Here is a 256,690-nt window from a genome sequence, read left to right on the forward strand (position 1 = left end):
CCTGAATGTTATATATTTCTATAAAGAAAATACCGTAGCCTAAAACTTTAATTAAAAGCCCAGTCCCTTTTACCAGCCTGGTGTGGCTACACATTATGACAAATAAACACCTGTCTCAATTAGAGGCCTGGTCTGGTTGTGGAGCAGATCATTGTTATAAGTTCTTCTGATGTATAAAAACCAGCTTGTTGACTACCTCAAATTATATGTCAATTCCTCAATAACCCTGTAAGTTATTCATATTCCTTTAAACTGTAAGGGCCCTCAGATCAAAAGAATGAAAGGGGTTTTTCATATAAATTAATCCATGTTGTGAGTATTGTTTTAACAGGTTAAAGTATGCCTCTAGTGCTGTAACTCACTGTCTCTCTGATGCTCAGCCCCTTTTGATTTGGAAGAACTTAAATTATGTGTTATGTTTTTGTTATGTTATGACAATGTCTGGTTTGTCCATTCTGGGCTCCTGTAGAACATGGCAGACTCTGTGGAAGAGCACCCATTCTGTACGTAGATATAAACGGCTCATTCTAAGGTAACAAAAAGACAACACTTCTTTTCAGGTTATTGTAAAATCAGAATTATGAATACTATACGCCATCTGTCAAGAGATGCCTCTAAATCCTACACACTGGACCTTTAATCACTACATTAAATCTCGAAATAATCTTAAAGTATTCAATACAGATTGTCTTCAGAGCTACAAGCAACATTCTGTGACTGCTTATCCTATTCAGGGTTACGAGGAGGCTGGAGCCTATCCCAGCTGACATTATGTACTGTAAGAGGCGGGGTACACCCTGGACAGGTCATCAGACTATCACAGGGCTGACACATAGAGACAGACAACCATTCACGCTCACATTCACACAGGTAATTTAGACTTACCAGTTGACCTAAGTTGGCCAGGTTCAAACCCGAAACCCTCTTGCTGTGAGGCCACACCACTGGACCACTGTGCCGCCTTCAAAGTAACTTGTTGGGTAAAATTCTGACTAAATGTTTCTAAAAGGTGTAGACTGCTTAGAAAAGGGGCCCTGATCATCAAACCCAAACAAAAAAGATATTTTAAGAACAGCTTTTTCCATTTAACCTTTCCATTTAAAACAGGGGTGTGAAACATACCACCCGACGGCCAGAACCAGCCCATCAATGGGTCCAATCCAGCCCACTGGATGACTTTGCACACCTAATATTCATGCACTTGTGAAGGGTGAGAGGTTTCAGGAGCAAGTTAAACAGTGAGTAGCTTTCTTCATGCAAAATGCTGCTTGCGAGGCTTTTCCACCCCGGACAAGAATACAGTTCTTTTCTTTTATGATCAAATTGGACAGTATGCAGCCCATGAACTAAAATCAGTTTGACACCCCTGATTTAAAAGAAGACAGAACTTCTCAAATATGAGGAACAGAAACATGAAGAAATACATGCAGGATTTTCCCCCCAAAAAACAATACACTCAGAAGGAGGTAATCCCTTTCGGCGGTATATTCATCAGCAAAGACTGCCTTCTGCCTGTATTTTCTTATTTTCCTTAGTTTCTGTGTTGTGACGTTTATGGGCGTGAACACTCGGAGCGCTCAGGTGAGGTCAGGGCTTTATAAAAAGGTAGCAAACAGGTGTCAGACCATAAGCAGCAGGCATCCAAGAGACACAGTGCCAAAAAACAAATGTAACAGGGTCAAATGCCAAATGAGTGTGAATCTGGGGTTTACTTTCACTTTCACTGCTGATACTGTTTACAAACTGTATCTGACCAACCTTGCATAGTGATCCTTAAGGTAAGAGAAACAGGGAAAGCACAAAATCTAAGCAAGCATGTGGTGTCAGCTTTTGGTACTTGACAGTTTTGGATGCTCCAGGCATATTTAAATCAGCACTAAAAGATAGAGGCTCAGTATCCGAGCCTACTTAGACTAATTGAAAATGATTAAATCAAGGAATTTAGGATTCTGATATACTATCACTGTACAGGACAATTAAGGACGTCACACAAACAGATGATTGAAAGAAATGGAGAAACAACAGTTCACTTAAAATATGTACTGTATTCATAAAAAAATGGCCAAACACACAGGCCACTTAACATCTTATTAGCAACAGGAAGCAGGGTGTTTATAATAAAATACATTTACAACACATCGTCAACACATAAATAACTTTTTACACAATGAAACGAGAACTTAAAAAATATATAGAAACACATAACAAAAAGATATCAGTACAAAAGGTACAATGTTCCTTCTCTCTGGGTCTTCAGTATTTGTGTCTCTTTCTCTTTGGTTCCCCCGGGAACGTCTTAAAAACCGAGCGCCGTTGCCAAAAACAGTCCTGAACCTTCAACTACTGTAAATAATATGGCTTCATATCTGGATACAGCTGACCCAGCTCTGACTGAGAACAGTCCTGCCTCTGATCGGCGTCTGCATAGCTTCAACACTGTACAAACAAAAACAGAATCACTTTTTAATATGTAACATCAATACATGCATTAACGAGTTTCTGTGCAAGCGGCTGTAAACACAGCACCGTGCTCTGCTTGTAAAAAAACAACCCCATAAAAACTGTAAAAACACATTCAACAGCATTTCAAACAGAAGGCAAGAGGAGCGCAAATAAATACGACTTCAGAAACAGGTGAGAAACAAAAGGCCTTAAACTCAGCTGACGCAGATTCAGGGTACCGAACTGTGTCTTTATCTTACTGCAGCTCTTATATAAAAACACGAGCATCATCCCGGAGCTGCTGGGATCTTCAGTATCTTGCTCAAGGGCACTCTAGCAGTCCAGATGCTTGCAGACACACGGGATTGACCCAGACAGCTTTGGTTGAAATCTGCCTACTTGGCCTTTGACTTGTTCTATAAAATCCACTACCTCCTTGTTATGCTACAAATTTAGGACTAGATTTCCTGCAGCGTGCTGCCGAGTGGTTTCAAATGTGCCGTCCCTACACAGATAAATACATATATTACATATAAAGTCTTAAGAGTAGCTAAATAATTCTGAGCTTTCCTCCAATACACAACCTTATAATTCAATACATAGCTTAGGGGCTGTAGAGAAGTTATCGGGGAAGTGAGGAGGGAGGTGAACTTTGTATTTCACTCTGTCAAAAAGCAAAGCCCCCCTCAGGGTTATCAATGCTTCCCTCAAACCTTTATAAAGTTTTTATTTATGTAACTATCAACTACATTGCAAATGAAGGCTGAAATAAAATTTGGGACAGGAAAAAAAACACTCTTATCCCCCCTGATAATCTTTGTACAGTCCCTTATATCTGCATGTTGCTGCAAAACTGCTGAAGGACATCTGAAGTTCATTTTCAGCAGAATAAGGCTACGTTCACATCACAAGGCAACGGTGGACCAAATCTGACTTTTCTGCACTCATGTGACACAGATCTGATTTTTCCACATTGTTTTTTCTCTAATTTGGTGTGGGCCACTTTCATATGTGGTCTTAGATCTAATACGTGTGTGATCACTGGCCGTGTGACCCCTGTGACAACGGTCTTATTGGAATTCATGAGTCAGCTTTCCTATGTGCCGTGACAGCCTTGTCATGAGGCTCCAACAGATATTGGATTGTAGCCCTGGTCATCCTAAAGTTTGGAAGAACTGTTCCTCTGTGAAACCCTCCATAAAGTGGCCTTTTGGTCACACCCACACCTCTTTCTCCACAGAACTACCAGCAACAGCTGCTAACAGAGCCAGTGGACGAAAGCCAATTTGTACAACAGCCTATTATCCCAAAAACAAGTGCCCATATTTATCCAAAATGATACTTCTCCGAAAATATGCTACACACTCTCCCAGACAGCAGCACATGGCTAATAATTATGCAGAAAGATGTCATTGGACCTTGATCACACAGGACGCATTTTAGGAGCTGGAGGCGCCTTTTTGTAATTGATTTTAACGAGAATGAAGCTTTTTGCTAAGCTCTAAGAGCCTACAGTTTTTGCTGGGGCACTCTGAACGCCTCGAGTTGACAAAACTTCAACTCAGAGCAGGAAAACGCCTCACATCATCTCCGCCTTTTCTCCATTGTCCAATCAGATGATTTGAGATGCGGGCCTCCTGTGATGGTCATGACGTTGTTTACAGTTGGTAAACAATGGAGGAATAACTGGTGGTAGAGGTTGCTGGATACTCAGAACTATACAGTCCAATGATAGACAGCAGGTCGTCATACTGCCCCTGAGTCATCCTATAATATGCCTGGAAACGGCCATCATGGAGGAGAAGCCCCTGGACCAACTGGTGGTACTCCCCATGATCCACCCTCTTTTTTAGGGTCTCATGTACCCACACAGATCTCCGTTTCCCTGTGCCCAACAAACTATTTGCTGACAGCCTCTCACCCTCAACCAGAGCTACAGCAAGTACCCTCTGCCTCATCGTTTTAGGAACTAGATACTGATAAATTTGAAACAACTAAAATAAATAAACAGTACACTGATTAAACGGGAATGAAGCATGTACAGCTATGGCATTCATCCTTCACCCCAAATGTATGCTCCAGAAATGTGATATTTTTTGTTGTTATTCCATTGCACATGTGTGTGACCTTATTGGTTGTATGTGAGTTTAAGGGCAGAGATCAGTTCACACTGACGTCGGATGTATGTCATTTCAAATGTGAATGTGAACAGTCCAGGCAGAACGATCAGATCTGGGGAAATAACTGCAACTGCAATGTGAACGCAGCCTTGGGGTTTTTAAAGTGGTTAACAAAAGCAGTGCCTGAGGAAATAATTACAAATATGTGCTGCAACAAATCAGGGTGAGACAGTATTTGTAAATAATTCTGTCATGTGTATGAATGTGGTTTACTTCACCAGGACGATTCAGGTGTTGCCTCAGTTGAAAAAAACTGAACTGACCTTCAAATGCTTTCCTATCTCAGTGTTACAGCTCTCATTTTATTGTCAAATCTGACTTCAAAACAAAGCCGTGAAGTATTTGCAAAAAGTGCCTGACCCTGATGTGGAGCAGTGTGATGCTGCCTTCGTTATATGGTCTCACGTGACATGTCACTGTAACAAGAAAGCTGGCTGCATCCATCTATCATACATAGATAGATAGATAGAAAGTAAACACTGGTGAAAACACACTCATGTATTAAATATACATCACATCAGTGTAACCTTTGATTATCTGTTGACTGACTTTTAAACCTCACTTTAGAAGGTTCTCTAGCTACGATGATGACCTGGCATCTAAGTCAAAATATGGCAGGAATCATTAGACACCATATAACTATCAAGGGAGCTAAATGGCTGATATTTATCAGGCTATAATTAAACATTTTAATCACATGAATGAATCAATTAGGTGGAAAAAACTTGCAGCCTTGGATAATTAAATCAATCGTCTAAACCTTAACACAATAAACTAAATGTGCCATGCAAAGTTATCCCCTCAGACACCTAACAAATCTTTGGTAAAACAGGATTATGATTGTTATAAGCATTCATGTACATTACAAATACAAAAATACAATTTCAATATTTTATAAAAAAAATACCTTCATATAAAAAAAAAAAAGCTGCTTCAACTTTGTGACGGGGGATCAATGTAACAGTGCTCTTAGAATTAAAAAAAAAAGTCAAGTAAATAAATTTCAGGTGCAAATTGAAACGACAGACTGACTCCGTGCTGGAGACATTTTAGTCTAAGTGCTCACTGCTAATGTGTCTTCATGAGTCCTGCAGATTTAGAGAGGAAGACATCAAGATCAGCGATGACTGCTGCCTGTCTTCTGGCGACAGTGTCCAACAGTCGGTGGGGGAAGGACGGAGTTCCAAGGTCCACCTGGAGAAGAACATAAAGTGGACATGACCTCTCTGACATGTAGTGCTGCCTGGCAATTGTTATATGTGAGGATGAGTCTGAGCTGAAGGCAGGATTAAAGAAACCAACATATCTGGTGGTATTAGGATTTTTCGAACGTATAAGGCCCATTCAGCTGTAAGCAAAATGCAGTGACATGGGTTCGAGCAGTGTTGACAATAATTGCAAAAGTGGTTCCAAAAAGAGGAGCAGCTTCCGTAGTGTTGAATAAACTGTGGCGTCCTGAATGTTTTATGAACAGCCTCGGACTTCTCAGACTATATTAGCAAGTTACTGCTCAGAGGGAACTCGTTCAGCGGCTCCTCTGGCAGCAGCACAGCGTCTCTCCCTCTCCTCTCTCACTGTGTAACGTTGTCCAGCTGTAGATGGGCACCACTTCCCTGGCTCAAGTTTGACTTTACAATTTCATGTTTATCAGATTTTTTTAAACTGTGTATTTCATCTGATAACAATACAAGAAACCCTAGTTTGCAATTCATAAGTATTAACTACCAAGTAATGCTGGCTGTTAATGTTGCTTTTTCCCACAGCCTTTTAGTGTTTTGAGACTCCCACATTCACACACACTACCTTTATCTATCTATGATCAACCCAAACATCTTTGTTTTTACTGGCAGTTAAACTGCTGCAGTGCTGCTGGTGAGCACAACAAATATATCAGCCCTCTATAGCAACTGTGTCTCACCTGAAGCAGGTAAATGACCCTGGTGGCTTCTTGTCCACCGCGTCTAATTGGCTGCAGGACCCAGCAGCTGGGCATCATCTCCCCTCGGACGGCATCCACACTGGGACGGGGCAGTGACTCCTCGAACACAGACTGCATTGCCAGCACGCACAAGCCACCCTGAGGCAGAGAGCAGAAGAAAAGCCATCAATAAAACAGGCAGTGCAGCCTTTTGATCAGCCGAGAGGCAACTGTACGCTGACACTGATAACCAACAGCTGACACGGTTTCTTCCACACCCACTGCCTCTGGGTCAGGGTTGTTTACGCGAGCCTGAGTAGTGTCTAAATATCATGTCGCACATTTTGTTGGAGACAAACTAAATGCCACACTGTTTATCATATATTAGTCTTCATTAAAAAAAAGACAGCGCTGTCCAATCCTGGTTTGCTGCCCAATAAATGGAATTTTCTCTCTCAAACTAAAGTGTAACTCTGTGTACAGCCATGCTGCAAATGCTCAGTGGACCTTACACAAGGGTGACTCGCAGTAATCATCAGGGCTGGCTGGCTGATTTTGCAGCTGTGCTTACCTGTTTGGACTCGGTGCTGATGCAGCAGAAGTCCCGCGGCTGGCTGAGGTGGCAGGTGGACGGATCTGTTAGTATGTAAACTAAACAGAAATACAGAGAGAAATGTGTCAGATTAGGAAAAATGGTTGATGAAAACCTGGGAAGAAAAGTAAATATAAAAAGAAGCAAGGCAATGAATCAGAACTTTATTGCTAAACAACACTGAAAAGCAATTTATTTTCCAACCTTTAGAAAAAAAGCAAAATTCAACATATTTACACAAAAATATGATGATCTCTTATAATAAACTTTACATCAGAAAGTAGACACCAATAAAATATCCAATCAGAGAAGAGAATATGACGCAAGACATTGTGACAAATACGACATACTGCAGGTGTGAGAATGGAGCTGGTCATGCAATACAATAAGCTTGTCAGTGATGAATGGGACTGTGTTCTTTACTGTACTATACATAGCTAATGGGTGCAGACGCATCATTTGAAGTGAATACATTTGCAGGGTCCATAAACACCTTGCAGAAATATAAATAGTTTTGCAGCAAAGACAAAAATATAAACACCTTTCTCTATTTATATTCTTGCAACAATAGAAATATTACTTGCAAGGTAAACTCTCCCATTACATGAAGCTTACATTGCAATAAGTATTTATGAGTATCTTATAAACTGCTACTTTTGTTAATGAGTATTTTCTCTAATGTTTCAGGTTGGCAGACAATGAATAAGAATTAAATAAGATTTTTTAAAAATTAGCATGTTGTGGAGAAATTCAGATCCTCTAATTATGTAAACGTAGTAATAACATAATGTAAAAACACTCCCATTACTATAGAATAGAACAGAAAATACTTTGTCTACTTTCTATATGCAAAAGGCAGAAATTTATAAAATGCAGTGACCAAATTTTTATAGACGCATGCCTTTTACAAGCCAAAAGATGTATAGCATTGACATGGAAAAGCACTCAGAGACCAGATTAGATTATCAAGAATGGTTTCAATGTATATGAGGCCCATTTGTAAGATAATATGTATGTTTGTATGTATATGTGTTGTTACTGCAATGTCATTGCAATGGTGTCTTGTAAATCCATGAAAGTTGGGCACATGTAAGTGTGCATGACATAAAATAAAAGTCAGTCAATAAATCAATCAGAAACTCCATTAAAAGGAGCACCAGGTACTCGATGGTGAGGACTATATCAAGTTAGAATAAATAGATATAAAGTGAAGATACGACAAGAAAAGGCACCGCATCCAAAATTACCTTGGTAAAACTTGTTGTAAAACTTATTGTGCATAAAAGTAAAAGTGCTCAATGTATTATATATATATATATATATATATATATATATATATATATATATATATATATCTTATATTGTGAAATATTACAGATAAAGTAATGTGTAGGTAGCATCTTACTTTCTGTGTTTTGTTGAGATGGAGCTAGTTTTACCTATTTCATAAACTGATGGGCAGTTTACATTTAAAATTATATTTTAGAAGATGATTGTTTATATTTTATCACATTAAATCTTAACTTATAAAATAACTAGTTGTCTGATAAATGTGTGGAATTCCTCACTAAATTGTAGTGAAGTTAAAATACACTCTAAAAAATGATTCATGGGGTCAGTGGAAAATGCTTACAATAAAGTTTTTCAGCATAAAGAATTACGTTTGTTACATCAATGTGTTTTAGTCAGTTGACAACTTATTTTAAGACGTTGGTCAAAATCAAAAACATTTTTGACTAAGATGAAATTAAAATAATTAAGTTGGAATATCAAATAAAGTAGTTTGACCACTAAATGTCACCACAACTTTTTGATAAATATTATGTTGGCTCAACTTAATTAAGCTTTTCAGGTCAAAGCAAATCATGTTGGTTTAACTAAATTAATTACGTTAAATAAAATAAAATAAAATTAAGTCTACTTAAAAAGACACACGTAAAATTGTTACTGTATTTTTTTAAGTTGAACCAGTGGATTCATGGGGTTAGTGGATAGCACTTGAAATAAAGAAGTTATTCAGCATTAAAAAAATTATGTTTGTTTCATTATCATGTTTTAGTCAGCTGACAACTTATTTTAAAAGGGTTGATCAAAATAAAAAAAAAATTGTTTGATTAGGATTTTTGAGTAGAATGGAATTAAAGTAAAGAAGTTAAGGCTATTTTAAATAAAATAATTTGACCACTAAATATCACCACAACTTTTAAATAATAAATATTATTATATTTTTTAATATATTTATATTGGTATATTAATATTCATATTAATATTAAGTTGATTCAACTTAGTAAAGTTTTTTGGAAGTTAAAGCAAGTCATGTTGGTTTTACTAAATTAATTAAGTTTGGAACTACTTAAAAAGATGAACCAGTGGATTATTTTTTTAGAGTGTATAAAGTGGAATTAAATGGAAATACTTAGGTTAAATACATCTATCTCAAATTTGCACTTAAGTACAGTATAGCTCTTGATTAAATTTACTTCAGTGTATTCCACCATTCCATGTGAGGACATAGACTAAGCAGATGTATTAGCTCACCCAGCTGAGTGCTGTCATCTAGTGGTCGTGTCCAGACAGAACGGACTGACTGATTATACATGTGGCTCTTGGACAGCTGGCAGATTATGTTCCACAGACTGTCCAGCGGTCTGTCCAGCTCCCCGGCCCCGAGGAAACCATGGACAGACGGGCTGGAGGAGGGCTTGTAGTAAGCCTGGATACCTCGTTCATCTCCCTGGTACCTAAATAAACACAGGCTTAATACGTCAGCAGATGTCTGTGATTCTGACCAGACATTAAGCCTTTATTTTGAGGTTAATTAATCTCAGAAGGAGAGGAAATCCTGACCATACTAAGGGACTGGATTAAAGGTAAATTATATTTGGATGAGTTGATTAAAGACAGTGACTGAGCTCACCTCCAGCCTGCTGTGGCCTTGCCCCTCAGCAGATTGCTCAAATCCCCAGACGAAGCTAGTCGCACCTGTAGAGAGAGAAATATACAATTCAACCTGATACAAACATTAGTAAATAAAAACAGGAAGAAAGATTTGAATGTGTATTTAAACAGATGTATGTAACGGCTGGGATGTTGGATGCTTTGCTGAAATAAAAAAACAGTCTGTACAGCAAAGAAATATTCTTTTAAATCAGGTCTGTGTTACCTCAGCCAGAGCTCTGCCAAGGAGACTAGATGTGATATCCTGGTAGGTTGTTGATATGGAAGAGGAGGAGCCAAAGGAAGCGGTGCGTTGACGTGTACAGGTTGAGGGTGATGGGGATGAAGCCATCAGGGGCTCAAACCCAATGACAGGAGGGTCAAGGCGGACATCTAGCGAAACACATGGATGTTACAGGGTTACTACAGCTTAGAATAACATTTTGTTTGTTTTTTTCTTGTAGATTAATGAACCCTATGCCTTTTAAGGCTTTTTAAGGATCCACAGGAACCCTGTGTCAACATGGAATTTCAATACAGAGACTATAGAGGGGTTTAAGTGCCGCAATAGTGACAGACATGGACAAAACTACATTAGAATCATGTACTGTATATTACTTTCTGAATTTAAAATAATGTCAATGATTCTTTGCATTTGATGTTGTTGTATTTAAGGAAACTGAGCATAGTTTTGTCAACTGTTTAGCCCAGGTCTGTTTGGGTGTTTGTGATTCACAGTCTGGTCCTTACCATGGGCAGACAGCCAGACTCTCTGTGTCTTCACACTTTGAGGACCACATATAGGGGGACGTGTCCTGACCTTCAGCCCTTCATCCTGAAAACCTGTGATCTGAAGGAAGACAGAAACAACAACACATTAATCCTCATTCAAAAATACACAATACAACAAAGACATAAATACAAGATATTTGCACCATAAAACCAAGCCAAAACATTTCATTTACAGTCTTGGATTTTTTTAGCTGTTCATTGTACAATCTCTAGCAGTAGTGCACCAACCTGTCCAGTCAAAACCGGGCTGTTGCTGTGCTGTAGCTGAGCTGTGTTGCCGCTGTTGTAACCAGATGTTGGTCCAGAGGAAAGGCTCAGGCTGGATCCAGTGCACAAGGTGCTATTACTGATTCTCGTCCGATGCCTCAGGTCATCCTGCCCGACACAGGGAGACGGAAGATACCAGTGAGATTTTTGCAAGTTTTGTGAATAAAACTTCAAGTCCCTTAAATTCCACTCACAACATCTTGTATTATCCATGTTTGTCCATTTGAACCTAATTCATTGGCAAATACAGTCTGATATAATCAAAGGTAACAAAAAAAGAAGATATATACAGATAAGTTCTCAAATCCATCTAATGTAGCGCTAAAATAATCGGTAAGTTAATCATCTGCTGATATGAACTTGTCAAATGTGAAAATTTGCTGTTTTTCTCTCTTTTATATGATTGTAAGTTAAATATTTGTGCTTTTAAATGTCCCTCAGACAAAACAATCAGTTACAGAAAAGTTATCTAGGGACATTTTTCACTATTTCCTAAAAAATATATGAAACAAATAATCAAAAAATAATCAAGATATTAATTTTTAGCTCTTATCTGTTGCTTTAAGTGGGTTGACAATAGCACAAAGAAATACGGTTTGCCTAAACTCAACATCATGTTGTGACATTTAAAATTAGTTATGACAATACAATGACACAAAAACAGACCTTGGCTTCCTGAGACAGGGCCTGCTGCTGAAGCCTCCTCTTCTCCTGCTCAGTCCTTTCTCGCAGTCGTTCTCGCGCCTTCGCAATCTCCGTCCTGGCCTCCTCCCGGGCTCGGCTGTAGTCGCGCAACAGCTGCTCGATGTCAGATGGACACTGGCCTTCTCCTCGTGCGGGGTCTGATATTCTGTCATTTAGATAATTCGGTGAGAACTCAGTCAAGATTATGTTTCAAATTTGAGACTATTTTGTGAGACAACTAGAGTCTTACCTGGTGCTGTCTATCACCTCTTGGCGGAGCTGTTGTAGGTACTCATTGCGCCGACTGGGCATGGCGGCAGACACCTTGGAGGAGGAAACAGCCTCTTGGGGAGCGGAGCGAGGATGTTTGCTGGGACTCAGACTACGAGCTCTGCGGTAAGTCTGGAGACGTTCCTCTCTCTCCTGCCTCAAACCAGCGATACTCCTGCGGTGTCTGAGAGGAGAGATTCACAGAAACAGAAAATAAATAAGGTCAAAAATGAGGCTTTTAGCAGATTTTGGAATACTTTGAGGTGATCTGGGTCAGTTTTAGGGCTGAGTAGTGGACCTTAATGCCTTCTCAAAAGCAGCCTAGAAACCGTCTGTATGTATTTTTTTGGCGCTTTAATCACCACAAGCTGAGTACCATCTAGTTCCATTATATTCGAGAGAAGGCAGACATCTGATACGGCCGATAGTTCACACCAAAACAACCTAGACTGATAAATAGCAATACAGGTAAGAGGGAAAATATGTATTTTAGATTTTTGGGTAAACTGTCCCTTTAAGACAACTAAACTATATTATATAAAGAGTGTTTGGGTCATTTGTATCCTTACCTATCATACAGCTGCTGTTTGGTGGTTGCAGAGGTTGACGGCTCCAGCTCTTCTGTGGTCCTCGGGGACATCATCTTCAACAGTGTATCTGTCTCTCCGAGGCCGTAGTGCAGCTTGGCCTCTGTCAGTTCCACAGTCAGCGGTGTCGGGTTCATATTGAGGCTGACCGTCGCCATCACCTGCTCTCTCTCCTGCCGCAGCCTCTCGATCTCTCTCGCCCTTCTGTCGCTCTGCGTCATGGATTCTACATTTGAGCCGTAGCTCTCCATCTCACTCCACTCAGCGCAGTTTCTGCAGGTGTCGTGGTCTTTGGTGGGAAATGCGGCTGGTTTGTTGGAGCATTTTGACGGTTGAAGGTTGATGCCCGACCAGTTGGTGAACTTGTTGTGCAATGGCAGGTCTTCTGGAGCTATGTGGTGGTTGTGACTCGGAGACACACTGGTGACGGGTTCAGTGTTCACGAGGATGTCTGTGTTGCACTCGCTGGGTGCCAGTGACACCATGTCGTCCTCCTGAAGCTGAACAGTCCTGTTGCTGTCCGGGGATGGATTGTAGGAATCGACGCAAAAATCTACTGAATCAACTGCAGGTCGTGTGTAGCTTGATGCTTTTCCATGTCTAGTGTTTGCCTGCTGTTTGTGCACATCAGTCTGTCTTAAAATGGGAGAGATTTGGCTCTGCATTGTTAAGACTTTTGTTGAAGTGGAAGTCGTCCACTGCTGAGAGGTCGCCTGCCATTTGGAGTCTTTGCAGGTAGAATTCCTCCTGTCTGTGTCTGTATATCTGTAAAGTGATGAACTTATAGAGTACTCATCAGACCTTGTAGGGCTTGAGCAAGTCATCTCACTCACCTTCTCAAGTGAAACAGATTCTGATGCACAAGAGGAAACATCACAGTCGTGTCTTGGGGTTTGATCACCCTCTGAAACAGTCGTACATGCTGATTGTTTGCTAGAGGTAAAGCTGTCTTTCTCAGAATTATGGACTTTACTTACATTCTGATATTTCGGAAAACTCAGCATTGATTGGTTTCCTCTCTGCTTTCCGCGTAATCTTGTTCCCACAGTCAGAATTGGAGACGATGCACGGTCTGTGTATGTGGCTTGTTTCTTTAAGGCAAGTAATGGGTCATTTCTTATGGAAGGATTCTCTTGGTAGCCGTTTTTCGATGATCTGCGGGACACTTCGGATATTGCAACACTTTTGTGGCACGGTGCATCAGGCGTGACCTGCTTTGAGCCTCTAGAGGAAGCAGATCTGACACGTCTTTGACATTCACCTGCAGTCTTTATTGGTGTTTTTAGGTTCTCTGATTGTGAGACAGACCTTTGTGATGCAGCAGAGGTGTTGAAACTCAGGTCAGGCATGCTCTGCATCTTTTGCCCATTCTTGTCTTGAGACACACTGACAACCTCAGAGCCAATCACTTTGACTATGACATTGACTTCATGAGATTTGGACGTCTCATTGAGTATCTGATGAACTTCCCTCTCTGCTGGTGTTGAGGATCTTTCTGTCTGGATGCCGACGTCTACGGCTGTCTGAGTTGAGCAGTCTCTCTGTTTGCAGTCATGAGACTCACTGTAAGACACGCTGATATTTGACATGTTGACACTCCTCCTCGGACTGGACTTGAGGGCTTCGCCTATTCTCATTCCCTGGACGTCTCCAAGTAAGTCTGAGGTGCTGTCGATCAGCTTTGAGAGGTGAGCCGACATGCTTTCCATGCTGGCCCACGTCGGAGATTCTTTAATGTCCGCTTTGGCTCTCTGTGTTGCAGGTACATCGGTGTTACTCCTTTTGTGCCGCTCTCTTCTCTTTGGAGCGCTGCTGCAGTTACCAATAGTTACCGACTGAAGGCCACGCTCAGTTTGAGTGCCATGCTCACATGTCTTCCTCCTTTGGGTGTGTGTTTCGCTTTCCTGGGACTCTTGCTCAGATGAGTACACAAACATTATTTCATCCACTTGACTGGAGTTGTTACAAAAACCACCAGGAGCATCTTTAATTGCAGAGCTGCCGGTCACAGTCAGATTGGCTAAATGATTGTGAATATCAACAGATGCCTGTTGAGAGGGCGTGAGCTGAGATCTTTTGTCCCCTTGTTCCTTATAATCTTCCACGCTGCTAAGCGTGCTGGACAGCCCCTTGTTGGTGGCGTAAGTGCTCAGATGGGAATAGAAAGGCGAGTTCTGCCCGTTCAAGCCATCACCAACGCTGCAGCATCGTGTTATACGCTTCTCAGCGCTGTTCAAAAGTGGGGATTTACAGGATAGGTCAGCGGCACTCCCGAACGCAGGGTTCTTATTATAACAGTGTTGGTTTGATTCATCGTCTTGCCACTGGTGAACAAAAGGGTTGATGTCACTGGAGGCAAAATGCATAGATGAGTCCTGCTGTGGTTCTCTTTTCTTTGCATACAGGCTGATATTTTCTGCATTTGTCCTTTGAGACTTTGTTTGAGGGGGCAAGGAGTGTCTTTTTAGGGCATAATCTCTACTAACTTTCACCTCACTTGTACCCAGGGCTCCAGCAGGACAATTCTTCATTTTAGATTTGCTCACTGACACAGTAGTTGAAATATCTGCAGCCTGTCTGACTTCTTGTTTGCCATTACTCTGCACACTAAGCTTTACACATTTCGATAAGAGCCGGGTGTGATGCGCTCTGGTGGTTACGTCATCCTCCTCATCCTCATCTGATGACTTAAGAGACGACTCAGATGAAGAGGTGGGATGAGTCTGAATCTTGGACCTTTTGAACCTCTTAGACTTTGCCTTTTTGGACACAAGAGCAGGATTATCCTGTTTATCACCAGGTGTGTTTACTTGAACCTGTTTTGACACCACAGATCCATAGCAACATGTATTTCTGATGGCACTGCCCTGTGGTATTTTCTGTTGTGGCTGCATAGAGCCAGAAAGACTTGCTTCACGTTTTGCCTCTGCAAAGATCTTTGGAGTCAGTGTCTGTTTGTCGTTTTTCATTACACAATCTCGTTTACTGTCAATTTGATTATCCTTAACAATTTTGCAAAGTGAATCTGAAACATTCTGGCATTTACTGTGGTAATTCATATTGATCACACAAGTCTGCACCAAGTTATTTGAATGATTCTGCGGACAGGTGATGTCATCCTGTGCTGTGCGTCTTGTTTCACAATTTCCATCACAGCCAGGAGAAGCAGCAAACCCTTTCACCAAGGCACTCTCATGAGTGGGCGTGCATTGGCTGCTTTGACATTCGTGCATTTTGAATTGAAGGCTTCCTCCATCAGGAAATAATTTTATGGCTCCAGATGTGTCAGGACTATTTTGGAAATGCTGAATGTTCCGTTTGTAAGTGCCTTTATCTTCCACACTGGATGTGGTTTCCATACTGACATTTACGTGATTACAGCCACAATTTTCTATTGCGTCACCCTTGCTGGGAGGTGTTTCATGGGGTATTATTTGGTGATGTTCAGGAAAACAGCTCTGGGTGTCCGCTTCATTTAAGCAAGCATGTTTGATCAAAGGATTAAGATGGGATGTTACTTTCTGTTTAGGTGAATCCTTCATTTCTTGACACAAAGCATCCTTCTCCACAGCGTTTCCATGAGAATCGATGGAGGAATTGCTCAATAAGGACGATTTAACTGGTTGCAAAGTGGGGTTGCTAGAGTGCTCAGACTCTACGTTGCTATTGAGTGTCAGATTTAATTGGAAGTTGTGGTTTTTAGCAGAAGAGTTTTGGAAAAGGCAATGATCAGAAAAGGTAGGAGCATGTTCAATCTTCTGAGTTACTTCAGTAGAGTTAAACATGTTGCTCTCATGGCTAGTCCTCAATTCAGCTGGCATATCAGATGCCAAGTGCACACTGTTGTCTATTGCGTGTTCACTTGTCGTCCTTTCCAATGAAAGGTGACCTTCAAAGGTTACTCTTTCTTTCACCTGATCGCTCATTTTATCTCTCAGCTCTCTATCTACCAATCCATTTTCATCACTATTACAGCCAAAGTGACACGCAGAGGATGACAAGGCATTCATGCTTTGACTCCTGCTCTTTCGGTCTCCATTGCTGCCAATCAGCGACAATCTCATGTGCTCTTTCACCACTTCTGAGATTCTCAGGTCAATGGCGCTACAAATAGCATCTGACTTGCTCATGTGTTTTCTACTTTCTTGATGTTTTCTGGGGTTATCAATTAGTGAGTCACCCCCTTTTGTTTCTGCAGCAACTTCCTGTATTGTTACATCTTTCTTTTCAACTACTTTGCTCTCCCCCGCAGAGGTGCCATTCTGAGAACTATTGTAACCACATTCAGAGACCTCAGAGGTCTCACAACTCTGTCCAAGCTGCCTGCTCACGGGATCAGAAACTGGCGACGCCTCTGACGCTACTGTGTCTTGTCTAATGCTGCCACCAACACAAACAGAATCAAATCTGGGGTTCTCAGCTTCCGCGGCAGATTGTTCCCCTTTTGAGTCACTGGCGTCATTATTGTCACCTGGCCAAATATCTTCCTCGCTGCCAACTGATGCAGAGCAGAAAGTTACCAACTCTCCGCTGTTGCTCCTTTTAGGAATTTTCAGGCTGCCGATGAAAGCATCCTGTTGGTCTTTGTTCCGCTTCCTGGAATTTTTACAAGCTGATTTAACAAGCTCCTGCTGTAGAGCAGTGTGCTGCTCAGCGCCTTTGGTTTTAGCCTTATCCAATGTTTTGTCCCTTGTGAAAGAGGCATATTCGGTGTTCCCAAGCTCATGTTGCTGTACATTTTTCAACGTATCTGTTGCACCATGTAGATTGCATTGTACTACATCTTTCGTGCACAGTTTGAAGGCACATGATGGGTCAGACGTCATGTTCAATACTGATTGACAACCTGACACACACATTTCCGTGTCAGAGGACATCTTAACGTCAGTGGCAATCGTGTGAGACACATCTGCAAACACCGGAAGCAACTTTACTTGTGATGCTTGTTTAGTGAGGTGAATCTCAGTGGATGACACAGAAGCGGTTTGATCAAAGGTCAGTAAGGATGCTTGACTTTTGATGCTCCTGAATTCTGGAATATCTCCAACTGTCTTCGCCACATTTTCTACTTGTCCCTCCGATTGCTCTACCCAACATCCTACATCCTTCAGGGCTTCGTTTGGTGTTGTTAGAATCGGAGAGTCTTGAAAATCCACTCTTTCTGATGTGACACTTGAAATTTCCACACTGTGGCCCTCCACTGTAACACTCACACCCTCAGTACTGGTGGATGTTGAACTACAGCTTGTAGATCCACTCTGAAAGTCTGAGAGGTTCATACTGGTTGGACTGGGACTGCTGCTGCTCTCTACACCTCTGAACATCATTTTTCTCTGGAAAGGCAAAGAATCCCTGTGAACTCTGGGACTGTCTGCTGCATCGGTGGAGGACCAGGCATCTGTGAGAGCCAGCATGTTCTCTGGCTCCCTCACACTGCAGCTGCTCAGGGAGCGTGGGCTGCTGGCCGAAGTGGTCTGCATGTTCCCAAAGTCCTCAATCATTTTGTGCACAATGTCTGTGCCTCTGGAATCTGCTACTAACGGGTTGTGGGAAAGAGGCTTCCTTGCTGCACCACTATGTCTTGATTTTGGGGAGCCCTGCTGACTCCAGTACGCCTCTGCTGGGATTACCTGAGGTTTCTGCTGGCTGTCCAAGTCTAAACTTGTGTCTGCTGTTCTATTGTGCCGCATGGACGGATGGAAGCAATCTGTCACTGATGTGTAAGTTGGCACCACTCTCTGGCTCAGCTTCTCCACTGTTGAGTATTTCTCACTGCTCCCCACAGTCAATGAATCTTTAGACATCTGACTGTCTTCGCTCTCTGCTTCACTCTGAGCTGCTTCTTCCTGTTTCAGCTGCTCTGCTAGTGCTGTCATATAAGCAGAGGACAGCGAATCCAGAGAGAAAAGGCTCTCACAGTCTGACGTTCCTTCATCTCGGTCTTCTTGCTCTTCCTCCCATTCCGTCAATCCCTGCTGTCTCTCGACCCATCTGCTGGTCTTGTTCATCAGAGCCTCTGTGCTATGCCACCGCCTCTGTCTAACATCCTCAAACAGTGTCCTTTGGTCAAGCTCCTCACATGAGGCAGCTGCTTTAACAGTACAATTGCTTCGGCTCATCTTGGTTTCTTTAAGGCTCCTGTCTCTTCTTTGTCTCCAGTGAAATTTGCTAGCTATCTTCCCCAGAGGTTTGGGGCTTCGTCCTCCATTTCCACCTGATGGTGGCTTCCTGAACACTTTGGAGAGAGCTGTTTTTAATCTGGGCCCCACAGAATGAGTGAAAGTCTTCCTGATGGTTTCCAGTCCGTTGCTACCTGCATGAGGTTGAGTTATCGCATTCATGCAAGGGACAATCTGGTTACTCGGTTTGCATGTGGTGGGTCCTTGTATATTTTCTTTGCTGTTTGGCTGCAAAGCCGTTCCAAGTGGTGACTTCAGAGTAACTGCTGAGCTCTGATCCGATCTGTTCTTAAAAGACAGGTTTCTGTTTGGCAGCAGAGGTTTTCTTTCTGGTCGTTCCCGACAGGGCTGAGCTTGGGGCTCCTCTTTGGCAGTTTGTCTGATGTTTTCAGAGGAGCTTACTCTGCTCCGGCTGGCTTGGCTTTGTCCTGAGAAGAACGTACCAGAACAACTCTGGGTTCTTTGCCGAGGAAGACACTCATCCGAAACCCACTTCCTGCTGTCGATGGAATCAGAGGTTGTGGAGGAATTTGACGTCAGCTCTATGGATCTGTTTCTCTTGAGGAAGTGCCTGTCAAGGAGGAAATTTAAATTTTGTAAAATATTTATGTATGGGAGGCACAAGCAACCACAAAATATCAAGATACAAATGCAAGATAAAAATCTGCATAGCTTTTTTGTTAGTTATGCAAAGAAGTTTGCCTGCCCACAACACAATTAATGACTCTATGTGCGTACCTGAAGATCGGGGTGTTCTGTGGGTAGAGCCGGGACAGAATATCTGCAGAGAAAGAGTGTCTACGAGAAACAAATGGTCTTCCTCTGAGTTTCGTAGGGGACCCCAGCTCAGGAGACTCGGGGCTGTCTGGTGCTGGAGGCAAGGCGCTTTCCAGCTGCTGCAATTCCCTCTTAGCTTCCAACAGATGCCGCTTGCGGGCGATTCTCTCCAACTGGTAGTGCAACTTTTTCCGACGGATGCGGCTCTCGGCACGGCAAAGGGCGTGATGCTTTAGAAGTTCCTCCTGTACCGCCTTCTTCCTAGCCCTTGCCACCTGCGACGGACAATCCACTGTCTGACCTTCCTGGGTTTCAGATGCCTGACTTGCCACTCGCTCCAGGAGGGGTGCAGGGATAAGGTCAGTTTGCACTCCGGACTCTTGGGTGATTCTTTGCTCTACAGTTGTAAGGCGCTGTTTCTCCTGGAAAATCCACTGCTGGACTGTTGGGTAAAGATTTACAGAGGGAGATCATAATAAACATTCATCCGTGTACTGAATTTGATGTTGTTATCCATTTTGGTTTAAAACTATGTACAATTTTTGTTTGTATTTGGAAGTTAACAGGTATCTGCATGAGCAATAACCTTTTGTATTAATGTGAGTGTGTTGAAAGACGACTTACTGTCATTGTGTTGCTGTCGGAGGTGGGCCTGCTCCCTCTCCAGCTCTCTCTCAGCTCGCCTCTGTTCAGCCTGAATCTCCTGTCGCAAACTTTCCACGTAGCGCTGCTGCTCCTCCACGCGCTGCCTAGCAGTAGGCTCCTCACTGGGGGAAAGAGAGGCACCCAGCTGGCCTTGGAGCTTCACTTCTTCGACACTTTAAAACACACACAGAGATCCAGGGTAAAATACAAAGTAAGGAACTGTGATTGAAAAAAAAAACAAAAAAATGGAAGAAATCCTTTCAGCTCACCTTGGTACAATTCCCTGTCTAGAATTAAGCAGTAAGGTGGTGGCAGGTTTAAAGTAAAAGCTACTGTTGTTGGTTTTCAGCAGTAACCAGGCAACGGCTGAGCCTGTCCTGTAAACAGCTAACTGGGATTGTTCAGGAGGGTGGGGGCTAATGGAAACACATGCCATCTCCACTTTGAAACATGCATGAAGCATTGCCCTATTTCTACATGCATGAACATGGTACAAGACATGTACCTCTGATGAAATATGTATGCTGTGAGTTGGCAGAATGAGATCTCTGCACACAACACACACATGTTCACAGAGGGATGAACATTGTGTTGCTCTGTGAATTTCCTTTTTGGAGGCAGTATTTACCTGAGGTCAGGAGTCATGGGACAAAGGTCAATGTATGTGCAGGTCATGCCACCTTCACTGGCCTGAGAACAGATCACAAAAAGATCAACTTTAATATCAGAGATAAATAATACACAATCACAACTATTCTCAGAGCAACATATAATGTAAGTGATCTGAAACAATAGTGTGTATCATTGGCATTACAGTTTATCCACAGCATTTCATTCATCTGCTCATCATCAACATTATCACGACTGTATCATTTTTATTTTCAACTGAGCAGCACCCACCCGTCTGCGCTCCCGGAGGACGGCAGCCTCTGCTGGGTGGTTGAAGCGGAACTTATGCACTCCTCCCAGGGTGATCACCGTCCCTGGAGAAAGAGAGACACCTCCTTGGTCACAAGCTGTGCTCATCCTGTAGCACTGTGTTGATGTAAGCTGATGAGGTGTATGTGCTGCAGTGTATGAGTGTACATGAGTGTGTGTCTATACGTTTACCCCTGGGAAGAATTTTATCAGTGCATATTGAAGTGTCTATGAATATTTAATTGTACATTAACCCATATATGTTATCAAATCTCATCTGTTCAGTGTGTGCATATAATTGTACATTAACCTATGTGTGATATCCAGCAGAGCACAGCTATTACATGACCTCAATTCTTAATGTCAAGTGCTGCTCAGGTCTGATTTCATGCTATGTTACCACCACTCTGTTTTTTACAACACAATGTTCTTTAAGTATGAAGTTTTGTTGTTACTTATGTTTGGCCTTTATTTTGCTATGAGCAATAAATTCATTTACACTCACTAGTTACCTCTCTAAATGGTAGTTTATAATGTCAGCTGCAGAGTTAAGACATCATTGTGAACAGAACTGTTCTTGGTCGCATCTTGGTAATAAAATAACAAGTAATACTAAACAACAAGCAGTGGTGGAGGAAGTATTCAGATCCTTTACTAAGGTAAACTAATACCACACTGTAAAAATACTGTTACTAGTAAAAATCCTGCACTGAAAATGTTACTTTACTCTAAGTAAAGTACTCTAAAATGTTACTGTTATTAAAGTATTAAAAGTAACAGCACTCAAGGTACAAAAATTAATTGATTCAAAAAAGTGGTACTTATTATTATTGCTTTGTAAGCGTGAATTTCTTTTTTTAATTTACTTCAATTGTTAATTAAGTGTATTTCTTCCTACCAAATTCTTATTTATTTTATTTTATACTTATCATTTCTCTTTGTAAATATGATGTGATGTAAGAACTGTGCTCCTTGTTCTAAATAAAAATTGAAAAAATAAAATTAAATTAAATTAAAAAAAAAAGGTAAAAGCACACAGTGTAGAAAATTTTAAATCAATTTAATGCACCAAAATAATTAATTAAAAATTGTTTTGTTTTTAAAACTTGTATTTGTGAAACTGAAACCATGACATTTTTTTTTCAATAAAATGACAATGACTTACTCAATTATCAAAACAGTGGAAAAGTGGAAAAATGTAGAATATTTCCCCTTCACGTGTAGTGGGACAGAAGTAGAAAGTGGCATGAGATTAAATTACTCAAGTAAAAGTTTCTTACATCTGTCCTTTAGTACAGTACTTGAGTAAACATACTTATTTAAATTCCACCACTGACAACCAAACCAACCAGAACTCAAATCTTACAGATCATAACTTTCCCTTTCTACTGTCTTACATGTGTCATACCTCACCTGAGCTTCTAAAAGGCCTGACAGTGACAATAACTGCATTGGGATAATAAAATAAGAAAGAATAAACCATATCAATCTCACATCAGATCAGATATTAAAAACATGTGACAACTTTCTTCTTGCTGTTTGCCTCGACTACAAAACATCCGATCTGTGTAAGGTGTGCATACAAAATGCAGTGAGACCAAGACGGTGTGAACAAAGTGTTCTGTTGAGAACATGAGCTGACCTTGAGCCAGTCTGCAGGGCTCGGTGACCTCTCTGTCGTTGAGCAGGCAGACGCAGCCCGGCAGCGGCCTGAGTGTTACCACACCTCCATGGTTTTCAATCTCACAGCTGGCACTGCCCTGCAGAACTACAAACAGAATGCAGAAGAAACACAACACACACATACTGATTTAGAGAGCTGTGCCACTGCAGCTACTGTACTGCTGAATACTCTCAGCGCTCAAAGCAGCGTTTAACGAAGAGTGCACAGTTTGTGTAAGGATTTAATGTTGTTTTACTTTGCACTCTCATTTAATACTTAAAATCTACTGTGTATTTTCATATCTTCTGCCATGTTTTATGCTGCATGTTTTCTCTGCTGTATGTCTACTCTAAGATAATTTATTATCGTAAAATGCTTTGAGGATTTCCACTTGTTCATAGTACAACAGTTCTAATATAGTTTGAGCAGCTGGACGAGGAAACTTGAACACCAAGTGAATAAATAATACCTATATGTGGGTCTTCAAACTCCTCCTGAGGTCCAATGCGGGTAACTCCTTGCTGTAAGAAGAAAAGCATTATGTAAACATATATTCAAAGTGTACAAAAATAAAAACATCAAAACAACTACTGTGCATTCTGTGCTCACAACACAAGCCATGGTGGATATAATGACAAGACTTAAACACAATGATCCGTAAAACTATTGTCCTTTCACATCTAATCTTTCACTTAGCTGACAGAAAAAAATATAATTTGTTTACTTTGAAGTCTTATCTAACAGGATTAAAGGCTTTCTTATGCGGTGTCAAGACCACATGTGTTCCCAGGTGGCCTCCACTCTTCACATGCAGGAAACAGTGTAATTGTCAGGCCTAAGGGTACGCTTGTCATTGTCAGAATCAGGACAGCTTAGGCTCCCCTGAGTCCTAGCTTCAGAACTAAGAGCCTCTTATCCAACAGAGCTTTATGCATTGCGGAAGATACACACACACACACGCACGCACACATATACGCAGATATGGGAGCTCGACAGGACAGTTGGAGGGTAGAGTGAGAAGAAAAGACAGTAGAAACGCACCTTTTCTCAAGAGTGTTTCTAGCAGAACAGAGAGAAATAGCGGGAGGAGGAGGGGGAAGAATCTAGTAGGGGAAAAAAAAGATTGTTTTAGTCGAGACAGCTGACAAATCAGGAACTTTGGAGTTTGGAGAAATTGAGAAAAAGTAGAGCAAATGCAAAGAATATCAGTTTGTGGGAGATTGCGTGATGTTCAGTTAAGTGATGTGTCTCTGGGGATGATGGGAAATGTACAGAGCAAGAGAGTGAAAGTACACGTTTCATACATCCAATACAACTAACATGCATCACACTATTAATATTAATGTTGAGTGCTACACTTATGAAATTCTATACTTGACATGTTTTCTGATATTTACACAAAAATCACTGCAGAAAACTCACAAAGTAAAGACTTCATCAAGGGGTACGCTTACAGTAAATAACACCACAATAAAAAACATTACTATTTATGGACACAATGCATCTATCATACCCTGAGGTGATAGAAGACGACCCCGGTGCTGAGGACATCACCATCCAAAGTAACCAGGTGTGGCTGGAGCGAGTTGATGAGAAATCCAGCCTGGTCTCGGTTGATGTCCACGCTGTACTGCTCCAGCAGCTCCTTCTTGTCTCTCCAGCTCTCCGACCAGTCCTTTGTCAGCTGCTCCACCTGAGGAAGAGACATTGATGAAGATGATGGAGGAAGGTAATTAAGAGGGTGTGTAAATATCTGTGGTAAGAAAGACAAAGATGATAACTGCAGCCACTACTAATTCCACTACTTCTACCACCCGTAAGTTAAATGATAAAGATTATTTACTGTATTTTACTCTATATTAAATCCCAATGTTTCCCATTTTTTGAAGAAGTTTCAAAGTCAGAAGAAAAACAAACTGTTTGACAATGTGTCACTGATGTGTATTTATTCCTACACACAGATTTTGTGATATCCACTGCTGAAACATCTGCAGCGCTCACAGCACAACAGAGGTGAATGGAATCTTGTTTATAGACCTCAATGCAGTCAAAGATTGCATCTGAAAATGAGTTGTTTTCATGTTTTCTTCAAGAAATAATGTCCTAGTTTCACTATCTTCTATTATTATCTATTGAATTGTTCCCGTCAAGTCAGAAGTCGACAAATAGTAGGCAATAATATCGAAAACTTGCAGGGAAAAGCTATTTTAAAACAGTAAAGAGTAAGCTGGAAAAAATCTTAACTGTAACCTGGGTGAACTGATTTTTTAAGTGCATTTCATTTGCAAAATAAATCTGCACTGTGTATTTCTATGTTCTCTAAAACCTTGTGACCTGAATGGAGTTTAGAATTCATTACCTGTCAGCTGAAATAATACCGCACAACACACATTTGTGATGATGGACCCAACAACAGGTCAAGGAGGTTAGAGAGTTCAAAGGGAGTAGTGGAGGGCTGACACATTCTGATCGGTAGTATGCTCTGCCAAATTCTCACTGGTTGGACCATGAATGGTGTTTATTTTCAAGCTGAAAACTCCCTGCCGGGAGCACTAGAGTGCTTTTGTTGCGCAAGGTTTTTTTTTTTTTTACTTTGGTTGCATCTGGTTGCTCTGATATGGAATATCTGCAGGAGTAAAAATGCCAACACAAGGTAGGGTACTTGGTCTGGATGAGGGGAAGGCTGAAGCACATAGGGAGAGGGGACAGCCCGCGGGTCTATACAGCGTCTTTGTTGTTTTTCAGCACTTGTGGTGTTTGACCCGACCCTCCTCCACTATGTTTGGATGACTGGGTAAGAAGTGACAGTGAGGAGCGCAGTGTTTTACCCAAATTTTCAATACTTAATGGTGCCAATAGTGGTGCTGGTATTTGTGACATACTGTAAATACACACTGCTCCCATTGCAAAAAAATCCAAAAAGAAATAAACACTTTGGTGGACACACAACGCTACCTGGTAAAGTCCACTCAGTAGCTGACTTAGCTAATCTAGAGCAGTGGTTCCCAACTGGAGTAGCCCCAGGGTCCAGATTTCTCCTTAGTCATTAGTTCAAGGTCCACACAGTTCAATACATTCAGCATCATACTTGTGTTTGGCCATGTCGTTGAGCTAGTTTGCTGTCTCTCTCAAGTAGCTGTCTGTCAGTCACTCACTCGACAGCAGGAAACAGCACTTCAAAATAAAAGCTCTGTGTCAGAAATTCACTGTACTTTGAAAAAAAATGTGTTTTTTTACAAACTTCACAGAGTCACTTGTGGTCCATTCAGAATGGCCCCACAACCCACTTTTGGACCGCAACCCAGTTTGGAACCACTGATCTAGAGATAACACGCAGATTGTTTTTCCCCCTATTGACCAGTCGTTTGGTTTAAAAGAAGTCAGAATTTCAGTCGAACAAGATTTTCTTTAGCTGACTGCAGCCCCAGAGTAGTCATTGTAGGGTGATGTTTTATGTTCGGCACAAGGTCCCCAGCCCTCTGATTTTATGTTGCCCTGTATTTCTTCAAAGTGAAATTAGTGTCAAACTCATGATGTTTGATGTGTCAAGGACTACTGTATCCTTCAGACAGATGTAACCATGTGTGTCCGTACCTTCAGTTCGTTCTGTAGCACGATGTCAGAGAGATTTCCATCCCTCTCATCGCTCAGGGATGGACTGGGATTACGCTGCTGTCAGTCAAAAGGGTAAAAAAAATCATCAGTGAGAAATGCTGTGCAAAAGGAAAATGTCACGTTACAATGCAATTCAGTCTTTACCACCCAGGGGACGGAAAAATGTCACAGAGACACAAAGCACTGTATTAAGCCTTTGCTACAAAAACGTGTAATGTGGGAATCTCTTTAATTCAAAGCCTTACAGTGGTAAGAAGGATTTTTTGAGGAGGGTAAAGCCCGTAGGGTGTATCCCTCTGAGAGCTAGCGCTATGCTCTAACGATAAAAGGTCACCATACCATTTCAAAGCTGAGCAGCATGCTCTTCAGCCTGTCAATCTCCTCTCTCAGTTCCCTGATCAGCCGAACACTGGCATCCTGCACACAAATCACAGCACACATTAACCTACTTTAAAACATCTAGATCAAACATTAAATATTGGCATTGAACTCTAAACAGCCACTGACCTCATTAACCCGAGGCTTGTTGACAATATTTCTGGCATGAGCTGCGTAGCGCAGGGTGCTGAGGGTCTCGTTGTAACTGCTGGCGGAGGGTGAGATTGCTGCAACACAAACACACAAAACACACACACATATACACATGAAAATTAGTGCTCATATCACAAGAACGGAGTTTCATGAGTGAGAATTAAAGGAATATAGCAGTGATGTTTCCAGTGGTCACATCATTGCAAACTATTTTCCAAAACATAAACATTACTTATTAAATTTTCATTCCAACCTTCCAGCCAGCTATTACAGCCAAGATACAAGGGACACAGATGTGACGCGTTATGTAGACAGAGTGGAGTAGCCACTCTCTGCGCCGTGTGGCTGTGCGTAGGGCTGGGCAATATAATGACTATGTGTGACGTATCGATACATTTTCAAGCAAGACATAAATTTATATTTATACCGTTTATACCGATATAGGGTCAAGTTGTGTTACATAACGCATACCAGTGTGCATCTCTCCTCTCTCGCACTCTCCGCACAGCTCCACCCCTCTCATTCACTCACACGTTCTCCAGCAACACTCAGAGAGACACAGAGCTGCTCCTCTGTTTAGTCCATCTGTTAATTAGTCTATAGTGTGACATCGGTCTATATGTTGCACGTGCTACGCTAAATCAGTCTGTGAGATGAATGAAATTACCACAGCACATGTGCAGTACAGCGCTGCACTGCTAGTTTGTGTGAGGCGTAACATAGCGTCCTCTCATAGCGTTAGAGGACCTGTAACGCAGACATAGCGTCTCTCCCTCCTTCCCTCCCTCAGCCTCTCTGTTGATACTATATGAATATATAAGATTATGAGCCTCGATTAATGAAAAGATTTGAATCATTTTCCAGCACTGAATTCATTTGAAAGGCCAACAGATGGAAAACGACTTTATAACTCCCCCCACAAAGACTTTTAATTGTTCCAAACTACAGCGGATTTAGACCTACTTGATACTTTTATACTGTACTGTACTATACATGTTATAGTTTTGTGTCCTGTGCTGCAAACTGCATATTTCAAACACGGGAATAAAATTCCTGTCTTTGTACTTTATTTTGATCACAGTCTGTTTTTATAAAAGTGCATGTGACATCTCAAATGTGGCTTTGACTTGATAACTGAACACGTAGCCCATTTCGTAAAAAATACGGAGATATATATCGTGTATCGCCAGTTAGCTTGAGAATCCTGAGATATAAATTTTTGTCCATATCGCCCAGCTGTGCGTAGAAAAACAAACAAACAAAAAAAAAAAAACAGCCGCATAAAAATAGAGGCGAGCAATGGGGTACACATGGCTTCCATGGTCGGTGTAGCAGCTTCAGTTGATGCGGGCACCAATCTCACTCAGCCATTAGCTTCATTTTAGTACAATACAGAACAGTAACTTTTAGACTTGCTGCAGATAAAGTGGGTCATCTTAATAATTACTGAGAAACTAATGCACATACATTGGTTTTTAATCAAAGTTACATTATCTTGCAGCAGTTACGATGAGCAGGGCTGTTTTAAAAAGAAGAAACTAAAAACAGAGACTAGATTTGGCTGGAATTTAATAAACTACCAAATTTACATTTTTATTTTCACTATTATTAATTACTAACTATGCTTTTCATATTTCATGTTTGCCTTAAGGGTTTGATATTGACACAGAACAGCTCATGGTCGCTACTTTTTTGGAAACCAACTCTAAACTTTCTGTTAGCTTAGTTAGCAAAGCTTAATTTGTAGTTCTCACAGCCATGGCCGTTTCACAATCCTGACATCTGTTCCACTTACTTGCAATCATGATGGTTTTTGAGTTGCCTCCCAGGCTGTCTTTCAGCAGCCAGGTTAGGACTGAGTCTCTGTAGGGGATGAAGCAGTGCCTCCTCCCACCTCCTCCTCCTCCAGACAGGGAGCTGCTGTGGCTTCCAACCGTGCTGCCATCGCCCTCAGAGGCCATGCTGTTGATACTCTGACAGCTGCTGGACATCTGGGAGTTCTGGGCTGTGGAGGCAGCAGGAAGAAGAAGTACAACGGTTGAGGGATTTATGAACAGCAGGGAAATATAGTGAGAAATGTGGAAGGAAACATAGCAGGGTCTGGATTTCTAAGACATCATCAGCTAAACTTCAAATTGAATCATAAACATTTACCAAGAGCAGAAATGACGATGCCCAAAGTGACCAGCGACTTGTTGATGTTAGAGCCCTCTGTCAGTCTGTCCCTGCAGTAGTGGGGGTCTGCTCGCTCACTGTCAGACACAACATGAGGTTCATGTCATTCACAATCAGTAAACACAAAGATTATCCAATAAAAATTTGTTCAGAAAATCTTTGGTTCCACTAGGGGGCAGTTTAGTCAATAACTCTGACTCTAAAGACGTGGAAGAAAAACACACAACAGAGGGAAATAACAGTTTCACCTCCCAGCCAAGTCCACCAGGTTAATCTTGCTGACAGTTTCAGAGGGAAGGTTGTTTTCTAGGATCGCCTGTGGAGGAAAGACGAGCGTAATCAGACTGGAATCTGAAATACTGATACATGTTCCACCTGAAAATACATACTAATAATATCAGCTGCACAGGCACAATAATTATAAGGAGGATTATTCGCAAATTGGCTCATTAACAGATGAGTTTAGCTGTATTAAAGATAAACAGAGGGCTTAGAGAGAGGATGACCTGTGTGTACTGGATGGTGAAGATGGCGTGGGATCTGCTGCTGGCATCATGGTTGTGGGTTGCTGCAGTCATTCGGTTAGCGATGCCTTCCTCCAAAAGGTCCATGGCCTGCTTGCAGTCTGAGACCAGGTGCTGTGACAGGTCTGATTAGAGAGAAACAAAATACTGAGAAATCTACAGTAAACAAATCAAGAGTAATCCATATCCATATGAAGACATGAGCCACTTGTCACTTCCTGTCACTCCCTCTTTCCGTCTAACAGTGTAGAGAGACAGAAGCAGGACCTCCAGTCTATCTTTCTTTATAAAATCTTTGTGTCAGTCATCTACATAATGGGACAAGGTTAAATCACACATTATTCTTGTAACTCTTGTACTGAAGAACGTGAAAGAAAAAATATTGAAAAAGAAAATTTAAATAAATGTGATAATTAGTAATGTGACCCATGTATATTCAGCACACCTGTGGGTGCTCATATGATTCTGTTGAGGGAACCTGGAGGCGCCACGGGCAAAACGTGTTTTCCACTCTTAATAAAATCACAGATATTCAGTTCAGTTGATGTTGATGATTTTATCTGAGATGTTCCGACGGCCAACCAGCACCTGATCCTTGAGTCTGGCTGTGCAGAGGGAGTTGCCTTTACTTAACCAAGAGTGGTATTAAAGACTTATCCACCTTATTCCTAGCACCCATGATACCTTGCGTGAAGTGAATTATGGGTGCAACCTCTGGCGTCGAACCGGAAACCGGCAATTTCCAATGGTAACAGTTTGTTTACAATACTCTATTCTTCTTTCCAAGAGCGATTGGGAAATAAATGGTGCAACACACCACCTGTTATAGCTCAAACGAGATTATGTGATCATACCTATGCCACCTCTGACAGCCATCTCAAAGCATCAAAGCATCCTTTTAAACCGAGCACGATAGCAATTAGCTTTCCTTGCCCCGTTAAAATATTGTTAACTTTAACATGGTCTGAGCTAGCTTAGGGTAAACATCTGCTCCTTCTAAAGATGATTTATGATGACTTATTAAGGGATACTAACACATTCGGCAAACTTTTAACATAATTGATGAAGACTTCAGTAACAGTAATATAAAATAGTAGTAAAAGAAATAACGAAAGTATGCTAAATCAGTAACACATTCTCAGCCCTAATGACTAAATAAATATTTCAAAGTATGTTGCCGAGTTTATTTTATAACGTGCAATTTCCTAATGAAGGTTGAGAATGAAGTCAGACAGGGAAAGACAGAGATATCACCTGTCAGTCGAGGTGTTATTCTCTTCAGCAAATTCTGATTTAATGCTTTTTTGCTATGTCTTGTGAAACTCTTGTGGTTTTATTTCTCATATCAATGGCACCTTTGGCAACAGGAACAATCCCCTTTTTGTTCTGGTTACTTGTTCAACACATAGTTGCTGAAGACAAAAATTTAGCTTAGACTGGTTGTTAGTCGTTACAGACACGGACAGTGCAACAGGTACTAGAGCTCCGCGAAGACATTTTAGAAAATGCTACGTTAAAATTAGTTAAATATTTGTTAAAAAATAAATCAGTATTTGCTATACTGGTAAGTTACTTTGGAAAAGAACCAGCATTGGTGGTTAGCCACCAACAGTAGCTACTGGGACTAACCACAGACAGACGATGGGACTAACTAGCTCACTGCTACTTCCGCTATCTCACCATAATCATTTCTACAGTAGTGCCCTCAGGAATAAGGTGGATATAAGCACAAATGTTTATTAATTCACTGCCACAGTGGGAAGTAACTAACATATATATATATATATATATATATATATATATATATATATATATATATATATATATATAAATAAAACTACATGCAAGAGCAGTACAGCTGCATTGCTGTGTATCTACATGAACATTATACAACAGTTGGGAAATAATGAATCATATGTAAATTTATACAGTCTTCTAAAAATACTGTATGGGATGAAGTTCAAAGACTAAAGGGGATTAAAGTCAAGACTCCATATGGCTGCTTTTGGAATAAACTTGTAAAATGAAAAAATAAACACATTTGTAAGACATTTTGTTGAGAGACAGCTCTCAAAAACATAAAACTGACAGTGGCTTAACACTGATGATACTTCAGCAAACATGAAAAAGAAATGTAGGCAGAGGAGTTAAAAAACCGGAGAGATAAAAATGTGAAGTCACAAACAGGAAACATGTCTCATCAATACTTGCTCATGTTTGATTTGTAATTTTTCCCACAGCGTTTAGCAACACATACGCACACAAAAAAAACTCTTCACTATGCTCTACTTCCAGGCGTGAATCACATCAATGCAAGAGGCTGTTAAACACATGCACACACAGCCACGTGGTGCTATAAAATGTGGCTACTTCCTTTGTTTTAATATGAACATTCAACACAAACATTTTAATTATTTCAAAAGAATGTCACAGTGACAGTAAATACTGTTTGACCGGACACGTGCTGATGGAGAAGAAGCAAAAGCTGCAAGTCTTAAATGTGCTCTGTGTCTGCAGTGAAGTGTTCTCCTTGGAACTGCAAGGAAATGACTTCACTTCCTCTGGTCAACTGGGATTTCTCCTGATACTGACAATGAGTGGATGTGGGGCTTTAAACACAGAGACACGGGCTGGATGAGAGGGAGGGGAGGAATGAGGAGAGGAGGATGAGGAGACGGAGGGAGAAAGAGAAAAAGAGAAGAAGTAGGACGAGCTAAAAGAGGAGTCTGGATTAAAGCCAGGACGGACCGGATCAAAAACTTAACAACGGAACAAGATTCCATCCCTGACCACATACCGCCTTTTAAACTAAACTAAACTTACAAGGCACGAACATGACTCAAAATACTGCAGACCGTGTAACAAGTCCAAGTCCATAATTTTACAAAATTATGTGTCTACGTGTGTATGAGAGTGTAGAGAGAAGATTTAACCATTAGTATCCACTCTCATCTTCAAAGTGTTTAGGACACTGTGTGATCAACTGCTGAGTGTTTGTTTACGTTTTACAAACTGTGACTGGAAACTTCTTCGAGCTCTTAGCTTTAGAAAGCACCTAAGACCTTAAAATTTAAATATGCAGTGTCTTATTGTGTGTCAGAGACATGAGGTCACTGAAAGATTATTCAAAAGAACATTTGCACAGATTTTTTTTTATCTCATTTTAATCGAGGTGAAATTATCTTAATGAGAATTTGCAGCCTCTGAACCTCCAGTTAAGTATTTAATCAGAAAGACAGACAGAAAAAGATAAAAAGCGGAAATGATTTGTTGATTTTTGAGCTCAACATTTTGTGCAATTACACAGGGAACTGTGAGGATGTGTTTGAGTACTGAATCCAAATTATAATTCATTTAATTTGTTTTACTTGCTTTGTGCTTTTAGGAAAGATCTTTTTTCCTCTACCTTTCCTGCACAGTTTTTATGTCTGTGTATGTGCATATAGGTAGGAGTATGCATGTGTTTGTGTATATATTAGGATTGCAGATAGGGTAAATAATAAATAAAACATCACTTAGTTTTTGATGCAAGATGCAGAAGTTGAGAAAAAAGTGAGAACACCTTTCAAATTTAAACTGAGATTAGTCCTGGAAAGTACAGGATGTCTTTGCTGTCTAACACTTCACAAAGTTGAGATACAAGTTCCCCGAGCTCACCTTGTACATAGGGTCCTTTCTCAGGGTGTTCTCTAACTCTCAGAGAGGTTCTCTTCTTCTGCTCTCCTCCTCTCAGCAGGTCTCGCACACGCTCGTTATAGATCTCAAGGAAGCTGCAGGTACAGAGGGATAAGACAATAACTTCCTATGAAGACACACACTTTTTTTTAAAGATTTTTGGGGGCTTTTTGCCTTTAATTGATAACAGTAAAGTAAAAGTAAAGTAAAGCAAAGGGTCACAGGCTGGAATCAAACCCATGGTTGCTGCGGCAAGGACACTGCCCACATACATGGGCCCACTCTACCCACTGAGCTACTAGGTATACAAAGGCACACACTTTGTATGATGTCAGTAATTATCATTTTATGTCCGTACTATCACTGAGATGCATACCACAGGCCTAAATACAGTCCCATTACACATTATAGGTGCGTGTCCTCATATCGTTTTTCATGGGCAGAAAAGCGGTGGCAATGTGCTGGCAAGTGCTTCAGGTGGGTTTTGTTTCTATAATAATATCTTGGCATTAATGTTAGCTAGGTAGCTAACGTAATGCTACTTTAAGAGCATAGATTTCAATAATAACTGGATACCAGACATCAAGATGGCACCTATTCATTCCAACTGAGTCGCTCACCTGGCGTATAAAAAGCTAGAAAGAAGCTTCTAGCTTCCAGATTTACTTCCACTGTATGCAGCCCACTGAATATAGGCAGTAGTGTTTCTATCGTTGAGTTCCCATCCACCTCATAGACTGGCTTAAAGAATGTTTTACGAATAAGATTAGAGAGATTCTTTTTTTGCAATTCCAAGTGTTCTGTCAACAGTTTTATAGACAGTTTTGGGCTCCAGGGGATTTTTTTACTTCAGTACCATTGAGTGTCCACTGGAAAGAAATTGCTGCAAGGCTGAGCTGCATTCCTGAGGGCCTGGTTAACTGCACATTTAACAACAAGCTAACAATGTGTAAAGTGATAAAAAGCACAGCAGTCACCAGCAACATCCAGCATCTGGTCGATCTGTTCCCACAAATAGGCTTTTCTGTCTTTGCTGTGATAGTAGCTGACTGTCATATCATACAGCTCAGTGTAGACAGCAGCTAAATGAGCAGCAGTGACAACACCAGTGCTTTTCTGAGGAGCCCAGAGGTTTCAACTAGAAGTACTCGAAGAGGCTGCACAAAAAAGCTATAGCACCTTGGTAACAATTGAAAAAACGATGGTGGCGCTCAGAAAAAAACGCGATGTGCACACAGGCCCTAAGTGAGTTGCTCTGTAAGTTTATTATCTGCGTTTCCCAAATCATATAAAAAACAACCTTTAACTTTACTGTTCTTGCACTTTGCCATCATTGGAGAGCTGACAGTGCAGAGGGACAAAGGAGGGGAATGACATAACAAAATGGATCCTGGCTTTGTGTGAACCGGGTCGTAGTCATGGTTACATACATGGTCTACATTTTAGAACAAAGGTCCAACCAAACAACCCAAAAACACAGTCTACACTCTGGAAATTATAATCTCTGAACTGTAAAAACACTTAATTTTTCCTTGTGTGGAAATGGCAGGGAGAACTGAGACAGCATAATATCTGCTTTGGCAAATTCACATTGCCTCCAAGAAGTTGTGGAAGTTGTGGTTGCCTTGAACACCAACAAGAAAATCCAGTTTTTGATTTACACCATTTTGCCTGCAGCTCTGCAGCACAATTGTTTCATAAGTTCCCGTCTAATCTGAATGTCAACATTGGGAAAGAAATTAAAATCACACACAGTCAGACATTTGTAACACAGTACCTGATCTCCACTCTGCTTGAGTTTTGCCCATCAGGAAGAGTGTCTTCAGACCTAAAGAGACCCTGCAAGGGATGGAGAAATGCAATTTATTTCACACTGCAACACCAGGTACTGGTAGCTGAATCATTTAACTGTACAGTCCACTGACGTACCTGACAGATCCGAGGGGTCAAGCCAATGGAGTCCTGACATTATACAGAAGAAAACCAAACAGGGAGTGAGTGTACAGTGGCATCATTTTGACAGTTGCCATGTAGAATAGGGTCACACAAGTGTTTTTGCCTATTTGCAGTGCAACATGCGTTGGGTTTATACTTTGTGTAACAGTTGCATTGCCTAAAATGTGCCTGGTGAGTATGTATATGACGCCATGCAGTGATTCCAGTACTGTCCTCACCGGTGTCCCCATCATGGTGTATGTCTTCCCAGATCCCGTTTGGCCGTAAGCAAACAGACACACATTGTAGCCCTCAGAGGCTCCGGACAGCACCGACACACCCAGGTCCTGGAACACCTGAGGGATATTAACACACACACACCCTAAATCTCAAATACACAAAGAAAGACTGACTAAGATGTCTATAAATAACTGGGTGGAGTCAGAAATCTGTAGATAATTAAGAAGGCTGCTGATTCAGGATGTAAATCAGTTCATGTATACATATTAACGATGTTGATGCTATTTAAGTAAGAATGCTGGAAAACACATTTGAAAGCGTGCTTTGCTAAAAAAGTAGGTGCTCTCGCGGGCTGATGTGTTTACAGTGTTAGCCGATGTCCTTGATCTTAATCGCATTGTGTTTTTACATGAGTGTAGATTTACACCAAGGTTTCACCATCACAATGCTGTGGCAGAGGGCCAGTGGCGGGGAGGTAATGTTGCTTCCTGCTGAGGTGCTTGGGTAAGGAGCAGGGAGGTCAGCTAATACTCTGGGTAAACAACTTTGCAGAATGTGTATGTGGGAGAATCAAATGTGAGGGTAGAAAGACTTTGTAAAAGTGACTGGGGTCAGGAAAATAAACCTTGCCTAAAAGCACGGTGGTGAGACGGGGGGATCCGGGAGAGTCCCACTCAAAACAATCAACTGAGGCCTTTTGTTTTCCTTCTCTCTGTGTCTGCAACCGAGAGCCGGAGTCTGGAGATTATTAGCATGAGGCCAAATCAAAACCAATTACTTTTATATCAGGAGTACAACTATAAGAAAACACATGCTGGAAAGTGGATGAAATCAGTGTGTATTCATAATTTTTATGTTGGCAGAAGGGATGCTAACTGTTCAACCATTAACCAACAATAAGAGTTTTGATCTGTTACTATCACTTACACAATTGAAAATATATTAAGTATAATATCCTGATGCTATAGGGGTACATGATGAGACAGTGCAGTCTGCTGCTACCCTGACTGAAGTCATACGGAGCTGCTAGGGTAAGCCTAATAACCCAGAGGCAGAGGTGGACACCTATATGAGAGATACTCCCCCGCTCACTGGATACCAATTCTCTTCACTGGTGAAAAGAATCAGCAAACTTTCTGTTGCTGCCATTACACAGAACAGTCAGTTTAACCCGGTTAGCATGGGCTAACACAGCGCCAGCGGCTAACATCCGACACAAGCCATCAAACAGTCCCATCAAACTCACACTCACACTGAAACAGCTCGACTCTGTTAAACCTGTTATACAGCATTAGCTGTGACATGCTAATAGTTAGCCTCGTCACTGTGTCTGTGTGGGGCGGATTGACTCTCTATGTCCTCTCCGCGGAGATCACACTCCCACAGCAGCAGGGTCATGATAAACTGACCAACAAATCAACACCTTCAGTAAAGGCATTGTTGTTGTGAGCACTCTTACAATATCAATAGCAAAGGAATGAAAAATATGTAATATATATTTGTTCTATGTGTTTTGCAAGTTATTTAATCATTACACTGGAGGGGATACTGTATAAGTGCAGAGAAACAGGAGTAAAATAAAAATGTGTCTACATAAACCACAGTCACAGTAACGATACAACAGCCATCTTTATCATCATATCATACAACACAGGATGCTTATAAATTATTCTTTGCTAGTGACAGGCCTGTCATAATACCTACTTCCGGTGGACGATACATTGTCAAGGAAATCGTTGCGATGAAGAATATTATTGTCATTTTAAGACCATTTTATGCCACTGATAAAATGATAATATGAGAGCATAATAATGCAAGTACAGCATTTCAAAGACCAATAAACTTTAATGTTTAAGAATGTTCAGACATTGAAATTGTACTGTGAATTAAATATATATTATTAATAATATATCCTAAATAAATAAAACTTTTTTTCCTGTTCATTCAGCTTTGGCGCTGCGGAAAAAAATGCTTACGCACTGTGCCCAGATCTTATACTGGTAGAGAAAATCCTGCTGTTTATTCTGGCATCATGTTGTTTAACATTTTAATGACATTGCAGGTAAACACAGGGGCAATATCATCTGATATATAGACATGACCTCGATCATTTTTGTTGACCTTGATAAGTCGATAATGTAATTATGGTGAAAGGCTTAGCTACTGACTCACAGTCATATGATCACATGCTTTTAAATTAGTTTTGTAGAAACTAAATTTTGAGATGAGATTTTGTGGTTGAAGAATTAAAGTGCTGCATCTTTCACTTGCAACTATTAAAGATATTATCATATGTAGTTTCACCAAGACAATTCTAATGTTTTTTAATACTGTATATCTACAATTGAATATTAATATGAGAAGATATACATATACTGGAATATATACTCAGTTGTCTCTTTATTAGGTACATCTAGCTTAAACTAATACAGCCCTGCAGTAAATGCCTACCTACATGAAGGCTATGATGTTCAGTATTTGTTGAAACTATTAAATAGAGGTGGTAATTCAACTTTATGATCATTTTGGAGGCTGCAGTTTGGGCTGCTGTTGATTAATCCTTTCAGCTCTACATTTGGCACCAGCGTCAAACAGTATACCACATCTCGAAACCACCTACACTGGTTGGCAAACTGGTGTCAGGGGAAAAATAAGGACCTAATTTACTTTCAGAGCTGACAAACAGCCAACCAGCATATTAAGTTCCTTGTGTATTAGTGGCAGCAAAGCTGGTTTTCCATGGCATCAGAATTTGCAGATACTTATCTTTATATGGGTGTCAGTCAAATATCTTTGCATTGTGATAAAAACTTGAGATTAATGAAACACTTTGCTGCACACAACGCAATGTGAATGATGAGTAATGAGGGCGTTTTCCTTGATATCATTTATGATAGGTCAGCAGCGCCCATAATACTTTCTGCATGTGCACGTGTTACTGGTTAGAGGTAAGGCAAATAGACAAATTATCAATTTTCTCCATTGTTCACTTCCTTTGTTCGTTACTGATAAGCAAAAAATAAAGAACGTCAACAGAGTGAGTTCCTGAGGACATGTGGCCCCATCGGCAATCCAAAAGCTCAATCCAAAGCCAACATATGCCTTTGGGAAGCAGCAACCTGATCTTGACCAGACCTGAGACACAGCACATTCTCCCCCAGAACCATAACACACCTTGGGGATCAGTGAGGGGTCCCTCTTCCCTGGCCCCCAGGCTCAGGCCTGGATTACAGATACTGGTGGGTAAGTATACAGAGGAGAGAGGAGGAATGCTCTCAAAGCCACCACGACCTCCATGGATCAAACACAGGAATCATTTCAACATACCTCCCATGTGTGTGACGACCAACCACTGTTAGGAGAAGCGAGAACCTGGAGCTAAGCCTGTGTATACTCTGGGCTTACAAAACGGTGGGAACAGGTTTAGGTTGGATGTAGTTGAAAGCGCTTGGGAAAGGCCCCTGGCCTTGTGAAAGCACCCTGAATGGGATTCAATGGTCATCTGGTTGTTCTTAGGAGTGTGTGAATCTGTGTGTGTTAATATTCAACAGCCTTGAGATCTCTGTGAGAAAAGTAAAATGTTCAACACTGACACAGGTGTCAATGTCTTATCTACCCACAGAGACCGACTGATAAAGCAAAAACCAGTGAGTAAACCAGCACCCAAGGTTATGACAGAGACTTTGAAATGTAAAACAGAATACTAATTACCTGCTTGAGATGTTAATCACCACCATAAGTCACTGGAATTAAGTAAACATGACAGTTTTTAGTTACTTTGCTTAAAAGCAACATAACATGTAGTTGAAACACCAGTTCAGTTTGTCCATTTTTGGGCTATTATTTCTCAATGCATTCAGGCATGTAGACATGGTCAAGATGACCTGCTAAAGTTCACACTGAGCATCAGAATGGGGAAGAAAGGTGATTTAAGTGACTTTGAATGTGGCATAGTTGCTGGTGCCAGACGGGCTGGTCTGTCAGAAACTGCTGATCTACTGGGATTTTCACACACAACCATCTCTAGGGTTTACAGAGGATGGTCCGAAGAAGAGAAAATATCCAGTGAGCAGCAGTTCTCTGGGTGAAAATGCCTTGTTGATGCCAGAGGTCAGAGGAGAATGGCCAGACTGGTTCAAGATGATAGAAAGGCAACAATAACTCGAATTACCACTGGTTACAACCAAGGTCTGCAGAAGACCATCTCTGAACCAACAACACGTCCGACCTTGAAGCAGATGGGCCACAGCAGCAGAAGACCACACCAGGTGCCACACTTGGAAAAACACTGCCTGATCTGATGAGTCTGGATTTCTGCTGCTACATTCAGATGGTAGGGTCAGAATTTGGTGTAAACAATATGAAAGCATGGATCCATCCTGCCTTGTATCAACGGTTCAGGCTGATGGTGGTGTAATGGTGTGTGGGATATTTTCTTGGCACACTTTGGGCCCCTTAGTACCGACTGAGCATGGTTTAAACACCACAGCCTACCTGAGTATTGTTGCTGACCGTGTCCATCCCTTTATGACCACAGTGTACCCATCTTCTGATGGCTACTTCCAGCAGGATAACGCACCATGTCACAAAGCTCAAATCATCTCAAACTGGTTTCTTGAACATGACAATGAGTTCACTGTACTCCAGTGGCCTCCACAGTCACCAGATCTCCATCCAATAGAGCACCTTTGGGATGTGGTGGAACGGGAGATTCACATCATGGATGTGCAGCCAACAAATCTGCAGCAACTGTGTGATGCTATCATGTCAATATGGAGCAAAATATCTGAGGAATGTTTCCAGCACCTTGATGAATCTATACCACAGAGAATTATGGAAGTTCTGAAGGCAAAAGGGGTCCAACCTGGTACTAGCAAGGTGTACCTAATAAAGTGCAGCTGAGTGTATGTTATCCTCCTTTTTACTGAGATGCAAAGTATTTGTTACATTTCTGACATTATTTTACATTTCCGATAACAAAGAGAAAAGAAAATTAACAAGACATTTGATAAAAGTCATGACAGTTCACAGACTTGACTATTTATCAAAAAAGAACTTCACAGCTGCATTAATAAAGAAAATAACTGCTGGAACCCTGAAGACTACAGACACATTTTTCATTTTTAAAATATTACTCTGTAGTCTGGCCAACCATTTGCGCACAACAGCCATGTGTAACTAGTAAAACTGCTGCCACAACGGCTGTCTTACTCAATGACCTTATAAATCACCCAACAGGCACTGTGGTAAAGACATCTAACACATCATAATTCCTGTGTATGGAATCCATTTTGACACTACTGACCAGGGCTGTAACTATTGAGTTTTTCATCTTTAAGACTATTTTTTGATTAATTGATAATCCTTGAATTAATTTCAGTGCTTACTTGATCAGAACAAACAGTTTAAAACCCAAGAAGAAAGTTGAAATGGTGAGTTCCTTAAGTGACTGTTGCCCAACACATAGTTGTGTGACAAAGTGTGCAGCCCCCCTGGAGTCCAGACCACCAAGTGTTGCCCCCTGCTTCTTGGCTGAATGGAGGCTTAAACATGAAGACAAAAAGCAGTGCCGCCCCTGTCTTGTCCTCATCCTACTTTTCAAAAACAGACATAGACACCCTCTCCTCCCTCAAACACAGAGAATCAATACAGCTCTTGTTAAAGTTGACCCTTTTAAATTCGCTCTATGGGGGCTACGACAAGGATGTGGGTCCCTCCAGGCTGAGCACAAAGAGCAGGAACTTCACTTCAACTGTCTCTGAACTTGATTCTCTCTTTTCTCCCTGTACACTATTCCTTTGGTTTTCTGTTTCTGCCTCGTTTGTTTTCATCAGAAGTCTGAAAAATACTTTAAATGACCCCCTGAACAAAGCCACAAGGAGAAAGCATAAACTTATTTCAACCTCTTCAGAGAAATACAACTGCGTGTGAGTTTGTCTAGACAGGCCATGTCAGGCAACATTAAAACAATCCTGTTGTTTGTCGTCTCTTGTCACACCAAATTATATCAGTAGATTGTAATTTGTGCCATCGTGCTCTGGCTGTTTAACATAATGGCCCCCTGCCAGAGCCTACTTTCACAGTTTCCCTGCAGCATTGGGAGGTATTTTTGGACGAACAAAGCAGTTGAGGTAAGGGACAGGTTGCATTGTGGGAATGGAAATGTACTCCAGGATCAAATGAAGCAGGAGAACAGCAGCCTGGAGATTAAGTGACTGGGCCAGAGCCATAGTGAAGCGTGCAGGCTGGTCGGTCGCCTAACAACACACAGGAGACAGACTAAACACCTCCATTAACAGGAAGGAGGTTGTCACCAGCAGGCCCCTGCACGTGCGTGTGTGTGCATGTAATGCCATTTAGAGGAAACAGCATCCACAACAAGGACAAAAGCCTCAGACTCGCTGAGAAAAAAATGTGCAAACAATCTAACAATGAAAGAAGAAAAGCAGAATATAGATTTTATTCTTGTGCAGGAAATGCAGGTCAACGTCATCCGGTCAAAACAGAGAGTAAGGAAGGAAGAATGAAACATGGGATTGGGGTTAGAAAAGGGGAGCAGATACAGCAGAAGGCAAAGAAAAGGAAGATCTGCTTTGGATAAAGACCTTTTTACGCACTGAAAGCACTATAGGGCTGCTACGAAGTCCCTTCTTTACGCTGTCTTTGCATTGTTACACAGAACCAAATAATGGTGGCATCATGCCACCCCAGTGTACTGCCGTCATGGAAGCTGAAGAGGCATGACGGGCTTAACACAACAGCATCGGCCTCTAGTGTGACATACAACTTATGCATTGGGCAGCAACTTGTAAACAATGACAATGACTTAACATGGCAATGACAATCATTTACCATCTCTGTTACATGATGGATAAGGAGGGTAAGGAGCTCCCGGACCTCATTGTCTCATCAATTTGCAACATTTTCAGCTGCTGTTCTTTGAGTTAGCTGTTAACTGCTGTTATCTGTTTTTTGAAATCTCCTGGCAGTGGGTCACACTCACAACAAATCTTCAAAACATCCCGTTCCGTCCATGGTCCCATCCTGCCGGCTGTCCTTTCCACACAGACGTTTATTTGGCGCTGTTACTACCTGAACTGTGGGCTTACAGGCGAGACAACTCTGTCTCCCAATTCAGCGATCGTACCGTTCATAAAGAATGAGACTGAATTACGGTGCGACATTCCCCCCTCGAAAAGGCAGTGTGAAAGGGGCTGAAGACGCATGGCATTCCATCTTCCATCAACTAGGGCTGAACCCAACTCAGACGAACTCAGACGTCAGTCGAACTGGATTTGGCTGCTCATCACAAATATTTTTATTTGTTCTTTAATATATAATAATTTATGTAATATAGTAAGCAAGCCAAGTTAGCCCTCAGAGGTAACATGTGCTAACTATGCTAATGGCAGATCGGAAATGTGCAAAACATTTTTGGCTAACACTAGATATCAAACAAAAGGCAGAGACTGTATAGAATGAGGCTGCTGTAAGTTGTAAATTCACCACTTCTAAGCAGAAGGCAGAAGATAACGTTATCTCAGAACTTGACCGGACCGGACAAAGCCTCTCTTCCTCTGGGCAGCTACCTCCACCTTACACAGACTTACCCTAGGCCTGGGTCTGCAGCTGCCTGTACTGGAGAAGAGCATGAAAAGCAACAAAACGATTGCTCGACTTGAAAAATCTTGGTTGACTCTGAGAGGTCTCTGACTGATGATTCGAATCATTGACTTTTAGGGGGCAGCCCTATCTCTAGCTATACTATAACCAAGTAGAAAAGGTAGAAAAACATACCATCCATACATGCAGGAAAGCATTAATGGAGATACTTGGCGGCACAATACTTGCATCTGCAAACACACATCACAGCACGCCACTATCTCCAAATAAAATGCATTGCCAGACTAAAGCTAAGATCCAAATTTCAAGCAATGCAATGTCAAGAGATGTTAAAAGAGAGCAGCTTAGTGTAAACACGAGTTTACATTTATAGTGCAACATCATATGCATGACAGCCATTTTTAAATAAAGTGGTGAAGTACAGAAAGATGTTATCTTGTTAAACTTACTCTGGCAACAGATCTTAAAAGGAGAGTTGAAACGTCACGTGTGAGTCTAACTAAGTTAAACCAGACTTCTTTGAGGAAAATGAGGTCTCCTGAAAAACGAGGACCCAGCTGGGTTTCGTGCCAGAGATCTACACCGTGATAAAAACTGTTCCATGTTCGTTTTGAAACACTTTTTTCCCCCCAAAAGTGGCAGCCTGGTTGGTGGCCTGGTAACACAGAAAACAGAGGAAGGCACTGAAGCGGGTGAGAAATGTTTTGAAAGAATGGCAATTGTGAAAGAGAAGGACAGCATGATAAAGACAGGCTGACAAGAGTGAAAAAGTAATGATGTAATGCCTCTGTAATGAGTTAAGTCCTGTAATCACTGGCTGTGGAAAATGCCAATTGCTGGTCTGGTTTTATGTGGCCTGCTCTACACTAAACCCTGGAGAAGTATTTATGTGCAGCGTGCATGTGTATGTGTGTGTGTGAAATGTGTGTAAGATGTTGTCAAGGGTGATGGCAGAGGGCCAGACAAGCAGAGTAAAGAACTTCGCCACATTTAAAAACTTCAGCTTCTCATTGCTTTTGCCAGGTTTGACGCAACCAAGAGGACCGAGATTAATTTTCCCTCCGCAACCGCTCTCACTGGGAGGACGTCTCTGAACTCAATGCAAAGACTAAAGACTGCAAGCGATAAATGCATGCAAACGAAGATGTAATTTTCTCGCAAACAGTCTGTCATACAAAGAAAACTCCTGTTAACTCCTGTGTAATAATTCCCCTCACTCTCCTGCATGTCCACGACTGGACAGCTGCAGAAGAGGAGAGGGTGGCTCGGTTCCAGTCCCACACTTTCCAACTGGGTTACACAAACACAACAGCTGGGCCCTGAGCAAAAGCTAAATGCTTTTGTTTAGACACAGGAAAAGAAATGTCGCCAGAGATGCTGCTTCCTGCTAGAGATCTAGGACAGGGAATCAAAGGTGAGAGTGGGAGATATGTGTAGAGAAGACTTCAGGGAGGACACAGACAGAGAGACAGAATCACATGCAGAGACAGAGAGGAAGCTGTTTGGCCGCAGTTCAACAACGCACTCGTTTGTCACACTTGGACAGAATTTGTAGGTCAAATTAGCATGAGAGGGCAGAGAGGCTGCAAGAGAGGGAGGAGGGAGAGACAGAGATGTGCAGGCCAAACAGATAGGCTGCTCTTCATTACTCAGGCCTCCCTACACATGGGAATGAAGGACAGCAGGGAGAAAGTGGAACAGAGGACAGGAAAATGGGGGGAAAAAATGAAGGCAGGAGGCTCTCTGGCTGTGCACTCCTTCTTTAGTATACACTCTTGTTGCAGCTGATACTGGGGCAAAGGCTAGACTTTAAACAAATAAATAGAGCCATATCTGGAGAGAGTTTGGGGACTGGTGCTCCTCCCCCAGTCCTTGTCAAAGGGGCCAAAGCACAACACTGTGGAGCAGAGCTGCATGTCACACTCTTTATGGCAGGCTGGAAATGACTTCTCCAGCCTCCAGACTGATGGGAGCCTTGTATGATATCCATAGGGTAGAGTGGTGCACCATAGCTTCATTCACTGGGGAACACACTGGTGCAATATTAGTACAATCTCACATGAGCTCAACTATTATTCTTATCCTATATGATACTGTAACATTTGAGTGTCTGATTTAAGAACCCACGCCCATTGGTTAGCCCATAAATCTTAAAAACTAGGTGCACTTTTGGGAAATGTTCATATGGTTACTATGAAAATTCTGGGCTATGATATACCTAGGTCATGTATAGTATTATACTTTGGCAATATGACAGAGGATATTTTGTTAAGGGTGAAGCTGAAAAGCTTGTTGGCTGCTTGTAAAAAGGCCATTACGAAGCGACTGTACAAGGCAGAACCACCAACACAAAATGGATGGCTGAAAATTGCGGATGAAATATATGATATGGAACGGTATGAGAAACAAACACTGAATATGTCTCAGGAATAAATAGGTCATGTGAGACAGGGCAATTCAGGTCTCCTCATGTTTTTTTCCCTTTTGTGTTTATGTGACGTTTCTGCAATGGTAAAGCAATAAAAATAAAATACGAATGCAATATACATTAAAGGGCCAGTGTGTAATATTTGGCATGGTTTATTGTCAATCTGAATCTGAATCTGAATATTCTACCCATTAATATGTTTATGTAAGTGTATAATTGCTATAAAATAAAATTCGTTTGGTTTTCGTAGCCTTATAATTATGCTTTTATATATATATATATATAGCAAGGGCCTTGCTTTAGAGAGGTCGCCATCTTGCGCTGCCATGTATGTACGGCAGACAAAGCAGACAATCCAGCCAGCCAGAGAAAGCGTTTCGCGTGTATAAATGAACCAACGAAGACAGCGGGAGGAAGGAAGAAGGAGGAGAAAACAGCAGAGAGTGTTAGTAGTTTGTCGATGGAGAGTAGTGAAAAGTTTTTTTAGTTATAAAGTTTGCGAATGGACCACACTTACCACGCAACAGGAGAGAATGAACCTGAACCGTCATCTGCGAGGAAAAGAAGACGCAACTTCACTCCTTGTGATGCACTCTCTGCGGCGCTTTTCCTCCTGGTGATATATCTCCCCAACAATGGTAGCAGTAGCACCGAATCCCATTCTGTGCATTCAGCCTCTCTTCTCGCCCGCTCAGCATCAAACACATAGAGTTCCTCATCTGTATGCTCCGGCTCAAACAGGTATGGCTCTGGGTCTGTGTCCGCTACAAGAAACTCTTCAAAATCACGTTCAAAGTCGTCCATTGCAGCTACTATAGTCCGGAGATATTGCTAGGCTAAATAAACAGCTGAGCTCTGTTTACCGGCTACGCTGTCAGTCAGTGTGCGGGCTGGAGATTGGGCAGAGAGGGGAGGGGGTCCCTACTCGGTACGGTAAACGAGTATGTGTGTATGAAGTGTGTCTGTTACGCTAGAAGAGTCAGAGTTTGGGATGGAGTCTTTTACCCCCTAGAGTGTTACCGGAGTTTCTGGAGTGCTCAAATAAACTGGCCTTTTTCCCCGAACGCTCCTCTGGTCTCCTGCTCGTGAGTGATTCATTACAATATCGTAACATGGTTTAGATTTCTAAATAAATATTCACCTCGTCGCTAGATAGACCTACTCCTGAAAAACTCGTGCGCAAGGCTTTTTGTCCCTACGAGGCCGCCGTCATTTACCCGACGGGAGGGGTGAGCGAGTGAGCCCTGCAATCTAGAATTTGACCACTGATGTCACTGTTTTCAACCCATTTTACACACTGGCCTTTTAAATCTAGGGCTGAATAATATGTAGAGAACATGATGTTTAATACACATGTTGGATAATGCAGTGATGATATCAGATGTGATTCAACAGGGACTGTCCATTTCAGTCCTTTAGTACTCCCATTTGTGATCACTTAGGCCCGAATCTCACAGAAAGCGTTTTAGCAGCAGTAATTGTTTTTAATGAGAATGAAGCTTTTTGCTCGCTGTTTTTATGTTGCTACGCACCTTGGGTCTCTGAGCTCTAGGTGGCTGCCATCATTTTTGTGATGCTAGGCCCGACGATAGACAGCAGGTTGTCAAACTGCCCCCAAGTCATCCTATAATATGTCTGGAAACGGCCATCATGGAGAAGAAGCTCCTGGACCAGCTGGTGGTACTCCCCTTGACCAACCCTGTTTTTTAGAGTCTCATGTATCCACACAGATCTCTGTGTGATCTCCCTGTGCTTAACAAACTATTTGCCAACAGCCTCTCACCCTCAACCAGAGCTACAGCAAGTACCCTCTGCCTCAACATTTTAGGAACTATGTACTAATTACTGTGAAATAAATAATAAATAAATAAACAGTAGATTGATTATACGGGAAGGTTAGGGTAAGGAGGTGATGGGGTGGTTGCCTGGCAACAATAAAAACATGCAGCATGCGTTTTTTTACTAGTGGCATTCAGTTTTTAAAAAAAAGGCAGGTGCAATCTGTGTGACTGGGGCCTCATCCTTTTCTATTTCTATTGCCAGCTGTTGGCAAAGCTCAGACAGCACACACCTACATCCACCAAGGCTGTAAAAATCCGTTAAATTAGTTATTTTTACGATTTAAAAAAACACTGCTTTTAAAGTATGTGCAACTCTGGGGGAAAATAAATGTTTTAAAATGCCTCAATGATTAGAAATCCTTTGAAAAATTACAGGATATAAAACTGGTGTCACATCTGCAGCAAAATCTGATCTCTTGCTCCTTGGCCCGTGGCCCAACTTTCCACTAATTTCTTTGGAAATCTGTTTACAAGTTTCTGAGTTACTCTGAACAAATCAGAGCCAAAAACAAAGTCTCCTTCCAACTAAAAATATGGAAACAAACACAAATCGGAGGTCACTGAGCGGTGGGTTCTTATCACTGATGGAAAAGAAAAGATGCAACCTGCTAAGATAAAGAGAACATGTTTGTAAAAAAGATCTATTCCTCTGGGGCGATATTCACAAACACTGACATCACAAACAAAGTGAGAATATGACTCAGAGCTTACAACTTAGGCTGAAATATTCTAGCAGAGAGTACTAGGGAAAGAAAGTTTTACCTTAGTGAGGAGGTGTGGTTGACACCCTTGCTAGACGGCATGCATTATTTTGGAAGATTGGTTGTCCTTTTGTGAGTCTGTGGACACCCAGTGGAAATGAAATGATCTGCGTCACAATATGAAACTGTGAATGTGTTCTCATTGTTTATGTGATCACTGTGATGATGGAAGGTTGAGACAGACCCAAGTCATCACTGCTGCACTGCTGCATTTGTCAAATATCTTAGTGTTGTGATCACTTCATTTTTGGCGTTATATCATTATTGCTTTGGGTGGGAGATGTGAGCATCTCTACCACAAACATCATTCCTGCACGATCTTATCTATAGTGTTTCATTAGCTCCTACATCTTTGTCTTTCTTCTTCATCTTAAAAGTCCTCCTATCTACTTTTAACTGTGTTTTTTTTTTTTTTTTACCTTAGGAGCTCCCTGGTGGGCTAAGATGTTTTGTGAATCGCTTTTATCTTCAGGATTAGTCTAACTTTAAGGGGAAAATCTTAAAAAACTTCATAATTTAAAGAATTTGCTCAGATTTTCGTCACTAGGAGCAACTCTTTGTACTCGAAAGCTTTGTAAATACGGCCCCTTGATGTCTGAACTTTGTCTTTGTGATATACAGTGGTTGGATAAATCAAGCAATTTGAATAAATCAGAGTGGACTCTGGGACAGCATTTTTCAATTTTAGACATTTTATAGACAAAATTATTCATTTAAGGGGTGCCCATTGGCTCACCTGGTAGAGCAGACACCCCATATACAAAGGCTCTGTCATTGCCACAGCAGCTGCAGGCTCGATTCCAGCCTGCGGCCCCTTGCTGCATGTCGTCCCCCCTCTCTTTACCCTCTCACACTAACAACTGTCCTGTCAAATAGAGGGAAAAAAGCCCTAAAAATGTCTTTGAAGAATTATTGAGAAAACAATTTGCAGCTAATGAAATATCTAGATAGAAAATCCTTATCAGATCCTATCAGTCAGTTAATAAAAAATTAGATTGCACATTGACAGTGTGCAGTAAGAGTTATGTGCAGGCTCTAGTCTTCTTTCTAACAGGAGTTATCTGCACATTTTGTGATGCACATCTATCTAACAATTTTTAGTTTCACCACTCCTCTTATCGTCTACCTTCACCGACAGAAAGCAGTAGATCTATACTTAAATCACAGGTGCTTTTCCTGTTTCCATATGGTGTAGATGTCATATTTCTTAGCTGACAGCATGTGGTTTATTTGGTGTCCTGTTTGTGGTTAATTCAAACCAGGCTAGGCTGAACTGGACCAGACTGCGTTGAGGGCGAGTAAATGCACACGTGCATGTGGAGGATTCTTCTTAAACACAGAGCAGCTATTCTCTCCCCACTCTGCAGCACCACTGACATACAGACCTAGAAACACTGCGAGCATAATCAAATCACACACACACACACACACACACACACAAGGGGAGAGAGGAGAGGAGGAGGAGGAGAAGAGGGAAAAACCCCAGCAAGCTGACTCCTTTTGACAATAAAAAACAGCATTGTGCTCTGAGACGAATCCTCAGCAGTGACGTCTTTGCGCTGAAATTTAACTGTGAAGAATTACTTAGTGAGGCAGCTGTGAGTTTGGCAGGCGAGAGCTGGGGGCTGCAGAGGCACAGTGGACCCCCTGCCCATTTCCCCTCCTGTCCTCCCCCCCTCCTGCTCCTCCTCTACCCGAGGAATTCGCATTCGCACTCTCTCTTCGTGCCTAATCAGTTTCTCTCGCCATTCCCCGTCTCAATCCTCCTGCTTCTCTCTCACACTTCTCTCCCATGTTTCTTGCTGTCAGAAGCAATAAACAAGCCGAGGAGTTTGTGTTATTAAATAGCGAGAAACGCTATTTATTAGCTCAATATCTTGCCCCAAAACAAAGGCAGCGTTTAGACAAACAGTCGCAACAGCTGGTTCCCATTATGGATTATGGTTCTCTTCCAAATACCTACCTCTTCTCACCTGGCAGAGCCCGTCTCCTGCCTCTATACTCAAACTTTGTCTAGAAAGTTAAAAACTGAGCCTCCCATCGTGTAAGACAAGCTTTTTTTCTTGTGGGGAGCCCTCACCGACAAGAATGCAACCACGTCTGCTCCCCAACATATAGTTAGATACCACATTTCTGTCTGCTCTCTCCGTCTCAACAGTGTATGAGGATGGAAACCCCCACAAGTATCTGGTGTAAACTATCAGTGATGCGTAGATGTGTACAGCGCAGGCATGGGGAGGGGCTGGAGGGACCAGTCTCTGAGGGGCACTGGGTGTGGCAGGATAACACAGGACTGGAGAAGCAAGAGTTAAGATCCACTTTCCCCTTGTCTCATTCAACCACTGACTCAAATTGTCTCAGTCTCATGGGGACTACAGCGCAAGACGAATTCAGAGCAAGTCCCTCTTCCTGCTCTAAAAAAAAAAACATTGTTAAAAGATATGTTGAAAGTAGAAACCATGAGAAAATCCAGTGCTGGCACACAGTACCAACTCATTAATGTGTTAAAAATATACATGGTTGGATATAAGATAAGAGCGAAACTGTATCCATACCCTCACTGTAAGCAATTACCCACAATGTAATGCTGCTAGGTGAAATGAGGCGACACAACAGTGTGGGAAATTAACATCAAGTCCCAACATTGCTGTAAAATTTTGGTTGTGGATAACAAATGTGCCTCCTCAACCCGCCACTTAGACAGCCTCTTCGCTGTTCTAGAAGGCAATTTGTCTGGTAAAATAGTTACGAGTGGCTCTTGAATTATGTGTCCACCTGCCACGGTGCTCCATTAATCTGGCTGCTGTCCTACAACACAAACACAATATGTTCTTCTTTGTACTACAAGCACTGTGTCCTTACATGAGCGTTGTTCCAATACCAGAATCTGAAATGCCTCAGATACTGCCTAAAATGCTGGATCAGGTATCGGTGAGTATGCAATGGTATGCAATTTATTGATAAACTTTAAAGCCTTTGGAAACACAGCTTGAAATAGTAAAAATGCATATATTATATCAAAGTCGAGTGTCTCATTAATCATCCACAAAAGTCTGAGTGAAAATAACCATTAATAACTATTAGAAAACCTGGTTTAAAAACAGCTCATTTTGCTGTTTAGACCACTTGCCAGGACAGAGTGGGCGTGGCAGATGTTACTTCGTAGAATAGTTAGCATAACTTTTACATGCAATGTTACGGCCAGGCTCCACCGGCTGCAAACATACAGCGTAGCGTTGCGGCGTATTCATTTGGGCTCCACTGACTGCGAACGGAAGCGACACGTAGAGAAGCCAGCGGGGTTGTTTACCGTTTGCTGAGCCGAGAGGCTGCATGTAGGCTGCATGAAATGTTAAAGCATTTTCCACCTAAGTTATTACATATATTTGAGTTATCTACAAGTTTACTGTACTGTTTGTCATCTACTCGCTTTCAAATGTCCGCCACGGACACAGCGTTACAGATAAACAATAGAAGAGCCGCGTCAAATAGAGAGTTGTCGCGCCGCTCTCGTTGCCGGTGGAGCCGCTGTAATTGATTAACAGGGGGGCGAGCTGCTACGGGACTCGCGCTGCAGACGTGCCCGGTTGAGCCCGGCCGTTAGCTGAGATGAATGACAACGGGAGGCTAGCGCTTTGCCTTTCTTCATTGAGATACGTTTTCATTGAAAACATAAATCTGCTCCGTTTTTCTGATAATAGCCTTTTTCATTCAAACACATCCAGTCTTAATAGATTAAATATGTCTTTACTCTGACACACACACCGACCGTCAAAGCGGGAGAGACCGGTGCCGGCCGGCCGTCTCTCTGGCGTTGTGTAGATGTATTTGCCCGCCTCGAATAATGTTCCCCTCCGGCTAAAATTATGTTGTTTCCCGCAGCATCACCTCCGCCATTGGGGATATGTTTATGCGTAGCAAAGCTAACTGCTTGGGGTTGGGGTTGGGGGTGAGGAAGGGTGCACATTACGTCCCCTCCCCGCGAGTCGACACGGGCACGGGCCCGGGGGGCAAGCCCGGCCACTCACAAGCCACCTCTTCCTGCAGCTCCACGAGCTGCAAAGGCTCGGATTGTCCGGGCTCTGGAGCCGGTCAACCTGATTCGAGTGCTGCTGGGAGCCCGCCAGAGGCAGAGCCTCCGCTGGGTCGCAGCCGAGCGGTTCAGCCAGTTTACGATCTGTATTTTCTAAACATCAGACTAGAAAGAGGAATTGGCTCAGACTCAAAGAGGCAGATTTAGCTGGAGCAGAAAGGTTTTGTTGCGGTGCCACTGGGGGGCGGGATGAGACAACTGAATGATGATTTATGATTGGTTTGGAATTTATTGCGTAATAAATCTCAGAGATAACCATGGCCAAATCAAACCCAATTTCAAGAATGTACAAAAACTTAAAAGACAGATATTTCGAATTTGGATGGAAACAGATTTCTAATTGTTTTACATGTTTAATATTATGTACATAAGACCCTAAATTACATAGTTAGAAGGCTATTGTGGATTTGGGTTTTTACAGCGGTTACATTTTTTTTAGAATGCAATGGTATCGGATTGGTAATCACTTTCATCCGATACTCATCTTGATGAATCGGAATCAATATCCAGAAGAAAAAAATTGTATCTGAACATCTCTACTTTACATCCACCAGAAAAATGCCTCATTCAAATCCAATCAACTTTGACGTGATCAGTAAACGGCTGACGTGGTCATCTACAAGATGTTAAAGAGGCAATTCTTTGGATTCTGGTGCAGGAAAAGAGGTCACATTTAAATCCAGCAGTTCTGTCCTTCATTGGTGTCCTTTTGCCTACCCCGGGTCAACAGAGGAATGTCTTGTGGCAACTGGGCCACTGTGACTGGACACAATTCTGCTGAGGCCAGCGGCAATCCAAAGCCAGAGCCAGTGAGAGGAATAAAAAGGAGAAAGGAAGAAGTGCTGTGTTGTCTGTTGCTCTGTCTGCACAGTGTGTAGGCCGTCACAGCCTGGTCTTTCTCAAACGCATACAAAGGCAGCTCTGACAAGAGGAGAAGCAGACAGTGAGGGAGTGGCAGAGGACAGAAAAAGTGACTGTAGGGGTGCAGCTATTGTGCTGAACAAAGAAAACTCGATGGAAATACAAATTAATGACATGACTAATCTATAAAAAGAACAGGTTTTGGAGAGATTTCCTGCAATGGACCACTTCCTCTAGATCTGGAGCCCAGCTCAGGTTCCAGCAACACCCTCCAATCAAAGCAACACAAAGATATCTAATCGTTCAATCAAAGCCGGGACTTGAAAAGCAGGCTGACTCTAGCCATGTCATGTCTGACGAAAAGAGACTTCTGCGTAACAGATGGGGCTGATATCATATCCCCTGAGTGGCCATCTGTGTAAAAACATACAACACAACACACACACGCCCATCTTGTTGTGGTTTGTCTACACGGACACTGCTTCCTCTGGGCTTTTTTCTTGGTGCAGAGGTTGTGTTTGCCCAGCGTCAACTCGTGGCCAAAAACCTGGTTCAGCACTCACTTGGTCTCCACCCACAAGAGGACATATAGTATGGCACGAAAACAAGACAAATCTTTACGTAGTGCTGCACAAATGGCTACATGTCAAACCAGATCCTACGAAATTACAAAGGACATAAACCATTCACTACTCACTCACATTACTTACTGCAATACTCTGAAATTCAAGACGACACACAGATAAAAAAAATGCCATTTAAACAGAAAAATATGGTGATTTTTTTCCTCCAAAGAACCCCCTCTGTGCTGGTTCTCCTTTCACAATTTACTCTCGTGTATATCTGTAAGAGAATCTGTCAAAGCACTATTTATTTTGCCATCTTTCCACTAAGATAACCACAAGGAGAAACCACAGTCACAACATCAGAAAAAAGTTGGGGTTTGAGGCTGAATATTGGATGCAAACTTTGATGTTGTAACACACTGTGAAGGGGGCTCCCCAGTTATTATTCAGGCTATGCCCCAAAGCATGTCAATGCGAAAATTATGGGAATACAGTAATAGTTCAGTGAGCATCCGATGCTAAAAAGCTGTCATTGGAATACTGCCTTATTTAGAGGAAAGTCAGTAGCTGGATATTACAGTTTATATAAAGTCAGTCAGTTGGAGAGTTAGATCATTACCTCCTCCTGCGAGGCATAGTGAGGCTCTGCGGCATCCACCGACCAGTAGCAGTAGTCAAAACAAAACTCCAGGAGCTTCTCCCTCGAATCCACAGCACCATCTGTACGTCCGTCCAGCTTCAGGGAGGGAAACACAAGAGTAAAGCACATAAGGATTATTTTCTAGTCTCTCTTTTCTATTTGATGTGAACCAATAACAGTTAGGGCAAGAAATACAGTACAATCACCCAATTTTATGAGCACAATTAAGTAGTATTGCAAAGTATACTGAACTTAAAGTACAGAAACAACAACTGCTTACATTTGATAGCATAGAAATTGGGCAGAAAGAATCAGAAGCTTATATAGAAGCTCAGCAACATACTATAGCTTTTGTTTATGAGACTGTTACGGTGTGGAATTGCAAGCAAGTTGTTTCCATTCATTAGCAACGCATTCACTCTTTCGCTTCTTTAGTCGCCTCGCTGCATTAACAGTAAACACCTTTCTGCTCACTGGGAGTGAATCCTGAACTGATGGAAGACAGCACAGCAGCATTTGGACTTGTCCAGGCACAACGGTTGCACTGGAAAAACAGTGCAGCATCTAAACATTTCTTCTAAATCACTGCATACAGCCTGGAGAACCATGTTGTTCTTAATGAGAGAGCACACTGTTATATTATATTTGTGACATTCAATCTTTTCCAGGAGTGTTTTTTTATAGGGACATAAATCTTTGCAGGTATATCCACTTTACTTAAAACTTATGCCATCAATTTTCATATTCGGGAATAAATTTTAAGTAGACAACAAGTTTGTGAGCACTGGGGCGTGCTAGTGATTGTGGCCTTACTCTGAACACAACATGTATTTGAGCTGCAGTGAATAAGGTAAAGGTAAATGTCAGAGAGACTGTGGAGCCTACAGCTGATCTATAGAGTTAGAGAGTTAGAGAGTTGGGTAATTGGTCCATTCAACTAAAATAACATGACAATTAGCCACTTTTTAGCATGCTGGCTGCACATTAGCCATAGTAACAAAAAAAAAAAAAAAGAAGAAGACCTCACAAGAGGGCTAAGCTGTTCTTTACAGGTGATTTGCCAAGTTTGTTGTAGACTGGTGACAAACTTGATCATGAAACTATTCAAGACACCTGACATTTTTGACATCTTGCTAGCATATCTGTAAACCAGCTTACAGACACAGGAAGAGGCCATGCTCAGCAGTCAGACAGGAGTCACATTAAAAAACTAGAAAAGCACTCAGAGAGTGCAGACCAAGCAGCTTAGATTTCCCGCCATTTTATTATTTTATCCACTTCGCTTCAACTGACCACCACCAAAATTTTACCATCTGTTCCTTGTGCCATAATCAACATTTCCTGAAAATTTCATCAAAATCCATTCAGAACTTTTTGAGTTATTTTGCAGACAAACAAACAAACAGACAAATGCCAGCGAAAACATAACCTCCTTGGCGGAGGTAATGAATCACAGCCAACAGATATCTTTCCCGTCTTCCGTAAATATTCAGTCTGATACATACGGAAAAGTTGATCATTTACATCTGTCCCACAGAGGATAGGCCTACACACTTTTAAACAGCGCCTGGAAGAAGATCAGCTCTGCACTCAAGATTTCAGGGAAATAGGCTATACGATGTTTGATAAGGTTGCTTAGCAACCTCAGACGCAACCTGTCGCTGCGCTCTTGAAAGGTGGCACCAAAAAGGCACAGGAAAAGTACCCACTGCCCAACCTCGTGTTTTCCAGGCGGTTAAAGACGCGGCATGTGTTCGGCCCCTAATTTCCAGGGCTGGTACCTGCGGTTATTTCACAGGCTAGTTAACATGTCGGGCAGGAAATCCAAAGTGTGGGATCATTTTGAGAAGGTGAAGGACGAACCCAAGGTGATATGTAAACTCATCTTCATTGGTTGACTATTAAAAATATTTTTCAATACTCATCTGTGTGAAGGAGTGAACAGGCTAATATAACATGATGAGTTAGAGTTGTTTGAACCACTTTTAGACTTGTTTGACCACATATTTGTACCGAGAGGTGTTTGGATCCATTCCGTCCCATTATAATGTGTTTATGAGCGAGGTCGAACAGGTAGCGCCAAAAGCATAAAAATCTGTATGTGGCGGAGATAATTTATTCATGGCGCACAGTGTATGGGAAACACTGGGATAATTGCACTGGAAATTTTTTGAGATGACATCAGGGTATCATGTTTACATGTGGTGACTGCATGTTCAGTTGCAAAACAGCAACATTAGAGCTGGTGAGGGATAAATGTCTCGCTCAAGGACACTTGAGTGATGGATTCTTGCCAAGCAGATCGCTGGAAATGGGTCATTTAGTCACTGTTACACTTCAAACCAAGCAGTCAATTATCCAAATCATTATCCAAATAATGAATCCACCCAGTCATCTAGTATGTAAACGGACTTTTCTTTCTCTAACTGAGACATTAAGTAATACTGAGCTCTGGGTATCAATTTTGTTCACAGCAACTGACTTTCCTGAAAACATTATTGTTTAACCCCCTTAGTACTTTTAGGAAATACAACAATGGCCTTGTCGTGTAGGGGATTAGCCAAAAACAACGCCAGCCACGAGCAAATTTCCTGGCCAACAGACCTCCAACCAGTGACAGACTGAAGGCTCATGTTTTCCAACTAAATCAAGTTAGGGAAAACTGATAAGTTGTTGCATCTTTTTTCTTGTTTCACACTTTTTAAATGTAGTTCAGTAGTTCTTTATAACTTGTATTATGTGCTGTTTGTTACTCGGCTTTACATTTATTGTCCTTTAAACTCTAAACCGTTTTTTTTTCTTCCTGTCTCAGATCTTCCAAAACTGTCCCACTTTCCATAAATAATTATTCCCATGAGACCCGCAAGAGCTTTGGAGTCTTGGTCCTTTTCCATGGCAGAGGGAGGCCATATGTGGTTCGTCTCTGTCACATCATTTGTAACAGATTCTCTCCTCCCCCACCCAACTTCTCTCAATACTTCAGCATTCAAAATGTAAACAAAAGGGGCAGCTCTGTAACTACAAATTTAATCAAAACAAGTCTTCGTGTATATGTAACTAGGTTGTAGCTAAATGTGAGCAGTAGTTCTAAGCTGAATTTCTTTCATCTTTTTGTGTGTTTGCATCAGTTCTACACATGGGAGACTGGATACTTTGATATATGAACCTCATCATCTACAAGCCATATCTTTCAAACGCATACAGTTTTATCATTTCAACAGTAGCTAATGCAAACATTCACAGGGAAAAACAAGGTGTAGCAGCAGCAGACTGTCTGCAGGCAATGCAGCTCAACCAATCAGACAAGTCTACTCAGCAATCTGACACAGCAGGTTGGTAAGTTAGAGAAAGTATCAGCTTACAAGAACATGTAGCTCACATAATTATTTCCAAATGTGTCCTTGAAACCTGAACTAATAACTAAGACAAAAACACAACCAAAAAAATACTTTTCTCAGCTAAAATACAGTATAAAACAACATTTCACACTGCTCTTGTATTACTTAAAAGACCATTAAGGCCTGGAGCCAGATTCTCTGTTAAAACACCTCATTTAACACTAAAGTCTGTAAATTGTATTTTATGTACTATAGTTTCCAAAGGAGAAGAGAGGAGCCTTTAGTAATGAAAACAGACTTACCTTTCAATACCACTGTGTCTTCATCAGAGTAAAAAGCCCTTTTGACTCTGATAAGGACACAGTGGTTTTTTATTTTTATCCATTCTTGAGTAGAAAAAGGTTTAAATTTAGCAACAAATCTGTGTAACAAATGGTATCAGCCCAAAAATTGCTGCAACAACTTATGGGATATTATTTAGCATGGGAATGGCCATCATGTACTTCCAATCAAAATTTTCTAAGCCTATACACACTCCAAACTTTTAAAGTTTGAATATGCGCCTGACCAAGGCACTATGTAATCTTGGGGTTCACCTTTTTTCAGATACAACGTCTATGGGGCATACAGTGTTTACCTGCAATCTTCTACTAAAGATCCCCTGTTCCCCCTGAAGGCCCTGACACACTAAGCTGACAGTTGGCCGTCGGGCAAAGTCGTCGGTGCCGTGTGTCCCACACCATTGGCCCTTGTCGGCTTTTTTTCCCACTGATTCAACATGTTGAATCGGTGTCTGTGAAAGCGGAGCCAGTCGGCGAATGAAATTTCCCTGATTGGCAGTTCAGCCCAGTGTACAAGAAGAGAAACTGAAGTGAGAAATGTTATTAGGGAGCTTAAGTCAAGAGGGATTGAGGGAAATAAACTTGTTATATGAGGTAAGATTGTTTTTCTTTAGTCAATAAGCTCTATAGCAAAAGTGTTTCCTGATGGTTTGTTTTATTGTTCACTGGCACATGGTAAATATGCTTTGTTCTTTCAACATTTGATTGCGTTGTTAATGTACTAACTGGCTAACTAGCATCAAGACATCCGGGTCCCCTTTTTGCATGACAATTACAGACAACCGTTGTCTGCTGGTATGGAGTGGTATGTCCTCTCTTGCAGGTGTGGCACATACGTGCTTGCTGGCTGTTTAGTGTGTGTATGTGCAACTTTTTGGCCGTCTCACGGCTGTGTGAGGCAACACAGCAGGGGGCTCTCGTTGTCGCTAGTTCTCTGAAGTTGGTTTGGTGTGTCTGAGCCTTAAAAAAGACAAAAATACCTAGCCAACTGACAATTGTTGGTCAATGTCAGGTCGTTGGTCAGCGCCTGTGACCATAGTTTTTGCAGCATGTCCTGAACTGTTGGCTTTTTTTCAGCTGATTCAGCATGTTGAACGGGTGTCAGAGACGGTGAAGCCTGTCGGTGAATAACATCACTCTGATTGGCAGTTCAGCTCAATGCTCCAGAAGAGAAACGAAAGTGAGGAAAGTAAACAAACGACTAAAGTCAAGAGGGTATGAGATCAAAAGAAACTTGTTATACAAGGTAAACTCTTTTTAGCTTTTGGGCTCTTTAGCAGAAACGGTTCATAACTGTTTGTGTTATCATTCGCTAGTACAGAGTAAATATCCTTTATTATTTCAACATTGGGTTGTGTCGTTAAAGTGCTACCTGGCTAGCGAGTGTCTTGAATCCATCCTGTCGATCTTCCGGCTTCTTTTTTTTTTAATGACAAATATAGACTATCACCACCTGCAGGTATGGAAAGTTATTTCCTCTCATGCTGGCACGGAACGTACATGCTAGTTGGTGGATGGATGAAGTTTTTGTAGTATGTTTAGTGCAACTTTTTGGCTGAGACACAGGAAATGTGACGCAACGCAACAGTTGTCACTTGCTCTTTGATGAGTCTTAAGGGTTACCGCAACTCAGTCTGGAGTATGTAAAGTATGCTGTAGTTGTGTTGCTGTTTATATGTGGCGTGCACAGTGTCAGAGTGTATGTGTGTGACAGGAGGGGTCTCTCAACCTATGTGTATGTGTGAGCTCAACACATATAATAAACAACAGTGACATCAAGCAGGAAAAGGGTGATCAGATTCTGTAAACATCCTGTTGCTATGATAGATACCCTCTAGTAAACACAACTCCCACTTCAACCACTCCTCCCAACAGAAGAGACACCAAAACAGATGCAATATTTTACATTTGTGTGCAGCAGTTTGGATGTTGTCACACCAAAATACTCACCTTTACATTCCTGATCCTCACAAGCTTGTCCTCCACCTGAACCGCGAGCCTTCCTCCATCTGCGCTCTCCCTGTGAGCAAGAACATTGCTTCAGTCAACTCTGTACACAACTATATTTGGAAGCATAAAGAAATGTGACCAATGTTATGAGAAGGGAAAGATCAGATCAGAGAGAAAACGTTAACACATGCTTCCAATAGGGGAGAGAAGATCTAAAGGGACACCATCAGTATTGATCAGTGTCTCCTGCTCCAAATGCAAACTGGAAGAAGATTTAACAAAGGTTCACTTTGGATTCAACGCCCTGCAGACAGACTCAAATAGGTTTAAAGTCCCCTTTTTGCAGACGCAGATATAATCAAGAGGATGTCCAGATGAATTTAGGCCACTTGACTCAAGGCCGTCACATGACAGTTAGCACAATGAATCTTTGTGTGTGTGATCCATGAAATCGCCACTGACCAGTTTCAGATTCAAATGAAAACAGACCCTCACATACTCCAGAGACTTCCTCTGATGAGGCAGCTTGGGCTGTCTCCACAAAGTCGAGAGCGCACACCAGTTCTGTGTGTGTGTGTATAATTGGGACCAGTGTGTGTCCCCGCATGTGTGTAAAACAAGGTCAGCTCGGTGATGTGTGCTTCAGCAGCTGGACCGAGCACATCTGATGCAACACACGCGAAACTGGAGGCAATCACAACATGGAGCTGAGAGATTTTCGATCTCCAGGAGCGATAATGACGGCGAATGAGGCCTGCAGAGCAAATGCTCCGTCTCTGTGGTGGGTAAGGGGATAGACGAGCAGGCTGTTGTAATCGTCAGCTCTCCCTGTGCTTCGCCATGCGGGACTCATTTTGCCAACCCCAGCAGTGGCCCAACCCAAAACCACCAACCTTCAATCTCAGGCTTTAAGTAGTATGGAGGAGAGGAGGTTGGTGCTGGAAAATAGTAAACCTCATAAAAATGTGTGTTGATACAAACCCAAGACGAGCAATTTCACAATCACCCTGACATGTTTTTTGCATGTGAGTAGCTTCTAGCGTTCTCAGGGGGAGCTCATTGAATCCTAAAACAAAGAGCAATACACTCCTGTGCCCGGCCAAATGAGGAAAGCAGCTGACCAGTCCAGTGGTAATGTTATCTCTGTCACACAGCAGGCCCTTATTCAAATATATAACTAAGGAAATATATCCTCCACTTAAAAAAGGGGAACAGAGCAGAGGAAAGTGAGACTGACAGAACCAGAAATCAGGAAGCAGAGATTTGCATGACAGTGAACATTATGTATAAGAAAATCTTTTGTTATGCAAAACACCAGGAAGACTGTTTGAAAGAATCATTGTCCAGCCCTTCATAGCCTGAATAATGCTTTGTTATGGTACTGTAGAGGCCTTTAGATTGAGCACCCTTGCTAAACATCCTGCAGGAGTTCAATTTAATTCAATGCACTACTATAGACTTTATATGTACTATATCTCCAGACCCCGAGGAACTGTTATTCAACATGCTGTAGCAATTTGCCTGTTAATGTAAAGGGGTGCTCCAGTGGAGCAATGCAACTTTACAACCTTACTGTGTTTCTCTGCTACTTAAACAGCAGATTTCACAGCACTGTAAAATGGGGGGGAAACTTTTTTCTTCCCATAAATGCCTTCCTAAACAAGGGGAATATCTTAAAGTAATGAGCAAGTGAGAACTAAGTCTGTTTTGTATATTAAAAATATATGTTTTTACATAGATGTAGGTATGAAGTAACATTAGTTGACTTCGTCTTCTTTCATTTGTTTGAAACTAACCTCTTGAACCCCACTGTTACGCCGCTCTGCTATTCATTACAAACTTCTTCTTTTTTCTGGAAAATATTGTTAAAACTTGCAGTAAGTAAGTGGAGATCCAACAGTTTCCAAAAGTACCAATGGGGTCTTGGGTTGAACATTTACTGAGTGTAAACATCCTTTAGCCTCAGTAAAAGAGTTGGTACAGAGTATACTGTATGTGGTAGTGTAAGTCAAGTTTGTAGGGCTGCAACTAACATTTACATTTTACTACTGTTTAATAGTTTGTCTATACAAACAATTTTCAAATGGCTTATTTTGTCTGACACACCATACAGCACCCACAGATATTCAGTTTACCATCATGTAAGGCAGAAAAGCAGCATATTGTCACATTTGAAAAGCAGGCGCCATCGGAACTATAACAAATGATCAATTAGTTGCCAATTATTAAATTAACTGTCAACTAATTTGACAATCGATTGATTGATTTGGGTGATTTCTTAAGAGAGAAAAGTTAAAATTGCTCCTCTTGGACAGTAAACTGGATGTCTTTGTAGACAAAACAAGATATGTAAAAAGATGTCATCTTGAGCTTTGGGAAACACTGATCAACATTTTTCACCATTTTCTGACATCTGACAGACCAAACAACTTAAGAAAAAGACTTTTTGAAAACTTGAGATCAAACTCAAGGCTATGGGGCCGATTGCACAAAACACCTTAGATTTTCTCCTTGAGTATGACACTTTAGGCTTAATTTCTTCTTAGCTGAAGGACTTATACAGTTGCACAGAATCTCTTTAAAGGTTTCCTTAGTTAAGGAAAAATTTTAACTCATTTACTGCATTGACAGATTTTACAGCGGTGAAAGTGTCCATGGAGATTGTTTGTTTGCTTGGACTCACACTTGCGATACCTGTTTTTATCTCACTAGATTGGCTTATACTTACAGTAGATGGTGAAAAAATGGCATAAGAAAAGAAGACAAGGAAACCATATTGGTCGGAGGAAGAAAGGATTATACTTCTGGAGGAATACGATCATAGAAAGCACAAACTACAACAACTGTAAGAAGAAAGAGCAACGAAAATAATTCAGGCAAATTTAAAGTGTAAAATTAAATGCAGGGTGTGTTGTTTTTTTCATTTATTACCATGAACTCGGACATATTGCAGTTAAGATAGAGTCAGGGGTACCTTAAGTTTTTTTGTTTGTTTGTTTGTTTTTTACCTTGCTTTGTTTGCTAAGGTCTTTTGTGCAACAGACTAGGAATCCCTTAAGTATAAGACCTAGACAGAGTCATCTCTGCCGACTGGTCATCAAATCAAATGTGTTGTTGTTGTTTTTTTCATTTATTACCATGAACTCGGTCATGTTGCAGTTAAGATAGAGTCAGAGGTACCTTAAGTTGTTTTTTTTAATCTTGCTTTGTTTGCTAAGGTCTTTTGTGCAACGGACTAGGGATCCCTGAAGTACAAGACCAAGACAAGGAGAAAACCTTAAATATTTAAGTGAACATTTTAAGGAAAGCTGAAGGAGAAGACTTAAGGATGTTTTGTGCAACCAATTTTATTTTATGGAAACCTTAACTAGGACTTTAAGAATAATCTTAACTTAAGGTGTTTTATGCAACTGGTCCCTTATTTCTGTACTTAACTGCTTCATTGTTATAAAAACATTAAGCATAAATTCATCCTATAAAGGCAGTCACACATACAGAGACAGCAAAGGTGTTTTGACTCATTATCACAATTGACTTCTGAATATAAAACCCATTATCTTAATGGTTGTTGTGTGGCTGCTGTTAAGACAATTTAAACCTTAACTAGCTCCAGTGTTTTGTACATTACTCAGCAGCACCACACACACTTGCTGCACTTGAGATGCTTAGTCAGTCAACACTACTGACAGCCACAGTTGTCAGTGTCCACCATGTGCACCACAGCACTGTCTTCAGTTAGCTAACCAGCTAGCTTAATGCTGCTGTTATGACTTCGGTAAATGCTAAATAGTTAGGTTAAAAGAAAAGGCAAAAGCGTATTGCTGTGTATGTTTATGTGTAATTAGCAGCGAGCAGCAGCTTGTATCACAGCTAGCAACAACAGTTCAGAGACATAAAGGCAACTACAATAAAGTTAGCTCTCATAATGTCCATATTAATTACCGTTTAATTAGCTAGCAGAGTTAATTAATGTATGCTAACGTCAGAACTTACCTTGCGTTGAGAGGACGCACTCGAATGGCAACTTTAACGTTTGCCATGATGCCTTCACGGACACATCTTGTCTAACTCGCAGCTGGTGTAAAAGAATATTTCCCTTAGGAGCATTTTGACTTCTTCTTGTATTAAAACCTAAAGAACGGGAGGAAACTGCTCTGACATCCGCTGTTTAAGTCATCTCTGCCGGCTGGTCGTCGGTTCAACCGCCCGCCGCCTCTCAACCAAAGTCCCAACTGAAGAAGTGAAACTTCCTGCTGGACTCAAAGGGAGGGGAGATGCTGCTGGGTACTCCCCCTACTACGCCATATTCAAATCTTTTTCTTTTTTTGTTTCATGTATGTTATTGTTTGAATCCTCACTATTTTAAATATTAATGTGGGGAGTACACTTTATTTTGTGTATTGCTTTTTGATAAATTATCCCACATCTTTGGCTTTGTCATAACCTGAATTTGGCTGGCAGGGGCGTAAATACAGACAGTGTGGGCCTGTGGGGTGGAGGGGGCCGAAAAGAGAGCAGGCTTTGAAGAGGAAGGATTAAAAATTAATCTAAAGAAATCAAATGTTTGTTATACAGTTACTCATAATTACTTTTATTGCTTCCTTTTTTCTTTTTCTTTGGTAAAAAAAAGTCAGTTCATTCATACATTTTCCATAAACCCCTTATCCCTTTTGGGGTTGCGAGAGGGCTGGAGCCTATCCCAGCTGATATTGGAGAGGCAGGGTACGCCTTGGACAGGTCGCCATACTATCGCAGGGCTGGCACATAGACACAGACAACCATTCACACTCACATTCACACCTACGGACAATTTAGAGTCACCAATTAACCTGCATGTCTTTGGACTGTGGGAGGAAGCTGGAGTACCTGGAGAAAACCCACACTGATATGGGGAGAACATTTAAACTCCTCCACCCTGGGGTTCAAACCCCCCAGGTACGAACCAGGAACCTTCTTGCTGTGAGGCAACAATGCTAACCACTGCACCACCATGCTGCCAGAAAAAATGGTCAGTGGCAATCTATGACAATATTTATGCTTATTCTACACTTAATCTAACATAAAATCTATCAATTAACTATAATACCTATCCAATTAAATGGTTGAACGTAGGGATGCGTGATAATACCGGCACATCATCTGTACGAGGTAATATCGGCTTTAAAATGAACTGTCAGAATTGGCCAACACCTCTGCAATTTTATTTAACTTTTAATTTATTGAACTGAATTTAAAGAGGAAGACAGAGGGGGGGTGGATGTCGAGAAAGAGAGATTTTTTTAGAATTGTTTTATTCTTTTTTATTTATTTATTATTTTCTTATTTTTTTTATTTATCTTTCTGTCTCCCTTTTTCCTAATTTAAGCTTGCTTTATTTATTTGCACCTGTGACTCTTCCCCTTTCGCCTGTTCCTCTCGTTCTAACTCAGTTCCCCTTTTTGTTTTACAACCTTCAACCTTATCAACACACAAAATGCCACCCAACACCGTCAACATACATTATACCAATATGCCTGTGTTTGTCTTTTGTGCTGTTATTTTACACCTGTCTTGTCTCCCACGTAGTGTTGCCCCTGTCATGTCTTCCACTTGTTTTGTACCTGCAACACCTCATTAAGAAAAAAAAAGAATTGGCCTACAAGCTCTTTCCTTATTTTGCACAATGAATGATTACATACATTAAAAATCATTGTATCTAATATCTCCATCTGCTGGCAGGTCATCATGATAAGAGCATGCATGTATGATATGATGTTGATTCCACTACAGAAGAGAATTCATGATCACTAGAATTAGGTGGGGAAAAAAGTGGATACATCGATTTCAGTATCGGTTATCAATCCAATGAGTTGTTACATATCGGCATATGGATATAGGCAAAAAAACTCCATTATCATGCATCCCTAGTTGAATGATTGGTGACCCTCCTCATATATATTTTATCTCCATATAACATGCATATAAGATGCTCTGTCTTCCTAGTGATTTAAAAGATTTACAGGTATATATATTTTTGAAAATGTCTCTTGTTATACATTAAAATTGTAAGAGAGTGGAAAGGGCTATCTCTGAGGTTCAAATTGTGAAAGCAGAAAGGAACATAGATGTTTCAAATGCAGTCTGAATGATAAAAATCCATGCAGCCACTGTGGAGACATCAATGTCAAAAGTCAAGAGAACAGTCTTGCCAACAAACTTTGGGGTGTAGGTTTCAAAGAGTATAACATCAGTAGGCTACAAGCTGTAAGGGAAAACATTGCTGAGAACATAAAATCCTTTGAAAGATCTTAATGAGTCATTTTATAAGGATATTGAGCTTGAGAGCACAGACAGTATACTCCCCCGTGATTTTATGTGATTTTCCTATCCATACTGAAATCACAAAATCTGTACTGCAACAATGACAACACACACGTTAACATTTAAAACCAGAATACATCTTTATTAATATTTTTGAGGTAACAAAAAATTATTTCATTTTAAAAAGCAGCAGGGAATACAGCGCTCGTTCAACATGAACTAAGAAACGAATCACAAACGCAATCTTGCATTCATGAAATAAACATGCGATAATCACTAGTAGTGGCGGTCAAAGGCAGTGTGTGAAAGTGCCGTACTAAAACAAATACATTTTATTTCCTCTGGTGAGTTTAAAAACCAACAAGAAAAAAAAAAGTTTTCAGTCATTTTTAGTAAAAAGTTTTTCTCGACAAACTATGGCTCGTCTTGTGGAATCCTACATGTAAAAATTGGGATGTTTTAATGAGTCGAGGTCTTTAGGGTCGATACAAGTCACTCAGTTTGAGTTTGATGCTGACCCTTCTTCTGTCTTTGCCAATTCTCTGCTCTGGTCCTGACTGTTTGAAATGTTTCATCTAGTAGTATTTCCCTTCGGACACAAACATCTACCACGTCTGCTTGCAGGAAAGTTCAGCAGATCTAAAGGTGTGAGATGGTGTGGTCCCCTACCTACTTCTGACTGGCAGGGCTCTCTGGTTCTTTCCAGAGCAGACAGATTCATGAAAGGCTACGGTCACTTCACAGGTGGAGAACAAAAGTGTGAAGCTTGCAAAGCCTGTGCAGAGGCCATCTGTGGAGCAGCTTTGATGCTCTGTGCAGTGGCAAAATCGAAAAATGGTCAACAACGAGAAGTCCCCCAGATCTATCTCCCTTCTGGATAACACACTGACAGATGTGACATAAAACACTGTGGTGATCACACAGAGGATTCAGCCGGATTGTAATACTATCGCTGTCATGTAGCACCCTCTACTGTCTGTTGTGAGACCTGCAGCATGTCCATGCGGCTCTGCAACTCAGCCAGAGGCAAGGGGGGCTTAATACTCTGTGACTGCAGCTGGAAATTCTCTATCAGCTCCTGAAATGACACGGAAATGAGAACAAAGTGAGCAAGAGGAAAGAATCAAAGGGGTCAAATCGCTGGTAAAAGAAATCATTTCCAAGTTATTCATGATGACAAGGACGCAGTGAACCCTCACCGCCGGCAAGGCCAAGTTTGTTAGCTTCTTCCAATGAGATATGACCTCTTCCTCGCTCAGGACTCCTCTGTCGACCAGCTTCCTAACCAGGAACAGGTAGTTGTTCCACTAAAAAGACAAGAGAAGGTATTACAAAAGGTTAAAGAGAACAGAGTCACCTCTCATGTTGGATATCTATTTCAGATTCTCAGTGCAGCAGGCAGGAAAGCCATTAGTACACCATGGCTAAAACCAGAAATACCTACAGGTGATCATTAGATTGACATTATTGATAATATATTACAATGGAAAGAATTACTTCCTCTATCAGACTGAAACAGGACAAGTTTTTGAAAAGACAGAAAAGTTGTGATTGTGTACATTACACCTGTACGACCATCATTTGGTCAGTGTCAAAGATTCTTACCCTTCTTTGTACAGCTAAGAAGCACTATAAGAATGAATACATTGTATGGACCTTGATATAACTCAATAAAAAGAGGACATCGCACCCCACCCCTGAGACTTAACAACACTCAAAGAAAATAACAGTCACAAAAAGGTTAATTTTGAACAAAAAATGGCATCAAACATCTGTTTTCGGGGAACTCAGGCTACACAGAGCTGAGCAGAAAGCAGCCTGATGGTTTCCTTACCAGCAGATATCAAAACGTCAAATAAATACTCATTAAAGTGTCCAGGTTGGATGTCAGCTTTTCCTAAAATAGAAGTATTAAATAAGAAAGGTATTTTTATGTTAAAATACCTTCCAGTATTTTGTGCACCTCAGACCAAAGCTGACTTATTACAGTGCACTCACAAAATATATGCCAGTGATTTGCATCCTGGCTTCAGCACAATCTCCATCACTTGGGAGCCTCTCCTGTAGCATGTGCTTTCTGCTTTGGGTACTAAACAGATATATGAATTAGTGCACCTCCATTGAAAGCTGTAATAACGACACCATTCCTCCCTTAAAATCTCAGATTTACCCTAATTTCCCCATTTATTTTTGAAAGTATTCTGTGGAATGGGATTTCTTTGGCATAAAACCATTATATCGTCACTTGCGGTTCATTACGAATGGACCCACGACCCATTTTTGGACCACAACCCACCAGTTGGAAATGACTAATCTAAGGCATACCCTACTTTATCATCTATTTTACTTTAAATGGGACGATGGTGTACAAAATGAACATCATGGTGTATTGAAGAAGACTTGAAACTAGCAATTGAGACCGTAAACACATTAGGAAAATGTTTACTCAAGTGAGAAGTTGAGTCATTTTCTCAGACCTCTATACAATTGAATGTCTCTTTGAACTTGGTGGAGTCGCCCCCTGCTGGCCATTAGAAAGCATGCAGTCTATGGTTTTAAATCAGTAAAAACACTAGCACACCTGTTGCTTTTAATCCTTGATCAGTAATAGTAAAAGTATGTGGTGAGGTATTTGAGGGGAACATCCTATAAACAGGTAAAGGCAGAAGTATTTTCAGCAGCATCAAAAGTACCTCAGTGTCGCTGGCCTTCAGCACAGCAGTGACCGTGAGCGGGGTGAAGAGCAGGTGGAGGGGGGCGAAGGAGCAGCAGTCTTCTTCCCACAGCTCAGCAAGCTGCTCCAGCAGTGCTCTGACAGGAGCCTCTGATCCTGAACCAGGACCCACAACAACCCCATCACCCTTGCTGCCCTGTGACTGAGACGGCACCGGCAGCTCTGCTGACACTGAGCAGAGACACACAACAGCCACTTAGACACTCTCTCACACAGTACATCAACTGGATTTTATGTTGCTATTAAGCAGTTTACAAGTTAAACAATGAACACACTGTGTTTCATAAAGACATAGTTTCCCTGTAATTATGATTCACAGACCCTCTTACCCAGTTTGCAGGCCAGTAGGACAGTAGTGTTCAGTAGCATCTGCTCTGACACCCCAGATGAGAACTAGGTGAAGAAACAGGAGACGGAGTGTGATGAATACTGGCAACAATTGGTTAATTTACTACATGTTTTTTCTTGCATTTGTGTACCTTTCTGCAGGCTAGTGTGTCGCACACTCTCTGCAGCAGCGTTCGGATCTGATTGGCATTCAGCAGCTCCTCGTCAGTCCTTGGGCCGACTGCTATGCTCAGCAACTCCTTTATTAAGAATCAAATTAAAGCAGAAGTTCAGACAGACATCAGTCACTTTTACTTCAGTGAGAAGTAAGGTTAATTATCTTATATTTCATTTCTGCAGTGTCATGACAAAGGAAAATTCGATGGGTATTTTTGCAGAATAACTCAACAGTGAAGTTCTGTGGAAGTGCCTCAACATGTTTTTGCAGAAGCTACATTTCCTCTCATGCCGGCGTACCTTCATCTCAATGAGGATGTCAGAGGGCAGTGAAGCGCTGTGGTTGCAGTGTGGAGGGCAGGATGTCACTCTCTCGCTCCCCTGTTTCCTCTTGGGAGTCGTCGCCTGCTCCTGGGAGACCAGCTCCACCACAGCGCCCTCCGCGTTCCTCGAGTCTGGAGTCGCCGGGCTGCCCGCCGCCTTCATCACGCGATCATACCGGTTCTTCCACTCTCGTCTTATCAGGGCTGATAAGAAAACAGAAGGAAAATCTTACATGGGTGTCTTTAGGGAACCTTAAATCGGAGCACTGGTTTCTTTTTTTCTTTTTCATCCACAATGGCAGTGATGTTCTGTAACAGGATCCCAGCAGCACCAAGAGGTTTAAGGTTCAGTGCTTTAAAGGATTCATAGCAGGGTTTTTATTGTTTTAGTGTGTATGCTACATACAGTATCATGCTTTTTTCCATGCCTCCATGAAAGCCAGTAGCTGCCATCCATTATGACATGAAAATCAACTTGTAGCAACATTAAAAATGGATTCCACTGATCCAATACACCCGATTGTTTTTGGCCCGAATACTGACCTTATTATGCAGATCAGGTAGTATCCATGACATAACCAACTCACATTTTTGAGTGAAGAAATTAAATGTGTGAAAAAAAGAACACTGGTATAGAATCACAGCTTGGTTTTAGGATCCTACATGTCAGAATTAAACAGAGGTGTTACATCCAGACTTTATAATGGTTTTATGTCAAAGAAATCCCATTCCACAAAGTACCTTAAAAATAAATGGGGAAATTAGGGTAATTTTTAGATTTAAGGGAGGAGTGATATAGTTATTAGAGCTTTCAATGGAAGTGCACTAATCTATCTATATGGAGAGAATTGGTACTTTAGTACCCAAAGCAGAAAGCACACGCTCTCAAGTGCTGGAGATTGTGCTGAAGCCAGGATGCAAATCACTGGCATATATTTTGGGAGCACCCTGTAATAAGACAGTTTTGGTCTGAGGTGCACAAAATACTGGAAGGCATCTTCAACGTAAAAATACCTTCCCTATTTAACGCCTTTATTTTAGGAAACACTGACTTTCAACCTGGACACTTTAGCAAGTTTTTATTGGACGTTTTGCTATCTGTTGGTAAGAAAATCGTAAGACATTGCCTGCCTTCTGAGTGCCTGGTCTCCTAACCAACTTAAAAAATAATGTACTAGAATGTCTCCCAATTTGATAATGTTTATGCTTGTTACACATCCCTTTTTCACAATGTAAAATAGTTAAAAAAAAACTTTATGGGGTACACAGTGTTGAAAATAGGATAATGAGAAAAGAAGGTCTTAAGTCACACTGTTTAACGAGATTTATTTTTCAAAAGATAATTTTTTCAGGCTTTTGCCTTTAATTGACAAGAGAGAGTGAAATGGGGGAGTGAGCGAGAGTGGGGGGATGACATGCAGCAAATGGTTGTGAGACGGAGTCGAACCCGCGATCGCTGCAGCAAGGCATCACCTCCGTATATGGGGCGCCGGCCCTATCCACAACGCTACCAACACCCGTCACAAATTCCTTTTAATGCCACTAATTTTTTGATGCACAATCAACGCACATACGCTTTGTAATTGTGAGAATCCCGTAGTTTGGGAAATCAGGAAGCGATGCAGCAGTAACATTGTGGATGGCAAGCAAAGACAAACCTGTGTGAGCGGAAAAGGAAAAAGAAAGGCATCTTTTCAAAGGCAAGTTCAGCTTCAGAGCCTGGTAAGATGATTCTCTACAAAGTTATTTGCGTTTACTGTCGGTGTGAATCAATGTGTACATTTAGAACAGATAAAAAATGTGTGATTAATTTGCGATTAGTCACGAGTTAACTATAGACAATTATGTGATTAATTGCAATTAAATGTTTTAATCAATTGACAGCCCTAATATACATACACACCGATCAGCCAAAACATTAAACTGTTGGCTGGTCAAGTGAATAACATTGATCATCTCGTTACAGTGCAATGTGCTGCTGGGAAACCTTGGGTCCTGGCATTTATGTGGATGCCACTTGACATGCACCACCCACTCAAACACAGCTGCACACCAAGTATTGCCTCTCATGGGAAAGACCCTCTCCAATGGCAGCTCTACCATGTCAAGGCATGAACACAGAACCTCTGGGGGTGTCCTGTGGTGTCTGGCACCAGGGCGCTGACAGCAGATCCTTTGAGACCTGTCAGTTGTGAGGTGAGGTACTGGCAGGTCCCACAAATGCTCCATCAGATTGGGATCTGGGGAATTTAGAGGCCAGGTCTTGAGCTCATCGTCACGTTCCTCGGGTCGTTCCTGAGCAGTTTTTGTGGTGTGGCATGGTGACTTTTCTTGGTAGGCGTAGTGCTGTTGCCATGAGGGGGGTGTACTTGGTATGTTACAATGTTTGGGTGGGTGGTGCATGTCAAATGGCATCTACATGAATGCCAGGACCTGAGGTTTCACAGCAGAATGTTGCACCGTAAAAAGATGATCAATGTTATTCACTTCTCCTGTCAGTGGTTTTAATGTGTAACCATGTAACTGGTTGTCTGCTTGCAATTAACACTTTAATAATAAGGGGAAAAAAAGAAGCACTGCTTGGTATCAGCAGACATCCTGTGGTATTTGAATCCAGACCAATCCCAAAAAATGGATCAGTACTTCCCTGCATTTAACTGTAAACTGACTTGTTTTTACCACAGTTAAACACATGCGTGGTGCATTAAGCAGCTACCTGTGATGTTGGCGGAGAGCCAGCTGCATGCCTTCTCTGTTGCAAGACGTTTGGTGATGTTTTCAGACGTGGTCAGTACCTGTAGAGAGTAAGTACAAGATATGGGAACAACAGATACACACATACAAGATTCAAGTATTGATAAGAAAAATAAGGATTTACAGACTTGGTTTGACACAGATTACTTTACAGGGGAAACTCGTCATATCATGTTTTTAGAGGACTTACAGCAGGAGAGGTCTCGTCTGGGAGCAGGATTCGTATGGCCTCAGGACTCTTTTCAGAGCAAAATCTGCAAAACCACAAAGAGATCACCACAAAGAAATAAAAGCTAACAATGTGTGACGAGGAACCCAGAAAGTAAAACATCTTTTTCCAACAATCAAATGGCAATTCACTCACACAGGCATACAACAAGTTAACATACTACAGTTTGCCTGTAAAGAAGCTGTCGTACCTGGTGGCTCTTCCCAGGGCCTCCAATCCTGCGACACACAGCTGAGCACAGATGGTGTCATTCAGAGTTGAAGAATTTGAGTTTGGTGACTTCAGTCCATCTTGTAGCATCTTCTCACCTCGCTCCACCAGCTCACTCACTAATGTGGCCCTGTTGAGGATCCCCAAATACACATGAATACACACACGTATATCTACACAGGCTGGTGAATTCACACCAGTCACAACCTAGGTGCTGGCAAATCGGTTGATACTAACTTCATGTGCTTGACAGCGTTGGATCCAACTCTTTCAGCTACAAACTCCACGGTGCGACGCAGCGATGGAGGCTGGTTGTGGAAGAAGGCTTGCTCGAGGTCCACCTGTCACATGAAAGTGAATGACTTTAATACTCGCACACACAGAAACACTTCAGTTTTGTCATTCTACATTTCACTCCACTGCCTCCCCCGCTGACTCACCTGTAGTTTCTGCTGCGACCTGTTGGCGCTTGGCGTATCCTTAAGCTCAGCAGAAGTGGGGGTGATCTTGCGGATAATTCCTCCACTCTTGGCTGCGCTTCCCGACACAAAGGCAGCGAGGAGCTTACGGAACTCACCTGGAGCGAGAACAATGAGGCAGAACATCAACACACAGCTTAATGAAGTGCAGCTGCTTTGTGGTGAACAAATATGCGTATAGATCAATGTTATTTTAGCTATCCAGTTCTAATTAAAAGCCTTTTACCTCTTTGATTACACAACAAAATATACATGTAAAAATAAAAAAGTCAACAATGGTAAATTGTATTTTTATTTTATTTATTTTCTATTTATTTATTTATTTTGATTTATAATTGATTGGGTTTTACTTAGATTTTTGTATCACTATTATCATCTCTCATCTGTATTTTATTTTATTTTCATCTTTATTATTTATATTACTTTATTTATTTTTAGTATTTTTAGTATTGTTGAATGTACTTTTATTTAAATAGTCTTTTTTATTTTTTTTTACTTTATTTTTTTAATTTTACTGTGTTTTATTTCATTTGTATCCTTATTAATTTCTATTTTTCATTTTTTGTATTAGTATGTTGATATTTATTATTTTTTTATCAAGTCTTTTTTCACTTAAATTCTGATTATCTTCATCTTTTTTAACTTAAATTTTTATCTTTATTACAACCTGTTTTATTTGTATCTTTTACTCATTTCAATATTTTTTGCCTCTTTTACTATATCTGTTTTATTTCATTTTTCTCATTTATATCTATATATATTTTTGTATTATTATTATTATCATTATCATTATTATTAATAATAATAATAATACATTTTATTTGGAGGCGCCTTTCAAGTCACCCAAGGTCACCTTACAGAGCATTAGTATGTTCAGATTAATTTATATTATTATTTTTAATCAACTTTTTTCTTACCTTAAATGTTTATTGTCTTTATTTAAACCTGTTTTATTTTAATCTCTTTATTCGTTTTAATATTTCTTGCCACTATTAACCTATCCTTATTAATATATATTTTGTATTCAGTTTTTATTAGTATTTTCATATTTATTATTAGTAGTGGTAGTATTTTAATTAAGTCTTTTTTTACTTCGATTTTTATTATTACTATTACCACCCGTTTTATTCCTATTTATCTTATTTTATTTTTATTTCTATTTTTCAATAAAAAAAATCTGTAGTATTTTATTATTATAGTTACAATTACTGTTGTTTTAAATAAGACTTTTTTCAGCGTAAGTTTTTCTTATCACAATAAGTATCTCTCTATGTCTCCATCAATGTATGAAGATATCAAAAAATAAATAAATAAAAATCAAAAATGTGCCCTTAATGCCTGAGGGGACATGTAAGATGTCTTTCCATGTTCCACTCACCAAGAAATGGACAACATGTATAGAGCAGCTGCTGATCCACCAGGAGGATGCAGTCCTACAATATAAAAAGAGAAACCTCAGCATACATGAAAAACCAGCAGTGGTCATTTTTCACACAAACAGCTACTTATATGCATATTTCACTTACAAGCCCCGCAGCAGTCGTGACGCCGTCCTCCAGCTTCGCTACCTCAGTGAATTCGCTGGTGAAGAAAATGTCCTCAGGAATCACTGGGATCTACAGAAGTCAAAAAACACCAAGTTCAGTTACACAGAACTGTTGTGTAAAAATGAATATGACTTTCAGACAAACACAAAAGTGAGCTCTGCAACGATTCGTGTTCTACTAATCACATCACATTATACAAAAACAAATAATATCCACAAGTTGAGTCTCACCTGGAAAAGCCAGCCCAACACTGACACCATCAGCAGCTTGTTCAGGTAACACACTTCTTCACACCTGCCCAGCAGCATCCTCCTGCATGCATAAAATATATTTAACAAAAAGGACAACAAGAGGTCAAACATCACAAAAAGAAAGACAGGAGCGTTTGTATGTATCAGGTTCTTAAGACATGTTCCTGATTTTTATGAGCTTTAGATATGTTTTCAAGTTAAATAATTTCAGTGTGCAAAAATATTTAACCTTAAATACACATTTTTACATTTTAAGGGGAAAAAACTCTATTCAAGAGAAGACCATCTATAGAAAATTATCAGTATGAGGGTTGCAGTGGTATGGGATTTTCAAGGTATGATAACCATCTCAGGAAATTTCACTGTTTTGCCATATTACACAATTATAATCATCAGTTTAATGACCCTTAAAGGACTGAAAACAGAAGATTTTTTGGCTGAACATACACTTTTCTTTAGTGGAAGTATGTGTAAAAAGTCTGACAGCCAAGGAGGAAAGGAAATGCGCATATGCAGGTGAGATTCTCTATACTGTTCCATTTTTTTCCATATCGTACATACGCAAATAAACATGTTATGATAGCCAGTGATTTTCATACCCAGTATACTGCTGCAACCATAATCAGTACAGTATCAGCGGAGTTCTGTTGGTACCACAGAAGTATGTTTATTTTACACCAAACAATGGCTGACCGTTCTCAGACAAATGTTTACAGTATAAATGTGCAGAAATGGAGACAGACCTGTACAGGAGTAGCAGTGTGCCCAGTGCAGTCCTGTAGCAGGTCAGCAGAGGACCAATAAAGTCCAGCATGGAGAGGAACTCCACCAGCCAGGGCACTGTCAGGATGGTGCGCCTCCTCTTCATACTTTTACTCAGCACAGCGCACACGTCCAGCACTGGAACACTCTGACAGACCAAGACATTGTTTTAATTAAACTAAATGCCCGGCAGTAAATATTTATTTATTTTTCTGGACCACTGATGGTTTTGACTGAAGAGAGGAACATTTTAGAGTTTTACCTGCTGTGTTTTAAGCAGGCCACACAAGTTAGTTTATAAACTTTTTTCTTCTCCTCACCTTGCTGCGCAGGGCGAGAGCAGTCTCCTGTATCTCCCTGGACGGTCTCTCAGATGTTTGGTAAGGCAGAAAGGAAATGAAGCCCAGAAACTTAGCCAGAAGACGCGCAAGGAGGAGCACAGAGGTGAATCGCTGCTTCTCATCCTGATGAGGTAGATGGAACACAGAGACAAGGGTTTGTATTTAATAAATACCAGTGTTTCCATCAGATTTGTCTTCTCTGAAGCTGACATCTACGTGACGTTAAGAACAATCCAGGCTGAAATCTTTTGCATGCCGAAAAAGAATAACTGGTTGTAAAACTAGCTTGATGCAGACTGACAGGGCACTTGAATCTGTGACACTGACATTTCAATAACAGGAATTTGTCTGACTCTGAAAGCATACCTGCTGCTCCATGTCACCGTCTCCCTCCTCCTCGGCCTCCCCGATGGAGGCGGGAGGGCTCTGGATGGACACCTCATCCAGCTGGAGGAGCTGCTGACACAGGCTGTCCTGCAAGTGCTGGTTCAGCTGACAGCTGGTACACAGCGTGTGAGATGTGTTAGATCACACACAGACAGCAGACACTAAAAGCTTTTGGGAAGTTGTCGAGGAAAATGTTTAATTTGGTTCAAAAAGGACATCTACCGAATGAAAAATACGCTCAGAAAGGAAAATTACTGCTGTTATTAAAAGGACATAATGAGTTATTATCAATTGGGATAACTTCAGAGCTACATAAGCCAGTTAAGGTGTAAAGTATCTTGTGGTTTTTGCTTACCAGCTCGCTGTCTGCAGGAAATCCCTGAAGAACTCCTGGTGACCAGGGAAGGATGGAGGAGGGCAGGGGCCGACAACTCCATGAGGCTGAATGAGACGCTCCTCAAGGCGCTTCAGACGCCCCAGGCTGTCGGCTCCTAGCATGCCTAGCAGGTCCGCATCGGGAGTGTCCCCAGGAGAGCTGTTCACACGGGGGCCTTTACACATCTGGGAAAAAATGTAAGGGGTTTTGTGTCAACTGTGTTTTATAGGCAACACCAGGCCCCTAATGTCCAGGGCTGGTACCTGCAGTTATCGTACAAGGTAGTTAATAACATGTCGGGCAGGAAATCCAAAGTGTGGGATCATTTTGAGAAGGTGAAGGACGAACCCAAGGTGATATGTAAACTCATCTTCATTGGTCGACTACAAACATGACGTATCATCTGAAACATGGAAGTAGCTACATGCCCATTAGCCGACAGCATCATTAACAGGCGGCTCGCTCAGTGTGTGACGTGCACTTGTAGATAAAATATAGGCCTATATTAATGAAGGTTCATTAGTACGGTTTTGTATTTCTCTGTAATGTATTGTAAACATGTGGGCGACTAGCCGACTAATGGCTCTAAGTGACGACTGTTGGTTCTTAGTCGGGGGCAGCCCTACTTCTATTTAAAGGAGAAATGTTATCACTGCAGACGAAGGTCCATTTGACATAAATATAACTCTGTACTGAAGGTGTGATTGATGTGCCACAGTTTACCTGAACAAGCTGTTTCAGGAACAGACGAGCAAAATGGGAATGGTTTCCTGCAGAGGTCAGCTGACTCATCATTCCTCTAAAAAAGAAGATGGAACAATGAAACTCACAGAGAGCAAAAGCAGATCAGATAGGTGGATGGAATTATACCTGAACCATAAACTAAAAACATTAAAACGTTAATTGGACTTGCCTTATCCTACTGCCGAGAGCAGCATCAAAGCTCCACCCCTGCTCTTTGTGAAAGTCCTCCCATTCTCGTAACACCTCATAAAAAATATCCCTGAGAAAAGAGCAAAAACATCAACACAAACATGGTGATAAAGTCTAATTCAGCAGTTCTCTTTCATAGCATTCGTTTCGTGTCTCACATTGGGAACGCCCTCGGCGTGACCTCGTCAGAAGCTCCTTTTACATTACGCCAGCCAGGATTGGCTGGAACTAAGCACGTCGGTGTCAGGATGGGTGGAGACCCTCCCCCTATAAAGGGGCCTGACACTGCGCTGCACGTCATTCAAAAACCTCTTCTCGCTACGAGCAGAAGTTCCAACCTCTCTCGAGCTGACTGTTTCTCCGTGACCTAGCTTAACTGTCCACAGACACGAGCGAAAACTCGGTCACCGGGCGCTTTGTTCACGAGGCAGTTATCCGAGAGCTATCGCTATCTGTGGAAAGTAGCAATACTTCGACAGCTAGCATAACCGAGTGGCAACACTCAACCCTACGGTAGCAATACCACACAAGTAGCAATACTTAATCACACTAGTGCTAGCCTCACCTGGCTAACGCACAACGGAGTCGCAACACTCCCGCTGTATTTCATCCGGTGCCCGCTTCTCCTAAACACACCAGGCTAGCAGTTGCATACCATACAGCATAGCTTCACAGCTAACAAATCCCGCTAGCTTCACAGCTAATAAATCCCACTAGCTTCACAGCTGACAAACCCTGCTAGTGACCATGGCTAACGCCAATGCTTCCACTAAAGCAGAGGAGAAAACGCAGGTGCGAGCCTGCCCTTGCGGGAATAAGATTTCGAGCGGAGATACTCACCCGATGTGTGTGATGTGTCTCGGCCTGAAACGTGCCCAAGCCGCCTTTGAGTCCACGGAAGAATGCGCACACTGTGAACTATTCTCCCTCAAAGTGCTCCGTCGCCGCCTGGCTCGTCAGACGAATCTGTCCGGCAGCGACCCGGTCTTGGCTTCCACATCCGAGGCTTCGGAGCTAATGGATATGGCTGTGGCAACAGCTCCAGAGCCCGAAGCTGGTCCGAGCTGGGGCAGCCAGCTCAGCCTCACCGGCCCATTTTCCCAGGAATTAGACGGACCCGGCCGATTTTCTGGTGGAGAGGGCAGAGGATGACTCGGATGATGGGTCGGAACTCCTCATGACTGTCGAGGATGACGACAATGATTCTTCACTGGGACTGTCAGGCCGGGTTGCAAAACTCCAACCCTCAACAACAGCTGTGGCGGGAGACGGCTCGTCTTCCCCCGCTGTGGATTTGGACTTGCAGGACGTGTGCAAACGTGCCGCTGCCAAGCTCAACATCCAGTGGCCCAAAGTCCAAGCTGAGGTGATGCGGTCCTGCTACAACAGGAAAAAGTTGCCAAAAGTGAAGAGAACAGGGAAACAACTCCTGCCTATCTTCCCAGAGTTGCTGGAAGAACTTGCTGTCTCCTGGCGCGACAAGCCATACAGAGAGAAGCATCCTGTGGCGGGCAGTTCCATGCTTGACTGCGAGGGGATGGAGAGCCACGGTCTCTGCAACATCCCTCCAGTGGAGCCCGTGGTGGCGGCTCACCTCCACCCGAAAGCATCCCTGTCATCACTGGGGCCTGCACTCCCATCCAGAGCGGATCGTTTCCAGTCCAGCCTGACAGACAAGGCGTACAAGGCGGCTGCACTGTCGGCGCAAGCCCTGAACGCCACCTCCCTTCTGATGGCGTATCAAGTCGAGCTGGAGGAGGAGATGACGGCTTCACCTCACCCCGTGTTGTGGGAGGAAATGTGTGTGATCACTGACCACTGCCTTCACCTCCACAAGGTGGCCATCCAGTCACAGGGCAGAGCCATGGGGTTGATGGTGCTACAGGAGAGCCCACTGGCTTAATCTCACCACGCTGTCAGCCAAGGAGAAGGAAGATCTCCTCGACACCCCCATATCACCCAAGGGCCTCTTCGGCGCGGCGGTCACGTCCATGCAAAAGAGGCGCGAGGAGAGAAAGAGGGAAGACGAAGCCCTGAAGCTGTGTCTGCCGAGAAGGGCACCCACTGCCACCCTCCCGGCTCACCGTCAAACTAGGGCTGCACGGTATATGCGGTAGACGGTAGAAATGATATAAATTTGGCCCACGGTAGAGATTTGCGCTCTACCGTCCTATCGTCGATGATGTCATCGCACCTGCCTCAGTGTGAAAATGGCTGCGAGCACAGAGACAGCGGAGCAAGAGGAGCTGGTTCACGTCCGTGATCTAGCATAGCACGTGCAACATGTGTTGCTGGAGAACTTGTGAGTGAGTGAGTTAATGTCTTATGAACAGCGCCGGACTTCTCAGACTCTTTTAGCGACTTACCGCTCAGAGGGAACTCATTCAGTGTCTCCTCTGGCAGCAGCACAGCGTCTCTCGCTCTCCTCTCTCGCCGTGCGCACACGGGAGTTGGTTTTCGGCAAAAGAGTTTGTCATAAACCTTTGGTAATGTAAACCTATGTGACGCTAGGGGCTCCACAAAAAAACTCCATATGTGAATGTGTGATAGTTGTGGTATCATAACAGCCTGTCACAGGTTACAGCGTGATGATTAGAGGAGAAATGGCAGAGCATAAAGGTCCAGGTGGAAAAAACACAACTCAGTCATTTAGGATTTTGCTAAAAGAAGGAAATTACCTTTTGATATAGATCCCAGGGGACATTTTGCACCATAAAGTACTGGGTTTTAATTTTGAGTTTTGAGATCTGCATTCTGCACAATAAATGCTCTAAAAAATACATTATATCTTTGCTTTTGTTGTTTTTTTTTATCAATTTAGCTTTGCTAAGGGACTACAAAACCCATTCAGAAACACTTCTATTATAACTTTTACACTTAAATTTATACCGCGATATATACCGTTACCGTGAAGGGATTCGATTTATACCGTGATATGAATTTTAGGTCATACCGCCCAGCCCTATGTCAAACCTTTGCCCAGGCTGTGGCACGGCCTCCTCCCACCTTCAAAATCCCCAAGTTGCTCCAAAGGGTCCGTGGCAGAAGAAGTCTTCATCCCAAGAGGGGACTCTGCCCGACCGGCCACCCCCCACCTTTACCCACGGGGTAAGGAGGAGGAAACGGCAGGCCTGATAGTTCCAGATGCGGCCAGCGAGACAGCCCTGTTCCCCCGGTGGCGCTTGCCCCAGCAGCTCCGTTCACGAGCATCGCCACAGAGCCCAGTTCTGTTCAGCGCATGGACAGCGGGATGTTCGGCCCGGCCCAGCGCCCTGTGAAGAGAAGCAGAGACAGTGTGCAGCAGGTGGAAACCCTCTGCGGGTCCCAAACATGTCTCACAAGCACTTCTCATTGTTGCAAAACACTAAAATTGTCCCAACTGTCGCATCCAGGTCGAGTGCCGAGGGCGCAGTTAAAAACAATGAAAAACAAAATAAATCCATTGTTGAAAAACAGTTTGGTCACACATTTTACGGAGGGAGGGAGTGATCCCTCTCTCAATAAACAACCGTGCGGTGAACGGCGCGGCTCTTACTCCGTGTGACAGACGAGCCTGTCAGCCCGCTGACACTGAGAGCAGAGAGCTGGTCAAAATGCACAGACTCAGAGTGGGTTTTGAGAACATTAAACAGAGGATACAGGCTGCAGTTTGCCGTAACGCCTCCACAATTCAGGGGAATAACCCAGTCTCAAGCCCTAGGCGAAGCCACTCTCTTCCTAAGAGAGGAGATTTCCTCCCTGCTAGAGAACAGAGCAATAAGAATAATTCCTCCCAAACACACTCGGAGCGGGTTTTATTCAAGATATTTCCTGGTCGCCAAGAAGGGGGGGCGCGGCATGCGTGCGATTTTAGATCTCAGAGATCTAAACAAGCACCTCAGGAAATAAAAGTTCAGGATGTTAACGCACGCGTCCCTGCTGCGTTTTCTGCGTCCGGGCGATTGGTTCACTTCAATCGATCTCAAGGATGCATATTTTCACATCCCAATATACCCACCTCACAGGAAATATCTCAGATTTTCCTTTCAGGGGACATGCTACGAGTATCTAGTTCTCCCCTTTGGTCTCTCATTAAGCCCGAGAGTATTTGTGAAATGCACAGAGGCAGCTGTGGGACCACTCAGGATCCGAGTAGCCACGTACATCGACAACTGGCTTATTGCGGCATCTTCCCGCCAGGAGGCAGCAGATCACACAAGGTTACTCACAGAACACCTGGTGGATCTGGGTTTCAAAATAAATCTGGAAAAGAGTGTTCTTCTGCCTTCTCAGAACATCTCCTTTATAGGCCTGTTTATAGACTCAGCTCAGGCCAGAGTCAGGCTGACTGGAGAAAGAATGCAGGCACTCAGAGACTGTTTAGCCCTTTTTCACAGGGGGAAGTTTGTGTCTCTCAGGCTTTGCCAAAGGTTGTTAGGGCTGATGGCATCATCCCTGGTGGCGGTACCCATGGGACGCTTGCACATGAAAGGAGTGCAGCGCTGGGTGGCCTCACACAGGTTAGACCCACACCATCATGGCTCTCACAGGGTGAGTCTTGGTGAACTGTACAGCAGCACTGGCCACTTGGAAAAGCGCAGGCTTCTTGACCCAGGGAGTGCCTATGGGGGTTGTTCAGTGCAGAAAAGTGGTCACAACAGATGCCTCTCTGTCAGGCTGGGGAGGCGTGTTCAAAGGGAGAGCAATAAACGGGACCTGGGATCCTCACATGCGCTCATCCCACATAAATTACTTAGAACTGCTGGCTGTTCACCTGTCACTGAAACACTTCCTCCCTCTTCTGAGGGGACATCATGTGTTAGTCCGGATGGACAACACCACAGTGGTGGCATATATCAACAGGCAGGGGGGCCTGAGATCCCTTCAGTTACACACACTGGCACACAGACTGATAGTCTGGTGCAGCAGACATTTTCTGTCCCTGAAAGCCACCCATGTGCCGGGGACACTGAACCATGGAGCAGATCTGCTGTCCAGGGGAAACCCTCTTTACGCAGAATGGAGACTTCACCCAGACGTAGTGAGTCTGGTTTGGGAGCGTTACGGCCAGCCAGCCGTGGACCTCTTTGCAACACAGGAGAACACCCAGTGTCCTCTGTTTTTCTCACTGCGCGATCAGAGTGCACCACTGGGGGTGGACGCACTGGCTTATCAGTGGCCTCGGGTTCTCTTGTATGCATTCCCCCCGATAGCATTGATTTCCTCGACCCTAGTCAGGGTGAGGGAGGAGGGTCTGTCGATGATTCTCATAGCTCCCTACTGGCCAACGAAGCACTGGTTAGCGGAGATAACACAGCTCCTCCAGGGGGAGCCATGGCCCTTGCCAATACGCAGGGATCTGCTGTCGCAGGGGCGCGGGGAAATATTTCATCCCCACCCAGAGAGGCTGGCCCTGTGGGCTTGGCCCGTGAATGGCTCAATCTACAGTCTGGAGGCCTTCCCCCAGGCGTGATTGAGACTATTCAGAGTGCTAGGGCTCCCTCAACGAGGTCCCTTTATGAGAGCAAATGGTCGATTTTTGAGAAATGGTGCTCAAACACACAAGAAATTCCCTTTCAATGTTCTGTAGTGGTGATCTTGGCTTTCCTACAGGACATGGTGGACAAAAGGATGGCCTTTTCCACCATTAAGGTGTATTTGGCGGCCATTTCGGCCTGCCATATCGGCTTTGGGGGGAAAACTGTGGGACAGCATCCCCTGGTCTGCCGCTTTATGGAAGGGTGCACGTCGCAAGCTTCCTGTTTCTAAACCATTAGCACCGTCCTGGGACCTCCCCATGGTGCTGGATGCCCTTTCAGCCCCACCTTTTGAACCACTAGATCAGGTGGACTTGAAAATGGTGGCTTTAAAGACAGTGTTATTACTGCCTCTGGCCTCAGCTAAACGCGTGGGTGAGATTCACGCTCTTTCAGTACATCAAGAATGTACAAAGTTCTCTGCAGGAAATACAAGGGTGACCTTACAGCCTAACCCAGTGTTTATGCCTAAGGTGTTGGGGTCATGTTCCCCTATTGACCTTGTATCCTTCTATCCCCCGCCTTTCTCCTCAGATGAGCATCGGCGGCTACACATGCTGTGCCCGGTGCGGGCCTTACGCATCTACATGGACAGAACTGAAGGCTGTAGAAAAAGTGACCAGCTTTTTGTGTCTTGGGCAAAGAATCAGGTGGGGAAGCCAGTCTCTAAGCAGCGGCTTTCTCAGTGGATTGTAGGGCTATTGCTTTAGCTTATAGCGCCAAAGGGGTGCAAGCACCAGAGGGTCTGCGTGCTCACTCTACCAGGGGTCTCTCCACGTCCTGGGCCCTTTTCAGAGGGGTCCCCATTCAGGAAATTTGTGCCGCAGCAAGCTGGGCCTCTCCACACACCTTCGCCAGGTTCTACAGGCTTGATGTCACAGCTTCTTCTCTGGCCCATTCAGTGCTTGGTTTGGCCAAGCCCTAGTGTGGCTTATTTCAGGGCGGTTAGTCTTGACACTCTGACAACATCTGCCCAGCAATCCGGGAGTCAGTATTTTCCCAATGTGAGACACGAAACGAATGCTATGAAAGAGAACTTTAGGTTACTTGCATAACCCCGGTTCTCTGAGTAGCATGAGTGAGTGTCTCACCAGACCACCCTCCTTGCTCATTCGTAGCGAGGAAGAGGTGATGTTTTTTTTTTTTTGAATGACGTGCAGCGCAGTGTCAGGCCCCTTTATGGGAGAGGGTCTCCACCCATCCTGACACTGATGTGCTTAGTTCCAGCCAATCCTGGCTGGCGTAATGTAAAAGGAGCTTCTGACGAGGTCATGCCGAGGGTGTTCCCAATGTGAGACACTCACTCATGCTAGTCAGAGAACCGGGGTTACGCAAGTAACCTAAAGTTTCTTGCACTCAGCCTGTTTGTAATCCTGAACTCTCTCCATCTGCTGCACACTTCCTCTTTCAAACAGTTTTTACTGGAAATGTGGCAAGAGGGCAGCTGTGCAGAACATCAAAGAAGCTGTGAAATACCTCTGTTTTTTAAAGGTGTGGAAGGCCTTGTCGCTGCCGAAGTTGGACCGGTTGTCGGTCGCAGGCTGGAACGGGACCGAGTGGATGAAAGTGGAAACAGATGGAGAGAGCTGGAAGAGATGGAGGAATAAAAACAAGATGGTGTATAGTTCAGACAGATAATGAGCATTTTAGTGAAACCAAATATTAGAATAAGTAAATGAAGTGGCATCTACAATATATTAACATTAATAGGGCTGCAACTAAAGATTATTTTAATCAAATTAATTAATCAATCCATCCCGAAGCGTTCCCAGGCCAGGTGAGATATGTAATCCCTCCAGCATGTTCTGGCCTACACTGGGGCCTCCTTCCAGTAGGTCGTGCCCAGACCACCTCTAACAGGAGGCGTCCAGGAGGCATCCTGATCAGATGCCCGAATCACCTCAACTGACCCCTTTCAACACGAAGGAGCAGTGGCTCTACTCAATATCAAGTAGATCAATTTGACGTCTATCAACTAATTGGTGCAGCTCTAATAAAAACCACAATGAAACAAAGATAACTAATCTAAAACAGGTGCTGTCTTACAAAAACATGGTGTATGATAGTACTAATATTTTATTATATTCAGTAATACTCAGAGATTAGTAAGTATTTATAGAAGCACAATACAATACAAGTGAGTTACCTTGGCTGTGCTTCTGTCTTGGGCCTGTGTCAGACGGTCCCTTAGATCTGGAGAGAAAGACGCCACTCTTTCATTCTCTGCCAGCAGACGCAAAGTACACTTGTCCAAATGAGCCACCAACCTGACAAGAGTACACACTTAGGGAATCAGCTCAAGGAGACTGGAGGAGCAGCATCATTTAAATAGGAAGCTGTGTGCTGATATATTCATGTCAATAAAGAGGAGAAAATTTAGGAAAGATGTGGCATAAGGTATAAAACAACTCACTGAAACTGATTCTCCAGAACCTTCACTGCAAAGTACACACAGTTGTGTACTTGTCTCAGGTAACATCTCTCCAGGACGTCTGAAAACGTGGGGAAAAGGAGGCTTTATCTCAATTTCAGTTCAAAGAGAAGTGAGAAATTTCCTACTACTTTAGGATTAAATCAAAAATAAACACATACCTGAATTCATCGCACACAGACTGTCCTGTTCATCATCATCATGAGTGTGAGGAGACCGAGACGTTAGCAGCTGCACCACAAAGAAGAGCTCCAGGAAAATGTTTGGCACAAGATTTTCTGTAAAACAAGATACACAAACAAAATCCATTTATTTAACTTTTTTTAACTTACATACATTTGTCTACTTACTAATAAAGCATGTGAACATGTTTAAAGTCTGACTTCTTAATTATTCACAGTTTTATTTATTCACAATATCATATTACTGATTTATATATTTTGCTTTATTTAATTATCTGAGGAAGAATTGATACATAAAAATATATTTAAGTTAAACTTTTTCCTCCGCAGTTTCCTTGTGTAGCCTGTTAACGCCGCCCTGTGGTCACTTACCAGAAATGCAGGTACAGTACAGCTCTGCAAGGAGATCCAGTTCCAAACAGAAAGTGACTTTGGATGGTTCAGGACACGGTGTCTGCAGATCTGGTGTAACTTTAGATCCCATCCTAAGCCCTGACTTGGTCGGGGTGCAAGGGTCCAGAGAGGACGGCAGAGGAGAGCCGACCTGCTGAGCTCGCTTTGTCCTAAAAACAGGACATTTCGGATTGAGAAACAGCAGAGGTAAACAGAGGTGAAGAGCAAGTGATGCTGCGGTGGAGCCAAAAACAGCAGACACTATTATTGATAATAATAATGGTGAAATTTAAAAAATAGATATTGTAACATATGTGTAGAAATCTGTAAAAGAATACCATGTATAGAGTGTTAATTACAAAGAAAAAAATGTGTGTACTGTTTGCATTGCTTTGGTTTTATTGCTACATTGCACATCTGAGGTGTTTGCACTAATATAATACTGCACAATATTTTTTAAATAAAGGTAAAACTCCTCAAAAGAGGTCGACTTTCACGTCAAAATAATCATTCTGCATGTGCACTTACTTTTCCCTCTTTAGAAGCTCCCTCTCTTCCTGTAGGCTCAGTGGACTGCCTGCTGTCATCGACCCCTCAAGTGTCTCTACAGCTAAGGAGGGACTATTAGATTCACTGAATGGGGTGGAGGTGAAGCAGGTCTTTGGTTTGGAATGTGGCCGCTCCGCACTGACTGGCGTTGGGTTTATTCTTCGTGATGGTTTGGATGCCCTAAGGGATAATGGAAACTATTAGACAAAGCTTTAAAAAAAAAATCAGTGTTGATTTTGTTTAGGTGTTAGGAGTTGTTTGGACTCACGCTGGTGAAATGGGGGACGATCCTACAGGAGGGAAGTCCTCCAAGTTGTTGAAGTTGAGCTGCCCCACAGATGGAGGTGAAACCTGCTCGCTTATCCTACTGTTCCCTCCTCCTCCTCCTCCTCCTCCTCCTCCTCTACCGAACCGCCTGCCCCCGCTCTCCCACCGTCCTGTATCATCACTGTGATGCCCTCCACGCCATCCTCCATATTTCCCTTGTCCCCCTGCTGCCATGCTGCCACCACTTCTCCTGCGGCCCTTCTGTGACTGGTAGCCGGGGCTGTTCTGGAGCTCAGGAGGAGAAACCATGTAGTCCCCCAGACTGATCCTCTGACCAGACCGGCGCTCAGAGCCTGCAGGCCTGGGGACGGGGCTCCATCCTGTGCTAAAGGACGGGCTGCTGAAGGCATTGAGCCCACTCAGAGAGTGGGACCCTGACTGACCGGCAGCATCCCACTCAGTTCCAGGTGACACTGAGGGGGCAGGAGAGAATAGCTGGACCCTGCTGGCACTACGCGAACCAGCTCCACCACCACCTCCACCTGACCTGCAACCCCTCCTGTCAGTGAAGGTCTGTGTCTGTGCTGCAGGTCTGGGGCGGCTGGGGGTCTTGGCTGGCGTGGCAGGGCCATGGGTTAACGCTTGGCTGCTCTGTTCTCTCAGGAAGTTTAAAAGAAATGGGACAAATTCTTGTTTGTGAACTGTCACTCCAGGTTCTCTGAATGCCAGCCTGTCTCCATCCTGTTGAAAAGATAGACATAAGTGCTGGAAAAATGGACTGTGACAAATGCAGCATTTATAAAGCTGAATTGACTGATTATAAATGCTATTAAATCCACGATGAAGCAAAGGTGGAGAGCAACTAGGTCAGTACAGGTTTTGCTGGACAGCTTCAAGACATTTCCACAGAAAAACAGCCTGTTGGCCTAGCTAACAATGTGCTGACTAATTTCCGCCAAGCTGCACAGCCCTCCTCATATATTATTAATAATAATAACCGCAGCAAACAGCCATGGTAAGCTGTGATTCAAAGATACATTTTGTGGAAGTTGACGCACCGTCTCGCCTGGAGTCCATCCCATCCAGGCTACAGCTAACCTAGCAGGCTAACTTAGCTCTCCAGCTAAAAGTTTTGTTTACACTCGGTTGCGGGATATGTCATCTCATAAAAAACGTTAAACGAGGGAACGCTAATATTAGATGTTTGATTCATGTGGCTTGTAATCGTTTCGGACCTACCTCTTCTTTCTTTAGCCAGCCCAAGACCGTTTTAATGTCCACTTTCTGTAAGAGAAGCGATTCCAAAAGAGCCGCCATTCTGCTGTGGGTGAAGGACTGAGGAGAGGGGGGCGGGGCCAGCGTGTGCGCAGGCGCGTCATGCGTATGACGTGTGCAGTTCAGTGCAGCTGACAAAACCTGACAATCTTTTTCATTATAAGATGTTTTTAAGGGTTTAGAGCAGTGGTTTTTAACTCTTTTAAACTTTTTTTTTAATTTTTAAACTCTTGTTTGTTTGTTTTTAAACATCTTATTAAAAAACTGCATGAGGACACAACATTAATGTTATACAGTGTGCACAGGTTCGGTGTTTTTGTAGCTTTTTTATTTTTTGAGATTAGAATTGACTGAATATTGACTGGTATTGTTTTAGTTCAGATTCAAATAATAAAAAGGAGGGTTTATGATTGTAAAATTTTGACTTATGAATGTGAGATTTTGCAAGTAATAGAGTCAAATTTTTGTGTCGCATACAACCATATCCCCAATACCCTTTAGTCCTAGGCCGTGCTCGTTGGGCAGACTGTTTCCAGACAGTTTAATCCTGCCTAGGAAAGAGAAAATGGCTGAATTATGTTTGCTACAGGCAAGGCATTCAATTACACACTTTTAGAAGAATGTGAGTTGCCCTTATCTTGGCTGTTGGTTGATTTAACAGCGAGTTTGGCCCTTAAAAACTCACCTATTTAGCAAGAAATAGGGCTTCTGAGTTTATTGATATTTAGGGAATGTGATAGTGTATGTGACATTAAAGATCCTTTGGAAATGTAAGGTTCAAAGGACACAAACTAATGTGAGGATAGTGTGCTGTACCTGGTCCTAAATGTGTGTTAAATTCTATCTGTTGGTTTACTGCTTTATTCTGACTATTTATTTTTATGTATGTAGGTGTTTCTTTAATGATTATGATTTTTATTTTAACAATTATTATTGCTTTTTTATGTATAATGCCATATGTTCTAACTGGGAGGTGGGTCTTATATGTTTGTCTAACTTGTTAAATGTTTAAAATCAATAAATATATGTTTGATGATAATAGTGATCATACTGATTTGCTTTGGTAGAGGGGCGAGTACAAATGCGAAACAAAGCATATTCATAAGAAAGGGAAAATTCAAAATCGATATACTGGGAATTTAAAAAAACAGACATCTTGCCAAAAAATACAGGAGCTGCTGATGAATCATCTTAAAAGTGACCTCCCTCACATTATTTTTAATAAGATATTTAGAGGGTAGGCACCAGATTTTCCTCCAGTTCAGGTTTGATCTTAGTGAGGATGTGAGGTTGCTAGGTGTGATGCATTCTTTCAACAGATGTGATTGGCTGACACAGACACACCCCTTTGTGAGCCTGCAAGGTGTGGACACCCAGTGGAAATGAAATGAACTTCTGACTGTGAAAGTGATGTCACTGTTGGTGTGATCACTCTGCTGATGGAAGGTTGAGACAGACTCAAGTCACCACAGCTGCCATGTTGTGTTTTTCCAGTTTGCCAAATATCTTAGTGTTCTGATTTTATTTCTGGTATTTCAGCATTAGGTGAGAAATGTGTGCATATACCTAATGAAATCAACCACACCTACTATCTTGCACAATCCTGTAAGTGGCATTTTATTTATTCACTTTCATCCAGTGTTTGGAGAATATTTCTCTCACCTCTTTGTGTTTCCACCATTTTCTCCTCTGCACAAGAGACTCTGAAGCCTCTTAAAACTCCTCCTCCCTGCTCCTAACAGTTTTCCACCTTAGGAGCTCTATTAAGGTCTAAGATGCTCACTTAATTACTCTTATCTTTACAAGGACCTAGTCTTATCCTTAAGGGGAAACTCTAAGAAAACATCACAATTCTAAGAATTATCTTAGACTTTTGTCACCAGGTGCAACTCTTTGTGCATTTGAATGGGAGTATATCTGAAGCAACATCTGCTCTCCTCTCCCTTTTACCTGTCATGTTGCTTAATAGTGTAATGTTGCTGAGGTTTTATCTGTCAGTGCAGATGTGTTAGGCGGCTGTCACACTAAACTAGAAGAAAAATAATAATAATCTTCCTGACTGCACTACAGATCAATTTTAACATTTAGGTTTAAGTGTTTATAGGCTATAGAACAGTGCCACAGTCAGGTGCCGCTTGTTAAATGTGGAGTTAAAAGCTTCTATCATATGCGTCATTTTGCTTGGTAATGATTCCTAAAATAAAACATTTAGGAAAGCTCAAAATAGGGATGATTTAACATGAAAAAAAATATTTGCAGACCGGACGTATGCATGCCGGAAAACAATTTGGGGGCCAGATCTGGCCCTTATACAGTAGCTGCTGGTTTGAGACCCCTGATTTAGGAATATTTAGGTGATTTAAGTTACAGCGTATCGCAAAGACACTGTTGTTGACTTTAACATTTATTTAAACTTCCCACTCTAAAAAATCGAATTAATTTGATCAAGTGTCAAGGCAAATGCCACACACATAAACTTTAAATCTTTTAAAATGTAAATGATGTCATTACGTATGCTTCAAAGCAGAAACAAGTAAATGTATGTCTGAAATACATGAAAATTGTTCTAGCAAACATCACAAAAGTCTGTGTAATTCTTCTGTTTTTTCTAATATGACCATGTTTTGTGGTATTTTGGTTGTATCTTTAACTTTGAATCTTATTCTGATATTAACTCCCCTGTTACAAATTGTTTTTCTTATCAAATATGCTTAAACATCGACACAAAAATTAGTAAAACCCTATACAATTGCCAAAGTTTCAGGATTAAAAACAGAAACCTTCCACAAGATTTTTTTTTGTCTGCATGCGGAATGAGTATTTTATTTATAACCAGTTTATAAAAATAAAATACAAAATAATTTTAAAACAAAAAAGAAAAAAAAACACTGTACAAGGCATTGATATGATACAAATGATAGAATCAACATAAATAATTACAGTTATATACAATGCAAAACTCCCACTTGTTACATTCTTTCCTTGAGACTGTACAGTTACATTTCAAAACCATGACGTACATTACAACACAAAAAATATCAACCATTAAAAAATCCTGACAAAATGATGGATGGGCAAAAAATTAGCAAATGTCACAATAAATAATCTTCTGTCAAGTATTTATAAGTTACTAACAAGTAATCGGATGTTATGACATGAGAAGTGTACCAGTGCACACCAAAAGCTTTCATTAGTTTCCATCAAAACGAAATAAAAACAGCTGGGTTTGTTTCATTGGCCGGTGGGTATCTGCGACTGCAAGTACCCTGCAAGCTACTATAAATATGACACCTTTCTATGAGCAGGCCACAAAGAAAATCTCATCTGGAGGGTAACACTAGTACTACAACTTCACACCACTTATGTGCAATAAAATAAAACAAAAAAAACATGAGAAGAAATCTGATTATCTTTTTAAAACCAGCAGCACTGTTTAGTGTCTGTTCCTCCCTTTTCACTGAAGCCTGTTAGCGTTATGGTTTTACAATAATTATTTTATTTAAATAATCAGTTTATATTTTACAGGTATATATTAAAAGTCTGCACAACAGCGTTCTTGGACTCTGAAAGCTTGAAATAGGGGAGGATTCAAAGATTGATTTGCTGGCGACATGTAGAAATTGCACGCCCCCAATTTGAGAGCACAGTTATCACACACACCTCGAATGCTGCACTCTGAAATTTTCCCATTTCCACCAGTCGATCGATAAATGGCATTCTCACAGAAAAAACACAGGGAGCTCTCTCCAGTAGAAGCACAGCTTTGTAAGCACAAGAGTCTGACAGCACTGATTTCGGCGGTGATATACATATATATATATATGTATATCGACCACACTGACAGGCATGGTAGCACATGCCGTTTACACACACGAGATAAGTGACAGGAAGGCTTGGCTTATTGGCCCAAGTAGTGGAATGATCTCCAACACAGACAAGGCTCAGTCATCCCTCGCTATGCACAGAGGGGCAGAGAGGAGACATTAAGGCGACTGACTGACTGAACGCTGTCTGCCTTCAGGATGAGTCATCATAGCTGCTCTGTGAGGCGAGCGTAGGTATCTGCAGGATCTGCATGAAGCAGCACACATTATATCTACAAAGCAAGGTGCCCATTCAATCTCTATACGCTCCCATATTCATCGTCAAGTCGAACCACATCTGCAAAATCTATCAAAATATTTGGCAATGTGATTTTTTTTCTCAGTCCATGTGTGCAGCTGTTAAACTCACGATACAAGTGCTTAAAACACAGCAAAGTCTATTCTCCTTTATTATTTATCTTAATTCTTTTGTGCATCATGTCAGCTACTCGTACTGATAAAAAGTCCAGCAACACAATCGTCCCAAGTCAGTGCAGGAAGTGCAGAGAGACTACACCAGGTGGGAAGAGGAGTGAAAGGGTCAGAGAAAATATATAGATTCAAAAGGTAATGAAGTCTGGGTTTAAAATCTTCACAAGATAGATGCCGTGTGGCGGGTAGTGCTATGCAGCTATTTTACTCAGTAGTGTTTTCTCGGTCGAGCATGCAAAGAGTAGCGTCGGAAGGAGGCTGGAGTTATTTTTACAGTATCTTACAAGCAGAGGAGTGGGAGCGAGGTGGTGGAGGAGAGTTTCAGTGAGGAATCCTAACTAAATCAAACACAAACAATACTCTGATTCCTTCCCCTTGGGCACAAACACACTGTTATGTTGTTGTTATTATATATAAAAGACATTCTCCGCCGCGGGAGGAGCGAAAAATAAATACAAACATTCTTGCACATGGAAGCATGGAACGTCGTTTTGGTGTGAGAGAGATATATGTACATATGGCCTCGGTTTGTAATAACATTTGACAAAACGCTGTTTGAGGTCTGAAATTCACATTTTTTCATCAAAGTTTAATCTCCAACACTGACCTGGAATATATACAAGAGACACACTCTTAGAAATAAAGGTTCCAAAAGGGTTTGTACTGAAGGGCCAAGGTTCTACCCAGAACCATTTGCTTCTGAGGAACCCTTTTTTGAAGAGAGGTTCTTCAAGGGTTTTCTTATAGTAAGACTAAGGGTTCAATTAAGAGCCCTTCTCATCCATTGAACACTTGTTTGGAGGAAGGGTTCTTCAAGGATTCTTTGTGAGATGCAGGGTCCCATTAAAGAGCCTTTTGATTAACAGAACCCTTTTTTCAAATAAAGGGTTCTTCAAGGGGTCTTTTTTTTAGAACTAAGGGTTCCACTAAGTGCCCTTCTCATCCATAGAATACTTTTTTGAAGAGGGTTTTTCAAGGGTTCTTTGTGAGATGCAGGGTTCCATTAAAGAGCCTTTTCATCTATAGAACCCTTTTTTCAAAGAAAGGGTTCTTCAAGGGTTCTCTGTGAGACACAGGGTTCTGTTAAGGTCTCCGTTGAGGAGAGGGTTCTTCAGGGGGTCTTTTTAAGACTAAGGGTTCCACTAAGTGCCCTTTTAATCCATAGAACACTTTTTTGAATAAAGGGTTTCCATGGGTTCTTTGGGAGAGGCGGGGTTCCATTAAGAACCCTTTTCATTGATAGAACCTTTTTTTTTTTTTTGAAGAAAGGGTTCTTCAAGGGTAATTTGAGAGACACAGGGTTCCATTAAGAAACCCCTTTCAACCATCAAAGACTTTTCTTAAGAAAGGGTTTTTCAAGGGTTCTTTGTGAGATGAAGGGTTCCATTAAAAACCCTTTTCATCCATAGAACCCATTTTTGAGGAGAGGGTTCTTCAAGGGTTCTTTTTAAGACAAAGTGTTCCACTGAGTGCCCTTCTCTTCCACAGAACTCTTTTTTGGGGGAAAGGGTTTGTCAAGGGTTCTTTGTGAGACGTGAGGTTCCTTTAAAAAAACTTTTCATCAATAGAACCCTTTTTTGTAGACAGGGTTCTTCAAGGGTTCTTTTAAGATTAAGGGTTCCATTAACAACCCTTCATCTATAGAACCCCTTTTTGAGGAGAGGGATCTTCGAGGGCTCATTGTAAGACTAAGCGTCCCAATAACAACTCTTTTCATCCAACAAAAAACGTTCTGTGAAGAAAGGTTTTTCAAGGGTCCTTTTAGAGAGGATGGGTTCCACTAAGAACCCTTTTCACCCAAAGAACTCGTTTTTGAAGAAAGAGTTCTCCAAGGATTGCTGAAAGCATGGTTGTGAAAATATCCTCACTATTAAATATCTAGATTTTTACCCATGTATTTTAAATGTAGGCTTGAAGCATCTGGAATCCCTTTAATCAATTGTTCTGCCATAGTTAGATATCAACTACCATCACTTCATGCCATTCAATACCACATAGTATGAAAATTCTTTTTTTATTTTAAGAGTGCCTGATACATTTTGTATTCCATTCTAATTTGGATAATAGTAAAGGCTGTAGCAGAACCATGAGTGTTGTGGGCTGCATTGGACCACATCAGCCCCAGCTCTTCAGGAACTTTATGAAGCTTAAGGCTGATGGACGTGGTTATGGATAGATCCCCCCAATAGCGTTTTCCCACCAAATTAGCTCTGGTTCTTGAACCAGGTCCATTCAGCATTCTTGGAACCTTGGTGATACTTGGCCAACCAGCCAATATTTCCACCATTGTAATCAGGTATGTCTTTAACAGTAGTAGCAAAATGGTGGATCGCATTGCTTACCCATGAATATTGGTTTTAATCCATAAACAAGCATGGACGAACTTTTAATAAGGCCACTGCACACTTTTTTCCTAAAGATTTCTCACTTGATTTCACCATTGTTGCCTTCTCCATCCTTTCTTTCCAATTGGTAGAAAACGCCTACTAATGTCATCACGGTTTGCACTTCTGGTTAAGAATTTTTTTTCTTGGTTTCTAGCTGAGAACCAACTTTACAGGTTCCGAACTAATTTACATTTGGTCGAAAAAACCTGAACAGTTCAAAATTAGGTGCAGGAACCGGGACAGAACCTGTTCCATGTTGGTGGAAAAGGGGTAAGGGAGGGTTCTGGGTGGGACCATTACCCCAGGGTTCTTTGTACAACTTCTCATAGGGGGTTCTGGGTGAAACCTCTCACAGATGGTTCTAGGTATAACCCTTCTGTTTAATTCTAGGTTGAACCCTATGAAAGGGTTCAAGGGGGGGACCTCAATAAAGTTTCGATCAGGAACCAAAAAGGATTCTCCTTTTTTTCTAAGAGTGCAGCTAAGACGGGTTTCACTTGAAATATTTCCATGTTTTCATTACAAATAATAGCTACTCAAGTAAACTGCTGCTCAAATTGTGTTTGATTTACAAACATTTGTGTTGCTACCTTAACAAAGAATACTGGTGAAACGGTTCGTCTTATAACCGCTGGCACAAGTCTGTTTTTGGCTCCTGTTTTTGTCTAATTACAAACAAGGTGAATCCTCAAGCTGCCCAAAGTGCCAAGGCACATGCTGAGACAAACATCTGTGTCTGAACATTACTCATCAGTAATGTACCTTGTGTCGCTTAAGCTCTCTACTGCTACCACTGTACAGCTACCACAGCCTGTAATCCCCTCAGTCAGTGTGACAGTTTGATTCCCTCGTAGCAACACAGTAGGCACAAAAAGGTGTGTGTCCTCACGCACTTGACATGATTGATTGTACAAAAGGGGTCACTTTGGAGTGATCCCTTCGATTTTAAACATTTAAAACTAATGTGAGCGACACAAAACCACACATCCACTATCACACAGAAGAGGGTAGGACTCGTAAGCGTCGCTAAGCGTCAAAATAAATATCTCAATAAATACAACTGTACACAAATTCTGGCTTTATGCATTCACAGGTAGCGTAAGGTAAATTATTATATAACCCTGCCTGCGATCTCCAAATGCAGAGGAGATAACCAAGTCAACCCCAGGCCAATATTTAATTAAGATATCATCAGCTATACTGATATTCCATCAGTATAATCCAAGTGCATTAATACTGGGGATAAATAAGTTACATTATATCATGGTGCAGGATGCATGAGGATGAAGAGACAGGAAATTCATTTATTTATGTGCCCACTGGTCCAGCTAGCTATTGGTTTATATATTATAGTTCTGCCTGCATTGGGAAATAACAGTTTAAGTTTGCAGGTGTTTCTTTTTTTTTTTTTTGCTCTACATCATGATATAAATAAAATCAGGACCCTGACATGTCAAAATCTCGTCTGATGAGTTCTCATAAAGGGGCACTCCACCGATTATTCAGCCTGTCAACAATTTTATTAAAAACTGCAGGTGTGGTTGCATTATGGGAAATGTAGGGACTAGGGATGCACTATATATACATATATATATATATATATAAAGGGCTGATAATGGAACATTTTTATAATTACACATTATTCCGATAATTAAAGTTCTAGCCAATAAATAGCACCGATAATACAAAGCCCCACTGCTTTCACTGACCTAACAAGGGCAGCATCTACACACCCGACACAGTGGGTGGCCGTACAGGTACCTTTAAACTTGGTTTGAGAGCCGCCAATAAACACAAAGACGAAGAACAACTACAACTGCAGCACGCTGTCTAGAGGGCAAAACATGTTGCAGTGCGGATGTCTTTCACAGTTCCAGAGGAAGACAACAGAATTGCGCCAAGGGTCTGATCTCTGATCTCTGAAACAGCTCTGAAGGGTCGTCTCCAGAGTGTAATGTGTGAGGTGAATCAATAGCGCATCGTTATTCTGCTTGGTGGCTGTAGGCTAGTCTATCGTGGGAGGGTGAGATGGCGCCTGGGTGTGTTGCAGTGTGACGACATAAACATTTCATACACCAGATGCAACGCAGACCTGTGATGATTATATGAGTCATCTGTCAGTGTTTGTCTCTGTTAGGGATGCGTGTGATTAATCGTCTAATCCGATTAAACATCTGCCCCCTTGCTAATCAGCACCAGAAATATTTGTCGGTTAAACCTATTCGTGTTTTATTTGTGTACAAGGCTGCTTAATTGTCATGCAGCCGCCCACCACTAGTGGGTGCTACAGAGCCGTCAGACAGCAGTCCCTCTCCCCGTGGTAATGCTCGAGTAAGGAAATTAGTCGCCAGGAACATCCCTTGTCTCTGTTAGTAGAGACTTCACTCTGCAGTGTAGTTTATACACTTTATTAATACACCAGAGAATTACACAGTAACACTGGGCTTCATAATCTCCCTCTCTCTTACCGTTACCTATAAATTTAAAACTGATTTAGAGACATTTTATATTCATTTATCATATTCATCTGTAGTGTAGGGTTGTATGGGGGCAGGGGCATTGAGGGTAGGCCATTTGACAACACCCCAAAAAATCTCTATCTTTTTCACAGCCTAATTTTAGCAGGTATGGAAAAGTCAGAACTGTTCTTTGTTTTTGTTGTGTTAATAGTGATGTCAGTTTGATTTGGTTCGGTCAAGGTTATGGAATATTAAATCATCCATATTCTCATTACATCTGAGCCTTTCTTACCCTCAGGTGGACATACAGTACAGGATTTACACCTCGTTTTAAAAACAAATATGTGAAATTGTCGGTTATCGTTGGTTATCGGCCATGAGAAGCAGGTAATTATCGGTTATTGGTATCGGTTGAAAAAGTCCATATCGGTGCATCCCTAGTAGGAACCAACATTCTTAGAGTTTAACCGACTAAAAGTCAGGATATATTGGCTTCTGCTGCACAAATATTGATCATTCTTTTTCAAACAAGTCCAAAAACTATGGAAGTGCAATACTAAATCGCTGGAGTACCCCTTTAAAGCTGGGCACATAAATTAATGACAAATCCTGTGTGCAAATAGAAGTGAAGAGAACAGTGGGAAACAGCGAGACAAGTGTAAGGTTCAAAAAGGGAAAGTTGTACAGGAAGATTACAGGAAGGCTTGTATCCTGACTGCGGTCTACCCTATTTTAACAGGAGTCTCCTCTGCTGTGGCAGCGCAGCTTGGTGGGCAACTATCTGCTCAGCTTGCTGGAGCACTTGCCCTCTCGGCTGCAGCCTTTCCCCCTGGACAGGTGGAAGGGGCCCGTGCGAGCCTGGCGGCTGCAGCAAGTCTCCTGGTGGTGAGGGTAGAAGCGGCGGGGGGGTGGCGAGCCGGAGAAGCTGGGGGGCGAGCGGCTGCGGCCCAGGCAACCCCCTCCCCCGCCACCGCGGTGCTCGTGGCGGGAGGGCGAGGAGCTGACAGAGCGCTGCAGGGAGGAGGAGCTGCGCGGGGAAGCGCTGGAGCTGCGGTGGTGGTGTGGGGAGCTCGTCAGGCTGCAGATGCCCATCCTGGAGCCTCCGTGCTGGGCTGCGGAGCGGTGGTGGAGGGGGGAGCCACGGGAGCCATGCATCAGTTGAGCAAGGCATGTCAGGAGGTCTGAGTCACTGTTGCTGCCGGCTCGGATGCGGTAACGCCTAAGCCTAAGTGGGTACAAAAAGCAGGGCAGGTTATGGATAAAAGCCGAGTCGTATATTTAAAAGCAAACCAGAAAACAGTGATAAACACATTTCGTGCCCAGAGTTAGCTGAGGCGGACGTTACACCTCTCCTAAGGTCAGCCAGCCAGCAGGTGGTTAACTTAGCTTAAAATAAAGACAGGAGGCAAGAGGAAACAACTAGCCTAGCTCTGTCCACAATGGACTCTAAATTTTACTAATTAACACTTTTAAAAATATATAAACTCTGTATACAAACAGAGACATAACAGTTGTGGTTTTATGAGGTGTTAGGTGCTGAAACTGTTTCACAGACAGGATGACTCCAAGAAGTCAACGTGCCCAGCCAAGAAATTGTTCCAGCACAAAATAAACAACCAAGATTCAACAAATTAGTCAAATTTAGAGGTGATGATGGACAGATTTGTTTTAGCTTTGGACAGAGCTCTTTCTTTCATGCTGTTCATCATAAATGTTTGAGAACAATAATGGTTTCGTTAGTTTTTCACTTTTTGATCCATGAAAAAATAGATGGAGATCGATGAGTTACCTGCCCTCCACTGTGGGGCGGCAAGGTGGCTTTCCAGGGGGTGGGCGCGGCAAGAATTGCGCAGCCAGCTGCTCAGCAGACGTAGCTGGGTGAACGGGGCGAGGGATCCTGCTCTTGCGGGACAGAGGGCTGGAGGAGGAGGAGAGGGAAGGAGCATCGTCTCCCTGGCGGTCAGAACGGGAGCCCATGAGAGAGTCCTCGTCCTGAGAGCGGTCAGATGTGGAGGACAGTGGGTCCCGGGCGAGGGAGGCCACCATGGGGCCACGCCTATCAGAGAGGGATGGTGAGGCAGTGGGGGAGGGGACTGGGCCCGGGTGGTTAGCTTTCTTCTGCAGGAGTTTCTCCTTAGCAGACCCTGGAGGAGGGAGCTCCAGCAGGCTGGAGGGCTCCAGGACTGGGATGCGACTTTGCCTTCGACTAGGGTCCTTACGGGGGGCAGCCGGGGAGGAAGTGGGTCCGTTGGTCTGATCTGGGGCGTGGTTCACATCTCTGCTCCCATCTTCTAGCTGAGGCTCTGTGGCACAGGGAGTCGGGCCGGGATCATTCTCAGGGTCTTTCAGTTTGGGGAATGCTCCGTTACTTAAATCCCTTTGGCTGTTAACAGGAGGAGAGAGGTGGCCGTTGGCAAGATCAGGGCTGCGAGGGGAGCGAGGAGAGTGGGGAGAGTGGGGAGAGCGTGGAGAGCGTGGAGAGGAAGGTGAGCGCAGAGGAGGCGGGAGTGGAGAACGGGGGGAGCGTGGGGAAGACACACGGTTTGACGCGGGGCTTTGAGCTTTGCTGTGGATGTCTCCATTGACCAGCATCTCAGCCAGGGGGTCTGTGGGTGTCCCTGGATGGGTGGGCACATGGTCCTGGGGTGAACTGATGTCCGCTGTGTGCTCCTGCACCTGCTGAGCCTCAGCTTCAGCTTCACCACGCCTCTCCAGCAGGAGGCACTGTGGAGCACTGTCTGATCCTGACTGCGAGGACAGCCCAGAGGGACGCTGAGCTGTCAGCTGGAGGGGAGGGGGGAGGTGGAGACACGGGAGGGAAGAGAAGGACACACAGGTGTTATTTATAAAAGCAACCACACTAAAAATGGGAATAATATTCTAATTGTCAAAGGCCTGTTGCTGATAGACTACAACATGTCGAGTTGTGCTGTAGTTCTGTAGCAAGAGCCTGATCAGTGAAAAGAAAAATAATTTTAAAATATGGGGTAATAAATGGTGATTAGTTTGGCAACAGCATGCAATACCATAGCTACCATTATCAGACCGAAACACACAAGTGCTATGGCAGTGTCAGTCAAGCTGTGAGTACTAAACCAGCGAGTAGGACAGGAAACGTTCACGCAACTTCGCAGGGGGCTTCAGCGAAGAGAGGGTGAGGAACAAATACAGGGAGAGAGAGAGAAAGAGAAAGATAGAGAGGACAAAGACGATCTGAAACAAAAGAGACCATGCAACCTGTAGTCATGACTCGACATTCCAAACACACATGCCACAATCAGACAAACACACACCCCTATTCAGATCACAAGGACACATGTCCAGACACAAGGACACATCTGACCCATGCTCTGTCTGGCCTGCACAATGCCCCTCATGGTTTCTGGAGAGCTGCATGACGACAACACAATAAGCAAGCCAACTGAACAAAGAAGCCAAAATAAGCAACTTAAACAAAAAAGAAAAAGAAAGAACAAAAATGTTTTTGCCAGAGGAAGCTGAATGGAGGGTTTTACGAGGTTGTGATGGGCTCATCACCTGCTGAAGCTGGGCGCGAGTGATGCGTATGACAGAGGGAAACTTGGCGTTGGCAGCGCCCGCCGGGATGGCCGGCAGTTTCCTGCGACTGGGTGAGCAGGTGCCGGGGGCGGGGTTTGGTGGTAGTGGTAGGGAGGCGTGGCAGGAGGAGGAGGAGGAGGGGCGCTCCTGTTGCTGATGGTCGACGGACTGGCTGCGCCTCATGTTCGGTGGCTGGCGCAGGTGCAACGGGTCCGACAGGGTGGTCAGGAGTGTGTGAGGGCTGGGAGAGCGCAGAGGGATGGGGCTTGATGTCCGGATCGCCACCTCCTCAGGCAGGGATGGAGGAGAGGTGGGGAGCTAAGAGAGGGGAGGGAGAGAAGTGGGAGGTGGAGAGAGGGGGGGTTGTGAGACCGGTGAGGGAGTGAGAAGATGGAGGAGGTGTGGTGGAAGTGCTACAGGTACAGTAGGACAAGCAGGTGGGGAGGACGACGTTGTGTTGGTTTGGACAGGTAAAGCGACGAGAGGATTGTGAACCATTTCCAGGCGTCTTTTGGTTGCTAGAAAACAACATTGTTGGTCCACTTAAACTTCCAGTCCAGCCCCTACTGCCGTAAACAGCATGTGATATACTGAACTATAATCCTCCTGATCTACGTTGTGGATGGTACCAATGGAACCGTTCTGTACTGTCCCCATTTTTGGTCCCCCCTCTGTTGGGGTACCTATCACACAGATCTGGCACTAAAAGGTGGAGCTGTGAACACTGCAGTCTGTTGATTGGTCAATAGAGGACGGTCACTCTACTCAGGGCTGAGTTGTGGCTGGTTTTGAAGCTCATGTAACCACTGTTCATACTGTGGAGAGGTTTATTAGTAAACTGTAACTATAAAATGAGAGGATGTTTTGCTGCCTCTCACAGCAGCTGGAGTCTGAGAAAAAATAACTTCATTCACTGGGCCGACTACCGACGACTTTTAAGGTGGAACATTTACTTTGACCATCACTTTAGTTTTTATATGACATACACTTTTAGTAATGAGTGGATCTTCAAGTGTTTATATATATAAATTTCGGCCAGGTTATGTGAAGTGCATATATTCTAATCCTCAGTCGGAGAAAAAAGAAAACATTGCGGAGCGCCAATCTTGCGGGCTACGGAGCAGTAAACCCCCAAGCTTGCCTTAGAAGAACTAAATACACAAATATCCCATGGCGAGAGACTCTAACTGCTGCCTGTTGTATTTTGTTCTGAAAATGTCTGCATGCAGCCTTGTTCTGTGGACAATAAATGAGGTGCAGACTAATAGAGGAGGAAATACAGTGAGTGCTGGACGGAGCAGTGAGTGACAACAACCCCGCCCACATTTAAGTAAGTACTGTTTGCAGTGGAAACACTAGGGTCTAGGTACCATGTCTGAAGGGTTACTTTTTGTTCCAAAGGTACCATGCCGAAAGTGTTTGGTGGAAACGGGGCTCAAAGAACAAACCAGCGCAAGACGTAGATTGCAGAGGTCAAATGAAAGAGCTGAACACCGTCAGGAAACTCCAGGGTCTGTAAAGCCCAGTTCAGACCAAAGATATGCAACGAGACAAAGCTGTCTGCGCAAGTTCCTTTATTTAGGGAAGCGGTAGACTTTTATTTCTGACATCAAGTTCGTACCTTGTCAAAAGAACAGCCTATCATTGAGCAGCAAAGTCCTGAAACTAAATTTGCTATTTCCCTCAGTTTGTATTTCAGTTCAGGAGGATTCAAGTTCAGAGATTCATCTGCTGTTTTCATGCAGTAGTGGCTGGACAGGAAGTCAAATGGAACAATGATGTAATTTCTTGGCAAGCAAAAGACACCCTGAAACGGTCTGTGAAGATAACGGACAATGATTTCAGGCTAGGGAAGGAAGACAGAGGCGAGCTAGGTAGATTTTGGGAAGACCGTGTACATTATCAGACTGAAGGCAGTTGATCTGGTTGTAGGAAAATGACGAGACAGTTATTCTTCTTGTATTGACAAAAACTGACAACAATGTTTGTAAAATGTAAAAAACGTCATGTTGAATCGTAGATTGAGCAGGATTTAGGGATTTGGTGGGCTGGCTTAAGGTTTTCAAAAGTAAAGGAGCAAAAAAGTAATTTAAACTAAGCAAACCAAAGCATATTTTGGAAATAAATCACTCAATTTGTGAAGTAAATAAAACCAACCAAACACACTGCAAAAGTCTGCAAATAAGATAAAATTATGCATGATACCTTAACGCAAATCAAAGTGCATTTCAAAGCCATAAGCTCTCTCCCCCTCCCCCCCCATGCTGTGATCTGATAAAAAGCTCTGCAGCTGTGACACAAGTATCTATTTTCTAACAAAACACAGGCGAATAAGCATGAAAACATAAAGCAGTAACACTTAGCTTCAGACTACAGCAAGATGCAGCTGGTGGAACTCTGACTGTGTTATGATATTAGCACTGAGGTTCTACAGCTAGAACTCTGACTCTGTACAGCTTTTTAACTTTGTAAAAACGCTGACTACAGTCAGTATCATGTATGCCATGTTGTGAGATGGCCTTTAAATGAGACGGCTTACCTGGGTGAGGACTCCCTCAGCCAGAGCTTCAGCTGGGCTGGTTGGAGTGATGGGAGGCAGAGCCCCCACAGGGCCCACGCTAAGCTCCAACTTGTCCACTTTTGTGCTTCCCTTGGAGGAAGCCATGCTTTCTTGTTTGGTTTTACCAGAGTTAGGGCTTGGACTGCCCTTTTCCCATCCAGGAGACTGATCCCCCGGCTGGAGCACCTCCGGCTCCTCATCCTCCTCCGAGGGGCTGGTTGTAACCTTGGCTCCTGGAGAGCCACCAGGCCGCTCCACCATCACCCACTCCCTTGAGTCAACGTCCTGCCTCCCAGAGCTCAGATTGAGGGCCACAAAGCCCCCACTGCTGGCTGCCCCCTCTCCCTGCTCCAGAGATCCAGAGGATGCCGGCTTAGGAGAGCCACCGCCAGACAAGAACTCCTCATCGTAGTGCCAGACCCTATCAGGCCGCTCCCCGGCAGGTACAGCTTGACCCTGAGTTACTGGGATGATCGCAGGCCCGTCAGCCTCCTTCTCCTGGTGCTGGGCGCCAAGCTGCTGCTTCCCTGAGCTGAACAGACACAGGACAGATGCAGATAATCTACTCTATGCTCTATCCTCAGGAACATTTATGATAAAAATGATTTCAACAAAGATGGATGGGTTATTTGACAGACATACCAGGCCTCCACAAAGCGGTCTGGACTGGGCTTGGACTCCAGACCAAGCCTCCTCTCCAGCTCAAAACTGTGAATGTTGCGGAGCTTCCTCAGCAGGGGGCCATCACGGTCTGAAGCCACCACCTCAGAGGGCAGTTTGACTGGGGAGCCCAGGCTTGGCCCAGCATAGGGGCTCTGGTGCCCGTGGTTGCCCTGGTTGTTGCTGTGTTCCTCCTCCGTTGCCCCCTGTGGAAACCATTTGGTTTTGTTAGTGACTGATTAGTGACTGATTCTCTGAAAGCGCGTCAGGAGATGAAACTACCTTCCACACTGCTGTCCTGATGCGGTTACGGTTGCGATCCAGCTCCTCCCAGACGTCAGCCTCCTGGTTGCGGTGCGGGTGGAGGGGAGAGCCCGGCAGGCGCTCGGGAGCGGGGTTGTTCTCCACGTCGCTGAGCTGTTCATCCTGCAGAACCTCATCTGTGTTTTCCCTCATCAGGTCGCCAGGGATCAGAGAGGCATTTGCCATGCTGAGGCCACAAAACGTACAAACGTTATTTCATGTTTGAGTCTATAAAAAGCAGAGACAAGCTTATGATATTTGATACGAATAACTCCTGAATTTACTCCACTAAAAGTGTATATATTTCAATCAAACGTACCCCATGTGTGCCGGAGTGAGGCGAGTGTGATGTTGCGGTGTTGTGGCACTGGCACTGATTGTCAAAGTGCCATCAGTGCTGGTTCGCTCCCAGTCATAAGGGTCATTCTCCACGACATTGTAGGTTTTCATGCTGTTGTCAAACACTGACATCAGCAGCTGTAACCACAAGAAAATACATTATTTGTGAGATTTTACCCACAGAAAATCAAGTTTGAACATGTAAAGACATGCAGATAACACATAAACTTTAGCAGACCTTTTTAAAGATTGTTTTGGCACTGAAGAAATACTGAACTTGCTGAAACCATCACTTCTACATATGCAGAAAAGTGTTCACTCTTAACAGAAATCCAAACTGTGTCACCTGGTAGTCCGGCTTCGTGAAATAGTCGAGGCTTGAGATGTGCTCCAAGAACACGCCAAACTCTGCCGGCAAGTGTTTGAGCATCAGACGATGGTCGTAAGTATCCTTCAGCTTCCCCACATGTTCCTGGGAACAAACACACACACTTGTCACATCTCATCATCTACAGCTACCTGGACAGGGCTGTTTAGTTTCCATGAAGGACAGCGATCACTGCATGTCCTTACTTTGTCCTTGATCTTCCTCCACGGCAGCTGACCGACCAGAAACTCCACCAGCATGTAGAAGAGAGACCACAGGTCATCGTGACGACCCATCTCCTGCAAAATTACACCAAGGATCAGTTAACTTTTATTAATATGTGATCAGTGACAAAAAAGAGAAAGAGAACAAACGCGTTGGAGAGCAGCACAGATTACAAAAGGCTCTAGCACAGGGAAGACAGACACTGACCTTATTCTTGTGAGCATTGACAGATGCATAGCGGACTGTTCCCCTGAACCCTGCCACTGGACGGGGCTGACAAGCAAAGACAGAAACAAACTAATTATATTTTTTATCAATCTTTTATTTGCCTTTGCTCAATCAGCTTTTTCATTTAAAGCCATCAAACACAGGAATACGCTTATAGCTTCAAACTTGCACCGACTTTCATTCTTTGTCTCATGGTGCAAAAAAACGGAAACTAGAGATTTACACCCCCACGGTCCAGTTAAAGAGATTAGACTACCTTAAAATGTCTCAGTTTCTTGACATATGCTGATTGGAGTTCATACAAGATTTTGGTGAGAGCCATACACCTGTCTCTTTGTTACCTTGTCGACATAGCAACTCTAGTATATGTAGACGAGTGGGGCGGGCATTACCAAGCAAAACCTGTGCAGCCACTGTTGTGTAGAGTTTTGCTTCCAGGCACCAGAGAGTTCATTTTTTAATCCATCAGTATTGATAAATGCAGCTTCGAGCTCAGTATATACTCCGCAACAGAGGAGGGCACTTACAGGTCGGACCTCCTGGCAAGAGTTGGTGAACTGGCGCGCTAAACCAAAGTCCAGCATGTAGCAGGTCCGACAGGTACTAGGGAAGCGGCCCATTGCGAAGTTGGACTGAAGCAAAGAAACAGGAAGCACTGGTTAAAAGAATGATAACATGAATTATGTGTGAATTCAATTATTAACGTCTGTTTATATTCACATAGAGCCGGGGGAATAAATATGTCCCTATGGTGGACTATAATTTAATACAGCAGCTCAGGGGACAGCAGATATTTACATTCTGCCACATTTTGGGCATTTAACCAACACTCATAGTGAGCCAGCTTACTGTAAGTGCAACAAAATACTGAATCAGCAACACTGGCAGCCAATAATGAAAAGTGCAAGTGTCACAAGCACAACCCAGACAGTAGGAATATAAAAAATATTCTCATGTGTCGAGAATATATATGAGTTAGGGAATGAAATAAGCACTAAGCAGAAAATATCCTCTGCTGCAGCCGGCTAACTGTGACTCACTGGTTTGATGTCACGATGCAGGAAGCCGACAGAGTGGATGCTTTCTATGGCCTCCAGGATCTGGCGGCCCAGACGCAGGGTGGTGCTGATGCTGAAGGTTCCCCGGGTCATACTCCTCCTCAGGTCTGCCAGGTTACGACCCTGAGAGAGCGCATGTAACGAGATGAGCTAGTGTGACTTATTTGGCCTTTTAAGAACTTAGAATTTTAGAATTTCTAAGCCTGTGCTATGCTGAATTTGTGAGGAAGAGGTTTTTTTTCTTGCATAGTTCTACGGTGAACGAAGAATCCAAAAACTGGGAAAAATTCCTGATGAATTTAAATAAAAGAAGGCCACATTTAACAACAGCAAAACTACATGAAAACACTGGTTTACACACTCTAATCTAAGTCTCATTTATCCAGACGTATGCTCAGTACTTCCCAAACACATGCATTGGCCCCATTTCATCTCAGTTCATCAGGAATTTTCTCAGTTTTTGGATCCTTCGTTCACCTTGGAGGCATGCGAGACAAAAAAGTTATCTCCACAATTTTTACCGTAACAAAAGACGAGTTCTGATGGTCACTTTATGTGTGAAGTATTCCTTTAAAGACCACGTCTTAAAACACCAAAATCTATATCTAGGTCTCTTTTAGGAGTAAAGCACAGAAACTGGAAATGAAGATAAAAATAAAATAAAAATAAAATCGTTTCACTGGCTGAAATGTTTGACAGTGGTAACAGCCAAATGTGTTGAGTGGACAGACAACAAGCCAACAGTGACAAAAAATACAAACACAGCTGCACCGATCTCCTGTAATTGAACACGTGGTGCGGTCGGGAGTCGGTGCAGTATGAGAAAATGAACCATTCCTGTGGGTACGATTGTAAATCACAACCAGACTACACAGTCTAAACAGTCAAAGCTAAGATAAAGTACTTGTGATCATGACTTTGGTGTTACAGCCTTGTGTGCTGGATGCAGATATTGAAACTACAGCTGCAACATTAAGTCAATTAATAAATGGACAGAAAATTAATCAGCAAGTATTTTGATAGTCAATTAATGGTTTGAGTCATTTGGGGCTCAGAGTGTATATGTTCCACTGACTGTTTATGAGGCATTTAAACCAACCTGAAGCTCCATCACCACGTAGTTGAAGCGGTCGTTGCGGCCACATCCCACAAAGCGACACACATGGTCCTTACCTGAGAAATAACAGAAGGACAAGAGAGTTTCAGGCTGAGGTCAATTCACAGTCACTTGACGTCAGCTGCATCATTGACCGTAAGCTGCTGTGTGAATCACGATGATCTGTGAGTTCATATTTCCCTCTGCCCTTCCCTCTCTACAGCTCACTGCCCCGCCATCAGCCAGCAGCCCTGGATGACTATGCTGCTGATTTACAGGCACATTACACCAGCTCTACACATGTACATGACTTGCCTTGTGTGTTTGTGCATATATGTGTGTGTCTGAGTCTCAAAGGACATTGCTGCACTGGCAGCTCAACTGCAGCCACACCCCGAACCCTCCAGCACACAGTGGATGTTACTAAAAAAGCCTCCATGTTGAAAACTTCTAGATTCACTAAATTAATCCAATCAGAGGATCAGAATCAAAACAAAATAAGCTAACATTAGTTGGATATGACCCATTGGTCTTCTGTCAGGTCGATGTTTACTCTTACAGCTGGCAGGTCAGCAATGTTTGGAAGGGACGGGCTGGAGTCTTAAGTTACATGCTGGATCCCTCAGGAAGCAACAAACCCCTGATGCCCGAGGCCACAGCCATTAGGCAGCAAACATGATCCCAGCCCATTGATTTTCCTCTCAGAGGGGAGAAAGGAGAAAAAAGGCGTAGTGGTCAAAAGGCAGGGAGAGGGGAGGGAAAAGACACGGTTAAAAACAGAGAGAGCAGAGAGAGGAGTAAAACTATAAAACCACCCTGCAGGAGCTCTCTTGTGTTGATTGTTGCAGCGTCCGGACACACAAACATACACTTCCTGTTGTGCTAGTGCTCTGTCACTGCTGTTACCATCGTCTGAAACTTACACACTAGCATGATATTTCCTGGAATGGTCCGTTTCTCTCCCATTATTTGATTTATCAATCCAAGATAAAGCATCGACCGAAAACGTCTCACTGTGTTTTTCTGCCATGAATGCTAATGGTGCCCTCAGTATCCTGTTTTCAATAGGTCACCGTGCTGAGGTGGATCGATCAATTCCAGAAATGTAACCAAATCCACTGGATCCATTTGGACTCACCCTGGAGCTTCTTGAGCACGGCGACCTCCATCTTGAGCACCTGTTTGGGCTGCTGGGCCGACTCCACCTTCAGCGCCACGCTGACCCGCGTCAGCAGGTCCAGCGCCTCGTAGATCTCCCCGAACCCGCCGCCCCCGATCTTCTTCACCTGGAGGAAGATGATGAATCACTTCATGTGACAAAAAAGTACACATATAATCTGTGTACATGCATGGACAGTGAGATAACATTTTTTGCTCTCTCCTCAGGAAGGTCAGGGGTCAAGGTCAGCAATAGAACATCCTCCTTAATGTTTGTAGGGTCATGCTCAAAGACACCTCAGCAGGTCGAGAATGCTTAATCATGTAAAGGCTTGAAACTGCTATTATTATTAACGGCTATTATTTTTATTTTATTTCCACTTAGCTCCCATGGGGGTTTCACTAAGATCAGAGAGCAATATCTATTTTTTAAAAATAATAATTGCAATTTTCTTTTTCTATTGTTGATAATTATATCAATATATTTGAGTGACCTCTCATCAATTTTATTCGTCTTTGTATTGTTTTATATTTATTTTAATTTAATTTATTTTACAATAAAATAGATTAAAAGGACTAAAAGATTAAAACTAGATAAAACTTATTTAGTTTTTAGGCCAGTATTATTTAAATATTTAATATTTATTATTATTATTATTATTTACATTATAACTATTAAATTCAGTAAATCGTATTCTGTTGTCATCATTTTTATTCCTGTTTTGTCATTTTAATCTATTTACTATTTATTTTTATTTACTATTATTATCTATTTTTCTCTATTTCATTTCTCATTTCACACTGATTTATTATCATTACTAATATTTCTATTTAATTACATTTTCATAAGTTGAATTGTTTTTGTCATCTTGTCAGCCATCTCTGAAGGACTTTGAACTGCATTAACCTGTATGAAAGGTGCTATACAAATAAAGTTTGCATATTAATGTATATATTGCTTGTTAAACACTCCAAACCCCTAAAATATTCAGTTTACTATCACAAAAGACAAAGCTGAAGTGAAAATCTTCACATCAGAAGCTAAAACTAGGCAGTGTTTGACATTTTGGCTTGAAAGATGACTTCAAAGGTAAATTATTAAATAAATGAATGATCATAACTACTGCTTATTTCTCTAGTCAATAAATCAAATAGGAACTGCTTGACAGGAATGAGTGTGACAAGGTAATTAGCTCACTTGTATACACTTCCTGTATGACGTGCTGATAAACAGCAGGCCTAAATGGTTGCAGACTTTTCTCAATAAATATGACATAAAGAAGTATGTCATTCATTTCACAACCCTCTCTTCTTTATTTCACTCTTCCAAATTGCCTCCAGCAGTTCTACTGTTTCACTCTCACCTCTCAGGACTAGTAGAGCTTTAATGTCTCCCACGTGTCCTTCACTGTCCTCCATGCACACACACATACACAGATACAGAGTCTTGTGTCGCACTAGGAGCTAAAGTCGTGGGATTAGCTGCAGCATTCTTATGTAACTCCGCTCCTTAGAAGACAGGAAGTGGTGCCGGGCTGCCAGTAAGGAATAACAGCCTCACATGACACCCGGGCTGGCACGGCAGTGAGAGACATGGGCCCTCGGGGAACACTGCCGCTGCTGCTGCTGCCTATAGCACACTGCACTGCCACAAATAGCTATACGGGCTATTTTTAGCTCTCCCGTACTGCAGCAGACCTACCTGGACAGAGAGACACGACCCCAAACTGTCCGAGCCACAGGTGAGAAGCTTTAGAGGAAAGCAGGACTCATCACAGGCAGGCAGGGGGAAGCATTGTTAGACGAACAAAGAGTTGTTGTTGGTGTGACAGAGGGTGAGCCCGGGACAGGCAGTGATGGGGCTGGACAAACACAACGCCTATTATCGCCGAGCAGCATGCCACTTACCACTTTCCATCGTTCCTTGACCAGGGAGAGCACGCTTAGGATGTCAGTTTGCTCCGCTCCCCCGCTCATCCCGTCTGTGGACCAGGGACGCTGTCCTCACTGCTTCCCCCCTCGACCAGTGGCCTCAGACTTGGACGGGCATTTGGGCCTTGATGGAGAACCCTACAGAAGCCCAAGAGACACAAAACTGTCAGGAATAAAAAAAATAAATCAGTTGAATTTTGATTATTTAGGCTACTCTGCAACAAACTGATAACTTCCATCTAGTTCATTTAAATTCAAGAGAAGGCAGACATCAGACAGTTGATATATTTTGGGGTAAACTGTCCCTTCAAGATGGTGTTTGTGGTTCTTGAGCAAGCAGATGACCCGGTTTTTTGTCTGGTTGAACTCCATGTGAAAGTCTGACAGTCCCCCCAATTGAGAGACAAAGTTAAACCCCTGGCTTAATGTCTGGAGCGCTCTGATACTCGACCATCGCTGCAGCTGCCACACCTGCTGCCAGCAGCTGTCCTTCCAGACAAACTCGCCCAACCAACAGTGCTGCGTCTTAAATTACAAAAACACTTCATCTCAGTATCATTTTCCAGAGCTATTTATCTTCTGTGTGTGACAGCCCAGGAGCAGGTCTTATAAAGAAAGTGCTTTATGTCTTGTCAGATATAATGAGGGGGTTTAATCTGCCTAATTTTGCATTAGCTCTTGTTGCGTAGCATGGCAGATCAAGTTTGCATTAGAGATCTTGCTAAGGACTACTTTCCCTGATGTTTAAATAGAAGTTTAAAGTCAGAGTACCTGATCTAGAAGTAAGAAAACTCAGTCAAAAATAGTGCAATTTATTTGATATGGTTAAACATTGTCCAAAAAATACTGCATATAAGACCCATTTGAAATCATTTTTCACATTTTTCAATAACCAAATTGTATCTTAAATGCAGATTATCCTACAAAACAGTGTCATACAGGTTTGCCGAGTAGCCTGCTCCTCCTTGCAGATGCATATTCTGCCTATATGTAATCTAAATGGGTACGTTACTAAAATAATAATTTCAATAATGAAGCTCTGAGGAAAGTCCAGTCAGGAAAACAATCCTTTTTATGTTCAGGCTGTAAGTTTTCTTTCTTACCTTACCATTCATTTCTTGCACATATATTCACTCACTATCCCTAGGTGCCATTGTCCGGGGCTGTCAAGAGTCATCAGCTGATTCACAATCGACCAACAGCACAGTGACACACCTTTTCTGTCAGCCTATCATCTTACTACTCCTCATTATAAATATGGTTCTTTGTCTGCAGTAGTACGTGCCCTCCACCTCCCCATCACCACCTAGTCTTTACAGATTCATCAGCCTCATCCGCCTCATCAGCCATCAGCCTCAGAGTCATCAGCCACCTCCACCACCAGTGTCTGGACTCCATGGGGAGATTTATTGTGCTGCAGCTCAGATGTCCCTCGATCACAAAATATCTCCCTCTGGTGTCTACACGCCAAAGACTTCTGTTAAATCTTAACACACACAAATCATCTGTTAATCTGTACACTCATATTCTGTATTAAATATTATCTTTACTCCATTCTTCTGTCTCTCCTGATTGAAATAAGTTTAACCAAATAGTATTTCTGGTGGGTAGCAACGTTTATTCGGCTACTTGACTTATCCCACACGTCCCTAGTTTGCAACATAATAATGATGAAGCAGTATTTTGAAATCAAACAATATATTATCACATACTGCAGGATCAGTTTTGTAATATCCAGATGTTCATCATATTAAACTGTATAAATTTCATTCATTAATTTGCTGAGGATAGCAAGAGATTTTATCTTAATACCTAACTGAAGGCAGAAATGTGTATCACAATAACTTCAAAACATTACAACCTGATTATTTTAAGCAAAGTTATGTTGCAATTCCAAATTTTTGAGTAACCAAGTCAAATTGCGTGTATTATGCTAATGATCCACTACCTGTTCCTGTTCTAGACCACATCCCTAAATAAATCTGTGGTGTAAAGAAAAACTGGTACCACCTTCTTGTAAGTCTCATGCTATGAGAGGTTTAGTTGGTGGTTTTATTAATGTTAAATAATAGTAATTCTTCATCAGTTACAAGCTCTACATAAGAATATGTGGGTTACCAGCCTGTTAAAAATCCCTCTTTCTATTCTTTTTATTTAGTATTGATAGACTAACTTGTTACAGTAATAAATACTTGTGGGCTATATGTTTTAAAGAAGCCATCAAGTGTGTAGTCATTAGGGTTAATAAGCTGTAAACAAAATAATGAGTGTGTTTACATGGATGTGAATAACCTGTTTGCGATCAGGTTTTCAGAGTAGCAACATGTCCCGTTTATGAGAAACCCAAATATTGGAGTACTCCAAGAGAAACCGGGACGTATACGGGGAATATGAATAACCTGATTTCTCTGTGTTCATGTAAACACCATATCCTGAATATTATCACAACCGGGTTAAGCCTAGTAAATGGGTTATTTACATCCATGTGAATGCACTCAATGTTCATCCATACTCTCTGCAGGTTTTTCCAGAAGATGAATGAATTGAGGCGCAAAGACGAAAGCTGACCTGGCAACCCAAAAGGTGTTCATATATATGGCTTTTGACTGATTGATATGCATATTATTCCCATTAGAAAGGAGGAGTAATATTGGTAACCAAGTGAACTGCATATAAACAGATATTAGTGTAAAAAAATATAATAACAAAAATAAATAATAAAAGATTATATATAACTGATTTATAAAAGCATTAGGCAAGGCAAAGCTCTTTCATTTTTGAGGCAAAAGACTAAATATTGTAATAATAATATAATGATAATAAGACCTTTGGTTTTAAAAATATTTAGTCAAAAGTGCTCGAGAATGCTAAGGGTCACAGTTCAGATTTAAAATGCAGGCAGTGGTTGGGGCATTCCTCAGACCATCAGGCATAATGCTGCATAATGAATTAGTTAATTATTTATTAATAAAGCCATTAGTTACAACTCATAAGCAATTTGTAAAGGCTGACTGATTATAAAGTGGTACCAATAAATCTATTGTCATGCATCACAAGCTTCCTTTACATAAAAAGGATCAAGTGGAGCTTCCCCTGGAAAAGTTGTTGATGCACTCCTGTATTATACAACATCCATGTCACAGGTAAGCCTTCCTCAGGAGAAACACACACACACACACACACACGCTGGAAACTTCCTTCAGTCTGGCTTCAAAGCAGCCCCGACTTCGATTCATCATTCTGCGCACGGCGCGCAGGCGTCTACGGTTATGCAACGAGCCTTCAAAACACTATTTGGTTACGGGGCATGATCCCGACATCAAGGAGGAGGCAATCAATCCCATCATGCATCGGGATGAGGTGGGGAGATGGGAGAGGGCAAAGCGTGGTTAGACTTGATAATGACAAGTGTGAAATGCGACCCTGGGTTGAGAGTCAGGAACAAGGTGGAAGCTGACACACAGATGACACGACTGGACGAGATGTCTCAGGATTATAAATCTCTTTTATGACATATTATGACTTTTAATAGACTCTGAACTTTATTTTTTTAGTATGTAGTTAACACTTATAACCACTGTCTATTATAATGTCTGTATTTTTGCGGATCACTATAAACACTGACTGAAGGGATGCACAATAACATCAACACGTCATCAGTATAAAGGCCTTAGAATTTAATAACAGCACCAGCAGAGGCAACATTTCTGCCAATATGACAAGCTGATAAGACAATGCTTTAATTTAATTATGCAACTTTAATGGACTTTTGATTGGGCTATTGTTAGGATGACATCCAGGAGAGCATTTTCCAAGCCTGTTAAAGTAGGGTACATTTTACAGTGTCGTTTGAAAATGTTACATAAAAATAAATACAGTATGTGTTACATGTACCGTACAGTGTGTACATACTGTTTCTATTATGTAACACACCTGCACTGGCTACCTGATCACTACTGTGTTTTTAATATTGTATTTTGTACTGTGCAGTGTGTACATACTGCTTCAGTTATGTTAGACACGTGGATTTACTGTAGTCTGCATTGCACCTTGAATTTTATTCTTATTTCAGTCAGGAACACTTTAGTCAAAGAAAACTTTATTTCCATTTGCAGTATTATATTTGGTGGTATGGCTCTGTTCTGGTGCACCTCTGCCTTTCCTCGGGCCTACACAGAAAGCCTCTTCCATGCGCCTACATGGAAAGCCATAAGGTGGAGAGAGCACACCTTCCTGCCCTTCCACATGCAAATAAGGAAAGCCTGAGGCAGAGAGAGCACACCTCCCTGCCCTTCCATGCGCCTACATGGAAAGCCTAAGGCAGGGAGAGTAGCAGCAAAGACTGCCTGGGAACAGAACAGAGCAGCATCAATGACAAACAGAAATGACACTGATAAGTCAGACACAGCATGAAAAGGAGGAGCTGGGGGTGGGTTACAAAGCAGGCCACAGCAGTTTAAATAGGGCACCCTGAAGGAGATTTGCCAATTGGTTGCATAGAATTAATCGTGATCTATCAGCTGACTCCCTTCCATCATTCAGCTGCTCCATCAGTTGATTGGACTGTTTGAGATCAGCTGATGTAGCTCGGATGTGAGCTGAGCTTGACATCGTGTCCTGTGTGAACTAACGCTATGCTTGATTTATTACATCTACTTGTTGTGTGTCGAACTACAGATGGAAATTAGCATGTAGCTAAATCTGGTGCAACAATGTTTTCATTTCTTATCAATCAAATATCAATCAAATAAACTAAACATGTAACCTAAGTTGAAGTGGTTTTCTTGTTTAGCCCACTGAATGTGCACATCTTGAAAAGCATGTATTTTTATGTCTGCATCTGCCAGTGGGCCATCGCAATAAGAGCAGGCATGATAATATGTTAATTCCAACCTGTCTATTTATTATCATATCTTGCTTTTATTTTCTAATGCTCACAATCAATCACTCAGGTGCAATATCAGTATTGACAAACTGTGCAATATCTATACTTCCATTAGTCAGTAATGTAAAATCAGCCATTGAGTCTTTCTCTTATTATTTTCTTCTTCTTTTTGATGCTTCCTTATTATATTGATTTGTGTTTTTGCTTTGCACTTTGCTTTTGTACAGTTTACTTACTTTACATACTTAAATATTCATTGCTGTGTACTCTATTTTTTCCACTGATGCTTCCTATTTACGCTATCTGTTTTTGTTGCTGTGATGTTGCAAATTTCCCCGCAGTTCTTGTAATTAGATGGAAAAAATAAATGCATATATCTGTAGTATTTTTATTGTAAAACACACAATCTATACTTATATTTTCATAAATAAATGATCCTCTTCAATGTGCAATGTTATTTAGAAAATGCACTACATGGTTGAATTAAGGTTATTATAGTGAGTATAAGATGAGACTTTAAGAGCAGTGAGCCTTTAATTAACCAGTATTCCATTAAGAGAGTTACACAGATAAACAGTGCAATAAATTGTAATGTCTTTTCAGATCTAATAAAGATTGTGTGCTCAAGACATAGACGTATGATTAGATCTTGATACCAGGCCCCAAGATGGCGCCTATTCAGTCCAATGAGAATTGCTTACCCAGAGCAAGCGCCAAAAAAATGTCCCACAGAAATGTTTCTTTTTTGTTGCTAGACAAAAATCGAAAAAAATAAACAACCATTTTGGTTTTTGCTAATTCTTTTTTGCCATTTCTCATTTGGAACAGACACGGTGGACCGCCAGGAAGCGGAAGACAAGTTTAAAAAAAGTCATATAAACGTGTTTTGTTTTGTTTTTTGTTAGCTATTTATTGCACGGTCAAAAGGGCACGTCATATGACATTATGAATACAGATTACAATATTAAGTAACTATGTAACATGTTGTTAGCAAGGTTATTATAGTTCAGAGAAGGCCCAAACCCACTGAAAGCATCTTTTGAAGTAGCCTACTGTTCTGGTGTCTTCTGTTGTCTGTTCCAAATGGCAAAAAAAAGCCGACAAATGGGCATTTTATTTTTCCTTTTTCATCTGGCAACAAAAAAACAAAAAAAATATGTTCCATTTTTCATCTTCAAACTAAAAAAGGAAAAAGGAATTGCCATAAACCAAAAACAGGCTGCTATGGATTGTTTTTTGTTATTTTGATTCTGTAACAACAAAGGAAAAACTGCTGTTTGCTTGTCTTTTGTTTTTGGTTTGAGGTCCCATTTATACGACAAGGATTTCAACCAAAAATGGTGAACTTAAGTTGCATTTTGGCTGATCGTTTACACAACAGCGGCGTTTCGGGTGCATGAAAACGCAACGTTTTGAAAACGAGTTCCAGAGTGCAATGTTTGGAAACAGCCCCATCTCTGTTGTAATGTAAACTTGCAATATGCAGTTCCTCTGAAAAAGGAGACTTTTCGCACGTGCGTATTACAGTGTCAGCCACTAGGCATGCACGAGAAAGTTAACCATCACAACAAAAATGCCGGACTCCCGAGCTCTGTTTGTGCTGCTCACCCTACTGAATTTATCAACGCTTCTCCAGCAAAGTGTAGATTTACTCGTCCGTCCAGAAAAACATTTGTGCGGTTGCCATTTTGTTTCGTTTTTCATCACCACTCTGTAAAAGGAAGCACATGTGTGCAGGCGCGTGTTGTTTCATTGCAAAGTCACACCGCCAACTACTGGCCTGGCATGTATACTACAGCATTTTTGGTCATTTTTGCGGATCAGTGTGCACAGCGATTGTTAACAAAATGTCGTCTGAATGCGGAACTTTTCAAAACGAAAACGAGAAACGATTCCATTTTAAGCGTTTGTTTTTGTGTAAACATGGCCTTAAACAAAGAACAGGAAATGATGTATCCAGTGATACCCTGACCCTTTCTGGCAACAACTTCTATCATTGTCAGACACTAAAAATCTGTATTTGTTCCTCATGTTTAGCATCTGTTATCTTACTAGATACATAGAAACCATGTGAGAGCTGTCTTCAGTGGAATCCTTGATATTATGCTAATCGGTGATGACTCAAAAACACACAGCAACGTAGCACGCCATCAAAACCACAGAGGAAACATGCTGTACAAAACCCTTTGAGCCACAGAGGGAGAGAAAGACTCACTGTAAACACTGATTGAATAACCTCTGCTGTGAGTCTAGTGTCACAACTTCAAGGTCACCCCACGTTCTAGTGCTTTCCTTTTATCTTTTTTTCATGGGAAGAAACACTTTCTCGGTCACATCCGAGCTGTCATGCATGAGTGGAGGAAATTCAACCTCTACAGCTTGAGAGTGAGAACATTAGAAAACATAAGCTTCTGACAGGAAAGGATGGATGTAACCGGAGGTCGCTGCTACCAAACGTAACCTATGTGACCTATTCTTTTAGTTAAAGGATAGAGTGTAAGAAAGTGTGGATAAGTGTGAGCCATCTTGTACCTTTGATCCCTTAAAAACAGCCCAAGTGTGTCAGATTAGTAGGAAATACACTGTACCATACAAGGAGTGCTGGGATACTACCTGCCTGCATGAAACAGCCCCTTCTCCACCACACATGCACTCAAACAGAAGCTCATCGCATGTGTGCACACACCTATGCACAAGCCAGACCGCCACACGCTGTGACTAATCTCACACCTCACAGAGAGGCACGGCGCCGCTCTTCCTCCTCCATATGAACCACCATCAATGAAGGAGGAGGGGAAAAATAAATAAATAAATAAATAAATAAAACACAGCCCAGGAGGAGCAGACTTTGGGACCAGAAATCAAACCACCAATCTATGACAACCGGCTCCCCTGTCTCATTGTGAATCATCCTGACCCCCCGCATCTCCACGGCGACAATGGTGCAGTGCCATTTTCGTCTGCTGACTGCGGCTCGTCGTCGCCTCTGCCCTTTTGGTCTGCTGCTGCTGCTGCTGGGAGCTGCAAGTTTTTACAGCTATGTACAGATACAGGGAAGCATCATGAAATGTCAGTGAGGGGTCCAGGGGCGTAGGTTTGGTTTTGGGGGGGTTGGGGGCCCCTTCTAGAAAACTCTAAGCACCTAATTTTGCATATTCTGGTGAATCTTAATGCACCAATTTGTGTTTTTTTCGGCATTAATTTATGTCATAAATGTCCTTAATTTTGTCAAAATAGAAGCCAAGTTTTTACTGTGGGTGTCACCCCCCCTGAAATCTATGGAGTGATCCCACCCACTTAAAACTAAATTCTGGGAGTGACTGACAGAAAGCAAATGACCCTTAATGCCATTCCTGCAAGCATGTGCAATAACCCATGGCTGGAGTGCGAATAACTTGACTGAAAATCAAACGTCTGCTTCATTTCCTGTCCGATCTGAGAGTGGCCTGGCTCAGTTACAAGACTGGGAGACTTGTTGGTGTAAAAAAAAAAGTGTCTGGTCTGTCAACTGTGTGCAGGATGAGACCTGGAGAGGGGCCAGCATGGTGGAGGCCCTCCACTCAAGTCACAGCATGGATGCAACTGATCCAGACTGAAGACACTGTGCAAGATGGCATAATGGCAGTATATGTTGTAAATGGAAAGTGCTATTTGTGCATAGATACATATATATAAAAAAAAACCTCTGGTAGGTTGTTTTCAATGGGATGTGACAGGCAGCAAACTGCAGCAGTGTCTCCATGCATTAGTCAAGCCGGCTGTCATGCAGGTTCCCAAATATTAACCCCCTTCCTGCCCTGCAGTGGACTCACAGACTGGCTGTCTTTGCTGTGGAGAGCTGTTGCATAGCGAGCTGGTTGCCACAGCAGATTTACTCAGGCGCGTCCACGCACATTGGCCGTCCACACAGGCCACGCAACCTCATCCTGCCTGGCGTGTAGGAGGTTATACTGTAAGCTCTGACAACATGCAGGATAACAACGCATGCAGCTGCACGCGACACTCAATTCAAGGGGGTTGGGAGAAATAAACGGAGAGGGAGACCAGCACAGACTATGTGCTATGGCGGCCTCCCGGATTTCTGGATCCTTACCTTGGGTCTTTGCTGCCAATCCTTGATCCAATGAAGAGCCGGGTGTGGTTACAAAAAATCCGCTACGTTTAGAGGCGGCGGGGACGACATCGAGCGGAATCCCATAGCGAGCGGAACGTCCATGGAGGAGAGGTGGAGGCGGTGGTGGAGGTGGAGGCGGTGACGGAGGTGGTCGCGGTCGGTTGGTGCGAGATAAACGAGCGGAGGGTGAAATATGTCTGATATGTGGTCGTCCCTTTTCTCCTTCTGCCTGTCACCTCAGCATCTCTATCGGTCGCTGCGGATCCGTGACGTGACGACTCTGTGATGATCATCAGCCTTCCTGCGCGCGCGGCACCGATTCGATCGCCCCTCGCAACAAGCTCGGCCGCGCGCACCCGGGGTCTTTTAAAGCGCGTTCGCGGTTCTCAATGTTCGACGCGCGCGCGCTGTACACAGTCATCACAGACCCCAGAGTACAGCTTCAATATTTAGTCGAGTATTTTAATATATACACGTCGTGAAATTTAAAAAAAAAAAAATAGAAATTGAATAAAGCTTAAAAAAGTAATCTCTGTAGTGTTTGAAAATACAGTGTAATTTGTTTGGAACGCGGCCACAGAGGAAAGAAAGGACGCTTTTCGCAAAGACCGCTGGGAGGCGACATTAATTCAAAGATGGCGTATGTAACTAATGTTTTTTTTTCTTCCCTTTAACTTTTTTATTTAACCATTCGCACAGGTAATGTACAACACAAAGACAACAAAATAGAATAAATTAAGCATAATAAACTTTAAATTAACCATATATTAATCGTTATATTTTATATTTTATGTAAAGTTTTATATAAAATTATATATTATGTTAGAATTCTTATATTATATTTTATAATTACATATTATTATTATTTATTATTTTATTATTATTAATGTGTTATATGTATTTTATATATATTTATATATATAATAAATGTATATGTTATATTATAAACATTTAGTCGAGTATTTTAATATATACATGTCGTGCAGTAAAAAAAAAAATTAAAATTGAATAAAGACCACTAGACCACTCTTACTTTTTTTTAACCATTCAATCAGTACACAGAACACAAGATACAATAACGCAAAGACAAGAAACACAACAAAAAAGGCACAAAATAGAATAAATTAAGCTTAAATAACCTTAAATTAATAGTTGTATTTCATGTTTTGTATACATTTCTATATAAAATATAAAATTAAGTAATGCAAATTATATATATAATAATTATATGTAATTTAAAATATAAATATATTTTATATTTAATATGATTTTAATCATATTATAAACATTTAGTCGAGTAATTTAATATTTACACGTCGTACAATACAAAAAAAACACATAGTTGAGAAACTGAATAAAGCTTTAAAAAGTAATCTCTGTATTGTTTAAGGATACAGTTTAATTTGTTTGGAACGCGACCAAAGAGGAAAAATGACGCTTTTCGTAAAGACCACCAGGAAGCGACATTAATTCAAAGATGTTGATAGTTGTACTATTTTATTTTAAATTTGCACTGACACTTTTTATTGCTGCTGCTGCTGCTGCTGCTGTGTGTGTGTGTGTGTGTGTGTGTGTGTGTGTGTGTGTGTGTGTGTGTGTGCACTTCTAATTGTTCTTACACAGGGGAAGTCAAATGGAATTTCATTGTACATTTTGTGTAATGACAATAAAGATTCATTCTCCTCATTCATTCAATCACACAGCTGTTTTTATTATCAGCTAACTGATTAAATATGCAAAGATATAGCCTATTTTACTTATGGGTGTTCAACAGTGGTGGAATGTAACTAAGAGCAATAAAATATAAAACATAATAAAGGATACAGGAAAGAGTAGAGAGAAAAAAAGATATAAAAGGTAAAATTAATTACAAAATGATTTACAATTGAAAGAAATCACCATTAACAATAGCACATGGGCAGGCATGAGCTGCACAGATAAACAGAACAGAAAAGATTGTTTAAAATGATTTAAAATTGAGTTTTAAAAGGCTGCGGTCACCATATGGTGGAATAGGCAGTATAAATAAGGAATGTTTTTAGCTTGGACTTAAAACTGGTCAGAGTCTGGGCTTCTCTGACATCATCTGGGAGGTTATTCCAGGTTTGTGCTGCATGATAACAAAATGCTGCTTCACCATGTTTTGTTCTGACTCTTGGGACGGTCAGTGGGTCAGCCCCCAGATGTCCGAAGGGTCCTACAAGGTTAATTACAGTAAAGTAATATATATCTGTATCTTACAGTAAATACACTACACATTATGTGCATATTTCAGTTATCCTGTGCAGCTATCAATCATGGACATAACAGTATCTGTTTAAGTAAAAGTTATATATAGTGAATGTAGATTTTACACTATTATATTATTCTGTCTTTATTATATGTTTTGTAGTATTTTTTTTATCCTTTTTTACCATTCAGTCTCTTATTGCTTTTTCCTTATGACTCTTGAGATGCTGTAACATGAATTTCCCCAATATGGAATTAATAAAGTCTTGTTTTATCTGATCTGATCTCTTGAAAGTGCCTGTACTTTACTTGAGCAGGCTATTTACATTTATGCAGCTTTATACTTCTACTCAGAGGTATAGTTCAGAGTATACGCAGGTATACAGGGTATACCCACCTCTTTTTCTGGCCATTTAAAGTATAGCCTACCCACCGCTCAGCCAAAATGCCATCATAATATATATGAGAGTATAACATTACTCACTTCTTCCACAGTAACATATAGTACACCTGCCTCATCAACAACAACAGTTTTAGTTATTTATCACTTACAATGCAAACTATAAATCAACTATCAAATTATTATACTTTTAGGTTAAGCTACCCAGCAAGTAGTTAAAATTATATCCACCTTTACCAGCTACAACATTACTGTGATGTACATATTAATGTATCACTAATCCAGTGGGCTAATATAATACATGGTGTGTCATTCTGAAATGGGCCATCCTCCATGGGAATACTTTTACTTTGGGTACTTTAAGTACATTTTGATGCCAATACAGGACTTTTACTTGCAACAGAATATTTTCACAACACTATAGTAACCCACTGCTACTTTTACTTAAGTAAAATAACTGAGTACTTCCTCCCCCACTGGTGTGTTTCAACTTGAATCAGTTTTGCTGATTGACACTGACATTAATTAATGAAATGTATTCAAAACCATAAAGCCGAGACAGTATAGCTCTTTTCTGATTATAGAAAAAAAAACACAGTGAAGTTTTAAGACTCAGTTATAAACAACTGAGAGTTTGAGCATATCAGAATCATGTTCTGTATGGCAATTCATGTGTACACATACAATTTTTTACTCCTTTTTTTGGTTGCTCTCAATGTACTTACACAGAAATAGACATAGAGCTAAAAAAAAAAAACCCCCAAGGATAACGAAGCTGAACACAGAAAAAAAAACATGACAACTATGTAGCTACAGATTTTTTGAAAGTATCTACAAATAGAAAACCAACAACACAATGAAATATGTAAACAGTAGGACAACAGTTCAATGGTGTATTCAATGTATATGTGTTAACATTTATACTGATATGCAAAAATATTTTGGAGCATCTACAGATAGAAAACCAAATGTGGATATGACAGTATATACAGTATATATAGCATACTTACATTTACATTAATATGCAAAGTTCTTTGGGAGTTTGTATGGAAGTTGTGGGCTGCATCTCCATATTATACACAATGATAGTGCCACAATAATACACAAAATAAAATAAACCAACTCTACATGGAATACATATATATATATATATATATATATATATATATATATATATATAGGCTATGTGATGTTATGTTCTGTTCTGCTGAACAACGAGATAAACAGTACACTACTTAAACATGTTTATAGATCTTTGTGGGATATTTGCTAAATGAAAAAATTAATATCTAATAATATATTTTTAAAATAATGTTTTTAAAAAATCTATAATATAATATATAATATATTTAAAAAACGTTTTCTAAAAAATAGAACGATTAATTCAAAAATATAATTCCCCTTATTAAAAAAATTAAAATAATAAATTACTTTAAATTCCATGTCTTCCCTGTACTTCGTTATTCTCGTGCCTTCTCGCGATGACATGTGCAGTGGTATTGCGGTCGATTGCGGTACCCGGAAAACGGTGTGAGAGTGGGAGCTCTTCTTGCACACACAATCCTGGTGACGTCCTCACATCCAACCGGTCTGTGTGCTGTGTTGGTAGCTGGTAGGTAGCTAGCTGCTAGCTAACCTGCTGAGCTACCTCCTCCTCCGCCTCCGAAGGCAGCTGAGCGGAGATCCGTGAATGAACCCAATGCATCTCCCGTGGCCGCGATGGCAGCGACAGAAACGGTCTGACATCTTAGCTATGTAGCCAAATGGTTGACAATATCTGTAGTTAATGTTAGTGTGATTCGTGCCCTTAGCTATTTCACCCAGTAGCTTAGCTATTTTCTGTCCGGGACAGACGGCGGCAGCTAGCCCCCTCTCTCGCCACTACAGGAGGATGCTGAGGCTGTTCGGTGCGCTGGTTATCCTCGGACTGGCCCTGGCGTGCATCACCTCCTGGGTGCTGGACAGCTATGACACGGCTTGGCACCCGAAACGGAGCGTCCAGCACCAGACTGTCGGTGATGGAGATGAAGCCAAGGGGAGCTCTCCACCATTTCCCGGCGGCGAGTTGAGCAATATATTCTGGTTTATACAGGTGGGCTTTATTCTCTCTTGCTAGCTAGCTGTGTTTGGTCTCGATACAAACGGAATGATGCTGCCTAAATACAACCAATATCCCCACTTGTAATATCACAGTCATACATTTAACATGAATGTAGAGTAGACTATCCATCTTTGGTTTGCAGTGTTGTCGTATGAAGCTAGCTGTGGTAGTTCACCCACTGAACTCCCTCTCAATGATTGACAGAAAGAGGTCAGTGACCACAGAAGTGTGTCATTGTCAGGTAAAAATGACGTTCAGCAACACAGTAAGTTGTAGTCAGACTTTGTACCCTTTGTGTTTTACAACTCTCACACTAATGTGTTAAAAAGGCTACACTAAAGCCACATTTACAGCCCATTTAATATATATTTATGACTAATTAATCCCTGATTCACGCTTTTATGTTTGGTTCAAGGTGTCTGATATTCACATAAGCCGATTTCATGACCCAAGACGCATTCCTGATTTTGAAAAGTTCTGCACCGACACAATTGAAGTGATCAAGCCAGCTCTGGTGCTTGCAACAGGTACAGTAACCCCCATGTCTTGCTCTAGTTACTATCATGTACACTGTTATGATGACTGCAGGTGTGCAGTTGGTGCATGTACACGTAAGTGGTGTATGCTGCATTCACGTGCCCCTCGTTTGATCCCGTTTCCTGAGTTGGACTGCAGTGGAAAAAACATGGACACTACAGAGATGTTGTTTTGTGTTATTGCTCAGAGCATTCAGAGTCCCAGTGAGGATTCATGTTGCTATCCAAGTCTGGTGAAACAGTTTGAAGCTGTATAGAGAATATACTACAATACAGTATCTCTTTATTGTCCACCAGGGGTTGAAATGTGTCTTCGGCTCACCAGACACAGAAGAAGACACTATCAAAGCAATCAAATAGAAGTCAGTAAAACAAACAAAGTCATTACAAAATACTTCACACATTAAAACAGCAAAGTCATTTTGTCCCAGAGTTGTTCTGCACCAGTACATTCCCTAAAACCACTAAACATAGCTTTATCTTTGTTATCAGGGTTAATGCTAATAAATAACTTCTGGCTTATTGAGGTCACTCTACGTTTAGGATTACAAATACCATGTTACTTTAATTAATATGCAGTATATGAATTAATAAAACATTTCTTAATGGAGCAATGTGTAAATTTAGTGCAGGGGTGTCAAACTCATTTTAGTTCAAAGGTCAGATACAGCCCAGTTTGACCTCAGATGGGCCATGCCAATGAAACCATCACACAATAACCTATAAGTATTATCAGCTTCAATATATTCTACAGATGTTCATCCTTTTGCAAATCAGATGAACAGTCTGAGATGTCTAATAAAGAATAGGTACAATTTCAACAATATCTCTCACTTTGAAGCTGCTGACAATATTTTGCACATTGTTCAGTATCTTTAAACATGGTCACAGTAAGTATTCATTGTTATATCAGAGAGCTGTATTCTGGTCAGGGTGGAAAAGCCCCTGAAGCAGAATTTTACATGAAGTCGGCATTGTTTAACTTGCTCCTGAAACCTGGCACCTCTTAGTGCAGTCATCTAGTTGGCCGGATTGGACCCTTTTTTGGCTCACAGGCCGTATGTTTGACACCCCTGATTTAGTGGTATCTAGCGGTGAAGACTGCAGATTGCATCCAGCTGAATTTTCTCCCATTTGCCAAGTGTAAACTCCTAGTTAGGATTCGTTCAGTGTCCATTGTTCAGGAGGTTTTAATGGTCAAATCAGTCAAATTTTATTTATATTATTTATAATCTCAATGCGCTTTTACATACAACATGTGTGAATAAAAACAAATTAAATCCTGAGGGTAATTCATCCCTAGCCCACCCACCTGCACAGACATACCAAATCACACATCCCCAGAAGAAACACCAGAGAGGGGAAGAAGAGACAGAGAGACAGAGGCACTAACTATTCATAGGCCTGGGAGAACAGGTGGGTCTTTAGCTTGACTTTAAAGGATGACACAGTTGCAGAGAATCTCAGATCATCAAGCAGTTCGTTCCAGAGAGTCGGGCCATAATGACTGAATGCACCTCCAACAAATTTATTTTGGATCATGGGCACAGTTAGGAGACCAGTGTCTGATGATCTGAGGGTTCTGGGGGGTATGTAGGCTGTGAGCAGGTCAGAGATGTATTGAGGAGCCAGACCACGAAGTGCTTTGGAAACGGTGTGGAGTATTTTGAAATCAATTCTGTATTTTATTGGAAGCCAGTGAAGTGTTTTGTGTATGGGAGTAATACGTTCTGTTTTTCTAATTATGCAAAATTATGCACAGAGGTCTCCTTCTTTTCAAAACAAACAGACCCGGTGATTTAAACCTGAAAAAAAAGGCAGTTTCATGTCACAGTTCAGTGTTTCTCCTCTCCGACACCTTTTGGCTCGTCAGAAATGGGCTGCGAGCCCAGCACCTGCTAACGTGTGCTCACCGTTTTTCTGATCCAGACTTTTACTGGGAGCCAAATTTTTGTCTCTTCCATGGTCTCCTCCTCTCCAAATCCAAAACAAACAGACCTGCTGATTTAAATCACTAAAACCACCTAAAAAAAAAAGCAGTTAAATGTTAAAAAAAATCAGTGTTTCTCAAATGTTCCTAGTTGTGGAGTGGCTGCTAAAAAAAAAAAGGTCCCTCTGGTGTCAGTGTCTGTAGACGAGGACCTGTTCCCTATGTAGATATAAACGGCTTATTCTAAGGTAACAAGAACACAATGATTCTTATTTTCAGGTGATTATACACTTAAGAAAACATGCTTATAATATTATATTCCATTTCTGCTAATATATCCCCTTAAATCCTACACACTGGACCTTTAGTGTGAGCAAAAATGTATATGCAATATGTAAACTAATAAGTGTCTTAACATCAACCAAACATTTACTTTCACTTGCCATGTTTTTGCGTGATATAATGTCAACTCAGCAAGTTGAGTACCAAAATTTTTACCTGTAGTTCTCACTTGAGGGGGGCATTCATGACCTTTTATTTCCAATTATTCCAACACATGCATGCAGGGTGTGTTTGTGTGTGCGTGCGCATGTGGTATTGTGACAGTCTGCCTTTATGCTGCATGTATGCACAGTGTTAATTAGTATTTTCCTAACAGCTGATACTGTATTTGTAGAAGTCACATTTCCTCCGGGACAATACAGCCTTATCGTACTTGTTAAGCTGTAACAAGCCTGACTGGGTGTGGCCATGTTGTGTCCTCAGATGTGTCTCCTCTCTCCCTCCACAGGGGATCTGACAGACGCCAAAACAGAGAGCAAGGTGGGCTCCCTCCAGCACGAGGTGGAGTGGCAGGCCTACCACAACATCCTGAAAAGGTCACGTGTGATGGAGCGCACGAGGTGGATAGACATCCGTGGAAATCATGGTGATTAACCGCAGCACTTTGTTATCTTAATGTCCTCTCCAAACTGTCTGGCTCGATGGAAACGGCCCAGAAAACAATTAAGATTTTCCGAAGAATCCATTAACCGAGGGTGCTCGTCCTGCCCCTTCCTTTTCACCGCTGCTCTTCCCTCTGTTATTGGATCGCAAGCTATTAGATGTGAAAGACGATATCCTTACTTTTTAACTGTCAAAAAAAAAACGAGAAAGCTAGTTATTGGATCTGGAGTTTCTCTGACAGCTATTCTGCTCTTATCGATCGCAGTCATTGATGTGTGTCCTGTCAGTTTATGGACTCTATGGTAACAACGGATTTTGTTCGATATCTTCCTGTAACATGAGGAAATCTGATTCTGATTAAATAGTGTTGTTCCATGGGAATTACTTCATCAAACATAATATTCTGCTATATCTCACCCTTGTTTCATTTCTTCCAACAGATGCCTTCAATATTATGTCATTGGACAGCATCAACAATTATTACCGGTCAGTATGAAATGGTTAAAGCCTCCTTTACACCCAGTCAGAGTCTGCTCCTGCATGTCTTAAAGTAGCAAGCTGATCACGAGGCCGATCAGAGCTCATCGTAAATTCAATGCCTCTGAAACATGAGTAGTTGCAGACCTATTTATTGACAATAATCCAAGCTGCCTGTGCTTCCTGAGGACGAAAATAGAGGCAGAATCTGCATGAACAGCCTCTTGTCTTGTGACACAAATTATGTTTTATGTGACACTGCTGCTTCTGTTAATGCTGATTGATCTTTTATCTCCTTAATATTCTTAATGTTGTGGCCATCCTCTGCCAGACAAAGACTGTCTCCTATGCAAGCTTAATTTATTTATTTAAAATGCATCAAATTATCTCAGGACTCTATTAGGACTGGAGCTGCTGGCTGACTCCATCCCAGACCGTTGTATCTTGTTGCTCACGCTGACTCTTTTTTTTTTTCTTCAATTTTCTCTAGGAAATACTCGGCTAATCAGAAAGTAGGCTCTTTCCATTATGTTCATAAAACTCCTTTTGGCAACTACTCCTTTGTCTGTGCCGATGCCACTCTGACTCCAGGACCCAAGAGGCCGTACAATTTCTTCGGTATTCTCAACCAGGTACAACTTTCTGCACCTTCTCTTGACAGAACATAAACAGACACTGAGTTTGTGACAAATTTCAGACAGTAGAGAAACATTGAATACTGCAATCACTTGTGCTTTTGTTACACTTGAAGATGAGGATTAATTTGATTTAAAGGTATACTATGCAAAGCAGTGCACTGTGCCGCACAGTTGTCATTTCGCAGTCAGCGTCCATGTTGTTTGTAGCAAATGTACTTGTGCTCATCTGTGCAGCCACGGGTATGTAAGTTTCCAATGACCACCACATTTCTGGTTGAAAGTCAGAATAGCGCAGTATTTTCCCGATATGTAGAGAGTAGAACTGCCCCCGACTGAGAATTTTCCTAGTCAACCAATAGTCATCATTTAGGGCCATGAGTCGACTAGTCGCCCCCATGTTTCTGATATTAAATTAATTATGAAATGATATGTTTTGGGTGGGGCAACACAATGGTTTGAGTTGAAGGTGTTAGGTACAGGTTTTGTTTGGACCCCAAAGCAGATACTGATGCAGGTCAGTCACAAAAAAGGTTTATTAACAATAAGAAAAAACAAGAGCAGGCGGTGGAGGCAGGGAGCTGGCTGGCTCGTAGAATATTCACCGAAGGATGGATTGAAAAAAACTCAGGCACACGGTGAGGCACAAAGGACGACCTGAGTACAACAGGGAAAAAACCACAAGTACAAAAACCTCTAGCAACACTAGAAGAATAGGCAGCAAAATACGGCTATGCAGCAAGTTGAGCACAAGATACAAAATGTAAGAACACAGAGCTCTACCGAACATGACGGAAATATCTGGCAGCGTAATGGAGTGAAGACCAGGCTCTTGTAGACAGGAAGATGAGGTGATTGAAGACAGGTGTGCCTCATCTGCTGCTGCAGGAGAAGCCAGCCACGCCCCCTGACACACACATGCACTGCAGAACAGAAGAAAGGGGGAGGGAGAGAGAGAACAAACACAAAAACATACCACAGGAACCAAAATCATCACAGAAGGTGTGAGAAAGAATAGTATCGGTAACATTGTTAACACTGTGCTACATTACAGAGAAATACAAAAACGTACTAATGAACATTCATTAGTATAGGCCTATATTTTATCTACAAGTGCACGTCACACACTGAGCGAGCCGCCTGTTAATGACGCTGTGGGCTAATGGGCATGTAGCTACTTCCATGTTTCAGATGATACGTCATGTTTGTAGTCGACCAATGAAGATGAGTTTACATATCACCTTGGGTTCGTCCTTCACCTTCTCAAAATGATCCCACACTTTGGATTTCCTGCCCGACATGTTATTAACTAGCCTGTGGAATAACTGCAGGTACCAGCCCTGGAAATTAACCTGACTCCTGTCTGACTGTATTACTCTCAGCAGAAAACCACTCGCCTTTTCAGTTTGCCGAATCCATCATGTAAATACCAGTATGCAAGGTGCAGGTGCAACTGGCTTTTAAAGGAAATGGGAGATGACTCTCTGATTGTTAATTAGGAACTAAATACAACCCCCATTGCTCCTTACACCTTATTTTGTACCCACATTATGTGCCCTTTAACTAGCAAAAGTGGAGTTGAACATGCTCTTAATGCACTTGTGCCATCCACTATCCACCATCTGCCATATAGATGGTTTAATTAAGGCCCTATATGTCAATATTTTGTACTCATACAAAAGTAATTCCCTTTCAGTTATCACTTATGACCCATTAGAAATGTGAGGCGGTGTATGCATCTACAGAGACTCCTTTTTTTGGCTATGGTCGGGACGTTCGTGAGCACAGTGTTCAAGTAAGGTCAGGACTTCATGAAAAGGTAGCGACGACGTGCCAGACTGTAAACAGCATGCATCTAGGAGGGAGCCACAAAAATTGTGGACACAGCACCAAAAACAAACACAAATACAGCAAGGCCAAATGCCAAGCGGAGTGAGTCTGGGGTTGGCTTTCATTTTCGACAGCGATACTGTTTACAAACAGTATCTGACAATTCCTGCAAAGTAAACCTTAAAGATCCTCCTCCTTCTGTAAGAAAATGTGGCCATTACATAGTAAACAGAAGATGGAAAAATGTTTGTTTAAGAAACAGACAAATAGAAGGGAGCACTAACACATAATGGCACAAAGTGTACAGTATCCTCATACTTAAATGATACACAGTGCTGTAAATGTGACTGAATACAGCGCTTACACAATGTAGATAATGACTTTAATGGGACATGTAGTTATTATAATGTTTTTTTTTTCTTCTTGATGTGTGTCAGACTCAAATGGACTTGCTGGACAGGTTCAGAATTGAAAGTCTGAAAAGCAACCAGTCGATCTGGTTTGGCCACTACACCACCTCCACCGTCGTCTCCCCGTCTCCTGGAGTTCGGGACATGATGAGGTGAGAAAATGCTGGAAGTCAGAAGCTGAACCAGTTTTTTCTTTAAAAGCAGGGTGTGGAACTATCTACTGTCCCAGTAAGTCACTCTGCAAACATTCAACAGCCCTCTCTTTTGACATGCATGCTAGATTTTATCACACATTCTTAGAATGATGAAGCCGAAGGTCAGCAGTGTTTATTTTCATCCTGTTGATTATATTAAAACCAAAGTGACATTTCTTCTTTCAGAATCCTTTATTTTGCATTTTCAGGAATATTCATTATATTATCAAGCAGTTGTCGGCATATTATGAGAATGTTATTACAGCTCTCACATCTGGACTCCTTGTGATTAGATCTGCTGTTGCATATCTGTGTGGCCACCTGCACACACTGGGCGGCCTGATGCCCGTCCTCCACAGCCGACACCCCCAAGGCACCCTAGAGCTGGAGCTGGGTGACTGGATGGATAACCGCAGGTATGAATAACAACTGGAATGCAAAATATTTACACTTGAAACACTGACCAGTTGGGAGCCCACTCCTCCCACACACACAGCTGTTCATCTCACTTGCAGAACTAAAGTCTTAAAAAGCAGTTCAGTAAATTCAGTTTCCTCAGAGAGAGTCTTTAATGTATTTAGGGTTATGGTGTTTAATTTAATTTAGTCTAAGATATTATCTCTTGACTATCTTAGGAAGTAGTAGTGAAATGTTTTTGTGTCCCGCTGTGGGCGTTATACACCTGTAAATGACTACTGCTAGCTACAGTGGCTCTGGAGCTTCTGGCAAAACTTCAATTTAGGGTGTTTTCACACTTGGTCCTTTTCAGCAGAAGTTGACCAGAAAGAGAACTGAGTCCTCTTTCAAATGAACTGACAATGTGAAAACACACACACAAAAAAAACTCTAACTGTAAGTAGTATTTTTCTTTTTCAAACACAGCTGTTTGCAGGGTGCATAGTGATGAGGTCATGTATTTGTGGCTATCTAAGATTAATAACTGTACCATGATGATGGTGAAACACATAAACTTTGCTTCAGCCACCAACTTAAATTCATACACTGATGTGTAACAGGTATTAAATTGCACTCTGTGGTATTAAAAAGTTTAACTTGAGCCCTGCAGAAACCCTGTCTCACGTCTGTCTCCAGGTACAGAGTTCTGGCCTTCGACCACGACATGCTGAGTTTCTCTGACCTGAGGTTTGAGCAGTGGCCCGCAGTGCTCATCACCAACCCCAAGGACGCACAGTACCTGCACCCCGGAGTGGAGCCGCTGGGTCGAATACGGAGATCGACACACATCAGGTGTCTGTTCTGTGTGTGTGTTAAGTGTTTGTTGGACCAAAAACGCGTCACTGGCTCTAGTACACACATTTTTACAGAGCACCTGTCCCTTCTATTCCCAGCTCACTATGTGGGTTATTACATCACTGCTAACTAAACTGTAGTTACCTCTGTCTAGGGGGATACGTTTTTGGTTTTGTTGTGTGTTTGATTGCTACTGGCAGGATTTTTAAATTTTTCATAGATTATTTTCTGTCTTTTTGCCTTGATTTGATGGAGGACAGTGTAGAAATGGGGGAAAGAGTGAGAGGTATGACATGCAGCAAAGATCCCAAGGCTAGAATCAAACCCAGGACGCTGCGGTTATATGGCATACGCTGTAATGACTCGTTGTCATAAACTCGTACTCTCTTACTTTAATGAAAATAACAAGCATTTATACCCTTTAATTGAGGTTCGTCATAGCTTTTTTTTTAGTAGGCAACAATAACGCAGCCTTTGTCTGATGTTCAATATGAAAACATCCATGTTCTTGGTTCTCAACAGAATCTTGGCCTTCTCCGAGGCCCCAATCACAGCGGTGCATGTGAGCGTAGATGGGGAACCTCTGGGGAAAGGCCACTCCGCTGGAGGTCCTCTGTACGTTCTACTGTGGGATCCGTCTCTCTACCTCACAGGACTGCACACCATCAGAGTTAAAGTGGAGGTCAGCGCAGCGTTCATTTATCTCCTACATAAAGTGTTCTGAGACTTTTAAATATTTCATAGCTCTTGATTGAATTTGTTTGCTTCGGTTCGATTAACATTCAGCTGATGTAGATCTGCCGTCTGGGTCACTGTAATGTGATTTTCTCATACTTACAGAATTACTGAGTTACTCCTTTCTGGTTTTTGTGTGTGAGTCAGGACTCGGCAGGCCGGTCGTCAGTGCGGGAGCAGCACTTTACTCTGGAGGATGACCTGACTCCCAGCTTTGGGTTCGTGCAGTCCTTCATCCTCCTCACAGACCACTACATCCTGGGCCGAGTGGCCTTCATATTTATGATGCTGCTGAATGTCGGGGTGCTGCTGGCCTTTAGGTTCCTGCGTGTTCCTGCTGGGAGAGGTGAGCTGTCACTGAACGCCCTACAGATAAATACACTGTCATAATTTAGTTTTGACGCTAAATTAATGATTATCTAAATGGTGTCTGGTGAGTTTGGTGATAGCGATTTTAGGGCTGTTTCTGGTTAAAAAAAATGATCTTACTCTTTAATATAAAGGTCTATCTTTGTCAAAATCCTTTCCACAATGCTGTCAGACACTGAGAATAACAAATTGAGCCTGTCAGCAGCAAAAACAAGCACTCACAGTGGACCATAAATGATGGTGCAAATTGCCCCAAGCTGCTGCTGGCTGCAGCCCATTCACTCAAAACTGGACCAGTTTCAAAATTTGTTGTTCCTTTAGTCACTTGGACACAAAAAATATATGAAAATAAAGTCCAAGTTACCCTTATAAGTATTTATTTAAATACTGATAATTGTTCTGTCTTTATATATTCATACGTTGCTGTTCTATCATCTGCAGGACTGACCTCTCAAGCTTGTATGTCGCTTCGTATGGTCAGCACAACGGACACCTTCTACTACGCTCTGCTGCTGTTCAACCTGTGCACAGCCTTAGGTGGGTCGAATGCTGCCAAAACTTAGGTTTGTTTTAGGAGATTTCATTGTAATCTTGCACCTGTGTCTGTCTCAATAAGTCCTGTGTTGTCTCTGCCTCTCGTCCATCAGGCCCGTGGTTCATAGGAGAGCTGATAGATGGCCATAGTGGTGCCTGCTTCGCCTTCGGGGTGTTCATTGACGGACACTTCCTAGAGGGCAGTCTCACTTATGTTGTTGGAGTCGTTCAAGTAAGAAAAATAATTTTATTCCATGCATAAACATCTCAGTAATGTCTGTACATGAGAAAGATCCTCCTCCTCTGCAGATATGCTTTGTGTGTGTAAAAGATTGTGAATATGGGCTGTGACTGATATACTGATAGATATTGAAGTGGTGACACTATTTTTGGGTGTCCACCTTAAAACTGTGCTGATTGTATAGATCTTCTGTGCTGGTGGGGGGCGATGTGTGTGAAGCAGCCATGTTTCCACAGACATGGATGTAAATTGTATAAGTGCAACTTAACCGGTTCACAGAGGCATACAACTGCGAGGTAGTGATCCTAGTTTTGGCATATTGTCATATTAATCATAGTTGTAATTACATTTTTAGTTTAATAAGTTCCACTGACCTACTAGTGCGCCCTCAAGGGACCCCAACGGGTCCCAAAATAAAATAAGGGGGCCACAAGATAATTAAGGTAAGGAAAAATTTGTTACAAAAGTTTTTTTCTCATTTTAGACCCTTTTTTTGTTCTTGTGAGAGGCTGAAAACTTTAAACTCTATTAAAATACTTCAGATTTAAACTATATGACAAGGAAGCTGCTCATGAGTCATGTTCACTCTAACTTGTGACGAGAGGTTATAGGCACATATTTCTTTATTTTAAGGGGTCACAAGCCAACTGCCTAAAAACTCCAATCATTCCTTTTAACCACACGTTCATATGCTGTTGGCTGTGTTAGTATTTTCTTGTAAAAATGTGTGATAATCAAAGGCTAATCACTTTTATCTGGTCCCATTTCCTCTCTGCCAGCTGCTGTTCTTCAACATGCCCCTCACCTGCTATCTCTGCTGGAGCCTCCACCACCGTTGCCGCGGCAACACCTTCCGTTCCCACTTCCTGCGGCCGGGCTGCCGCTGGCGGACTCTGGCGGTTCACTTCTTCATGCTGCTGCTGCTCACTTGGCAGGCCCACTCCTGCTACTTTCTGCTGGAGACCTATGGCCCCATGGCCTTTTTCCTGTCTCCGGTCCGCACGTGGGCACTAGGGCTCAGTCTGCTATTGGTCTACCGCGCCTGGACAGGCCCCGCCCCTCTCTTACGTGACAACAGCAAGAGCGTCTCTCCCTCTTGACAGTAATTGCACTGTGCCACCACGATTTCCCCCTCGACCCTGACTCACAGATATATTTTGCTGTCTCTATCCACCCTGAAAGCCTCAATTTTCCCCACACAGCAGCAGCAGCCCTCCCTCCCCCTCTGCCCTCCTTTCTTTCTCTCCTCCTTCCAAAAGCCACTTCACAGTACATCACTCACTATCCTGTTTATCAATAGTATTGTTTACTCAATATGCATGTTATTGTAAAGCACCGGTGAGCACATTTCTGGCCATATTCATAGCAATGTGTACAGTGTAAAAAAAAAACAAAACACGGATACATTGGGAGTAAAATAGCTTATTTAAGCTATTTATTTAAGCTGTATGAGGACTCGTCCAATGTATGCCGCAGTTAAAGGGATAATTCAGATTTTTTAAAATGAGGTTGTATAAGGAGCTTATCCATAGTCAGTGTGTTTCGTGTAGTAGATGGTGGTCAGCATGCTCAAAGTTTGGAGAAGCCAGGAGTGCTGCGACTGAGGCTAAGCAATGTACTGCTGTGAACAGGGGCAGCAGCGAAACATATTTTAGCTACCTTAAAAAATCATTATCGGTTCAAATGTGTGCTATATTTAGAATATTTATATCAGACAGCCCTTTTTGACAGCAAACTGAAGCAGTTATCTGTCGCTGTCTTGAGCCCTGTTTCCACCAAACACTTTCAGTATGGTACCTTTGGAACCAAAAGTAACCCTTCAGACATAGTACCTAGACCCTAGTGTTTCCACCCCAAACAGTACTCTTAGGTTGTTGTCACCCACTGCTCCGTCCAGCACTCACTGTATTTCCTCATTACAGGAAGTCTACACCTCGTTTATCGTCCAGAGAATGAGGCTGCACGCCGACATTTTCTGAACAAAATAAAGGCAGCAAAACATCCTTTCATTTTATAGTTACAGTTTACTAATAAAACTCTCCACGGTATGAACAGTGGTTACATGAGCCTCAAAACCAGCCACAACTCAGCCCTGAGCAGAGTGACCGTCCTCTATCGACCAATCAGCAGACTGCAGTGTTCACAGCTCCACCTTTTAGTACCAGATCTGTGTGCTAGGTACCCCAACAGAGGGGGGACCAAAAATGGGGACAGTATGGAATGGTTCCATTGGTACCATCCACAACTTTTCACAGTGGAAACAGAAAAAAAGCGAACCGAACTGAACTGAACTGAACTCTGCTGCTTGGTGGAAATGGGACCATTAGAGGCAAGTAATTTTACCTTGCTGAACATGGGAGAACATGGGAACCAACTGAGGCAGTGGTTGACCAGCAACTCCGGTGTTCTGCGAGGTAAAATTACTGTTTTTGTCAATGGAGTCTGGCTAAGAAGAGGGTGTAGCTTCCAGCTTCCAGTCCTCCTTAGAAAAGGCTGTCTGACAGCATGTTAAATCAGTGCCAATATTATAAATATAGCTTACACCTAAACTGAGGTTGATTGTTTTTGGTGGTTAAATATGTTTTGCTGCCACCCCTGTCCACAGTATTCTGTTGCTTTGCTTCTGTTGTGGTTCTCCTGCCTGCCTCTCCAAACTGGGACAACCGCCATCTGCTGTTGAAAAACACTGACTATAGATCAGTACCTCACACGACCCCACTTAAAAAGATCCAAACTGTCCCTCTCACAGTATATTCTGCTGTGGTTTAAGCTGACTCATTTACTTGAGCTTTAGCACTTTTTGGAAGTGTTGCCTTGGCCGAACGCCACTTCACCACTGCCAAAGGATGAATAAGAAAGATTTCACCTTTTATTCTTCCCTCTGAAAATCATTTTCATTCACTAATGAAGGCTGGACGTGCCAAACCGATCCTCGTGTTTACCTTCCGACACTCAAATTATGTGGATGAGAAAGCCTCGTTTGCTGTTCTGTGAGCTTTCCTGACTCCCCGTGGCTGACAGAGTGCGGTCGTTACAGTATCTCCGGTGAAGATGACATAGGTAATGCAACCCAGACGATCGTATTTTCACGTTTATTCTCCAGGAAATCACAAGAAGGAAATTACAAATCAGTCAAATACTGTAGTTGATCTGTGTACAAGTAGTTAACAATTGAAAGTGTTTTTAAATAAAATTCCATTGCACACGACTGCCACTCAAAAACGTCTCAATAGTCGCATTGAATAGTCATATCAAAAACTTCAATGCCGGTTCTCACCGAAACACAAAAACAAGCCGGCCTGACTCTTCGTGCTCCTTCAAACGTGAATTCAGAAAGCAGCTGTTTGTTTCTCAGGAATGTGAGCACTTGAACAATAGGCAGTAGTATTTCAGGACAATGTTTTATACTCCATAGTAGCTCAGTGAACTAAGACACCATGTTAAACAATCGAGATGTGTGGTGGCTAGAAAAAAACAAAAACAAAATGAATGTGTTATAGATGTGGTGAAATGAGATGAGCCAGTACTATGCTGTTTTTTTGTTATTTTTTTTTTATTCTTTCTGATTGTATTGAGTGATTTCTCTTTTTTTCCCCTTCATGTTATATATCTGCACTGGAAATGGGGCATTCCCTGCGTTGGAAGTTATTTTGATGGTTTTGTGTGTGAAAACAATGTTCGTCTGTATTGTTCCAAATTCCTTTTATGTGAAGGTGTGAGAGCAGTAAACTGTGTCTGTTGCACTCTAGTTCAATCCTTTCTCGTCAGTAGTAGAAGGTGCCTAAATTCCACAAGAGCAAACTGATCCAAGAGAAAAAGACAAATCATATAGAAGCCCATTTATGTCACTATGATAAGTCATTTTAATTACAAACTTTTTTGAGCATTGTGAGCATTTATACTTGTGCAGTGGTGTGTCTGTGTCACTCTGCAGTTACACCTCCAAAACACTAGTCAGTGGCAGGGTTTCTGTGAAGTGCTGTAAAGTTTAGTTGATTCAAAACACAGATTAAACACACATTAAACATGGCTTAATAGAGACAATTTCAAACACAAGTACACAAATCAGCTTCACTATAACTCGCAGCATCCACAGACAAACACTTGTCTTTATCTGGACACATTTTCCCCACAAATACAACATGCTAATGTTTTTAGCACAAGCCTATGGCATTTTACATTGTAAAAACTAGCTTAGCAGCTAGCAGACTTTTCCTCTTCTCATATAAAACCAGGGACAACAGCAACATTTAACAAAGGTAACGTTACAAAATTCAGCTCCATTACAACTCACAAGGTTCCCTGACAAAACAACTGTCTTATACTAAACATGTTTTCCAAACAAATACAACATGCTAATGTTATTAGCACAAGCCTATGGCATTTTACATTGTATAAATTAGCCTAGCAACAAGGAGAGATTTCCTCTGCTTGTCTGAAGCCAGGTTAAATCACACACAAGATTTAAAATGCTATTTTTGTGGAGGCTTTATTGGCTTCACAATTTATTGTTTCTAATCTGTGAAATGAAAGTAAATAAAAGCTTTGTTTCCACTGAGGGAAATGGTTTCATCTTACAAAATATAGGCTACTGGAGGTCTGCGTCACCGCAACGTGTAGTTACATTTCTGGGGAGCTGCAAGTCAGGCTTAGTACCTAAAAATAACGACTAAGTATCTCAAAAAAAGTGAAGCTTTCTCAAAATAATGACTTATTTTAAAAAATTGTAATGTAAAGTATCTCAGTATACTGACTTACTTAAAAAAGTGAGTTAGGGTCTCAAAATAATGGGAGATTTTCTCAAAATTATGTAGTATCTAAAAATAATGACTTATTAAAAAAGTGACCCAGTAAAATGAGTTGATATCTCAAAATAATAAAAACTCTTCTCTAAATGAGATTGTATCTAAAAAAAAAAAAAAAAAGACTTAATAATGCAAAAAATGTGAAGCTTTTCTCTAAATAATGTATTAGTACCTTAAAATTGTGAGTTAGTATCTCAAAATAATGAGAAGCTTTCACTAAATAATGAGGCAGCATTACAAAATAGTGATTTAGTGTCTAGAAATTTGGACTTAATAATGAGAAATGCTACTAAGTCACTTTTTTTATTGTCATTATTTTTGAGATACCCATTTTAAAAGATTTTGAGTCATTATTTTGAAAAAGTATGTTATTATTTAGAGGTAAGTTATTATTTTGAGAAAGTTTCTCATCATAAGGACTTACACAATCTTTTGTTTCATCACATTGGCACAAATGGGCTTCCATCGTAAACTGTGTCTAATTCAGTCCTTTCCACTCAGTAACAGCAGGTATCTGGATTCCACAAGAACAAACTGATCAAAATAAAATAAAAATAGGGTGAAGACCACATTTATCAAGTCTTTTAATAGCAGCAATGTTCTAACAGAGATCCCAGTATGTTTTAAACCATCTCCAGTGTGAGTGCAGATCAGTTCTCAGTGCTGTGATAAGACAGTTTAATATTAGAGCAGCTGCGAGACACTGAGGAAACTGAATTATGTGCTCTCCTGCTGACAGTGGTTTAATAAGCTCTTCTCTCCTCTCTGCATAGACAAGTCTTTTTGTAGGGGAGCACCACCAAATGTATAATTCCTGCATACAGACAGATATTAAACATTTATAGACTTTTGTTATTGGAGAGTTATTCTCTAATGATGCTCAGTACCTCTTATAAGATCTGTAATCTGTCCACAAGGAGGCGCTGTTGTGTTGCGTTTCACTTCCATCCTCCAAATTATGCATGGAGCTGTTTTTATTATTTTTGCAGAAGCACCACCAAAACCATACCATGATGAGACATTTTTGATAGGTTATTAATGCTCAATGATTATGTTCTATATGAATCTGGTTGTGATTGTTCTGTACTGTAACACTGATTTGACTGTTGACACAACAAACAGACCTGGACTCCACCACCATGACGTCTCTGAGAGGGAATTTACTGTAAGTGATGTACTGCTGTTAACTTATTGACTTATTCTGCATCCCCTCCTGCGTTCAAACAATATGAGTATATGAATGAAAAGATGATGATTTTACACCTGCCACATATTTTTCTTGTGACAACTGAAATTAGAGCCAACCACAATTTTATTTTATTAATGGTTTATAGTGCTGTGGAATAAAATGTTCATTACAGTAAGTCATGGATTCTGTGTTTGTGTTCACATCATTGTCACAGGAAGTTTTAGAAGGGAGTGAACAAGAATATGGAGCACAAGAGAGGAAAAACTGCCCCGTTTTTCTGAATTAACAAAATTAGTATCCTAGAATTCTAAGAAAAGTTTATATGAAAAAAAGAACCTGCTCGTTTTTACGAATTAACAAGATTATTACCTCTGTATTATGATAAAGTTTTTCATGGAAAAAATTTATTTCAGTTTTCTGAAAACTTTTCAGAAAGACTTCTTCATTTTTCTCAATAAATGACAATCTCAGAATTCTGAGAAAATGGAAAAAAATTCTGCTTGTTTTTCTGAATTAACAAGATTGTTATCTCCGGATTATGAGAAAGGTGATAATGGAAAACAATACTGTCTACTGTTTTATTTCAGATTTCTGAAAAGTTTTCATGAAGACAGAATGCTCAGTTTTTTCTAAATTAATGACAAAATGTCAGAATTCTGAGAACAAAGTAAAATTTCTGTCTTAAGACTGTTTTGTGGAAAAATTATTTATTTCAGAATTAAAAAGATTATAATCTCTGAATTCTAAGAATTTTTTCAAGAAAAAAATCTACTTGTTTTTCTGACATAATGAGATTATTATATCAAATTATGAGAGCCATTTTTATGGAGAAAATATAGTTTTTCTGAATTAACAAGAATTTTGAAAGTTTTCATGAAAATGTCTGCTCTTGTTTTTCTGAATTAAGGAGATCAGTAGCCTTTCTTAGAATAATGAGAATTGTTTTCAAAAAAAAAAATCAGCTGGTTTTCCTGAATTAACAAGATTATTATCTCTGAATTATGAGAAATTTCCGTGAAAAAAAAGAATTTCAGCCTTTCTTAAAAGTTTTCAGAAACAATTCAGATAAAAATTTGAATGGAAAAAAATCTGCTCCTGTTTTTCTGAACTAAAAAGAGTATTACCTCCGAGTTATGAGAAATGCTATCATGGAAAAAAATCTACTGTTTTATTTCGTTGTTAGTTTCTGAAATGTTTTCATGACAAGAGACTGCTTTTCTAAATTATTAACATAATGTTAGAATTCTGAGAAAAAAAATAAAAATTTCTGTCTAAACAAGATTGTTATCGAGGAATTGTGAGTTTTCATGAATCAAATTTTTCAGAATTAAAATTAAAAAACTCAAGTGAATTCATTACACTGACACATGGTATTGGTATGGTACGAGGAGTTATAATTCTACACCTACTCACTTCCTCCATTACTCAGGGCCAGCTGGTGTATAAGGCAGCAACACAGTCCCTCCACTTCTTTCTGTCCTTGGCCAATTTCTCTTCAGTCCGACAGCTCTGTTAGTGGTGTTGATTTTACAATTTTAAAGAACACTGTGATTTTTCACTCATGGTTCATAATTATAATCAACTGGCATCAGCAAATCGATGCAATATTATTCTAGAGTTCATTAAGTTAGTGTTGATGACAGTGACACAAAAGGCAGCTGTAGGTAACAAGGCCTCTGTCTGGTGAGAGCAGCTCCAGTGATTCTCCTCACTCTGATATCTTTATAATTTGCTTGCCGACATTTCCGCCTTTCATCATAGAGCAAAATGCATCTGCAAGAAAATGAAAAGAATCATTCAACTTCCGCCAAGTTAATAGAAAAGTCACACAATAAAGAACAAAATGGAGGAATTAACACCCACATACCTCCCATCTTTTCAATGCCGTTCACTACAGTTTCCAGCACCTGCAGAGTGAAAGCAAAATCACAACTAAATGATGTGAACAGACAGACGGAGGAGAGGCGTTCATTCTGCAAACAAACACAGACACACACACACACAGCTGACCACACGTCGTTACCATTTCCTCCTTACCTTGACGTGGCCTGATCTAACTCCCTGGCTGAGTTCATACAGGGAAGCGTCCGCTTTGTGCATGTAGTTAAGCACCGTGAATCGCTCCCGGGTGATGTTCTTCTTCTGCAGGGTTCCCTGTATCTCCTCGCTCAGGGGCGGAGGATAAGGCACGTCCTTGTTGTACTGTGAGATTTGCCCACACAGGATCACATGGCTGTCCTTGTTCATCTGGAGGTAAGAAGAAGGTCAGAGGTCAGTGTGTGAGAAAAGACTCATGACACTCACTGTTGAAGACACAACTCAGGCAGTACCTGTGTGATGACAGCATCACTGATGTCACCTCCCACGTTGTCAAAGTAAACATCTATCCCATCAGGGCAGCACTCCTTCAGCTTTGCAGAGACGTCCTCTGTGCGGTAGTTGATGGCTGCAGAGAAGCCCAGGTCGTCCACTAAAGCTTTGCACTTCTCATCAGAACCACAAATCCCAACCACTCTCACACAACCATCCATCCGTCCAATCTGGAAACACAGAAGCAGTTTGACATATACTCAGGATGCTACTTTCTTCTCTTTGTAATCTGATCTCTGTTTATGTTAGCATCTGTGGTCGGCTAGATTAGATCTGATACTCTGAGTGTGGGTTTTGAAATGTTGCAGATATAGTTCCCACCAACCATCTTGCCTTTGTCTTGCTTAAATTTAAAGGTCCAGTGTGCAGGACTGAGGGGGATATATTGTCAGAAATGCAATATGATAAAATAAGTATGTTTTCTTTAGTGTATGATAACCTGAAAATAAGAATTTGTGTGTTTTTGTTACCTTAAAATGAGCTGTTTTAATCAACATAGGGAGCAGGACCTCGTATACGAAGATTGCCATACTTTCTACAGTAGCCCAGAACAAACACACCAAACACTGGCTCTAGATAAGGCCATTTGTGTTTTTGCATTGACCACCGTAGTTAGCAGCCCCTCTGCAACAAGCAGTGTCAAAAAAACACTCATTTTTAACCTTTCATCCTACCGGTCCAACTATGTCCCAAACGTCACCCATGGTCATGAGCTTTGGGTAGTGGCCAAAAGGTTGAGATCACGGATACAAGCGTCCGAAATGAGTTTCCTCTGGAGGGTGGTCGGGCTCAGCCTTAAAGATATGGTGAGGAGCTCGAGGTAGAGCCATTGTTCCTTCTCACTGAAAGGGGCCGGTTGAGGTGGTTTGGACATCGCATTAGGATGCCTCCTGGGCGCCTCATGTTGGAGGTTTTCCGGGCATCTCCAACTGGTAGGAGGTCCGGGGCAGACCCAGAACTTGCTGGAGGGCTTATATATCACATTTGGCCTGGGATGCTTTGGAGTCCCCCAGGAGGAGCTGGAAAACGCTGCTGGGCAGAGGGACGTCAGGAGTACCTTGCTCAAATGGATGGATAGATACTTTATTTAGTGTTTTTACCGGTTTAAATCAAAAAGTTTGTTTTACAGAGGAGGAAGACAAATCGGCTCCTGGTAAAAACCTCCTGAACAATCAGCACTGAAGGAATTCTAACTGGGTGTTCGCGCTTGGCACATAGTTGGTTTCAGCTGGTTACAGTCAGCAGTCCTTACCACTAGATGCCACTAAAACCTACGCACTGCTCCTTTAAACCTATTAAAATCACAAAGATTTTAACTCGCTCCAACTGCTTTTTGCCAGTATATCAGAAGCTACAGCTGTATATATGACATTGAAACCAAATTGGACTCAAATCTGAAATGTGCAGTATTTACCTGTCCAGCTATAGATCCACAGGCCCCAGCTGCGCCGCTCACCACCATGGTCTGATTGGCCCCTTTGGTCACATGACCCTTTTCCCTGATGCCCAACAGTGCAGTGAGACCTGTCATACCAACTGCACCCAAAAAGTAGGACAAGTGTCCGTCAACCAACTGTGAATCAACCTGCAACAGACAGAAAGTAACATCACATTTAGTATTAACTGATGTCAGAGAACTTTTAGTGCATGCCCAACAATATACCTCACCTTCTGTAGGACACTTCCTTTCATAACAGCATGCGTCTGCCAAGGCCAGTTGAATGAAGTGACCACATCTCCCTCACTGTAAGTGCTGCAGCGACTGGACTGAACCACGCCGACACCTCCACCGTCCACACTCTCACACAGCTGCCATGGGGCTGCATAATCAACACCAGTGTCTTCATTCATTCTGCACCGCTGAGAAGCAAAAACAGACAGATGAGTAGGAGGAATGGAGATGGGGAAGCTTGGCATGTAGTTTTATACCTGACTTTTGCCTATAGTAACATCTGGACTAGGTGAATGTGACATTACAGCACTAAGAGGAAGCTTGAGTCCTTGTTTCTTCACTGAAAAAATTTTTTGTTTTCTTACACTGAAATACACCAGACACTCTAGAATCTTAATATGCATATGTATATACAGTAACTTAACGTGTGTGTCCACTCTGACTGTATCCTACCATGTAAGGGTCGACTGAGAGGTAAAGTGTCCGAACAAGGACCTCTCCATCTTTCAGGTCAGGTGTCAAAGTCGTTTCCTCCACACGGAAATTTTCGGGAACTGGCACTCCGTTTGTACCTTTATGTACAAATACGTAGTTTGAGTAACGTTAGCCACACAGGAACAGTGCTGTTGTAACACTGGACACAGGAATATACGTTATCATTTGTTATTAAGAGTTTCGCACCTGGTCTTGAGTTGAGAACGACTCTCTGCACCTGCATCCTTGAAAAGTAACGTTCGCCTTGATATCTGAGCTAAGACGTACCTGAATAAATAACCAGACCTGGCAACGAGCGTCAGCTTTTAGGTCACAGTGCTAGAAGTCTTCAAAGGTGAGCGCAACACGAGAAAATGTCCGACTCACGACAAAACCTGCTCTAAATGTTGTCTTTACATTACCACAGATAGGTTACTTATGTTGACTGTAAGCTAGCAAAGAAAATCAACAGACCACAGTGCCACTTAGCGCAGCGCGAGAGGGTTATCTGTCACCAACTTCCGCCTTCGCTTAAATCCCGTCAGGCAGTTGGACCGATCTTCGTTAGCTCTGAGTCAGATAGCATCTCATATTTAATTCCGTGTCTAATTTTTAAAGACATATTTAATGAAAGAGGTAGATAGAGACAGCCTCGAGTAACACCCACGGACGAATATGTCTTTAATTATTATGTTTTTAAACGTTTAGCAGGCAGCCGTTACATTTGGCGCATGCGCGCTATGACATCTGTCAAACTAATGTTAGCTAACTGTTAGCTAATGATCTGACACTTGCTAATGAGATGTATTTATTCATTTATATTAGTTTATTTAATATTTTTATTTTCCAAGTATTTTTGTAATTATTTATGTCTTGCTGTAAGACAAATATTATTGGTAATTATTTTAATATATTAGAATAGGTCTAAGAGAATTAATTATTGTACAGCTTTATGGTGATGTGGGGCTACATAATTGACTATTATTAATATATAGAGAAGGGGGTGAGAATAAATAAGTTTGTACTTCCTCCCACTCCTTTCTGGACATGTAAATGAAATGATTATATGTTGTTTTCAGTTTTCATGCTTCTTTTAGAATCCTGTTTTTTAATGTCTGTTTACCACTGTATGACTATTTTGTTTATTTGCTACTTTCATGTTTGAAAAAATTGTGACTATTTTATTTTATTTTATTGTAAGAAACAAAGATACATTAACATTATGTACACAAGAACTGTTCATGCGAGGGGTAAAATTAAAGGGGAAAGGTGTCATTGAGTCCTTCAGGCAGCTACAGTAAGTCAGTTATGCAGTTTATTGATGTTGATGAGCATGACTTTGGTTTTACTGCTGCTAATCACCAGTCCTACTTGTTGTCCATAGAACTGGAGGGTGTTTGTCTTTCTTGCAGGTGAAAAAGTGAGAGGTCATCAGGAAGTCAAGGTGTCCAAAGGTGGAATAGAGGGTCCATCAAATTCCTCTTTTCTACACTGGAAGACTTTAAAACCACGACACTCTTTTACAATTAAGAAGTCAGTAAATATCATGAGGCAGAATTGCAATTTTCTACTTTTATTAAACTGCTGCACCAATTTCCAAAGTCTTTTAAAAAGTATTAAAATTTTACATTTCATTTTATTCTTCTAAAGAACACAGTTTCACAGGACATTGCGTGACTTTCCACTCATGGTTCATCAACAGGCATCAGCTAACTGATGCAATATTTTCCCCAGAGCTCAATAAGTTACATATAGTGACGGAGCTCGTATACAGGCAGGCAGCTGTAGGTTAATTCCCCGAGGCCTCTGTCTGGTGAGAGCAGCTCCAGTGATTCTCCTCACTCTGATATCTTTACAACTTGCTTGCCAACGTTGCCACCTTTCATCATAGAGCAAAATGCATCTGCAAGAAAATGAAAAGAATCATTCAACTTCTGCCAAGTTAATAGAAAAGTCACACAATAAAGAAACAAAATGGAGGAATTAACACCCACATACCTCCCATCTTTTCAATGCCGTTCACTACAGTTTCCAGCACCTGCAGAGTGAAAGCAAAATCAACTAAATGATGTGAACAGACAGACGGAGGAGAGGCGTTCATTCTGCAAACAAACAAGGACACACATACACACACAGTCGACCACATGTCATCACCATTTCCTCCTTACCTTGACGTGGCCTGATCTAACTCCCTGGCTGAGCTCATAGAGGGAAGGGTCTATTTTGTCCATGTAGCTAAGTGCTGTGAATTCCTCCCGGGTGATGTTCTTCTTCTGCAGGGTTTCCTGTGTCTTCTCGCTCAGGGGTGGAGGATACTTCACGTCCTTGTTGTACTGTGAGATCTGCCCACACAGGATCACATGGCTGTCCTTGTTCATCTGGAGGTAAGAAGAAGGTCGAAGGTCAGTGCGTGAGACAAGACACAAAACACTCACTGATGAAGATCAGGAGGAAACACTTCAGAATCCACAGCCACCACTTCTACTTCTGTAAATGTCTGCGGTACAATTTGAGAACGAAAAACCACAAGACACAACTCAGGCAGTACCTGTGTGATGACAGCATCACTGATGTCACCTCCCACGTTGTCAAAGTAAACATCTATCCCATCAGGGCAGCACTCCTTCAGCTTTGCAGAGACGTCCTCTGTGCGGTAGTTGATGGCTGCAGAGAAGCCCAGGTCGTCCACTAACGCTTTGCACTTCTCATCAGAGCCACAAATCCCAACCACTCTCACACAACCTTCCAGCCGGGCAATCTGGAAACACAGAGGTGACATGATACAATCAGGATGCAATCTGATCTCTGTTTATGTTAGCATCTGTGGTCGGCTGGATTACATCTGCTACTCTGAGTGTGGCTTTTGAAATATAATTTCCACCAACTATCTTGCCTAAATCTTTCTTACATTTAAACTCACTAAAAATCACAAATATTCTAACTCAGGATACAAGAGAGTAAACATGTCGACAATTTTACAGCTGTTTCTGTGTTTTTCACCAGTATCTCAGACAGATATATGACACTGAAGCCTAACAGGTCTCGTATCTGAGCTGTATTTACCTGTCCAGCCATGGATCCACAGGCCCCAGCTGCGCCGCTTACCACCATGGTCTGATTGGCCCCTTCGCTCACATGACCCTTCTCCCTGATGCCCAACAGTGCAGCGAGCCCTGTCATACCAACTGCACCCAAATAGTAGGACAAGTGTCCGTCAACTAACTCTGCTTCAACCTGCAACAGACAGAAAATAACATCACAATTAGTATTAACTGATGCCAGAGAACTTTAAGTACATTTTAAAGGCATTAAATGAACTATGATGACAAACAGAAATATCTCACCTTCTGTAAGTCACTTTCTTTTAAAACAGCATGGGTCTGCCAAGGACAGTTGAATGCAACCACCACATCTCCCTCACTGTAAGTGCTGCAGCGGCTGGACTGAACCACACATACGGCCCCACCATCCGCACACTCAGACAGCTGCCACGGAGTCATTTCCTCAAAACCAGTCTCTTCATTCATTCTGCACCGCTGAGAAGCAAAAACAGAATGATGAGTAGGAGGGATGGAGATGGGGAAGCTTTGCATATAGTTTTATAATGAAGTCTTGCCTATAGTAATATATAGACTAGTACAGTGTGATATAACAGCACTAAGAAGAAGCTTGAGTCCTTGTTTCTACACTGAAAACATTTTGTTTGTATCATTTAAATACACCAGACAGTCCTGAACTTTAATATGGATACACAAATATAATAACTTGTTTCCTACCATGTAAGGGTCGACTGAGAGGTAAAGTGTCCGAACAAGGACCTCTCCATCCTTCAGGTCAGTTGCCAAAGTCGCCTCCTCCACACGGAAATTTTCAGGAACTGGCACTCCAGTTTTACCTTAATGCACAAATAAGTGTTTGAGTAACGTTAGCCACACGGAGAGAATAATGCTGTAAAACACGACACAAGAAAATGAATATATTATATATTATGAAAGGTTTCCTACCTGGTCTTGAGTTGAGGACGACTCTCTTCACCTGCATCCTTGAAAAATAAAGTTAGCTCTGATAACTAAGCGAAGACGTACCTGAATGAATGACCACACCTGGCAACGAGCGTCAGCTACCTGTTAAATCAGGCTTTACAGTCACAGTGTTAAAAAGAGTCAGCGACAGGTGAAAACCTGCTCTAAATCAAACATAAGTTGATAACGGACAGGTTCCTTACGTTGTTTGTAGGCAGCAAAAAGCGAGAGGTGTACCTGTCTCTAACTCGGTTGATTAACACCTACTGTATCTTAACAGTTACCAGGCAGCCGTTGCATTTAGTGCATGCGCGGTATGTCATCTGTCAAAATAATGTATAGCTAACCATTAGCTAATTATCTGCTAATGAGAGGGATTTATTTATTTATCTAGCTAGCTTTTGATTACATTAATATTATGTGAATGTTTAACTGTCCATACCAGGGGTACAAGAGAGAAAACAGAATTATTAAAAAAAAAAAAAAAAACAACAGTAGCCTAATACAAATCTTGAGTAATAGCCTATATCATTAGTTCATATGTTTTTTAAACACATATTTAGTTTTAATTGCCTTTTTTATTCTTAATGCCTCTCATTGTGCCATATTGTTATAGTTCTTGATAGAAAAGTCCAAAATCCAATTTAAAGCATGCCCATCTTATTTTGTGAAAATGGATTTTTCCCAATTACTAAATAACTTGTTCAAAAAAATAATGATATATATGAAAATCTGATCAGGATGCCTCATGAGCATGGGCATGGCCCACTGGTAGGAGGCCCCGGGGCAGACCCAGAGCACACTGGAGGGATTACATATCTCATCTGGCCTGGGAAAGCCTCAGGGTCTTCCAGGAGGAGCTGAAGAGTGTTGCTGGGGAGAGGGGCGTCTGGGGTGCTTTGCTTAGCACTGGATAAGCGGATAAAAATGGATGGATAAAAATACATTTTAAAAAAAACTTTTCCCACCTCATTACTTTCAAAACACAGGTGCCGTTTGGCCCTCAAGGCAGCTACAGCAGGCAGATCTTCTTTTTATTGATAACTGGCAACCTGTTTTTTTACTAAACAAAAATTTTGCCTCAATAATTGCCTATTTAACTTGTATTGGATTCACTTAGTAATGAAAGCCGTCAAAACAATGTACCACAATGGTAATAGCTCCATCAGATTGAAAAATGGTACATCCCTGAGGTTTGATTTAAAACAGGGCCTTCTCATATTTATTCATTCTTTGTACTCAACTTCTTACCAGTCATACTAAAAATAGCACATTGAAATAAGTATTCATTGCAAACAGAGACATAGTAATAAATAAACTTGCTAATGACACCTGCAGCGTCTGGACTTTGTCTGAAAAATGTGCACTCTCAAAGATTGTAGCCTATGTCTGTAACTTACCGGTTAAAGAAAAGGTTACTTATTACTTACAATAATGAAAAATTAAGAAACAAGATTCTCCAAAAACTTGAGCCTTATTGATTAATCAAGAAAAAAACGTAACCAGTGGTAATAAAGAGACTCGTCCTAAAAAGACTGTGCCACTAAAGCGGGATTACGTGGACTCACATATGCAGCAGTTTCTCCGTTTCTCACTATGTAACAGAATTTACAGAATTTTCTCTAACAGAACAACAAAACTCATTATGTGAAAAAGTCTGTTATAAATACTCATGATTCTGGTGGATTCAACTTTCTTGATTTTACCACTCTTGATAAATTGTTTGAAGAGATATATAGAGAGAGATATACAGTACAGGCCAAAAGTTTGGACACACCTTCTCATTCAATGCGTTTTCTTTATTTTCATGACTACTTACATTGTAGATTCTCACTGAAGGCATCAAAACTATGAATGAACACATGTGGAGTTATGTACTTAACAAAAAAAGGTGAAATAACTGAAAACATGTTTTATATTCTAGTTTCTTCAAAATAGCCACCCTTTGCTCTGATTACTGCTTTGCACACTCTTGGCATTCTCTCCATGAGCTTCAAGAGGTAGTCACCTGAAATGGTTTCCACTTCACAGGTGTGCCTTATCAGGGTTAATTAGTGGAATTTCTTGCTTTATCAATGGGGTTGGGACCATCAGTTGCGTTGTGCAGAAGTCAGGTTAATACACAGCCGACAGCCCTATTGGACAACTGTTAAAATTCATATTATGGCAAGAACCAATCAGCTAACTAAAGAAAAACAAGTGGCCATCATTACTTTAAGAAATGAAGGTCAGTCAGTCCGGAAAATTGCAAAAACTTTAAATGTGTCCCCAAGTGGAGTCGCAAAAACCATCAAGCGCTACAACGAAACTGGCACACATGAGGACCGACCCAGGAAAGGAAGACCAAGAGTCACCTCTGCTTCTGAGGATAAGTTCATCCGAGTCACCAGCCTCAGAAATCGCAAGTTAACAGCAGCTCAGATCAGAGACCAGATGAATGCCACACAGAGTTCTAGCAGTAGACCCATCTCTAGAACAACTGTTAAGAGGAGACTGCGCGAATCAGGCCTTCATGGTCAAATAGCTGCTAGGAAACCACTGCTAAGTAGAGGCAACAAGCAGAAGAGATTTGTTTGGGCCAAGAAACACAAGGAATGGACATTAGACCAGTGGAAATCTGTGCTTTGGTCTGATGAGTCCAAATTTGAGATCTTTGGTTCCAACCGCCGTGTCTTTGTGAGACGCAGAAAAGGTGAACGGATGGATTCCACATGCCTGGTTCCCACTGTGAAGCATGGAGGAGGAGGTGTGATGGTGTGGGGGTGTTTTGCTGGTGACACTGTTGGGGATTTATTCAAAATTGAAGGCACCCTGAACCAGCATGGCTACCACAGCATCCTGCAGCGACATGCCATCCCATCCGGTTTGCGTTTAGTTGGACGATCATTTATTTTTCAACAGGACAATGACCCCAAACACACCTCCAGGCTGTGTAAGGGCTATTTGACCAAGAAGGAGAGTGATGGAGTGCTGCGGCAGATGACCTGGCCTCCACAGTCACCGGACCTGAACCCAATCGAGATGGTTTGGGGTGAGCTGGACCGCAGAGTGAAGGCAAAGGGGCCAACAAGTGCTAAACACCTCTGGGAACTCCTTCAAGACTGTTGGAAAACCATTTCAGGTGACTACCTCTTGAAGCTCATGGAGAGAATGCCAAGAGTGTGCAAAGCAGTAATCAGAGCAAAGGGTGGCTATTTTGAAGAAACTAGAATATAAAACATGTTTTCATTTATTTCACCTTTTTTTGTTAAGTACATAACTCCACATGTGTTCATTCATAGTTTTGATGCCTTCAGTGAGAATCTACAATGTAAATAGTCATGAAAATAAAGAAAACGCATTGAATGAGAAGGTGTGTCCAAACTTTTGGCCTGTACTGTAGACTAACTGACTGCAGAAGCTGCTCTAAATCCAATATGCGTTGATAACAATCAAGTTCCTGTTGCTGTTTGTAGGCCAACAGAAAGTCAACAGACAACTGCTACATTCAGCCCCAACAAAACATAGCAAAGCGTTTATTTAAACAGATAACAGGGGTGGGGTGAACACCCCCAGGCGCACTTCCTTTTAACACAGTGGGGTTTGATTCAGTTCAGTTCAAAGGTTTACTGGTATTGGAAACATACATTGACATTGCAATATTAATGCTGCAGCTGATTGGGTACACCTCTGACACACCCACCAAACAACAGAAAGCACCCTACAGCACGTTTCACACCGTTTCAAGGAAACGTCGTTTGACCTTGAAATTGTAGCAAAGATTGAACTGGACCCACAGTCTTATTTAGCCCAAACAGAAGTTTCCCTGTTACCAACCTCTGTTTTAGCTTAAATCCTGTTAGATAGTTTGACCACAGGCTGCATAAATAAGTTGTACCAATCTTCTTAAGCTGGGGGTCTATTATTATGTTATGATGTTATCTGCTGACTTCTTGTTAGCCTACAAACAACATCAGCAACCTGTCAGTTATCAACACATATTTGATTTAGAGCTGGTTTTGTTGTCAGTTGGTTGTTTTCTCGTGGTGCTCGCATATTTTAACACTGTGACTGTAGCGGGTATAAAAGCTGATGCTCATTGCCAGGTGTGGTTATTCATTCAGGTACGTCTTCGCTCAGATATCAAGGCTAACACTACTTTACAAGGATGCAGGTGAAGAGAGTCGTTCTCAACTCAAGACCAGGTAGGAAACCTTTCATAATATACAATAACCTACATTGGTGTGTCGTGTTTTACAGCATTATTCTCTCCGTGTGGCTAACGTTACTCAAACTGCTTATTTGTACATAAAGGTAAAGCTGGGGTGCCAGTTCCTGAAAATTTCCGTGTGGAGGAGGCGACTTTGGCAACTGACCTGAAGGATGGAGAGGTCCTTGTCCGGACACTTTACCTCTCAGTCGACCCTTACATGGTAGGAAACAAGTTATTATATTTGTGTATCCATATTAAAATTCAGGACTGTCTGGTGTATTTAAATGATACAAAACAAAATGTTTTCAGGGAAGAAACAAGGACTCAAGCTTCTTCTTGTTACTGTCAGCTATTCATCATTCTGTTTTTGCTTGTCAGCGGTGCAGAATGAATGAAGAGACTGGTTTTGAGGAAATGACTCCGTGGCAGCTGTCTGAGTGTGTGGACGGTGGAGGTGTCGGTGTGGTTCAGTCCAGCCGCTGCAGCACTTACAGTGAGGGAGATGTGGTGGTTGCATTCAACTGTCCTTGGCAGACCCATGCTGTTTTAAAAGAAAGTGACTTACAGAAGGTGAGATATATTTCTGTGTGTCGACATAATTCATTTAATGATTTTAAAATGCACTAAAAGCTCTCTGACATCAGTTAATACTAAATGTGATGTTATTTTCTGTCTGTTGCAGGTTGAAGCAGAGTTAGTTGACGGACACTTGTCCTACTATTTGGGTGCAGTTGGTATGACAGGGCTCGCTGCACTGTTGGGCATCAGGGAGAAGGGTCATGTGAGCGAAGGGGCCAATCAGACCATGGTGGTGAGCGGCGCAGCTGGGGCCTGTGGATCCATGGCTGGACAGGTAAATACAGCACAGTTCAGATTCAGGTCCCCTTGGGCTTCAGTGTCATATATACAGCTGTAACTGTCTGAGATCCTGGTGAAAAACACGGACACACCTGTAAAGTTTTCTTGCTTGAGTTCGAATATTTGTGATTTTTAGTGGGTTTAAATGTAAGAAAGATTTAGGCAAGATAGTTGGTGGGAATTATATTTCAGAAACCACACTCAGAGTAGCAGATGTAATCCAGCCGACCACAGATGCTAACATAAACAGAGATCAGATTGCATCCTGATTGTATCATGTCACCTCTGTGTTTCCAGATTGCCCGGCTGGAAGGTTGTGTGAGAGTGGTTGGGATTTGTGGCTCTGATGAGAAGTGCAAAGCGTTAGTGGACGACCTGGGCTTCTCTGCAGCCATCAACTACCGCACAGAGGACATCTCTGCAAAGCTGAAGGAGTGCTGCCCTGATGGGATAGATGTTTACTTTGACAACGTGGGAGGTGACATCAGTGATGCTGTCATCACACAGGTACTGCCTGAGTTGTGTCTTGTGGTTTTTCGTTCTCAAATTGTACCGCAGACATTTACAGAAGTAGAAGTGGTGGCTGTGGATTCTGAAGTGTTTCCTCCTGATCTTCATCAGTGAGTGTTTTGTGTCTTGTCTCACGCACTGACCTTCGACCTTCTTCTTACCTCCAGATGAACAAGGACAGCCATGTGATCCTGTGTGGGCAGATCTCACAGTACAACAAGGACGTGAAGTATCCTCCGCCCCTGAGCGACAAGACACAAGAAACCCTGCAGAAGAAGAACATCACCCGCGAGGACTTCATGGCACTTAGCTACATGGACAAAATAGACCCTTCCCTCTATGAGCTCAGCCAGGGAGTTAGATCAGGCCACGTCAAGGTAAGGAGGAAATGGTAACGACGTGTGGTCAGCTGTGTGTGTGTGTGTCTGTGTTTGTTTGCAGAATGAACGCCTCTCCTCCGTCTGTCTGTTCACATCATTTAGTTGTGATTTTGCTTTCACTCTGCAGGTGCTGGAAACTGTAGTGAACGGCATTGAAAAGATGGGAGGTATGTGGGTGTTAATTCCTCCATTTTGTTTCTTTATTGTGTGACATTTCTATTAACTTGGCGGAAGTTGAATGATTCTTTTCATTTTCTTGCAGATGCATTTTGCTCTATGATGAAAGGCGGGAACGTCGGCAAGCAAGTTGTAAAGATATCAGAGTGAAGAGAATCACTGGAGCTGCTCTCACCAGACAGAGGCCTCGGGGAATTAACCTACAGCTGCCTGCCTGTATACAAGCTCTGTCACTGTTATGTACACTAACTTATTGAACTCTGGGGAAAATATTGCATCAGTTAGCTGATGCCTGTTGATGAACCATGAGTGGAAAGTCACGCAATGTCCTGTGAAACTGTGTTCTTTAGAAGAATAAAATGAAATGTAAAATGTGTTTGAAAGTCCAATAAGTCTTGAATTTTAATTATTTTTGGAAATTGGTGCAGCAGTTTAATAAACATAGAATATTACAGTTCTGCCTCGTGATATTAACTGACTTATAAATTGTAACAGAGCGTCATGGTTTTAAAGTCTTTCAGTGTAGAAAAGAGGAATTTGATGGACCCTCTATTCCACCATTAAATGATAATGATTAATATTACCAATAAAATATGAAACACTTGGTAGTGCAACAATGGTTGAATCAGGTGAGAGAACTCAAACATGACTCTGGAGACAGTTTAGGTAAAGTAACAGCCTTTACTGGTCAAAAGGTAGGTTTGGTACACAGAAGCGCAATCAGTCAGGGCAAACAAATCCAATGGGGATGAAGCAGAGGTTGAGTCAATCAACAGGCTGACTTCAAAACACCAAGAAAAGGACACTGGGAAACAAAAGGCTGGAAGACTAGACACACAAGGAGCTGAGACAAACTGGCACTGAGAGAAAACAAGACACACTAAATACTGTGGTGAGGAGAAGGATAACGAGACACAGGTGAGGCTAATCAGGGCGGGACAGACAATCAGACACAGGTGAGGAGGGAAAACACACAGGGGCAGGAAGTGAAGTGTGAGTTTCAAAGTAAATCAGGAAACAACATCAATGAATTAAATAAAAAACATAACCTAAAAAACTTCAACTTCAGGTAGCCCATTAGAATAATACAATCTGTTGTCTTTCCAGTCCACTAGATACATATTGCTGCAGTAAAAATGACTGAGTGATGAACAGACGGAAACTTTATCTTATTAGACACAACAGATGCTGACATAGTTTTCCTTTGGGGGACATAATTTGCAGTCAAAAAAAAAAAAGTTAATCAATCGCAGTACATATTGTAATATATACTACTGCAATACACAGCATATCACAACACCTCAAAAACCTCAATAATATTGTATAATGGCTGAGATAATCATCTCATTATGTCCAAAAAAGAAAAGAAAAAGCAGAATTTTTTAAATAAAAAAATTTCTTAGAATTCTGGGATAATGATCTTGTTGATTCTGAAAATCAAGAGCAGATTTTTTTTTCCATTAAAACTTTTTTCCCCAGAATACTGAGATAATCTTATCATTTAATTTTATTCAATTCAGTTTAACTTGAATTAATTTAATTTAATTTAATTTAATTTGAATGTATTTTATTATTATTTATTTTTGCATAAATACCTTTCAGAGTTCTGAGATAATAATCTCGTTAATTTAGAAAAACAGGAGCAATCATTGTTTCACAGAATTTTTATATCACAGAATTTTTATATCACAAGTTTTCCCATAATTTTTTTGAGATAATTTTATTAATTCATAAAAACAGGGCCATTTTTTCCTCTCTTGTGCTCCATATTCTTGTTCACTCCCTTCTGTAACCTCCTGTGACAATGATGTGAACACAAACTCAAACATACATGACTTACTGTAATGAACATTTTATTCCACAGGTCTATAAACCATTAATAAAATAAAATTGTGGTTGGCTCTAATTTCAGTTGTCACAAGAAAAATATGTGGCAGGTGTAAAATCATCATCTTTTCATTCATATACTCGCAGGAGGGGATGCAGAGACAGTGAGCATTAAAAACCTATTAAAACTATCTCATCAAAGTATGGTTTTGGTGCTTTTTCTGCAAATATAATAATAATAATTTAAAAAAAAAGAAACCGCTCCATACATAATTTGGAGGATGGAAGTGAAACGCAACACAACAGCGCCTCCTTGTGGACAGATTACAGATCTTATAAGAGGTACTGAGCATCATTAGAGAATAACTCTTCAATAACAAAAGTATATAAATGTTTAATATCTGTCTGTATGCAGGAATTATACATTTGGTGGTGCTCCCGTACAAAAAGATTTGTCTATGCAGAGAGGAGAGAAGAGCTTATTAAACCACTGTCAGCAGGAGAGCACATAATTCAGTTTCCTCAGTGTCTCGCAGCTGCTCTAATATTAAACTGTCTTATCACAGCACTGAGAACTGATCTGCACTCACACTGGGGATGGTTTAAAAACATACTGGGATCTCTGTTAGAACATTGCTGCTATTAAAAGACTTGATAAATGTGGTCTTCACCCTATTTTTATTTTATTTAGATCAGTTTGTTCTTGTGGAATCCAGATACCTGCTGTTACTGAGTGGAAAGGACTGAATTAGACACAGTTTACTATGGAAGATTCTTGACATCATAACTTAGTAATTGAAAATGATGAGAAATTTCTTAAAAATAATGACTCAGCATTTCCAGATGATGACTTAGTACCTCAGAATACTGAGAAGCTTTCTCAAGAAAATGACTTACAGTGAAAAAAAGGCTTAGTAGACTATCTTTTCTTGTTATGAAGTCAATATTTCGAGAAAGCTTCTCATTATTTTGAGATATTAAGTTGTTTTTTTTGTGTTGATGGATGAGCTGGATTAATAAAATAGGTTTCTGATTTGCTGAAGCTGCCCAATGGATCAGCAGACATGACAGTAAACCCCAGAACACTGGGAAGATACTGTTGAACTTTCATACTTAAATTTAAAACTGGGCAACCAGTTCACTTAAAGGATGGAAAATATATATATGTATTTTTTTTTTTTACAATTAATCCTGTAATTGGAAAAATTCCATATTCACAAAAAGAGATGGGCGCAATTCAAACCTGATTTTGGACTTTTCTATCAAGAACCACAACAACATAGCACCACAATAAGAGGATTTAAGACTGAATTTCATATGAACCATGTATGATGGCAATGACGATGTACCTTTGTTTTGTTTTTTTAATAAATGAAAAAATACCTGAAGTAACTGAGAGTAACTGAATAAATACCTCACATTAGCATTTAGGGCATTTTTAAAAAAGAGTCAGATTATTATCTAACGTTAAAGTATGGTGTCTCCAGCTAACTGTTTCATTAGTGATGTTGTGTTCAGCGCAGAGCGAGAGGGTTCCCTGTCACCAACTTCCGTCTTCGCTTGAATCCCGTTAGACAGTTGGAACGATCTTCTTTAGCTCTGAGTCAGTTAGCGTCACATATTTGATTCTGTAACTATTTTATACACATATTTGATGAAACAGTTCGCTAGAGACAGTGCCGTGTAGCACTCACGGTCGACATATCTTTAAAATATTTTTTAACATTTAGCAGGGACCTGTTGCATTTAGCGCATGCGCAATATAACATCTGTCAAGTTAATGTGTTATTGTTAGCTAATAATCTGACACTTTCTAAAAACGGATGCGAGGTATTGATATATATTTATTTATTAGGCTGTTTGTATATTATTATATTTTTTTATTTTACTTTTTTCTTAATTTAAGAAAGAAAGGTACATTAACTTATTGTACACACAAAACTGTCCATACAAGAGGTACTTATATATGCATACAGAGAGAAAACTACATTAATGAATAAAAAATTGATTTATTTAAATAAATAAAAAACAAAAAAGCAGTTTGGAGTACACCCACCTCTTTTAGTGAATATGGAATTTGCCCAATAAAATAATTAATTGTACAAAAAATAGTAATATTCTTTCCCCACCTCATCACTTACAAAACACATAGAAATGTCTTTATCAATCATTGCTAATTGTTTGCCCAAGTTTAGAATGAGGTATTTATATGACAGTGCGAAATTAGGGATTGTTCTTTTCTTATCAGAGGAGGGGAGGGTGTGGCTGGGATGTGACTTTTTTTGTTTATTTGTTTGTTTGTTTTTAAATTGAAATTAAAAGGCAGAAATGCCCCAAAAAATATCTTTTAAAAAAATAAAAATTTTGACCCGCTCTGGAGCTCCAAATATTTTTCCTTGAGCCTCAATGAGTGACTGGCGGAAAATGCATGACCCTCCCTCCACCATAAATGAATTATTAGATTTTTTTTAAACCTATCCTTTACCGTTTGAAAGTTGAAAGTTAAAGGTTTTATGCAAGGAATTTACTTTTGGCCAAATTTGAAATGAGACATAGAATAAAGTGATTTTGATGAGATAGATCAGATATATATATTTTTTGATAGAGGCGTTCGTCACACACGATGTGTCCAGGGACCGATGGAAATTTGAAAATCCAACTATAATTTCTGTTTTCACAGTTTCTAACTGTGCTGTAATTTTGTCGCAATTTTTTTAAGGAAAATGCACACCTTTTTAAAAAAAATGCAGTAAAATGAATACACAATGCAACTATTTAAATTTCTATGTTCTTCCCCTAAAGCCAAAATTATAAAAACAAAAACAAAACAGTTCCTACCCAGTGCTTAAAAAGTTACTTGACATTCCTCCCCTAATAAGTAACCAACAGTCCCTTGTCTCTCCAGTGTTCCGGTGTAGTGGAGGATTACTATCTTGTCTGATAGTTGGTCTTTTCAGAGGTGCCGTTGAGCCGTTAAGGCAGCTACAACAAATCAGAAACGGTACGCGCCCTCCAAAGCTGCTTTATTAGTCCAGCTCATCAACACTGCAGCATTTAAACTACATTTATCAGTTAATTTAATACATTTGTATCGATGCTGTTACTGCAGTCCACCCGTCTCTCCTCAGACTAACCGCGGGTAGGTCCCACAGACAGGCTGCTAGCTTAAAGTGCTGTCAAACTGGGAAGTGACGCTGTGTGGAGGAATCTGAAAAAATAAAAAGTTTGCGGTGTTTCCATAGTGAGTCGCTGCCGTTACATTAGCTCACCGTCAACTGTAGCTGCAGCAGGACATCGACAGGACAGGGACATGAAGGCGTGTGTGACATGGAGGGACAGAGTTTAATGTAAGTACTGAGAGGCTTTATGCATGTAGCGCTATGCTAGGTGTTTATGGTGGTTTACATTGATGCGTGGGTGGAGGACAGTTAGCTCCTGCTAGCTTCACCTGACCTGATGGACCTGATTCACCCCCATCCATCTCACACACACACACACACACACACACACACACACACACACACACAGAGGGAGAAAGTTCCAGAGGGCAGACATTATTTATAGTTTATCACCTGAACTAAAGTTTGTGTTATGGGTCTCTGTTTTTTGCTGAGTCATCAACACCATCAGCACAGTTTACAGTGATATGCTAAGATTGATTATATCAGTTCTAAAAACCATTATCAGTGTAGGTCAAGGGTTATTTTACTGCTAGTCAATAGGAACTCAAACTTTTTGTGGAGGCATATTCAAAAACTGACAAAAACAATTGGGGAAATAAATCTGTGGCTGCAGCTATTGACTCATCATCAATTAATTTGCCAATTCATTTATCAATCAAAAGTTTGGATTCGAGCTGAAATGGAGGAAATCAAATATCACGATTTTTTGTATTTGACAATTTTGTTTACTAAAGGTGCTTTTTCAACATATTTAAACTGAATATTTTTTTTGGATAAATCACCATATTGTGGACATAACGACAACCTGGGTGAAAACAAATATTAAAACAGCTAGCTAAGTTTAAAAAAAATTGCTAGGGCTGTTAAATTTTTTCATTTAATTTTCATTGCAATTAATCGCTGACTCCAGTTCAGTTCAATTTATTTTCATTCACACATGTTAAAAAATGAGGGAACATAATTCGTCACCCAGGTCCAACAGCGTACAGAAATAACATTTAAAATAGACCTATAATAAATATTTAAATAACCTAAAAGCCTATAATAAATACAACACATGTTAAAAAAACCAAGCAGCATGTTAAAGTGTGTAATAATGCATCAATAGCTGCACACAGTCGCAGCAATATAAATAGTTAATGGCGATTAATCACAATTTAATCGCATGTTAAAAATTCCATTATGTTGCATTTTAAAATAGTTTTAAGTCCATATTAACAAGGTTAAGAAATTCTTACCAGTGTCCCCAACTGGTGGGTTGCAGCCCAAAACTGGGTCACGGGTCCATTCTGAATGGACCGCAGTTGGCGCTCAAATGTGTCAAGTTTGTAAAACACACACTTTAAACACACTTTATTTTGAAGTACAGTGAATTTCCATCACAGAGCTTTTATAAAGTGCAGTTTCCTGTAGAGTGAGTGACTAATGGACAGCTACTTAACAGAGACAGCAAACTAGCTCAATGACATGGCCAAACATAAGCATGATGCTGAATATATTAAACTGTGTGGACCTTGAATTAATGACTAAGGAGTAATCTGGACCCCGTGGCTGGACCAGTTGGGAACCACTGATCTAATGAATACAAGGAAATTCGCTTTGCACATTGCAGAAGTTCCAGTTTTCTCTGATTCATACAGGTCCCTCAATACGTGACTCTATGTTTCCTGTGATGTAAGACATATGACTGGTCACAACATGACAACCTGAAGATGTCCCTTTGACCTGAGTCTTCTGCAATGTTGACTGGTCTGCAGTCATTGCCGCCCCTTTAGCAAGCGCTGTAGTTAACTTCTTCGATTTAGTTTCATCCACAGGTCTGTGGCGATTCAAACACTGCAAAATAATTCTTTCCTGGCTTTGTTGATGTGATTGTGATGTGATAAAATCAGTCTGAGTAGATGCTTAGCTCACAGGTGCTAGCTTAAACTCAAAGTGCTTTGGTGACATTTAATTTTGTTTGACATAAGGTGCGTATTACTTTTGACTTGTCAGCTGAGGTTTATGGATATTTTTAAAGTAAAATGGGCCATTCAAAAGTGCAGTGGTGTTGTTATTTTCTATCACTGCAACAACAGGAAGTAGGAAGCCACTGTGACAGATTGACTACAAGAAAGGGTGTGTTGAAGGGACAAAACAGCAGCATGCAATTAATGCATTTTTTAAAAAAAGTGTTATGTTCAGACCTTAATCACGTTGCGATTAATGCGTTAACGCTGACAGCCTTAAAAATGACACCACTTAACTGTAATGCAGCTTTTAAAACCAGGACAAGACAACACTTAGGATATTACAAAATCCAAACACTAAGACTGTATCTAGACACATATGATAATATCCGTATAATACAGATATATTACCCAGCCCTAGTTTGGACTGTAAAATGTCAGAAAATAAAGAAAAATATACCTCAGATTATCCTGCAAATTGCTTGTTTGTGTGACCAACAGTTGAAAAGAAACAAATAAATCTACTTTACAATAAAATAAAAAAGAGGAAAGCAGCAAATCTTTGCTTTTGGAGCTTCACCCATCTAATATTTAGCATTTGTGCTTGAAAAATATGAATTAGTTGATTACTATCCGTTGTTAAATAGACGTGTCAGTTGACTAAACGATCAATCAGTTTTAGCACAGCTGGTATTAGCTTCAAAAATACCATGCAGCCAAGACAAAAGGTTGTTTACAAACTCACACACACACTCACACACTCACTCACACCACAATTCCCAGTGCAATGACAGTGTCATCGGCGTCAGACATGTCAGTCTGACTCGACCGCTCGTCAGCTGCATCTGTGAATGTTTTCAGGCTTTGCACGTTATTTTAAGGGTCAGAGAGAGGAGAGAGCCAGACTGCAGCCATGCACAGTCTGACTGCCACATGCCTGGTCATGTCCAGTCAATGTAGTGATACTGCAACAACTCCCGACGTCTTCCCACTGTAGTAGCTCTGTTTTCACAGCAGATATTTTGCCTCGTCATTGTAGGAAAGGCACAAGCGTCACTGATTACAGTAACAATGGTCTGGTTTCAGTCAGGTGTCCCAGTAAGCCGTGGCAGAGTGACAATACTCTGACACTGAAACAGCTAAATGGAACTCAGCCATCGCTCATTAAATAAATTAACAATATTCATTAATTTTCGTTTGATTGACGACTAAATTAATCAGCACATTATGTCAGAGCACGCTTCATACACATGGTTGTTTGCCTCGTGGTGATCTGGTTCACTTATTTTATTTGTTTGACATTACATCACTGAGTAGTCTACAGATCGCCTTGCAACATTCGGAGCCTGGTTAATATTCACCAGGTATTATTTCATCCTGAGACTCATATAAACTCAAGCCGAGGCCAGCTGAACACTAAGATAGCTTGTAACTAGCATAAGTGAGACTTTACGAACTTGTAATTTAACTATATCTTGTATTTTGATAATCTAAACAGCATTTTTCAAGCAAAAATGTGAGATGGTACCTGGTTTAATGTGAGGATTTGTTGATGGACATTTTTTCCTGTTTTCTGAGACTTTAGAGACCAAATGATAAATTGAGAAAATAATAAGGAAAGAAATTAACTGATAATGAAAATTAATGTTTGTTGCAGCCGCAGTTTATTATTTGTGTTTTCTTGCCCCACTTGCCCAGCATTTAACAAACATATCAGATTCAAACTCTATTCATTCATTCAATCATAACCGCTTATCCTGTTAGCGGTCACGGGGGGCTGGAGCCTATCCCAGCTGCAATTACGTGAGAGGCGGGGTACACCCTGGACAGGTCACCAGACTATCACAGGGCTGACACATAGAGACAGACAACCATTCACACTCACATTCACACTTACGGACAATTTAGAGTCACCAGTTAACCTGCATGTCGTTGGACTGTGGGAGGAAGCTGGAGCACCCAGCAGTTGCCAGTAGCAGCAATAGCAGCACAGTGGTGCAGTGGTTGGCATTGTTCCTCACAGCAAGAGGGCCTGGTTTGGACCCAGGGTGGGGGAGCCCTTCTGTGTGGAGATTGCATGTTCTCCTCGTGTCAGCGTGGGTTTTCTCAGGGTACTCCAGGTTCCTCCCACAGTCCAAAGACATGCAGGTTAACTGGTGACTCTAAATTGTCTGTAAGTGTGAATGGTTGTCTGTCTCTATGTGTCAGCCCTGTGATAGTCTGGCGACCTGTCCAGGGTGTACCCCGCCTCTTGCCCAATGTCAGCTGGGATAGGCTCCAGCCCCCCAGCGACCCCCATTACATGCATTAGAGCCTGTCGTATCTACCTTACGCCACGGGGAGAAACATAAATGAAAGTAAACGAAATGTCACACAAAGACACACATTTGAGCTACGTTAATGTTGACGGCTACAGAAAATAAATTTCCCAATATGTTACATTACTTGGAAAGTTATCCACTAAATATTACGTCACAATTTTATTTTACAAAACATAATTCCACGACTTTTACAAAACTTTACATTACACATCACATTGATTTTAAATTCAGTGACTCCTATAGGTTTTCCATGACCGTGGGAACCCTAATAGTTTCATGGATTTTGGCTGCTAAGACTAAATAAGTAAACATTTTACATCATTTCAAGATCTGCTAATGTGTGAAGAACATGTAGATATATTTCCTCTCTATATTCATTTGGAAAAACAGAAAAAATCTCCAGCAGCTTTGGTATAAACAAACGTGTTTTCATAGTTTGTCTCCCACACACTCTGGGGCCTTTCTGCAGCTTGCTGTGTCATGTGCACAAACCACACACACACACACATTTCCATTGGACTTTCATTAGCAAAAATAATCGTGTGAGTTGGAAAGAAAAAGTGAATGTGTAACCGAGTGTCCTTTCCCCCCTCCATCCCCGCGGTCCTCCCATGTGCGTTGGAATTTCCCGCATGGACTGAGAGGGATCTTGCTCCGTAAATTACAGCGCCTTGCATGTCAGAGGAAAGCCTTATATGGGCATGGAAGTGGGTGTGGCCAGCGAGCTGGTGGTGGCGGTGGACGGTGGAGGGGGGATCACAAGACAAGCAGAGACACGGAGAGAGTCGATGTACAGCAAAAAGGCCGCATTGCCACTGTGAGTTTTATTTGTGCAATCCTCGTGCAATAATGTGCAACAGACAGCGGCGGGAGTGCGCCCGCGTCTCTGCACAGTAGAGCTCCGCTTCCGACTCTGTTTACGCATCGACCCCCGTTTCCTCTTGACTTTAGGAGGAGGAGGAGGAGGAGGAGGAAGAAGGGGGGTTAGGGGAAAAAGTACCAGTGAGTGAGGTCAGCAGCATAGCATGAGTCAACCTTGGGGATGTATGCAGTCACCATCGCAGGTCTGTATTGTGCGGGCCCTGCTGCTGCCGCCGCCGCTGCTGGACGCACAGAGCTGCCAGTGTGCGATCCTGCGGGGCTGAGCTGCGCCTAGTAGCAGCTTTCATGACAAACACAGTAAGTATCGGGGACAGACAGGGCTGGAGCCGCGGTGTCGATGACTGTGGCGTTGTTGTTGTGGTCGCCTGTGCGTGTTGTTGTCGCCACAGCTCGCCTGACAAAGTTTTGTTTACGTCGACGGAGCGTCCGCGCGGGGCTCATGGAGGATGTTTTTCCATCATGTCTCAATCAAAGCGGATTGACTGCACGGACATGTGACGTATCAACGTGGTTGACAAGTTCGATCCGCCGTGTTTGTTTGGCCGCCACACTTTTATCATGCAGGCTGCATTGTTGGCTCGGGTGGTTGCAGCGAGACACGGCATTAGTGACTGGATAATCCGTGTTCTGCAACAAAGGGTTTCTCGTAAATAGCGCTGAGCTGGCTGGCCACAGAAAGTGATGTGGAGAGGGAGGGGGGCATGAGGAAGAGTCATCTCGTGGAAGGACTCAGCATGTTTTTCCTCTTATATTCTGCTTTATTTGTCGTCTCTTGCACGCTTGCAGGCCCGGCCCAGCATGTTGCGAGCTGTGCCACACGATCTGATTTAAATTAGGCAACAGCGATGGATTAGGGCGGCTAACGGTGCTTGACATGTATTTTAAGCCAATTTAACGTGTTACTTTGTTTATTGGGCTCACAGGCTTGTGTAAGGTTGCACTTGGCCATGCGTCACGATGATCCCTCACCTCGGATGGTTTAACGCACAGCACGGTGGCTCAGTTTTTGCTCATCCTGCAAAAGGACATTTTTTATTTATTTATGTGCAACATTTTTTCCACACAGAATGTTTCATAGGATTTGACAACATTGCAAAGTGCATGTGGCATTTGTTGGTGCACACACTCATTAGCATTCAGCTTCCTCTGTCAGTGGTGCCCCTGAGCCAGAGCAAGATCTGAACAGCTGCAGCCAGCTATTTTAAGAAGCATGCGTTTTACTAGGCCACCAGAGTAAAGGGTGACAATTATCAGTCACTTCCTAGGTTGTCAGAGATGCATGTTGGGAAGATTCTGGTATTAATCTGTAATCAGCACTTGCAACTTGCAGATTGAAGATATTTTTTCCTGTTTATGTGTTGCACAAGAGTGACACCATTTTTTATCTCACCCAGATGGAGCAAGGATTGAATTTTTTTTAACAGAAACAGTCGGGATCTGTGTGCATCTCAAAACTTGGCAGGCTGCACCGTGTCAAAAATCTGCTCCAAAACCTTGCCATCAGATAATATTTTATTTGATTATCACCACGTGTTACCATGGCAATTGTCAAGATCCCCCCTACAAGCTATCGAAGCCTGCAAGGCCGTTTTGACTTTATCCCCTCACGCGGAGATGGTTTCATCGTGACTCATGCATGCACACTTTCAGTTGCCCTTCCTTTTTGAATGTGCAGCCACGGTTCAAAGGGCACGGGTTCCCTTTTTTTCCACCTCTGATGAGTCACTCGGTTGTAAAAAGAGGTTTCTATCACATTCAACATGCCGGCTGTTCTGTAGTTTGGCGGGAAAGGGTGCCTCTGTTTCAGGTCAGTTGAGCCAAGAGGGGTTTTTATTTCAAGTTGTGGGCTTAATTTTTTTTTGCATGTCCTCCTGCGGTGATGTCGTGGCTCGTTATTAAACGTGGCGCAGTAATATTTTGTAATGACATTTCCAGGAACTATTGATTTAGAGAACCTTCCAATAATATATGCAGGTCTGGTATACATGTCCGCCTGCATGCAGGACCTTATCACTGTGTCATGTGAGCTTAGCGAATAATGACACAGTTTAGACCCACTCCTCCCCTCCTCTATTCTCACACCCGATACCTTTCAGTGGAGGGCTATTGTTGAAAAAGCAAACAGCAGGTTTTTACATCGTTGAGGCGGGGATGATAATGAGACCCCCCTGTGGGGACCCCTTTAGTCTGATGGCTCAATGCTTGACCTCTCTGTCATTTTCTCTATACAGGGTGTTGCCCATGAATGAAAAAAACACACAGACTTCTTCAGATCTGCTCACCCCAGGCTGGCGACCTCTGAGGGGGTCACGAAGGACTTCAGAAGAGAAGAGGAGATCATCTTGCTCGACCTTTCTGCAGCTCAGGCTGAAGTCAGTGTAGTTTTGCAGCTTTATTTCACTGATTATTGGATTGCACTGGAGCATCGATAGCTTGTCTGGTTGAGAATACCCACCTGACTCGGCTTATTCATGCCCGTCATGAGTGTACCAGCCCAGCAAAAAGCCAGCGCCAAAAGAACAGGCAAACGCATCACTTTTTTCAACGAACAAAGCATAGCAATGAAAGAGGGTTCTCAGCACCCTGAGGGGTCCTACTACGTCCCCGGTGGCAACACCTCAGACCCCGGACAGAGCGAGGCTGCAAGTACCGTGACCTCCAATCCGGAGGCCCCTCACATGTACCTCAACTCTGTCATCTTCAGCCCGGATAAAGGTGACCAGAGCAGAGGTCACTATCAGCAGACTGTGCCTATGAAATGGGCTCACCAGGAGCCCAGTCAGCAGCAGCCATCTCTGTCCCAGCAGCAGAGAGCTGCCACGTGGAATACCATGGCTAACTGGGGACAAAACTTTGCTAATTACATTGGTGGAGTAACAGACTCAAGGACTCAGAATGCATTTGTGAAGATGCATGAGGCTGCAGGCTTACAGCCACATCAGCAGCCCCCTAACAGAGGTGCAGACAAGCAGCCAATGGGGCCTGCTGTGGAAGCGTACAGGGATGCTGTTAAGGCTCGGGGGCTGGATTGGGACCAGCAGCAGCAGTCCCAGTCCTTCCAGGAGACCTTGAAACCTGGGGCGTTGAACACCCAGCAGCACAGCACTTCCCACCCAGGAGGGAGCTCCGTCTTGCAGCCGTTCCAGTTGGCCTTTGGTCAGCCAAAGCAGCACCTGCCGGCGTACTACCAGGCCTTTCAAGGCAACAGAACAACCCTACCCAACCCGCCCAACTACTCGACACAAGCGAAACCCCCACACCAGTTGCAGCAGCTGCAGAAGCAAGAGCAAATACAACGGCAGCAGCAACAGCAACAACAGCATCACATAATCCAGCAGCAAATTCAGCAGCAGCACCATCAACAAATGCAGCAGCAACAAATCATTCAGCATCAACAGCACGTACAGCAACAGCTTCAGCAGCAGCAACAAATACAGCACGAGCAGCAGCAACAAAAGATACAGCAGCAGCAGCTCCAAATTCAGCAGCAAATGCAACATCAGCAGTTGCAACAACAAAACCCTCATGTGCTTGACTATTACCCCGGCGCACAAAATGCACACCCTCACCCGCATCCACAGCCTGTGGTGGTACACTCCCAGGAGTCCTCTGCTCCAGCTCCACCAAAGATCCAGGAACCAATTATCCAAGACATCACCCCAGAACCCCAGCAGCCTTCAGATCCGCTGCCACCCACTCTCCAGGCCGAGCCCCTGTCCCAGTCACAACCCCAGTCGCAATCCCAGACACAGCTCCGCAGATCAAGACGGCTCTCGAAGGAAGGCGGGGCGCCGTCCGACAACCCGTTTCTCACCGTGTCTTCGGAGCAGGCTGCCCCGGGGCCGCAGGGCTCCCTGAACGGTGCCCGTGACATCCAGGCAGCCCCGACAGGCGTCATCCAGAGTACGCGGAGGAAACGCAGGGTGTCCCAGGAGGTCAACCTGGAGACTCTTGCTCAGAAGGCCTCGGAAATGGAGTCTCTGCCATCACATGTTGTAAAGGTAAGTGACCAGTTTGAATCTCAGACTGTCAAAATGTTCGATCATTCTTTCTTTGTACTATTTTGTATCCTCTTCTGTCTTCCTTGTTCTTTTGTTCACTCATGTGTTCCTCAGCTGTTTCCTCTCCAGCTAAATAACCTTTAGCAGAGAAGGACTGAGTGTTCCTCTGAATCCAGATGATTGCGTATCAGTTTATATCTAAACTCGTTGCTGCGAGCTGAAAGCCTTAAATTGTGAATATCTCATTGAGAGCTAAAAATCTATTTCTCCAGTGTTACCTCAGGGTATAATTGCAGTGGGACTGCAGCTCCCTGAACAAGAGCAGGAACTGGAACAAACGGCCTAAAGTAACTGCCAGGAAAACTGTGCCAAAACTTGTGTTGTTTGTGATTAACGTGTTGCTGGAAGAGATGCTGAGTGTAATCAACGCCCAGCGAAGTTTACACCACAGAACTGGGCTGCTCAGCTCTGCCTTGTGCGGAGAGTCTGTAGCTAAAACAAAGACGTTGCATTGTGGGTAGTGTCACAAGGTAAATATATACTTCACAAATATGTGCTTTTCAGCCCTGAGTGGTCGAATCAGTGAACAGATCTGATGAAATACCTTGGCTGTACCATGTGAAGTCATACACTTATCTGTGTTTTTGCACTGAAAGTCTCGATTGTGCAACAAGTTCTTGTTGCCAAACAGCACTGAGTCAGTATGTCTGTAGTTCAGCATGGCTGTGCCCTGGATTCGCCTCACGGCTTGGTGATCATACAGACAGTGTGTTTGGTTACATGCCTGCACACCTCCCCCATCCCATCAAAGGAGAGAAACTCCAGCCTGGCCTGGAGTGCCCTCCCCCCATCCATACAGGGAGGGGTGCAGGGTTGCCCTGCCTGCAATGCTCAGCAGAATATCTCTCCACCGCTCTGGTGTAGGGGCTGGAGTTTTCCACCAGCAACAACAAGCACAGATCCAGCGAAGCCACACTGCTGCATGCCTCCCTGCCCACGAGGATGCAGTGTGCAGTGACAGCATGCATCTGTCTTCGATGATGTGGTGGTTTAGAGGGCTTTGAAGTTGCTCCAGAAGTTGCTCTAAAGCACACAGGCTGCTCATGCCCACTCATTATGGTTTCTCAAAGAATAAAATGAGGAGAATGCTTCGAGGACTGTTCCTTTGACCTGTATCTATGGTCTGTCACTGAAGTGCTGCACCTAACAGTACTACGTCAAGGTGCTTGTTTTGTAAAGCTTTCACTGAAACATCCATTTAAATGCTTATTTGTATAGTGATTGTTTTACTCTGGAGTACACCTCATGCTTGTTTAATGCTGCATTGATCTGTGTGTTAACGCTCCATTTGAGTATTGATATAATTTTCTCTTAGATTTGTGTTTTTGTGTGAGGTGAGGAACAAGGTTTCAGGGCTCCCCATTTACTGTATCGATTATAATTTGGCAGCGTGCCCGGGTGAATTAACAGCCACCCAACCACCTGAGTAAAACTGGTTTAAGATTTAGCGATTTGTGGTGTGCTAAGATGAAGCTACAATTACTTACTTAAAGGGACAGTTCACCCCAAAGTTTAAAATACATATTTTTCCTCTTACTTGTAGTTCCATTTGTCAATCTAAATTGTTTAGGAGTGAGTTGCCGAGTGTTGAGATGGCAGTGTCTCTTTCCAGAAGTCACAATCCACTTACTACGACCACAACTACTACCAAGTTTTAAGTATTGTAACACCTTGTCTTCCGTCTTTGTCAGGAGCCCCACAGGCCATGGAGTCCCACTGATTCAGAGGGTCTAAACGCTAAGCGGCATCGAGACGACAGCCTCCTTCCACTCGTCATCCCCGTGTCTGTCCCCGTGCGAAGGCAGGAGCCCTCCTCTCCCGACAGAGATGACACTGCCCTGGCTTCCAGCTGGCCCCCCAGGCCCTCAAACCCCCAGGACCTCGGCAGGGCCGACCACAAGCCCTCGGTCATCGTCACCCGGAGACGCTCACTCAGGAACTCTTTGTCAGAGAGCTCAGAGCAAGTGAGTACTTTTTTTTTATTTCTTGCTGCTTTTGTTTTCTTGTTCTTGCAGGAGGTGTACTTTGATGCCATTTTTTGATTTGTAAATCTTTATACTTTTGCATTCATCGTTTGTTTAACTGTCAGAATTGATTTGGGGAGGTAGTAGGGTGGTGCTTCACTGTCTTCCTCAATCTGTCAAAGCTCCCTTCCCCCCACCGTGCTCCATGTGTCCCCCGACCCCATTTCAGTCCTCCACACTTTCCTCCCTTTCCCTGTTTCATTTGGGGGGTGGATTTAGATTCAGTAAACTGTTTACCCTGTCCCAGATCAGGCAGATTATCAGGGTTTAACACTGCCATACTGTACATTATGTACCATACAGCTGAGGGTCGGGGTGCCGTGTTCTCTTTTATTCTCAGGATAAATGCAGATGAAGCCAACTGTATGAACATGCATATCTGTAAGGGGTGTCAACAGTTAACCATTAACCAGTTAACCACTGAGGATATTTTTGACTGGTTATGCATGTTGGTTGGTTAATTTTGCTACTCTTAAGTTCACTGAACTGCACAACAGTGGGGGAATCGATTTGTTGACCGAAGTATGTCAGACTCTTTTAGCTTGTTAGTGTTGGACCTTTTTCCAGTTGACCTGTTATGTCACAGACCAAACAATCGAGTGTTGTCCAGCTGTACCACCACTTGCTTGAACAGGTCGCCATTCCATGTTTTCCTCCTATCCGTGTATTTTAAAATAGTCAGCTCTTTCAGCTGACACAGCATGAACTGTGTTTCCTCGTCTTTTCAAAAATGCACGGCTCTGGATGTCGCTCTATTAACACTGTTAACAGTATCAGCATAGCTTATGGTGCTAACATAGTTAACAGTGCTAAAGGGGTTTTGCTGCTTAACATGAAGCTGCTTACTCACTAGTGGTGTACAGTGCAGAGAGGGTCCTGGCTAACCATAGCTAACCAGTGGAGACTTGAGGGTGGGCAGTGAGCTCTAGGTTTCCACGTTAATACAGCAGCTGGCTGTCAGTCAGCAAAGCCAACAGAAAATAGAATAAAAGGCAGAACATTTGCATCACAAACATTAAAATTTCACCACCTTTAAGTGGATGGTGCTCTGAAATGCAGCGCTGAAGCTCATTGAGTCAATGGAGCACCAGACTAAAAGCAAAATTAACCAGTTAGTTACCAGTTAATGGGTGTCTGCTATTGAAAGCAAAATTAACCAGACAGACATCCCTAATGTCTGATTTTGAATATTTTATTATGTGTGTGTCTTTCATGAAATTAAAAATGATGAATCATTGAGCTGCACACTGTAATAAATCCACCTCTTACAATTATTCTTCCTCACCAGAATGGAGGAACCGAAGGAGAGAAGGACGATGACAGCAAAAAGTCTAAACGACGTCCCCGGCCTGAGCCTCTTTTCATCCCGCCACCTAAACCCGGCTTATTCATCGCCCCTCCTGTCTACTCCAGCATCACGCCCTACCAGAGCCACCTACGCTCCCCTGTTCGCCTCGCCGAAAACCCCCTCACCATTCCCCCCTACACGCCTCCGCCAATCCTCAGCCCTGTCCGCGAGGGCTCCGGCCTGTACTTCTCCACTTTCCTGTCCTCGGCTGCGGCCAGTGGCCAGGGCCTGCCGCCTCCTGCGACACCCAAGTCTGCAACACGCAGCCTGTTGCGCTCCAGTAAGTAAAAAGACTCCCTGAATTATCCACAGGACGCCTAACCTGCTCTGAACCCTCGGATAATTTCCTATAAACAATCTGATATCAGACTATATGTATGCTTTTTACCCACTCTTGAACTGTGTATTAAATTATAACTCTTATAATGAATCACTGATTGGCTCTTGTCGCTGCTCTTTTAGACAGCTGCGACATCACACCTCCTGTTCTGTCTGCTATGAGCGAGGCCACTCCAGTCAGCATAGAGCCGTGAGTATTTCCCAAATCATCTTCTCTTCTTCCACTGTGGAAGGGTTTTGGGGTTTGGGGCGGGGTTGTGTATGTAGAGCAGGCATTGCCATAGCTGGAGTAGCAGCTCTGCAATCAATTATTCAAACCATAATAACATCGGGCTGAATCATGATTTGTCCTGAAAGAGAGCACACACTTCTTGAAATACTAAACCCCATCCTTTAAGGCAGATCTCCTCTCGGCCACTGTTACCACTGGAATCTTTTGCCCTGTCATCCAACGCTAGCATTATCACCAGCAATCGCCCTCTGATCTAACTTAGCAGGCTAATGTCTCTCTCTCTCAATTAAAGTGCATCCTGTCATAACAGCTCTGCAATAACTGTCAAATGAAAGCCTTTTGAGAACTAATGGCTCTGTGCTCTTTAAAGCACACGCACTGAGAATATAGTTTTGGTCATATATATATATATATATATATATATATATATATATATATATATATATATATATATATATATATATATATATAAAAGTTTCAATAGTTTAAGAGTGTATATATTATGTGCAGTTTTAGTTGACATAAATGCTTCAGATTGAAGTCCTAGCTGATATAGGGACACCCGTGGTTACCATGGTAACAGCAAGTGGAGTTAAATACAACAACAAACATTCAGTGAGCAGTTACTTTGTCAGAAATACAACAGAAGAGCGACTGTTTCTGTTTACAGCCGCACAGACTCACATTGTGTCAATAAAGAAGTCAGCCAGTAATAACTGTAGCTCCAGTCTAATACCTCACTGAGGAGGAAATGAAGAATCATCCACTGTTTAAAAGTGCCCCAAAATGCTCGTTGTCTTTGTTTTGTAGGTGCTTTTTTGATAATCCTGGGTTTCCTGTTGCTGCTTCATAATAATTAAATAACAAATTTAATGTGAAGCAATGACTTAATCCATCTTATTACACTGTATAAAAAAAGTTAATAGTGAACTTGACAGCAATGAAATAGAGTTAAATAAAATAAAAATGACTACACAGAGAGGTAATTACTGAAAATAAATTCATAAAATAGCTTTTGCATAAAATACTGACCAAAAATGTTGGGTTGGGGAAAAATCAATACAGCTTGGTATTGCAATATTTTTATGTGGCAATATCGTATCATCACAAAGTGCCAAGTATAGATTTTTTTAATTATAAAAAAATATTAATATTACAAATTCAAATTTAATTTAGTTAAGTAGCCTACTTTCAGGTGTGTTTTTGGATCTCAATTTTTAGAGAACCAAATAGTGATGCCTGTCTGATGCCTGTTTGCTTCTTTTTTTTTTGGATTTGCACTTGTTTGAAGTTCCATCGTCACTGCTGTTTTCGCTGTTTATTCAAGTCAAGTCAGTTTGGCCTTAGTAACCGTTTACCCGCAATGCTAACAGAGACCGGTAAAAAAGGTATATCGCTTCACACAGAACTGAGCTGAAGTCTTAATGCCAATACACCCCTTGCCCCTACCACTAAACCCTACTCCATTTTGCACATTCACACTTATGGGTATGGCATCTTGATTCTTGTTGGGATAGAGGGGTAGGGTGAAGTGTACAGGCGACATGGCCCTTTTCAGAGGCACACTCCAAACCAAGTTTTAGGAGAAATCATCAGTAAGATGGCTGTAGGAGCAACAAAAGAAACCCACAAATGTATTTTCCTTGTTAAAAACGATTAAAAAATTAAAAAATACAATAACCACTGCATTATGTTAGTTTAATGTCCTTTCTGTGTTTATGGTAACTTTCTTAACTTAACAAAAAAAATTGCTAGAATGCTGACGTCTCGATAGCTAACTAGCTAGCTTGCTTACATTATATTGTTATTTCTGGTTTGTGCAAGACAGTCCCGCATTTCCATGTGGCATCCCTCCCTTTTGAGATGGCTTATGATACCTGAAATTTACCACAAGTCTAGCAGTGAAGTTGCTGCACTTGTTAGCGCTCCTCCAATATCAGGGCAGACTGGCAGGGTAGGAACACAGGTTGCTAACGTTAGCTCTCAGTGCACCGCTAGCGGCCTGGTAATAAAGCAGTGTTCTTTTTATTTGATGGATTGATAGCTTGAAACTGAATGAATTGCACGTGTCCATGCTTCTCTATCTCTATCAGATGAAGGGCAAATGTCAGTGTGATAATACCATTATTGGCATAGTCACGTCTGCTTACGTAAATGCCATCAATGACCACTGATGACATATCAGGGTTGTCCCATTTCATAAGGAAAGATTTTAACCACTACCCTTTGCAACTGTGATCTGAGGGGCAAATGGGCACTTGAAAATAAGGGGTAGGAGGCAAAATAAGAAATGGGATTGAGTCTGTTGTGTTAACTCCCCGAAAACAGGTTTGCCACAGACATTGGGTTTGTTATACTGTAAATGCAAGGGGTTTTGTCAGTGGACCATAGGTTCAGTCACCATCGTGTTACCTCATTCAGCGATACCTAGTGACCTAACATTTATTAAAATCAGAATCTTCTAGATTTTCACTTAAAGGATTAGAGTTTAAACTTAACACAGGTCATCATGTAAATAAATGGAACCAAAGAAGACCTTCAGTAGAACATGGCCCACAGCCAAGTTGCTCCATAAATGTAAACACAGCCTCTGTTAACTTGGATGTTTATGAAAATTAGCCCAACAGAAAAAGAGGAGCTTGACAGTGAGACTCCATTTAGTTTAACCCTTCAGCTATTAGTCTAGGATTCTTTTTGGAGTTGCATCAACAGCGAGGTGAAGTTTATGGAGGTGCATTGTGCAAGCCCTTCCCCCTCCGACTGGTGCCAGCTACTCAGCAGTTAGTCAGGGATGAGCTCGGGAAGCTTTCCATAAATCATGCCTTCAGCTGGGCTGGTGTACTCCCAAACACATGAGAGCCTTCGCAGTTCAACTTGTAGCAGCCCACCTTCCCTGGGGGAGGCTGCCAGAATACACAAACACACACACACACACACACACACACACACATACATATATACACATTCAGCTGGAAATACTGCAGGCCTACTGGAAATGCAGGGGAGGGAAGGTGCGTGCTGGAACAGGATTGTCTATGTTGTAGCACAGCATGATTTTTACAACTATAGCACTGAGGTATCTGGTTTCAGTTGTAAGCCTATAGAGATGCATCTGTTGGATTATGAGCCTTTCTTCCTGCTTGAACTCAACCTTCACCCCACACCAGAATGAGGATCCGTTTCCTTTCGGTTCAGGGAATTCAAGAAGTGCACTCTGTTTAAAATACAAATTTCAAAAGGAATCTGCATTTTATTCATTATGCTGAGAGGACAAAAGGGAGCTGTGTAACAAGCTGGAAATCAAAACAGTGCAAGAATGGTGGTGCTCAGAGCCTGAATGCCTCACCAGTCGTCCTGCTACTATTTAAAGATCACGGCAGGAAGAAGAGCCAAGAAATCAAAATGTGATCTCAGAAATAAAACAAGAGCTTCACTCTTAAGAGGAATCTGATATTGTTACATGATGACTGAAATATTTAAGAGTGAATAAATACCTCTTAACTGCAAAGGCACTTGATGAATTTTGCATGGATCAAATTCAGAGCCTCGCTGCTCACACTGATGTTCCATTCCCAGACGGATAAATATTGGGTCGCGATACCAGGCGGAGGTGCCAGAGCTGAGGCAGCGGTCAGCTGTCGAGCTGGATCATCATCGAGCGGAGCTGGTCTGGGTTCCACTTAATGAACTGGAGGAAAAGCCTGACTTTCAGCAGAAAGGTAAGAAAAGTACCAGTGTTTCACAGTCGTTACATCACCTGAAACTGAAAGTATGAACACTTGTGCAGGATTGTTTGGCCTGCATTAAAGGGGCAAACCAGTAGATGCCAGTTATTTTACTGAGGCTGACTAGTTCTTAGAATTTATTTATTTATTTCACAAGGAAACAACTGACTTTTCTTCTTTTTCTTAAAACTTTGAGACCCTAAACTAAGATGCCAGCTTACTTTTTCACACAGAACCAAACAACAGCGGCATCATGCTGCCCCTGTGTGTGATTTTAGACAGCATGCCAGCGTGACGTGTTACACAACAGCGTCGGCCTTTATCTAGTGTGACATATAACATACACGCCAGCAGTGCTTTATAAACAATAACCATGACATAACATGGCAATAATAATCATTTACCGTCCTTGTTATATGGCAGCTTATCTCATCCTTGGAGGATAAGGAGCTCTCAGACCTCAATGTCTCCTCACTTGTTGACATTTTCGGCCGCTGTCCTTCTTTGATTTAGCTGCTAGCTGCTTTTTAAATCTTCCAGTGGTGGGTCACACACATAACATGTTATCAAAACATCACATTTGTCCCATCCATGGTCTCGTCCTGTTGGCTGCATCCACTGTGGCCTTAAAGGCGAGACCTGTCCCCCCCATTCCATGATTGTACCTTTGATAAAGAATGGCGAGGTGGAATAACTGCACGACATTCCCGTCTTGAACAGGCAGTATAAAATGGCCATTTAACTCGTTTTGTCAAGTGTCAGACAGAAGTCTGTCACCACATTGTAATTCTCTTGTTTGTGAAATACAGAAATAACTTCCTGTCATCACTATGAATTGAGTATGTAGAGTCTGTGTTCAATGATTCATTATCAAGCTGTTGCCAATTAGGATGTCTCAAGCTTCATTTAGATACTTGTATATTCAGTGAGAAAACTCAGGCAGTTTTATCTCCTCAGGTATATGATGCAATTTAGTGTGGTAAAATAGATTTAATTGTCACTGTGGGGAGGTTTGTTGGTTTTGTTGGATTTGATGCATCGCTGATCCTCCATAATTTAAAAAAAAACTACACACACAGTACTGTTTCATATTTGAATCAGTTATCTTTTAATTGCAGGCTTGATCTTCATTCTCTCCCGTACAAGGACAAAATAATGTCAGCAAAATATTATTAATAAAGATGAGTGTGTTTTTTTTCTGTGTCTTTCAGTGGAAGACCTCATGCACCTGGCCTGCTCCAGTGTTTTGTGTGGAGGAGGCACCAACCAGGAGTTGGCCCACCATTGTTTGTATGAGTGCAAAGGGGACATATTGGTGAGCACAACAGAATAATCCATCTGTCGGATTCTAACACACACATTCACACCAACCTGTTTCCCTTTTAAAGAACACCTAAACCAATTTTTAAAAAGTTTTGAAGGCCCTGAAAACTTTCTGTAAGTGATGGGATGTTGTAGCATTTTCTACCAAAGTCAATTATGCTCTTCTCACTGGTTTGAAGTGAGCAGGGCTCACTTGGGAAAAAAGTTGATGTCATGTACTTCAGTGCACCAATCAGGATTTAGTAACATGCATCATTTGGTCAAATCTTTTTTATTTTAAAGATTTATTTTTGGGAATTTTTGCAGCCTTGAAAACTCTATGTAGGAAGGATATTGTCATTCATAGAATTTGAGGGATCTTTGATTTGAAGACGTAGCCTCCTTGCAATGTAGGATTTATTTAAGGATCCTTGCTTGACTTTGAGAAGCACCATTGGATGCCAGTGTTGTTTTTGTTTCTTAGCTCTTCAGGAGGAGGGTTTAAAAGTGCCAGGGTCTAAAATGGAACGTCTCAGACACAGGGTTAACACAGGCGTTACAGCACAAACAGTATGAGGAAAATTAAGTGCTTTTTTAACATTAAAGCATATAAACATCTTTAAGTAGAAACCTAAAATACAAGTATGAGCCAGGAAATGAGAATAATCGGTCCCCTTTGATGTTATAGAGAAACACTAGTTTTCAGGGGCTTTATAGAAGATTAAAATAATAAAATTACAGTGGATGATAGTACTATTCAGCAGCAGTGGGTTTATTTCAGTCATAAATCATTTTTAGATTGAATATGAATCATTCTTTTAAAAGCATTGAGTTGCCTGTCTTGATTTAAAGATATTGTAAAGCCTTATGCACAGTCCACACATGATTAGATTCGTGGTTTATATGGTTTCCATGGTCGTATTAATAGGAACCATGCACAGTCTTTGTTAGTGCACAGATACACAACAAATAGAATGTTTATATGCACTTAAGTAACTGTAGGTTATTAATAACCTGATTTTTATCAGGTTTCTTGGCGCATAAACAAGAGGACTGGTTTCCTTACTCGGTGTATGGGGTTAATTAAAGCTGACACTGCTTTATTCTTCTGGTGAATCCTAATTTCTTGCGCTTTAAAGTCTTAACCTTGCTCTAACAGGATTTACACATAAAAGCAGATGCTCTAAGATAGTGGTGTTGTGATCCAAAATAACTAAATGCAAAGCTCAACTAGGACAAAAATGCATCTAAGTGTAGCTCCACATTTCACTAATACACTGAGTGTGTGTCAGGCTTGGTTTAATAAATGCAACAGGGAGGAGAGTAAAAGTCTGTTTACTGACGAGCTGCATGTAAACAAGAGGTTTACAGTACTCTGGTTGTTGCACGTACGTGTGCCACCTAACTTCCTGCTTTAACCTGCTATCTTCGACTAACCTTGTTTCTCGTGTGCATGTAAATGTAGTGACTGAATGCCTTCATGTGAGCTGTCAATGATTACTGAGGAGAAGTGACTGATCTGTCTGCTTTAAGTTTGCTCCGAAAGTGTCGCGGTGGCCTGAGATGACTGAGATAGTGAAATAGGTTGGTTATTTCGTCGGGGGCATGGTGTGGTGTCGCCACTGTGTCGAGCAGAGGAGCTGCACACGTTGTCAGCGAGGTGTCACAAACCACAGGGTTGACTGAAAAGCTGAGATGATTCTGCCGCCTTTCCACTGCATGATATGACACAACTCAACTCGCTTTCTTTGGTTTTCCTGTAGAGAAAGTTGTGAATAGTACCTAGTTGTTTTTTTTGGTTGCACCTCAGTTGAGGTTTAAAGCAAGCTAACTAGAAACTAGAAGGTGGAGTTAAAGCACAGCAGACCACTAATTGGTCAGACAGAATCCTTAATAGCGTGACATAGGACGTTAAGCACAAACCCCAAACCTGATATTTATAATTAGCTACACTACAGTAATTTCTAACTAACTTGACCCGGATTTTAAAAAAATGTCAGCCCACAAAACCTCACCGTGGTCAACTGACGACGTGCAGATGAAAACTTTGTCGATCAGCTCAGACTCGCGCCTTTTTCCTGAGGTGGTACTTTCTGCAGAGGAAAGTGAAATAGAGAGAAGGACCTGGTACTAAAAGTGAGTCGAGTCGAGCTGAATCATGCAGTGGAAATGAGACATTTGTCAAGAAATGAATAGACATTAAATTATTATTATTATTATTATTAAATTTTGATAATCAATCATTAGTTTAAGTAATTTTTCAAACAAAAGTGCCAAAAAATTCTCGCGTTCCAGCCTCTCAAATCCTCTTTAATTTGTGTTAAATAACAGGATACCTTTGGGTTTGGGGTCAGACAAAACAAGACCTTGGAAGTTGTCACCCCAGGCTTTAGGAAACTGTGATGAGTATTTTTCTCCATTTTCTGACATTTCTTAGACCAAAATATGAATTTATTTGACCTGAAAAATAACCAGCAGACCAGTTAACAGATTAAGGCAGCTGTAGACGAGCAACTCCCGTGATTTGCGAGGTAAATTTACTGTTGTTGTCAGAGTATGGTGGCTTTGGAGAGAGGGATATAATGGCCTCAGTTTCCTAAAAGTTTCCTTTTAGAAGACCTGTAAAAGAACACATTATTGTATTATATGTTATACACTCATTTCCCAGCTGTAATTGAAAGCATCTTAAGTAACCAGACAAAACATCTGTGTCATGAATATGCCCGAAGAAAGTCAGAAAAAGTCATAAATGTTCACAAGCTTGTAGTCACTCATAGCATCAGATGAAGTCATTGGTCAGATATGTGCTCCACCTATTCTGCAGCAGTGATGCATCCTGTGTCTCACAACGATTGCATCAGAGTCAGACCACTAATTATATCAGGGCGAGTGCATCGTGCAGCACAGATATCCTCTGTCCATCCCTGACCTCTGTATAAAACAGCCAACTCAAGCCATGCTCAAATAAAACACAGCATACTGTAATAAATCCTAGCTACTCAGTATGTTTAACAACAAAAGGAACAAGGTGCTCTGCACTGTTTGTGGTATTAAGGTTAAATAGCGGTCGCTGTTGAATGCTATGAGGCAGCACCTGGAGTGGCTCTTTCCTGGTCATGTCACTCCCATTGAAATACAAACTGTAGAGGATACAGTCATGCTATTATTTAAGAGAAGCAGAGGGATGCTGGGAAATAAAAAGGAAAATGAAAGCTTATCTCATAAAAGCTTTGCTGCATAATTTATATGATCAGAATGATTATAATTAAGGTTGCAACCTACAATTATTTTCATAATTGATTATCATATAGTTCATACTTGGTCTGTCAGTTATTTTCTTGACTAATCAACCATTTCTAAATGAAAAAGATGCAGAGAAATTGATTCATGCCGTCATTTCAAGCCGCCTCGACTACTGTAACACAATTTTTACTGGTCTCCCAACAAACACCACTGAGAGACTTCAGCTCATTCAAAACTAAGCAGCTCTGCTTTTAACCAGAACCAAGAGGAGAGAGCACATCAGGCCAGTATTACCTGCTCTGCACTGACTTCCTGTTACATTTAGATTCAATTTTAAGCTCCTCCTCCTTGTATACAAAGCCCTACATTGGCTGGGACCGTGCTACATTGCTAACTCCCTTGCTAACTATTTGCCTCCAAGAACACTGCGATCATCTGCTGCTGGTTTATTGGAGGTTCCAGCAACAGCTGGAAGAAGATCAGGGATGCAGCCTTTGATAATTACGCCCCAAAGATATGGAGCACACTACCTATAGATATTAGGGAAGCTAGCTCCCTAAATATTTTTAATATTCACATTCTCCACTCTGCTGGCGTCCTGCTTCAGCGTTGTGGCTACCTGAATTATGAAATGATACTGTGCGCCTGTGAAATTGCACTCTGCTGTAAGCATCATAATTGCTGCTGTGCACTTCTGGATTGGCTAAAGTTACTTTCTGTTTGTCATGGAAGATTTCAAGAATTGGTAATTGCTTCTATATATTTTCACTTCTTTTCTTGCTGACCACTTCTGCCCTGTTCCTCTCTCTTGTTGCAGATGTATGTGTCCTGCAGCTTACGCTGCACTTTCTCTTTACTGCTTCTTGGTCAAACATTTCTGTTGACGAATGCAAGAAATGCAGAAATCAAACCTGTTCTGAAAACTTAAATTATGGACAATGTGATTGACACAACATGAGGTTGTATTTATTCTTAAACGTGCGACAATATCAGACGAAAAATACAGACTTGGTGTGCAAAGGCCTCAAGTCACGTTGTTAACCCACAGACTATTTTTGTTTTTGTGTAAAGAAGAGTTCATTTATAACAGTAACTTACAGTGAATCTAGTAGATGAATTGTTTGACACAGGCCGAGAAAGACTCTTTAATTTCACAGAGAAAACAGAAGCACATCACTTTGTCTTTACAGTGACTTTGACTGTGATCCTAAATCAATACTTCCATTATTAAAGATACACAGGCTGGAGTTGCCTCGCAGAGCTGTCAGAGAGCTTTGTAGTAGTACTGGTGGAGATTTCAGGCCCTAGCGACCAACACTGGTCCAACGTTGTCAAGGAAACGACGAGGAGGGGGGGTGTCGAAGCGCCCACTCTCTGCAGCAGCAGTCCGGCTCAAACGGCCGTCTTTCAACACTCAAACACAGTCAAGACTTTTTTTTTCTTCTCAAAGAGCACAGAGTTGATTCTTATTTTGACAATGCCACAGAGAGTACAATCATGATATCACACACTCAGGTTCCTGATACAGGCAGGAAAAATGAGAGGGATGGTTATCTCGCTCTGTGGTTACCTGCAAGTGACTGGCTCATTGTTTGGCTAGGTGTGTTTTTACGGGTTTATAAAGCACAATTGGAGCCAAGAGTCGGCTCGCTGGCAGGAGCGACCTGTTGTATAAGGCTCGTAACAACCACAGCTGTGCAGCTAATGTTGGTTCACTTTCAATCATTGGTAAAATGTTGTTTGTTTCTCAGGCTGCTCTGTCCCTGCTGATGCTGAGGAATCCAGTTTTCCCCAAATCTCATCATCTGGCAAACTATCACTACTCAGGTAAGTCATATACAAAGAGCATTTATTCTGTATTTGTAATGAATTTAAACTGTTTCTAACTTGCCATGATAAATGGATCTGATAAATTTAGACCTGTCATGAGTAGTTGATTAGCTGATTGACAGAAAGTGATAAACAGTCAGTCCTTGCAGTCACAAGTGGATTATCAGTCACATAAAGTTGACTGAATTCTTAAGCCCAGTTCAGACCAAAGATTCGCAACGAGAGGAGTTAAAGCAGACAACTACTTGCAACACTTTGCTCTGCAACGTTCTAAAAACCTATCAGTTCACACCAACGCAACTAGATGAGATGGTGTATCGTCTCTATGCAACAACTCTCTGTACTTCTGTTCTGATTTCCAGCTTTTCAGGCTTATTTTGTGGCTGAATATAATTTGTAGCTTCTTAAAATATGAATGAGGATAGTGATAGTGAGATACCTGGCTACAGCTGCATTTGTAGTGGTGATGAAGCAGCAAAAAAATATAAACAAAACAAGCATCAGATGGACTATTTTCATGATAAATACGCCACAATAATATAAGTAAACAGCGCTGGATAATCCGTCAATGAGAATGTGTGTGTCGGGGGGGCATGAGCACATACAGTGAGCAGCAGCAGCGACCCACCGTCCAACATGCTGTCTGCGGCCATTTTGACTTGACCAGCTGACTGGCTTTAGAAACAGGCCATGTGCCTTACGTTCTAAAAACCAGCCGCCAGTGATTTGACCAGCTGAGTTGCAGGTGACACCATCAGCTGGCTTGTGGTGACATCCGACGGCCAGTTCACACTGCTGCAACTTTTCTCTGCAGTGTTATGAAACATTTTCGTCTTGTTGCAAATCTGTGGTCTGAACTGGGCTTTATGTCATAATTTTTGGCGTCCAGCTGGTATTCATACGCTCAAAACAAATGCTCACAATTAGTTGAAAGTCCTGTTTTTTAGCTGAGGTGAATTTTAAATTGTGTGTGTGTTTTTTGGTTCATAATTATGAGTGTGTCAGCAACCAGTGGTGGAAGAAGTATTCAGATCCTTTACTGAAGTAAAGGTACTAAAAGACTTTGAATACTCCACTACAGGTAAAAGTGCTGCATTCAAAACCTTACTTAAGTAAGAGTATATAAGTAAATTTATCAGCAAAATGTACTTAAACTATGAAAAGTAAAGTACTCATTGTGCAATAAAATGTTCCCTGTTAGTATTTTACTATTATATATGATGATGCTTTGGGATTAATATTACTGCTGTAGGTGTTTAAGGTTGTGATAATGTTATCTCCTTTACATACTGTTGGGTAGTTTAATCAACAGCAATGCATCATATTCTATGAGATCATCATATGTTTGTTGTATAGCTCTCTTATAAAGACGTCATATTTCTAAAGAGTTAACTTTTCATGGTCTCAGTAAAACAGCCTTGTTCTCAGCTTTGTGATGATGCATCTTCCAGCTGATGAAAGAGGATTTTAAAGCGTTTATTTAGGTTAAAGGGGCAGCTCAACCCAAAATTAAACCTGTAGTGCTATTTATCAGTTTAGATTGCTTTCACAGAGTGTTGGAGATATCAGCCGTAGAGATGTCTGCCTTCTCTCTAATATAATGGAACTAGATGGCACTCAGCTTGTGGTGCTGAAAGTGCCAAAAAATACATTTGAAAAACTCAACAGCAATGTCTCTTTTCAGAAATCATGACCCAGTTACTCAAGATAATCCACAGACCTTGTGAGCAGTTTCATATCCACACTCGCCAACGGTATCACCATGCAGAAGGAAGCATGCATGTACTCAGGGACGAGAGCCTGAGCTGTAATATTAGCTAGCTCAGTGGTGCTAGGTGAGCTTGCTGTAGATGCACGCTTCCTTCTGCGCAGTGATTCAGTTGGCGGTTGTAGCTCAGTAGAGAGAAAATAGTTCCTACATAAAACTGCTCACAACAAGGTCTGCAGATTATCTTGGGTAAGTGGGTCATGACTTCTGGAAAGAGACATTGCTGTTGAGTTCTTCAAACCACAAGAGAGGAGACAGAGCAGACAACTCTTCAGCTGACATTTGCAACACTCAGCAGCTCACACCATAACAACCTAGACTGATAAACAGCACTACAGGTAAGAGGAAAAATATGTTTTTATGATCTTGGGGTGAACTGTTTCTTTAGGTACAGTTTTTGAGTAAAATGAACTGAGTTAAATTCCACCGCTGTCAACAACCTTCTTTCTTTAAACCATCTAACATTGACTTTCTAAGGCCTTGACTCAGAGCAGTGGCAGCTGCACTAGTGAGAGTGTGAGGGTTGTTGTGGGTGGGGGTAGTGGGTGACTGTGGAGGATTGTCAGGGTCAACACGATGAGGGAAGGAGCGGAGTAGGGGGGTTTACAGCATGTGGTTAATCCCAAGCAGAAGACAGGAGAGCCATTGTTTATCGAGCGATTTGAGCGTGTGTGTGTGTGTCGTGTGGTTTTAGGGTGGGGGGTGGGATTGAACTTGTCAGGATCTGCACACATTCAGAGTGTAGTCTGGAAGGAGATAGTTGTTGAGTGTTTTTAAATGTCTCTGTCTCTCAGGATCAGACAGCTGGACCACAGCTGAGAGACGCCAGTTCAACAAAGGCATCGCTGCGTACAAGAAGGACTTCTTCATGGTGCAGAAGCAGGTATGTTGTGGTTTAAGGCATGAGAGCAGGAAAATAAAAAGTCTCCACTCTGGTCTCCAGGCTTCACAGTAGCTGTGGGCTGATAAACCTTCTGAAAGACAATATAATGTGTGCACACAATATTTTCACTGACAATGGGTGGGCGAGGGAAAGGAAGTACAGTCACTGTGAAACAATGTTTCCTACTTGTTTAATTATTTACAGTGTCGCAGTCAATCATGGCTTTTCCTCAAGACTGTAAACTATTTCATTTTCTTGTCTAAACCGATTCAAGCGCGAGGCCAAATTATGTCAGTTTGAGATTTTTACAGTTTTCATTGGCCAAACCATCAGACTGAAGGCTTTTAAATTTGATTCAGGCTTTTGTTGTGTTGTCTTTGCTGCAGTGAAGCTTCTCAAAACAATTGTATATCTAAAGAAGGAGATTTTCATCAGGGGTAAAAAGGAAACAAAAAGAGCAGAAGCTGAGGTTTCTCTTTCCTGTCATGACTGTGTTTTTTTTCTGCTTAGCAGCTCCAAAATGCATTCAGAAATTACCTTCTTGGGCACCCCGTAGGTCACGTGGGAGAGCGTGTGCCTCATATAAAAAAGGCTGAGTCCTTATTGCAGCAGCCCAGGTTTGAATCTGACCCACGGCCCTTGGCTGCACGTTGCCCCCTTCTCTGTCTGACTTATGATCAAATAAAGGCCAATAAATTAATCTTAAAAAAGAGCTTCTGTGCTTAATAACATGCACTGACATTTAAAAATGAGAAGGAAGTTAAACGTCCATTAAAAAGAGTGTGTGTGTTTGGGTCACAGGTGACTACAAAGTCAGTGGCGCAGTGTGTGGAGTTTTACTACACCTACAAGAAACATGTCAAGATCGGCCGCAACGGGACGCTGATCTATGGCGAGACGGAGCCTCTGGAGAACAAGACTGTTGAGGAGGAGACGGACCACAAGGTTAGTGACACGCCATGTTTGAAGGTAGACTCTGCGGGAATTGTTGGTCAGTGTTTGTAGACTGTGTCAATAGCAAAAGTGAAAGCCAACCGCAGATTGGTGTTTTAGCTTGTTAAATTTCCATTTTTTGGCACTGTGTCTGCAATTCTTGTAGCTTTCTCTTGGATGCATGCTGCTAACAGTCTGGCACCTGATAGCTGCATTTTTATAAAGCTCTGCTGCACAAAGGGTTGCAGCGATATACCAGTTTCAAGGTATACCTGTACCTATAAATCCATGCAGAGGGCAGAGTCTCTGCAGATAAATACACCACCACGCGCTTATGCATAGTATATCTTAAATATCTCTACTTCAGTAACATATGTGTTGTTATTGATGTATAGACAAAAGCTAAAACATAACAAACCAAGACTCTGATATGAAGTAAAACAAACTTGTAAAACACAGCTGCACCCCAGAAAGAACCATAGGACATCTTGAGTATTGGTTTTAAATGATTTTACTAAGAACAGTTTGTAAGTTTCTGCAGAAGTGTTTCAGAAGCATTGTCTCAACTAAGCAGCAACTGTCACACTGATCTGGTTAAAATGACGGTTGGACTGCAGGGTGATCTGATTAAACATGAAACAGCAGAGTTTTATTTAGATGTGAAACTGCAGAGTGTTAGTTCAGAAATAAACACAGCTCAGAATATCTTCATTGACCACTTGGGTCTTAAAATGAAGTGTGTGAGCGGCTGCAGCTCAGAGCGTTAATAGTAGATGCAGAGATTAATTTTATCTACCGAAACATTCCATGTGCAGCTTTGGTGGTTGTGATAGTGACCGTGCAAAGCTACATGCATGTATAGTCAGTGTATAGCCACAACAGAGCGTTATGAAGTCACACCCTGCTGTTTATGTCTCACACTCTTCTTCCTCTGGCCCACAGGGCTCTCACAGGTTGGAGCCACAGAGGGAGGAGGACAGCAGGAAGTGGGAAGGGTCAGCTGACAGGAAACCGGATGTCGGCCCCACCAGGGTGACACACACGTTGCAGTCCTCTGAGAATGTAAGTGTGAAATTAATTCTCAGTTGTGCATGGGAAAAGGAAGAGAAATGATAGAAGTAGATAAGAGGATGAATGGATATCCTACTTGGAGAGACTTTTCCCGTAAAGATGGCATCAGAGGATATGATTTCATTCAGTAACCCAAAACATTGCTGTTTGGTACTTTCCAAAATTAACCAACTCCCAGTGTCATTTATCATTCCCATAATGTGACTCATATTGCAATTGAATTATGTGTCAAAATAATCACAATATGATTTTATTTTGCATATTGTGCAGCCCTAGTTTTTTTTAGACAGTGTCTTCTTTTTTTTTTTTTTTTTTTTAAATATTTCTATTGCAATAAAATGTCCTTTTCTCCATGTTTGCTTGTTACTGTGTTGGCCCAAAATATAAGATTATTCCCCATTTTCAGCACCTATATTTGGAAAAACTCTTCAGACTGGTCCAGTTGGGAAAGTTTCCCCAAGATACTGATAGTTAAAAAGATCATCTTCATCCTTGAAGCCTTTTCTCTCATAAAAGTGAAACATAAATACTTTAGCTGTGTTCGAAATCACACACTAACATACGGTTCATACTAACTATGATATTAAATTGAGAACATGGTGTATGAAACTACAAACATCCTGGATCAGGTTTATTCTGACGCTTGAGAGAGTTTTAGGTTACAAGATCCCAAGGCACCCACAGATTGTGTTTGTGGGATTAATACCTGAAGACATTATTCATAAGAAGGACACTTATCTGTGGCCATCTTTAGGAACTAGCTGAAAGGTGACCCTCCGAATCCAGGACAGTAGCTGGACATTGTAGAGGAACTATAGTCCATGGAAAAACTGACCTTTCACCTGATGACTCAAGCAAGGACATGTGTAACGCCGTAATGAATGAAGTCATTCATCCTTTCATTTCATTCATTTTCTGTAACCACTTATCCTGTTGGGAGTCTCAGAGGGAGCGGGAGCCTATCCCAGCTGACATTGGGCGAGAGGCGGGGTGCACCCTGGACAGGTCATCAGACTATCACAGGGCTGACACATAGAGACAGACAACCATTCACTCACATTCACACCTACGGACAATTTAGAGTCACCAGTTAACCTGCATGTCTTTGGACTGTGGGAGGAAGCTGGAGCACCTGGAGAAAACCCACGCTGACACAGGGAGAACACGCAAACTCCACACAGAAGGCGCTTGCTGGGTCAGACCAGCCGTCAGTCATGTGATACAGTCATGTTGCTCGAGTATTCTCCAGTAGGAACAGTCAGTTGGTAATAGCTTCCTCATCATTCGTTTAGTGGGCAGTATGCAGAACATACAGTTTGAACATGTAGTTGGCAGAACGTTGGTATGTGCTTCCAAACACAGCTTGTGTGTTTGTCATGTGCAGCTAACACTTCATGCTTTTTATGAGTCACATTCTCACACACACGCTCCTATCAGGTTGTTAAAGTGATCAAAATGATTTTCACTCTCTGCTCACATGTTTCTACTTTGCTTTTTTCACACTCCTCATCATGATAGTCAGTGGCAGTTGTAATTCTCGGCAGCTTGACAAATCATTTGGTTGCTAGTCTGTTTATGTGGCAGCAAAACCCATCACTCTGACCAGCACAAAGCTTTAACTTTGCTTCCTGAGCACTTTTAAAACATGCTAGCCGAGCTCCTTTATGCCAACAAACTGCCCATAATGCAACACTCCTAGAGCCAGTGCACTGTGTTTGAAAAATAATTTGTTTTAGTGAAAAGATAAATGTCCTTGAATGTAGTACAACCACTACTTTTTTCAAGTGTAAACATACAATGATGATAAACACAGAAGTAGGTCAGCACTCCAGAGGGATTATTGTTATTGTTGTAAGTGTTGCATTAATTAGTACGGTGTTGGTTAGATAATTACCATTTTGTATATTGTCGTTTATTAATGCAGAAGTGTAATTTCTCAAAGCATTGAAAGTACTGTGATCAGTTTTTCCCCCTAATATTCTGTACTATTATTATTTGTTTGCACATGAACTATGATGAGGGATTTGATAGTTACACACAGCCTGTTCAGGTGATACACTGTAAGCTAATACAGGAACATCCTCTGCATGTTCCTGCTTAGAAACCTCAGTTGGCCTCATCAGACTTCGACACATTTGTCCTTTTGAACTCTTCCTGTTTTCTGCTGTGACCTGATGTTGCATTTGCTGCCCCCTGCTGGATATTTGAGAGGCGACAACTTGGCTGATGTCCACCTCTCTGGATTGTGTAACCCCATTATGTCTGTCTGCAAACAATGACTCGACAAGAAAGCTTTATCTGCGTTATTTGCGTTGCATTTCAACGTTTAGGGAACGTAATAAGCTGTAGGGAAAAGTGCCATGTGTGTTTTTGTGTGTCAGTGTGTGTGTGTTAGCTGGTGCACTGTAATACTATCCCACTTTAAAGGAGCTCATAAAGCAGCTTCAAGCTCATTATTTTTTCCGAATTGCTTGAAGTGACTGTGTCTTTCATGTTAACGACACCTCACGTGTTACTGTGTGTGTGCAGCCTGGGACCGTCCTGATCATGAAAGGCCAGGAGGATGTGGCGAGGGACCAGCCGCTGTCTCGGGTCATCCACCCCCCTCACCCACCCCCTCCCAGCTCCAAATCCCGCTACGACGGCAACGCACGCCGGACCAGCCCTTCAACGGGCAACAAAGGCACAGCTGGTCAGGAGGGAGAGTTCCCCTGCAAGAAATGCGGCAGGTGAGTGATGAGAAATACCCCATCAGTCACTGCTGCTGCTGTGATGGAGACGTTGGCACGGCTCTGTTTACTTATGCAAAGCCGGACAGCAGCAGTTACATAAGTGGCCTCAGTGTGAACCAGCTTGATCTGAAATGCTAAATTTCTGCAGGAAATATTGCCACTGCTATTGCCCACTTGGATTCCCTGTTGGTAAATAGAGGCAAGTGTCTGGTGGTGTTTGAAAGAATCAAACCATCCTGTCATGCTCTGATTAAATAACAGCCCGTCCTCTGGCAACACCGGGCCTGTTATTGCCAACTGTGTCCTAGCAACTGAAACACAGAGTAGATTCTGCACATCGCGCCTCTCGTCAATGCAACTCTACTCGGTGACTTGACAAGAGCTTCACTCAGCCTTTAAATACTCACCCCACTCAATGTGCGCCTGTTATAGATAATTCACCACTCCAGAGTCGGATGATTTATGTTTACAGGGAATTCAGCCGGGCTTATTAGACAATTACACTCATGGTATCATGTGGCTGCACTTTTCATGCAGCCAAAGATAAGGGCTGCAACTAAAGATGATTTACATTGTTGATTAATCTGTAGATTATTTTCTCGATTAATCAATTGGCTGTTTCGTCTATAAAATGTTGATCAGAGCTCAAGATGACGTCCTCAAATGTCTTGTTTTGTCCACACCCCAAAGATATTCTATTTACTGTCATACAGGAGCAAAGAAACCAGATAATATTGTTACTTAAGAAGCTAAAATCTGAGAAATTTGATCTATATTCTTTCTCAAAAAATTACCCCAAGTGAATATTGATTTTCAAATTCATTGGTGATTAATTTAACAGTTCCCAAGTAATCGACTAACGTTGCAGCTCTACTAAAGACTCACTGCTGTGTCACATGCTGTGATATTCATCGTTCTGACATGGCCATTTATTACTTCATTTTTCGTATATTGTACCAAACTTTTTGAAGAAAGACCAAGGGAACGAGTCAAAGATTCAACTCATTAGTCGGAGACCACTCAGCCAACTGAGATTCTTCAAGTTTAGCAGTGAAAATAAAATGCAAAAATTACCATCTTAGTAAAATCGCAACTCATAGCATGTCAAAACAATTGCAATATGATTTTTTATTTGTTGTTTTTCTGACGGTCAGTGTATTTCTTAGGATGTTTTCGGCCCCCAGATTTAGCTGCAGAGTGAACACTCCTTGCTTTCACGCTGCTCTCTGGTACAGCGGTGTGAGTCTGAGTGAGACAGAGGCACCTGCATTTGCCCACTCAGGCTCCAAGATAACATTATATTCTGCCAGCTTAGAAGTGGTTAATTTACAGCTCGCAGTAGCTTAATATACAGCAATCAGCGTGTATTAGAGGGCTAACTTGGCTTGTTTACTAAAATACGTGAATGTCCCATTGAACCCCGTTCAAGAGTCTTAAACTTAATGAAATAAAAAAAGGAATGAATAGTCAGATATTGATACTGATTGACTGATATAATTCTGAGTTGGATACAGCCCTACCTTCAGAAACACACATACTGTTTTGTTCATCTTGGCACCTAATTAAGACCTGAATATCATTGTGACATTTCATAATGAAGGAGGCGCTTAGTTTCTTCAGGTCATATATTTTGTGCTTTTTATCCACCTTTTGGAATACTAAATTACCTGATTTTTGACTTCTGAAATTAGTCACCCAGTCAAGCCTCCTTTTTTTGTACTCACTATTGCTATTTTATAGTCTTTGTACCTTTACTTTTTATTTTATTTTATTTTTTTTTTTTTTACCACCAGCGCTGCTCTTTTTTCCTTTTAGATATGAATCTCATAACATAAATGTCTGACCAAGTAGTGTAAAATTGACTCTTCCAACATGGCACAAGTCTGAATGTTGTCAGATTAACATCCACAGCAGCACAAAGGTTAAATATACAAGAACAGATAAAATGTATGCCCTTCTCTTTAAGAGCTTTGTAATAGTTTCATCCTTCAATTGTCAGAAAATACTTCAACAAACTGACTGTGGAGAACCACATGTATGTAAAAAATGTTTTTTTTTTTTTTTGGCCTTGTTGTGCAGGGCACCAAAAAACAACCTAATATAACCCCAGTAATTATCAGACCTGCCGTCTCCCTTCTCCTCCTAGAGTAAACTGCTATCCAATAAAATGCTTTAGATACATCTGGTGAGCAGTTAAGAATGATGTGAGAGTCCCAGTGGAACATCTTGTCATTTTATGCCTGTGCATTGTTGGACATAAAATAAGCAGTAAAATTCCCCATCTAAAAATCTTTAAACTGATGAAAAGAGTTTAAAAGTGAGAAGCGTGAAAAGCTTCCTGTGCGCCCACTGTGGTCATAAATTAATTATTAATTCTCCAACAGTTTAAAAGTTTTCAGTCATTGAAGCAGCCTGTGAAAGAACAGAGAAGTTTTCATTAGGGCTGCACGATACAAAGAAAATATGTGATTATCTTTTAACTATAACTCAAACAATTGAACAAAATTAAAGGCGTGTCTCAAATATAGGCCTGTTGATTTCAGTGATTTAAGCAAATAATAGCCCGGGCTATTATTTGAATTTTTAGGGTATGTCTGAATGACAAAATCCTACAACTTCACCAGCCTGATGAAGCCAGCAGTGTCACATACACCTTTTCAAGCAATAAGCTCCTTCTTCTCTTCCTGCAGGATTTTCTACAAGGTGAAGAGCCGCAGCGCCCACATGAAGAGCCACGCCGAGCAGGAGAAGAAGGCCGCAGCTCTGCGACAGAAGGAGGCCGAGGAACGGGCGGCAGCAAAAGCAGCCGCTGAGGCCGCCGCTGTTCTTGCCGCACGGCAGCAGAACGGGACGCGGCAGGTAGGCGGGGACAGCACCAACGACGACTCGTCGGACGGTGAGGACGAGGACGATGAGGACTGGCAGTAAAAGAAAGGCCGCACACACTGACTGCAGCACGCAGCGTGGCTTCACTCTCTGGGATGGGAGATTCAAAAATTCAGAAAAAAAAAGAAAGAGGAATCCCACCTGTGAACTTTGTGTACATTTTGTGGAACAAAACTTCCGTTGCTTGGCACATTCAGGGACAGATTTACTCCCGTGTATGTGTTTGTGAATGTGTGGACTGAGTGTGTGTGTGTGTGTGTGTGTGTGTGTGTCGATGATGAGTGCGTATGTGCTTTCCAGAGCTCACCACACCCCCTTTACTCTGCTTGAAAAGCTTTTCAAGAGTTACCTCTCTTGGTCACAGGGCTCGATCAAATCAAAGCCATGCCGCCTCTCTTGGCGCCCTCCTGCTCTCCACGCCAGGCTGCGGCCTTCCTCAGCACTTCGAGTTTCGCCTTGTTTCGTTCAACTGGGCGAGGAACTTGTTGGACCCTCTTTTTTTCTCCTGATGAGCCGCAGCACGCGCTTGCTTCAGCTGCATCCCAACTGGATGAAGTTTTGGCGATATGGACACTGAAATCTGACAGCTGGGAGATTGCAGCAAACGAACGCAGGGTAGTGCTGTTCTGTTGGTTCCACCACTCTACGACGGACAGACATGGCATGTGCAAACTGTTGCCTTTGTTTTCGCCGCTCTTCTGCACTCAAGGCTGCCAAAAGCTTTCTCAGACGCATGATGTGCTCCAAGTGGGTTCCCTCTCTTTCTGTGAGCGTTGTTCATTTGGGCTTTAGTTCTGTGAACCCCCCCCTTCAGCCCTTGTCACTTTTTATAGTTCCCAGTTCGTTCCTCACTGTCGATGCCTTGGATGTTTTGATGCTTTTTATCTTGAAATGACAATCAATTTTACACTGTTGTTGTTTTTGTTTTTTATAAATATATATATACAGGTAAACGTTACTTTTTCTGCCTGTGTCGCTATCTATGGTTGTTGTTTCTGTGAATATTCTTGTTGATGATTATTAATATTATTATTATATCTTGGTTTTGGCTGCAATTTAATTGAGCGCTTTTCCGTACTTGTCCATAGCTTTCTTTTTCTTCCTTTTTTTTATTTAAACAAAAACAAAAATAATGCTACTTGCTGCCTGTTTATAACTGTGAGATTTTTTTTTTTTTTGGAAGCCAGAAATGAAGAAAAGGCAGAAACGTATGTGCAATAGAATAAGTTGAAACCACCCCAACCCCCACCCCTTGTTACCAGAGCATCCGAGCCCCCCCCTCCCCTGTTATGCTTACAACTGGCTGCTCTGGATGCCTCGCTGTCAACCCTATAACTGATAGGAGGTACTGACTCAGACTGTTGAAACCCGCAGGTCTCCATAGATACACATAACTAAGTGGGAAAGACAACAAACAGTACAAACAAACTGGAGACACATTTTGGAATCAGATACCGATGTTAACGACGTGTTTACTACCAAGAAATTTTAGCCAGAGTGAATAATTTGCTGATACAAACAAACATTAAGTTCACTGTAAACCAAGCTTCACCCAGATTATTCAGGTTTTAACAGGAAGTTTTGAACATCGACATGAGACACAGATATCAAAATCAATAACATATCCCCTTCTTACTGAGACGTTTCAGCTACAAGTTATGTTTTACACTTTCCACAGACTGTCATTTACAGGTGCATTATTTACTGTAGACTTAACTAAACCCAGATTATTCAGGTTTTAACAGGAGATTTTGAATGCGGATATAAAAACTTTACATTGTCCTCCCTCTTTAGAACCAGATAACTGTAAAATGTCATTTAATTATTTACTGTCATCAAAAAACAGGCGTTAGGAGAAGCAGAGGCATATGTTACTGTAAACCAAATTTAATGCAGTTCTTGAGGGTTTAACTGGAGATTTTGAATGCTGACATAAGACACATTTTCCCTTTTTTTTTCAGAATCAGATAACACCTATAACATATCCCCTTTACTCAGACATTTCAGCTAGAGCTTTTGTTTTACACTCTCCACAGACTAGTTGATTTTAACTTACTTTCTGTGAGTTATTTACAAACAGGTATAAAGAGAATTAGGTGCATTATTTACTGTAAACTAAACTTAACCCAGATTAATTAGGTTTTAACGGGAGATAATTGAATGCTGACATAAGAACCACATATCACGGTTAAATATCGAATTATTAATATATCAAAATTATTTACTACTGTCAACTACTGCCTTTCTTTTATGAACCAGACATCATCCTTTCCAATATATCCTTTCTCCAGACATTTCAGCTTTTTTATTTATTTTTTTTACACTTTCCACAGACTATAAATAGTTGCTAAGTTATCAACATGCATGCATTAACACAAGTATATGAATTTTTTTTTTTTTTTTTTTACTGTAAAGGAACTTTATTGCAGGGTATTTTAAATTAAACACAAGACATACACTTAATTTATTTTTAGAACCAGACATTTCAGCTCGATTTTTTTTCTCCTCCTGTAGACCGTAAATATGTCAGTAAATAATTTACTGCCATCAAAAAACAGGTATTAAGAGAGGTAGAAGCATACGTTACGGTAAACTAAACTCAGTGCAGTTTTTCAGACATTTCAGCTTTTGTTTTACACTTTGCGCAGAATATAAATATGTTGCTAAGTTATTTACTGTCATCAACATGTGTGCATTAACAGAGATAGGCATTTTTTTTTGTGTGTAAATTCAACACAAGACATGCACTTTATTTTTAGAGTCAGACGTCACTCTCTACTTAGACATTTCAGCTTGATATTTTTGTCCTCCTGTAGACAGTAAATATATCAGTAAATAATGTAGCGTCAGCAACAAACATGCATTACGAGATGTAGAAGCATTCTTTACTGTGAACCAAACCTAACCCGGATTTTTAGGGTTTTAATGAGAGATTTTAAATGCTGACATGATACATACTTTTCCTTTTTAGAACCCGATATCAGCAGCTGTAATATATCCTCTCTCCTTGGACATTTAAATTTGATTTTGACTTCCTGTAAACTGTAAATATGTCAGCAAATTATTTACTGTCATCAACAAACATGCATTACAAGTAGAAGCATTCTTTACTGTGAGCCAAACTTAACAGATTTTTTAGGGATTTAACTGAATTTGAATGTTGACATGATGCATACTTTTCCCGTTTAGAACCCCCTATCAACATTTCAGTTTGACCTTTTTTTTTTTTACACTTCCTGTAGACTATAAATATGGCAATAAATTACTGTAAATTACTAATTTATTGTCATCAACAAACATGCATTAAAAAGACAGGAGTATTCTTTTATGCAAACCATACTCGTCTCAGATTTTACAGGTTTTTCTACAGGATTCTGAATGTTCTTATGACGCTTATATTTTCACACTTAAGTCCCTGTTTGCTGATATTTGGTGGCTCTAAATTGAAACTTGTAATGCCAAAAATATCAGGGGAATTGATTCCTTCATGTGTCTCAAACTGTGTTTTAGATCATTGTGACACTGACACGCTCTGTTAAAACTGTGACCACGTGGATCAGCAGTTTACTTAAGGGCAGCGTGACACAGCTCACAAATGCATTAGGAAAACTTTAATAATTTAATTGGAAAAAATGTGCAAATGTAGTAAAATTTCAAATGCAGATAGTGGTGGTTAGGAAAGAATTCAGAGCTCAGTATTTCCCTGTGTCTGACTCTAACATGTGTATCTATGGCTGACTTTATTTCTGTTTACCTTGTTGCTGATAGCAGGCACTGAATTGGACTATGGAAACGGCATGTTTTGATCTGTCTATCTCTACATATCTCGAGTTAAGCCCTTCGGCCCGGAGCCAGCTTCTGTTGCTGTAGCAACAAATGGGTTAAAGGGTTATTTTCCTTTAAAGGACAAACCACAGTGGGGAAGTTGGGGGAGAAATGGCTCCAATTACCAGTTACTCCACAAGTTAAACCTGGGTCTATGCACAGACTGAGTGTGAGTGTGTGTGTGTGTGTGTGTGCGCGCGCGCGCGCGCGTGTGTGTACATACTGTTAAGTGTGTGTGAGAGGTCAAATGTTAAACTGTACGCCAGTCAATGAAAAAAAAAAGGTTTTGCAGACTGTTCACATGTTTGGTATGTTAATTTATATTTCCTTTTTATTTAGGCTTGTCTTGAGGTTCTCGCAGGGGGAAGGTTGTCGTCACGAAAAAGGTTTTCAAAGTTTTTTTAAAGCAGAATTATGGATGAAATGGAGGCCGTCGACACAAACACACAGCTGTAAACTCTCCTCGTTTCATCCAGTCGGTTAAGGGAATTTTAAGGGGACAAAAGGTTTATTTAGCTAAAGATTAGAAAAATATATATGAATGAAATTCTATGTTTGCATACTTTCTATGCTATTTTCATATATGGGGTTCACACTAATGATGAAAAACAGAAAGGAATCTCAAGTGCTTTTTACTACAGTGTAACTTATTTGTTTCGATTTGATTTTTACCACCTGTGTTTTTAGTAATGATTTATGAAGCACTGTATATTAAAGTTTTAAAATATTCATGAAGCCTTTGAGTGTGTCGTTTTTTTTATTTGTTCCATTATCTAACAGCAAACCAAGACTCTTTCCAAAAATCAAAGTAATGGTGGTGTTGATGGTGCTCTCAGTGAAGAAGCTGCACATGGGGGCAGCATTGTTCCAGAAGTTCAGGCACTCAAATACCAGCAAATAGCAGAAGAGGGCGCTGTTGTGACACCAGCTGAGAGTCAAAGCTGTGTTGTATCACTGTCTGATGGCTATTGTTTGATATATCACATGTAGAGAAGTCCAATTAATTTAATCCCTACCGTTTTTTAAGCAAATTCATGAGGCCAATTTAGGGATATAACTGCAGTGAAGTGCATCTTAAGTGGTTTTATCTGGTGTCCACATACCTTTCAGTGATTTGATTCATACAGTCTTACAATGGCTATGCACCCATTTTATTTTTAAATCAAAATATGATGTTGCCAGACAGAAAAGCATCCCAATATTAGACCCTATAAATGTTCTCTTTTTTCATTTAATTCAATTTCATTTATAAAGCCCAATATCACAAATCACAATTTACAGCATACAACATCCCTCTGTCCTTTGGACCCTCACAGCAGATTAGGAAAAACTCCCCTAACAAAATCCCTTTAACGGGGGAAAATGGTAGAAACCTCAGGAAGAGCAACTGAGGAGCGACCCCTCTTCCAGGACAGACAGATGTGCAATAGATGTCGAACAGAACAGATCAACATAATAAATTTACAGTAATCCATATAACAACATGATACATAAAATGGTGATCCAAAAGAATACCTGGCATTTAGTGCGTATAGAGCCAAGCAGTCATTCAATGTTCTTATTTTGTCATGTTATCATTTAACAATATTATGTTGCCAAAATTTTAGTTAATATTCGGATAAGTCCTAATTTTACATGCGGGGTTTTGCCTGATTAAATGTGGGTCATTATGCTCAAGGTTAAGTTGATTATTATATTTTATATGTTTCAATATCAAATATTATTTTATCATTCTTATTATATTTTGTTAATTTATTGTAGTATTATAAGAGATTTTGCTCTCTTTTTTGCCACACTGTGCTGTTTATAAATGTTGGAAATATTATTTTTATTATTTTATTTTGTTGTTATTTTTTTATATAAAGTTTTATTGATAATATTTTTTTAGACAAACAATATTTAAAAAAGAGCTTTTAGAAACGTGTGGAATAAAAGTATTGCTCTTCCTTAAAATGTATAAATAAATAAATTATTATTATTAATAATTATTATTATTGTTTTGTTGCCGCTTCTAACGAGGTTTATGAGCCAATAGGATGACGACCTGGTATCACGTGGTATCTCGGTGTCATCAGGTCAAGTTTAGTGGCGTCAGCTAGTGTGGAAAAAATGGAAAATGGCAGAGTTTAAGTCCGGTTTCACTCCAGTACCGATCCCAAGTTTTTGGTGACAAAATAAGGAGCAAGACCGGAATGACTATGGACCAGCTTCTACTAGTCGCAGTCAGCTTAAGGACTTTTAAGGCCTGAAAACAAACTCAGAGGTGTCCACTTTTCTTCTTGCTAGGTAAGCTAAAGCTAATGTTGCTAACGTTCTTAGCTAAGGCTCAGCGCCGGGAGTCTGATCCCGGACCATCCAGATTCCCCATTAGATGAGCTAAGTTTGTGTTGCTGCTGTCATTAACACAGGTTAGACTTAAGGTAGCTCTAACGGTCAGTTTAACATCTGTACTTTTAGCAGGAGCTAAAGCCGTAGCGGCTAATGTCCGACACAGGACCGTTCAACGGTCCAAACTAACTCACACTGACGCGGACTGTTAATAACCGTTAGTGACATTAGCCTCGTCATGCTAACAGTTAGCCATGTTACTGACGCCCAACTGTCCCTGGAGCAGAGCACACACCTCCTACTAGCGGACCCGCAGGCGTCACATTATAAAGAGTGAGAGTTATGTCACTTTTGGCAGGCTGTTGACATAAAACAGCCTTTTCTTTCCTTGCCTGAAGTTTAAGTCAGTGGCCTTTCTACCTTCCAAATATGATAAGATAAAATAAAACAACAAACAAGCAGGGTGATGGCATGGTGTTAACTGAAGCAGTGGTTCCCTACTGGTGGGTGGCGGTCCAGTAAGTCCAGAAAACTTAGGGCTCAGAGCTGTTATTCTGAAGTGCCATTTTCTGCAGTAAAGTAAGTAAATAATGGACAGCTGCCTGGCAGAGGCAGTGTTAATATGTGTGTGTGACTGGCATAATAACATAAATTAAGCTCAGGCTTTAGCAAATTGACTACAGCATATTATTTTCCGTGTGTTCCTGTTTTCCCTTGCGAAACTTGGCAAATAAGCATGATACATCGGCAGGTAATATTAGCCACCGCATTGATTTCTGTTGTTAATCAGCCATTATAAAGCCATAATACATGTCCGTTCTTTACATGCATTATGAATCTCAGCTAGCAATCACTGATTAAGGTTAAAGGCAATTAAACGTGACGTTACCTTGTTGTGGCGGGTCCACTCGGCAAACTCAGTGCATACACTGGGTGTTTTCTACTTAGTCCACCTCACTCCCTCTAAACATGAAATATGCAAATTGGAAACTATTTATGCTTTGAGCAACAAAGGTGTTGTGACTTGAATGCAATAGAGTGCAGCAGGCATTGCGGTTATTTGTAGGCCAGCACAGAGGTTAGTTTCTCCCTGGTTCCCTCATCAAAAAGCCAGTGGGATTTTTCCATTGGATGTTGGATTGTTGCAAAAAATAAGATCTGTGGCAAACTACTTACACAGTTTGTTCTTACAAACGAACACCACTGTTATGATTTTGAAGCGTAAATGCGATCGCCAGGAGTAAAACACTAATGTCAGGTATGTTTAACCACTTGTTAGCAAGCGTCTTTTTTTAGACACGTAAAGGCTTAAAAATTCACTTTACTGATGTATTTTATGGTGTAGAACAAAATGTTTAAGTCCCTTAAGCTTGTGTTAAATACAGACTCGGTTTCACTAATCTAACCTGAAACCCAAATGACCTCGAGATGAGGGAACCAGAAGTGCTAAAATGAGAACTCATTTCTGGGGTTTAGGACCCACTCCTGCAGCATTCTGTGGAAGGTGGAGTGCAACATTAAGTGGCTAATGTTATTATAAACACCTTTAATGGTGGTAATGATTTCAACCATATTACACACAGAAAGGGAAATATCTAAACTTCAGAGCAAAGTTTTTGTCTTTTAAAGCCACATATTTCTATTCTTTAAACCAGTGGTTCTCAAATGGTGTGCCGTGATGCCAAACCAGGTGTGCAGTCGTATTTTGTGATAGCCACACATTATTATCGCAATATTCAACTGGGCCTATACAAAAAGTTATGAATTACTTTTTAATTGACTATTAGTGTGTTGTGTGCACCCCATTTCCAACTAGAGGCAAACACTGGCTAGAAAAAATCTAATTTAATTTGATTTAATTAAAAAAAAAAACTTCTAGGGGAACCTGTTTGTCGCTGTTTGCATGAGGAAATTATGAGTAGGGGTGGGAATCTTTGGGCACCTCATGATTCGATTCGATTCAGGGGCTACGATTCGATTATAAAACGATTATTGATGCATCTTTAATTTATGTATATTGATGCACTTTTTCACAACACACATTTCTTTTTGTCTCACTGAATAAGCATTCAACACTTGCAATTTTTAAAAACAGTGCATTTGTAATAAGAAAGAGTTGAATTCATTTCCATTATATTTTATTAAACATATAAATGGAAATGCTTGCAAACTGTAAAGTTACAACTTCGTTGTACGGAACCAAAGGTAACAACAGGTATCTTAAATCACAAGATAAAATGTGCAGTTAACTTAGAGTAACAAATGATTCGGTGGCGACAGACGTCCACGCATCACATGTAACTGCGTTCCTACCTGCCTGCCTTCAACAGTGAGGCCATGACTTCTGTTTTGGTTTGATGGTAGAGTGTTGGTGAAATAGCGTCGGGATGGGATGGTGTATCTGGGCTCCAGTGTATGCAGCAGTGCTCGAAATCCCTGATTTTCCACGACAGAATAAGGACACAAATCCTTGGCAATAAATGCCGCGATGGCCTTCGTAATTCGCTTCGCCTTTTCCGATGAGGGTGGCAGCTTTCTAATTGCTTCCTCGATTGTTCTCTGGTCGGTAGCGCCAATAGTTGCCGCAGCAACAACAGCCTGCCATCTCCCTGACTCCTCCGTCAGGTGGAATCGAGTTACATGGCTTCTCATGTTTGTTGTGTTGCCAAAGTATTTTATTTTAGCACGACACAGCTTACATATAACGTGGCTCTTGTCCAGTTCGCTTCCGCCATCAACGTTGTAGAAGCCGAAGTATTTCCACACATCTGCTTTTAAATTAGAAGAAGCTGTTCAGCTCTCACGGCGAGGTGGGTAGCGGTCAGCCATGTTTGTTTTCCTCTGTGCGCGTGTCGGCGTGTCTGCTCCAGGTGCGCATCCCAAAGTGTCCCGGAGATGACACGTACCGCGCTTCTTAGTTCCGCATTATTTAGAACCTTCTGTATTACTCTAATTAACAGATTTAAATAATCGAAATTTGGACGTTTGTGAATCGATTCAGATTCATCCACGTCCGAATCGCGATGCATCTAAGAATCGGAAATTTCCCCCACCCCTAATTATAAGTGTGTGACAGTTCAAAAGCCCTGATTGGCAGCCAGTGTGAGGGGTGATAACATTTAAAAGGAGAAAGCTGTGAGTGGGACAATGGATCGCTTTACTGTACGGAGCGACCAAAAAGAACTGTCAGTAGACAGTATCACAGAAGCAACCTGTCTTATCTTTTGTCTTGTGAGTTTATTGTCTTGTGTCATGATAAGAGTGATAACACACGTTATAGAAGTTATTGTGCACAGTTATAAATACAGGTGTGCCTTGAGATTTTGGCTTGCCCTTAAGTGTGCCTTGGGCACGAAAAGTTTGAAAACCACTGCTTTAAACTGGCTCAGTCGAGATACATATTTTGCATTTATACTATGGGTATGTTCAGTCTATTGCCTCTGTTCTCTTTTTATTTAGACCTGTCTCCATATTTTGCACTGCCTGGTGTGTCTTTACCTCTTTGATGAAACAGTTACAGTGTGCAAATTGTAAAATAGCTGCCATGTCTGTGTGTATATGACTGACCATGTAGGATGGTTAAGAGATAACTGTAGTGCAGTAGGATCTGACAGTGGAGATAAAATGATGAGGGGAGCTGCCACCTCCCACTAGCACCAGGGCGAGCAGCAGGGCAATCTGGGAAAGGCAAACAAGAACAGCATGCAGCTCAGATGTGTCCTTGCGTAGTCTTTTTGCTTGTTCCAAACTGGGGGAGGAAGAGGAGGAGGTGGAAGACAAATAGAAGGGATGGGAGTCGAGGAAGGGAGGAGAGGAATCTTGAGTGCAAGAATACAACTTTATCTGACTTATCGTACAGCTGGAGAGAATTAAACAACAGAGTGATGTCTTAGCGGATCTCAGTGGGAAACACTGAATCACAGAATTGCACAAAAGCTCGTTCACATCCGTCTCTCAGTGTCGCTTGAGTTTGAAAAATTACACTTGTCCTTTAGATTTAAAAACACACTTCTGAGAAATTCCTCCAGCTTAATGATAACTTATATTTGCACTGGTATTGCAAAGCATCCATCACATGGACACAGAGAGACGACCACAAGTTATTTATCCCAGCCGTAGTACAATTAAACTGTCCACACATCCCTCGAGGTTTAGACAATTGTGTCAAGAGAAAAAATGACGATCCTGGCCAGGTGCTGTGAGAAGAAGAGTGTGTGTAGGAGGTAAAGAGAGGAAATTAATGTGGGGATTTTTTTATAGGCTAGTTTACACATGCAAAAACACTCATCAACTCGTCATTATGCTCAGCCTTGATATGATACCGGATATGCCTGGACATCAGAGCTGAGCCCAACAGGAGGTGTGATGTGAGGACTCTCAGCCTGGGGCCAAGATACTGCCAAATCTGGAGGTGGTATCTGCCACAGAGGAGTTTGCTATATAATAAGTCAGAAGAAAGTTAAACTCTGTTTGACAATTTCCCAGACTCCTAGGTCGTCAAATTACCAAAAGGTATTCCATTTAAGATGATAAGAAACAGAGAAAAGCAGCAAATCCTCACATTTGAGAAGCCGAAAAAAACTGTTGTATTGATTGCAATGAATTTTGATACATATATTAATTTTCCCCAGAGGATGAATTTTAACAACTTTCATATAGTGCCATCATCAGGTCAAAGTTTTAATTTGTCCATCAGCCTTAACTGTACTTTGTGCCAAGTCAAGAGCTAATCAGCAAATGTTAGCATGCTAACTGGCTGAACTAAGATGGTGATCCAATTTTGGACCACAACCCACCAGTTGGGAACCACTGTCTGTCATAGAGCATGGGTTAAAACTACAAATGTCATGCTAAAGGAAAAGACAGGGGATCAGCAAAGTCAGTAGGATTAACCGTCTGGGAACCATTACCAGTGTGGTAGTTGTTGAGATATTAGAGTCTGGACAGAAGTCAGCTGACAGGCATCTCTAGATGCTGGTAGCACAGTTCAAAATGAGTCATGAAGTCAGGGGAGAACAAGCTCAAGCTGCAACCTCTGGGGCAGAGAATTAAAGGCCAATGCGAAAAGTGCCAAAACTTGCAGTTCCTCTGATGGCCACTTGAGGCTGCTTCTATAAGTGAGTTAATCCCTGTAGACCCCCATGTTAAAATGCCTAACTTTACAGCAGAAATAAACATGTTTACATGTACCACAGCCTGGTACAAAAATGGTTTTGGTCTACATAGCTAAATACACCTGTCGCAACAACTGCACAGGGGGTGAATTTTTATATAACGCTCCCGTTTACATTTTTATTAAGGCTTAAAGATATACATAATTAATTAAGGGTGGGGTCACATTGAGTGGTGGGCTGTCTGCAGATAGTATACTCGGGCTTTCAGTCAGACCTACCCTTTGCTCCTCCACAGCTCCACCCTCTTGTCTAAATATGGTCACATTTGGCTCCAAAAAAACAAGATGGTGATGGCTTCAAAACGTCCACAAACCAGTGGGTGACATCACACCTCCGTCCATTATTTTTCACAATCTATGCTTGCGTGCACCCCCACAATATTTGATCTTAATCATAGACTATAGAAAATAAGTAGACATAGGACTCCCGTTTTGAGGCCTGTAGTTTGGCATCGTTGCTGTTGCCATCTTGCTTTTTTGGAGCGAGAAATGACCATGTTTGGACGAGAGGTGGAGCAGTGAAGGAGCGAGGGGTTTGGATCTAACTGAGAACCCGAGGACACTCTTTAAATTAGCTATTAACTGCTAACCACTACTATTTAAATCTGCCGCTGTGGGTTGCATGCATAACACATCATCAAAATGTCACACCCGTGCCGCCTATGATCTTGTTCTGTCAGCTTTCCTGTTTATATAGACATTGTTTTGGTGCTGTTACTACCTCTTGTAGTGGCTTAAAGGTGAGACCGCTCTGTCCCCCTATTCTGTGATTGTATGTTATATTCAGCACGGTGAGGTGGCACAACAGTGTGATATTCCAGCCTTGAACAGACAGTGTAAAAGGGGCTACATAGACTCAGTGAGAGGAGAGTTCAGTATGTTCACAACAGCCTAAACTGATGTTGGTGAGTATTAGCACAAATGTGGGAGGCCCTTGTTATTTAAACTGCTGGAAGCCTAATTGGAGGACTCTTAACCTTTTGGCTAAAACAGGGTAAAAAAACATGATTGATGCTCCAAGATGTTTGTCAGTGATCCAGGCCCAGACTCAGAGGCCTGCCTGCCTCATTATCTTCCCCAGCGCAGAGGTTTCCTCCTGGGCTTGGGAGTCGCTGATGAATCCCCTCTCTGGCTACCACACAAATGTTTATGGCAGCAGCTTTTCTTTTTTCCTGCACACACACACTGGATCCTTATTAGCAATTACAACGCCAGAGGGCCTATTTATACACATGTGCTGAGACAGGGTGCTGCAGTGGAAACAGATACTAATCAACTGCAGCCTTGTAATGGGGAAGGAGATGGGAGGGAGGATGGAAGGACGGGGAGGTGGGAATACAAAAACATGAAGTGGAGTGATGGAGGGGGATAGGAAGGATAAGAGGGAGGGAATCAAGGAGTGATAGAGGGAGGGATTCTGAACAGAGGGAGTATCTGAGACAGCCATGCATAGTCAATGACAGAAATGAGGACCAGATTCTGCTCAGTAACCGCCACAGTGCCTGACTGGTCAGCTGCCACAAATGAACCTCTGCTGGAGCCTCTGGATTAATATGTTCAGCCAGACTCTAGCAGGACTCTGGGGGATGCTTCACACGACTGAAGGCACTCCCCAAGTTACCATTTCTCAAAACAAGAAGTTGTTTGGGGCATGTTTCCGAATTTCACACTGGATTTAATTTGAGCTAGGCCGGTGATGACTGTGTTGCAACAGAGTCAGGAGAAAACATGAGGGTTTTGCCTTCAATATCAGCTGATACCACTTCAACGAGTTGGACCTTTAAAGGAATAAATTGAACGTACTTTCATGTCTGTACGCTAAATATGAAGCTGCAGCCAGTTAGCTTAGCTTACACAGTTAGCCAGACCCAGTTCAATAATAACAGAATCCACCTACAACCTCTTAAGATCACAAATTGACATGTTATACCAAATTAGATATTACCTGTTAATAAGTGAACTTTTAAGGTTTAAGGCGAAGACATTCTTTTATTGGAATGATTAGAGAAGAGCCTAAAAAAACAACAACATAATACTATGGAGAAAAAATGTTTTTGGTTCTGTCCTTTTTCATTAATCATCTTGTGACCCTTAAAATTTATACTATGACCATTATAGATTATAGAGTGATCACTTGTCTTTTCTGTATTTTATCAATGAGTTAAATAGTAAGAACTTCTTAGTTTGAGCCGTCATCAGTATCCCACTCAAACAGGGAAGCAATCATGTATTTTGTTTTAACAACAACCTTGTTGAAAATTATAAACCTTGGCTGAATTACTGCCATGAAAGCAAAAAAAAAAAATCCTCCATACTAATGGAAGAAGAACTGTGACATTTGCATTAACAGTTAGTAACAATTATTTCTTAGTTATTTTTAAGGAGAGTGTTTTAAGTGAGGGAAAAGTATATGGTGTATTTCCTGTTCACGCCCTTTTTAAACTCTCCAAAATTTCATGAACAAGTTTATGGAAGTGGAAACTCTTAAAGTGGACCACGTGTTCACAGACTGGCAAATGTAAAGATTATTTTCACAAATAAACTTTATTATTTTAAGTGGTCTACTTTAAAAAGTTAACTCTTGTAGAAAAGACAGATGTTAAGAACAATAATAGCCTTTTGGCAGAGGCGTGTGTGTGTTCATATTAAAACTGGCAGGCCTGATTTTATGACTTCCACAGTTTCACACATGTGATACAGTTTAAAGTCCTCACTGTTAGGCTCGAGGATATGAAGTATTCTTCCCCTTCTTCAGTCTCACTTATTGTCTGTCATAAAAGCAGGAAGAGCGGACATGCTGTGGTAATCTCTTAAAGGGCCTATAGATCCTCTTTTACAAGACTTAGAGTTGTTGCTTCTTAGTCTCTCAACCTCTTAAAAAAAAAGAAATAAAAATGTCCATTAACTTTGACATGCAGACTTGAACCTATATTTCCTGATGTGAATGCAAATGTGCAGAGTTAGCATCAACATAGGTATTGGATCCTTAAATTCTGCAGCACGTTTTGTTTCTGTGATGCCAGAAATTAGAAAAGTTGTATTTGCATGTCAACAGCATGTCAGTGTCATCCTCGGTCCCTGTCATTGTAACACTACTGTATCATATACCGAATTATCTGATTATTATTACTATAAGGTTACTGTTAATGTTGTAGCCAGCTGAATTAGAGCTAATTTTAATAACCGTACTTTATATATGATACTATTTGGTAGTTCCGCCATTAACAATATATTATTTTAGAAACTCACGCATAGTTTTCTTTTTAAACATTTCATCTAAGTAAGTAATTACTGCTGTGAGATAGATATAGAGGAGTAAAAAGTACAATATTTCCCTACAAAATGCCATGGAGTAAAAATATAAAGGAGCATAAATGGAAATACATAAGCACAGTACAAGTCTATCAAAATGTTTTAAGAACAGCACTTGAGTTAATGTGCTCTGTTACTTTTTTAACACCGAAACGAAAAAAAAGTGTCCATAACGCGAACACTACTAGTTCCAGCAAACAATACCATAATGCAGTGCTTTTTATATACCATACCTATCAGTGATTACACAAAATGATTTGATTAATACATGTCTGAAATCACTTTATTGCTCATAAACTACTGAGTGTCTATTAAGGAGAATATAATGAGGTGGTTCAGTGTAGCTGTCTTTAAAACTACCACAAGGGGTCGCCAAATTGATAATTTTAAATTCCACTTTAAAAAGAAGGTCATATGTTGTTTATGTTGTTATTTTGGAAGTTTGAGCCTGTAATTCTCCTTGTAATTAGTTTTATTTATTTTTGTATGTCTGACGTGGTGTTTTTTTCTCATATAATAAATAGGTTATTATTTTATTGGTGTGTCAACAACAAAAATTGATCTTTGAATGAATGGTATCTGTAACATTTGTAGATGTGCAATATTTTACTCTTCCCACTCATAAAAGAACAGTCAAGTGAACTAAACCACACATTTGCTGTCTTTTTAATTAATGTATTTCTTAATCTTGAGCTGAGGAATTAAGGCCACCCATGTCTGCATGAGTTATAATAGCCGTGAGACACTTCTCCCCTTATTTTCCAGCCCCTAATAAGTTTATGAGTCTAATTTTACAGTTTCATGACTGAGGGCCTCTGATTCACACTGACACAGCAGGTCCTCGGCTTCCCTCTCCTCCTGCTCAAAAGATAAAAAAAAATGACTGCAATGAAGTGCAGTGTAAGTCACTGTAAGTGCTTTATAGATGTGTTTACTGCCTGCCCCATGCTTCCATTATGATTATGTCAGGAAATTAACCTCGTTAAGCCTCGACATCATGAACAAAGTATGTGCTGTGAGACTATCAGGAGCCAGAAATATATCTTGAGGTGCCTACTGTATAGCCTATATGTCTACACCATCAAACTGTGAGCTTAATTTCACACAAACATCTGGATGCGTCACCATGACGACCGAAACGTGGTATTTCCTGTGATTAAAAAAGGCGATAAAGAGCGAGGGGGAGATGATTTGCATTCTGAAAATGAGAACTGTTATTGTCACAGGAGGAATCTAAACACCATGTCAAAACAGTGAAACACTACACTGAAGACAGGAAGCATAAACCTCGTAACTTTGATCAAGACCCACTGATTAAAATGATCACGAATTTTTAATAGCAGTTAATCTCTGAACATACAACTGACTTGCCCATTTTTTTGTTTAAACCATGCATGTGTGTTTTGTCCCTGTATTTTAATTAAATTGAATAGCTCTGCTGAGGAAGGGTAATTGAAAGCTCCAGAACAGCTACTAAATGGACCTTGTGGTTTTGGGCTGTTTCCGAAGGTCAGAAATAAACCTTCAGTCTCAGCAGCAGCAGTGTTTAACTTCACCGATGCATGCTCAAAACATCTTACAGTGTCTCCTAGCAATGGATAGGTTTAACATTAAAGGAATCCCAAACCCAGCCCTGCTCACGCTGGTGCATTGTGGGTACCCGGAGCAGCTGAGGCCGGCCTGAGTCTTTGCAGATCCACCAGATGCTTCCTCTTTGGTTCTTTTGGGCTCCGTTGCCAAACTTTTGCTCTGCACGGCCACCCTCGCTGCCCATGAATCACGTAGCAGCCGCCACCCTCCAACTATGCCCCTGCCATCCCGGCCTGACAGTTGCTATGGCAACAGACACAAACAAGACCCAACAGACAGCCAGTGTGCTTGTCCGTCCGTCTGGCTGTCACCCTGTTTTTTTTTTTTGTTTGTTTGTTTTTCTCTCTGCAACAAAGACGTTCACTGTCACAGGAAAATCATGACGAAGGCCACAGACACTGAGGCAACTGATGAAAACTCGCAGAGGATGTTTGGCAGCGAAGCATTTTTCAGCTTCTTCTTGTAATCGGCTGTAAAATGAAACACAAATGTCGCTTGTTCGTGCATTTTGTGTATTTTGTGTTGTGAGAGAGACACACTATAATCTATGGCTTCAGCCTACACCTGTTTTTAGTCAATGCCATTAGCTGCTCTTGGCATTTATTCATTTTGTGGTTGTTTGGGAACTTGGGTTACAGACATAAATATCATCCAGTTGTCATGGAGTTGTAGATGTTAAAATTTCCATTTTTCTGAACAACTGTTTCCAAGGTCAAGGATAAACTTTCTCCATACTCAGCATGGTAATAACGCCAGGGCCTGTATGTGTTTATGTTTTAAGTTTTGTTCATACTGGTGCCCTCAAATGGTTTAGGTGTATTCCTGTGGCTATTTATGTGTTTGATTTAGGTAACACTGATTTAGTTTTAGTTTTAGATTCTGTCTTTCTTGCATGTTTTATGTGTTTTAACATGTTGGTTACAAAATATTTTCACTTGTTATGTTATGCTGCTGATTTGTGTGATGTTTGTAGATTCTTAAACAAATAAAAATCTAAAAAAATATATCAGAAATATTAGGGTTTTCCTGGTGGTTGAGTGGTTTAAGATGCATACCATAAACACAAATTCCCCAGTTGTATATAATTATATTTTCGGATGTTTTTACACCTTTATTGATGGCAGACATTGGTGAGACAACAGGAAATGAGGGAGGAGGCATGCAATTAAAGGCACCAGCTAGACTCACACCTAAGACATTGCTGTTTGTGGTTGCAATCAGGGCACTCCTTACATCTCTTACATCCACATCATACTTGTAAAGAGCAAAACATGGCCAACATGGATGAGTAAAACCACTAGAAAAATGAAAATTTAATCAAATTCCTTGCTGAGGAATATCATGTGATTTGACTAAAAGCTCCAGGACATTGACCATGGGGTGAGATTATTGTGCTACTTCGTACTACTCCATGATGACTTTTATTTTTTAAAAAAGCTTGATGGTTATCGAATTCAAAATCACTGCAAAATATATATATTTAATATAATATTTTATGAAGAATTATGTAACCAGTCAACATAAAGCTCAAGGGTTTAAAGGCTCTAAAAACTTGAGGTCATGGGGCGTCGGTAGCGTAGTGGATAGTACCGGCGCCCCATGTACAGAGGCATTGCCTCGCTGCAGCAGTCGCAGGTTCGAGTCTGGCCTGCGTCCATTTGCTGCGTGTCAGTCCCCATTCTCTCTCTCTGTCTCCCCATTTCACACACTGTCCTGTCAATTAAAGGCAAAAAGCCCAGAAAAATATTTTAAAAAAAAAGAGGTCATTTTCATGTCAGTGTGTTTAAAACAAGGACTGCTGAGAAAGTAAAAATACAATAAAAGGAGAAATGACAAATTTTAACAAGTGTTTAATCAGACTATTTCATTGCTACATCACGAGAATATGCAATCATGTTTAGAAACCAGAAATCAAAAACAAAATAAAAACACATGCACACAAAATGTTTCTTCTGAATGAGAACACAGTTTGTTTGCTGGTTTTTATTGGGACTCGTGAGCAATGCTGGCTTTTTCAGTCTAGTTTCCAGGCAACGTAGAGCCTGATGATGGAGCAGAGAAAACACACGTCAGGCAGTGCAAAGTACAAGCATGGATTTGCTTAGAGTCAAGGTCCGTTGGTTAAACAAATGGCATGAAAATGTTGGACATACACAAATATTATAATGACATAAGCAAATAATGTGGTGAGTGCATGAAGAGTATGTGGTTACCTTTCATTTAATATTTGTGGCTCTCGGCTCCACCACGTCCAAAACCTGCGAGGACAAAGACAGGAAGGAATCGGTGAACTAACATTTGAGACTTTGAAACTCTGAGAGATAATGTCTTCTTTCATGCAAGATGAGAGTTTAACGATATGTTACGAATTATGTAACAGCTAGTTTATTGAGTGTTTGACCATGTCAGGTGACTGTGTATACTTTACAGTCTCGACACAGATACAAAACATCATCCTCACACAGGGCGTTCCTGGCTGAGAGTCTCAAGACCAAAGGTTACTGAGCGTAACATGCTTACCTCCAGGTCCAAACATTGCACTGTAGCAGGGGTTGTGACAGTATGGCTTGCCATCATGCTGTAAGAGGCAGAGTTTTATCAGTAATGGCGTATTGGAAATATCACAACATCTAAAATATAAACAAAGCGTTGGTGTATAAAAAGGAGTCTGTTTTAGTTTTTTGGAGCTTATTTGCTTCTTATCTGTACACTTTATTCTCCATGTGAATATTGCCTTGTGTCCTCATCAACTCTACAACCTTTGTGTATCATTTAAATATTTTAATGATTTAAGTATGAATGTTTATTATTTGTCAAAACTACAGATAAAAACCCATGTATTTTGAAATAAAAAAAAACTTCTCCAAGTTCTAATGCTGTTTGTCGATTGTTCATTTATCTCGTTATATGCTAAATATTTGTGATTTTAAAAAGTGTTTCATGTCAAAATCCCTCTTTCTCGTCTTGTAAAGATTTTTGATGAGTCATCTTGAACTTGGGTGTGTATACATACATTTATCCATATGATTTGGGGTTACTAGCTAACCTCATCCATCATCTTACACTGTCCTTGGCCATTTTTGAATCGTAGTACCTAGCTAGGGATGTCAATTTTGATTGATTTTGCTTTTGATAGTCTGACACCTATTAACTGGTAATGAACCTGTTAATTTTTAAGGGGAGAAAATAGATGTGAAATAAAAGAGGCTGTCCGCTTAGAGATGGTGAAATTTAATTTTTTTGTGAAGTAAACATCTTGCTTTTTGTTCTATTTTCCCTTGGCTTGGTTGACAGACAGCAGGCAGCTAGCCACATTACCATAGTCACTGGTAAGCTAACATAAGCTTTGGCATACCACCAGGATAAGATGGGAACTGCTAGCGGCGCTGCTCATTTGGCCATAAAGGCTTTTAGTGTTGCCCTGACTCAACAACATTGCTGAGGAAACGTTGTGCCCACCGTATAGACTCTCCTCAGGTAGACCCATTGAGTAAGTGGCTCTATTTTGAACTGCAAACCCTTTTAGCATTTTTAACTACTGTTAGCCCTGCTAGTGCTGTTAGCAGTGCCAACACAGCTAGTGGTGCTAACACATTTAACAGGGATTCTGTGGCCCCAAATTAAGCTGCTTGCTTGCATCCCAGTGGCGGGATAGCGTTGCTGCGGACACTTAGTGGCTACTCTCTGGTCTACCCTCAGGTAACTCCAGTAAGCTAATGGCTTTAGTTCCAGCCACAAAACCCCTTTAGCACTGTTAGCTATGTTAGCACCACTAGCCGTGCTGCTGCTGCTGCTGCTGCTGCTGCTAATGGCACTAACAGCAGTTAACAATGCTAACGTTAGCTACCATCAGACCTGGGTGGTGCACAGAAGAAAACTGAAGAGTGGCACAATTAACCTACATGCCAACATTCGTAAACGGTCAAAAATATTCTCGGCAGATACTAGATTAACGGTTATTCGTTGACATCCTTATAGCTAGCATAGCAATATATATATTGCTGAAATATATGCTGATACCTTAGTCTAGTAAATCTTTTGTAAAGCAAGTGCAAGTTTTTTAAATAAAAATAAAACTAATATTGAAGGCTTATCTTTTAAATTTTAACATTTATTTTAACTTTTGTTGCTTTCAAGTGTTAAATCTTAAACCTAAATACTGTAAAAACAATAACAGAGTGGAGATTCAGATTTGTATTCATGTATGTATTTCAGGTGTCTCACCTCTGCATGTGAGCCTGATGACAGCGTCTTGTTGCACTTCTCACACTTCAGACAGGGCCTGTGCCAGTCCTTGCCCAGTGATGTCACCTTCTCGGCTGCCAAACACACAGTAAAAGACAAGATTAGTCTGTGGAGGAAATGCAAGTGTCACAGGGTCACATTATCAGTTTTGGACTAATATGATCAGGTCTTGCAGATAACTTGGAGAACATTGTTTGGGTGTGGTGCCGGGGGGAAAGGAGGACTGAGTGTCCCTGAGGAATCTGTCCTTCTGCTCATAAACTGATAAAGACTGTCTGTCTGCAGGGCTGATCTGCACAAACACTCATCAGGAGGATTGTAAAACTTGGGAGGAACCCGACAGTCTTCAGTTTCAGGTCTTTAATGCACGAGTTTAGATGACTTTTGAGACTCGTCACACAATCATGAGCGAGAATCTGGCCAAGAATCTACATGCAAAGATGGAAAAAATTTGCTCAGTAGATTCATAAAGTCAGAGAGGGCAAGCACAGGAAATGCTAAAAAATGGAGGAAGTGTTATCTTGATCTGATGTTGTTTCTACCAAACATGTTGCAACAGAGGAGCACAGAACTTGATTGATATCTGCAGAGTTTCTAAAAACATAAAAGAGACATGGCAGTGGATGAATGAACAAATGGAAACAAGCGGTTTCAGGTGGTCTCTAAACCTTCCCACAATATTAGTATATGATGTATTTCCTTCCTAAAAATAGCCTGATGTGGCATGAGATTACACAACAGGCAGCGGAAACAGGGAAAGTGCCCAGGGTGAGGTCAGCCTCTCAGGTTAGCGGCATGAAAACAATTCAGCAAAATGTGGAGGAGCTTGTTTGACCCTAAATAATTACTGTACTTAACTTCAAATAATAAATTAGTTGACTGAGCAAACAAGTCTGTCTGGTCTGGAGGGGAGTCTCACAGCTAAAGTGGTGCTCAGAGTCCATTCTTATCTGCTGCAATGACACCCATGTAATGTGGTTTTACACTTGATTTCATATGAATCTGGTAAAGCATGTTTTTTTTGTGTGTGTGTGCATGGGCTATTTATTTTACCTGATGATATGGGAGGAAATGGTGTGTGAAAGACATGAAGAATAATCGTGCTCTCTGCATCAACTAACTGCTGACTGGAGCATTATGGAGATGGTCCAATGTACACAAACAGACACATATCTGAATGGAAAAACACACAGTGAGGGAGGCAGCTTAACTATTCATCTCATTCCATCCCAAAAAAGATTCATGGCGAGGTTGTATAACAGATTGTCAAGCTAAAAAAAAGGCCAAGAATGCAGTCCGAAGCATTTAGAGTTAAGTGAATGACCTTAAATACAGCAGTTAACATTTTGACTTTTTAAAGGCGTTAAAAACAACTGTGATGGTGAAAAGACGTTCAGAATAGGTTCATAAGTTAAGTTTTTCCTCTTACTATTTGAGAATGTTGATTGAATGGTTCCATGTAGACCACTGATTTCTTTGTTAGACTCCAAAGTGATGATAGACTATTTTTTGCACACTGTTGAGGATTTAAAAAATCTAACTATTGCAGATATAGTCAAGATGTGAGCATTCAATCAGTCATTTTTTTAAATGTCTTTGCACTGGAAAAATGTTTATTGGAGATGTTTGCATGGCGATGAACTAAATATTAATGTTTTAAAGTAATAGGCATCTCTGGCTGTTAGGGTTAGATAAGGACACTGATACCAGTATTATGACTGTGCGCCAAATATAAAGCCACAACCAGCAGCTGCTTAGCTTAGCTTAGCATAGCATAAAGACTGGAAACGGGGGAACAGCTAGCCTGGCTCTGTTCGAAGGCAATAAAAGTTTGACTACTTAAACCTCAAAAAATCACTTATTAATTATTCTTAGTCAAACACTGTGACTTGTGGCGGGTAGGTGGATTTCGTTAACCTTGGACAGGGTAGCTAGGACTAACCAGGCTAGCTGTTTCCTTCTGTTTTCCATTTTTGTGCCAAGCTAAGCCAACCAGCTGCTGGCTGTACCCTTACATTTATAGTAAATGTTCAACATTTTGTCTTGCATCTGTTGGTAAGCATATAAATATGAAGCAACCAAAAGCTTTGCCTAGCATAAACAAAGGGAAACAGCTAGTCTGCTGAACACCTTTAAATCTCATCAATTTTAATGAGTAGTTTGACATTCTGGGAAATAAGCCACTTACTTGCTTTCTTGGGAAGACTAAGTTGAGAAGACTGATATCATTCTCATGTCTTAATGGTAAATATGAAGCTGGAGCCAGGCTAGCCGGGCTCTGTGCAAAGCTGAGAAACTCTGCTTATCACCTGTAAATCTAACTAATGAAAGTAATAGTTTGACATATTGGAACAAGCTCCTTACTCGGTTTCTCGGGAAGAGTTGGATGAGAAGTTTAGTACCACTATGTCTAGGTTAGCATAGCTAAGCAAAAAGACTGGAAACAGGCAAGCCGGGCACTGTCTGAAGGTAACAAAACTTGCCTTTTTCCGTTGATGCCCTCAAGCACAATCTGTACAATAGGAAATATGTACTCTACCCTGCATGTTAGTTCACGTTAGTTTCCTTGCTTCCAACATTAATTTTAAGTCCTGCAGTGGAAAGCAAGAGCGGAGTATTTAATTTTTTTTTCTTTTTGTGGTCTTGTCCTCGTTTTGTATCTGGACCTGGACCAAGTTCCCCCCTCATCATTCAGTGAGGCAGCGGTAGCCTGATTGTTTCCATCTGAGAGCTTAGAGACATTAAGACAGATGAGCTGCAAAAAAGACGGAGAGCGAGAGGGCAGTGGAGCTGTGAGGTGTGATGGAGGTGATCACAGTGAAGGAGTAAGACATGGAGCAAGTTTATAGAGGTGGTTTGGGTGGGAAATTGATGCAGACTGTTAAGAATAATGATGAAACAGTGCTCCCACATAAAGGAGCTTTGTTTCAGACTACTTTTCCTCTCAGCCATATTTTAGAAAAGAACATATTTTATTTGGTTGACTCGTTCTGGCCGAAACAAATTGGTTTGCTTGTTTTGGCCAGATGGGGGAAGTTTATCCATGAAAAGGAAGAATGAGAAGCATGGCTCCCCCAGCCGCATGGTCAATTCATCTGACTGACAGTCCAAAGACTTGGCTTCGTATTCCGTATTGGGCCACAGCCTCCGCGCTTCTCCCCTAGAGAAGATTTACTCTGTTGCACTACTGAGCTGCAGACAATGTGGTAAATGGATTAAGACATGAATAAAATGGAGCTGTCCCTTTGCTCCCCGGATGCAGTAATTGCTCCCTGCTTTGATAGTATCCCCATGAGGCAGACCTAAGAGGATGGAGCTGCGTTTCAGGACAGAGGAAACCTGCTTCCTCTGCTGCATAGAGTCATTATTCATGTAGCTCATCAGTCATCGGGAAAGACAATTCAGTTTCTGCTAGGAGCAGAGATAACCCCAATGTAACTCGATAACAAGAAAGCTTACAGAGTGCAGTGACCTTTTGAAACTACTGTTCATTAATCTGCAAAAATCTATACACATAGGCTACATAAATATAAAGTACTGTACCATTTTCTGCTGCTTTCTACTTCTTCAGAGCAACATATTGCACTTTTTAGTTACTCTTCAAAGTAAGATTTAACAATCCAAAGTCTCAGTTTCTAAAATAGGATGCAATGTAGATTATACTAGTACCCAAAAGTACATAAAGTAGTTTAAAGTGGTCAAAATTAGCTTCAATTCAGCCAACTTTAAACATTAAAATACTGTTTACATGTTAATTAATCAATGCTGGAAGAAGCAATTAGATCATTTACAAAATCCTGCATCAAAAAACTGTATTTAAGTAAAAGTATAGAGGTATAAGCAAGAAAAACTACTTCTCAGTGGTGGAAAGTAACTACATCTTCTCAAGTACTGTACTTAAGCACAGTTTTGAGGTGTTTTACTCAAATATCTCAAATTTCTACTTTCTACTTATACTACACTAAATTTCCAAGGAACATATATATTATGACTCTTAACTCAAATGTATTTATTTCACAATAATACTTGATTACATTGCAAATGATAATTGTACATACAAAAGTTGAACATATGTGCATACTATAATACGATGCATTATTTATTAAACTACCCAAGAGTACTTAAAACAGTTAAAACTTCAACCACCTACAAAATAAAAGTACTGGTTACTTGTTACTGCATCAATAAAAATGGTCCTATAATGTAAAAGTGGCAGGAGGAGCACTTTGACCTTATGTACATCATTTTGAATGCAGCACCGTTGCTCAAATAAATTATCTGAATGTGACACTAAAATGCAACATTCAGTGTTAATTTTCAAAAGTTCTGAACGGATCATTTAATATTTTATTCGCATAATATATAAATTAAAACTCCCTGCTGGCTGTCATGTGCTCGTCTGTTTCCTCATCCGAGCAGAAAAGCCACTTCTTTAAACCAGGAAATGTTAATGCCGAAACACGATGTTCTCTGCATGTAAAATCAAAACAAAAGTCAGAAAATTAAATAAATAATCTTACCGAAGTAAACTTCCTTATTGCACTTTGGACACTTTGGCATCTTGTCGCAGCTGTATGTGTGAGTTTAGCGGAGAGAAAACACAGTAGGGTATCCTGTGGATGAAGTGTGACCGCAGCTGTACCGACCGGCCCACCTGTTTGCTGTGAGAGACCACGCCTCGCTCTGAGGTGCAGATGTGCGCTGCGTCCTTTATTTATAGCACCGAGGAAATAGTTCAACTGAAACTTTGTTTTTTTTCTCAACAGTGGGAGAGGCTTGTGTTGAGTCTGTGTGAGTGTATGTGCAGAAAACAACACATTAGGGCACTGAAATTTAAGTATTAAAGCAAACTTCCTCGTTTTTTTGCAGTTAAATAAGAAATCCCATTTGACCCATAATATTTGTTCTATTAAAGTGCCCATTTTTTCCTCAGTATTTCATTTATTTATTTATTTTTACTGTCACAGCTGATGAATGGAGTACAGCACAGTGACCATTACAGTAAAAGCACCATGTTCAGCAGGAGTGGAAAGTAACTAAGTACTTTTACTCAAGTAAAACTTTGAGGTTCTTGATAACTTCCATTTTATTTCCACTTAACACTACTTTATACTTCTGCTCCTCTCCAATTAATGGGCAAGATTTGTACTTGTTACCCCACTACATTATTTGGTAACTTCAGTTACTTTGAGATAGTGCAAAGAGCTCGGATATTCGGAGTTAGCTCAGAGTAGAGCTGCTGCTCCTGGGCGCCTCCCGTTTGAGGTGTTTCGGGCACGTCCCACTGGTAGGAGGCCCTGGGGCAGACCCAGAACACACTGGAGGGATTACATATCTCATCTGGCCTGGAAACACCTTGGGGTCCTCTAGGAGGAGCTTGAAAGTGTTGCTGGGGAGAGGGATGTATGAAACACTCTGCTCAGCCTGCTGACTCCGCAACCCGGCCCCGGATAAGCGGATGAAAATGGATGGATGGATGGATGGATGGATAGTTACTTTGCAGACTCAGATTTATAATACAAAGTATAACTATCAAAAGAATGTATTATTATAGATTAGGAAGACTTTACTGGGGAATCTTGGGATTTTATTATATTTCAATGATAACAGTTTTGTACTTTTACTCAAGTAAACTTTTGCATGCGCACTTTTACTTGTAACTGAGTATTTCTGTGCTGTGGTATTGCTACTTTTACTATGTAAAAGATTGGAGTGCTTCTGTGAGTAGTGTATTGACCTTTTTGCTTAAAGAAAACCCATCCGTTTTTTATTCAAAGTAATTTAATAAATCTTAATATATCTCAAGTGGATGTTACATAATAAAATAAAATACAATAATGTTATATATAAATCATGATGGATCGCTGTGACTTAAGTGCAGAGTCTACATGTCAACAGCTGGACCTAATGAGTAATCAGGTCATTACTGGGATGCATTCACTGCTCTTATAGTTTACTAATTAATCCTCACAACATCTGCAGAACACCTCTGTGGAATAAACACTGAATTATTGATACCCCATATAAAGCCTTTTTGTTCTTCTATTGAGGCCCTCTTTTTTGTTTTGGCAACTTAATAATGTCCCAGAGTTCAACAGAGAGAGCTACTGCAGAGCTACTGCCTACTGTATATGATTAAGCATATGGTACCATCATAAATGATCATGGGGTGAAAAGACATCATCAGTGTGTGGAATGTTTAATGGTGGTCATACTTTTGCAAGATAGATGGTTGCACATGGTAAATGTGCAAAGTTTTATGTCCATTAGTTCAAATGTTATAGTTCATTTAATTAATTATTTAAATTACGTAAGTTACAGTGCTCCCACAAGAAAAATATTGAAATAAAAATATACATTTGTTAACATAAAACTATATCCCACAATTGTTGCCAAAATCAAGTTAGTAAGCTGCCAAGTTCAGATCTTTAATTGTTTACTCAGTGTGTGTATGACATGGGTAAATGGACCTCCCTGCTCTGTCATAATTGACTCGATATGTGACTCCACCAATCTATTCATTGCTGAATGGCAAGATAACCCACCTGATTAATAATCTAAGTCAAGGTGAACCAACAGAGCTGGCAGTGACTGAAGACAAACAGACACACCTTTGCTTTGCTGTGCGAGTCTTCTTTGTATGTGGCTGTAATTCAATATGTGTGTATTTATAGTAGCCTTCTTTGTAGCAAAAGTGATTGATGCCCAACCTGCTAGCCTTATTGAACCTCTGCAGTTACCACAGGGTAAGAGGAAAGACTGTAGAGTAGGTCAACTATTTTAAAAGAGATATAGAGAAATGCATTTTGATTTTAATATCCACGCTTATAGTAGGCTTTATCACTCAAACACCACGTGTTGAAATTTAGAGTGCATGAAAAGTATCCAACAAGAGAACATAAGTTTACGTTAGCCAAAAGTTATGGATAAATGTAGATATCTACAAGTGGTTTATTAACAGTTCAAATAGTAAACGTTAGCTTAACGTAATGGGTAAAAAGTCGAAAAGTTAGCTAGCTAGGCTAAAAATAACCTAACAGATAAATTGCTTAAATATGTAGCTAACAGTAGGCTAATAAATGATTGAAATAGATATCTACAAGTTGTGAATTAGCAGTTCAAATACTAAACGTTAGCTTAAAGTAATGATAAGCCAGCTAAGCTAAAAATAACCTATTAGATACATTGTGTAAATACTTAGCTAAAAGTAGGCTAATAAATGGTTGAAATGGATATCTAAGCAATGTATTAACAGTTCAAATATTTAGCAAAATGTAACAGATGAACACTTTAGATTTGGATAAACCAAAACAGGCTAACTTAAAGGTGAAATGACTGGCTAAAGAAGGATAAACGTTGAAAAAGCTAAAAGTAGTGGCTAAATGGTTGAAAGCATTAGCTAAGTAAGGGAATATATTTTTGAATTATCTATAAGTAATGGATAAATAGTCAAAATAGTTAGCTGGCTTAAAGGTGAAATATCTAACGTTGGCAAAAATAGGATCAGTGGTGGAAAAGCTAAAAGTTTTGGATAAATAATTGAAGTAAGCTAATGAAATTTTGAGTAAGCTCACAGTCGAAACAATTAGCTAGCTTAGGAGAAAAGGTGATGGATGAATGGTTTAAATATTTAGCTAAAAGTAGGGTTGGAAGTAACAAATTATATTTATGCCAATTGCTTTAAGAAAGTAACGTTAGCTTATTTATGTTATGTCTAAAAACAGTGGATAAACTGTTGAAATAGGCTTGTTAGCTGGCTTAAAGGTAAAATAGCTTACAATAGCTAAAGTAGGATAAATGGTTAAAAAGCTAAAAGTAGTGGATAAATGGTTGACATGGTTAGCTAAGTAGACTAATGAAGTTTTTAAGTTAGCTAAATGTAATGGATAAACAGTCAAAAATAGTTAGCTTAGAAGAAAAGTTAATAGATGAAAGGTTCAGTTATTTAGCCAAAAGCAGAGGCGGACACGACAAATTATATTTACTGCAACTACTGTAACAAAGTCGTTCATTTGTGTAAATTACCTGTACTTTTTAAAGTATTTTTTAAAATTATATTTTTACTTTTGCATAAGAACTCCTCACAAGTATTGTTCTCTACATTTCATGTCCATTTCAGAGTAAAAACGATGGTCACATGAAAAAGTCCTGGATATGTGTGAAAGGAACAGAAGAAATGGTCTGTCTGCAGCCACAGGAGGGCACGGGGGGGGGAATACGCCAAGTGACACAAGTCAAACACACCCCAAAATTACGTGAACAGGTGCACTGGATTTAGCTAACAGTGGGTCCTTCAGCAATGCATTTATTAAGGAACTTCTACCTCCAGGTGTTTGAGGTCTGCTCTTTGTGACAAATACACGCCAATGTGACTGCAGAGCCTTTTTCAGCTCAAAACTTCTTGAATCTGTGGAGTGCAGTGGGACACAGAGGCTGAGTGGACTGGTTGGATATGTTGGATTTACAGCAGACTGTGGAAGACTGCGCAAAATGACGTAAGACAGGTGAGTACATCAACAAACTGAACTCACTCGCCATCTTTTTACTTTAATGCCTGTGGATGCAGCCACTGTGAAGTTGATACAGCCAATGTTGTCTGCCTTGGTGATGTTGTATGCTGCTTTTATTTTTACACACGTGGCAGTTATTTAATGTATGCAGCTCATTAAGGCTTGTTGCACCTGTGTGGTGACCAGAGGCTGTAGCCTACAAAGGACGGTGGCTGTTTCAGTGGTATGCTCAGGCTGCAAATGTGCATCTAGAAATTTAATTTATTGTTGGGTTGGACATGTTGCTGATGTTCTACTAGTGTACACATAGACTTTTTGTGGCCTAGAGGTCATGTTTAATTCAACAGTTGTGTTATACTAGCAGACCAGGAACGTTCTCAGCCACACAGCTGCTCGCCTGTTGTGTTTTTTGGTATCACAGTGTAACAGGTTGGCTTATGATTGCACCATAATCATGATGATGATGATGATGTCAGGCGTCTCTCTGTCTTGGACTCTATTTTGACTTTGAGCTGATACTGAGTTCTGGGCGTGTAATGATTACAACAAAAACTGATCACACACCCAACTCCAGGGCGACCTTTGGATTGATCTGTGGGGATTATCTGTGTCACTATGTGAGTGTGTGTGTGTGTTTGCACACGTGTGGGTTGTCATGTAGTTGCACTCACTTTCATGCGGTGTCTACGCCTGCTACACATACAAAGACACACCTGCAGAGTGAACCATGTTTGTGTCTGTTTTCACAGTCGAGTGAAAAGATAACAAACCCTCTGAGGATATCGCAAATGAAGTCACCATGGCAACCAAACAAAATGCTGATCTTGTCAGACTGGGTTTAACACAGACCTTTGGTACTCAGGTTGCCTAATTGAGCTAATCAAGATGACAATTTATGGAGCTAAATTTTGGCTGCCCTAGCAGTGTGACAGATGGTAATGCCTCTTGGTTGGTTTTTGGCTGAAAACTTGTGGGAAAAATTAACAGCAATGACTGACTAAAATAACAAGGATTCGGCACATCCTAAAGTCTTTTAAGATCTGCTCTACAGTGACAGATTTACCTGCAGGTTATGCTGATTGTGGAGAATCTCCACAGTCCTTGGGAAAAGTGGACCACCCTGTAATTTTCTTCATGGGATGGTTTCCATTAAATTAAGGATGCCAGGCAGAGGCTCGGCTCTCTGCAGATTAATCAGAGAGCTAATCTCTCCCAGCAACCCAGGTAGCCGAGGGTTGCGCCTCACCGGCCTGCACCCTGCTCCTCGGTCGGCTGGGCTCTTGTCCAACCAGTGATGTTGGTCCCTGATGTGTCTCTTACTGCCTTGTAATTATATATCACAGGGATCATCCGCCCTCCCTTAAATTAGACGAGATTAACATGGAGGTTTCATGTTCTACATCACTTATCACGAATAATGGATACACACAAACTGCTACCACATGAAGACAATAATGTCCACAGTCACAGGGAGACGTGCATAGTCTAGCAAGCTACTGCACAGTTGTTGAGCCGTACAGGCAGAAGAGCATTATTCAAGATTGTACACAGATAGAGCTGCTTACGGTGGTAAACACTGTGTGTAGTTTGTAGTTGCTGTTAAGTTTGCTGTTTTCTGCTCCATAATGCACGTAATTTTTTGTTATTGTCTATGGTGTGTCTGCTCAGAACATGGTGGTTCATGCTAGTTATTGTCATTTGTGTGTTCTATTTATAGTTTGCACCAGTACTGAATTGGCTATCCCAGCTGCATTTTCCCACTGAACCATGACTCCGATGTTTATCTGTTACATATCAAAAAAGGTTTATAGACATCAGATCTATAACGTGTCAGCTGTGAAACAGAGGATGTCACAGTGTATTTAAATGCCAGTATTTCTGTCCAAGACATAATTGCCTAGTGACAACTAAGTAATCTTGAATGTTCGTCCTAAACCAGGCCACCAGATACCAGTGAGGACACAGATCATGTCCAACCTGTTCTCATCCCAGCTCGTCCAAAACCAACGCTTACTCATGCCCCTCCACCAAAGGCACCCTTTAACATGTCTATGAATCACATCCTGTTAGTGTCTGTATGTGACGTACAGTTGTCTCCTGGATGAAACTCTTAACATGTGGTTAAAGTTGTCAAACGGTCGCAGTTAGGTTTAGGCAACAAAACTAGATGGAAGTAAGTGAATGGAAGTAAGTCATGTGATGTCACGTTAAAGCAGCACTGACTTTTGGCTTCACACAGGACCAAACAGCAGCCTCCTGGCTAAAAGTCTGTTTGTTTGACCCAGCCACCACCCCTCCCGCCCACACACAGACTTTCTCTCTGTCTATATACTGTGTTAGATGGTCTGAGCGTCAAATATTGCCATATGGGTTTACATTGGAATTACTTGAAAGCCTGGTGCATTTTTGTTTTGGGAGATTTTTTTGCACTTTTTCTGGGAATGTTGGGGTTTTATTGACTTATATTCTAACAACTTACATATGGTAATTCATTTTGAAAGCTTTTTAAACATTTTTTAGAATCAGGATAGGTAAATGGCCAATTTTTGGTGAATGAATAAAGGATTCAATCATTCATTTGACTGGATTTATTCCAGGCTGTGGAAGTCCCCCTCCATGTTTTTACAGAGTGTAAAATTAAACAATTTAAGATGCTGAATGCAACATTCAGAACAGATTAATACAGCGGCAAACCCCTTTTTGCTATGTTAGGATGGAGTAATTGCGCCCTGAGCAAAGAATGAAGTCATGCTATCTCTGTGTGTGTTGTAATCCAAGCTTTGTGGTGGACAGTCCAGCCATTCATGCATGTTAGTGCATGTGAGTCTATGTGTGTGTGTATCCTACTGGCCAGCTAATTACTACCCTCTTGCATTGTGCTTATACTGTGGTTAAGCTGATACAGGGATGGCGTCGACGCAGAATAGTGGCACCCGCCCTTCAGTTCCCTCCAGGTTAACACCATTAGCTCTGTCAGCACTTAACCTGGGGCCAAGCAGTTAGTTTTTGAGTAGAAAAGTGTGTGTTTATCTCAAAATGTCTGCAAGCTAAGCTAAGAAGGCTTTTGTTTATGTTTTTGTTTTGCAGTGCTTTGCAATGCATTTCACATCCCTCAGAATCAGCCCAAAGAGCTGCACACTGAAACCTTATAAAACAGTCTTTTTATTGCTTTAGATGTTTTACGACTGAAAACAGAGAGCTGTATCTAGCGCCCAGTACTGGGGCTGAAAAATGATGTCATGTTTTCCTCTAAGAGGATATTCACACTATTTTTTGTGCTTTATTTACATCATTAAAACACATGCTGTGACCTCTGACCTGTGAATTGATATGATCCAAAAAAGCCCGACCAAGAATTACTTAGTGGCTCAAATTTAACACAGAGGAGCTACTGTAAGAGCGGCCACTGTGAGCTACTGTGATAAAGTATATTTTACTTCTGGGAGCCATAAATTTTGTAGCATGACATCACAGCCTGCTATGTCCTTATTTGGTGGGAGAAAATCATCTCTTTGTGAAAGCAGTTCATCATTTGAGAATCCAGAAAAAACATCTAATTTGACGTTTAAATTGCACGAGCATCAGACAGGAAATTAAGAGAAAATTAGAGAGGCCTCTCAATTTGAAGATTAATGGAAGAAAGTCTGAAAATTACTTGCAGAGCAGCAAAATGAGCCCAATGAATTTTTTTTGTCCTGGATCTCAAAATAACCCCTGCTCCGTTGTTCTAATTGTACCAATATTTTATGGGCTGTGTTTTTGAATTTACGTGAGCAGCGCTGTAATTATATGCAGTGATGGATCAGGGTCCATGCAGAGCAACAACACAAGCAAACATGATCAGGGAGTGAAGTGAAACAAGCCGTGGCTGGGTGTCGGCCATCACTCTTACAGATGGACACCCAGAGGAGGGAGACCAGACTGGGAAGAACATGAAGCCACCACAGACTGTTGAATTAGGACACTGTGTCCATTCAGTGAAGCACATACTGTCAGAGCAGCTGAGTCATACAGGGAAGTGCTTCACTTTCACACACCCAGAAACATGACATTCTTGCACACAGATATATTTATTAAGTCAATTTATCTGTCGCATGAGAAACTGCGGTATGTATTCAGTTTCACATTTTATACTGTGCACGCCTGCATGTACTGTACATTTAGATATGTTAGCATGGACACATGAAACAGATGAGAAAGTACATTTAATCACACAGCACATGAAGCAGCAATAATCAATATTTTCACACTTACAATGGCTCACATGATTACTGGTATGCAAAAAGGAATCACTTGTAGTGACAAACCCATAGATAATCATCATCTGACTCGAGAGCATATTAGCATCTTTCAGCTAATAGTTTTGGGGTTTTATTCTAGCTTGTGTCTGCTGCCCTCAAGAAGCCTGCTTCCATTTTTCTTTTTTCTCTTGCTTGTTATTTCCCATCTTCTTTTCACCCCTTCTTCCTTATCTTATTTATTTTGCTCGCTGTAATTGAAAGCATGAAAATCACCAAAAGAGCACTTTCACCTAACAGTGAAACTAAACTCTACTTCTCTTCACAATGGTTTGTTCGACTTTGGTCGGCAGAAACAAAATGAAAATCACAAAAGCTGTCCTTGTTTGTCTCTCCACAGTGTCAACAATCAACCAACTCTTGTTTGGTTGAAATAAACCACTAATTCTATTCAATTCTACACACACTAAAATTACTGTTTATTCAAATGGAATCTGATGGGTTGGCAACAGCGTTTTCCGGGCTGTTTCTTGTTAAACAAAAAGCATCTTACTTTTAAACAAAAAGGTCTATCTCTACAACAATCTCAGCCTGTCAGTAGCAAAAACAAGCACTTTTAATGGACATAAATTGACGTTGCACACATGCCTCCAGTGGTTCTGCTGCAGTCTGTTTCGCCACTGCTGGCTACAGCACTTTCAGTCAATACTGGACCAGTTTCAAACATTGTCATTCCCAGTCTAGTTTGAAAAATACCAAAGTTACCCTTTAGAGTACTTCTCCAACCAGTGTCACAGATTCTCACACTATTTCTCTCTCAGACAGACTCCAGGTTTCTTCAGGGTCACTGTCTGCGCTCTTATCTCCGCTCGCCTTTGATGCTCTCATTACCTCATGCTCCACATACGCTTCCTGTGATTTGAGTCGCACTGGGAAACACTGAAGCATCTGCACTTTGTTGTGGTTGCTGGGGCGATTAGTCATCTCTGGATTGATTACTTATCTCCACATCAGAGGTAAAAGACTTGATTGGTCCCGCGCTGTAGGCAACTGTTGTTGCTAAGGATTAATGATATAGTTATAATCAAAGGAAGAAAACTCTCTTCCAGGAAGCCTTAATCCATCTCTGGATAAATACTGTACGTGTTGTATGTTCACCTTAAATCAGATATTGCAAAGATGACGTATAACTTGAAATAGCTTGCTTTCCCTTGTGATTCCATTTTTAGAAGGTATGACAGATGCATTATAAACTGCATGTGTAACATATATAATGTCCATACCACAACACTGTACGCGTTCATAAAGGTTTTCCTCAACGACCGCCTTGAATGTCACCATCACTCAACTCACTGACATGTTTGTGGAGTCATTTGTCTTGCATTACATCATCTTGGAGGCATTCTGTCTCTTTCATCATGTCGCTCGCACTGGGCCAAGTTATTATTACCTTGTTTCAACATGCTAATTGCTGCTGTAGGGTTTGCCAACAGATCTCCTTAGCATCTTGCAGGATACTGATTAGATGAGATGAGTGAGTGCTGTAGGTTAAGTGTTGTAATAGTGAGTGAATCCTGAAGTCATGATGATCTTGCAGGCCTGTTGATGCCGTAAAAATGCTTCAGTGTGTGGCCAAAGTCTCCCGCTGATTAGCTCTGTTGGAGGAGTGAGTTGAAATGCTTTATTGGTGCCTTTACAAGTCAGTTTATTTGGAAAGCTGCAAGAAAGTGGATCACATCAGTCCAGTCGTCAAGTCTTTGCACTGATGCCCATTGTGTCAAATAACTTAATTTTCAATACCAGTGTTGGTTTATAAACTACTAAAGAGCTAAATTAATGTGGATGTGGAAACATTACTCATATCTTTTACTGTAGTGACAGTAACAGTAACAATACCAAAGTGTAGAACTACTGTTACAAGTTTAAGTCCTGCATTTAAAATCTTATTTAAGTAAAAGTACGTAAGGTAGCACAGGGTGGGGTAAACTGTGACATGGACTTTTTAAGTGGTTACACAGGGTTGTTCCTGTTGTGCTTCTGGCCAGTTGACCACAATACCATCAAACAGTGACCCGCAAATTCAACAGCGATTGAACGTGTTTTAGCTGAGTTCGTTAACTTGTATTCGATTACTGAGCTGTCTGTGTAAGTCACCGAATCCATCTTGCCCCTGGCACTGCCAGTCGCCGTTAAACTATAGCAGCAACCGGCCACGTGTCATGCAGATGTTTAAGTCCCTGCTCAAATGCTGGATTTCGACGACTTAGGAGTGAGACCGGGCTCCTAAAACATAGCACCATTTTGAGCTAATGTAACTAACTCCCAGCAAGTGTTAGTGAGGCAAGATAAAAATTTTGCACACAGCGGGGTTAGTTGTAACACAGTGTTAAAACTCCTTCCTCCTATAGCGCATTTTCTCTTTTTTTGCACTTCAAACTTATTTTCAGTTTGAACTAATGTCTTTAATTAAATGAGATATACTTCCTAGTTTTAATTTGTCAGGTATCGTATTGACACAGTTTCACAGTCTTGTCAATATTCATACATTCAACACTCATATTTTGACATGTGGATCTATGTTACCCATTCTGTGTACATTTATGGGTCCAACCACTGAATATCAATGACAGACTAGCGGATGGATGGATACCTGTACGGATACCTATCCTTCCCCTGATGTAGATGCAGACCTGTAGTATATAGATAGGACTTTTCCAGCAAGTGTTACAGCTAACCCTCTGCCTATTACAATTAACCCCACCCATGGGGTGCGTTGATAGTTTCAATTCCACCACTTCTCAGTGCAATTGTAGAAGAAACGTAAGTTCCAGAAAAAAACAACTGTTCGTTTGTAGGAGAGATGTACATGTTGTTAGAATAAAACAAAAACAGTTTTAATATCATTCAGCCAATACAAAACGTTTAAGGTTGTGCCCTGCTCTTAGAATCAAAATATCCTTAAAGCACCAAAAACATAAAAGTACTTATTAATCAGAATGGCCAGTTTTACAGTCATGTATATTACATTATGGTATTATGATTCTTCATGTATTAATGTGTTTATTACTTTAATGTTGCAGCTGATAAAGGTGGGGCTAACTTTAATTACTTTATTTGCTGCTGGGTAGCTTAGTCATTTCCTCCCAGGTATCAATAAAGTCTAATCTGAATGAAGAAATGCCAGCTTTAAATATTTTCAAAAACAGATTTTGATTTAATGCATTGTCTTATGTAGAGCATTATCAGTTGCCTTGTTGGGTATACAAATAAACTTGCCTGTATTTAGAGTGGAGAGCATGTCCTAGATTTGAACCATGTTGTGCCAAGGTTGTCTGTACTTAGTGTTTTATCCTTTTCTTCCCCTGGTTGCAAAGTATCACCAAAATATGTTAGAGCCTCTGTGCAAGAAGTCAGAGCTGGCAGACGAGTTTAAGCAGTGTTTGACTTGGATGCGTTTCAGTTGTGGCCTCTCAATCAAAACAGATACTCTCATGTACACACACACACAAACTGGGCACCATTAGGAGGAGAACATTAGTACAGACGTTTTTGATAATATATAAAAAAAAAAAAGTTCGCAGCAGCAGTTGAAACCCACTGTGCTACAGTAAACCATTTTCATTAAGGCTCATTTAATACTGGGACCTGGCATGAACTCAACTATTTAGAGGGAAAAGAAAGGTCAAACAAATAAACACTGTGGTGAGCTGTAATTTCCTTGGCAACAGGGTAATTGTTTGTCATGGAGGTTGTGTCCGCTACTATAGCAACTGTGAGTTCCTCAATAACAGGAAATGAAGAGGCTGCATGTTTCTGAGGACGTGTGTGATCATTTCCTTTTAAAGACAAAACAGAAAAGTCCCCTTCGAGTCACTTCAGGTCAAAGGTAATTCTAAACAAAAAACGTGACATAACGAACATCAGATTTTTGTTCTGAGCAACCAGAACCTGCCCTTCCATATATCAGTGTATATCAGTGTATATTAATGAGGACAACATGAGGTTTTAAAATTGCAGTTTTCAAGAATATAATGAATATAATGTAATGATTTTTCAAATGTGAACTTTTAATTATCCCCTCTCTCAAAAATTGATTACCAAATCATAGTTTAGCAACTGTAACAAGGGACAGCACCAGGAATATAACATCTAAATTGTAAGGAAAAAGTGTGTCTGCTCTAATGTAAGCTGAAAATGTTAGCATGTCTGCTTAACTAGCTCTACGTTGCCACCTATAGTGACCCTAACCCTGCGTTACTTCCAAGGCCAAGGAGCATTTCATACTGCATTATTTTGTGGGGATGCGGGTTAAAAGAATCCCTGTCTTCCCATAGTAGAATACTCACCTTTCTGCTTGAGTCCTATAGGCAAATGCTTTACCCTACCACATACTACAGGAAAATGCTTTACTCTACTGCATCCTACTAGAGAAAACTTCATCGTAACCTGTACTGCAGGAGAATGCTTCACCAAACTGCATTTGCAGGCAAATGTTTCACCTTACTGTGTACTACAGGAGAAATCTTCACCGTACCGCATGCTTTTTCACCATACTACAGAAGAGTGCTTCACTGTACCACTTAGTACAGGAGAATGCTTTATAGAACCACATACTACAGGAGAATGCATCACCATACTGCCTACCACAGGAAAATGCTTCAGCGTACTGCATAGTACAGGAGAATGCTTTATTGTACCATGTACTATAGGAGAATGCTTCACCATACTGTGTACTAAAGCTTCACTGTACCAAGTTCTACAGTAGAATGCTTCACCATCCCATGTACTACAGGAGAATGCTTCACAGTACTATGTACTACAGGAGAATGCTCCACTGTACCACTAATTATAGGAGAATGCTTCACCATACTTTGCACTACAGGAGAATGCTTCACCATACTGTGTACTACAGGAGAATGCTTCACCATACCGTGTTCTAAAGAAGAACATTTCACTGTACCACATCCTACAGTAGAAAACTTTACAGTGTCCTTCAGTTGAATAGGCTAGTTACAGTTAAGAATTATTATCCCCTATAAATCTGGAAATTAAAAATTGGATGTGTTCTCAAATAAAACAAGTGGCCTGCTGCCTGGATGCTTCAGATAATATATTTTACCCAAGGGTGCCTGTATATCATCAACATCTGGTTTTGTCACTGCAGTATTTAGTCTTACAGTTTTCCCCTGAGCCCTGTTTTGTCCATCAAGATTTGTTGCACATACTTGTCTATTCCTTGCACTGTAACCTGCTTCACATAATTTGTTTTCTGACCCTCAACTCTGTTTGCAAGTCTGTTTTCTGGATTGCAGTAGCAGCTCCACATTCCTATACTTAATGACAGAAAGTGCCAGTTGATAAGTTGCATTCACACTGTTTCTTTGCTCATTTTAGAGCTACAGTTTTACAATATCACCTAAAAATATACCGTCAAAGCCGCCTTTGCTGGAACTCATTAACTGAATAGTAACCATGCATGCTGGATGAAATTTAAGGGTGTTTTTTTTTTTTATATGGAGAGCATGACTGCAATTTTCCACAAGTAGACATTTTGCTTTATATTAAATGGCTGTGGGACTGAGGGTGGCAAATTATTTTGAATTTAAGAACAGCAGAGATGAGTTAAAGCTGAGTAAGATTGTGGAACTATACCACATGTTTTAATGGCTTTTAGTGGTAATCTTGTTTTTGCAGCCCTGAATCAAAGTGTTTCCTGCTGAGTTCTGCAAATTAGCCCCTTATCAAGACTTTCTGCTCTGTATGTTATGTTCTGTTATTTCTCTTTTCTTTCCTGTGTCCTGGTTTTATCAATCCAGATGTATTTGGCTTGTACTAGATTGTCACTGTACATAGTGGCTTGCTCTTGAAGCTGCAATAATTAATATTTTAATGTAAACAATGGGGGAGGGGGGGGGGGGTATAGTCGCACCAGAAGAATTATTTACACTCGCACCAGTGCTCCCAATTATATTTTGAGGTCGCACAGTTGAAATTTTGGTCACATATTCGACCAAAACGGTCGCAATTTCGAGCCCTGCTATAACTCACAGCATTCACAGACAAAGCACTTGTCTTTATCTGGACACATTTTCACCACAAATACAACATGCTAATGTTTTTAGCACAAGTCTATGGCATTTTATATTGTATAAATTAGCCTAGCAGCTAGCAGACCTTTCCTCTTCTCATATTAAAGCTAATCTTACCTTTCTTGCATTTCACACAGCACTTAAAAAATTTTTGAACATCCACAACTCCCGCCTCCCTCCAAAATCCCATCCCCCTCCTCCTGCAACTCCACCTCCCTCCAAAGGCCGACTCCCCCCTCCTCCATTATGTCCTCATTACGTCTATGATAGATGTAGGTGTTGGCAAGGTAACATTAGATACACGGAAGAGGAGAGCGAGTGTAACGTTACAACCAAGACAGTCAAACGCAACTCCAGAGTTTTAAGACTCATAACTAACTAAGATGTTACGTGAGAGATTACGTCAGTCAGAGGCCTCCACATGGGTTCGGTCCAAATAGTAGATAAATATTTGACTTGCATTTATCAGACGGACAGATGACTGATAATGTTGCTCCGTAACTACAGTAAATAGGCAACTGTTTGCTAACAAATTCACCTTTACAACTTTACAAGGCGATAATATCTCAGTGATGTGTTATTAACTTAACACAGCTTAATGTAGATTACTTGCCTGCTCAAACAGCTTTTCATGCAGCTTTTTCTTCTGCCTACTTTTCTGATTGTAGTTCAGTCTTATGGATTTCCACTTGAATCAACAAATGAGAAAATAGACAGCAGAAAATATGTCCAACACTGTTGGTCAAATATTTACACTTTGTTTGGCTTGGAGTGGTTTTCCTCCTCGACCTCAACAAGTGATCATAACACACAGTCCTTCTTTGTTCACTCGCCTCCACACTTCAACATGCAGTCAGTAAATCGAGTTTGTCCATCCGCAGCCCTGACGGCAACTCCCACTACTGAAATCAGCAGAGCAGCCTTCTATTTCTATAAACCTTCATGTTCAGTGTAGATCAAGCAACTTCTCACTGAAAGGCGTCAATTATCTTTGACCACGTCCCTATAATTTAGCACGTGTTGACAGTCTCCTATGACTTCCAAAACTCTGAATGTGTTAAGATTTCTGCTCATTAGAGCCCAATTTTGGCTGTGATACCAACTCATGCTGCTTTATTTCATCACCATCGGGCCTATTAGAGGTAATAAAAATGTCCATAGAGAGATTTTAATTTTTTTTTGGAGAATAAATGCCAGCACATTAATGCAAACATGGGATTTGCAGTTGCTAGATCAAGACTCATTTGTCACTTTTTAGGAACTCAGTGGGTCTCGTATCACCTCATTGTAGACTTGGCACCCAGTCAGAACAGTCACATGTCTGTAAGTATTTCCAACTGAACAGCTACAAGCCTGCTTTCTTTTCTAATTCTTGGCCTTTTTAAAGTTTACAGTAGGCAGACACATGCTGGACTGCATCACCAGGCTTTGACTTGGACAAAAGATACATCCGTCTTGTGCAACACTTGGCAGTTTCTGTGTCCAAGGTCTGTTCTGGTGCCAAGTTGGGTTTTTAGGCTGGACTTCAGGACCAGACTCTGTGGAGAATACTCTGAATTTTTGTATGCTTCTGCCATGGTGACCAGAACATTTCAGTACTATTGAAAGAGGACAGCAGTTCTGTTTAATTGGCTGATACTTTTCTAGTATTTTCTTTTTTGTTGTAAGCTTGAATAAACATTGTTTTTATGCCAGCTGTGGTTGGATGAGAATTTTGCTTTCAAAAGAAAAGCTTGCCATTTCTGGAGGATTATTTGCTACGTTTTTCTTGCTTTTTTGCAGAGAATCAAAGGAGAAGATTGATACCACATTCATGTCTGTTCATTAACTATTGGAGCCGGAACTACCAGGCAATTAGCTTAGCTTAGCATAGCATAAAGACTATAAGCAGAGGAAAACAGCTGGCCTGGTTCAGATCTTTTTAAAGCTCATAAATGAAAATGTTGTGCCTTTATTGTAGGGATGCATGATGATATTGGTTATTAGTAACAGCCAATATGCTTTTTCTTAATTTGCTCAATGAATGAATATTACATACATTGAAAAGTATTGTATTTCATGTCTCCATCTGCTGGTGTGCCATCACGATAAGAGTATGTATGCATAATATGATGCTAATTCCACTGCAGAAGAGACTTGATGATTATCAAAATTAGGTAGGGGAAAAAAGTTGATGTATCAATATTGATTGAGTTTTTTTATATCTGCATATCGGATATCGGCAAAAAAATCCGCTATGTGCATCCCTACTTTGTTGTTTAATCACTAAACACTCAAAAAACAACAACCCAATCCCCAGGAAAAATGCCTGCGTTGAATGTTTCTTCCAACCGTGGATACTTTACATTTGTACATTGTATTGTAGCGTATATGCTGAAACTTAACTTTTCTCAACAATGCTGTGGTAAGGGTACAGTTAGGTTTAGGCACAAAAACAGGAAAAGATCATGTTTTGGCTTTAAACACCCATGTTTAGTGGCACAAATGTTGGTGGAAAAGAAGGGACATGTCGGTGAAATAAACCCAGGTTTGGTGGCTCAAATGCAGCTGGGAAACGCCGCAATGTGTTGGTAAAAAACATCAAGGTTCAGCGGTTCAAATACTGCTGGAAAATGCTGCGATGTGTCTGTAAAAAACACCCAGGTTCAGTGGCACAAACACTGGTGGAGACGCTGCAAATGGTCGCCAAGTACCGTCCAGTTCCCGATGACAAAGTCAGCTCATATACTACGTCACTTCATTTCTGTCTTAATTGACATGCATGATGGTTGCGCGAAAGTCCCCTGGATGGAAAGGAGGCTGTCACTGTTGCTAGGCAGAATACAACACAGCCCCTGCAGTCCAGTCCGGGAAACTAACGAAGTGACACCTGTAGTCACTTTCGCATTTCTTTTCCTTCTCTCCTTCGTGGATGGTGGCTGTTCAGCAGTGTTGCCGTACATGAAAGCCTACCTGACCACTGGTAACACTTTTCATCAGTTAAAAGACGTTAACTGAATCAGACGCCTCGAGCTGAGTAATTTCCCTCAACATACTTTAAGTCTCCGCCATACTCTCCAACTGTACTGATATCTTTAGGGTTACTCAGCCAGCCAGAGTAATATCCTAAACCTTCCCTCCATTATAATGGTTCTTTGTTTGTTTATTGATTGTTTTAATGTCTCTGTTCATGCTCGGCATCATTGAAAATGAGGGTCTCCCTCAACTGATTTCCCAAGTCTTAAATAAAGGTTTGAATGAATGAATGAATGACTTTAGAAATGTTGACATGAAACATACAAATGTAACAGATTCGTGATTTGCAGAAATATACAATGCCAACATTACTGGCAACTGGTCTGTAAAACACAAAAACAAGTTGTGGATTCATGGGAAGTTACGGTGACAATAAGACCCATGAGGTCACAGAGATTGGCGGTCATCCAAGTCAAGTTTTAGAATTCTGTATGATATATTACATATTGTGCTTTTATGCTAAGCTAAGCTAATTGCCTCTTGGCTCCATTTCCATATTACAGTTATTCAAAGTTTTGATAGGTTCATCTAACTCTCAGCAAGAAAGTAAGTGTGATGAACTATTTTAAGAACTTGAGTCTTCAAAGGCAGGTGGCAACTTGGGAAAATAATAACTCTAATAGAGAATCAAAGCTGCTTCATCAGTGGTTTTCTCCTCTGCAGGGAGGGGTGACCGCGCACACTCACAAGGTTAGCAGGTCTGGAAATTGCTCCTGCAGAGACCCACCAATTCAAGCAGCTCTCCTTATACACTGCTCCTTACAGGCAATTTTAATCACACAGCGGTTTTCTTTTGATTCTTTTAAAAGCTTCATGGTTGGTTTCCATCTCAGCCTAAGCGCACTTAAATCCTGAACACTGTGAGCAATCACCGACCAAAAAAAAGCTTTGGTTAGTTACGTTTTTATCCTGTAAATGCCACATAAATCCCACTTCAGATTGATTACGGGACTAATGATTCTGAAAGTGCATGAAATTACATGCTTGTGCTCTCCTTCTCCTCGTAAGTCAAGCTAAGGAGAGGCAGCAGGAACAGTGACCACTGACGGACTGTAAAATTTACTCAAGCTGACTTCACGGTCGTGCAATAACTGAGATGGTTTACTAGGATGGTAGAAAAACAATGTTATGCTTTGTTAAGTTCATGATGTTGCAGACATACATATCACAGAGACTGGAGAACAGTCAGCAGGATGGATGTATTTATAATCATTTACATAAACACATGAGGTCATTAATTGTTTTGTTTTGACTCTGATAATCAGTGAACAAAATCAAAGCAGCATGGAGTATTCACATCTTAATAAACCAGCTGTGTGTGAAGTAACACCCATAATTGAAGCCATTAATGGTACTTAAATCACATGTCACCCAGAAGGAATGCTTATATCTACAAAGTCATCTGAATTCTCTCATTTGACGTATCTAACAGTTTTATTATCCGCTCTCTCACTCTTTCCCACATGCCATATTTAGAATATTAGTGGGCTACAATGACTGAATGCTGGTATTTGGGAAATAACCACTATGCAGTATGTTCTGTGGAACTGGAGAGTGCATGGAGTGAAAGGAAAGAATAAACCTCATGTTACTCAAATCTTCATGCTGAATAAGGATGATAAGGAAGCTTCTGACAGCTCATTGCAGGGTTTATAAGCGTGACTGCTGGTTAGCATTTAAAAGACAGCTATAGTCAATCAGAGGTTTTAACCCGCACTTTGATTTTGATGAATGAATATGACAGTTATTTATTTGGCTGCAGCAAGTTACACCATGGATAGATGAAAAAATATATATATAAATAAATAAATGAAATTAGAAATACGTTTTTAAAATGTGTGAGTAGATGAATAAGTAAATAAATTAATTAATATACAAATAAATAAATAAATACAAATATGTATATATAAATGCATAAATAAATTTAAAATTTGTATATGTAAAGTCTCATTTAATTTGTGATTTATGTTTTGTTGAGTTAAGCATTTAATTACATGAACATTTATTTATTCATTTATTTAAGCATTTTATTATACAGTTAAATATTTATTAATCATTAACTCAGAATTATTTATTCATTTATTTGAGCATTAGTTCTATATTCATATAGTTATTTATTTATTTATTTATTTATTTATTTGAGCACTCAATTATACAATTATTTATGTAGTCTAAGGGTAAAAGTTGCTCACCTCTGAGGCTTGTCTACTTGCTGGTCAGCGCCATAACTAGGCTGTTAGCGTTTAGTGGATGTGTATAACCCAACCTTTGACTTTTGATAGATGAATTGGACAGATTTTTTTCCCTGCAGAAAGTTACACTGTGGATAAATGAATATATTTCCAAGCAAATTTAAAAAAATTCTAAATAGATTGTGAGTAAACAAATGAGTGAGTAAATCATTTAATATACAAATGGATAAATAAATATACAAATATGTGAGTTAAGCATTATGTTACATAAATATTAATTTATTCAATCATTTTATTATACATTTAAATATTTCATAATCATTCATTAATCATTACATATTTATTTATTTATTTGAGCACTTAATTATATACTTATTTCTGAATTTATATGTTAAGTTACGGCCCCTAAGACCCTCCATATCCCACAGGCCATATTTAGAATATTAGTGGGCTAAAATGACTGAATGCTGGTATTTGGAAAATAACCTCTGTGCAACTGGAGAGTGCATTAAGTGAATGGAAAAAGAATAGATCTCATGTTATTTATACCTTAATGCTGCTGGAAAACTAATCGGCCTCCCCCTCGGACAGAATCTGCAAATGCCACTGAACTTCAAGTCACAGTTAGAGGGCCATTAATCATTAAGTGCTGCATTTCCATAAAGCCACATAAAGCCGGTTCAACAACTGAGAAATATTATACTGCAGAGCTGGCCAGAGCCAGAGGTGTGCAACTGCTCAAATGTAAGGGAAAGGTTGCATTACATAAAGATATAAAATAATGGAGACATTGGGAATTTTATGTTGACAGTTTGTTTCTCTGTCCCCTGTGCACCATCTCAGCTCAAATCGATAAACAATGAGCAGTTTTATATAAGTGCAATTCTAATGAAATACACACAGTTTCAAATATTTCATGGAAACATTACTCTGTTTTTCATTGGCTGTTGCTGCTTCCAGATTTATTTACACAAGTATGGCGGGTGGCCACTGTTTGTGGTTGTCTGTTAACGATTGTTGTTGCTCTCATCTACCCATTAAAGATGGCGGCAAAGACCAGTAAATCAAAGGGAGGGTATGAAGTGTGTGTAATTTATTGCAGACATTTAAAATGCACCCATGAGGATCATAGTTTTACATTAAAAATTCTCCCATCTGTGAGTCCCAGTGTGTTTACTTTGTTGCCGAGGCTCAAGCTTTTAGTCGATAGTCTGACAGTATGCAGACCACTAAGGCTCACCTCCAGAGAATCATTCCCCCGCCTCATCTGGATAAAGATAGCCCCGTTCCCAAATCGGTGCAGTAGATTTTGTAATTGCCGCGTGTGATGTGGTCCACTTCTGGCAGCTCGGCTCAGCCCTTATGCGAGCTGCATCTCAGCGAGGGATCTGGATGTTGCATTGAACAGAACACCAGACACCGAGGTGTGTTTTGAAGTGGGGAGTGGATGTAAATGGATTCTGACAAAGCCTAACGTGCAGATTGGATCCATCTTTGCGTGTTTTGGGGGTCTTTAATTGTCCAGGAAAGTTTGACTGTGCATGCCTGCTCTTTTTCATTGATGACAGAATCATACATATTTACATCTGGGAGCTCTTTTTATCTTTTGAACCACTGTTTTCTATATCAGCTGCTGCACTTGAGGAATTGGTGTCCAAGGTTTCCGCTGTTGTAAATGACAGGTTTTGTCCCTGTTACAACAAACAGTAAAACAACTTGTTAAAAAAATTCTCAGTAATTTCTGAAACATTGGCTCCTTCATTTCAAATAGAGGAAAACAAAAGCAGGCCTTTCATTTCTAGCTGGCAACCATAATTTTTTCAGATAGAAAGACAGCTGTCACTAGCAGATTCTATCTGCTATGGCTAACTAGCAAATTAAGCTAACGTTAGCTTCATTAGTTAGTTAAAAAGGCTGTCTCCATGTTACCTTTTGTTTCCAGCTAACATTTTTTCACACTGAGAAGCCTGTAAAAATATGAGCTATGAAGTATGATAAAAATATGAGCTATGAAGTATGATAAAGTATGATAAAGTAAAATGTACAATAAGTTATTTTATTCTAATAAAATCCTGTTTGGCTGCTGTTACGCTTTAAAAGAAACACTACAATTTTACTTTCAAAGTTAGAAGAGAAAAGGCTGAGAATCAGGATGTGAGTTGCAATGATTAATCGGTATGTTGTCAACTATTATATGAATTGCCGACAAATTTGATAATCGATTTATCAGATTTTTAAAGAAAGAAAGTAAAAATTCTTTGATTCCCGTTTCATAAATCTGACTATTTCCTGGTTTCTTTACTCCTCTATGACAGTAAACTCAATATCTATGGGTTGTGGACAAAACCAGATATTTAAGGATGTCATCTGAGGCTTAGGGAAATACTGATTGACATTTTTCATTCTTGACATTTCATAGACCAAACAGCTAATCGATTAATCAAGAAAATTATCAACAGATTAATCAACAATGAAAACAATTTCTTTGTTGCAGTCCTAATTTTGGGTGTTGTTTATGGGGTGTGGACTTTGCTACCAGCAACATGTTTCACAAAACACACCATTACATCATAATCTGAATAATTTATATAAAATATATTAATTAGTGCAACTTTAATTGAAACATATCCTCATATCTAACAAAAATAACCCCCCCATGAAAGGCATCTGTACGTTACGTACTAAACATTTAGGGTTTAGGCATGTAAAGTTACTAGGTTAGTTTAAGGAAAAGACGCATTGTTGAACATTATCATGTTACGTACTTTATGTAACGTCCCTAAATCCAATAAAGAGCAGAACAGAGCTGCTAACGATAGCTTAACTATGATACCATCTAGGTTTGGCTTCCACACAGTGGGGAAATATTACAAATTAGATGTTCATAGTATGCATAGTACAAGATGAATAGAAGACAAGACGTACAACACTTGGTTTGTCTCTGTAGTGGTGCAAGGACTCCAGTGTAGTAATTAATGTAATGATGTATTTTATGAAAAGCTTCTTGCATTTGGAAGTCTTCTATGTAGTTTGCTCACATAAAAACTATATCTTGTTCAGCCAGAGCTGGACACTGTCTTTTATGTCATTGTTCTCTGCAAGGTCTTTGGATTTGCATGGCTGTTTCAGCAGCAGGCAGCATAGTCAGTGGTCCATTGTTCAGAGTTTTGTACAACATTTACAAGTCACGTCTGTGCTCTCCAGGTGACCCAGTTTTTGCAGCGTTAACCCTTTGTGTCCGAAATGAATGTTTTGACTTACTAGCCAAGAGGGCTGGTAGATGACATCAAACAGAAAATCTACCTGCATTAAGCACTTGGCGGGTGTGAATTTAGGACCCTGGTTACCTTGTATTGCCTGGTTCCAGAACGCTATCAGTTCAGGCATTTCCACTCCACCCACCTCGAGTCTTTGTCTTTTGTTTTCTCAGTATGTGTTTTGAATGAGAAACATCAGTCTAGGGTGATGCCAGGGTAAGTGTCACAATGTTCCAAGTTTGTTCCAGACTCTGTTACTAACAACTTGCGTGTCGCTTTCCAGTTGGTTCCTGGGTTTTTGATGGGTTTACACAAATAATTTTTGTAGTGTGGTGTTAGCTTGTTCAGAGCATTGGAGAGTCTTTCCTTGACAGCAGTGAAGTCAGCTTCTTGTGCGGCCACGCCTAGATCATTTGCATAAATGAAGCAGCTGGTTCCCTCACGTCTTTGTTGGTTGCTGGTGTAGATGTTGAATAAGACACTACCCTGTGGTAGACCATTCTTGAGCAAAGCCAAAGCCCTGTAAAAGACATTTTCCTAAACACTGAGAAGTGTAATTTTTTAGGGAAAACCACTTTCTTTCCTGTCGGAGGGAACCATAAAAATCTTGTGGTTTCCTTGATCAATTTCTGCTTGGACCAAATCAAATAAAGGTTTTTGTGGCAGGGGGATTTTCGAACCACATTTCTTGGCAATGCCTCCGTGCCTGTCCAACCACAGACCAGTGAATAATCAAGCACTAATAACGTGTTCTACCTATATAATATGAATCTTAAGACATGTTTGCATCTGAAGTGGGATACATTTTTGTCTGATCTCCCCGTCCTGCACTTCCTCCAGCACTGAGAATATAATGGAGTAATTTCCGCTTTTTACAGCAAAGCTCTCCAAATCATACAAAAAGTGGGAGATGTTCGAAATAACTTGGAATGCCGCTCATCTGAGAAACGCAGGTCTCCATGGCAACCGCCTCCCCCATAACACAAACAGGCCTCGATTCCCTGGCCAGGCAAATAAAAGACGAACACAGAGAAAATGTTTTCCCAAGCGATAGGCTCTGGAGGGTCCCTGTGGTGGGCTTTCACTATGTGGGAACGGTCTGTGACCACTGAAGAAGTCTGTGAAATAGTATCAGAGTAACAGCTGGGGTCTTTGCAGGCTGAAGTGTTTAGAATTGAGATCCTGTTAAGATTTGCTCTGGTTTATGATCCATCTGATGTCCCACACTTAGATTGGCATGATGTTTTAAACAGGAACTTAACTGAAACTTTAGAACTGTTGTTAATATTCTCCATTTTTCCATAAGTGGATGAAACCCTTTTTTTCTTTACGTATTTGCGGAAAACAGTGATAAAGCTTTATGCCCCCGGCTGGGTGATTCCCATACAGTGTTTGAGTGGCTGAAACTGAAAGAAAGAAAATTCATAGTACAGTAGGCTACTTACTCTTCAGGAAGGAAGTCCTATCCACAGAGACACGCTGTGTTTAGGACACAGATCGTATAAAATAATAGACATAGCCACAGTGACGTCACCCGCTGGTTTGTGGACTCCTGTTTTAAAGCCTCCAATTTGGATTTTTCGAGCCAGAGGTGACCATATTTAAATGAGAGGGTAGAGCTGACCCTAATGCTAGCTGCTAGCTGCTAGCTTGGTTAGCACTAGGCATTTACAGCTGTAGTTAACTGTGATAATACCGGTGCTAATGCTTATTTTCAGTAGTGTAAAACAAGCTTAAAAACGTTAAAACAAAATGTACTTGTAAAAAAAACTGAATATCCAACTCCTTAGGGGGTCTTTTAGTACAATCAAGACTTATTAGTCAACCAAACATTACAACGAACTTTCATAAACTGAAAACACACTAAAATGGCAACAGCTACGCCTTTACTCTATTTTATATTACAATATATTCTTGTGGAATGGTTCCTATGATATCTACAAAAAAAATGTATATGCAATAGGGCTGCCACAATTAGTCGACTAATCGATGACTAATCGACTATTAAAATAATCGGTGACTATTTTAGTAGTCGACTAATCGGTTTGAGTAATTTTTCATAGAAAAGTACTATAAAAGTACCCCAAAATATTCTTACTGCAGCTTCTTACATTCAGATATTGGCAGCTTTACACACTCTCCCGTGACAGTGAACTAAATCCCTTTGGCATGAGTATGAAGACATTAGATGACATAATTTTGGGGTTTGGGTGAGACAGAACGAAAACATTTTAACACATTTTCGATGAAATGATTAGTCGACTAATCGACGAAATAATCGACAGATTAGTCGACAATGAAAATAATCGTTAGTGGCAGCCCTAATATGCAACAGTTTGTATGATATCCTATAAATTTTCGCCTCACGAATGATGTTGCATCCCTAATTAACGTAAAGTTACTAACGTTAGGTTTAGGCAATAAAAATGGCTGTAAGGAAAGTAAGGAAAAGAAACATTGTTGGGTGTCTTTAGATTTAGGCAAGTGAAGTTACTGAGGCTACATTAAGGAAAAGAAACATGACGAGGATGTACCTTAAAATGACTTAAAGTTCACACCAATCTGAACACTCCAGGGGAAAGTCCTGGGTGAAGGTCTATTTTTTTGCGACCCATCCACCAGCCTAACTTGCCTTGTTACAAGTGCTCGGGACTGCTTCCTTGTTTACTTGCGTCATTGCTCTGGTCACGTGATTGCAGGCTCACATCCTTTCAAAATACGTTGGACACACCAACTTGTGTGCATTGCTTTTTGTAGGAAAACGTATGTTTGTGAGAACAGCCTGTATATTGTGATATTTAATGCACATGACATACAATATAGCCAACAGCAAGTAGCTTAACTTGTTCCTAACAATGGTCATTTACCTCACCAGCTCACCACCCGCACAGAATAGACTACTGAGAGTTGGAAATTAACACCAACTACCAGTCAAATGCCGATGAAATATATAAATGGCTGCTAGATTTGCTTCACTCACCAGCCATAAAAACAATGGTAAGCTATCAAGCGACATTACATTACATAAATAAATTTTGGAATCCACCAGCCACAGAGGCAGGTGGACAAAAAAGTTTATTTCCAACCCTGAGGCTGCTTTGTCATTTGACAGAAATTGTTATAAACACAAATGCTGGTTCAACCAGTTTTTGAAAATACCAAGCAGGTTTTTTTTTTTTTTTTTTAAAGATATTTTTTAAGGCATTTTGCCTTTAATAGACAGGACAGGTAAGTTTGAAGGGGGGAGAGAGAGACGGGGGTGACATGCAGCAAATGGCCGCAGGCTGGACTCGAACCCGGGCCTACCACTACCACTAAGCCACTAACGCCCCACCAAGCAGGTTTAAGCTTGTAAACTGGACAGGACTGGCAAAACCACTAACTGCGCCAACTCTAATTGTCATCGCTTATCCTCCTCCATGAGTGGCTACAATCTGCTTGCAGTACTTTCAGCTCAGCGCCCCTCCTCACTTGTTTTCCATCTCAGTCTGCCTGCACACTGTGCACACTGGGCCTATTGTACACGAAGAGGCTTTGCCCTTTTACCGGATACTAGACAATGAGTGAAGTGGCTGGGATGACAGCGGGTGTGGCCTTGGATGCAGACAGATTCTATTTATGTAGGAAATTAACTGAGAATATGAGAATGTACAGTATAGTTCGAAGCTCCCTAGAATAATCAGAAGAAAATCTAACAAATTAGCAGCTTAACGTTTGCCCTCTTGTCCCTAACTAAAGATGTTTTCTTAGTATACTTGTGTGCACAGTGGCTCCAGGCATGTCGATTAGATCATTGTTTTTATATCTGAGCTCAATTATAGATAAGAATACTTGGAGTTACTCATGACAGCTGCTGCATTCACAGACATTCAATCATGCAACCATCTGGATTACTTAATAAGATAATGGACCACTTTCTCGCTCAGTAGTGTTTTGTAAATCAAGGGTCAAACTGTTTATTTCATCACATCATATTCACATCAAGTTCGTGCACAGATTCATGCATTGGCTACTTGAATCAACCTGATTAGACCTTAACACGCTACAAACACAACATTGACATATTAGCACAATATTAAGTTGATATTGCAAACTTGCAAACAGTTGCCTATCAACACATCCAGCAGACACAAAGGAACATTAACTTCAATTTGGAGTCCACTTGGCAAGTAAGTCCGATATTCACTCTCCTTTTAGCTTTGTGTAGGTGCCCATCATCTCAGCTAGCTTCCTCTGCTCTTATGACAACAGTAAAACTGAACCAAAACATTACAATTTTGGGCTGTAAAGCCAAAGCAATGGGCTTAAAGTCTTCATGGAGCTGAGGGAAGCCACTGAATTGGTGATATGTTTTTATAGGGTCATTGCGACACACATCTTTACACCATAATGTGACTCATTTACATAAAAAAATATTGATTGGTTCAACTTTAATTTTGATCAGTGGTCTTCCAGCCCCTTATCAAAGTCTTTTAACAGGCAGGCCGCCCATTCCATGTTTAGCTTCCAGTTTAGAAGAATTAGTCTCATAGTAGATAAGCCACACAATGTCCATAGACGCTCGACAGTTACGCCAACATTATTGTCCAACTTCAGGCCCAGCAAGCTTGCTTTGGGCCACACTGGGAAATTGACATTGAAAAACTCTGACATTAGAGATATTGGGTCTCATTCAGGACACGTGAGCAGAAGGAATTTGTGTGTAAACTGTTCACAGACGGAAATTTACGTGCGTGTCCACATTCATCATTATTTTAGTAGCTCCGATGTTTTCGTAGCTACTAACAAAATCTACTCCTGCTCCTGACCACTCGTAGTGCTTGTGTAAATTTAGTAAAGCACATAAATATTGCTTGTCACTATTGGAAATTACAATTTTAATTCGTATTGCGCTATGTTATGTAGTCTACACAATACACAGATGCCTTTGAAACACATAATCTAAACATGACAAAATATTACAAATATAACACATTTTGTTAAATTAGTTGGCAATTAGCAGGTTTAAGATCCAGATTAGGTTCATGATTGTGAATTATCTATGTAAATCGACTCAATAGATTACACGTTCTTTCTACATGTTGAATGATGATAATAAAAATATCCATAAGGACAGCCGGATCACAGCCTCTTCGGCCTTCGGCCTTCGGCCGTTCCCACTTCATTCAAAACCCCACCAATGAATCTTCTGTTTGTTTGGTGACCACTGTATTTTTTGTGTGTGCTTATAGGCCATAAGGTGAATGCAGTTATCGTTTCATCTCATTCCGACATCTGGGGACTACACGATCTTTACTTCATAAAAAAGATCGATACATGTTCAGCTAATCAGCGGGAGTTCGTAGCTCATAACCCCGCAAGAGTCCTGTGATCGGGGTTGTAATTCGGCACTTGTTCCGTCTGAGCGTAATGATCTGTTCCGCCTGAGCGTTATTCGCTGGGTTGGTGGTGAAGTGGCGCACATGACTCGCCACGACAGACAGCCACATATCTTAAACAGGCAATACATCTGGCTACATCTTTCCCACATCAAATATCCGTGATCACCTACACCCGTGTGCGTAAAAGCACACACAATTCCGTGTCCTCTCACCGTGGATGCTGTGATTTGATGGCCCGGTACTCACTATAGCCCACTCTTAGATGTCGGAGCAAAAATCAGTTTCAGTGAGACTTTTTCTGATTCACCTTATGGCCTGTTATGCGTTTCTTTGCCTCCAGTTTCATATCAAACCATTTACACTTCACCTCTGACATGATTCTTTGTACCACAGAGACAACATTAACAGCATCTGTTACCTCCCTCCAGGCCTTCGCTTTATCTGTCCCTGTCACACCACTACTAATTGAAGAAAATAAAATGTTTTTCTTAAGTCCACTTCACCCAAAATTATTTCGATCTCCGCTTCGGAAAAATTATTTTTTCTTTCACTCTCTTTCTTTGTTTGTGCCATGACTGACAGGTCGACAGGATGCGCCTACACCTCCTTATATGGTGGTCATTGGCTATTCATGATTTATGCGAATCGCTGATTACCAGGAGCGCGCTGTCACTTTACGATGGATTGGCATTCATGATCATACACACGTGTTTACAATCAAATCTGAGTTTCCCACGACGTTCCTGAATCCGGAGTAGGTTTTTAGTAGAGTAGGCTTTTATGTGCAAATCTACACACAGATTTACTCACTTTTCATGAATGAGACCCATCACTTCTAACCAGAGTGTTTTAACAGCTGGACTGTCCCAGAGCAAGTTTAATAAAGAACCTCAGTTGCCACAATTATGTCAGCATAAGTCTTGATGTTTGTCATCCATCTTGGATAATCTTACAGGAGTAATATATGCTCTGCACAGAATCTTATATAGTATAATCCTAACTCTCACAGAAGAAGATCTCAAGGCCGACCTCCAAATAATGTTCCACTGGGAAGCAGTCAGAGATGTGTTTCAGAGATTACTGCAACTTTAATTGAAACATATGCTCATGATAGCTAACGAATTAGCCCCACATGAAAGGCATCTTCCTGTTATGTACTTAAAATTAGGTTTAGGTAAGTTGAGTTGCCTAGGTTAGGTTTAGAAAAATGAACGTGGAGACAACGCACTTATAGATAAGTCAAAGTGCACACAGGACACAAACACTGGTGGGTGAAAGTCCTGTGTTGTTTGACCCATCCACCACCCCAACCTGTGTCCTTACACGGACTTTCGCTCTTTACGCGACATCCTTTTTTACTCATGTCAGTGCATTGTTATGTGATTGCACAACACATTCAATCCGACCATGTCACATATTGACATTTGGTCATGGACTTTCCACATCCACATACGAAGTGCAAGGTACCCCGGGTGTGTTGGTCGTTGACGTTCTGGGACACCATGTCAAGTTCTCCTCTTTCAAGATTCACTTCCCTCTTCACAGGAAATTTAACGTTTACATAGTCTCTTTCAAAATAAACGCACTACGTTGGTACAACACTGCGAATTTACTTTTTTTTCCTTCAACAACAAATACATGGTTGAGCTAAGGCAAAAAAAAGGATGTGGTTAGGTTGAGGAAAAACAAGGAGGGTTTGACTTAAGAATCTTATGGGATGCGAACATGGAAAGTTGGTGTTTGTTGGACCAATCCACTACGACTCCCACCGGTCTCATTTGGACTTTCGCCACCTTAACTTTTGTCCTTGTTCTGCTGCATTTCCCCCTGATGCTGCCGGGCACCGTTAAATTATAACAGCAACCGGCCACATATCATGGCGATGTTAAAGGACACCTTTATTCGTTGGTTTCTGATGCAGCAAGTCACTGGCCAAACGCCGGATTTTGACAACTTCAGAGTGAGACCAGGCTTGATTGCAGCACTCGTGGTTATGTGGGTTATACGAATTACTGGCTCATTATCACATGAGTTATATGCAAATTCTGGAGCATTATTTTGCGCCTGTATACGTACGAACAGTGCACGAGAACAGCTTGTTAATTGTTACCCATCGACTAAACTAGAAACAGAAAGAGCAATTGTAAACTTATCAATCACCCATTTATTTATTTCCTAATTTTTTTGTTGTCCGTTATAAAGACATAAACTTTATGTTATCCATCTTAGTGAGAATCTGGTTTGGGATTGTATTGAGGGACTGTGAATCACAAAAAGAGTCTAAAATGTAAATGGTCTTCTGACTCTATAGACGATTACACAAAAAAAAACATTTTACTTGTCTCAGACATATTTCCTGCCCGTTGATCAATGTTGACCGTATTCTCAATGGACATCAGATGTGAGTGCAGCAGCCCACCTACAACCCTGGGATTGGGTCCCGCCAGAACTTTGTGTGCTGTCTCTTCCCTGCCTTAGCACCATCTCAGTTTTCCAACTGGCCTAACAGAATTACACAAAATACTGAAAAAGACGAATGAACTGCCAACTTTCCTTTTCTAAAATCATGACAACCAAGGCTGCTACTTTTTTCCAAATGAATGTCTTGTTATTCTTCCAGTCATTCACCTCTGACCCTGGCACTCTATAACCCTCCTGTAGATCCTGTAGGTATACATACTGAATTAAATATGCACAGTGGAAACCCACTGTTTCGGTTTAACAGCTGCTTCCTGCCTGTCTGACGGGTGTGGCTGAACATTATGTAACTGATATGACATCAGTAAAACACATTTTTAGAGGTGAGACTTGACAGTGTGTCTGACTTCAGTGCTTGTATTTGCCTCAGATACAGAGACGCAAAGATGTTTCAGGAAAACATAAGTTCAGCCAGAGCTTCAAAAGCATTCTCGGACTAATTAAATCTTGTGTTTTGATAATCTCACTTTTAGTTTATCTCCTCTCTTTTTCCGGACCTGTTCCACTTCAGCAGCCCAGATAAATGACAGCACAAAGCTCTGCTGTTGCTCTTGGATTTGCAATCAAAAGAGCCGTCTTTGTGTACCTTGTTAACAAATCTATGATATGTTTTGGCTGCCACAACCAGGGGTGAGCCAAAACCAATCTTATCCCCACTGTCAACGTCCCCCATTCACCCCTGCCATGTAGTATCACAGCTCAGACACAGATACTGCAAGTGTGAGATTACCTGGAAAGGCTGCTGGTCTCTTTGAATTACCAATATCTGTGCAAAAGAGAGCTTGCTTTACTGAGAACATGATAAAAACCCCTTCATCGTGGGCTGGGCAGACCCCGAGGGACCAGTGGGAGAGAGGGATCCAGAGGATTCAGAGCGTAGGAGACAACAGGGAGGGGAGGTCTTGGCTTCATGCCTGGACGGTGGCAGCTTGCCATGGTTTCATGTCTCTTCGCTGTTGCTCTCATCAGTGTGGAACAGCAGACGGCCCACCTGTGCTGAGCGATTGTTCATGTGGGGTAGACTTTTAGAGTTTAAGTTTGGGCTGTCAGGGTAGCAAGGAGGTTCTGGGGTTCAGCTTATTTGCAACATGAACCATTTTAAATTCAACTGGAATTACCGCCTCCTGGTTGTATGCCTTTGCAGACCAGCCAAGTTGTATTTGCAGTTTACATCTTAGTCTGTGAAAACATGGATACTACACTATACTATATACACACATCTTGTCTCTGGCAGCACAGAAAATCTATACAGTCAGCACAGTTTCAAGGTGGACACCCAAGATAAGTGTCACCAATTTAGTATTTGACCAAATGTAACCCCTTCTGCTCCTGAGTTATGACATTGAGTAATGTACAGAAAAGTGAAGGTGACATTTGACCTTATTGTTATAAAATGTCATCACTTAATCATTTTTTTCTACTAGATATTTGTGTGAAAATTTGTTATAATTAGTGCATGATCTGTTGGGTTACTGCCAAAAGCATGTGACCTTGATTTTAACATTTGAACGCCAAATTCTAGGAGTCCAAGTGGAGGTTTGAGCCAAATTTAGAAAATTTCCGTGGGCCTTCTTGAGACATCACATTAACGAGAATGAGGTGGGTGCAAGGTCACAGTCATCTTGAGCTTTGACCACTAAATTCTGATCTGTTCATCATTGACTCAGAGTGCACATTTGTGCCAAATTTGAAGAAATTCCCCCAAGGCCTTCTTGGGATATCGCGTTTATGAGAATGATGTAGACGGAAGGCCACAGTGACCTTGACCTTTGACCACCAAAATCTAATCAGTTCATTCTTGAGTCTAAATGTTTGTACCAAATTTGAAGAAATTCCCTGAAGGTGCTCTTGAGAAATCACGTTGACAAGAATGTGAGAGACCTCTAGCTTACTTGGTAGAGGGTGCACCCCATACAGGTTGAGTCCTTTGCTGTGATGTGGGTTCCTTTCCTGTCACTTTACTAGCCTGGTAGGACCATCCAGATGACGTAAGCTCAATGTTCTGTTTTGCTCACTGTATCAGTCTGGACTCGCTGCAACCCCAAACACTTTAAATGGGTGGGAGTACTCGCTTTGACTGACAAACTCCTTCAGCCAATCAGTGTAACAAAACACGGGGGAACATCTTCTTCATCACTAACGGAGCCAAATGATGAATTAAGTTTTGCCAAATCCATTCGGAAGAATGGCGAAAAACTTATTGCTGTGTTTACTAATGTTAGAGTTTGTGCTTGTTGTTCTGGGAGTCGCCATTACTGTTATGCATGCCACGGCCTGCATTTAACGTCAACTACAATGCAGTTCCTGATTGGCTGCTTACTTTGTCAACTAAGGTACGGATCCCTGATTGGCCCAGACTGGATTTTTATTTCTGGATATGAGGTGGGGCGACACTAAGTGAAACAGAATGTTGAGCTCACTTTGTCAGGATGGTCTCACCAGGCTATCACTCTACAGCTGTCCTGTCAGTAAAGGCAAAAGCACCCCAAAAAACACTTAAAAAAACAAAAACAAGAATGAGACACATGAGATCACAGTGACCTTTGACAAAAAAAATCTAATTAGTACACACTTAAGTCCAAGTGCAAGTGGACGTTTGTGCCAGTATTGAAGAAATTCCCTTAAGGCTTTCTTGAGAGCATATGAATGATGTACATATGTATGTTTGTGTTGTGTTTGTACGTACATGCGAACAAACGGACAGACAAAATGCACTGTCCATCTGGCTGTGTTCAGGCGAGCCTGAGGTGTCACGGCTGCAGGGAGGATATTATGAGCAGAAGGAGGGAGAGGCTGTTCTGTGACTGAACTCTCGCATCTGCTTCTCACTGACTCTGGATGCAGATAACTGCCGCATAAGACATGTAAAAAGTTTTTACAAAAAGGAGTGTGCTAGAGTTTTTGAGGTGTGACAGCATCTGGTTTGGAAAAAACCATCAGGGCCAGTGAAAGGATGTGGATACAGATGGCATTGTCTCTGTGATGAGGAGGACAATGCCTATAAAGCCCCTGACGCCTTTTACTAAGACTCAGGATCTGATGTAACTGTACTGTTAAACCAGACTGAGTCCGTATGCAAAAACCAGGCCTGTGACGGCACATGTGTATTTATGTTATTAAGCAGGCACCTCCCATCAGATGTTTTTCGGAATTAACTCTCGGCTAAAGCAGTCGCTATTGGAAAAAATCATAACTGCAATGTAAATTTCTAATGATCAGCTAGTCCCGGTAAGCGTTCCAAAATGTGTGATTTAATTATCAGGAGGCGCCTCAATAATTCATTCAGCCTGGTTATTGAATAGGAAACAAAACAGTGATTCCCTGGCAGTCTGTCACCCACCTGACTGGGGCCGAAGTTAAGCTAACATGGGTGAGATCCAGAGTACAGAGAGCTCTGCACAGCTGCTGTACAGCGTCAGAGTTGGACTGACACCTGACCTCTTAGCACAGGTCGCACAGTTTATAGAAATGAGCTGAAAACATAGGAGAGAGATGAGATCCTACATGAAGACAATATTTTTTGCCAAATGTCAAACAGTGTATTTCCGTGAAGAAAATTCTGAACTCCCTTTGACTGGTTTAAAGTGCAGGACTCATTTGGACAAAAAGGTGATGTCAGGTATGTCTCTGCACTAATCAGAATTCAGGATGTTTGCTCATGTTGCCAGGCTAACTCAACTTGCTAATTCAATTCAACCCAAGGATGTATAAAGAACACTGGATACAGCGTTTGAGGCAGGGCCCTGTTCATGAAAGCTGCTCAGTGGCGCATGAAGCCAAAAAAAAAAAGGCTTCTCTGATCTAAAATTACCCGGATCTTTCGCATCACTGGGCCAATAGAGCAGGTGCACCAGAGACTTCTGCCAGCTGAGCAATGAACTTTCAGTTTAGCCCTCTACTAACTTGAATTAAGTGATTAAATGATTTAATAGTGTGGCTCTTCTAGACTTTAGAAATGTTATTGGAGTGAATGGATCAAATTCTGATCGTAAAACGGGTTTGTGAAGCTCCACTGATTTACAGATGTCTCCTTCACATTATGCATCTATGGAAAATGCCTTTTTGGCCCCAATGACATCACATGACAGACCCGGATGTTGTAATTCCACATATTCGCCACTATGAAAATTGGCCATAAAGCCCATTGCTCTTCCTGAGGGCCTCGATCAAACCACACAGTTCTGAGTTTTTGTGTGTAATGCTGCGTTCATGCTGTATTGCAGTTATTGTAATTAGGAATTTCAGACTTGTAAATTACGTTCAAATCAACATTCAAGTTACGCCTGAAAACAAAGCAAATATGGACGCCTTGCTCAAAAATCTTTGTTCAATATATGAACCTAGAATTCATGGATATGGCTTTACAGTGTTAATGCACAGTATTAATCCTCACTTGTCCAACTCCTTAATTAATTCTACCGTCTTAATGATGATAACACCTGCCAATTGTTCTAACATTTATCCCATATAACTTGAATGCAGCATAACTGAACCATTCTGAGGATGTTCTTCCCCACAAACTCTCTCATTGTTGCATTTTTAGTTGTTGAATATTTTTATATATTTAATATAGAGATATATTAAAGAGCAGAAAAGGGCTTTAAGGTAGCGCCTGAACTCTGACAGATGAACTCATAAAGGTTCCACAGCATTATATATCTTTGCAACAAAGGCCGAACTTTAAAGTAAAAACACTCTTGGTCATGTGAAGTCACTGCTTTATGTTTGACCTACCAGGGAGACAGTGACATAGAGGTCCCCAGAGTCCCAGTTCTATTACAGTGACCTCTGCACTTCCCTCCCTTCCAGTACGACAGCTTTGGTCACTCCGCTGAAGTTTTTGGACATCTGGTGGATGGGTTGAGTCCGTGGAACGTTCACAGCCCCAGTATGCAAGTTTCTATTTAGGGAATAACTGTAGATGGTGGAAATATTGTTTTATGATGTGAGACAAAGTCTCTCTCCCTTCAATGAAGAGGAAATGGTCCAAAGGAAAAGAAAGACACAGGGAGGAATTGATATCCCCTTATTGGAAAAGCAGTTATGAAAGACGTTACATAAAGAGCAGATATTTCCACAACTGACACCTTCAGTGCAGAATCACTTAATTTGCTGAGTTAAGGTTATAGAGTTTCTTTTATTGGTCTTCCTGAGAATCCAAAACATGTTCTTGGCAGTGTTCTTTAGTCCCTAATGAAGCAATGTGGACTTGTGATGTCTCTTAGTTTGGATGTGTGGGTGAGAGTAGGTCTATCAAACAATAAAACAAGACTGAGAGTTTGCAGTTTATAGCGGCTCTGTTGTACCAAGGCAAAATGCTAACATTTAATCTGGATGTGAAAGGTTCATGACCAAACGCTTATATGTGACGAGGTCCGAGTGAGAATGTTTTGACCAACAATGGACGGAAACAGTTATCTTAATGGCACTAGTCTAAAACTGTGTATGAAGAATACAATACATTCAAAACTGGCAGAGGAGAGAACTAGATATACAGAGTAGGAGGCAATCTTTCCACATTCAGTATAGAAACTTACTGTAGCTGTTGCTCTTAATTCCTGGGGCTAATACTTCCTACAGGTGGTGACAACTGTATTCTCTATTAGTCCTGGGTGTCTAATTTAGTCTGTAACAGATGGTTTCATTTGACACTCTCCATCACACCATCATAGTCAGTCCAAAGACTGTGTGTGTGTGTGTGACTGATTTGAAAACAATAAAGAGTTCACTCGTAGGCGGACGCCTCTATATACTGACATCTGTTTGGTATCCAGGCAACCACTCTGTTTCCCTGGGCGCGACCCAGTACCAAACGGTACAAAGATGTTTCCACAGTGAAATTGAATGTGAGCAAATGTGGGAAAAATGGTGGTTCATATTTAGATTTTTATGACTAAATGATGACATAGGGTGCAACCGTGAAGCCTGCGTGTGCATGAGCAAAACTACCGTACCTGTGTTACACCTACATTTTTTTAAAGTGATGTAAGGCTGAAACTGTGATGCAGAGTGACGCCATTCTTCCTGCTGTCAGGCATTATGTTTGGATATGTGTGTGTGAAGTGATAAGCCTAAAGTGTTGTGTATTAACTAAGCTAACACCCTTCGGTCTATTCCAAACACAGTTATTGTTACTGTAGGTTTCTGAAGAATGTGTCAGAGTATCACTTTTAAACTCAAACAAAGCAAGCTAATCCAGTTTAAAAGCTTGTTATTCTTGTTTGCTGCTTGTTTTACCCTCCGTGAAGTGCATGAGGCAATAACAGGTTGACAAAATAAAAACAAAATAATAATAATGCAGTACCAAAAATGAAACTACAGCCTCAGAAGTGTCCATAGAGTTCACTCGCTATTACGTGTTCATAATGCTTTTACATTGAAGTATTACAAACAACAGCACACTCAACACAACTACGTAATATACTTTCCTGCTTTTCTTTAAAACTCAAAATAATTGAGTTGATATTAACTACTGCATTTGTACTGTAAATCTTACAAAAAAAACCCCACATTGTTTATTGAAGTGTCAGAGGAAATCATCAATAAATCATGGGACCTGTAAAACATTCTGCAGTTCACACTTGACTAAAAGATTCAGAAACACCTCATGTAACTTTAAAGCTTTCCCACACATAGTGCAGATCATATCAGAGTGCTTTAATGCCTTGTAAAACACGCTGCATTACTGTTATGACAGT

The 256,690-nt window shown here is 41.2% G+C and overlaps 9 protein-coding genes across 15 annotated transcripts; 3 read left to right on the top strand and 6 right to left on the bottom strand.

Annotated features, from left to right (window-relative positions):
* Nucleotides 1–2,025: 2,025 nt before the first annotated feature.
* stard9 (StAR-related lipid transfer (START) domain containing 9) lies at nucleotides 2,026–64,278 on the bottom strand. Of its 3 annotated transcripts, XM_033642614.2 has the most exons (33): nucleotides 63,982–64,278; nucleotides 59,989–60,058; nucleotides 54,339–54,455; nucleotides 35,546–35,662; nucleotides 35,301–35,333; nucleotides 35,149–35,210; nucleotides 33,354–33,466; nucleotides 29,679–29,821; nucleotides 29,421–29,488; nucleotides 29,152–29,249; nucleotides 28,793–29,002; nucleotides 26,974–27,071; nucleotides 26,806–26,883; nucleotides 26,446–26,523; nucleotides 24,365–24,544; nucleotides 23,321–23,372; nucleotides 22,831–22,956; nucleotides 21,171–21,253; nucleotides 20,899–20,960; nucleotides 20,250–20,443; nucleotides 19,587–20,067; nucleotides 12,652–19,419; nucleotides 12,063–12,266; nucleotides 11,795–11,978; nucleotides 11,090–11,236; nucleotides 10,820–10,919; nucleotides 10,296–10,462; nucleotides 10,050–10,114; nucleotides 9,671–9,873; nucleotides 7,112–7,191; nucleotides 6,541–6,699; nucleotides 5,689–5,816; nucleotides 2,026–2,436 (listed from the first exon to the last, which is right to left on the bottom strand). In XM_033642614.2, exons 1-32 carry the CDS (start codon nucleotides 64,026–64,028, stop codon nucleotides 5,691–5,693), a joined length of 10,713 nt encoding a protein of 3,570 aa, XP_033498505.2. In that variant the 5' UTR covers nucleotides 64,029–64,278; the 3' UTR covers nucleotides 2,026–2,436; nucleotides 5,689–5,690. The 3 variants fall into 3 exon arrangements, with proteins under 3 accessions (XP_033498505.2, XP_078031321.1, XP_078031320.1); XM_078175195.1 differs by having other exon boundaries at nucleotides 2,026–5,816; nucleotides 26,446–26,520; XM_078175194.1 differs by having other exon boundaries at nucleotides 2,026–5,816; nucleotides 63,982–64,277.
* A 2,125-nt stretch (nucleotides 64,279–66,403) lies between these two features.
* Nucleotides 66,404–88,794, bottom strand: cdan1 (codanin 1). The gene is made up of 28 exons (XM_033643508.2): nucleotides 88,696–88,794; nucleotides 87,458–88,197; nucleotides 87,169–87,369; nucleotides 86,620–86,810; nucleotides 86,227–86,343; nucleotides 86,048–86,126; nucleotides 85,781–85,901; nucleotides 85,111–85,220; nucleotides 78,099–78,188; nucleotides 77,909–77,984; nucleotides 77,165–77,370; nucleotides 76,789–76,921; nucleotides 76,402–76,545; nucleotides 76,063–76,229; nucleotides 75,299–75,380; nucleotides 75,048–75,137; nucleotides 74,900–74,954; nucleotides 73,483–73,619; nucleotides 73,280–73,383; nucleotides 73,023–73,172; nucleotides 72,794–72,857; nucleotides 72,566–72,644; nucleotides 69,827–70,053; nucleotides 69,502–69,609; nucleotides 69,352–69,415; nucleotides 68,982–69,193; nucleotides 67,488–67,595; nucleotides 66,404–67,366 (listed from the first exon to the last, which is right to left on the bottom strand). The coding sequence occupies exons 1-28, from the start codon at nucleotides 88,771–88,773 to the stop codon at nucleotides 67,244–67,246; spliced, it is 4,056 nt and encodes a 1,351-aa protein (XP_033499399.1). The 5' UTR covers nucleotides 88,774–88,794; the 3' UTR covers nucleotides 66,404–67,243.
* Nucleotides 88,795–96,807: 8,013 nt separating this feature from the next.
* ttbk2a (tau tubulin kinase 2a) lies at nucleotides 96,808–120,710 on the bottom strand. 2 transcript variants are annotated; one of them, XM_033642236.2, is made up of 16 exons: nucleotides 120,335–120,710; nucleotides 111,333–111,494; nucleotides 109,405–109,552; nucleotides 108,270–108,343; nucleotides 107,153–107,293; nucleotides 106,640–106,744; nucleotides 106,092–106,157; nucleotides 105,866–105,958; nucleotides 105,639–105,764; nucleotides 105,273–105,430; nucleotides 104,933–105,140; nucleotides 104,633–104,856; nucleotides 103,970–104,522; nucleotides 101,410–101,748; nucleotides 99,662–100,656; nucleotides 97,939–99,097 (listed from the first exon to the last, which is right to left on the bottom strand). In XM_033642236.2, exons 2-16 carry the CDS (start codon nucleotides 111,399–111,401, stop codon nucleotides 98,650–98,652), a joined length of 3,747 nt encoding a protein of 1,248 aa, XP_033498127.2. In that variant the 5' UTR covers nucleotides 111,402–111,494; nucleotides 120,335–120,710; the 3' UTR covers nucleotides 97,939–98,649. The 2 variants fall into 2 exon arrangements, with proteins under 2 accessions (XP_033498128.2, XP_033498127.2); XM_033642237.2 differs by lacking the exon at nucleotides 101,410–101,748 and having other exon boundaries at nucleotides 96,808–99,097.
* A 3,800-nt stretch (nucleotides 120,711–124,510) lies between these two features.
* tmem62 (transmembrane protein 62) lies at nucleotides 124,511–138,915 on the top strand. The gene is made up of 14 exons (XM_033642238.2): nucleotides 124,511–124,721; nucleotides 124,872–125,076; nucleotides 125,501–125,612; nucleotides 128,342–128,479; nucleotides 128,937–128,982; nucleotides 129,464–129,605; nucleotides 131,876–132,000; nucleotides 132,336–132,458; nucleotides 133,135–133,290; nucleotides 133,816–133,975; nucleotides 134,176–134,374; nucleotides 134,839–134,934; nucleotides 135,045–135,163; nucleotides 135,952–138,915. Exons 1-14 carry the CDS (start codon nucleotides 124,675–124,677, stop codon nucleotides 136,270–136,272), a joined length of 1,989 nt encoding a protein of 662 aa, XP_033498129.1. The 5' UTR covers nucleotides 124,511–124,674; the 3' UTR covers nucleotides 136,273–138,915.
* Nucleotides 138,916–141,271: 2,356 nt separating this feature from the next.
* LOC117267176 (prostaglandin reductase 2-like) lies at nucleotides 141,272–146,200 on the bottom strand. Its single transcript, XM_033642906.2, has 8 exons — nucleotides 145,890–146,200; nucleotides 145,662–145,780; nucleotides 145,205–145,396; nucleotides 144,951–145,121; nucleotides 143,497–143,706; nucleotides 143,204–143,413; nucleotides 143,034–143,073; nucleotides 141,272–142,939 (listed from the first exon to the last, which is right to left on the bottom strand). Exons 1-8 carry the CDS (start codon nucleotides 145,924–145,926, stop codon nucleotides 142,875–142,877), a joined length of 1,044 nt encoding a protein of 347 aa, XP_033498797.1. The 5' UTR covers nucleotides 145,927–146,200; the 3' UTR covers nucleotides 141,272–142,874.
* A 1,039-nt stretch (nucleotides 146,201–147,239) lies between these two features.
* On the bottom strand, nucleotides 147,240–149,982 carry LOC117267178 (prostaglandin reductase 2-like). Its single transcript, XM_033642908.2, has 8 exons — nucleotides 149,687–149,982; nucleotides 149,459–149,577; nucleotides 149,027–149,218; nucleotides 148,746–148,916; nucleotides 148,231–148,440; nucleotides 147,851–148,060; nucleotides 147,681–147,720; nucleotides 147,240–147,585 (listed from the first exon to the last, which is right to left on the bottom strand). Exons 1-8 carry the CDS (start codon nucleotides 149,721–149,723, stop codon nucleotides 147,521–147,523), a joined length of 1,044 nt encoding a protein of 347 aa, XP_033498799.2. The 5' UTR covers nucleotides 149,724–149,982; the 3' UTR covers nucleotides 147,240–147,520.
* Nucleotides 149,983–153,807: 3,825 nt separating this feature from the next.
* LOC117267177 (prostaglandin reductase 2-like) lies at nucleotides 153,808–156,197 on the top strand. The gene is made up of 8 exons (XM_033642907.2): nucleotides 153,808–153,888; nucleotides 153,998–154,116; nucleotides 154,275–154,466; nucleotides 154,579–154,749; nucleotides 155,052–155,261; nucleotides 155,432–155,641; nucleotides 155,772–155,811; nucleotides 155,907–156,197. Exons 1-8 carry the CDS (start codon nucleotides 153,852–153,854, stop codon nucleotides 155,969–155,971), a joined length of 1,044 nt encoding a protein of 347 aa, XP_033498798.2. The 5' UTR covers nucleotides 153,808–153,851; the 3' UTR covers nucleotides 155,972–156,197.
* Nucleotides 156,198–160,598: 4,401 nt separating this feature from the next.
* Nucleotides 160,599–194,488, top strand: mideasb (mitotic deacetylase associated SANT domain protein b). 3 transcript variants are annotated; one of them, XM_078175196.1, is made up of 13 exons: nucleotides 160,599–160,649; nucleotides 168,214–169,983; nucleotides 171,735–172,007; nucleotides 173,356–173,695; nucleotides 173,878–173,944; nucleotides 177,563–177,705; nucleotides 178,923–179,026; nucleotides 184,008–184,083; nucleotides 186,649–186,737; nucleotides 187,539–187,682; nucleotides 188,613–188,732; nucleotides 191,271–191,470; nucleotides 194,164–194,488. In XM_078175196.1, the coding sequence occupies exons 2-13, from the start codon at nucleotides 168,454–168,456 to the stop codon at nucleotides 194,399–194,401; spliced, it is 3,324 nt and encodes a 1,107-aa protein (XP_078031322.1). In that variant the 5' UTR covers nucleotides 160,599–160,649; nucleotides 168,214–168,453; the 3' UTR covers nucleotides 194,402–194,488. The 3 variants fall into 3 exon arrangements, with proteins under 3 accessions (XP_078031322.1, XP_033498445.1, XP_033498444.1); XM_033642554.2 differs by lacking the exon at nucleotides 160,599–160,649 and adding an exon at nucleotides 160,858–160,995; XM_033642553.2 differs by lacking the exon at nucleotides 160,599–160,649 and adding an exon at nucleotides 165,923–166,279.
* Nucleotides 194,489–211,672: 17,184 nt separating this feature from the next.
* crip1 (cysteine-rich protein 1) lies at nucleotides 211,673–219,531 on the bottom strand. 2 transcript variants are annotated; one of them, XM_078175197.1, is made up of 5 exons: nucleotides 219,353–219,531; nucleotides 214,812–214,906; nucleotides 213,108–213,165; nucleotides 212,801–212,845; nucleotides 211,673–212,300 (listed from the first exon to the last, which is right to left on the bottom strand). In XM_078175197.1, the coding sequence occupies exons 1-4, from the start codon at nucleotides 219,390–219,392 to the stop codon at nucleotides 212,808–212,810; spliced, it is 231 nt and encodes a 76-aa protein (XP_078031323.1). In that variant the 5' UTR covers nucleotides 219,393–219,531; the 3' UTR covers nucleotides 211,673–212,300; nucleotides 212,801–212,807. The 2 variants fall into 2 exon arrangements, with proteins under 2 accessions (XP_078031323.1, XP_033497686.1); XM_033641795.2 differs by lacking the exon at nucleotides 211,673–212,300 and adding an exon at nucleotides 212,422–212,629 and having other exon boundaries at nucleotides 219,353–219,530.
* Between the last annotated feature and the right edge of the window lie 37,159 nt (nucleotides 219,532–256,690).

The sequence above is a fragment of the Epinephelus lanceolatus genome, chromosome 15 (assembly GCF_041903045.1).
Source record: "Epinephelus lanceolatus isolate andai-2023 chromosome 15, ASM4190304v1, whole genome shotgun sequence".
Taxonomy (NCBI): Eukaryota; Metazoa; Chordata; class Actinopteri; order Perciformes; family Serranidae; genus Epinephelus; species Epinephelus lanceolatus.

Excerpts from the sequence above, each read along its gene's own strand:
- stard9 (XM_033642614.2), bottom strand. The coding sequence starts at position 64,028 with ATGGCAAACGTTAAAGTTGCCATTCGAGTGCGTCCTCTCAACGCAAG. Across the intron at positions 10,920-11,089 it reads GCCCGGTTTTGACTGGACAG|ATCACAGGTTTTCAGGATGA; the intron begins GTTGGTGCACTA and ends GTCTTCCTTCAG. Across the intron at positions 6,700-7,111 it reads TCAGCACCGAGTCCAAACAG|GGTGGCTTGTGCGTGCTGGC; the intron begins GTAAGCACAGCT and ends TCTCTGCCTCAG.
- LOC117267177 (XM_033642907.2), top strand. The coding sequence starts at position 153,852 with ATGCAGGTGAAGAGAGTCGTTCTCAACTCAAGACCAG. Across the intron at positions 154,117-154,274 it reads TCTCAGTCGACCCTTACATG|CGGTGCAGAATGAATGAAGA; the intron begins GTAGGAAACAAG and ends TTTGCTTGTCAG. Across the intron at positions 155,642-155,771 it reads TTAGATCAGGCCACGTCAAG|GTGCTGGAAACTGTAGTGAA; the intron begins GTAAGGAGGAAA and ends TTCACTCTGCAG.
- tmem62 (XM_033642238.2), top strand. The coding sequence starts at position 124,675 with ATGAACCCAATGCATCTCCCGTGGCCGCGATGGCAGCGACAGAAACG. Across the intron at positions 128,983-129,463 it reads AGCATCAACAATTATTACCG|GAAATACTCGGCTAATCAGA; the intron begins GTCAGTATGAAA and ends AATTTTCTCTAG. Across the intron at positions 133,291-133,815 it reads CGGAGATCGACACACATCAG|AATCTTGGCCTTCTCCGAGG; the intron begins GTGTCTGTTCTG and ends GGTTCTCAACAG.
- ttbk2a (XM_033642236.2), bottom strand. The coding sequence starts at position 111,401 with ATGAGCGGGGGAGCGGAGCAAACTGACATCCTAAGCGTGCTCTCCCTG. Across the intron at positions 104,857-104,932 it reads TCAGGACAGCAGTGTGGAAG|GGGGCAACGGAGGAGGAACA; the intron begins GTAGTTTCATCT and ends TGGTTTCCACAG. Across the intron at positions 99,098-99,661 it reads CGCCCCACAGTGGAGGGCAG|GCTTAGGCGTTACCGCATCC; the intron begins GTAACTCATCGA and ends GTACCCACTTAG.
- crip1 (XM_078175197.1), bottom strand. The coding sequence starts at position 219,392 with ATGCCAAAGTGTCCAAAGTGCAATAAGGAAGTTTACTTCG. Across the intron at positions 214,907-219,352 it reads CAATAAGGAAGTTTACTTCG|CCGAGAAGGTGACATCACTG; the intron begins GTAAGATTATTT and ends TGTGTTTGGCAG. Across the intron at positions 212,846-213,107 it reads TGCAATGTTTGGACCTGGAG|GTTTTGGACGTGGTGGAGCC; the intron begins GTAAGCATGTTA and ends TTGTCCTCGCAG.
- mideasb (XM_078175196.1), top strand. The coding sequence starts at position 168,454 with ATGCCCGTCATGAGTGTACCAGCCCAGCAAAAAGCCAGCGCCAAAAGA. Across the intron at positions 173,945-177,562 it reads ACTCCAGTCAGCATAGAGCC|ACGGATAAATATTGGGTCGC; the intron begins GTGAGTATTTCC and ends TTCCATTCCCAG. Across the intron at positions 177,706-178,922 it reads GCCTGACTTTCAGCAGAAAG|TGGAAGACCTCATGCACCTG; the intron begins GTAAGAAAAGTA and ends TGTGTCTTTCAG.
- cdan1 (XM_033643508.2), bottom strand. The coding sequence starts at position 88,773 with ATGGCGGCTCTTTTGGAATCGCTTCTCTTACAGAAAGTGGACATTAAA. Across the intron at positions 78,189-85,110 it reads CACACCTTTAAAAAACAGAG|GGATATTTTTTATGAGGTGT; the intron begins GTATTTCACAGC and ends CTCTTTTCTCAG. Across the intron at positions 72,645-72,793 it reads CAGACGAGACCTCTCCTGCT|GTACTGACCACGTCTGAAAA; the intron begins GTAAGTCCTCTA and ends TACTCTCTACAG.
- LOC117267178 (XM_033642908.2), bottom strand. The coding sequence starts at position 149,723 with ATGCAGGTGAAGAGAGTCGTCCTCAACTCAAGACCAG. Across the intron at positions 148,061-148,230 it reads GTGATGCTGTCATCACACAG|ATGAACAAGGACAGCCATGT; the intron begins GTACTGCCTGAG and ends TCTTACCTCCAG. Across the intron at positions 147,721-147,850 it reads TTAGATCAGGCCACGTCAAG|GTGCTGGAAACTGTAGTGAA; the intron begins GTAAGGAGGAAA and ends TTCACTCTGCAG.
- LOC117267176 (XM_033642906.2), bottom strand. The coding sequence starts at position 145,926 with ATGCAGGTGCAGAGAGTCGTTCTCAACTCAAGACCAG. Across the intron at positions 143,414-143,496 it reads GTGATGCTGTCATCACACAG|ATGAACAAGGACAGCCATGT; the intron begins GTACTGCCTGAG and ends TCTTACCTCCAG. Across the intron at positions 143,074-143,203 it reads TTAGATCAGGCCACGTCAAG|GTGCTGGAAACTGTAGTGAA; the intron begins GTAAGGAGGAAA and ends TTCACTCTGCAG.